Consider the following 288,358-nt stretch of genomic DNA (forward strand, 5'->3'; position numbering starts at 1 on the left):
ATTTCCTTTGGTTTTTGCTTTGTTCGCCATAAGTTGGCAGGGTATGCTCAGACGTGAGTCCCTTGCTCACTTTGCCACTGGATTCAAGCAAGCCTGGCTGAAGACGGTTGAAATGCCAGAAACCGGTCCTAGGAAGCTTGTTTCCGGTCCAGGGAAGACATGGCTTGGCAGTTCGGGCTGGACTGTTCCCATGAGGCACAGGGTCAGACTGATTTGCATATGGCCATGTCTGAACTGGGGTGGCAGAGTGGGCTAAAGAACAGTGATGGATTAAACCCAGATCAGTTGACTGGGGGTGAGTGCTTGCAATGTTCAACACTCCGTCCATCATTTCCTTTGGTTTTTGCTTTGTTCGCCATAAGTTGGCAGGGTATGCTCAGACGTGAGTCCCTTGCTCACTTTGCCACTGGATTCAAGCAAGCCTGGCTGAAGACGGTTGAAATGCCAGAAACCGGTCCTAGGAAGCTTGTTTCCGGTCCAGGGAAGACATGGCTTGGCAGTTCGGGCTGGACTGTTCCCATGAGGCACAGGGTCAGACTGATTTGCATATGGCCATGTCTGAACTGGGGTGGCAGAGTGGGCTAAAGAACAGTGATGGATTAAACCCAGATCAGTTGACTGGGGGTGAGTGCTTGCAATGTTCAACACTCCGTCCATCATTTCCTTTGGTTTTTGCTTTGTTCGCCATAAGTTGGCAGGGTATGCTCAGACGTGAGTCCCTTGCTCACTTTGCCACTGGATTCAAGCAAGCCTGGCTGAAGACGGTTGAAATGCCAGAAACCGGTCCTAGGAAGCTTGTTTCCGGTCCAGGGAAGACATGGCTTGGCAGTTCGGGCTGGACTGTTCCCATGAGGCACAGGGTCAGACTGATTTGCATATGGCCATGTCTGAACTGGGGTGGCAGAGTGGGCTAAAGAACAGTGATGGATTAAACCCAGATCAGTTGACTGGGGGTGAGTGCTTGCAATGTTCAACACTCCGTCCATCATTTCCTTTGGTTTTTGCAGATAGAAATTTGAGCCGTATTTCCTCTGAAATATGTGACGAAATTCCCTCATGGTGTGGGCAGATTATAGCGTTCACCTTTTACCAGAATCAGGCATTATTGTTGTGGTTTGCATCATGAAGAAACTTTGCCCAGGTTTTGTCTTCTTGCTCTTTTTTAATTTCCCATTTCAGTTTTTTCAAAAGGTTCTGTTGATTTCGCAAGAGTATGTGGGCACTTGGGTCATCCCGATGTCTTCTTAGTGAGCTTAGGGTGCTATTTATTGATTTCTTGAGAAATTTTAGTTGGTCCCATTGTGCTTTTGGGATCCTGTTTCTCCGGCCGAGTGCCTGGACAGAATCTGCTTTTGGTGATGGTGTGCCCCAGAGGTTAATAGCTTTGCAGTAAAATATTACCAGTGTGTAATCCGGTCAGTTGTGCCTGTTACTTTTGACTGAAAAAGATCAATTGCTATGCTATTTTTGACAGAGACTCCGTAGTTGGTGCTTCACATTTGATCCTCCTTAAGTTTGAGGTGTAAATAGGCACCAAGGCTTGTGGCCAGTGGTCACTGTCGCCCTTGTCCCCCATTCTGAACCCATGAATGAAGCGAAACAGTGAGAGACTTGCAAACGTGTAGTCTAGTATTGAGCATGTTGAAGCAGAGTAGTGTAAAGGGACGGGGGAGTCCTCAGGGAATCTGCCATTGACAGCCCTAAAGTTTAGATGTTCTAGGTTTTCCAAGAGACGATTTTTCTTGCTGCTCTTGCTTGCGATTAGCGGGGCACATTGTGGCGGGATGTTGCAGAGTGAGGTTAGAATGCAGGCCTCTTCACCCCCCGATGTGCCAAAGAGGTGTTGGTTTCAGGCCCCAGTCAAGATGAAATATGGGATTTCCATCTCAGTTATGTAGTTAGATACTTTAGCTATTAGCTATTCTGAATCTATGGTTTTCTATTGTGGGTGGACATAAGTGTTGATTAAAACCACCTCATCTTGCCCTCCATGGAGAGAGACGGTGATCTTCACTGCAGAGGTGGCCGGTGCAGGGGAGTCGACAATGACCACTGAGGTAACACTCGTTGTGGATACGTAGGTTGCCAACCCTCCCTATGGATGTCCAAATTTGCCGCTCTTTATGGCCGGTGTGGAAAAACAAATGTAACCTTGGATGTGCTGCGGTAGAGTGAGCCATGTTTCCTGCAACATAATTATGTCGAAAAGTTTGAAGTATTGCAGGAAGTCCTGAGCCATAATTTTTGTTGACAGGCCATTGATATTCCATGAGCCTAGGCGGAGTGGGTTGACGTCTGCTCTAACTCTAGATCCGTTTTGTGTTGGTCGTAATTGCCTTCCTGCAGAGGTGGTTATTGTCTGAGTGATTGACCTAACGTCTGGAGATCTGCTCCGTGGGGCGGGTGCTGCCTAAGATCTGTTTTGTATATCCGTCATCGAGTTGGCCCCCCGTTGAGGTGATTGATCAAGATCCCCTCTGAGCAGTGAGTTTGGACACCCATGTGGTTTTGTCAGTACTGGCCTTAAAATGGGGGCTAAAAAGGTGCAGGGTATGCTGGAATAAGATACGGTGCAATGTCTATCCCCCAGGCTTTGAAGTTGCACTGTTTTGCTAGAACTTTCTGGGCGACTGCTATTGATTTCCAAGTGGCTTTGATGGCCTCTGGTATCAAAGGGTTTGCGGGACAAATGAATTCTATTGAGAGTAGGTCAGTTGAGCTCAGGTCGGCCAGAGTTGAAATTGCTTGCAGCGGCCTTAGAATATTCCCCCTGTTCAGGATGTCCTGGTGTCCTTTTGATGTAAACATGGGTAAATGGAGAGTGGCATGCGTGGCCTCCTGTGTAGCTCTCTGTAGAAGTGTTTTCTGTTGGTGGTCATTGACGGGCGCAGGATTTCCAAATTGGCAACTGCTATGGGTCTCTGCCTTTGACTGGGTTTCCCTACTGTTGCTCTGCAAACTTGAAGTTGTATTCCTTGGTTCTTTCTCGAGTATCGTTAGCCTGGAGCTTGCCTGTTTAGGGGAATGCTTAGGGGAATGCAGTATTTTCTGTTCGGACTGGACTGCGTGATGCTTTGTCTGGTCTGCATGATGCCTTCCAAGAATGGCATCGGTCGGGGACAGGTTTCCCGTGTTATGCGCTGCAGCCCGGATCGGCCCAGTTTTGCTGTTTGGGAATTGAAGGCCGATCCCCTTGCTTATATCCTTTTGTGACTTTGGGCTCTTTGGGGCTGCTTCCAACGGCACTGCTCTAAACCTATGGATCTGAAGGAGGTGACGGGGGCCAGTCCAGGTAGACCCACGTTGGAGCTTGCTCACTGTCCTGCAGCGGGCCCTCTTTGAAGAGACCTGTGACACTGACTAAGAGGAGCGTCCCAGACTCCGCAGGGTGGGGCTGTGGTGTGACTCGGTGGGGCCCACCACTGGTGTGCCGGCAGGGGAGCTAGTTGCTGGTGGTGAGAAGGTGGCAGAAACTGAACTCTTCCTCATGGATGGGATTTGACTGCTATGGCCGGTGAGTGAGATTACCACATGTGAGGAGCTTTGGTGCGAGGGCCTGATAGCGGTGGGCTTGAGGTGTATGTGCCAGAGCTGTTTGGACACTGACCTGTCTGTAGTGTAGGACCGCATGGACACAGCCAGGGATTGACTCATTGGGTACAGGAGAGTGCTGCAAGGGGATCCTTGGAATACAGCAGCAGTTCCCAGTGTGATCAGCGACTAGAAGTCAGCCTGCGCGGATTACCTCTTTTTCACACACCCAGTATGACCGGTGTGAAACGGCCACTGTGGCCCTCTTGTTGTTGGGACCCCTGCCTGCTCGTGCCGCCCTCCTGATTCCATAGACGGAGGGGTTTGGTGGGTCCGTGGCCCTGGAGACACTAGGAAGTGGACATTTGACGACCGCAACATTGGCAGAGTCACATCATGACCAAGGATAAATCAGTTGGCTCGATGGCCAGACAGAGTACCATGAACAAGTTCACTGGGGCTGGGGCGGCAATAGTGGACCCCGAGAAGACCCACAGTTGATACCAGATAACGCAACGCTATTGGCAGCTATTACTCAGTCAAGAGATATGCTAGACGCCAAGATTGGGGCGGTGGGCTCAGACATGACATTGCTATGCCAGGACCTACGGAAGGCTGTAGAACGCATCACGAAAACTGAAACAAGGGCATCCGCTTTTGAAGATACTGTCACCTCACTACAGCATCAAGTCACCACACTTATGTCCATGACTGCAGAATTAGTGGCCCACGTTGAAGATGATGAAGGGCGAGCCTTACGAAACAACTTACAGTTTGTGGACTTTCTGGAGTGCTGTGAAGGAGAGAATATCGGAAGGTTCCTAGTCCAGCGGATTGCCACACTGATGCCTTCAGACTCCCGCTCCTCTTGCTTCATCATAGAGCGCTCTCAAGGCCCTGGTCAAGAAACCTCATCCAGGAGCCTGACCATGACCTCTCATCACCAAAATACTCAATTTTCATGATAAAGACGCTATTCTGAAATTCGCACTGAACTAAGAAAAATTGCTCTACGAGTCCCATCGCATCATGATTTTTACGGACTATTCCAAAATGTTACAGCAATAACATCAGTCCTCAATGCAGCTAAAAAACGTCTCTGCCACCGTAAGATTCAATACATGCTTCTCTTCCCTGCCCGCATGCGTGTGGTGTATAACTCTCAAACACTCTTCTTTGACACCCCTTAAGAAATATTTGTACGCGCAGATGAGACAGTTAATATGAAGCCTCATAATTCACCTTGCTTCGACTCAGACTCATAGTTAAGTGATTGTCGCTCGCAGCAGGCCAAGCTCAAGGAGAAATGACGACGCAGAACACACTTGTCGTGGAGATCCTATAACCGGGATAATAAGCACTGAAGGTGCCCCGTGTGATAGAGACTGGATCCTGGCTTGGCTGACCGATGCGTTGCCCGCCGCTGCTGCTCCTATGAGGCCACACCAGTACTTTTGTCTAAGATTGGGGAATGGCACACAGTTGGAGTTGCATATGTGACATGCTTTGGATAACAGTCCTCCGCAGGAAAAACTGACTGTTGGGTATATATTGAGATCCATTGGAGTGAGCCAGGTCCTGTCCCCCTGTTGGGGTCGGGATTGGCCTCATCCCATGACAGATACTTGCAATTTTGGGACGCATTGGGGAGGGGGGACGGGTGGGGAGGTTTGTTTAAAAGTTTGGCTACAGTTTGTAATGCACAGGCCCAACACTCACTCACCTATGACTCTGCCAATGTTCATCTTGGATAGGTATACCCTGAGCCCAGATGGCTGATGCAGACCCCAATGTATATACCGGACGATTCCGTGTAATAACATGGAATGTCCAAGGCATGTTAGATAAGGTCAAATGAGGGGCGGTACTCAGGCAGGCCAAAAGAATGTAAGCTGATGTCCACCTGTTGCAGTAGACACACCTTTTGGGATCCAGTGTTCCATGTCTGACTCAGTTTGGGTTCACTCACGTATTCCACTCTGGGTTCGTTAGGGGTTCATGGGGTACCGCCATCCTCATTCATCAAAGGGTTCCTTTATAACATCGTGAGACGTAGGTTGATACACACTGCAGGTATGTTGTTGTGGCAGGGACAGTACATGGAGAACACCTGTTTGTGGGCTGTGTATATGCACCTCTGCCGCTCGGCAACCCCTTGTCGATCGCATTATCGGCCTCTGGGTGGACTTACCAGCTGCCATGACCATCATAGGCAGTGATTGGAATGACGTCATGCACCTGGGGAAAGATAGATGGTGGGCGGGAGGGTGCTGTATGGACACATGGCCATTTCGCTTGCGGTCATTGGTGGAGGTGGTGGGGTGGACAGATATCTGGAGGGCTTATCGCCCAGAGGAGATTGGATACACATATTACTCCACAGCACTGAGCTCATTCTATCGACTTGACTACCTGATGGTGACTACCAGTTCCATATACAGAGTATCAGATATAGACATGTTACCTAGAGGACTGTCAGACCACTCCCTAGTGGTGTTGTGGCTCCGTATGGGCCCGCGCCGTCCTCCTGTAAGCACACATGTATCGCGCTTTAGAGGAATACTTCTCTCTCAATTTTGAGCCCTCCTCTACACAGCTAGTGCTGTGGGAAGCGATAAAATCAATCATTAGGGGTGTAGGCATAAGCTACTGTTCCGCCGAACGTAGACTTAAAACCCAAAATCTGTCCCAACTAGATGCGCAGATGTCAGAGTTGGAGGAGCGGGGGCGTGGTGCAGAGGGGAGGGGCAGGGGCATGCAGACAACTGGGTTTGACTAAACAACTGTTTCAGCAGGCGCACATGGATTAAGCTAAATATGCTTTGCAAGTGTCTCAAAGCTGCATATATCAATAAGGCAACAAATCCATTAAGTGCTGCATAGACTTTGCCAGACATCCCTAGTGACTACACCAGCTCCCATGATACGCAATGCACAGGGTGAGGTGTTCTCTAGCTTCCGGGCGAGCAGTCGATGGGGTAGGTGATTATACTTGACACTACATAGAGAAATATTTCATGCCCCAGTCTTGATACTGGTGCCTGCTCTAACCTAAGGGGCACAGGCTTTTTTAGTGGTAGGGTTGGATATTAAAATCACCGCAAAGGGTTTACCCTCTACTAGGTAAACACATTCTATATCATTCTGACAACTATATGTGTACAGGTCGGTAATCAATTGATATCTGCCCCCCAATTCCCATACCTTAGCTAGGGTAGGGATCGATTTTCTTATTTACTAAACCACCCCCCGGCCCTGATAAAACGCCATGGATTCCCCCGGGACCATTATGACATGAAACATGTCAATCCACATCATTAGCACTTACCACTAAATTGTGTTTCCTCATTGATGGGAATTTACAATTTAGATACTGTTTTTAACATTACCAGGGGGACCCAGGAATAAAACTCATCCTCAGGGTACCTCAGTGGTATTTTGAACCCACTTGTTCCACACATCTGCACTCACCATCTCGGCATTCTCCTACAAGATCTCTGCCAAAGAGCCTTTTCATGGGGCCCATTGGGTATTGCAGAGCCGACTCCACAAGGAGCAAATGACCAATAATGAAGCATGGCACTTTCACAGGTGTGTGAGGGCACTACTTCCTAACAAGGAAGATACTCATCCCAGTACCAACTATCCACTTGTATTATGTCACTCTCTTAGGAACAGCTACCCCCTTGTGTGCTACATACTGTTAGATTCGGGGATCTCTGGTTGGCGCAAGGTTGCCCTTGTGTCAAGCAGGAACCCTCTCCTCCACGTCAGGGCGCAGGATAACCCCTTGTGAATGACCCTTGCTCACCCTCTAGGTGCGTGGCGTGAGCAGCCAAGGCGATTCCTCAGGCGTTGTTGGTTAAGCACTTACAATCACACACACAGTAAATACATCAATCCCCCCAGAAACGGACACCAGACTTGGATATGTAGAAAAATACGCTTCTTTATGTAAAAATAGGTATATATATATCTCAGCAGACTTATCACAAGACCAATAACGTTTTCGCTATGCCACCAGGTTGTAAAGCAGGCAAATGTTCTTTGTTCGTAGTTTCAAATGGATACTTTGTAGTCTCTTGCAAAGGTTACTTGTGGTTCCAGTACTTACAGAGATCGGCTCCTGCGAACGGGGAAATAAGGCGTTGCGGGCCCGAGCCCGATACTGGAACTTCCTTCGTGACGTGGAGAGTCGGCACAGGTCGGTGCGACTCTCAGCTTGGGAAGTGGTCTTGGCTCCTCGATCAGCGGGTGTGGGCAGGTAGGCAGGCGCGGCCAGCGACCCTCAGCACGGCGGTGCAGGGGGGTCTCCACAGCGGGGGCAGCGCGGCCTGAGGTGTCCGGGGATAGCGAAGCGGGGTCACAGGGCACGGTCGGTGCAGCTGGATGACCCGGCGTAGATCACAGTCGTCGGACGGTTTCCGGCGGGAGGGGTGTTAGCGCGTTCAGCGCGCTCCAGTGGCAGGCGGTGACAGGGGCGCAGGCGGCCTAGCCCGGGGACAGAGAGCGGCTCCGGACGGAGCGGGGCTCTCACGGGGTTGCGGCAGGCGAGCTCCTGAGTGTCACGGCCCTAGGAGGGGCGTTGAGGGGCGCAGTCTCTTTCCAGCGGGATGCACACACGGCTCGAATCGGAGGACGAGCAAAAGCACAGAGAACCCACTGGTCCTGGGGTTCAGTTCAGGGGGCAAGCTCAGATCAAGCCCTTGGAGAATGTTTAAAGCACAAAGCAGCAAAGTCTTTTCAGTAGTCTCTTCCTCTCCTTTCTCAGCAAGGCAAGCAGCAGGCCAGCTCCTCCAGCGTCTTCTTCTCCTTCTAGTCGGGCAGAGGTTCTTTGTGGTAAAACAGGATTCTGATTTCTTAGGAGCCAGGCTCCTACTTTTATACCCTGATTCTTTTGTTCTTTAGCGCCAGGGGGCCTGGGCCTGGCTCTGTCCAGTTCTGGAGCACTTTGTTATGGTGACTCTGCTCTTTCCTTTCAGCAGCAGGGCAGAGACATCAGCCGCTCCACAGGGGGCGGCGCCGGCTTTGTGGTGGCAGAGCACAGGTCTATTCAAGAGTCAAGGTGTACTCCTCCCACCCATCCTGGTGTCATCTCTCTACCCACCACCTGGCAGCCAACCTGTCTCTGGGGATTCCCCAACCCTGCTCCTACTGTTGCTAGGCAGAACACACACACACAGCAGAGGCGGACTGAAATGGCCAGGTCAGTAAATACTAACTTTCTAAAAGTAGCATTTACAAACCCAGGATATTAAAATAAACTTGACTACAAGAAGTATTTTATTATTCTGAGTTCAGGCATACTAAACTTGACATTCTACCATGCTCTCTGAGTCCACTGGGGTCACAGCGCGTAGTGACTCCAGCAGCCCATTCTGGCCTATGGAGAGCAGGTAGCCTTCAATAGTGAAAAACGAAAATGGTGGTAATTCAATACTAAGACATGCCACACACATCAGGGCATGTCCTACCTTATGCCTACAATGCACCCTGCCCTTGGGCCTACCAGAGGGGTGGCTAATATGTAGTTAAGGGAAGGTTTAGGGACTGGCAAGTGGGGGCACTTGCGCAGTCAGCGCGACAGTACCGGGACTGCACGCAGGGTCTGCGGTGGCAGACCCTAGACACATTTTACAAGGCCGCTTTCTGTGGGTGGCGCAACCAGCGCTGCAAGCCCACCAGCAGCATTGGCATTCACAAGCCCCGGCACCCCTGGTGCACGTTACTGGGGACTGACAGTAAATCCAATAAACCAATCATGAACATCAATTACAGGTACACTTTACCTAGGGAGCACTTGCACTGCGGCACGGATTAGCCGTGGCGCAGTGCCCTGAGCGGACAACACCAGCAAAACATTTGAGGCACACCATCAAAAAGTGGAAGGGAAACTCACGCCAAGGTGCCAGGTCTAACACATACATAATCTTGGAAGCAAGGGTACTGGACCTTTATCAGCTCCTCGTCCCTCTCTATAGTGTTTTTTGTTCTCTCGCCTCCCCCCCCCCCCCCCCCCCCAGCGGTAGCTCAGAGTTTTGCAGATTCTTATAGGCCCTCTACACAGAGAATAAGGCGATGACAGTATCTCAAATTGATGACTTCATTTACTGTTATACCTCCTTAGTCCTTCTCGACACCAGCCAGAGTGCAACTAGATTAGCCACTTACAAATTGAGGAACTTACTGCGGCCTTGACAGAGAGTCGTCCTCGGAAAGCCCTGGACTCAACGGTTTCCCTTCCGAATTCTACAGATTGGGCCACATCTGCTAGCGGCAATCCAGACCGCATTTAAGGAGGGACATATGCTCTCGGAATGGCGGCATACAGAGATTGTAGGGTTTCCCAAGCCGGGGCGTCCGCCCGAGGCTCATTCCTCCTATCGCCCAGTCTCCCTTATAAATATCCTTGCGAAGGACCTTGCAAATCGGCTGGTGGCACACATGCCAGACCTAGTACATCCAGATCAGTCTGGGTTCATGCCACATTGTGTGACCCGCCATAACCAATGCTGTGTCTATAATGCCTTGGCTCTTGCAGATCGACTGGGTCAACCTGCGGAGCTATTGTTAGCAGGCATCAACAAAGCTTTTGATTCCGTAAGCTGGACCTACTTGTTCACCCTTCTCCGGCACCTCAATATAGGGCCTAGATTTCTATCATATATCCAGATGTTATACACTGACTTGATGGCCTCAGTGCGTGTGGTGGTGGCTTCCGCCCCATAGGACGTGGAACCAGACAGGGATGACCCACTGTCCCCCCTGTTGTTCGCTCTGGCGATAGAGCTATTAGCTGAATGGTTTAGAGTAGACGCTCAAGTCAGGGGCTTCAAATGGTCTTCCAGCTTGTCAGATTGAATAGCTTTATACGCCAAAGATGTCTTGTTTTTGATGACAGACCCTGTGACCATGGGACCCCACATTTTGCGCATCATGCAAATGTTTGGCGAGACCACATTGCTATGCATGAACATAGGCAAGTCTAAATTATTACCTCTCAGGAGATTGTGAGTGTATATGACCTGGGCATCTGAGCTGTGTATGGCCATAGATGGGATCACATATCTGGGGGAGGGGGGGTTTGGCACCAGATCCGAATGTATCATGGAATCATAATCTGGCCCCAAAGTTCGAGCAGGTTAAGCTGGATGTCAGGTCTTGGTCGCAGCTACCGTTATCCCTTCAAGGCAGATCGGTGATTTTTATGATGGTCTCCCTTCCACGTCTTCTGTATCAGATATAAAACTATCCTTACCCTATCCCTCTGGTGTGGTTCACAAAGATGAATGTACTTCTAGGCCAGTTCCTTTGAGGGGGAGGAGCTTCCAGAGTGGCCCTTAGAACATGTTTACAGTCAAAGTACTGCGGTGGCATCGTAGCCGCAGATTCTCAACCTTACTATGCTGCATCCCAGCTACAGGATCTTGATGACTGCTGGTACAGCTCACACAGCGATCCTTCCTATGCGGTGGAGTGATGGGTGATGGGTGGGACATCCATACCTGACATATTATATAGTACTTTTTTTTTTTTTTTAAGTTTGAGTTTATTGAAGAAATAAAGAAGGGAAGGAGAAGGAAAGGGGAAGAGGTACAATCATCATGATAAGCATATACAATGAATAAGCAGTACAATAGAAACTCTCATTTAAAAACAAATATATCAAGCATGAAATTTACATAAACAGAACGTGCGTATAGTAATGAAAGAAAATCATATAATATAATGGAACGTAATATCATAGCAAAAAAGGCATTAAAGTAATAGGGAAATCATGGTGGTTTACGCACCTCAAACGTGTCAGGGTCAAGAGAGGCATGTGTTGGAGCAAAGGAGGAGAGATAGGATACCAAAGGGAGCCAAATCAGGTCGCGTTTAATTGTTAGGGAGACGGGAGATACGTAATTAGTATCTAGGCGATGATGGAAGCAAACTGCATTCCACCAAGAGTGGTAGGAGACATTTGCAGCCTGTTTCCAATTAGAAGTAATAGTATGAAAAGCCACAGCAACTAGAAGATCAAGTAATAGATCGTGGGAAGGAGTTTGTGGGAGGAACGGTGATAGGGAACCTAGAAATATTTGTAAAGGGGAAAAGAGAATTTGAAATCGGAATATTCTTCGTATTTGTGTCCAAACCAGGTGCCAAAACTTGGAAATAGGAGGGCATTCAAACAACATGTGTTTGAGGTCTGCAACGGGACAGCAACAGGACCAACAAGTAGAGGGGGTGTCAGGTGAAAAACGGGATAAAGCAAGTGGAGTACATAAAGTTCTGTTATAAATAAAATATAAGGTTTGGGTAGTATTAGCAGCTCTAGAGGCTTTATGAAGCTTAGTCCATATTTTGTCCCAGAAAGATATTGGCCAACCTTGAGAAAGGTCTGATTCCCATGCATTCTCGATTTTAGATTTGAGTCTGTCAGTGGAGTATCGAAAAGAGTTATAAATAGCTGAGGCTGAGGGAGACGTTTCCAATAGTAAAGAAGTAGCTTTGCGATCCAAAGGAATATCGGTAGATATCGCCAAGGAGCGGAGATAGGAGATCAGGACTGGGAGAAGGGCATGGTACTGCGATCGAGCAGAAGAGGGCAATAAAAAGGAGGATTGAAGTTCCTGAAATGAGAGAGGAGTATCCTGGGAGACTAATTGAGAGATCCAACACAATCCTCGAGAATGCCATGTCTTCCAAAATATGGTGCGATTACGGATTTTGAAAAAAGAGTTGTGCCATATCGGTTGTTCGTGAATGGAAAGAAAGGAAGGATAAGATGATTTTAGGTAAGGGAGGAGGAGAGCACGGGAATGAGAAATAACTGGCGTACAAAAGCGAACTAAAGAAGACGTGAAGGATAAGAACTCGCGAAAGGTAAAAGGGGACAGAAAGGAAGATTCCATACTTAACCAGATGGGCGGATAGTGCGGAAGATCAGAGAAAAACCAACGGGTCGATTGTTTCAAAGAGAAAGCTCGATGATGTTCTCTGAAGTCCGGAAAGCGCACACCAGACTGGGCCTTATCCAGACGCAGTGAAGCCAAAGCTATCCGAGACCGCTTGCCATTCCATAAGAATTTCAGCAACAAGGAATCAATCCGTTTGAAGAAGGAAACTGGAATGTGTATCGGCAGCATGGAAATGGTGTAGAGAAGAAGAGGGGATAACATCATTTTAATAGAATTGAGCCGACCCCACCAGGAAAGAAAGAGCGGGTTCCAACGTTGAATAGCTGTGTCCATTTTCTTGAAGACATAATCAAAATTAAATTTGAGCGTATCAGACAAGAGAGGAGCGAACCAAACACCCAGATATTTGATCTTAGATGGTTGCCACATGAAACCCGTTAGGGAAAAAAGATGCTTATGACAGATAGGGTTTAAGGGCAGAATCTCGCATTTATCAGCATTTAGGCGGTAACCTGAGACCGCGGAAAAGGAAGACACCTGCTGGAGAAAGGAAGGAATAGAGGAAACAGGATCAGAGCAGTAAAAAAGAATATCGTCAGCATAGACCGAGAGTTTAACCTGACGGGAGTCAAATTCAAAACCAGAAATACTGTCGTCCAGACGGATTTTGGTAAGGAAGGGTTCCAAGGCTAAAACAAAAAGTAAGGGGGATAGAGGACAGCCTTGTCGTACTCCCCTGTGTAACGAGAAATAATCTGAGGACATCCCGTTGACAAAAATGGAAGCTTGGGGGTTAGAATAGAGTAAAGAAATAATAGAGATGAATTTGGAAGAAAAGCCTATCCAACGTAGGGCCGGAAACATAGAATCCCACCCAATCCTATCAAAGGCTTTCTCCGCATCTAAGGAAATAGCCGCGAAAGGAAGCGACAAAGAGGAAGCCTTGCTAAGTATATTGAGAAAAACACGGGAGTTATCAGATGGAAGACGGCCTTTAACAAAGCCTGATTGTTCAGGGACAATGAGGTCGGGTAAAAGGGGATCCATGCGCAATGCCAAGATTTTAGCCAAGATTTTATAATCCGTATTGACCAGGGAAATTGGTCTGTAGTTTTTGCATAATGAGTGATCCTTATCTTCTTTGGGAATTAAACAGATTAAAGCCTGTTGGAAGGAGCCGCTTGAAGAACCGGCCGCAAGAAAGGATTGGAATAACTGTAACAGTTTAGGGAGAAGCAGAGAAGCAAAGTGGTTGTAAAATTCAATGGTGAAACCGTCAGGGCCTGGAGACTTACCATGCCGAAATTTGGAAACAGCATGGGAGATTTCAGAGAGAGAAATATCTCGTTCTAGGGCAATGAAATCAACATGAGAAGCCGGGGGAGAGGGGAGAGAATGAAAATATGAAAGAAGATCTGTAGTCTCTGGGATGTGCTCGGGAGTATAAAGATTGTCATAAAATTTAACAAACTCAGAAAGAATGTCTTTATCTTTAAAACAAGAATTCCCAGTGGAAGTTTTAATGGACTCAATCTTTGTACGCTCCTTTCTTATCTTTAAGTAATTGGCCAAAAGTTTCCCCATTTTATTCTTACCCCCATAGTACCTGGAGTTACATTTTAGCAAAAGGTTAGAGGCAGCTTCAGTTGTAAACTTATTAAAGGAAATTTTTGCATCAATAAGTGTTTTAATAGAAATCTCAGATTTAGAGGTATGATAATCAAGCTCTAAAGTCTTTATATTAGCTAAAATGCGTTTAGACTCGGCCTCTCGATGTTTCTTTCGTCGGGCTACAAAATTAATAATAAAACCCCTAGAGGCTGATTTAAAAGCATCCCAAACAGTAACAAAAGAGGAATCAAGGGTATGATTGAGAAGGAAAAATTTGGTGGCAAAGGCAGTAAATTCAGAACAAAAAATAGGTTCTAACAGCAAAGCATTGTTGAAACGCCATCTGCCAGAGTGGGGGGGAAAAGGAAGTAGATCAAGGTCCACATGAATCAGAGCATGGTCCGAGATTAGGATGGAACCAATGTCAGAGCGTATAGCATGCTGGGATAGGGATTTACTAAGGAAGATATGATCAATGCGGGATTGTGATTGATGTGGGGGGGAATAAAAACTATATTCTCTAAGATCAGGATTACACAATCTCCAGATATCCACCAAGGCATTATGCTGAAGGGTATTAACAAATTGAGAGTGCATCCTAGAGGGGAGAAATTTAACATTGGAATGACGATCGAGGAAAGGATCAACAATTTGATTACAATCTCCCCCGAGAAGTATATAACTTCCAGGAAGGGAGGATAGCTTAGTTGAAATAGAGGGCCAGAATAATTTATCGATCCCAGTTGGGGCATAGACATTAAAAAGGGTGATAGGAATATCATCTATAAGCAGTGTAACAATAACCCATCTACCATCAACATCACATTCATGAGAAATTGAGGAAACATTTAACTTTTATGTAATAAAATCACAACACCTTTTTTCTTGGAAACTGTGGGGGAGCAAAAAACATGACCTACCCAACAACGCCTGAGTTTTAGAGCCTCCGTTTCAGAGAGATGAGTCTCCTGAAGGAGGGCAACATCAGACTTAAGTCTCGCTAGATGTGATAAAACCTTTTGCCTTTTTATGGGATTGTTTAAACCCTTAACATTCCACGATGTAACACGGAATGGAACGGCAAAGAGAAACAGCTAACACCAACATGCTTGTTATTGCAGAAAAAATAACTTGAGAAAACTGAGAGAATTGTACCAAATTGATGAAGGAGAGAGGGCAAAGAAAGGAAAAATAAAGAGGAAGAAAAGGAAAGAAAAGAAGGAAGGAACCACTATAAAAATAATACGGAGTCCAAGAAAAGGAAGGTACAAGGAAGGGAAAAGGGAGGAGAGAGAAAGTGAAAAAGAAGGAGGAGAGAGCAAAAGGTAAGAAATCAGGTATAGAAAAAAGGACAGAAACATAAACCAACAAGAAGACAGTACATGTTCGAAACGAACGACTGAAAAACATACTTACGGAACGAAAAACTCAAGAACGAGGATGGGGTGGTGGCGCCAGGAGACAATGACGATAACATCCAGAGCAGACATCAGACCGCAAATTACTATGGATCCAAAAACGCAGCATACAGAAAGTAGCATGGCACAACAGGGCATGAGGGGGTAAAGAGAATCTGTAGAAACAAGAGAGACATAAAATTGAAGGGAAAGACGTGTCATAGGGAAACAAGAAAAAACTAATTATAATAGAACTACAGAGGAGACATGTGGAAGTGAAACGGGTTCCAGTAGGGAATTCACAACATCAGCGATAATGGAGGGACAATAGAAACAGAACACGAGTTCCAAAGAGAAGTCGCAGGACCCGTCAACCAGGTCTGGATACTTCCATAACATCTGGGGCTTGCCGTTGAAGAAATGCTTGCAAGGCTGCAGGGTCTTCATAGGTGATTGTTCTGTCTTTATATGTGACCTTGAAGAGACAAGGATGTAGTAGTCCATATCTAGCATTCAGGGCCCGTAATTGAGGTCGCATGTCCAAGAACTTCTTCCTTCGATCCGCAGTAGCCTTGGAGACATCTTGTGAAAGATAGAGGCGATGACCTTCCCACATAATTTGTTTCTTGAGCTTGGCAGCTGAAAGGACCTGTAGGAGATCAGTGAATTGCAGGAATAACATAATGATACCTCTAGGTTTACTAGCGACCTTCGGTCCAAGGTGATGGGCCCTTTGAATGTTAACGGAAGTCAGGGCCGGAGCATCTAAGATCTTGGCAAGAAAGGATTGAAAGAAGACGTGGGGTTTGACCCCTCTGTAAGTTCTGGAAGACCATATAAGCGTAGATTGTTCCTACGATTCCTATTTTCCAAATCCTCTGTCTGTCGTTTAAGTAGAAGTATCTCCGCCTCCAGAGACGGAATGTGGGAACAAGAAGATTGCAAAGAGTCTGTGGATGTTTCCAAAGTTTGAACACGGGACTCCAGAGACGACCATTTCTCCTGCAAAGCCTGCATGTTCTTTGTGGTAGCTTCCATAAAGGGTTTGAACGCACGAAGTTCTTCCAAAATGAGATCCGTGGAAGCAGATGATGAGGTACTCCCCGGGGATGGTGGGTCTTTCTTCAGGCGCTTAGAGGAAGCTAGAGAAGACGGCAACTTCCATTTGCTGCGCGCTTTGGGGATGGCTCCTCGTGGTGAATCCGATTTCGGTGCCGCGGTGTCCACCATGTCCTGGGGAGGAGAGTCCGAATCTGAGTCCACAGGTAGGAGAGAAGAAGTAGCCAGCTTTATATTCCGGAGTTTCCCCATGAAGGGTTGTAGAGGCAGTTGGACAAAAGCAATAGGTCAATGATGAAAGTGCAGGAAACCGGAGTCGAAGAAGGACAAGCAAGCGTAAAAGACAGACAGGCTGAAGTCACCACAGGCGAGGCAATGCGGAGGGGTAGCAAAAGTAAGTATGGTCATGCAGAGGTAGAAGGAAATAGGAAATGTATGAGAGGAAACATATTGTAGTCCTATAAGAAAAGACCCTTCACAGGGTACTGGAACCTGAAAGGTCTCTTCAAAATGGTGTTTATACCTTACAGAAACAACTCCTTACTGTCCTGGGGAGTAACAAATGAAGACCTTCAAAGATGCGCAATAGTTCAATCCTCTAGATAACTACATATCAAGTAGCCTGAGAGCGCAAAGTTGTCGCATTGGTTCCAGGGGTCTCATTCCGACGTCTCAATACTCATCGGGCTGTAATTGCGCCCCCCTAGCATCACCAAGAAATGTAGTAAGAGTACAGGTATACAGGTCAGCCTCCGCAGGGTCTCGTCATATCCGACCAAAAACCGCATCAACTCAGTCACTAGAAAAAGGCAAGGCAAGACCTGGTCACAGTCCCACTACCAAAGAAAGGACTGGAACGTAGCAGGAAAGCACAGACCACAGCCAGCATCAAAAACTGTTTGCTAGGATGAAATTGAGACCCTCCAAGTATTGTGTAATGAGGGATACAACTCATGCTTCATTGATATTCCTGCAGCGCACTGGAGAAGGTGACAGATTCCTAAGATGGCGGCTATGCAAGTGTCAGTCAGAAGCAGGTCATCCTCCTAATCATGCCCAAGCATCAATAGAGGGCACAAAATGCACAAAATGCATTCCAGCAGACATGAGCATAAAAACGTTATCCTCATAGACAGTTACAAATGTAGCGCTGATATGAAAACATCTGTGGGGAGCATACGCGGGCAGAGCCGATGAAACAAAATGGCCGCCGCTTGAATTCGCTCCAACGCATTACCTTCGTTCGCCGGTTAAAGACGAAACAGGAGTCAGCGAAAATGTCCCCATCTTGTTAAGGCATCATTCCAACAGCCTCACACCAGAAAAAACGCCACTGCTGTGCATAATAAAATGCGCCGTCAGCACCCCGGACCGGGAGCTTCACAGAAGCGCCGCCATCAACGTCGGGCGCTAGCCACGCCCCCCATATAGTACTTTTAATATTGACACCCTTCCCCCCTGTGACTCAAATAGTGGTACGGCTGTGGTGACAGACCCTTCGGAAAATGGGATGGTGGAAACGCTTGACAAAGGAGACACCACTCTGGGGTGGTGACTTTCTCCTGCAGGTGGCAGGACTGAAGAGTTTTAGGGAATGGGACCACATAGGGATCTTTACGCTGGGGGACATCATGCAGGGCACTACACTTACATCCTTTCAGGATCTCCAGTCTGAATATGGTTTGCATAGGAGTCAGTTTTATAAATACTTACAATTGCATCATGCAGTGTCCCCGTCCCTTCGCACCCACACCAGTCTCCCTGATTGCAACCCGTTAGAGGGCAAACTCCTGATGGATGACTTAGAACACCACAAAACCTTCCAGATCTACCAAACACTGGTTACCAATAGCTGCACTACATTATCCGCCCTCCGGACGGCATGGCAGGAAGATGTAGGGGATATTGAGAATGAGGTTTGGGTGGAAGCCCTTGAGTCTCCACGTAGTGCGGCAATCTCCTTCAGATTGAGACTAATTCAATTCAAATACCTTCACAGGCCATACTTCACAAGAAGCCACTTATGGAGCATGGGAGATGTAGACTCTCCTATGTGTCATAGATGTGGAGCAGCAGAGGGCACATTTCTCCATACAGTTTGGGAATGTAGTAGGCTAACCCAGTTCTGGAGGGGGGTGGTATCCTGCTTGGCAGAGGTATTGTGTGGGATGTCCCATTTACCTCGCGATTGATGCTTCCGCATATCACTGATGGTATAGGCGGCAATAGATACAAACACCACCTATTGTTTCCAGGCCTCACATTTGCGAAGTATCACATTGCACAGAAATGGAAGGCAGATGCACAGCCACTAGTGGGAGTATGGAAACGGGGAATGAACTTCTGCATGGACTTGAGGTTGCAGTCTTTCAAGTAAGGGGATGTCCTCAGAAACATCCTAGGATCTTGCAAGGGTAGGCGGATTATAGGGAATTGAACTTAAAGCCGATAAATACTGCTGAACAACAGATGGACATTGAAATCAGACAGTCAGTATGGTCAAGATATGAATGCTTCTGCAGGGACAGAACAGAACATACATATCTGGGATTTTGTTTCATGGATCGGAGGGTAGTGGGGGTGGTTAGGGCCATATGTGCATTTGTGCTTGTTCTTTTTGTTCTTATTTTATATTGTTTCCATTTGGTATCAGGGCTACTGGAGTAAAGCCAAAACATTCATACTGCAGTATAATATGTATGTATGTGACCCTGATGGGTTATACCACTGGCAAAACCAAATAAAATTTGTTATAAAAAAAAGTGCAATAGCAATATCATGAGACATTTGCATGAATAAGTGTATGGCATGTACAATTACACTAGTGGAAATACCTTTGCATTTGTGTAAAAAAGGAATGCTCAAGTGCTTTCTAGAAGCACTTCTGGCAACCAGTGACTTTTGCATATTTTCAGACCTGGAAACCTTTAAGGATTTCAGAAATTCGAAAATGTATGATCAAAGATGTGCGTAAACCTGCGAATATATCTTTTTTTTTTTTTATTGTGTACACACAGCCCAAGACAGATATTTATTCACTGCTATGCTATTCATAGGAATGCCCATCAGAAGCGGAGTTAGTGGGGGCATCTTTACAAAAGGGGCCTCTTTTTAACATAACATAACATAACATGTGTATTTGTAAAGCGCACATTCACCCAGATGGTTATCTTGGTGTTGAACAGATGTTTTTTTAAAGTCGTGATTTATTATATGAAAGCAATTGTTAGCATAAAAACCACTACTAACAGATGCAGAAAAGTATACACAGTAAAATAATGTGTGTGTTGATTGCTATTCTCATTGCCAAATGGCATATTTATATAATTTGTCTAAAAGCAGGAACACAAAAGTAAGAAATCATAAACACCAAATTAATGTCTACCACACAAAACACAATTCATGTGAATTTGGGTTAAGTATAGTAAATCTTTACTTACCGATACATTCTTCTATTTAAAGTATTCAAGCAGTCAATATTTTGGTAACCATATTTTGAGAGGTCGATATTTTTGCTCTCAATATTCTGACCTTCAACAACTTGCTAGAATATATAGGCCCTGGGCACTGAAACTGCTGTTACTATATTTTGCTCCGCTGAGGGTAAAGTGATTGATAGAGTTCCACAAGAAGACGCCATCTTGCTGTACATGGTCACTGAATTACTTCTGCTCATAGCACATAGCGTGTTTTTGGGTGCAGAAGGAGGTGCTGATGCCTGATGACTTCCTGTGAGGTTCTAGTATACGTGTGCATTGTCAACACAGAAATCGCCATAGAGATCTCTTAAGTGTGAATGCATTCCTAGGTATTAAAGTACAATGATAGTGGAGAGGGACGATCCATTTGTCAGTTCTACTCCCTGTCTAGTTGAATACTTGTTATCAGCTACTAACTATAAAGGGGAAACAGAGATAGGAGTTTTAATGAAGGGAGATCATGTAGTGAGCAAAGTGAATACAACATTATTTATGTTAGCTTGTTCTTAAGTGTAACACAGACTGTATTTCCCTTATCTCACATATGGCCTAGATACAACTTTAGATATCTATTTAACTTCATGTTGTCATTAAAAGCTGTGAATAAAAAAAGCAATCAACTAGTTATATTGAGGCTTTGGGTGAACTTTCTTGATCTACTGGTCTGTTCACGTTTTGCATCCACCCACCACAGCGTACATCATGTGGTGATGGGGCCGTCCACTTGTACTCTTAGTGTCAACATTTTTCAAATGTACCCATCCACCTAAAACGTAATGCACAACAGTACAAGAAAGGTGGGCCAATCCTGGCCAAGGCTTTTTAATTTAAAAATGCCAGGTTATCCCTCAGGACTTTTGGTGGTTTAATAAGTAAACATGAAGTTCCCACACTCATAACTTCCTTTTCATATTTCGTGGTTGTGAAATTCTAATTCTGAATACTTCTGAGACATGAGTAACTCATAGAAACTGTAAACTGTAAAATGTATTACAAAGTAAAGAAGCATTATTGGTATTCTTATTAAGAGTCTTTGGAAAAATAAAACTAACAACAATTAATTGCACGTATAGAGTATTGACATGTAAGTTCATTATAACGTGTAATTAATTGGAGGATACAATATATTCTCTGTCCATTTCTTTAAAAAATGCATTCATCCTTGGGTTTAAACTAAGGCTTCAGGAATTGACAGTCAATAATGCCTTGTCTTTGTGCCTATCTGAACAATATTTTCGTGTGATGTTTATTAAACTAATAGGGGTTTCTATAGGTATTCTAAGTACACTGGACTGCTAGGAAGAACACGTCGTGGTCTTTTACAATTTTATGTGATGATTCACTATTTTAAAAATAGTAATATTTTTATTGCCAGCGTATTACTGTGATGTTTAGGTGGCACCATGTTTCCCTTTTTTCCAATTTAGCTCATTTTTGTGGCATACGCTTGCACTAAAAAACATAAACATGACCAACACAACAGCTTGCCAAGACCAGACCTATTGACTGGCTCATGCATCTTTCAACTTAACCCGTTCCGTGCTCATGACGGAACCACGCCGTCATGAGCCACGGGCGCCGTGTGCTCATGACGGAGTGGTTCCGTCATGCTGCGGCCGTTGGCGGCCGCTCCGCCCACGCGGCGCTAATTCCCCGCCTGTGCGGGCGATTAGCGCAGTGGGCGGAGTCATGACGGAACCACTCCGTCATGAGCACAGCTCAACCGTGACTCCTGACGGAGTGGCTCCGTCATGAGCACAGCGCCACCGCACTGCCCCCAAACCCCCCCCAGCGCTGCGGCGGAATTCCTGCCGCAGCCAAGGGGTTAAACTGCCAAGTCAAGATGTTTAGAAAGAGCCCGTGTTAAAGGACAGCAGTGACTATTTTGTTTGCTTTAGTTAATTATGTTTGCTTCAAAAAAGCTGGATGTTCTCACAATAGCTTCACGAGGCTGGAGCACAATATCTGCAGCACCTTATGATTTCAAGTTCTTTTTATACATATTTGCAGATAATGGCAAAAGGCATGAGGCTCCCACCATATTGAGCCTGGGAAGTCAGTTGTCCTTGGGACCCTGAAACGGCCGTGTTAGTGTATATTCCTAGAATTGAGACAGGTAAACACATTTTTTTTTAATCATTAATAATATTAAGTCACAGGCCTTCAAACTTTTTTGCTCTGAACCATCCTTAAGTTAAATGTTTTAAAGCCAGGTCCCTCTCCAAAATCTAATTGCAAAGACTGGAAGTGCAGGAGTGGCACGGCTGAGAGCAGGGGCTGGGCTTGAGAGATCATTTCATAGGTACTTTTTTTGTAGCTCATTATACACACTAAATGTGAGAATAATAAACAGGGCACAAGTCCTAAAAAAAGAAGTGGGGGGACTAACCTAGTTAATCAGTAAGCAAGTGACATCACAGCGCGTGACATCGCAGCGTGTCACGCGCGTGACATCACAGGAAGTGGCATCACAAGAAGTAACATCAGATCTTAAGCCCTCACATATATGTTTAGCAGGTGTATCATGAGTGCATTTGAGCACATTTCAAGTATACTTGAGAACCCTCCTGATTAAGGCAGAAGAGTCACACTTTTGAACGCTACACATAAAACAATGTTGCCTTTTGTCAGCGTAAAGCTTCCTCTAGCCATAGTGCTTTAAGAGAAAAAATAGTGATATTTAAATTATTACAAGGCCTCCTCAGGGTTAGTAAGCACTATATAAATGGTATTTATTTTGTGCAAATACTGGGAAAGGTCAACACATCTGACGTTCTTACAGTGCATGCATATCTCATAAACAGGGACTGAACAAAGTGAAAAGTTGCCTCTCTTAAGTATGTGTGAAGTGCTAACAAGGTGTGACCCTTTGTTTCCCCTATGCGGCATTTTCTTCTAGGTGTGAGGCACCTGACTGCTGCCAGCCAGGAGACTCGAACAAAAGGAGGCCTAATGACCCCTCAGACTCGGCCTTTGTTAAGGGTCAGCAGGAGTCATAAATAAGAGAGCCCCGTCCCTGCCTGCACGTTGTTGCCGATCGAAAGCAGATAACAACATGCAGGCGCTGCTGAATGTGTTCCGGTGTTTGGAAATTACACCGGGACGAATTCAGCATCTTTATCAGTGGGGCCCAACTTCTTGACAGGGTGGACGGCGTCCACCGTGTGAAAAAAGTGGGTGGATGCTGTCCACCCGTGTGTACCCCCGACTCGTGCCCTGCTTATAAAAGAGCAAAACCAGAAATTGATCAACAAACCCTTCTTTCTATAGTTGGGTTTTGTCAGCTATTTACACTCCTGGGCCCCAATGGAGCAGCATCTGCTATATCTGTGGCTTTGAGTTTCCTTCCGCCCCTTCCCACCAATGTCGGCCATCAATCCAGTTTTGACACAGGCTCTGTCACATTCAGAAAAACATTGCTCCCAAATGTTGCCCTTACCTCCTTGCAGCAGGGGTGCCCTTGGCTCCTATGCTAGCAAGAAGTAGGTGCCACAATGCCCCTTTTGTAAAGTAAGACAGTCCTAATTCAGTGAAGTGAGTCCCTCACACACCTGGGCCCCAATAGCACTGCATCTGCTTCACTAATGATAGCTACTAGCTACTTCCTTGCAAGCAAGCTATCTCCCCTGCCCTTTGTTAAAAACATGGGCCATTCTTGCCCCATTACCTTCTACGCTATTTCTCTAATGCTCAAGCTAAGGATTCTCCTCTGCATCACTATTCCCCCACTCCTAGATCATTTCTTGGAGATTCAAAGTGGGAAACATCCTCTTTCACGAAGGTGATATTGTGACTAGCCTTTGGAAAGAAATCGGCATTCCAACGGCGTCGAAACTACGTTCTGAATCGTTTTGCAAGTGGCATCTCAACGCGAGGTTTTAGGGTGTGAAGAGGCAGTTTAGGACTAAGGGTGTGGAGGGGGGATTTAGGACTAAGGGAAGGGGCTGTTATAGTGCTACGTGTAGTGCAAGGCAGTATTAGGGCTAAGGGTGTGAGGGGTCGGTTTAGGGTTAAGAGTGTGGAAGAGCTATTTAGGGCTAAGGGAAGGGCCTGTTATAGCGCTACGGGTACTGCAGGCAATATTAGGGCTAAGGGTGTGAGGGGTGGTTTAGGGTTAAGAGTATGGAGGGGATTTAGGGCTAAGGGAAGGGGCTGTTTTAGTGCTAAGGGTAGTGCATGCAGTATCAGGGCTAAGAGTGTGAGGGGGCAGTTTAGGGCAAAGAGTGGGGAATGCATGTCCTCTCGCCGGAAACAAATGGCGCCATCCCACTCTGCGCCTTCCCTGACTCGAGCCACGGATAAATAGGAGACTCACTGCCTCAAACATGATGGATTTCATGCTCCCTGCTCTGGCGGCCGGAACCACCCAGGGAGATCACAAGGCAAGGGTAGGAAGTTCAATCTTTTAACTCTTTCCCGACTCCAAAGCGGCAAGCATCAGTAAACACGACAAAGTGAAAATAAGTAAAATGTTTAAATGCAAAATATTTAAATACAAAATGATGTGTATTTAAGGCATTTGCTTTTTTTAGGTCTCGCCTAGCGTTGCAGCACGAATGCACTGCCATCGCTTTGCGAGGCATGCAGTATATACTGTAGTGTGGCAGCTTCATGGAAGCTCCGCCCACTCTCTGCCCATTGGCTTTTGTCTTAAATGCTGCCTTCCGATTGGTTTGAGGCTTGTTAGTTGCTCCTCATTCATCATTTGTGTCCTTCCACGGCTATTGGCCCCTTTACTCCTAACACCATTTTCTTCCCTGTCTCCCCACGCCACCGCCCCCTTCCTCAGTCTGAGACTTCTCACCCTCCCCCGCCCCCCACTCCTGTTCGTGTTTTCTTGCCTGCCAGCACTTCCATTTTCATCTTTATTATTGCCACCTTGAAATATGCGAATTCAAGATGAGCGCTGTACAAAAACTTCTTGTGTTTAATTAACTAGATTTTAATGTTACTCTAAATATAATAAGACTCTAGGCAACATTCGGAGTATGCATGGCAACTGACGCCTCTTAGTTCACAAATGGCATTGTTGTCGGGCAGGAGGAGCAGCAGTGTTTTAACTCAAGCTTAAAACAAGCACTTTTAATAACTTCCTCTCAATTCAGAGCTATGATCTAGTGTAGTGAGGTGACGCGCTAAAGAGATGCACTTTTTTGAATTCTGAAGAGACATTATCGCACATTTACATCATGTTTACTGTATGATTAACATGCTAATCATTTTCACGGCTTGCCCACTGGCTCGTATACGCTTGGATCGTCTCCGGCTAGCTCTACCTGCTATTTAATATATTGGCTCGCGCACCTCTAACAAAGAGAGATGAATGGATACATGACAGTGAGCCCGGTAGATGGTAGAGAAATAGACTGGTGCAGACAAACAGACAAAGTCAGTCTCCATTGCCTCACTGCAGAATCACCACTTTCAATAACCTGGAAATCTGCCGGCAACTCCCGCATGCCCCAACCTTATCCTCCTCACCTATTCTTAGCAGAAGCGGCAGATTCTGAGCTATGCCCTGCCGGTGCAGAGGAGCACGGCAGAGTCTGTAGAGGTTCTGGGATCCCTAGCCTCTCCGAGCAGGCACCTAAGCCATCCGGGTGCCTTCACACTCAGGATAAATGAATTTTGTTCTGTGCTTTAGTCGCCTCTGTGAGCACTGTCTGGTAGATGCAGCTCTGTGTTAATAAACACATTCAGAGAGGTATTTGTGTACAAACAAACAATAGCCACAATACTGTACATTTTGAATGTGTAGTTAAATACCTGATCATCGAGTACATCATTGGCTGATCATTCCATGGCACCACCAAAATTACATTTGGACACATTTGCTCAACTGTAAAACACTCCCTTCTATGGGTCATTTAACAACTCGGGCTTTGGGGTTAGGTAACCGACTTTGGATGCTGTGTAAAAGAGTAAATACAAAAATTATTGCCATGAAACTAAGCAACCAGTACGTCTAAAACACTGTGAAAACTGACACGCATTCTGGCATTTTGTTTAGTTAATGTCGATTTTCTCATAGATGCGAGTAAAGTACTCTTAATATCCTAATGAAATCTGCACACTTTTAACTAATAGCACCGGGCGACCTTTGACAACTAGGCAATGAACACATTTTTATGTAACCCGAAGCCCCCGTTCCGCCTGCCCTTTTGGGAACTTCATTGCCTCCCAGTGTTTGGGGGATAACCTAGAGGAGAGTGAGTCAAATAGTCTAGAAAATGAAAGAGAAACCGGGATCCGGTCCCATGCTCCGATCCCGATCGCGTTGGTTAGTCTGTAAGCACTACTTTTATTAATGAATTTATCATTAGTAAAGCACCGCGGTGTGCATGTGTGGCGACACTTCAACCATGAGGTACGTGCCAAGCAATTGTTGACACAGTCCACACTTTGCGTCTTTTTCAATATATTTATTACGAAGTGCAGGAACTTTCCAAGGGATTTTGCACACTACATACATTCACTCCCAAAATAAAACGTGTAGGTAAAAAACATTGCCATTTACAACGTAAACAGCTCTAACTCACAAATGCGAGACCTATTTGCATTGCAAAAGCTTGCTTTCTGTTTGAAATCAGACTATTTGGCAGCGTGCTTTTGTACTTGGTTCTTGTAACTGGCGTGAAAATGCCAGCATCGATCTAATGCTATCGTTGTTGGGGCCGTCGGCCTAATGCCTATCGTTCTAGCATCATGCAGTCAGTCAAAGTATTGGTGGCACTGCAAGAATGTACTTGGCCCTAATACAAACCAGTAATGACAGTAAAAAATGGACCCTTCACTTCCTTGACCCGCTGCCACTGAACCTACAGCACCAATAATAGCACCAAAGGCTGTTTCCTCTGCCCATTCCACTTGGACAATCACTTATAGGCTTAAGACCCAAAGCAGCCTCCCTGATCCTTTCTGTTAAAAAAAGGTATAAATAGACCCACATCTTGTCACTCTTTTGCTTGGGACCTGCTCAGCACGGGTGACATGGGCCTCAATGCTAGCAAGGAGAATCTGGATGTAAACATAGGTGGAAGCTAGTGGGAATTTTTCACTTTATAAAACCACTTACCGTAGCTTTTTTTATTATTATTATTTGCTTATTAGTATTTCCAAACCAATGTCTTTGCAATAATAACACAAAAGTTGCATCTCACTATAGAATACAATCAGAATACAATTAGAAGAGAGGAATCAATCAGCTGCAAAAAAAGGTTTGCAGAACCAATATATCGTCAGTCATACATGGCATGCAGATTAAAAAGAATGCTCAGGAGATACATACAGTGCAGTAGTGCGTAGGCCAAATAGAAATTCATGTAAACCGGGATATAATCAAAATACATTAGAAACAAGAAAGGGTGGTAGAGAGAAAATTAGAGGAGAAAAGCAATGTACAGTAATAGGGGGAGAGGGCCCAATAAGTATAGTATGTGTATGCGTGAGGTCATCGGGCTGAGCAAATGGTTTGTGTTAATTCATTTTTCACAGGGCCCCAAATATTATTGGGGTGACTAGAAGTGGGCAGCAGGGTGTAATATATATCCAATTGTCCATGACATTGTGCCAAGTCCACCAACCAATTCAGACAAGAGGGTGCCCGCCTGCCAACCCACACGCAGACTATTCTGTACTTAGCAAGGAGCAGTGCTAATGCTATAAGCTTCTTTTTTATCATCTGGCATTTCCATTGGTGATGGGGCGCAGTTGTGTCTTCAGCAATGTCAGAGAGTATGAAGAAAAGCAAGGTCCAATGAGCCGCAATGGGAGGGAATATCCAGGCTAAATGTCAAAAATCTGCTTCTCCCCCATGGCATCTGGCACATCGGTCATGGGCTCGAAGTTTATATTTGTAAATTTAGAGGGTGTGTCGTATATCTGATGGATGTAATGGGAGTGTATAATCCGCAGTTTGCCATTAGGGGAAAAGGACTGGTCAGACTCTTTGTCTGTGATATGTTTGCCCAGATCAATCAATCAATCAATCAATCAATCAATCAATCAATCAATCAATCAATCAATCAATCAATCAATCAATCAATTTTGAGCTCGCTACTCACCTGTGAGGGTCTCAAGGCACTGGGGGGGGGGGGTTATCAGTGCTGTTCAGCTGAAGAGCCAGGTCTTAAGAGTCTTCCTGAAGGTGTTTAGGGAGAGAGCGCGTCTGATGTCTGTCGAGAGCTTGTTCCAGGTCTTGGCCGCGATGTAGGAGAAGGGTCTTCCTCCAGCTTTGGCTGTATGGTTGCGAGGGTTTATGCGAGCACGAGGTTCGCTGATCTGAGGTTTCTTTTGGGTACATGGAGGATGACTCTTTCGTTGAGGTATTTGAGCCTGGTGTTGTGTAGGCATTTGTAGGCATGGGTGAGGATCTTCAAGGTAACTCTCTTCTCCACGGGGAGCCAGTGGAGCTTCCATAGCTGTTGGCTGATGTGCTCGTGTCAAGGTATGCCGAGGACGAGTCTGGCGGTGGTGTTCTGTATTGTCTCGAGTTTGTGGATTAGGGACTTGTTAATGCTGGCGTAAAGTGCTTTTCCATAGTCCAGCCTGCTGGTGATGAGTGCTTGGGTGACTGTGTTCCTTGACTTAGGGGGGGATAAATTTAAACGTCTTATGGAGGATGCAGAGGGTGTTGAAGTAGCTGGAGGCGACGGCGTTGACCTGTCGGTTCATAAAGAGTATGATGCCGAGGTTTCTGGCATGGTCTATTGGGGTCGGTGGGCTGCCGTGGGCGGTGGGCCACCAGGTGTTGTCCCATTTTGAGGGGGTGGATCCTAGGATGAGGACTTCTGTCTTCTTGGATTTGATCTTTGGCAGCTGTTGGTCGTCCAGGCTGCGATGTCCTGCATTCCTTTCTGGAAGTTGAGTTTGGCGGTGGTGGGGTCGTTGGCAAGGGAGAGGATGAGCTGGGTCTCGTCGGCGTAGGATACAATGCTGAGGCCATGTTGTCAGATGATGGTGGCGAGGGGGACCATGTAGATGTTGAAGAGGGTCGGGCTGAGAGATGATCCCTGTGGGTCTCCGCAGGTGATTTCCGTGGGATCAGAGAGGCAGTCTGATCCTTTGGCTTCTGCCGGTGAGGAATGACCGGATGCAGTCGAGGGAGGTTCCTTGCATGCCGGCATTGTGTAGTCTGGCTACAAGTGTACGGTGGAAGATGGTGTCGAAAGCTGATGATATGCCGAGTAAAATCAGGGCTGTGGTGTGGCTTTGGCCTTGGTCGAGGAGGGTGCGGCTTTCATCTGTGGAGGCGAGTAGGGCAGTCTCGGTGCTGTGGCTGCCTCAGAATCCAGATTGAGACAGGTCGAGGATGGCGTTGTCTTCGATGAATGTCGTCAGTTCTGCATGACTGTTTTCTCTGCGACTTTAGCGGCAAAGGGGAGAAGCAAGATGGGCCGGTAGTTCTTGAGGCCCGTGGGATCAGCTGAGGGCTTCTTGAGCAGGGGCCTGACTTCTCCGTATTTCCATTCGTCTGGGAAAGTGCCAGTTTCAAAGGTGGTGTTAATGGTGCATTGAAGTTCGGGTGCGATGACGGTGGCGACTCTGTGGTAGATATGTGTTGGGCAGGGGTCGGGGAGGCCCCTGAGTGGATGCTTTTCATGGTTGAGGTGGACTCTACGGCTGTGATTGGAGTCCCGGAGGAGATGGTAGGTGGCTGGCATGGCTGGCATGGCCGGGGGTCGGGTTGGTTGCGGAGTTGGGCGTATGGTCGACAAAGTTGTCGTAGAGGTTTTTTATCTTCAGGTGGCAGTAGGATCCAAGCTTGTCGCTGAGGTCTTGGGATGGGGTGATGTCCGTGGCTTCGCTGGCGTCAGATGCCGTGGTATGGTTGTCTCGGGTGAGGGCGGAGTTGAGTTGCTCGTCGGAGACTTTGCTCCAGTTCCTTCAAGGTGGGTGTGGGGCTGGTTCAGGTGCCTTGGGTTTGTCGACGAGGAAGTGTACGCAGTGGTGGTTGGTCCATGGGGGTTGCGTTGTGTGGCTGAAGTGGACGCTGTTTTGTCCTGCGAAGATGGGATTGAGGGTGTGTCCTGCCCTTTGGGTCGGTGTGGTGACGAGTTGTTTGAGTCCGAGGTTGGCGAGATTGTCACGGAGGGTGGTGGAGTTGGGGTCGCTGGGGTTGTCAAGGTGGATGATCAGGTCTTCTATTAGTATGTAGTTCATTGGGGCGATGGCGTGGGGTGCGATGAGGTCGGTGATGGTTGTGGCGAAGGGGGCCTGGGAGCTATGGGTTCTGTAGGCAAGGGTGCCGCGGAGTGTGGCGTTGGGGCTGGTCTTGATCTGGAAGTGCAGGTGTACAGCAAAGGGGAAGGCTTCTCTGGAGGGGGCGAGGCAGAGGGTGTTCTTGTGAACGATGGCGAGACCCCCTCCCGGGTGGTTGGGGCAGTCCTTCCTCTGGATCTTGTATCCATCCGGGATGGCGGTGGTGATGTCAGGGGCGGGGGCGAGGCATTGGTCCAGGTTTCCGTGAAAAAAGCAATGTCGGGCGAGAGAGAGTCGAGTAGGTTCCAGATCTCAATGGCGTGTCTTTGTATGGCACGCATGTTGAGTACGATGCATCTTAGGGCAACGGCAGTGTTGGCGGCCGGAGTGGTGGTGAAGGTCTGATGGCAGTATCGGCAGGGGAACTGGCCATGGGTCTTGTTGGGCGTGGCCGGTTGGCAGTCACTGTGTCTTCCGGGGTTGAGTGCTGATTTGGATTCCCAAGTATTTACAGGTGTCAGTCACCCAGGTCAAGGGCAATGGTAGTATGCGTGGTTTAGGTGCATAGTCAGAGCATAGAGCAAGGACGATAGAAGGCATTCCTGTCGGAATATCGCTGCCAATCAAGATGGGGTCACACAACAGAGCATTCAATTGGATCCGATTCAGAAGTTTTGGAGTAGAGTAGCCTGATCAGACGCACAAAAGGGGAAACAAACCTTACAATGTAGTCATTACATCGCACTACCTTTACAACGCAGTCATTACAACGCAACATCCTTTACATCGCATGCCATTACAATGCAGCCATTACATCGCAAGTCACTACAACGCATGTCATTACAACGCAATATAAGGTAAGTAATAGGAAATAGTAATTTTTACCCCCACATTATCCAACACTTACCCTACTGTTGCACTCACTGGAGTGGGAATAGTCATTTTTACCCCTACACTATCCAACTCTTACCCTACTGTTGCCCTAAAAGTAATATGCGTTGTATTGGTATGTGTTGTAATGGTATGCGTTGTAATAGAATTAGTAGTAAATGTAGTTTCTAAAAATGCATTGTAATGGCATGCGATGTAAAATCATGCGTTGTAATGAATGTTGCGATGTAAAAACAGGGTTGTAAAGGCATGCGTTGTAAATGTTTGCACTGTAACGTCATACATTCGCACAAAAAAATCAGGGATCCTGATTATACTCAGAACCACAAATAGGAGAGACCACTCAAAAGAGTCAGCTTTGATGGCATAAAGGAAGACAGCCACCGTCATCTCCTAAGGCTTCAAATTCTATTGTAGAGCAAAGAGCATCTGAAGTATGTGGGAAGTGGTCAGCTTGTAAGGAAACCAGCCTGGTCCGGCAGTACTAACTCAGGGAGCAACACGATCAAGTGATTAGCCAGTGCCCTGGCAAATACATTTGCATCAGTGTTGATGGAAAAGAGGGCGATAAGATTCTGGGGAAACAGGCTTCAGAAGCATGATAAGTAAAGTTTCACACAGAGATGGTGGTAGGGTGCCTGTTTGCGAGGCTTCCTCATATTCTTTTAACAGATGAGGAGTAAGAAGAGTGGAATGCACCTTATAAAACTCAGATGGAAGGCTGTCAGGAGATTTACTGGTTGGCAGGCCACTAATTGAAGTAGTTATCTCACTCAGGGTTAGCGACTGCACTAGGAAGGCTTACAGGGCCCCTCCAGTCATGCCAATGTTAGGCAATCAAAGTAAGTAATATTGTCTTCTGTATCATAAGAATGCCTAGGGGTCTCAAAATGAGTATAATAGTCTGCAAATTCTGCCAGTATATCCTTGGTTTTTAATATGAGATTACCGCCATCCCGAGTCAACTGTGTAACAGCCTGGGGACCCCGACTCGACCCAGCAGCTGTGCCAGAGTCAAGCCCGGCATGTCAGATTCCCAGTACCCCAGTGCCTGAGAGTAGCAATTTACTGGCACATGCATCAAGCAAAAATCCAGTCGGTAAAATACCGAATCGCTAAAATCAGCCGTTTGCGAGTGGCAAAAACCGAATCCCAATGCATCAACACAAATCGGGATAAAATAAAGAATCGCTAAATAATTAACCGCAAAAATAAAGAATCGATAAAAACCGAAATCGCAATCACCGAAATCACTAATAGCTCCCGGCAAGTGCCAATCGCTAATTACGAATCGCTACTTAATGCATCAAAAATCGCAAATACCGAAATTCCCAAAAATCGCTATTTTGCATGAGCAGATTAAGGGGAATCAGAACCTGGAGGTAAAGTTACGTTTACAAAAAGAAATTCACCAAAAAAAAGAGACATGTGCCACAGATGGTACCAATCAGTAAGCCATTCAAATTGGCCCAGGAGACCCTGTTGGCTTGCACAAAATGGCAGCCCTCTACGTGCTTGCAAGGAGGATGCGAATCAATGCAGCAGGACAGCGCAGGAGAAGGGTCCAGGAGAGAGTCTTCAGAGTGCGCATCACAGTGCTAGGACAGAATGAGGATGAGGTGTACGACAAGTATCGTCTGAATCGTGCCATGATCATGCGCCTAATTGCAGACCTTGAACCACTACTGCAGCACCAGACACATCGGACCAATGCAATTCCTGAACACGTCCAGGTCCTATGCAGCCTGCACCTACTGGCCTCTGGAAGTTTCCAGGGGGTCATCGCCGTAGCGGGAGGCGTATCGCAAAGCGCACTCTCACGCTTCTTCCACAAATTCATTGATGCCATGCTGACAATGATACACACCCACATCAGCTTCCCCACAACCCCACTGCAGTTGGACCGCACCAAACAGGCATTCTACCAGGTGGCCCAATTCCCCCATGTCATAGGATGCATCGACTGCACGCATGTCCCCATCTGTCCATCCTCAGCCAATGAGTACATTTTCCGTAACCGGAAGTCCTACCACTCTATCAACGTGCAGGTCGTGTGCGATGCCAAGCACATCATCACGGACCTAGTGGCACAATTTCCGGGGAGCACACACGAGTCCTACATATTCAGACACAGTGGCATCCACAGGCGCTTACTCAACGGCGAATTTGGAGAGGGACTCCTGCTTGGTACGTACACATTCCTCTTCCAAACATGAGCACCACACATGTATATTCATCACCGTTGCTAAGCCTTTGCTTCCATCTTGTAGGTGACAGTGCATATGCCCTGCGGGAATATATACTCACCCCCTACATCAATCCAGCAACATCACAGGAGCAACGATACAACGCGGGGCACATAAGCACCAGAAATGTAATTGAGAGGACCTTTGGGATTCTGAATCTTACATAAGACTGGTGGTGCCTTGCAATACAAACCAGACACCTGCTGCAGGATTGTAGCTGTATGTGCCACGCTGCACAACATCGCAACCAGAAGGGGGATACCCATAGATGTGGACAGGAATGACGACTACCGGGATGACCAACCACCCGCACAACACCGACAGGCACACATCCCTAACACAGCTGAGGGCCGTAGGAGGCGGACAGACATCATGCAACATCATTTCTGATCCAGGTAAGAATGAACCATTACGATTTCAGTTGTGGTGCTACTGTTTAATGCACAGGAGCACTGATGTATGTGCGGGCACACATGAACGAAAATAAGAGCTCCCCAAAACAAGAGTAACTAAACATGCCCTTTGTAGTCACGGGTGTGCAAGTGTCAAATAGGAGAGGACCCTGGTTACCCCACCATGGTCATGGATGGCTTACAGTATGTCTAGTGGCGCTTGCCACGAACGGCCAGCCTCCTTTCACTTGTCTCCTCCACCTCACCACGGCCTGCCCCTGTGGCTGTGGAGCAGCGCGAACTGTGCCTCCTGGTGCTGGCCTCCGCCACGGATACACTGCTGACACTTGAGGCAGCCTCACTGCCGTCCTCCCCCCCCCAAGGCGCTGCCACTGAAAGATCCGCTCTGCAAGTGTTAGACTGCAGTGTTCACCTGGCCTAGGGCCTTGGCAACGTCGCCACAATAATGGCCCAGGTCCACCTGCAGTGACACCGAGCGGCGAGACAAAACAGCAGTGCTGTTGCACAGCCTAGTGATGGCCTTGGTTGAAGCAGCGGAACGGAGCAAGTTCTGCCTGTGCCTCCGTCTCTCGCTGTGATGCCCTGCTCTCATGGCACAGGTGAGTTCCTGGATGTCCTCGCTCAGTTTCCCGTTACCCTCTGCCACCACAGTGGTCATGTCCCGCACTGCCGCAGTCAGGGTACACATTTCCTTTGCTAGGCGCGCCATGTGAATGCTGATGGTACCCATTTGTCTCCCCTGCAGGCGCTGGACACGCAGCATCTGTGCCTCGTTGCCACCATATGGGGAGCTTGCATGGTCGCCTACATCCGATGTACAGCGCAGGGACCTGCGCCGCTGTGGGACTCGGACACGTGCTGGTGGTGCTGCAGGCGGTGGGACGAGTGTTGTACTTTGGAGCGATGGTGTTGCAGGACTCGGACAGGCATCCATCACATGCATGGGGGGGACTTGTGCCCTGCGTCTCCGCTGTTTTGTTGCAGTAGGCGCAGCAGCAGGTGTTGGTGGTGGTGGTGGTATGGTTGCTGGTGGAGGTGGTGATTGACCCTCCGCCGGAGTGTCACCCTCAGAATCTGCTGGTGTCTCTGAGATGATTAGCCGGCCGCTGTCATCTGAATCGCCAGGAGATGCATCTGTGTGTGAAACAGTGCATGGTTAGTGGGATTGTTGCTACTACAGTTTGTAATATTTCATACATGTCCTTCTATAAATCACTGTATTTGAGTCTATGTCTCGCATCTACTGCTGTTGGGAAAAATTTGTGCTTTTCTGACTGTACATGCACACCGGTCTGACATGACTACAACTCCCATGATGCACTACTGTTCTGTGTGGTGCACTTCTGCCTGCACACTGTGATCGAGCTGGGGGGATGGGAATGGCTTTACGCAATGCAGAGTATGGGCACAGCCATGCATCTTACCTTGGGCAGTTGTGGCTGCGCCGGAGGTGTCCATCTGTGTGACTCCCACGACCGCCTCTGGCTCGATGGTCCCTTCTACTAGCTCCTCCAGGGCAGTGTTTGCAGGCACTGTTGATGGTCCCCCTCCTGTGCCAGCTGCCTCCCGGACCCTTTCAGCGATCCTCTCCTTGGCCCGCTTCCTGAGGTCGTACCACCTCTTTTTTAAATGGTTTATGCTGCGGGGCGTCACTCCCACCGCATTGACCCTCTCTCTGATGCGCAGCCATATGCGTCACTTTTCATTCTCTGGCACCTTGAGGGACAGATTCCCGAACAGCCGATCATGTTTGCTGCTCACCCCCTCGATCAGGTGCTCCAGTTCCCGGTCGGAGAACTTGCGCTTTCTCTTCCTAGCAGATTCTGCGCTGGCTGGTGCATCTTTGTCCATCCTGGTGAGGGTAGGGTGGAAGTCCTGTCAGTGGTTAATCAGTGGGCTCAGGCTGTCTCCTGTTCCTTCTCCTGTGAGCAACTCTGGCGAGTGAATGAGGGTGGGGCTGCTGTACTTCCTGGTAGTGATGTCATAAAACCGTTCCCCGTGCGACCCGTTTTTTGCGATTTCGCAATTACCGATTTCGCTATTACCGATTTCGGTATTTGCGAAGTTGCTGTTACCGATTTCGCTAATACCGAAATCGGTAATTGCTAATCGGTGTTTGCTCTACTCGCTAATGTGGATTCGGTAAATATTAGCGGTTTTTAAGGAATCGCTCATATTTACCGAATCTGTTGATGCATTCCGAAATGCGTTCCTTAATAACGATTCCTTATTTATCGCTAATAAGGAATCGCTTTTCTGGATGTTGATGCATGTGCACCTTAGATGTTTGCTTTTGCTATCTGCCTGATCATGATAATAATCTAAAAGAGAGTGGAGCTCAGCCACTAAATACTGATGATATGCCACCTCAGTGTCATGCTCTAATTGTCTAATGCGCTGCCACAGTAGGTCTAGCTGGCGCTTTAGCATTTTACAGATCGACAATTGTTTAGACAAGCACGTGCCCCTGGGGTACACCCTAAAGGTTTCCCAGACCGTACCCACCTAATGTCACTGAATCCTCGTTTGTCGTACAAAAGTCTGCAATGTCACATGTATGTCAGAGTGAAAAACGGGATCCATCAGAGCCTAAGGGGAGAGCTTTCCTAAAAGAGACATGTGTTTGAAGGTAGGAAAAGCAAGAGTAAGCATCACGGGAAAGAGGTTGGAAAGAGTCCGAGGAAGGTGTTCTACATGTGTGGCCCATCTGCAAATATCAGGAGTTCCCAACCAAAAGTCAAGTCATGCCCAATATGCATGGATGGTGGATACATGTTTTCCATTCCTTACATACTGGATGGTGATGCCCTTCAAATGTCTAGCAGGTCATTAGTGTTCAAAAGGTGCTAAAATGTAGCAGCAGCTGCATGTTGCGTGTGAGAAACAGGGATACAAGATTTAAGTCTCCCGCCCCGGAGTACACTGCTAGGGTAAAGGGTGAGGCAGTATTTCCAGAGGTCCCAGAAGAAACCCAAGTCATCCATGTTTGGCCCGTAGCCATTAATTATGGTGAGGAGTTTCTCCTGTAGCATTAATTGCAGGATAACAAACCTCCCCTGTGGGTCTGTAATTTCAGCCAGCATGCAGAGTAACAGTCCTTTATTAATCAATAAAACCACCCCCCTAGCATATGCTGAATAGGTGGGAAATATTCTGTAAGAGGCCAAGTTATTGGCAAACAGTATAGTGGCTGAGGGTTTTTTAAGCAATAAGGCCCAGTTTTTGTAAGAAATTATGCAATGCAGCGCCGCAAGCAACGTGAATGGGACAGAGGAGAACAGCGTCATATTTACTAAAATGTGGCACCGTTTTGCTCTCTCCTTGTGCTGACTCACTTTATGCTGCCATGCACCAACCTAGACACCTTTGAGCCATAGTGAAAGGCTATCTGCACTGTGGAATGCATAGTGTTTGTACAGGAGAGTATGCTTCCTGTACAAAAACTATGCTTTAAGGCATTTCCTTCTTTGTATCTGTGTTGTAGAATGCAGCAAAAAGGAGAAAAAAATGAAACCATTTCTCCTTGTTACGCCTGCCTCAAAGAGGCTCAGGATTTTTGTGCAAAGTTCTTTGTAGATAGGGATTTTCATCAAAACCCATGGGTGGGTTCATGGGAACAGCTATGTACCACCCATGGAATGTCCCCATGATCAAAGTAATACAAGGCTGCACACTGCTCAGATTTGCGTCACTTTTGATCACAATCCAATACATAGGATTGGGATTGTAAATACCACCACAGCACTTTGCATCAGGTTTGCATTAAAAAAGTAATACAAACCCGACGCTAAGTCTTTGTCAACTTTGCCTAAATCATTTTACTACAACAAGCCTTCTTCTCTGTGTAAAATAATTTTAAAGTAATGACAGACACACAGTGCTTTCTGTCCCAGACTGGGACCTCGCAGCACTTATAAATACAAAAGTCACCATTTCCCACTGCTCTAGGTAGGATTACATTCTGTGGCTTTCTGGTCTCAGGCACAGAAACCTGCAGTGATTGCATTCACAAACTGATGATTCATAACATAACAGCTGTTTTCCCACTGATTAATTTGCATTTATTTTTCATCTAAAGCGTGTTTGTTATTTTATATGCAGTTAACCAGAGGTGAAAAAAAACATTACAGAAAATGTGTTTTTTTCATGCATATAAATAGCACAATAACCATTAAAAGATCATAGCAAATTTCTGACAGAGGCCTTCATGTTAAGAGACAATGAGTACATGTAAGGTAATCTTTTTTTCCCCATAAAAACAAAATGGATTCAGCCTCTTCACTAGAATTGCAGACTCTGTAGTGCCTGCCTCTACAATCCACGCTCTGCCAAAAGCATGGTTTTCTATTAGTGATAAGTGATTCAATTTGATTCTCACAATATTCCTTACATTGAATAGGCTCCTTAGAATTTTATATTTTTACTCCTGGCATTAGTCAAGACCTTTTGATTTAAAAAAAAAAAAAAAAAATTCAGCCAACCCCTTTTTTTCATTGGTCTGTTATTGTGTCATTCACATTGTTATCCTGACAGCTTCACCATACTTATTGTATCAAAAACAAGGTGATGCATGGATTTCTAGAACTAATCTTAGCCACTGGCAATCGCTCAGGGGCGCAACCCAATTCATCGTTTTTCACCCATTTTGCCACCCCAGTTTGTAGCCGGCCATATCCAAATCCGTCCTGACCCTGCTCCAATGGGTCAGCACAAACTGCCAGGCCACTGCTGCAGCACATAGAATGTTCAGCCATTGGATAGCTTCACTGCAAGTGATGGCATTCTTCCCATTCACATGGAGCACATTCCCACGCAAAATAGTTTCCTGAAGTGCCTAGGACTATTATGGCATTGTGAGATTTTTGAGACAAGGAAAATAATTTTTGCTTTTAGCTACCATTTAAAGATTTAGATGAGAAGGCCCGGCTGCTTCTCAACAATAACGGTTTGCAAAAACTGTGAAAAAACAAAAATAAGCATTGACAAAGCCAAAAGGCTCTTGGTCAGTGCCCTATACTTGTTTAACAATTAGAATTCAAATAAACTTGCTAAAACTTATACGGAATGCTTTCTTTGAAGCCAATTAGTCCCAGTACCCATCTGATGAACATTTGTCTATAGCTATGTTAATTAAACATTGCTTTAAATGTTACAATGCAAAAATTAGAAAAGCTGCCGCCATGCCTAAGTATGAGCTCAGGCTTGAACTCGCAATTCTGCCATCACGCTGCGGACTGCCGGCGCTCACCCTCCCTCCTAATCGTGTGTGCGTCATCGCACCTGAGGTTTTCCTGCCCCATTTTTGAAGTTTACTATCACGCCGGTTCCACATGCGCTGCCGCACCTGAGCCCTTCCGGCCCCCGTTCAAGTGTTGCTATCACGCTAACTTCCCAGGCACCCTTACCATCGCCCTGTCCTGAAGAGATCCCACTATTCGCATGGGGATCGAAACGTCGTCGAACTACGTCTCTAAACTCAATACTTTATTGCATATCTGTTGATTGAGTATGAGATGCAGATCTGAGTTTTGCGTATTTTCAACTGTTCATTAAAAAGTCACCTTTTAAGTCACCAGCCTGGGTTAAGGAAATCGGCTGATTTCCCTTCTAACCTCCTCACGGCTAGCTCACTCATTGAATTGTTTATTACTTGTTCCTTTTCATCACAGTATTGATTCGTTGTTTGGACTCCAATTTCTTATTTTAAGTAATTGTGATATTTATTCTTATTCTTGTTGAATGGGACCACTGTTTCTTTAAAACACATGCCTAAGTATGATGTCAATAAAGTTCAAATATCCATGTACTGGTTAGTCCTGCCTTTCTTGGCATCAATAAGCTCTTTAGCTAATGAAAAAAATTAAAAAAACATGAAAGAGTGAAGAGTAATGCAGCAGCCTTTCTGAACTTAAGCCCAATACCAGTCTGATTTCCTCCTGGCAACTGTTTCCTACAACCATAGTAACTTTCTCAGCACTGGACCTTATCAACTGATTAGCCAGGAGTCAACATGTGTGAGAATTAGATGAATCTATGAAAGGAAACAGGGGACACACTCTGCTGCAGTGCTTAGACAGAAAAGATTTAGGAACCTTAAACTTTCAGGGCATGAACTGATGTATCCGAGCAAAGGACAGCATATGTGTAATGAGGCCCACAACATTTTCAGAGAAATTTGTCACCCATAGTGAACATAATCCTGGATACATGAAAGATCCCCAACCCAGAGTTTGAAATCCACACAAAACTAGTATATCCACTTGCAAGTTTGCAGGCTACATGATCAATATATTAACAATACATATCGCAAAAACTATAATGCAGAAGAAGTTGTGGTAGAAGAGGAATTCTATAAGAGCCGAGGCATTTGACAAAGCAGAAGTGGAACACCTGCCCTGTAGCTGTGTCATATGTATTGAATGAGTGGAAGGTTGTGGTGGCAATCAGTTCCCTCTACAAGGATGAGCTGCGCGCACTCATCTGCCACTGAGAAACTGTCCCCTTTCAGAGCGCCAGCTCCAGCATGTGTGTTGCTAAGCCTTTTCACCCTGCAATGTCTCCTTCTCTTTCCATCCTCAGCAAAGTTCCTTTTTCTGAGCCCCTCTGTCCTCCCACACTGCAGGCAACTCCAGATTCCAAAGACCTCAGTCCCCTTCCTCCTCCTGCCCCACCCCTGTCACTACCATACCGTCCTCTCAGGCTATTTCTAGTAGCCAGACATCTAATCCTCCATAAGCAGGACATCTTGTGTTTGACCCTCCACAGTGCCTGTGTAGGTGGGTCAAACTTTCCCTGAGTGAGGCTGAGACACATCATTTGCCTTCGCAAGAGCAACAGTTTCCAACTTCCCTCAGTTTAATGGGTGAAGATAAAATAATGCCTAGCATGTATGTTTGGACAGAGGTGCATTGGGAGTTTTGTTCTTTGATTTTTTAGTCAGCTATAGCAGCGGGTTTACAGATCAACACTCGGGGGATATTTTGAAAGCAGTTCGTGGGTCTTACTACTGGAATACTGCTGGAATAGCTAAACATGTTAGTTTAGGATTGAAGGGCGATTTAGACAGTTATGTGTGCGGGATCAAGTACTATAAAAGCCTGGACACTGACTGCATATCAAGGTTGGGGATACTGGCAGGTGGTGGGGCAGGTTAGGAGTAAATTGCATTGCTGGAGTATAGCCAGAAGTAGTCTTCTGGGTCAGATGCCCCACATCATGTGGGAGAATAGACCTTAGATTTGATATGGAAGGCATGAGAACTTCACTTCGCCAACACCTTGCCACAGGATCTCTCACTGGCAGAATCTCACCCTGCCTTCTCCTATTCTAATTTTTTTTTAAGATTGTCGCAAATGTACAAACAGTCTTCTTCCTTTGATTATAAACCAAAAACAAATGGATGAGGACTGGGCAAAAGGAGGTACCTGCTCTCAACAATCCTATCGGAGTCACATAAACTCATTTTGGAAAATCAGATTTTAAAATGTCCCAGTACAATTGTTCCATGTGAACTCATATCAAGGCAGAGGCAGTGTGAGGGACAATGTTTTGCAGATACTTTTTGCATGGCGGGAAACAATATTGCCTTGTGTTGGACACTGTGCAGCCACCTTTATAGGATATAGTAGCACTATAACAAGAACTACAGATGAAAAATTTAGACCAATGAGACTATGTTTCTGTGTTGCTTTAGTGCTATCCACACTATAATGGTTCTAGGATTGTAAATAATCAATGTTCAGTAATCTTCCAATATTTAACTTTGTAGAGTGAAAATAATATTACAAAATTTGGGAACACCTGATCACTTTTAACCTATGCAACACATTTGTGGTGTACAGGGTATAAAGGGGAATGGGTGGATAGCATAATAATATTGGGTCAATTTTTCAAGGTTTAGGGTGTCTGAGTAGTTTTATTTGGGGGTACAGATTTTTTAGGGTTTAAGTATGGGTTTTAAGGAGTCGGTTACAGTATATACAGGATACAAGAGCTAGGCTTAGCTGAACTTTTATGTCAAGAATGTCAGTTAAAGCCTTACTCACATCCTCCCAGACTTTTTTGACTCTTGGGCATTTCATAAACATTCGCGCAACTCGCCACTCCCCCTTTCCCAACTTTGACAGTCTGAGTGGGATCCAATATGTCCTATGAAATTACTATAATGAGTGAGTTTAGTGGCCTTCTTAATGTGATACCATAAATCAGCCATGCCTTGTATTACTTTAAGTTCCACCTTTTTATAGTACAAAGGGTCTCCAAACCTATATGTGAAACAGGAATCTCCATCCCAAGTGTGCCTCAACATAGTTTTAAACATCATACCTATTTCAGAGCTATCTGGACTATCTAACAGCATCCTTCCATTTTTTAACATGAAAGCCCAGGCATAATATTGCAGAACCGAGAGAGTGAAGTAACCTTTATCATTGTTCCGCCACAGTTTCTTCCAGGCTATCCGTGCCCCCATTAAGGCTCAAATAAAGCTGTTAATTCAGCCTTGTAATCTATCTAACCATTCAGTCATAAAAGGTAAGTGGGATTGTGTTGAATAAGAAGGTGAATTTGGGCAGAATAAACATTTTGATCAGATTTACTCTCCCATATATGGATAGTGGTAGATGAGCCCAGCTCGTCATCAAGTTACATGCCTCTTTCATGACTCTTAGGAAGTTCACCTCAGGGAGTTTCCTGATATCTTGTGTCATTTTTACTCCTAAATACCTCATGTCTTTATTTACCAAATTACTTTCCCATATCATATTCCAGGTCATAATTTCTGTTTTAAGATGTTTGACGAAATACCAGCCACCTGACCAAAGTCTAGAGCCAATCTCTTAATTATTGGCAATGCAGCCTGAAGATTGGATGTGTAGACAGAAGATCTTAGGTGGACCTGGGAGAGCATGCCAGACGGTTAGCGGCTGGTCGCGGGATCACAACCCACCGAAAGCACACATTTACAATGCATGAAGACCTCAATATGATTTAGGGAAAAGATCACAAGTAAGGAGATAGGAAAGGAGAAGGGGAAAGGTAACTTGCCAACGTTCATTAGTTTGTTCTTCTGTATGGGCTTCTTATCCCTCTTCTGATTCCTGTGGGGTCAGCGCTGCAGCAGTGCTGTCACTGCGTGCACAGCGGGTACTGGGGAGAGCGAGCAGCGTTGGATGAGAGCCACACATGAGCTCCGTAGAGCTCGGAGAGCCGCTGCAAGGCTTTCCTTCTGGGGAGGGGTGAAGGAGGCAGCAACAGGAGACGTGGAGAGCGTAGAGCTGAGTTGGGAAATCCCACTACACTTCAGCAAAATATGGAGGCAGAGGACCCTGCAGATGAGACAAGACTGCACCGTGGAAAGAAATTGTGTTCTGGGATAAGGTTGCAAATTGCAATAGTGGGTCGGGGGTCCAGTTTTAAAAGTGTAGGGCCCGATTCAAAGAGGTAAAGTGAGACGAAAGTCTAACTTTACGACTTTCGATATTCACAAAGGGCATTTACTACTCGCAAATGCACTTTGTAAATACTGAAAATAGTAAAGTTCGACTTTCGTCTAACTTTACCTTTGTGAATCGGGCCCGCAGTGTCTAAGGACCATAGAGATCAGAAGGAGAGTTAAAAACATTTGAGATATGCACTAGGAAGTGCCTGTAATTAAGCTCTTACTTCTGATTCCCATTTGGTATCAAAGAGCTCATATCAGGCAGAGGCGGTAAGCATTAGAAGTGAATTCAGTTATTAATCTTTAGCCCCTGTATATTACGAAGAAACCAGCCCCCAGTTGAATGGATACCCCTGAGAGGGGGGACGTATAAAGCCTGGGAAATTTGATCATAAGGTAAAGATTCCACCCTCACTTCGAACTTACATTAAAATAGTGCCCAAGGCTTTAATCTTGAGTGAGGCGGTGCAAGAGAAAAGTCCCCGCGAGGAGCCACAAGAGATAACTTTGAACCTTCGGATACTGCCCTTATGTGGAAACATGGCTGCTAGAGGATCCTTAAATTTTATTGGACCAAATAGATACCAAGGGGTCTATTAGGATGGCGGGCGGATCTCCACCGCCGGCCAGTCGGTGGAGATCCGCCCGCCATATGTCCCTGGTTCACCCCCGCCATATTAGTATGGCCGGGGGCACCACGGCAGACGGGAAGACCGTCCGCCACTTTTCTGCTGGTCGAAATATCGACCGGGCGGAAAAGGGACTCAATATGGTGGCGGTGTCTGCAAGACACCGCCATCCATGGGGCATTTCTCATGCCTTTCCATGGCGGAGACTCCGCCATGGAAAGGCATGCGGTAAATGCTACGGGGGCCCATTGTGGGCCCCCAGGAGGTTGGGGGTAGGGGCTGCACTTGGGGGTACCTATGGTACCCCCCAGCATTGGCATTGACAAAGCGACAGGCACCGCTCCACAATGCTGTGAACGCGGGATGCCACCGTAACAGTGGCATCCTAGTTGAAGGTGCGGGAGCGCCGCACCACTGGCGGCCGGTCCCGGCACCGCTAGGGTGGCGGGCGGCCAGGTGTCCGCCCGCCATCCTAATAGACCCCTAAGTCTTAGCGGTAAAGAAACCAGAGGAGGTAGACGCCGGCATACAGCACCAGCAAGGTTTGATTGCAACAGGAGAATCTCACCAGGGGGGTAAGACCCCACTCAGTGAAAACTTTTTGCCAAATACACATCCTACTGTAGACTTAGCAGTTACTCAAATATCCGCAACATGGGCAGAGACATGTCATTCGGTTGAGTCTTTGATTCAAGCCCGTACTTTGGAGAATATGAGTGGATTTGATATCTCCAAACTTAACCAAAAAGACATTCGGGTAGCATGGGATCACTCGGGAAAAGAAAATAGATGACCTAGCAAATAGAACTGCCATTTTGGAGGGTAAGGTCAAGGATCAGAAATCTAAAATAGAGACTAATAAAGATGATGTCCGTTTTTTTAAAGCAAATGTGGAAGGATGCCATGAGAAAATAGAGCCCTTAGAAAATAATCAAAGGGGAAATAATCTGCAAATCTAAATGTTCCAGAAGGGGCAGAGCACACACAGAAAGGGGCGGAGATTTGTCAAGAGACTGACAAAGGGATGACGAGTCTTGTATGCATAAGAACATGAGGCTGTGAGTCAATCACGATTGGGTTCAAATTCTGGTCAGCATGGTACTGCCGAATGAATCAGCATGTTCCCTTCCGATGAGGGAGGAATCACCACAGGCTCCTGGCTAAATCACATCCCTTTGTCAGTCTCTTGACAAATCTCCGTCCTTTTCTGTGTGTTTGGTGCCTTCATTCTTTCTTGACTTGGAGCCTTTGGCCCTATCCTGAACTTCTCCACTGCTCCACTGGCAGTCCTACATTAAGGTTGTTCTGCTATCTGTCCTGAAGAAGACCCCGTTGATAGGAATCAATTGCCCTCTCCAAGTTCTGGGGTAGAAATGTCGACTTTCATATGTAATTTGACCTGTACTCATTCTATAGCCCGGAAGCGATGAACAGAATAAACATTCCTGGTATCCCATCACTTGGGCTTCTTTAATTAGCTATTGAATGTATTGTTAGACAGGTCGTTCTCATTCTTGTAAGTATTGTAATTACTTACATTTTGATTGTCACTTCCCCACCACTTCACGAGCACTACCTTGAGCACTTCATTCACTTTTTCCACCTTGGAGCAAACGTTTGAATACTGTGAATATTTGATTACATTTATAAATAAAACTCCTTTTCTTAACCAAATTATTTGGTCATTGTTTAATTCACATTTGTTGGGTGTCTCATTAGCTTTTTGTCTTTCTTTGAAAATTATAGGACAGTATAATAATAAGATGCGCAACTTCAGGTGCTACAAAGACGTTGAAGATTTTATAAAAAGTACTTGCACCAGCAGTAGTGCGAACTAGAGGTAATTGATGGAAGTAGCTGAATTTAAGGGTTTCTCTCAACTTCAGACCCTTCTCTTTACTTTTTCTTGTCATGTTGGCCTTTTATTTTATTTGTCACTATGGTGCATTACGGTGGATGCGTTCCTAAGGCTTTAAGCCATGAGAAGGGTAGGGCAGGTTCTCCAGGGGTGAGGGAATGGGACAGAAGTAGGGTTACCGGATGGGGAGCATTAAAGACAATTAAAAAAAATAACCTCAGATGGTTTAGGCTTTTTAGATGCCTTTCTAGCTGCCATACATTTTACCCATGGGAATTCTTTCTTCAAGTCAAAGGAAAATGGTTGGGATTGCAATATTTAAAAGACACCCCAGTACACACTATTATTTTGCAGGAGACCCATTTGACTGAGACAGAGTGCGTATATTTGTTTATATCAAGGAAATTGATACAGCAATTGGTGGACACAACTCAGTATACTAACACAAAGGAGGTAGCTATACTGGTAAAGACACACCTGAGAATTACCATCAAAGAGACTGTTGTGGATAAAGCTGGGAGATGGGTCATTGTGAAGCTTGTCGGATATGATCAAAGTTATACTTTGGTCGGTTTCTATGGCTCGAATGTAGATGATGTAGGACTTTTTAGAGAAATGTTAGCTAATCTGCCAAACTTCTCTGACCCTATTATCTTAGCAGGGGACTTTAATGTGTGCCCTGGATGGTATTTTAGACAGGCCGGCAAAAAGTAGATAAATAGCTAACACGAAAATGGTATCACAGATTTAACTCACTATGAAACAGTTGGGCTTATGTGATATATAGAGGGAGAGGGCGGGATCCAAAAGAGGTTTTATATATAGTAACAAAGAATATGGCCATCAATCCAGAATTGACCACTTTTTAGTAGACCAGAGTTTAAAGAGACATGTACAAGTGGGTAAATGTATAGGGGCTCACATGTCAGACCACTCTGCAGTGTCATTAGATCTGACCCCAGTTAGCAGGGCAGAGTAGATGGACAATGGACCGCACTCTTCTGCAAGATGAAGAAGCTGCAAAAGCATTCGAATTGTAGCAGAGGAAATTTTCCATATTAATCTAGGAACGGCCTCTTTGGGAGTGGTTTGGGACACATAAAACATTTTTTTAAGCAGGAGTTTTTTTAATTTATTTCCTTTAAAAGGAAAGCGTACATGAGAGAGGTTAAAGGAATGGAGCCTCAAATACGGGAGGCTGAGGCAAAACTGTTGCAATTGACATTAGACCATGGGGATATAGAGCTTCTACAGACCTCTTTGCAAAATATAAAAACAAAACTAGAGGCAGTGGTGAAAGATAAAACTAAAGAGAGGTGGAATGCTAGCAAGTTATCTAATTTTGAGTATGGAAAAAAATGTGGCAGGTTGTTTGCTTGGAAAACGAATCTAGACCTAGTAAGAAATGTAATCAACGAAATAAAATGCAATAACACTGGACTATTGTTAAGATATAGTGGGGAGATTGTGAAGGCTTTTCAACATGTATTTCAAGAGCTATACCATGAAGATCTAGTGACTACAGAGAAGGGGGTGAAGACCTGTCTGAAACAAGATAATCTAGCCATTTTAAATGAAGATAATAATATCTATCTTAATAGCAATATAAGCACCCTGGAGGTTAGGCAAGCAATTAATTCTGGTAAATTAAATAAGGCAGCAGGACCTGATGGCTTCTGTTTGGGCATATGTTCAAGAAAGGGTCGGCGATACCTCCATCATGGAATAAAGCTACAGTTATACTAAATAATATAAATTCAGCATTCCCAAGATGAGGCACTCAGAAAAGCAGGAAGAAGCACCTGGAAAAGAGACTCAGCACTCACAAAATGAAGCAAATTAACCTTCAAACTGAAGTTTCAAAATAAAGTGTAGGGTTTTATCAATTTAACACTCTCTAATAGAGAGACTTTCACAGATGTCAAATGAAACAGGTAAAACAACATGCATATATATATATACATATCTGCACAAGCAAGTAATAATAAAACACTCACAAGTAATCCCACTGTCAAATGCTTGAGATAAATCAAAAGCAGATAATAATAGTGAAACACGTGCAAATAATAATAATGAAACACTCACAAGTCAAATGCAAGAGAGTAAAACCTGGAAATAATGATGGAATACTCACAAGTCAAATGTAAGGGGGTAAACACAAGCAAGTAATAATGGACTTCCAATGCAAGAAATGAACACTGTTCAATGCCAGGGATAAGCACTGTCAAATGTAAAAACCAAATATATAAAGACATGTATACACAACATGAAAACATACCAGAGCAATGAAACGTATACCTTATACGTCACCTATTGAGATAAACACATCATTCTTGTCAGTTTGACCGGGAAACCATTTTCACTCATCCAGAAGTCTCAATCGGGAAACACCAAAAATGTCCCTGTGACGGTGCGTCCACCCTACAGGTGAGCTTCCATCTGAGTTCCAAGATTTTCCATCTTTAATACCTTTTACAAACACAGAGAGAGACTTATAGAAATTCCCACTCCCTTCATCTATTGCAAAACCAATGCTGACCGCACTGGTCTATGTTGAGGTAAAGACTGAAGCTGGCCAAACCTCTCTGTTTTGACTAAGAAACTAAGAAGTACATCCCTCTCTCACGCTTTCAAACACACCTCCCACACACTCTGTTCCAAGCAAGGCTGATTTGCTCTGTGCTGTGAAGAAAGAAAGATACCCCTTTGGGTTACTGCCATAAAACAATTGTCCCATTTCCTGCTGAGTGATTGAGAATCCAGACCCCCACTAAACAAAGGACGAAAGTGTCACTCGCAGGGAGGCACCCAGAGCTGGTTTGAATAGGGGTCAGTGCCCCCCGAACACAAAGACTTCCAAGCCATTGAGGGGTATAACTATGAGAGCTGAAGCCCCTGAACTTTGGAGAATGGCTTGATCAAGATTGAACAAGAATGGAGCTACTTTGTGATCAAGAGGAACCTTTGCCAAGGAAGAAACAACTGAAGAGACTGAAGGAAAGGACTGACCGTTGCTGTGTGTTCTGGGGCTGGCCTGCAGTTTGTTGTTTTAACCAAGGAAAGGCTAAAGGGACTTTGCTGTGTGCTGTGTCCCCCTGCTTGAAAGGAGTTTGCTGTGGTGTGTCCTGAAGTAACTTATCCCCAAGGGCCCGAGGTGAGCTGGCTGCCTGTTGCGGAAACTCAGGAACACAAACGTTTCCAGGAGAGTCTCAGTGATGCTGTGTGTGTGCTTTTTGCAGCCTGAGACTCTCGTAAGGAGTGCCCTGTGATCATGGGCACCTAGAGTCCAAGCGAGTCTCAGCGGCACTGGGTGCGTGTACTTTTTGCAGTCTGAGCCCTTCATGAGGTTCATCATGTTATCGTGTACACTGGAATCCAAGTGAGTCTCAGTGACGCTGTGTGAGTGTGCTTTGTGCAGGCTGAGACCTTCATGAGGATTGCCTTGTTAATGTGCACACCCGGAATCCAAGTGAGTCTCAGCAACGCTGTGTGCGTGTGCTTTGTGCAGCCTGAGACCTTTGTGAGGATTGCCTTGTTATCATGCACCCAGAATCCAAGAGAGTCTCAGCGACGCTATGTGCGTGTGCTTTGTGCAGCCTTAGACCTTCGTGAGGATTGCCTTGTTATCGTGCACCCAGATTTAAAGTAAGTCTCAAAGACGCTGTGTGCGTGTTCTTCATGCAGCCTGAGACCTTCGTGAGGAGTGCCCGGTGATCGTGCACCTGAAGCTCAAGTGAGTCTCAGCGACGCTGTGTGCGTGTGCCCTGTGGCAGCCTGAGATCTTCGTAGCAGTAGCGGCCTGGACCGGCAGCCCCGGAGGAGCTGAGCCGCTGGCCCAAGCCCGACGTTGCCAATTCACAAAGATTGCATTGGACTCCCAAGTCGCTGGAAGAGGAGATGAGAGTGAGGTCGCACCCCCCAGGTTACATGTGTCGACTCCTGGAGGGGGTGCAGGCTCGGAGGGAGATGCTCTCGCCCTCTCTCATTCCGGCAGCGCAAGCCTCTGCTTCGGTTGTATCGCAGCCCGTACTGACCAAGGGAGTACCGGGGCCGGAGTGCAGGGCTGCACTTTTTGTTATACCATACTCGTGTTGGGGGCAACTGTTGACAGAGGCTGACTGCGAGTCAGCACGAGTGGCGGAGAGACCGCCTAAGGCACCGTGATTGGGGCTGGAGTGTATTACGCATTACCTTATTTCTGCATAACGGAGTACCTGATTGTCGTATTACACATTGCATTATTCCAGCATAATGAACTACCTGATTAGTGTACTACGCATGGCATTATTTCTGCATAACGAACTACCTGATTGTCACATGACGCATTGCATTGTTTCTGCATAAGGAACTACCTGATTAGCGTATTACGCATTGCATTATTTCTGCATAACGAAGTACCTGATCGTTGCGCATTTCATTATTTCTACATTGCAAAGTGCCTGATTGTTGCGTTACGCATTGCATTATTTCTACATTGCAAAGTGCCTGATTGTTGCGTTACGCATTGCATTATTTTTACCATGCAAAGTACCTGATTCTAGCATTACAAACTGCATAACATTGTATTAGGACTACAGTGGAATGTTTAGAAGTGCTCATTAATATCACCAGAACTTACAAGGGCTGGCTGGCCTAACAACCAGCTTGGAGGAATATTACAAACACTCATATGATGGATTTATATCGGGTGGGCTTATCGTATATCTTTTTATATAAAATGTATACTCGTTTTTATAAAACTCATGTGGAGTCCATTTGTGGTGTCATCATTGGGTTGCTGGGAGCGTGGTTGCAAATTCTTTACACATTTGCCTTGAAGATAAGCCTGGTTGCTCCTGCCAAGCTACCAATGGGGTGAGCGGGGGCTATTTCAGAAGGTCAGCTTCCTTTCCCTGACGTGGAAACGAAGGTCCCTATTTGGCCTAAGGTACCTACCTCAGCCAACTGGGGATCCCGGGTCTAACCAGGACAATATACGCCTGCTCTGGGTCCAGGTCTTTTTGTACAAGGCACATTACATATTTCGGGAACATACTTGATTTTCGGCCCTAAACAATTAATGCTTCAAGATCTTCCAGAAGACTTTGAAGGATTGAAATATTATGCTAGTTTCTCATCAGAACTAGGGAATATTTTTATGAACGGGACTGTTAAATGCACTGCGTGGCTCTTTTTATTTTAGGTGTCTATGTGAAATCCACCCTTCAGAGTAGTGGGTTTACTTGATTCGTCCAATCCTATTATACGCACCAAATAGTGGTTGTTTAACTGCACTGGAAAGGGGGGGCTCTTGGCCCCCCCGCCTGCATGGCGGTGCGGCGACCTCCCCCGTCCTTCCGGACTTCTCGGTGGTGGGGCGTGTCCACTGGGGCGCGCCCTGCCACCGATTGGTTGCCACCGTGACCCGGATGTCGTGAATCGACGTCCGGGTCGGAGGGGAGGGGGGCAGGCCACTATGGGATAAAGAGGCGGGGAGCGCCCAGGTGACCCCCTTGTTGCCTGGACGCTCCCCCACAACGGACGTGCCCCGGCATTCGGGGTTTCAATTTTCTTTTTCTTTTGTTTTCCAGGTCCGCATCCAGGCGTCGTGATCTCGGACTTCTCGGCGGTGACGCGGCTGGAGGCTGTTTCCGTGCGTGGGGAGCAAGCAGGAGATTGCGGGACCGGGACTGCGGAGCTTGCCGCCTTTTCTTGGACTGCGTCGGGCGGCTGGTTTTTGATCCTGTGATTCGGAGGTGTAGCCCCCTTGCATTGAGGTGAGGTGTTGGGGGCTGGTGCGGGGTGTGTGCGGCCTTTTTTGTGGCGGTCGGACGCTTAGGCATTCGGCAATTTCAAGTCTTCGACGCGTGGGGGTGAGAGAGCGAGCGGCTTTGTCCCTGCTCACCGGGCGCCTTTCTGAATGCTCGGATGCTATAGTTAACTGGGCAAGAAAACCGAACATCTTGTGATTCTGAGCACATCACTTAATCTCCCCGTACCTAACAAAGCAAAGTCGTTATAGAAGCATAATAACATTGGAATTTCCTTTGTGAAGCCTTGCATTGATCGCACGCATATATAGGGTTGGTGTGAGGCGCCCTGATACCCTAGGATTGAGTGTGGGCTATAATTAAAGGTTTTTAAGAGATTGCTAAGGTAGGGGCAACAGCCAAGGACAGTGGAGGGTGAGTTGAAAGAAAGTTCAAGTTACATACCTTGTCTAACCTGGTACAGTCCGCTTTCACCAGCTGCTTGTATGCAATATTCCCATGTATTAATGCATTTTCTATTTTAGGCACGGTAACACTGCATTCCTGTAATTCACGTAGTGCGCGGAGTGGTGGACATCAGTGTGGTCGCGGGTGATATTCCGGCTGAGAGTGTGCCGGATTTTGAACGGTAAGAGGAGAGCGGGGGGCTCGCATTGCATTGCTTCTGGTAGCCGCCGGGTGGGTCTACGTTAGAGTTTACTCACCCCTGACAATCCGGATAAGCCGGGGCGTTGCGGTTACGGTTGCATGGTGCTTACAGCCCCCTGTATATCCTCCATCTGGTGAAGGTAATACGCGTAATTACACCTGTGTTGGAATAGTAGTGTATGGCGGTGCACCCAAGTAATGCCGGGGTCGTTGGGTGGTGAAGGAGGGTCCAGGATGGAGGTTATGATGCAGGCCATGATGCGGGAGATGAACACCATTAATAGGAGATTGAGTAAAGTGGATGAATTGGAGGCCCGCATGAATGAAAGGTTTGCTGATCCCCCAGTCCCTTCAGGCAGGCCCGCGCGGCAGCGGAAGGCACCCTTGCCGAGAGGGGATTTTGCTAGCCCACCAAAGACGTCTAAGGCCAAGAAGCCCAGGTGGAGTGCCCCAGCCCCAGTAGTACCGGTTTCGATTCCACCCGCACCCGCGGTTCCGGTACCCCTTATACCTGTGCCGGTGTTTCCGGCGCCCACGGCACCGGCTCCTGCCATGCCGCCGGCGCCACCTCCTGTGGGGCCTGCCTCCCCGCCCGTGGTACCGGTACCGGGCCTGCCGCCGCCGGTCACTCCGTTGCCTACCATACCAGTGCCACCAGCCATGCCCCCGGGGGCGTCCGTAGTCCCAGCGGATACCCCGGACTCGGTCCCGGCTGAATTGGTATCCCAAATAGCGGCCTTATTGCCTTGGCTACAAAAGGGAGGCGTGTTACCAGCGTCATCAGATCATGCTGCGGAAGCAGCACAGTTGGTAGAAAAGATTAAATCGGCAGCGGCGGCTGATAGAGCTGCGGTTCCCTCATCTTCTTCACTTACAGGTTCCAGCCCCGCCGAACCGAAGGCAGATGGTGGTCAACCGGCCCGGGTGCAAGAGAATGGTAAGGAGGTGGCCCTGCCTCTCTTGGGTGATGGGTCATTGCCCTCTAGGAGTGAGAATTTGGCACAACATGTGTCCCAGGCAATGAAAGAATTGATCTGGGCGGGAAAATATGTTTACATTTTTTCATTGCTACTTGATCACAGGGAAATGGAACAGGCAAAGACACTAAAGGAGTGGATGTATCCAAGTGAATGGAGGGCACAGTGTGCTAGATTTAGGGTAGAGGAGACCTTGCTCAATTGGGTTAGGGCTTTCGCAGTTTTCACGACCATCATGGCCGAACGGCCTCCTAATGTGCAGGCGCCATTGGCTTGCTACCAGAGTAGGATTGTGGGGTGGAGCGAGCAGTACCCGGGGGATGCCTGGAAGGAGTATGATGTCAATTTCAGGAAAGCTAAGGAATTTGACACATCATTGACATGGGACAAGGTTGACTCTGTGTCATGGCATAGGCAGTTCTCAGGGAGCTCAGCCCCACTTCAGTCCACCAGTGGGGTCAGGGGGTACTCCACCAGACCCCAACACCCCTTTCGGGCGGCCCAGGGGAGCGAGGTCCCGGGTAGGAGTAGGGGGGGGGTCTGAGAGAAAAGGAGTGTGTTGGGACTTTAATAAACGCACCTGCACGAGGGCCCCTGGCACCTGTAAATTCAGACATGCATGTTCAGTCTGCGGTCACCCCTCCCACCCCGAGTCATCTTGCAGGTCTAAGCAGGGCAACCACAGTCAGAGGGGGAGGGGGAGGCCAGCGTAGTTCAGATATTTTGGATATCCCCACCCCTATGGATGTTTTTGCAATGATCCCTTGGTTGAATAGGTACCCGAATCACACAGCGTCCACTCTACTTCAGGACGGTTTTTCCCAAGGTTTTAGGATTCCGGCAGGGGGGTACACAGGTAGCGTACATTGCAGGAATCAACTGTCAGTACAGCATAACCCCGTAGTGGTGTCTGCTAAGATCAGCAAGGAACTGTCCTTGGGTAGGATAGCTGGGCCTTTCCAGAAGGTGCCGGTCCCCAATTTTGTGTGTTCTCCATTAGGGGTAGTACCCAAAAAAGAGAAAGGGGAGTTCAGGCTGATTCACAACCTGTCGGCGCCTAGAGGAGCATCATTGAATGATGCGATTGATGAGGGGATGTGTAGTGTAAAGTATGCCTCATTCGACTAGGCAGTTGACCTGTTGCGGGCACTGGGGCCAGGGGCGATGATGGCAAAATCAGACATAGAATCTGCTTTCCGTCTCCTCCCAGTCCATCCTCGGGACTACCATCTCTTAGGTTTCGCCTTCGATGGTAAGTTCTATATGGATAAATGCATGCCCATGGGCTGTTCCATCTCATGTGCCTACTTTGAGACGTTTAGCTCATTTTTGGAATGGGCCGTGAGAGAGGCGACGGGCCACCAGCAGGTTATGCATTATCTGGACGATTTCCTTTTCTTAGGTGCGGCGGGATCTCAGGAGTACGCTTGGGCGTTACAGGAATTTTGTGTGCTCATGCGGGCTTTTGGGGTCCCGCTAGCGCCGGGGAAGACGGTTGGACCGTCCACCTGTTTGGAGTTTCTTGGTATCGAAATTGACTCAGTGGAAGGATGCTTCAGGTTACCCATGGACAAAGTGTCTAGGTTTAGAGCCACCCTACGTCAGTGCCTACGCAAAGACAAGGTTACATTGCAACAACTACAGGAGGTCGTGGGGCAACTGAATTTTGCCCTGCGGGTCATCCCAATGGCGCGCCCTTTCTCGCGCTCCATTGCCCAAGCTATGAAAGGGTTACGGGAAAAACATCACCACACGAGGTTGTCATCTGAGGTTCGCCAGGACATGCTTATTTGGATGGCATTCCTGGAGGATTTTAATGGCAGAGTTGTGTGGTCAGGTCCTCCCGCCACATCAGCAGAATTGGGCTTATGGACGGACGCTGCGGGGAGTGAGGGCTTTGGTGCCATCCTGGGGACCAAGTGGGTCGCCCAACGGTGGCCGGCGGAATGGAGAACTCGGGGTCTGACCGCCAATATTGGCTTTCTGGAACTCTTCCCGATATGGGTAGCATTGATGGTCTGGCCGGAACACTTACACAATCAATCCGTGGTGTTCTGGTCGGATAACATGACAGTTGTGGAATGTATAAACCAGCAGGGGGCACGCTGTCCATTAATACTGCGCTTAATAAAGGAGATTGTGTTGCAATGCTTAAAATGGAATGTGGTTTTCAGAGCCAAACATGTCCCTGGCATCCTCAACAATGCAGCTGACTCCCTTTCTCGCTTTAAAATGCAGGTTTTCAGGGAACATCTTCCTGCAGCAGACCCTCAGCCAGCGCAATTCCCAGCAGTACTTTGGCAGATTGGTGCCCCAGATTACAGGACCTCGTGGTTGCTAGCTTAGCCCCCAGGACCAGGGCAGCTTACGAAGGGGCGTTTTGTCTTACCGGGCCTTTTTGGGGCAGGAATGGGAGGTTAGGTGGGCTCAGGAGGACAGCTTCGCAGCTTACCTAGAATCGATGCACAGGGAAGGGCGCTCAGTGGCGGCTGCGAGCAGACATAGGGCGGCGGTCTCCTTCTTCGCGCAGGGTAAGGGCATGCGAGATCCCACTAACACCTTTCTGGTACGCAAGGCCTTGAGGGGTTGGCGCCGTATACAGGGTTACCAGGGTGATAAGAGAAGGCCCATTGGACTGGCATGGCTGACAGCCTTATTGGGGGCGCTGCACGGTGTATGTAGCTCGCAGTGGGAGGGACTTTTGTTCAAAGCTGCATTTTCCCTGGCCTTTTATGGGGCTTTGAGGGTTGGGGAGTTAGTGGCTAGGTCGAAAGCGGATAGGGTGGGCGGACTACAGTGGTCTGGTGTGAAGATCAGGGAGGACGTGATGCGGATAACAATTCAGAGATCGAAAACTGATCAGGATTCTAGGGGTCACACCATAGTGCTCCACCGGGCTCGGGCCAACCCTTGCTGTCCGGTTTCTCACGTGGAGGCCTTCTGCAGGCAGCAAGAGGGCACGGCGGGGGGCGCACTGCTGTGTCACGCCGATGGGACACCATTGACTAGGTACCAGTTTAGACGAGTCTTGGAGCTAACGGTAAGACTGGCAGGTTTCGATCCAAAGGAATTCGGCACCCACTCATTTAGGATTGGGGCAGCAACCGAGGCAGTGGCAAGGGGTCTCTCAGTTGAGACTGTTAAGAGACTGGGGAGATGGTCGTCCGAACGTTACAAGAGTTATGTATGAATTGACATGTTGTGACAAAACGGTGCTCACGCTTGGTATGTTTTGGTTTTTTGCAGTTTCTCAAGCCTGTCACGCAGGGGAGGAACTCGTCACCGGGCACCGACGGCCGACACCAGCACAGCACGGAGGACACAGGAAATTGGTGACTTGGATTGTGGGCCACTCTTATGTTAGGCGTGCGGAATATGTTTTTCTTTCAGGAGACCGTAGGACGAGGGCGGCGCAAAAGGGGTTTGATATCTCATTTTTCGGGAGGGGGGGTTTATGCCTCAGCCAGTTTCGGAATTTTTTCCGGGGACTCTTAGCTCAGCAGCGGCCCCCCCCGTCAGTGGTGATACTTCACCTGGGGGAGAATGATTTGGCCAAATTGGGGAGGCGCGTGCTTTTTGAGGAGATCATTTCCACTGCGGGGTGGGTGGCCAGGACTTGCCCGGGTTCCACAGTAGTTTGGTCTCAACTTATCCCTCGGTGGCAGTGGCGAGGGGGGGTCTCGGTCAGGGCGTTGAATCACTCGGTACGGAGGATCAACACACAGTTGGACAAATTATTTCGGGCCCCCCAGTTGCAGACGATTCCACATGGGTGTATCTGGGGCGAGCATTTTTACTTGAGGGACGGGGTGCACTTGACTGAGGCAGCGAACGTCTTGTGGTCTAATAATGTCTGGGCCTGGTTGGAGGGATTTGCAAAGTAAGCGCACTCCTGGTTTAGGTCTAGGTAAAGGGGGAGGCCAGATCGTCGGTTAACAATGCTGGCCTGTGGCGGTAAGGTCATGACCGGTGAGCAACTATTTGAAGGTCTGAGGGGGCGGGCATCATCCTAGGGAGGTGCCCGCCCAGGGTGAGGGGCCATTGGCCCCTCCTAGAACTTCAGGGGCAAGGTAACTGGTGCTTCAAAGGTGCGCGGGTTGGGGAGTCACGCTTTCCTTAGGCTGGTAGCCACCCCGCACGCGCATACTCATGACGTCACCGGATGGCGCAGAGTAAGGGCCCTCCTTTAGTGGGTAAATGAAGTTCACGGCGTGGACCGGGTAATTACCGGGCCCGGCTGCGCATGCGCACACCTGTAGGGGAGGCGCAGCTAGTAGGACCTGACACTGGTTAGCGACCTTGCCATATGGCCCAGAAATGTTAGTATACAAAAATGCAGAGTAGGATGTTAGACTCGGTTAGGAAACAATCTGTATTAGAGTCTTTGTTAAGGATAGTCACTCACACCTGTTGACAATAATGTATCAAATGTCCTGCTGATTTTTGTATAACTGTTTATCATGCAAATTATAAAATTTATTGTTTTATAACTTAATAAATACGGCCGGGGGGTCTCGCGACCTCCCGCCTTCCAAAGATACCACGTCTATGTTCTGTGTCCGGGGGTGGTGAGGTCATAGGGGGAGGGCGGTAGCCAGTCACTGACCATGTGGAAAGGGGGGGCTCTTGGCCCCCCCGCCTGCATGGCGGTGCGGCGACCTCCCCCGTCCTTCCGGACTTCTCGGTGGTGGGGCGTGTCCACTGGGGCGCGCCCTGCCACCGATTGGTTGCCACCGTGACCCGGATGTCGTGAATCGACGTCCGGGTCGGAGGGGAGGGGGGCGGGCCACTATGGGATAAAGAGGCGGGGAGCGCCCAGGTGACCCCCTTGTTGCCTGGATGCTCCCCCACAACGGACGTGCCCCGGCGTTCGGGGTTTCAATTTTCCCCACCCACCATCCCTGGAGTACGCGGTTGATGCGTTACTAGTCCGAGTAGTGGGCATTTGGCGCGGTAAACTGTTTTGAAATGTTAGTTTCTGATGAGGTTTTCTTTTAGGACTTTTTCCCCCATTGTAGTGATCAATATTGTATTCGTGAAGTTATGTTCTTGTTTATGCTTTCTCGTAGGCCTTTTTCTCCCAAGGTAGTGAATGATACTGTATTATGTGTAACTGGTGCAGTTGTGTTTAGGCCCTTCTTTCCCTTGTAGCTTTATGGTGTTATACATGATGTGTGATTTTAGTCAGTGTAGTTGTCCTTTAGAATTTTTTCCCATAGGTCGTCGTATTTATTAGGTATGGGGCATGCGGGAAGGTCATGACCGGTGAGCAACTATTTGAAGGTCTGAGGGGGCGGGCATCATCCTAGGGAGGTGCCCGCCCAGGGGGAGGGGCCATTGGCCCCTCCTAGAACTTCAGGGGCAAGGTAACTGGTGCTTCAAAGGGGCGCGGGTTGGGGAGTCACGCTTTCCTTAGGCTGGTAGCCACCCCGCGCGCGCATACTCATGACGTCACCGGATGGCGCAGAGTAAGGGCCCTCCTTTAGTGGGTAAATGAAGTTCACGGCGTGGACCGGGTAATTACCGGGCCTGGCTGCGCATGCGCACACCTGTAGGGGAGGCGCAGCTAGTAGGACCTGACACCGGTTAGCGACCTTGCCATATGGCCCAGAAATGTTAGTATACAAAAATGCAGAGTAGGATGTTAGACTCGGTTAGGAAACAATCTGTATTAGAGTCTTTGTTAAGGATAGTCACTCACACCTGTTGACAATAATGTATCTAATGTCCTGCTGATTTTTGTATAACTGTTTATCATGCAAATTATAAAATTTATTGTTTTATAACTTAATAAATACGGCCGGGGGGTCTCGCGACCTCCCGCCTTCCAAAGATACCACGTCTATGTTCTGTGTCCGGGGGTGGTGAGGTCATAGGGGGAGGGCGGTAGCCAGTCACTGACAATGTGTATTTTGAAACTTTTCAAAAGTATTTTCGATAGTCTGCAGACAGCGGAAGTTAGACACGCGGTATGTAGCTCATGACTTTATTTGAGATAAATACATATTTTTTTAAACTATGTTTAGAGTAGTAGCGAAACATAAGAAGAGCCTTGGTTATCGATATCACCGTGTGCATACACAGTTTTCTGAAAAACAAAATGCAGTGCAGAAGCCATAATGGGAAAAAAATGCTTCTCATTTTCAAAGATGACAAACAATGAATCTCCCTCTTTTTCCTGCCCCTCTCTCGTTCCCTGAAGCTATTTAAGTGACAAACAAGAACTTGTCAGAGAGACACACGAGGAAGGTTTCGCAGACGACTGCACTCTACCAACAGCCTTCCTTCGGACTGAGCCTGTTGAGCCACCGTCCTCACAGAAGCTCCTGGACAACGCTCTGGTGAGACCCTCACACCGTAGCAAAGTGCCACTCACACACCTTCAGACACTCTCACACATTGCACGTAGTTTTCCTCCCTCCGTTCACCCTTTGTCACTGTTTTCCCGTCGTTATCTTCCCCCTTTTGTGTTTTTCTCTGTCTTTTACTGGGTGAAAGACTGATGAGGGAAAATAAGTGCCTATCACGAAGTGCCACCTGCAAACACCGGCTCAAATTAAGCACTGTTCGCACTTGCCACTGCCTTTATTTCTAATTTACATCCTCCACAGTACCTTGTCTTTACTTACGTAAGACGTTGGTCGACTTTAGCTAAGCATGACAGCTTCTATTTTTGTTACTGCTGATCCACGGTCATTGCTGTCCCACTCTGGTGTGTATAGTATTCTCTTCAGGTTGATTATTATGTATCACATCCAAGCGTTTGCAGTATATTTATTTACAATTTAATTGAAATGCACAGTAAAATGCTTTAATGTTCCACTTGTGGGAATGACTCGTCATTGGCTTAGGATATCTGCTGTTGACCTCGGACACCATTACCTGCCCATTGTGATAACCCAAGCCCTCGGAAAGTGATCTATGTTTTATGGGAGGCGGGGCTTTTGGTTTTATCCTCTCACTCTTCAGGTGCACATGTATATACCATGACTCGTCATATAGCGAGTACTGCATATACAAATACATCACAAAACTTTATTCACCGTGCATATCGTAAATTTAACCAGCAAATTGCAGGCCCGGTAGCAATCTCGAGGAAGTGCACAGGTGACTCTGTATAAAACCTGTGTTCTCTGCCCCTGAAATATTATGGAATGTGATCCCCACGACTCGATACTGACTATAGACAACCGATAGCTGCTTCACTGAACTGTTCTTATCCTTTGGGTCTCTCTGCAACTCAGTGAGTGTTTTACTTGTAGTTTTTCGCAGCAACACTCATTTTTGTTTTTAATTGTTTTTAATGATATTCTGCTGCTATGTGGTTTTAAAATACGTAGTTTTATTATATTTTGGTCATTTTAATCTCTCAGTTTTGTATATGTATGATATGTATGTTCTGCTTTTATGATTATACTTTTAATCAAATAAAGTTCGTCTACAGCTGTTATCACAAAACAAGATACAAGTTTTAATAAGGGCGGAGTGGATGGGGCAGGGGATGTGTCTAGTGTTATTGAGCTTCCGGTTTTCGTCATGGGTCACGGAAACAAGCAGCGTACTCGGCTGCTGTTACAGGGATCTTCGAGGGTTTAATGGACCCTGGCTAGAGCCATACTCAGCCTTTTCTTCTTTGAAAAGCCACGTTATACTATTACAACACCAAAAGCTAGTGGATCGTTTATTTCAATAGTTCCAATTTGGATTATTTTTGGGAGAATATTTCCTTTATACGCTAGTCGGGACGGAAGTACAACCGGCAGAGTGATCGAATATTTTGTTGTATCTTGCCATAGAGCCCTGAAGAAGTTGTGGGTTCACACCCTGACGAAACACGTGTTGGCTGGGCATTCGCTCCTCATTAAACCATAAGAAGACAATATACCTGGATTGTTCTGCTGTCATTTCATTTTTTTGATGTGTGGATAGTAAAATGTAACTTGATTTGTTTTGAATTGAGATTACGCAGTACTGTTTTTGCAGTATACAAAAGAGCTTGTGCATAGGTATTTGTAACATAAATTGTTAGGCCTTGTGTCTTTTTGAGAAGTTTATGGTTATCCCTTCGCCTGTAGCACCGTGGGTCACTTAATTTTACATACACCCAGAAGCGCACATGAGTAGGCGCCATCGCATACCGCATAGAACCAAACCCTTTCCTTTTGCATCCGTTAACCATAGGCTGTCAGCGACACACATGTGCAAACAAAGAAAGTGCAGCAATTTAGTGTGTGCAGTGACATGCACTAACGCTAGGAATACTGCTCGGCTCTATACCAATGACGTTTTCTTTTACAGACACATCTGGAGATGCCGTCGTCACTCCTGTCTCTGTTGCTGATATCCTGCCGTAAGTAGTAAACACGCAGCTCTTGATAACAAAGAATGACTTCTGCTGAAATAATCCCAATTTCACCTTCTGTTTCTTCAGTCTTTTTTGATCTCATACAGAGTGCTTGATGCACTAAGGCTCTGGTTGCAAAGCAATTTATGTTTTTGCAAAATACTGGTTTGCACCTCCCACAGCCTATTTTGGGTTGTGGCGGATGTACTGATTTGTCAGTGAGCAAAATCATCTTTCTGTAGGATTCACAAAACTCCTGCCTCACCCATATTAATGACGCCGCATTCCCTTTCAGGCCCGGTTCTATGTGGTGTGTCAGGAGGGCCAGGCCCCTCCCCAAGAGAGACCCCCTGGCCCACTCAAGACCCTTTCACAAGTGGGAACCTCACAGTTTCTTTGTTTCTAATCTGAATTTCATGATATCAAGCATTTATTTAGGTGCCTTTTACAGCGCATAGACAGGGGCGGCTTCCATGCCCCTCTCCCCCCCTTATAGCCAGCAGAGGCAAAGAACAAAAATAAAATTATAATAAACAATTTTATTATCATTTTATTTTTCTTCCTGCAGGCTGCGAGCTGAGGGAGGGGCTTGGCCATCCATAGTGGGCTGCAGCACCAGGGATTGGTGGGCACCCTCATGGTACTTAGCTTTTCTCCTATCCGAGCTGTGTTGTACAGCTGGGTGGAGAACCAACTCCTAGTCCATGTCTGAGCGCCAACCCATGACGCTCAGACCAATCCCAGCACTGCTCTCATCCTGGGAATAGTATTCCCAGCATAAGAGAAGCACTGGGATTGGGAGCCTGCGCAGTGTGCAGAAATTCCTGGACGGAACGTGAGGATTGGGAGCAAGGCGGCGGCCATCGGAGCAGGTAAATGCTATTTTCTTTATTCATAATTCTGCTTGTGTTCCCCTTCCCTCTGCCCCACCATTTCGCAATATGAGTGGCTGCTCCTGGACAAGTGAAAAATCAGCAATGAGAGAAAAAAAATGGGCAGATACAGAGGGAAAAAGAACGGAAGGTGAAAGGAAGGGTCACAGGAAGGAAGGAAACAAAGGAAAAGATAAAAGGAAGGTGAAAGGTAGAATGAAAGAGTAAATGAATGACTGGATGGAGTGAGAGGATTGACTGGCAAAAGTGTGCATGGATGGGAGTGTTGGAGCATGCACAGTTGAAGAAGAATGAATTAATGGATGATTAAAAGATAGATGGATACATGAACATATTGATGAGTGAGTGGGTGAAAAGATGGATTGGGCAATAGGTGGGTATATGTAAAGGTGAAAATATGGACAAATGGATGGGCAATAGTTAGAAAGATAATGGATGGATAGATGGAAGGTGAGTGAAAGGAACTCTTCTTGGGAAGCTTGCATTAGCTCACTAAGCGTGCTCGGTCTGATTTGAGATAGGTATCAAGTGGGGGGTATTTTAATTTTCTGGCTACTCCTTGCCTGAGACATTCCCTTTACAACATCAGAGGAGACTGCATGCTCATATCAAAAGGTGGTTGAGTTATAGGAAAGAAATAATCTGAAAAGGATGAATGCAGAACAAGAAAAGTAAATGAAAAGGTACATACATTTGCAATGCATGTCTTGTTAGTGGTTTCATTACTAACTTACAGTGGTATATGAAAAATAAATATTAGGTGAACAAACACAATATTTCATCTAATGTCAGGTTAACTGAAGAACATTCAAAATTAGAAGTCAGGAATGAGAGAAAAGGATTGTATCAGAAGGGCTTTAAAGAATGCTCTTCTTTATAATAAACTTTATGAGTTTTAAGGAATAACAGTGAAAAACACAAAGAGTCACTGGCAAGCCTCTGTGGTCAATGGAATTTAGAGACATCACTGGAGCTCTGTCCCATAACATACAACTGCCCAGTTCAATTAATCTGGTCCTGCAAGGTGATCGACCCCCAAGCTCTTCCAATCCAACTCCACTTGAAATCAGCAATCTGAAGGATATGTTTTCATGGCTGATCTCACATTACATAACAGTTTTTAGATGGTACATGGAAGATCACCGAGAACAGTTAAATATGATGAGATTTTCTACAGAGGAACATTGTTGTATATAGTCTCTGATTTTAGAGAACGTTTGGCAGCATCAGAACGATAAGGGGGAAAAAGTACTACGTGAATTCATAGAAAAACAAATACATAGAAACCACATTGGAGGAAACCAAATCATGGAAACCAATTTTAAGGAAATACAAAAAAATTAACATTTTGCATTTTGAAGGAAAGAAAATTTTAAAGCAAATCCAAAATTACATTAAACTTGGGTGGAGTCTAGGACTACAGAGGGGTTTTTGCACTCAGGAATGGATCATGTTTAAGGTGATGAAGGGATTCTTATAGGTCAGGAATAATTAGCGTTAGGGCATAGAATGGGGTTTTTAAGGTTCACAGATAAGTGGAGTGCTGGGGTGGTGAGGGAATTTTAGGGTTCACAAATGCGTGGTGTTTCGGTGTGTGAGGTGCTTTTAGGTTTCAGGGACTGTATGGATGTCAAGACATTATAGGGTTCATGGATAGGTGGAGTTTAGGGCTGGTGAGGGTTTTTAAGGTTCAATTATGGGTAGTGGCTGGGATGGTGAAGAGTTTTTAGGGTTCAGGGTGGGGTGGAGTTTAGGGAGATGCAAGGGTTTTTAAAGATTCATGGATGGGTGGAGCTTTGATTTAGAAAGGAGTTTTTAGGGTTCAGGGATTAGTTGTTTAGGGTAATGAGTTCTTATGGGTCATAGATGGCTGATGTTTAAGGGCGGTGAGGGTTTTTTAGAGTTTAAAGAAGGCTGGAGTTTGGGTGTGCTGATGTGTTTAAAGGGGTAAGGGATGGGTGGGGTTTATGTGTAGAACGCGGTTCTAGGGTTCAGGAATGGGTGGTGTTAGGGCTAGTGAGTGATTTTAGGGTTCAGGGATGGTGGATTTTTGGGGTAGAAAAGGCTTTTGGGCTTCAGGAGGAGTGTTGTTTATGTTTGGTGAGGGGTTTTAGGGGATGGGGTTGATGGTGTTTAGGGGTTGTGAGGGGTCAGCGATGGATGTTGTGTTACAAGTAGTCTTGGGTCAGAGAATTAAAAGCATCTGAAGTAATTGTCTGACAGTATAGACAATATAAATATTAAATAATGCCCTATGAAGTAAGCGACTGGAATAAATATCTACAACAAAAATGTTTCTGAAACTAAGACCTCCAACCATTGTATTTACACAAAATAAATAAGCATTGAAAAGTCAATTTTGACCAAGAAGACTTTCTATGAATTGGTTTCTATGAAAACGTAAATTCCATTCATTCTGAAAATTTCCATTCACAGTTTAGATGAAATGGTTTCTCAGTAATTGTATTACATGAAATCGTTTTTCTATGAAATCACATGCAACTGTGGGAAACAGCATGAGTAATTCAGTGGCGCTATAGATAAGGTAAACAACATCCCCATTAAGCTTCCTGGTCCTTGGAAAAACTTTCAGGCGAGTGAGAATGGGAAGTTTCTGCAAGGCTCGAGTTAAAAACAGCACCCGACCGGCTAGCAAAACAGATAAAAGAGTTTGCAATGACTGAATGAGCTTTTCACAAAAATAAGTTGTACCAACTAATGGCAACAAAGAAAAACTAGCTGCAAATCTCTTTTGAGACAACAAGCAATCTGCCTACTCCTCACCCACCTAATTCATTCACTACTGAACCAATCTGATTGCACAACACCCAGTTTTCTAAACAGACTGTGGAACAGTGGTTATGACTAAATATTCACTGCTGGCTTGGCACATTCGGTGACACAAAGAGAACAAAAAAAGATACACCCAAGCTAGCATAGAGAACAAGAAGAGGCTGCGCAGCTCGGGGAAGTGACCACTTGACCTGCTTGCAGGAAAAGTAAGAAGAGCTTGCCATTTGCCCACTCCCCATGCTTCTTCTTGGCCCTCCCAGATCCAGAATCCAGGAACCGGGCTGGTTTCCCTTACAAAACCCACAGAAAGGCTACAATGCAGGGATGGAGGCTGCATGAGGCAGCAAACCTACATCTCTACATGTGTTTTTGTAAGAAGCTGACACTACAGTTCTGTTTCCTTAAAAGAACAGGGGCTGCAAGGTAGACAAAAATAGTAGCACCACGAAAATGACACTGAGGGAGCATGCAGCGAACCCCTGGACTGTTGAAGACCTACATTCAGAAAGTGAAAACTGTCCCTCTTGGACAGCTCAACCTTTGAAGATGTATATGATTCTCCTTCAGATGTTGGCATTCGTTCACTGGTTTGCGGCCCCAAAAGAAGTTTCAAACCATTGGTACATTTCATTGCAATTCACAAGAAGAGGGGGCCATCCTCTGTGCTTGAGGTGTTGCAATCACAATGCTGGCCATTTTGAGTTTCATAGGCTTGCACCCACAAACTCCTTTCATTCATGAGGCCCTGAGTTGTCTATTACACTTTAATTGAATTCATAAATAATTTAGTTTTGGGGCTAAAATCGGAGAGCCTTTTCATCTTTGCATTAATATCAACTTCTCAGTTGTACACTTTAAGTGTTTATTGATGGAATCTGATTTGTGTCCAAGTATAAAATCTGATTAGAATTCTTGTGAAACACCTTGTGCATAAGTTTTTATGGCCTTGATTAAATTAAGGTGTTTCTGAAGAATAATTCTGAATATTCACTTCAGAAACCTTCTTTATTCAATTCCTTACTCCTCTGGAGTATATTCAGCGCTACTAAAAAGAGACATAAAAGCTAATTTTTCGCAAGTTGGCTGGCATTATGCCCTACAAGGACATCAGAGGACCAATCACCCTATTTAGAGATTTCCACCTACATGGTGGGGATCTTTAAGCATGAAGTGGAGTTGCTGGTGCCGCATCTCCACAGTAGGATGATGCCAATGCTGAGTGTGAGCCATGCTGGTTTAGCTCTACTCAAATGTGTGTGTTTTATCAAATAGTCCAAAGAAGAAGTTTTTGAAAATCAAACAATCAACTGCTCGACCTGCTATGACTTTCTACCTATGCGTCTGAGCCATTGATTGATTTCTCTGCCTAGAGACCACCGTGAGCCGCAGGACGGTCCCTGGCACATCCTGTGGTGGACAAAGCATCGGAAAACTACTCGTAGGGACAGAGAAATTGCCTAGAAGCAACTGCTGAGATGCCTCATTTATTCTGCCGCCATGGAGATTCGAAGCCCACAATCCCAAGAAATTGACCCTTTGACACTCATGCCCATTTCCTGCTACCTGTCTTCTGCCGGTGGGCATACTTGGCAGTCAGCCACACCACGCCGCTGGAGCTTGGAGCCTGCCAGAGCACTTTGGGGCCGGTGATGGCACAAGCCAGACATTTTACGGCCTCAGTGATCACTGTCAAGAGTGAAGGAGGAGGCGGCGTGAAGAGTAGTGGTGGCTCAGCCCATACCTTGGTAGCCTAAGTAGGTACCCGCTTATTGCCTTGAGGGGTGTGTAGCCATGGGTCCCAATGGATCCGTCATTTTGGAAGGAGAAGTTCAGAGTTTATATTTTCAGAAGGATTTCTCATGCCCTCAGTCAAGCTGCATGCTTTCTGTATGCATCTTGACATTTGGCCTCTTCGTACAGGAACTCTGTTTGGGTCTAGGCACAGGCACCTAGAGTGTGGCAATAGTGGACCTGCATGCTCGTGCCCCGTGTTGGCCGCTCCTGTGGCCTTTCACACTGTGAATTGAGCCTTCCACTGGTTTTTGAGTCTCTCAGCCAGGCTACAGAAGGTGAAGTCTCTTTCAAGGAGAGGCCCATTGGAGATTGGTAAATCACCATCTGAAGCTATGACTTATTCAGGAAATGAGTGCTTTCGAAACCAGTCTGCTATGGTCAGGGTTGCATACTGAGCTCGATACCACAGAGAACATTTACCAGGGTGGAAGTAGTATTCTGAACCGAAGACTTTATCTTCCTCCCTTTGCTTTATCCATTTTAGGGCACCTAAAAACTGAGTGGATGTTGAGCAGAGGTGAGTATTGATTAGTGGTGGAATTGAGCTGCGGTCCATGCAGGTAAGAGCAGCGGGGCGATGGGGCGGGTGGGGGGTGGGGGATTTCAACAGATGATAAGGGAAAATGAATTATTTATTTCATTTTCCCTCGTAATCGTCTGTTGCAATACACCCCGTCCACACCAGGCCCCACCACTCTTACCTGCACGAGGCGCGGCTGGTAGAATTAAATTACTGAAACATTAAACCTTTAAGAAAATAGAGCATTGTGGGTTTCAGAATACTTGGGAGCTGTGATAATGGAAAACCTCAACTATCTGCATGCACCCTTAGGTCCGGTAAAGATCGAGTAAGATTTAAAGTAAAAAAGGAAGTACAGTGAAGTGAAGTTACTGGATATTTTAGATCACTTATTTGAGAACATTTTACAGCCTTCAAAAGAGAGATAAACAGACATTAGATCACCTCTCTCAAGCTCTATTAGAAAAATGTATAACAACACATTTCGAGTTTTCTAAGGGGGTGAAAACACAACAGTGTTCACCTTTATCTGATGATCCGTTATATATCCCCGAGTCCAGCATTTCTTAAAATACTACAATTCAAGGTTTAAGGGAATTAGGTGGTTCAGATATGTTAGCCTCCAATGGCAGGATAACAAGACCTAAATTATCATCAGCCCCATGGCTGCAATACATAATTCAAGATGGGATCTTGGAGCCAACTCATACATCAGAAGGAGATAATCCTTAATGACTGAGTAGCATTACATTTCAGAGGATGTTAGAGTAAAGGATGTTGGTCTTTAGATAACCGTACTTCGCCATCTTTATTACCTCAAGTTTAAATATGAATCCAACATCGTCCTCGGCTTTATCAGATGTATTATTGTTTATGCGAGGGACATTACACAGCATGTTAGAGACGTTGGTATTAGTAAATACGATCAACAAACCCATTCTAATCTCCTTCAGAATATGAAAGGCGAATTTACAAAAGTTAATACCTGTCTGCCCACATTAATAAAACCAGTAATTGAAACCTAATAACACCATGGGCAACTCATTAGGAAGGACTGATAAGGATTAAGATACGCATTCTAAAGTATTAAGTTGAAACCCCTTTTTATCGAGGAACAAGTTAACAATGATTAATGTGTAGGATTAATTCTAGTGAATATTTATTGACACCAGAAATCAAAATCTAATTTGAATAATTTCCTGAATAAACTTCAAATCATATTTTAAAACAGAAGATCGGAATGCGTAGAAGATATCCTGATTATAGCTGGAGATTTTATTCTGAAAATCAAATCGACGAAAGTGGATGAAGTATTAAAAGATCTTCTTGAAATGTGTAACATCCCCATTACAATCTTACCGGCAGTACCTCACTAGAATGAAGTGAGCCATGTGTATGACTGGCTAGGGAGAAGTGGATCAATAAGCCTAATTGGCTGATTTGATTATTTATGATAGCCCAATGGCAGATAGCTTTTTGCTTTGGTTCTTATCACTGCCCGATTTACTATATATTTGTTCCTGATGTCTTTACATTTCTTCATGATTTTATTATAATGAGACATGAAGGTAGTGATCATTGTGTATTACAGGGCATACTAGTTTTAAAGAATATAGCATTAACAGATAGGGTGTTAATATAAGAAATGGATTTTCCAAGAAAATCAGAGGCACAACTTGATCCAAGACCACTTCATATACTTGCAGAACACCAACTGCCTTCTGAAACATGTAATAATTTCTGTTCTCACAGGAATTAAACTAGCCTGGTTTGCTTCAGTAATTGATAGTGTGCTTGCATTTTTGCAAATACCAGCAAGCATAATCAGCAAGGTGAGGAATAATAATTTATGCAATAAATCAATGGTATGGTTTGATCAAGAATGTAGAGAGCATAAGAAATCCCTTCAGAAACTGCAGCAGGTATACAGGATAGGCTCAAGGGATATCAATGTAGAACAAATACAAAGAATGAAAAGACAGTGTAGTAGACTCGTTAGAAAATAGAAGGAGACATTTTGTAATAATCAATAGAATGAAATGTTGGCAGCAATACAGATGAAAGCAGAAATAATTTGGGGGATTGATAAACAATTTATTTGATGTAAATGCTGTTGCACCATGCCATATAATAGAAAATCTGCCAATAATTGGCAACAATATAAAAGGTTTATTTTTACTGAAATGTATAAAGGAAACAGTAATAACTTTTAAACTGAGCAGTGCTGCTGGACTGGATAATGTTTCGGAGATTTAAAAAAAAATGATTATTGATTGGTGGCCAGAAACTCTCCAGATTTTATTTCAGTAGATTGCAAAAATTAGAATTTTCCCCGAACCCTGGATGGGTTCCATTATAAAGCCATCACTGAAAAAAGGTGAAGAGTGAATCCTGAGTAAATATAGATCTATTAGAATTCTTGATGTTCCTGAGAAGATCTTTCCCAAGATTTTGTTGACCAACCATGAGGACTGCATTTGGATAATAATCTATTGCCTTTAGAGCATGTAGGTTTTCAGCAGGCCACTCCACAACTCAGTAGAGCTTTGCAATGTGGGAAATTGTAAAGAAGACCATAGAGGTAAATCAGAGGTTGTGCCGTTTTTTGTGTGGACTTCCATACTGCATTTGAGACAGTAGGTAGAGAAAACTTTTGTTTGGGACAAATTATGCACTTGGAATGTTCCACTGGGTCAACTAAATCTAATTCACGCTCAAGACACGATAATAAGATCCATGTGGAAATGGACTGCTATAAATCTATATAGCAGCTATAAAAAACAAGCATTGGCAAAGTCAACAGGTCTCCATTTTGAACTAATTGACTTTGACAATAGTTCTAGCCATCCTGTACAACATCACCCTCATACTGTGCTGCATGGCTTTTTAATAAGGAAAAAAAGTCATAAATGTCCTATCAAATTATGCAAGCACTTTTTTTCATTTTTTCGATCTGAGGTGGATTGCTAAAAAAACAAACAAAAAGTAGAGCAGGTTGGGGGAAGGAACAAAGAGGGGAGGCACGGTTGTGCGTGAAGCAACATAGAGGTTGTGGTAAAGCAACACAGAAGGGAAAACTAACAGAGACAGAGAGGCCTTTTTCAGCAGAATGCATCTGGTGGCATTTGATGTACACCAAACAACTGTTTAAATAAGCTAATACATCACAGTACTGTTTTCTTCATAATTTATGTGGTTAACGTATTATGTATTGCATTAAGCTGTATGAGAATGTAATTCATTTGTTAGGAAGGGGGCATATCACAAACTTTTTAATAGAACGTAAAAATTGAAGGTTTGTAAATGACCCTTGTTTGCAATTCACATTCGCCTTCAATGCACATCTGCTATTAATTAGGTAGCATTGCACAGACATTAGGCACCATTTAGCATTGGGCAGACTGGCCAAAAAACTGCTGGGATGCCAGATCATTACATGTGGGGCTCCCTGCTGTGCCAGCTGAGTATTTCCGTCTTAAATGCTTCTGCTAGCGTTTCAGGACCACTTTTGGCCTGTTGGGCCACCCCAAAGCATGGGCCTGTTTCTGAAATACAAACAAATAAATTTCGCTGAAGACGTTAACATTGCTTTTTTATTTCCTGCATGGGACATCCATGCAAATTTTGAAGTTCGTAGGCACTAAAAAGCAAAGTATGAAATTATGCTTTAACTGGGACAGTACTTCGAAAGCCTATGGCCACGAGCGGCCCGTGGTGGTAAGAGCGGTGGGGTGAGGAGGTGGTGGTGGATTCAACTGATGCCGCTGAGGGAAAATTAAATAAATAATTAATTTTCCCTCTGTGTCATCAGTCGAATCCCCCCTACCCGCCCACTGCTCTTACCTGCAAGGGCCGCTCCTGCCTATGGCATTGTAGATTCTCTAGCAGCTGGCTCACCAGCAAGATGTTTTGACAACAGATCCAACTGAGCCTACTGAGGTTTTGCTGTTGCTGTTTAAGTAGTTCTACTCCCTAAATGATTGGGAGGGGGGGTGGACCTAAGAGCATGGCAGTTGAGAAACCTGCCACCTTCTGCCACCTTCTGCCATGTTTCCTGTTGTAATCCCTTCTAAATGTGGCACAAAGGGCTGTCATGATATTTCAGGATTCATTTTTGTAAAGTTTGTCTTTGAATTAGTCTTCGTCATACTCCAATAACCACCAAAGAGCATAGAGAAACATACCAAATCAATATATTTTAAAATTATTAACACACTAGGGAATTGATTGGTGGATTTCAGATATGCTTCTTCGTAACAGGCTGGCAAGAAACCCTGGACAATTTCTCTCACACCAGCTTCCCCTGTCATGACTGTAGCACACACAGAGAGGAGTAGTGTGTATAACTCTGTTCAAAATAGGTGGCACGTGCTCAGTGAAAAAATACTGCCCTCACTCACAGAATTGTGACATGCTTCATTATCAAGCTTTCTTCAATACACCCCTGTGCAGACCAACGCCTGGGGTGGAGCAAAATGGAGGGGAAGACAATATAAACATATAAAAATATAAATATTATTAATGGATCCTGGGATCACCGAAAGAAAAAGTGCAGTGAAGATTAAAACTACTTCAGTGGTATCATATATAAGTAATTTATTCCTAGATCCACTGATTAGGGTTAAAAACGTGAAGTATGGTGGTGACAGGAAAGTATTAGGAGTTCCTTCACCCCTCCTTACTGCTAGGTTGTCGACATGTTTCAGCTGCTTAACTTGTGCTTACAATTTCAGGTTACCACAGCATTCATCAGGACTTTCCTGGTCCCAGAATTTTAATCAGTCCCTCAGTACCCCGCGTTTATAGACTCCAGAACAAATTGTTCTCAGAGATAGGGACCCTTTCAGTAACTTACTCCAGATAATCGAATTTCAAATAAGCCATACTTAAACTGGCGAGTAAGAGGAGGAGACACCCTGTACTAACACTTACTCCAAGGTTGGTGCTCCGCCTCGACCTCTTGTCTCGGGCTCGATTGACCCTTCATCAGGAACACGGCTCCCAGATCTCCTAAAGTCTGTGGTAGCAAACATTGGTAATATTTCAATAAGTCTGAGTTCCCAACAGTAACAAACACGTATTGATCCCTCTCAAAACATTTCTGAATGAAATCCGCCCACAACTGAGCTTTGCAATAGTGTCACTGGGTGCCAATAACAACCTATTGCAGCATAGGGAAGCTTAAACCCCAGGGAACCTAAAGTCCATTGGCCAAAAGACCAGCTCTACATTGACCTGTCTGGAAGACTTGCCCATCCTGCCACAGTTCTCATAAGCATACAAAGAAATGTCACAGGGGGTTCAACACACATTAGTTACACCTTGGGTTCTTCTGAATTTGATGGTACTAGTCAAGTGTACAATTTGTTTGTTGTAAGGTATGAAGTCACATTAACTCTATATGGCAATTACAATGCTGTTTATTGTCTAGTTTCCCAACAAGTCACTGTTACAGCCACAATGTTGCCTTTCAGAAGAAACAAATAAATAAAAGAGAAATAAATAATAAGCCCCTCGGGATCCTCCTTCTGTGGTCGTTCCAGGACTCTTTGCCAAGGTAGGTGACAGAGGACATCTAGCTTTCATTTGGCTGTCTGCTTCAAAATATAAAGAAGTCAGGTATCAGTCAGGCAAATGCTTTATTCATGTAGTTTTACCCATGAAAAGACATAAAAACAACAATAAAACAATTTGCAATAAAATCAACATTTAGAAGAAAGTAATAATTACGAGTATAGGCTGACCGTAATAAAAAAACTCATAGCTGTGGTAATGAGTGAGCATATGTGTATCACAAAAAGGTAGCAGTTCCTAATAGGGGAGAGGATAAGTACTCAGTAACCCAGGTGTGGTTAAGAGTGAGGTATAAGTGTCTCCAAAGGATATTTGAGTGTGCTCGTAAGAGTAAGAACTCCTAATATCTTTTTGCCCTCACACACTCTTGCGAGTGTAAAGCATCATCATTGGGCGGTGCTCCTCGTGGGGGTGGCTCTGCAGTCCCTCACGGGCTTTCCAAGAGAGCTCTTTGTTGGAGATCTTTTAAGGAGGTGCTGTACTTGTGCATGTGGGTGTGTGGGTCAAGAAGGTGGGTGAAAGTGAGCTTAAAATTACCTCTCGGTACCTAAATGAGTTTAATTACTGGTCTTTGAGGTAAATTAAAAAGATAATGGGGTTTGGAGACTCGCCTTTTGACTAAATGAGGGGAGGGACTAGTGTGTTCCCACCTGCTCTCAAACCGTAAGCAAAAATGTGTGGTGAGCTAAAAGTGGGTGATGGTCGACATGTTTCGCGCAAAACGACGGTCCCTAATGGATCCCCGTGCGCTTCTTCAGGACCTAGTGCATGTAAACAAAATTGGTGGTAGTCAGGGAAAGAGACACCCTATACAACCACTTTACCTATCGTCAGTTAAGATAAGACGTCTCTGCGTCCGAGACACGTGTTGTGCGTAGTCTAAATAACCGGAACCTGTTGGAGACATAATGAAAGAGAAGAGAGGGGGGGATAAAGGGAGCTGTATATGAGGCTAACACAGCTATAAATATAGTGGACAGACAAAGAAATGCTTAATCTCTCAGGGGCTTCATACTAAGAGGTCCTGTAATTCAGGGTATAGCAGAGAACCAAAAGTGCTGAATCCAATGATTCTGTGTAAGCTAATCAAAGGCCGGGAGGAGAGAGAGGGTAGTGCCCAGGGAGGGTGGCTATCCTGGGTCTACAGGCAAAAAGCAGTAGGCTAATGATGGACAAAGATAGACAATGGGGTAGGCGGTAATAAAGTATCAACATTTGGAGTGGTCCTGCCATAGTGACTGTGGAGTATACGGTAGAGACAAAATTGAGTTTGTCCTCAAGTCCTCATGCTAGAAACCGTCTGGATAGATACAGTGACGGTAAACAAAAGTGGTATGTACACAGTGGTATGTTCAATAGAGAATGGAACGCTATTGTGGTTAGCGTGTGGCGTTAGAGAGGGATAAATTCATGCTAGAAGTTGGAACGCCGGAAGGGGCAATGGCCGTATGAGGGGTGGAACTGCTGATCGGTTGGGAGAGCTAACATGCATGGTAAAAGGAGTTAGCAGACTCCCGAAGGTGTGCCCAATAGTGAACATAGCCTCCTGTGAATCTTCTAATCTTATAGGAATGAGAGATTAAACTGATTACAGCCTGCCATATAGACTCACTTTCCAAGCATTGAAGAAACTGCAGGCTCACCCTCACAGATCTAAAATTTAGAGAGCGCAAGATAGGATGCAAAAACCGGGCTCTTGGGACTGAATACAACTTACAAAATAAGCATTGGCATAGCCAATAGGTCTCGCTTTTGGGACCTTCTAAGTATTTAGTTATGCAGCACAATATCCTTGGTGCAACCACATCAACTGTTGCATGGCTAAACACTTATAAGGTCCCAAAGGCGAGACCTATTGGCTATGCCAATGCTTGGTGTGGTTGTGTGTGGTTGTGTGTGGTTGTGTGTGTGTGGTTGTGTGTATGTGGTTGTGTGTGTGTGGTGTGTGTGTGTGGTTGTGTGTGGTTATGTGTGTGTGTGGTTGTGTGTGTGGTTGTGTGTGTGTGGTTGTGTGTGGTTGTGGGGGTGGTTGTGTGGGTGGTTGTGGTTGTGTGTGTGTGGTTGTGTGAGTGGTTGTGTGTGTGGTTGTGTGGGTGGTTGTATGTGTGGTTGTGTGTGGTTGTGTGTGTGTGTGTGGTTGTGTGTGTGTGTGCGGTTGTGTGTGTGTGGTTGCATGTGTATGTGGTTGTGTGTGTGGTTGCATGTGTGTGGTTGTGTGTGTGGTTGTGGTTGTGTGTATGGTTGTGTGTGTGGTTGTGTGTGTGGTTGTGTGTGTGTGGTTGTGTGTGTGTGTATGGTGAGTGTGTATGTGTTTGTGTGTGGTGTGTGATTGTGTGTGTGGTTGTGTGTGTGTGGTTGTGTGTGTGTGTGTGTCATGTGTGTGTGGTTGTGTGTGTGGTTGTGTGTGTGGTTGTGTGTGTTGTGTGTGTGGTTGTGTGTGGTTGTGTGTGTGTGTGGTTGTGGTTGTGTGTGTGGTTGGGTGTGAGTGTGGTTGTGTGGTTGGGTGTGGTTGTGGTTGTGTGGTTGTGGGTGTGGGTGTGGTTGTGTGTGTGGTTGTTTGTGTGGTTGTGTGTGTGGTTGTGTGTGTGATTATGGTTGTGTGTGGTTGTGTGGTTGTGTGTGTGTGGTTGTGTGTGTGGTTGTGGGTGTGGTTGTTTGGTTGTACATGTGTGTGGTTGTGTGTGTGGTTGTGTGTGTGGTTGTGTGTGGTTGTGTGTGTGTGTGTGGTTGTGTGTGTGTGTGGTTGTGTGTGTGGTTGTGTGTGTGTGGTTGTGTGTGTGGTTGGGTGTGTGTGTTTGTGTGTATGTGTGTGGTTGTGTGTGTGTGTGTGTGGTTGTATGTGTGGTTGTGTGTGTGATTGTGGTTGTGTGTGTGTGGTTGTGTGTGTGGTTATGGTTATGTGTGTGGTTGTGTGGTTGGGTGTGGCTGTGTGTGTGTGTGGTTGTGTGTGGTTGTGTGTGTGGTTGTGGGTGTGGTTGTTTGGTTGTACGTGTGTGTGTGGTTGTGTGTGTGGTTGTGTGTGGTTGTGTGTGTGGTTGTGTGTGGTTGTGTGATTGTGTGTGTGGTTGTGTGTGTGGTTGTTGTGTGTGTGTGGTTGCGGGTGTGTGTGTGGTTGTGTGTATGTGTGTGGTTGTGTGTGTGTGTGGTTGTATGTGTGGTTGTGTGTGTGATTGTGGTTGTGTGTGTGCGGTTGTGGTTTTGTGTGTGTGTGTGTGTGTGGTTGTGTGTGGTTGTGCGTGTGGTTGTGGTTGTGTATGTGGTTGTGGTTGTGTGTGTGGCAGTAATACTAAAAGCATCTCAAAAGAAAGGAACACAAACATTGAGTTGGAAGAAAGAGAAAGCACGTTGTAAGTCAAACGGGCGCAGCAAAGCATTAACACAACAACAAAACAAAATCCCTTAGCGAAGACTGAGTGCTGATAATGGATACACACAGCCCATCATCTTAAGAGTTCGATTGTAGCCAATTTGCACTCAAACCTGCCCCTCCTTGTGAGTTGCACCCCATATTTCATGAGTTGTAACTGCTGCACCCACCATAGCGCTTTGAGATCTAAAGCGTTACATAGTTCCAATCGATTAACCAGTCGCCAACATGCTGTGCTTTTAAAGAGAATGTGCCAAAAGTTTCCAGCTTCCTCATCATGTCCTCATGAAAGCACCAACGAAAGGACTCCCTGAATGGTGCAACGGACATGAAGCAGCCGCTGCGCTCAGAAATAAACACTGTGAACGTTGTCCAGTTTCACAGTGACATTTCCTTAATGTTCTTTAAGTCACAAAACAGTAATACTAAAAGCATCTCAAAATAAAGGAACACAAACATCGAGTTTGTGGAAAGAGAAAGCACATTGTAAGTCAAACGGGCGCAGCAAAGCATTAACACAACAACATGTTCTTTGATGTTTGATGTTCTTTGAACGAGAACATCAAAGGGGCGCAGCGAAAGTGATTGCGGGCGAAAGTGAAAGTGATCGCGGGCGCTTAATGAGCATGACGAGGTTTGCCAGCCTCTGCTCCTAAGCGCGCGCCCGCACACATGCACTGTAGCTGTAGACTGGCCATGGTAGCATTTTTTGAGCCCTCATAAAAAGTCTTGCTAGACCAGCGCATGCGCTGGGTCAGGCGAGTCCTAAAAATATAAAATGGATGAAAGATTGCTCGCTGGTATCATCACATGGGCAGCAAGGCAAGGAAGAAAAACAGCTGCCTTGTAGAGGATAAGCTATCAAATATTGAGATGTAAACAACCTGAAATATGTCAAAAAGAACCTATGTTCCTGACTTTAAAAAAAAAAAAATGATATGTTTTTATTAGTTTCAAAACAAAAATTTCGACATTGCCGGAATACAATTACTGCAGGTGCTCACCCGATAATAATGTACTTTGATCACTCCCATAAACAAGTGAGCTATCCGTGGTACACAATAAACAGAATTGCAGTTCACCTAAGCAGTTCTTCATAACAGCCCGAGCAGGATTATAAGTTAGACATCGTTAGAGCAGACCATACTCAATGAGGACCACATGAAAGGCACATGGACCCCAAATTTCAAGAAAGCAAACAAAACCAATACTCCTCCCCCACCTAATACCCTCCTCCCCCCCTTGGCATGGCACATATATCAGGATGCTATAAACCTAGAGGTTGTAGTACAGCAGCTCGTTATACAGGTAGTATACAGTGCATATCAAGAAAAAAAGTCTACTGCAATAGAGCTAGATGCAAATACAGTCAGGGATATGGCAAGATCAATTAAGTGGATGTGGTATCTATCCCCGTCAGGGCATGGCATCCATATCACTAGCTGAAGACTCTGCCTCCTGGTCAGCCTCCGAAGCTTTTAACAAGACCACCAATACTGCCCAAGCCCTTGCCGCCTCCAGAGCTTTTTCACTGCTCGCGCGGCTAGCCTTAACCTATGTTCCTGATTAGTGACCCACAGCAAATATGACCCAATACAGTCAGAGGCTGTAATCTCTAAATACGAACTAACTGTGTCCCTGTGTATGGATTTATTGGCTCGATTCAGGTCCCTGTTTGACTAAAAAAGGGTACAAATAAGGCCCTTGAGTTAGCATCAGTTTCCTCAGGTGACTGAAAGATATGTGGAATGTCCATTCTTGACAATGTTTTTTTAATGTAAGCTAACCAGGGAATTTTGTCGCCATGATCCAAATTAATACAATTGTTTACAACTGAGCGAGAACATTTTGTATATGGGAAACACCAAACATTTACCCGAAGTAACAATGATGATAAATAGACCAAATCCACTATATAGGGTAATACACCTCTGAACGGGTTGTGTTCTGTGTGATCTGTAAGGGATGGCAGTCCGCATATCCCCAGACTTCAGCTCCATACAGGCCCAAAGATTGACATTTAGACTTAGAAAGGGAGATAAGCTCGCAGACTAACCTTTGATTTAGCCGCGTCGCAAATTTAAAAACAGCATCAGCTGAATTTTCCATTTTAAGTTTTTTCTGGGTCAAGAGTTTATCCCATTTATAATTCAAATCCAGTCAAATCCAGAGATAATTAAAATTCAGAACTTTAATGATTGGGATCCCATCAATGACATACCAATGGGGGTAGGTACTTTTAGGGCCAAGGGTCATTGCAAAAGATTTCTAGTGGTTTACCCTTAATTTTAAACCCTCCATAAACTCATTAAAGAAGTCCAGCAATATCTGGAGCCCATTCACAGTCTGGGTTAAGAGTACTACATTATCTGCGTAAAGTAGGGCGGGGACCATTTGAGTCCCTACCCTCGGTAAGTCCTTCCATTTAACTTGTAAAAATTGGTAAAATGAATTAATATAAAAATGAAAAGGGGCTAAAAAGCAACCTTGTCTTACCCCATTACGAATCTTAAAACAAGGGTACATTACCCATTGGGGCCATAATAGGCCTGGGTATCCCAATGTAGATGCATGAGAGCGTGGATCAGGGAATTGCCTACCCTAACTAATGTCATTAGTTCCCCCGACCTACCCTTGTCCAAGAAATTGAAAGCTCTGGAAAGGTCCATGAAGGCAAGATACATAAAGCCATGTATGGCCTTAACATACTTTCCAATGATCAGGAGTAGGTTGAGAGACTGCTCCACGGTACCCACACCATGTCTTAAACCAACCAGGACATCAGAGGGGAAAAAACACACTCTGTTTTGCCCAGTCTTCCAATTTCTGGAGGATCACTCTTCTCAAAATCTTGACTGAGGAGTCCAAAAGGGAAACTGGACAATAACATATTAATAAAGAAGTCAGACCTCATTCCTTTTGGCAGGTAGAGGGAGCGGCAACAAAGAAAGGGAGAGAAAATAAGGAAATTAATGGGCCCAAATAATGTGAGGCAAAGGAGCTAATCACTGCACCCGCAGAGCACTGGAGATCACCGCTACTCAAGATATCCTCTTCCCAGTAAAGAATTCCTTCACCCTGTGAATTTCAAGTACTTCCTTTTCATTTACCTTCAGATAAGCTTGTGTGTTCCCTTAACCTATTCTCCCAGTTCTCATCTCCTCTTTAGCCCACCGATAAGGCTTTTCTTAGGCCATGCCCAAGGACACATTTTCTGGGGACACAGTGACCAGCTCTGTTCAATATCTCCTTAGCACCTGGATCTTCTGATGCTTTCATCGAGGAAAGACTGGAGTGGTCTATTGCAGTGGTTCTTAATCTGTTATCCGAGGACCCCTGGACTTACTCAGGAGGTCTGCGACTGCTACAAAAATTAGATAATATAAACAGACTAATAAAGTGTATATCAATGAAGTAGCAAAATTTAAAGTTGAAAATTTTCAAATGTTCTGTAAATGTCATCGATTTTGAAATGGGAGGCAAAATATTAAGTTAATATCCTCTGATTTATTAGTGGGAGCGGTGCAAGTGCATCAAACAGAATAAGGTATGAAGGACGAGCGGCCTAAATTAAATTTAGAAAAGCTCCCAACTCCCCATTAAAATTAAAATTCTGATTTTCTATATTTGTTTGTGAATTAAATATTTAATAATTTATGTATGTGTTTGATGAACACATTTTTTGGGTATAGTTTTGTGTTTCAAATCATTAAAAATATTTATGCTGGGGTCCCCGACTTCAAGTAATGACTCAGTGGGGGTTCTAGGATTCCAATAATGATTCAGTGGGGGCCCCGGGGTTCCAGTAATGATTAATTGGGGGTTCTCAGAAGTCAAAAGTTTAAGAATCACTGGTCTAGTAATTTTGCAAAGTTGTTTCTCGCTCTCTCTCTCCCGCATGTTGTTAGCTTCGACATTTACTTCTCCACTATCTAAAGTGCCTCAAGCTCCACCCAGCCTATTCCTGTCTACCTCCACACTTCTAAATTGTTCTCCTCGTCCTGCATTATAATGTCTTTTCTCACCATAAAGTGTTTCTGCCGTACCTCTCTTTTATCCAAAGATGTTAGAACAGAGGGTAATGGTTCCACTTTCAGGGATATCTTTGTGTAAATATTGTCTCCCCAAATGCCTGTTGAGTCCAATTGTGCCTATCATCCCTGAAGCAGCTCTGGAACTAAGGGCTCTGTGACAGCTTTCATGTTCCCAATAGTCGCAAACCCATACATAGCCATGGTCAAAATTCGCAGAACTAATTCTGTTTAACAATCCATGTTGAAAGCATACCGAAACCATACATTTTTTAATCCTGCACTCTCTCTGGAATTAATTGGTGTTTGGTGGACCTCACTGCTGAGGATCTGCTTGCCAGCGGACCACATTGCGCATAGTTTCTAACACGCCTACTGGACAGGTATACCATTTATGTCTGCAGCACATGGTAGTGGCCTGTGCAGAAACTAATCAACTCCTCCTTATATTTTTGACCACTTTGTAGACCTCAGCCCACTATAATTTGGAAGGTTACCCAGGAATTATCATGAACTATACCAAAAGCAAAACGTTTCTCATGCAGCACACTTTAGGAAAATTGTCTATGAGTTGCTGACCAGAAGACCATCATGCATATTGGTGTGCCTGCATTTTTGTCTTTAATTTGCCCAAAGTGCACATTATTGTTAAGACTCCCTCCTAAAGGAAAATGGTATTTGGGCAGATAGGTCTGTAATTAATTCTCCTGGGTGTCTTGAATGTTGGAATAGTAGACGTGCATAAGGATGCATTGGTATTCTGTATGGTGCTAATACTAATTTTAGTTTTTAATTTATGTGCCAGTCTTTCTGTCCTTTGGCGTCCAATCACAGAACTTTCCCAGATTCCCTCTTTTATCTACGGTGTGCTGTCTGCCTCCTCTCAACACTCTTGTGCCAGGATTCCTTCTCTCATACCTGTTGGTTCATAGTTTCCTCTGTATCCAGCGCCTCTGTGCCTCTTTTGTCCTGCCAATACTTAAATTCTGCAGGTGGTTGCTCATGGTCACCATTGACACTTATATTACATCATCCATACTCCTCCCTTCCTCTCACTGGTGGCAGTCCTGATCATTAACAAAATGTTGATGCACATTTTAATGAGATGAATGTGTTACATTGTATCAATATCAATAACCCAAACTTCAGTTGATATACAGTGTGATCAAAATAGTACATTTAGATATTCCTTAACCACTTTACCTAAAAATCAGTAAAAATTATTTACCAGGAGCCTTTATACCAAAAAAGTAAAGCTTAGGTACTTTTAGGGAAAACAAGATATATTAACTAAATATTTTACTTGTGTCAAAGCATGGTGTGAATTAAGGTAGTAAATCAGGATAGGGTGATATCATAGGGTAATAGGTGCACTTAAGATTCCTATTAAACAGCAATTTTCAGGGACAGTCACAGATGTCATTGCCTGAGCCACTCCGGTATTATACAGTGTTAATAAAAGCAGTGCTGTTAGACACTTAATGACAGGATTTGCCTTGGATGTTCTCAAAGCAAATAGCTGCATGTGACAGACATTGCATAGTCCTAAAGTGATCTAAACACAGTAGCTAAAATATGAAAAGTGATGCAGCTTTGTTGGCCATGTGCAACAGATATGCTGCAACTCCACAAGATCAGAAAAAGGTTTCCATGTCAGAAAGAAGTGCAGTTATTGAAAAAGATGTCTAGGTCTCAGTAGGAAGAGACATCCTCAGCGTAATTCCGCAAAGACCTCAAGTGAAACTCAAGGTGAAAAACGAGAATAGTAAGAAAGAAAGAAACCTGGAGTTGCAACAATCTCATGGGGAGAGTGTGAATTCCCAGAGTGGATTTGAAATGGGAAAGAAACTCTTTTATTGTAGAGGGAAAGGAACATGGAGGGTAAAACCTGAGATACTGAAGAGAATTAAGGTTCCAGGGAGATATCAATCCTCTGATGAGCAGAAGTCTCATTCTTCACAGGACTGTAGAGATAAAAGATCATAGTCAGGCAGAAGTGCCCATCCTTCCCCAGGACCTGACAAGGTAACCACCAAGACGACCTTTTCAGAAGAAAAGGGTAGCTGCAACAAGTCAGAAGGATGCTTCATAGAAAGAGGGCTCTGCTGAGGATCGGAAAGTGGCTCAATAGATGTACTAGGTGGATTTGTGTGAAAAACAATAGTATACATGGCCGCAAGCCTTTCGTAACATTGGAGGAGACCAATAACTATATTCAACTTAAAACACCAGATGGGCTTATGAGTGAATCATACCTAATTTACAGAGTTTGGATTCAAATGTAAAGTGATGCTAAAAGGATACTTTCAATGGTCTTCTGGACTCAATTGAGTATTTCCTATGATCTAAAAATATTGGCTCTCAGAGACTTCATAGCTTGGCAACGAGCTTAATTTTCCAAACAGCATCTCAACATATGGAAGCTCATCTAAAGAAAATAAAGTGCAATAATTTGTGAGTGGAATTGTGTTGGCAGTGTGCAGGTGATTTCAAAATAAGAAAAAAATCAAAATAGCATATTGAAAGCAATAAAATATTGGTGTTAAGCTTATCTTGGAGCCTGTCACATGTACAGCATTTGGTCTACGCTGGGATATAAAACAAATAAAATAAGTAAAAACGGCTTGTAGGACTCTGCACACTTTACCACCGCTAACCAGTGCTGAAGCTCTGGTATTGTCTTTTTTCAACATGGCAAAATTGGCTTACACCCAATTGGCATATTTAATTTACTTGTAAGACCCTAGTAAAGTGGTACCACATGTACCCAAGGACTATCAATTAAATGTTACTATTGGGCCTGTACCACCTACTGTGCCACCCACTTAAGTAGCCCTTTAAACATGTATCAGACCTGCCATTGCAGCCTGTTTGTGCAGCTTTAAACTGCCATTTTGACCTGGCAAGATAAACCTCTTGCCAGGCCGAAACCTCCCTTTTTAATTCAAAGAAATCACTCCTTGGGTAGGCCCTACACAGCCCGGAAGGCAGAGTGCAGTGTATTTAGAAAGGCTGGGCATGCACTTTAAAGTTTTACATGTCCTAGTAGTGAAAAACTCTTACATTCGTTTTTCACCTCCTGTGAGGCTGCCCTCTCCCATAGGATTACATTGGGTTCCCTTATTTCATTTTATAAGTGGTAACTTTCAATTGTGAGAAGATAGGAATATTGAGTTTGGTGTCTGAAGAATTGTATTTTAAAACCCTCTTTAATGGTAAAGTCTGATTTCAAGTCACAATTCTGACAATGCCACTTTTTGAAAGTTGCAATTTTTTTGTCCTTACCATTTGGTGCCTGTAGGCTGTTTTCTGGGTCACATGCCTAGGTATAGCTGGCAGTTGATCTTTGTGTATTGCTTTCAGACAGTGAGAAAAAGGGGAAATAGGTGTTGGCTGAATGGGCCATTACTGACTTGATGGTGGGGAGGGGCTGCCACCTACCACACTGGCACATCACTAAGCCTCTGCATGAGCACACTCACAAAGGGGTTTAGCGCTGGTCTTTTGTGACACCAGAAAAGCTGGGCAAGGGCGAGGAGGCATGAAAGTTTGAGCAACTCCAGGGTTGGAAAGCTCCAGAACCATCTACTACTTCGAAGTGGGTACCAAACAACATATTGGACCCTCAGACAAAACTCTTCAGTACACTCCTGGACAAATAAAGGACTGCTGTGCTGCCATACTGCCTGAAGGACTGCTACTCTGCTGCCGTGTTATTCTGCTGCCCTATTACTCTGCTGCTGTGCTGCCTGCTGCCCTGCATACTGAGAAGGAAGACTGGACCTGGACCCTTCATCCAAGGCTGAATTGACTCCAATGTTCAGCTGACTGACCTCCTGTTCTGAGCCACAGGGACATAACAAGCTCCAGAGGACTCCCTGCATCTACCCAGCTGATTGGTTGCCTGGAACTCCAACTTGACCTGCCTGAGCCCTGATGGCCTCTGCTGGAGTGAGTTGCTGAACCCCAAGAGGTGCCCATCAAGTCCTGAGCACTTGGTAAGGCTTCAGTGGCACTCCCCATTCAAAGAAAGGAAAAATCCTGAAGTTTTGGGCTCTTCGTGATTGCTAGTGGGCCAAGATCTTGCCACCTGTGCCACCCACCAACGCAAAGCTCTGGCGTACCAGACTCTTCGCACTATAGCAAACACCAGAAACACGCAACACAAGATCTGCATTTCGTGCTACAGCATCTGCAGCACCCAGTGACCGAAAAAGTAAATCTCTAACACTGACCGTCCACGAGACCTGCCAGAATCTTAGCACTACAGCGACAACCATCTGCAACGCACGGCCTGCTCTTCACGCTGCAATGGCGACCATCAGCAATACTTTCCCTGCTCCTCGCTGGCCCTTCCACCATGAACTGGCCTTTTTGCGCCACACTCTTGAAGGTAACATTTTTTATCAGACTAACCTGGTCTCTTGCATCTGGCCTGCCCTCCATCACAGCCTGAACTAGTGACTTTTGGCCGGTCCCGCATGACCTAATAGCCGTGAGAGACACTTTGTGCATTTAGGCACTTTCTGTGTCTGAACTTTTCAAAATTGCATATCTCCAGTTCTACAGATTGGATTTATGTCACTTTGGTCTCAAATAATTTCTACAAATTTACTTAAGTTTTCTAAATTGGTGAGGGCTTTTTCTTTCTGTTTTCACTCTATCACTGTTTGAAGGGCTGCATAAATACTGTACAAATTGCCTTTAAGTAAAGCCTGACTGCTTTTGTGCCAAGCTACCAGAGGATTAAGCACAGGTTAATTTGGATTTTGCTTGTGTTTCATTCTAACAAGCATTGTGGCTGCTGCTTGAGTAGGATTTCACCTTCCTCAACCAGTAACCCAGATTCCTACAGGCACATCTTTTGAAAAACAGTCATTGGCACTCTTATAGTGTATAAAAGCCAATGAATGGCTGAATCGGTGAGTGGCACACTAAGTGCAGCATCTCTGCACCTACAGGAATAAAGCTTAAATATAGTCTGTATTACCGATAAACCTAACAATTGAACTTGTCATTGGTGTAACATGTAAGGAGGAACACCGAGTTTTGGTTGTGTACTTTTATGAGGAAGGCCTATGCAGAATAGAGCTCTATCTCAGATTTTTTTTACCAATGCCTGGAGAACCTGCACTGAGGTGGGGAAAGTGGAAAAAAAGTTTTCATTAATTATTTAAGAGTTTGTGGCACAAACATAAGCGCAGAGAGAAAGTATTTGTTTGCCAGTTGCTATTTGTTATTGCACTGTTTTTAGGGCTGAAGGTCAAGATTATTAGAGTGTTAGAAAAGTTTTCAGAGTTTAGTCAGGACGTGATGCATAATTTCAATTAATGTAACATTTGCATATGTGAATTGGATATACATTAGCTTCCTAGGGTGAGTACCATAATGGAGTGATACCATTTTGATTTAGGGCACAAGCCGTTGAGAAGACTGTGGTGGAATATATAAGAAGTTTATGCAAATACGTTTCTATATCTAAATTAGGTAATGTCATTGAAACAAAGATTTGTGGTCAATTTGTATTGCAATGTAACAGTGGGAAGATTAGAGAACAACTTTGGGTGAAAGATGGATCACACTTGGGAGAAGTTATTGCAGTGGCTGAAAGAGTGAATCATATGATTAAATGTGTAAATGAGTTGAAAAAAGAGAAAACACACGTTTGTGGAGAAAAAAGGTGTTAATGTTGTAGTAGATAAATGAAAAAAGATAATGTTGCCAAGAGGTAAAGTGGAGTTTAATGGTGAATGTTATGGATGTGCAAATGATGGTCATAGGGCAGATGCAAAGGAGTGTCCAACAGTTTTGCTCAATGTCATGGTGTGGCAAAAAAAGGCATTCTGAGAATGCTGCAGAAGGGATGTGAAAAACAGAAAAGAGAAAACAGGACGTTAAAGAGGTGGACTGTGAATTGGTCTTTAAAATGTATCAGCATGGCATGAAGTTAGAACAAAACAAAAAAGACTGACAGGAAGCATTCATGTGAAAGGGTAGTAATTGAGGGTGTGCAGTTAGCTCTGAAACTGGATTTAAACTCACATTTGACCATCATTTCAGAGGATACTTATGAAGAAAAATTCAAAACCAAGGTAAGTAAAGATGGATATTAAACCTGGTAAATATGCTGTTGTTCCTATAAATATGTTAGGCTATTTTGTTGCATGTATGGAGTTGCATGATAGGTATAACATTGGTGAACTATATGTATATGTCAAATGAGATAATTTGATTAGTTAGCCTCATCCAAAAATGTTGGGGCTCACTCTGAATCCAGACTCCATCTGGAGCATGATGTAATTTTGGAAGAAGTGTTCAAAAGGGAAATTAATACAGAAAGCATTTTGTCTGATAATGATTCACAGTTTTGCTTGGCTGTCATTGAGAAATATTTTAAAGTGTGTGACATAAAACATAAAAAGAGTTCAGTGATTCATCCCGAAAGCAATGGTTCTGTAGAAAGAATGAACTGAACGCTGAAAGAGTGTATTCAGTTGGCGAGTGCCAATCATCTCAACTGGAATTTCTCAGTGGTTGCAAGACCTGACTTTTTTTATACTGATTTTTGCAAAGATATCTCCTTCATTTGCATTGGATGAAACTATGTACACTTCTGTGATGTATTAAATGCATATCTTATCAAATAAGATCAATAAAAAAAGTTTTAAAGAACAAAAATCATCTCAATTGGAGAGAAATAGTGCCACGTTCTGTATGTCGCCACATTCCACAACTGGAAATTCATCTTTTGAATTGGTCAAAGGGAGACACCAAGTGTAAATGTGTCCAGGTTGGATGAAATGGAACAAAGGAATAAAAGAGAGAAATGTGGATGAATTGGTGGAGAATGAACAGGGTTACCAATTAGAAAAGAAAAACTACTTTTATGTGATGAAGGGAGTGGTGGATATAAAGATCAAGTTAGGTGAAATGATGAAGGTAAAAGCACTTATTGGGTGTCAAGATTAGTCAAAGTTTTCTCAGGCAATGTAAGTGATTACGTTTTCGAAAATTCAGTGAAAACTAGTGATGTTTGCATTTGGGACAAAAATGGTGTAGTGAAAGTTTGATCTCCAGTGTGATAAACGAACAAAACCATAAACATGGGTAAAAGAGGTACATAGTGGCTGTAGACTCAGGTGGGCAAAATGAAAGTGTGGTTGGGTCCAGATATAAGAGAAGAGAAAGAATATTTAGACGTTCAGCGAATTTAGATAATTTTGTGATGCAATAAACCTTCCTCCAGGAAAATATGTATGCCATTAAAAGAATATTGTTCTATGTTAACTTGAAAAGTATATGAAATTAATTGTAACTATTTGTACAACATTCTTTTCCATAGTTATTTTGTTAATGTTTTCGTTTGCATTAAAAACGGTAATTTATTTTTGTTTTTATAAATGGGGGCAAAGTGTGATATATTGAAATGCTTTTTTCTTTAAGAGTGCTTCCACCGCAAGCCTTTAAATGTTCAGTTTGTAGGTCTCGCTAGGCAGCACGCATGCGCTGTCTTTCCGAGACATCTGGTAATCCATATAACGAAGGTAATCCCGCTTCCCACTTGCCTCCTGCTTGCAATTGGCTTATTTAGCGTTACTGAGATTTTCCGGCCCACCTATTGGTTGCTGGTCAGATGCATCACTTCCATTTTTATTAGAAGCAGCACCGACCAACTACAGTTCTATTGTGCTGTAGGCCTTTCTCAGTTTCCCTTTGGGACTACTTTGGCTTTTTTAATACCAAGATTTCGCCACTGCGCCCGCTTCATGGTCTGTGGCGATTTACGGTGCCCGTTTCATTATTCAATGCGACGACAATGATACACAATTTTTACATGGGACACTCATCGAGGGGATTACAAATTACGCTTCTTCAGCCATGCCCCCTTCAAGGAACTTCGCCGCCGCCCCCCTCCCCCACCAAATCCTTTTTAATCCCACTAAAAGCACTCCATAAACGAACACTTGCTTAACCGGAGGGTACAATATTATTCTCTCATAGACTGGCACACAAACGAGAAACCCTTCAGATCCACCATATTCCAGGCCCTGGCAGCCACATAACAGATTTAAGCACGGGAAAAGAGAAGCCAGTGCTCCTCACCTCCCTAAGCTTATGCCCGAAACATAAATCGAATGGTTTTGTCATCCACGATGATCGCAAAGGGATCACACAAACGCGCCCGACCCTTCCTCACCGCTCGAGGGGTGCAGGCACAGCCTTCTGTGAAGGGCCAGTTGGTGTACTGTTGTAAGTACAGCTGGAACTGGGGAGGAAGAGAGGCGCCTGGGATAGAGGCCGCGTCCACCATCATTGCAGGGCAGACTGGAATCTAGGAGCACGGTAGGCTCTGAGACTGTTCGCTCCGCTAGCACCGTCGTGGGTGCTAGGCAGGTTACTTGCTCCCGGAAAGGTGGAACAGTAGGCGGCTTATATGAAAGAGATCACCCACGCCAGATGAATAGCCAGAAATGAGACGTACATACACTATTCAAACCGTTAGGCGCTTTTAAAACGTCTTCGCGTTTCTGTGCTTTCTGTGGAAATCGGAACCAGGCTATTGGCCAGACATCTAGGATGCCCATGACTGCAAAGTATAATGAGTGACGGGAAGTGTAGTCTGTGGTCACCTGTGATATGAACCAGGAACTGAGTCCGACTGGAGGCTTACACACACACCTTATGTGCAAATGACTGATGGTAAATTTGTTCCTGCGGATAGAACCACGTGGTCTTTGGTGCGCAGTTTTAATAACGACCTTAGGTATACTATATTATGTCTACGTATTAACTTTAGTTGCTTGCAGTGTACTACAGTTTTTGTGATCTGACCATTTATAAATTAAAAAGAATTAAACGATGGGTAAAGAATAGAGGTCTGCCCACTTTGTCACAGGGGAACTAGGTTTGAGTCTCGGCATGGGCTCAACATTCTGTGACTCTGGGTAAATCACCTAATCTCCCTGTGCCTAAAAGAAGCTGAATGTGTCCTTGTGCAATGTAACTGGTGGCGCTCATGTAAAGCGCTCCAATACCTTCAGGGCGAGTTTGCGTTATACAAAACTTAAAAGAAAAACAACCATTAAAAATGCAATGGGGCTCGCATTTGTTGGACTTGAAGTTATAGGCATTATGAATTCTGAGGGCCTTCATTGGCACCACTGCCGGCTGGAGACACTGTACAGCATGGCACGGAAACGTGTGTGTATAGGGGTGCAGTGACATCATGAGGGTGCTTGGCAGATCATTCACAGCCTGGGTGTTCCTTACCCAGTGCAGTAACAGACGCTGTGTGTTGTGCACCGTGGTTGGAGACCAGACACGAGTGCTGTTGTTGGCAGTAGACATGACATTTAATGTGCGTCTGTGTTCACCCTTCTTGGCGCTTCACTGAAGGCACAAGACGCCGTACAGTGTGCGGTGGAGTCAGGTGACATCCTGCTGTACTGCAGGCCGGAGTGTGGGCTGCAGGAGGAGAGGGCGGTCGCCAACCTGACATCTTTGATATGTGTGTGTGAGCGCTTAGGTGTGGTGGAAACCGACATTTCCAGCAAAAGTGTTTTTCTATTTTGGATCCATTTTACAGTGGAATAAATAAAGGAAAAGAGAGGGTAGGAGCCGTTTCTTGAAGTCACAGGTTTCAGCAAGTGAGGAGGAGTGACAGGGAAGAAGAGGAAGAGAAGAAAAAACAGGCGGAGCAGCAGCAGAGCAGGAGAAGTGAACACTGACTGTCCTCGTGGTCTCCGGGCAAGAAGGAAGAGACAGAGCCCTTTCCTTCTATGCCCGCCCCGCCTGTCCCCGAACAGCCAGGAACACCAAGCCTTATCTATAAGACTTGGCTATTTCTGCCGTCCAGGGACACCTGTTTACAGGGCTTTAAGTGGGATGAAAAAACTGAGGGGTCTCTCAAAGGGGCGTGGTCAAGATAATTAAGGGCGTGGCTTAAAAACACGGAAACTAAAAATCTGTGTTTAGCACAGTGTGCCGCCCGACTTGTATTTTGCTGTTCCTGTCAATGCATCCAGATATATGATACAACAAGTCACGTCATACTTACAAGTCAGGGCTATTGGCTTTGTCAATGGTTGCTAGTTGCATAAGATAAATAGGCAGCAACTATTGTTTGTATATAATATTGAAAAAACTTCCACTTAAAGCCCTGGTGACAACACGACAATGTTGCTGCTCCTGAGTTTCAAAATGAGAAGAGAAATCCAGAGAGAAAATGACCCCCTTTAAAGGATTTCCCTTCCTCTACAGTGCTCACCACGCGCACATCGACGTGCCTTCTGTCACTGCAGTCCAGAAAAAAAAAACGGACCACCTGTGCCAGGGCACAAAGCAGAGCCCGATAGAGACCCGTTTCGAGGCCCCCTGAAAAAAACTGCCGGTGCTCAGACCCGGTGCGACCCGGCCCACTTAAAGCCCTGCCTGTTTAAAATAAGAAAAAGTAGGGGAACGGATTGCATAAAATTAAAGAAGTACGGGCTCGCCGAGCCCTGCCGATCCTGCCCACTGGGTGCATCCCATGTGCTCCTGTCCAGACAATGCATGATGTTAGACATTGCGGGTCGAGGACGTGATGTCTGTGTTTGTGTCCAGCTCGCCTCCTCGTGGCTTCCCAGAGCGCCCAGACACCTCACAGTGTGTGACAGGCACTCGTGACCTGTTCGCGTAACAGCAGCGGAATTTGGGGGAGCTGCTGCAGAGCACGTGAGACTGACCTTATGTCTGTTTGTGCGTGTGTGCACACAGTTCTGCACTGCCCTGGGATCACAGACCAATCCAGGACGGGTCACCTCAGGAGGACCAGGGAAAAATATTTAAGAGCATCAGTCTTTTCACATCATGGTGTTCTTCCCCAAGTCAATGATGATCATAAAGTGCTAGGCAGTGTCCCTGCCTTTTAAGCAAGCATTTGCAATGCAAAAGGTCTCGCATTTGCGAGAGTTTAGGCTATTAGAATTGTAAATGACAATGCCTTTTATTTATGTTTTAAAACCCAAAACATGAAAAAAGCATTGTCATTTACAATGCCAATAGCTTAGATTTACATAAATGCGAGACCTATTGCATTGCAAATGCTTGTTTAATGTTGGGTGAAGGAGTCAAAGTAGCAGTTGGAGAACGAAACTGGATGAATGAGGCGCTAAATAAGAAACACTATTCTTCTGGATTTAGTTGGAATGTACTGACTTCACAGAAGTGTTATCTTTTTCAGTTCCCCAGAGACTTAAGGACAGGCATGCCATAAAATGGGTGTTAAAGATAGCTTTTACATTATACAAAAATCAAGCAGGCTGGGATAAACACCACATGCATTTCTGTAGAGAGATGAACCGAAGTTTTAAAAGCAGCGGTGTCTCCCCCGCTAAGGCGGAGGAGCGTTGCCCCCACTGTAAAAAGGAAAACTAAAATGATAATAACTTATAATTGTTATCATTTTAGTTTTTCTTTCTGCTCGGGCACAGTAGCAGGAAATCGTCATCCTATACCCATCATAATACCTTATTTACCTAAGGGGATATTCTCAATAATGTGTGATAACTACCGCAAAAGTAGCTTAACGCAACTCTTCACATCGCAGTCCATCGCGGGAAAAGAACACGTGGTAACGTGGTATTCACAGGCCGGCGGTACCATGCGATAGGCCCAGGATAATGCGTCAAATGTCCGTGATGAAGTCAACGTGACGCTGCAAAAATGCGAAACAGGAATGCAAAAAAAGTTGCGATGAGGCCAATCGCGATACAAAAAGCAGCAAAATCCAGCCACAGGCCTGCAAATCCCAAGCGGCATGCGGAAAATGCACTATAAAAGCAATGGAAAAAAAAGAGAGAAAAAAAGAAACTGCGTAGCACCATGGATGCACCTGGACTGAGTGCAGAGGCCAACGCGAACCCCACAAGCCCCACAGACCACCAGCAAGGAACAACGGGGTCGGGGAAGGCCAAGGAGAAGGGTGAGAGGAAGACGGGTTGCAGTCCGCAGGAAAACCAGATTAGTGTCACGGAGGTGACAGAACACTACCATCAACTGACACACAATTAGACCAAAGTGAATGCAGTCGAAATGTCGAGGAGGGCAATGGAGGAGGCCACGAGGTGCTGGCATGATGTGAAAAGCCAAACCAAGCACAAACCCGCTGCCAACAGGAAGGCAGCAATGGCGACAGGAGGTGGGAGTCCACGGTGAGTAACGAACAGGGACTGGGGGAGATGGGCACAATGGCACACATTCACAACGATGTGTAGCACACTGCACACCCACAATGACCCTGGATCATGTCCCTGATCCCCGTGGCACACTGCAGCACACACTCATAGCAATCACAGCACATCCACATTGACGGCAATGTGGTACAATGTGCAAACCCGACACCGCAGAACAGAGGACACAACTGGCTGCGCTCATGCACTGAAACAGGCCAATCACATCTAACAGAGCAGGAAGCTGTGAGAAGGAAATGTACGCTTACAACCTCACATCCGTCATGTAGTCCAAAATATCCACTGTCCTGCATCAAAATCCAGCACCTCCCAAACAGTCACAATGTACATAGTCATAAAGTCCGCATGTAACAAGAACACTGCGCCAACATACATGTCAACGCAATATCAACATGCATCTCCCCTTCACATTGCAGTGGGATAAACAACACCTCCAGCAGAGCAGACAAGACTACTCATCAGCGATGCTGGAGAGGACGACAACACCACTGATGGCCCACAACAACTCATGCACATACCAGGCAACCCACCACCAGGACCAGGGCAGCCAAGCTACATAAAGGAGAACCCAGCCCATGCACAGACCACACAGCAGGAAGCACCCGCCAGCACGGCTGGCTCCCAACACCTCACCGAGCCACACATGGCATTCCAATGCCAGGTGTCAGGATCCCAAACGGAGGTGGCCGAACAGGTGCGGGTGGGGTCCGAACCCATGGTTTACGAACTAGATCACATGCGTGGGTGTCTAATTCCCCTCAGAGACCACCTACACCACGCAAAGAGACCCACACTTCGACAGAGACACATGCATTTGCACATTTCCAGTACTGAACCACGCTCAGAGGCACCTAATTCTCATTCATAAACCCACGCTGGACCTGCCTACCACGGCCCAGTCCACTCCTCTTATATATTGAGTGAGTGACGATAAAGCTACATGTCCAAGGTCTAACACGCTGCCTGTGGTGACATGTTGGTGCCCGCTGTACACAACACAATGTAATGTTGTTGGGCCTGGGGCCCTCATGCATACATTATGACCACACGGACACACGCAGATAGTTTGTGGAACTGACCACGGGCACGGCCCGGCCCCTTTATTGGGAGGGCCACATGTGCAGTGACGCCTGTGCTGGATGTGTGGGGTGAGGGTGAGCCAGCCCCCATGGAGTGGTTGGTGCTGGCAACAACCTGAACAGTGAACACAATTAAAACGGAAATCAGCATAACAGAGACACATGCGGAGCATCATGGAGGTAGCCGGAGTAAGTACAGAGGGCACCCAATATGCAAACTGAAGTGTCTGTGAGTTGCAGTGCACTGAGGTTGGGGCACCTGGAGTGCCAAGCAGGGTATCAGGCAGATGATGGCAGGTGTGAGCAACTTCGTTAGTCTGCCAGTATGACTGTTTCGATTCTTACAGTTGGCAGTTGGAGGTGGCCCTGGCGGTGGTGGCAAGTGCCTCCTGTGGTGATGCGTTGTCTGGGCCGGTCAGGACTTGATTTGATGTGTGAGCCCTGGTGCAACGCAGTTGAGGCCGGAGGCAGCGGACAGTGCAGGGCCACATACACATGGTGTCAATGACCCCAAGGCCATCGTCTCAGAGGCCATCCAATATCTCAAGAGCCAGGGTCCCTGACTTGAGCTGCACAGAAGTAGTGGCCCCAGATGCACTGCGGCAGGCACAGGCACACCACCAAGGGACGATGACTTGCGGTGCAGTGAGATGGGCCACGCGAGCTGAGCGGTTCCTTATCGATGTCCGAGGTGAATGTGGCGGAGGGTTGCGGGGACAGAGTAAAGTTTCCTCCAGGGCTTGATGCAGAGCGTAGAAGCCGTCCGAAAGCAGCAAATGGAGGAGTGGAATGCTACTGCCTCGTTTTTGCCAACAAGTCAATATCCCCGACATGATGGTGACGACAACCCCCGGTCCATGGACTCAGTCGCCACCAAAGTTCAACCTGAAAGTGTCCATGGTTCTCGGGGAACAGACTTAGTGGCACCAGAGCTAAAAGGGTATGCAGTCTGCGATGAGGCCTGTACAATGAGATCAAGTCTGCCATAAACAAATCAAGACTGATTTCGAAATGTGCGACCTACTCAACCGCAGTGTAGGCCTGAGGCAGCGGTCAGCGCTGGACAAACGCGGTTCAGCAAGCTCCTCCTGGAACTCTAACACACGAAGTTGACATGGCATTTGGGGGTGACATGTGGTTGACGGAGGTAAAAGCACCAGAGCTGAGCAGGTGTTGTCAGCGACGATGACGTGTCCTGCCTGGTATGGACTGGATTTGATTGGCGTGAGGCCTGCTGGACCGCAGTGTAGGCCGAAGGCATAGTCATCAAGGACCCACAGACACGTGTGGTTGGAATGCTATGCACAGACTTGGTGTCACCACATCAAAGGGAGTACAGTGATGTGCACGCTGCATTAATGTGTGTACTCGGCCATTGTAAAATAAAGACTCAGTCCCAAATGTGTGACCTACTCGACCGCAGTGTAGGCCGGAGGCAGCGGTCAGCAGGGGCCCACATCCACGTGTCGTTGGCTTGCGATGCACAGAGTTAGTGACATCAGGGCAGTTGTCGGTAGTGCTCGATCACCTCCGTAACTATGATCCTTCTTTCCTCGTGACTGAAATGCGTCATCCTCTTACACCTCTCCTTGCGTGCAATGATATGTACTCTGCCATTGAAAATCAAGACTCAGTCCCACATGTGCGACCGACTCGAGTGCAGCGTGGCCCGAGGGCAGTAGTCCGCGTGGGCCCACGGACACGTGTGGATTGAATGCTATGCACAGACTTGGTGTCACCACATTGAAGGGAGTATAGTGACATAAAATCAGCCATAATTGATGTTCTCTGCCATAGTGTTATCAAGAGACAGTTCCAAATGTGTGACCTACTAGTCTGCTGTGTATGCCAGTGGAGTACGTCAATGAGAAGAGAGTTCTGCGGGCCTGAGTCGCTGAAGCCGTGATGGTCTGAGGAGGCTGCCAGGTTTGCGGCACTCAGGCTTGGAGCTTGCACCGGCACGTGGTGGGCCCTCTTTGACACATGTCAGTGTCGGCAGGTGTGCATTGAGGCCTGGGTGCGCAGGGCCTGGCAGGACTGGTACGGGGACCAGCGGCTCAGGGTGCAGCAGGCGCACAGGATCGCAGGCTACACCGCTCACAGCGATGGCGTCGGCCTCGTGGCGAGGTTAGAGGCGCCGCCCTGGCAGACACGTTGGGCATTCCGGAGGAGAAGTACGCCCAGGGCTACGGGCTTTTTATTCACAACCCTACGCTGACCTGGCGTACGCCAGGCCAGCCCACTCTGCACACGCTTACAGGGGGGGACGTAACAAGCTACATTTCCGGTATCTTCCTCACTGGCTGGGGTGACATGGTTGCGTTCGCTGTCCACTACACTCCAAACACTAGTGGTGTATGTCGACATGGATATGTGTGTGGTCTGCATACTGCAGTCTGGCCATTGCATCCACGCCACACTTGGCATTGTGTACATTCTCATTCATCGGTCACTTGCCTCCTTCGCACATGCCTGGTCCACACCTCTTCCCACAATCTGCTATCGTGTGGCTGAGGTGCCATGCCGTTGATGGCTTATGTGCATGGCTGGCCCAGGTTGCCAAAGTAAGTTGTGCTATCTTGTCTGGTGGGTGGGCATGTTGTTTGGCATGTTGTATGTGAGTTTATGACGAGCATATTCCCAGTGTTCTGAGTTGCATGATTGTGGAGTTGAGGTGTGTGGTTTGTTCATTTGGTACCTGCCAACGAGCAGCGCATTTCCGTAGGTGCCAGCCTGGAAGCGCCAGTTGATGATGGACTGTAGGAAGATGTAGGACTCATGCACTCTGCCTGGGTGGTTGGCGTCAACATTGGTGTAGATTCCCCAGTGGTTCACTATTGCCTGCACATTGATGGGATACGTGTGCTTTCGGTAGCGGATATTGTATGCAGTGTTGCCAGGGGGTACCAGTAGGACATGTGTGCAGTCAATTGCCCCCTGACACATGCGGGAATCCAGCTATGGCGTAGCCACCTTGCTTGGTCTCCAGCTGTTCCTGCGCAGTGTGGGGGAAGGATAGGTAGTGTGGTACCAAGCTGATGATGGCATCCAAGACAGTTGTGGGGAACTTGAATTGGGCTGGCTGTGAGACTCCTCCGACTCTGGCAGTTGTTGTTTGGAAGGTACCAGATGCCAACAGATGCAGCACAGCCAGCAGCTTTGTCTGAGGTGGGATGTTGGTTGTCCACTGTGTTGGTACCGTCCGCCTGTGGACAATGGTGGTCTGGATGCGTGGGATGGTCGTCCTTTTGATCCTGTGGTGGGCAATGACATTCCCTGGTGTTGGGTCTGTGAAGTTGGTGCGTTTTCAGGAGGTCGCTGCCTCAGTGGTGGTCCGGGAGGGGGTTGGGAAGTTCCGGGGGGGGGGCCTGGGGATGGTGGCGGAGGGTGTTGTGGCCCTGTTGGGGCTCCGAGCTGCATGGTCAGTGGATCCATGGCATCTGTTGTTCTTCAGGTGTGGCTGTGGTCTGGGCTCCCTTTTCTGGTGTCGGTTGTAGTCCGACTATGCACCAGGTCAGAGCAGGTGTTAATTTCCTGCTGTTAACGCGCCTTATCGCCTGTTTTGTGATCTTATTGCAGATCAGGCTGGTCGTTGAGAATTTTGAGGTGTGGTGTTGTTGGGGCTTTTTGCTCAGGAACGCCTACTCTGCATCTCATTAGCGATAGTTGCCGGGGTCATCTGTGGCGATGTTTTTGAGGATGCTGTCGCCGTAAAACTGGTGATATCAGCTGTTTGCACCAGCTTGTGAATGGGGCAATACATTTATCACCAATTTAGGTGTGATAAAGTGCCGATAACTCTGCGATATCTCCTTGGGAATATGCCCCCTAGTTTTAAAATCACATCATACTAGGATATTAGCTGGACTGTCGCAATTTGTACTAACGTTGTAAAACCAATTCTGTAAAAAAAATGCACTCAGTACTGGCTTAATGACAAGTGACATCCAAGGTATACAAAACCATAATAGATATAGCAAAGTGTTTTTCACACAAAGTATAGCCCCCGAGTTATATTATTTGACTTCCATCACTATTAGGGGAACCTAATTTTGTTTTAATAATTGCCTTGAGGATATATGAAGAGCCATGGGGGAATTTCAGCACAAATAATTGAAATATTACAGAGTGAGTTGAGCGTAGTCTCATATGTTGATGGCATATATATTATAGGTGATGATTTGCAGGAATATATAGAACACTAGGACAGAAGAGTTACAATATGTACAGAGCAAGTTACAAATATAATTTCAGAAAATCCAAAATAAGCTTTTTGATTGTAATCATCCTACGATACGAGTTATTAATTAACAGCAAAGAATGCATACTTTGGTTCTTAGTAAAATGCTGAACACTTGAGGTCCCGGATCTCTTAAAGTATTGCAAGAAAGGTTGAAACACCTCTATCAGTTTATCAGCCCTACATTTGCGAAGAAAATTTTGAAAGATGAACATACACAAATTGTTAGAACGCAACAGAGAGACATGCTTGCATCCATATATTTACAATTCCAAGACAATACACTCAATCTTGTAATAAGGATAATTCCTAATCAGTCAGGGTAGACTTATTGTTTGTACAATGACACAATACTAATTGCTTAAAAATCCGATTTATACATTAATATCTAAGATTGGGTTGCCATGACAGAGGAGATTCTCACTATTGTGTAGACAGCATTCATTGAAAAATGACTCACTGCTGTGGAAAGAAACTGAGCTCAGAAAGTTCTATACCTAAATGGGAAGCTGCATCTAAAGCAAGGATTTCAGCTGCCCATGAGTTACATGTGCACTGGTTTCAATGAGCTGCAAATAAGGCCACTTCAGAAATATAGTTTGAATATGATCACAGTTTAGAAACATAGGAATTAATTCAATGTTGACAGGTAATGCCTGAGTCCTCATCAGTTGAAAAATTACATGAATATTGTGATGTTTTCTATACTGATGGATCAGCACAACCTGATACAAACACAAAATAGGGGGACTTGGCACCTTGCGCAACTGTGCAAGGAAGATTTGAGGACTCTGAATTTCAAAAGAAAACTATATACATGTGAATCCCTTAGATACCTCAACTGTAAGTATAATTGAATGCATTCCTCCTAGCCTTTCAAAAAGCCAATATTTTGGTTCCTATATTGATTTTTATCTGACTCATTGTTCTGTGTACAATAATACAATATTGATTTAAAACATTGGGATCCAAAGGTTACAAACACAGAGTGATTATCAGTGTTTTCGACTATCTGCAATCATTACTCCACTCACCATTTATGTGTCTGATACCAGCAGTTCGAAAGCAATTAGAAATTGAACTTGCAACAGTGGACAGTCCTGTCTTATACCTTTATGGATGCGGAAGGTGTCCGAAAGAAATCCTCCATTAAAAAATAGGGTGACAGGATCAATGTATTGCCATTTCACCTTTTTGATAAAATCTGTTCTAATACCTGCAGTATCCATAGATCCCAATTTGATACAGTGAAAACACGTTTTTGCCATCTAGCAAGATTACTGCTTGTGAACTAGATAATCCCTATCTGGAGAGGTCAATGTAAGTCAGAAATCTCAAGTGGTTCCTAGAGAAACACCAAATAACAAATGCTGCTTAGGTTGAAACTGAGGATGTCCAATATTTTCACTAGAATCTAAATATCAATAAATGGTCCTGTAGCTGGTGCATTGCAGGGGATCTTTCTCTGGCTTGGGAAGTAGAGTTGGTATTGCCTTGTTCAATTCACTGCAAAGCTGACCAGTTCCCTCCACCACTTTTTAAATCTCATGTAGCATCAATACCAGTAGTGACTTGGTCAGCCTGTAAAATTCCCTGCAGAATGCCACCATCTCAGGGGGATTTATAGTAGGACTAGTCTGATATGACTTAATTTCATCTTCTTTAATATTCCTATCCAGATGTTCCTGCCCTTTTTAAATTACCCGATCAAGGGTAGATGCATAAATAATTCCTTCTATGCTGCTCCTGTATCTGATTGTTAAGAACCAGATAGATAACCAAAGTAGGAGGCAAATATCTTACTTATCTCAAGCGAGTGAGAGACCAAAGTATGGTTGGGGTCTTTAATGGCTGGGGTGGTAATCCAGACCTCTATGTGTTTAAGTTGCACCACCAAATGTTGGCCAGCATTTTGCATAAAGAGTCTGTTTCAGACAGACAAGGCATACATCGCTCTTTTGGTGAACGGATAATTGAGGTCATATGTTTTCTTCTCCAGACCTCGTAGTAGGTCTGGGGTGGGATTTGTTGTGTATCTTTTTGAGAGGTCCTTAATTTCCCTTTATAGCACAATGTGGTCACTCTTTGGATTTACCTTATGCCAAGGCTTTGTCCCTCTGCAGGACCCCCTTTATAGAAGCCTTGCCAGATTCCTGCAGCATCTGAGCAGAGAACATCAATCCTTTACAACGATCGGACTGTAGATCACTGTAAAGGACTGTAAACAGCAGCTTGAAAGTGGCACTCCACTTGAAAATTATACTGAAATCCTGAGCACCCACCTCGAATAAAAATCTGTCAACTGTACAGAACTTCCCCTGTGCTCACAGTGACGGCAGAGCATGCTGGCATACAAAATGCAGCCCTGGATACTGCTGTGTAGCCTAGCAATCGTTTAGATTCGGGGTGCGGCCTGGAGATAGTCGCAGTTGTGAAATAATCACACACCACGCCACCCTGAAGTGCATAAGGCCACTTTTTTAGGACAGATTTGTATTCATGCATATTTAACTTAAAACCCACTTAAACATTTTATTAACTTTGTCAATACATTATCTCTTGACAATGCCTTTTCCATCAATAATTTACCAGCTGTACCAAACTTTCCCCAATCAAATACCCATACAGACCTCATTCTTTCATCCACTGTCCAACTTGCATTCCCCATCCTCCCTCTCTCTCACCCTACCCTCCATCCTCCGAATGAAGCCTCCTTGTCCTACTTCAAAGCCCAAAACGTCATCTTCCTCTACTGTGGGCTCCCCACCAGGGGGGTGGATATGCCTGCACCTGATTTACAATCCCTCAAAATACTGCCATTATTCAGAACACCCCCCCCCCCCTGGGTGTTTTTCTGCCCCCCCCCCCCAAAAAAAGCTAATTTCCCATATTGCTCATTTGTAGACTCCTTTGCACCAAATCTTCTCATCCCACAATTTCCCCACGGTATCCCTCAATTCCATCATGTAATATGCATTACCAAACTGAAACAAATGTATTCCGTCATCCCAAAACAAAAACCGCTCCTCCTCTTTAATGCCATGATGTGCTATCGCTGCAATGTCCACAGCCCTACAAAAAACCCTCATGGCTCTCTTCAGTTTCTGCCTGGCTTAGTCAATAGCAGCATGTTTCAAAGCCCCTCTTCATAGCCACCTGAGTATGAATTCTGCCCAAATCAGACACGAACACACAAATGTATTTTTGACCAACTGTAAATCTTCCTTCATTTGCTTCAGGAATGTTACCAAAGGTTTCACCAGGTCATTTTCAGCCAAATGAATCAGGAGCATATCAGGGCAACCCCTCTGTGACACCAACTTTGCCAAGAACTGAAGTAAACTGCCCAATCGCATTCTACTCCTACCCCACCATACCATCATGTGCCTGCTACTAGACAATTTAAGGCTTCTTCCATATATCTGCTGATCAGTGTACTTAGCAGCCCATCATACAAATGAATGTCCCAATAGCCACATCCGAATCTTACTCCTCTGGTGCCTGTTCACACATCCTATGATGAAAAATGCAACTTTAGAAGAGTATTCACACCTGGCCACCAAGTACTCTCCCACACCCCTGTTACTTCAGTAGATAATGCTTGCAGCAGTTCGATTTCCCACTACAGATCGCAGTATTTGTCACCAATCCCCACCCAGCCTCCCCACAGCTGTGGCTGCCTCAATCTTGAATGAGTTTGTGCTGTGCTCCCGGGTTCAGCCCAAGTGTCCGCAGAGCCATACTCAACACCAGCAACAATTGAAAAGCAGTCACCCTCTTGCCATCCTCATGACAGAAAATGTACTCTTATCTGTGGCCTGGCCATGTAAAAAAATGTTGCCATTACTCCACCAGGCACACATCTTTCTTACCGCTATTGCTGTGAGCCACACCCATCTACCCCTCCTGGCAGATCAGTCTTAGAACCCCTCAGCTAGATCCTCAACTGGCACTGCCCCAAACGCACATCATCATTCACCACCTCCGTCTTCCTGACATTGCCAAGTTCGTCAGAAACCCTAAAAGCACCAACAACATTCACAGCAAGCATAAACAAAATGCTGCAGACTCAAAGCGATCATAACAACAGACAGCAAAATCTCCAGAATGTATAACAACTCAAAAAAATAGTCTACCTCTCTGGAGCACCTGAACCACACTCCTTCCCCCAACCCTTCAGAGTCTGCCGCAAGATATCCCCTTGCACTGGGTCGAAGCCCCATTACAGCTTCCCATAACAAGACAGCCCAGCCAACTTTCCCGTAATGGTCATAGGAGAGAGACCTTTATCACTCAAATGCAAAACAAAATGGAGTACTGTGCATTCCTCTTGTCTGAACCCAACACATGACCTCTCCTGCTAACTCCCTTCAGAGCTACCGAACTCACTTCACGCCAGCCGGTAATTCCTCGGTGTCGAGTCCACCAAGGATCTTTCAACCAGCTCAATCGCTCTCAATCCCCCCATGCCCAAATGTCATGTGGAAACAGCATCTTCCTGCCTTCTTCTCCCGGAACCAGCACCCAAAACCGCTGCCATTGCGAATGAGATAAAGAATCTGCTATATTATTGTTTACCCCAGACACGGGAAGTGCCTCAAAACCACATTTAACTGTAGACAGAACAACTTAAACTGTTGCTAAAACAATCATAGGACCAGAAGGTCACACACCTTCTGTTTGCTCTCCAACTCCACTATTGTCTTATTATCAATGTTGAACATCACTGTTCTGTTCACCAGTTCTCCATCTCACACCACCAAAGCCACCTCCAAGGGGAAAAACCATCTCACACCACCAAAGCCACCCCTAAGGTGAAAAATTCGAGGAAGGCAATGCTCCTCCCTTGTCTCAGCCAATGCTCAGGCCACCGCTCCGCACACCACCTACCCTCCCATAACAAGCTAAACCATTTTGCACCAGCTGCGTCAGAAATAATTTGCACTTGTCAAACTGTGTCATCCTCAATGAACAACAAGGACACTCCATTGAACTGCTCCAAAAACGTCCGCCAGATGCATAGGTCAGCTCTCACAGCCAGCGAGATGCATATTCTGTGATGTGATAAACACACACTAGACATCGCCAAACCTAGCAGCTTGCAAATCGTTTTGCCCCTCTCACCACTCTACACGCAAAGGTTCTGCACCTTCCTCAATTTCAAATGTCTCATTCCAATCACCTCATTCAAGGTACGGTGTAATTCCAGTATTTTTGCTTTGCAGCAACCTCGCCACTAACTCCAGCATATTTGGTGTCCCTGTGCATAGTCAAGCTCAAACCGGTTGCACAAGCCATTTGCTCCTGCTCTTGTGCGAAACTGGACAAAGGACATGGGTGTGGCCACCCCTCTGTCCTGACCCCCCATAGGTGGGTCCCCAGAGTTTGTCCCACCCCTTCCTTGGGTATAAACTAGGAACCCCTGACTACAGGACTTTAGATTTTACCTGGACTATACTCTGCTACAGAAACCAAGTACTTCGATGATCTGCACAACGCTGGATGACTGAAGAATCTCCTTTGAAGTAAAGGAGTTACTCCCCTGCAAGGCAGGCACCCAAATGCATCTGACTAGTTTGCATCTCCCGAGCTCCTGAGGACTCCGAAGGTTTCCCCAACACAGTAGGTGGGTTCCCGACGTCTCTGAGGTTGATCTGCGCTCTCAGCAATTTTGAGGCCCTTATCCCTGGTGGGGACCATGCAACCCGAACCCCTGTGCACCGTGTACTTTTGCAGCAGCATATGCTTTTCGGCAATCCCTGAGGCTGTGCTTTGGGCTACTTGTAGTCCTAACCCCAAACAGTAATTCCACTGAAGATTTCTGGCCTACACTCTACAAGTGTTCCGTGGACTGGTGTTTTGTGATTCAGCTCGAGGTCCCTTCGCGATCCCTGGTCCATTGACCTGTGGGTCCCTGTGAAGGTAACTTTGACTTTCTGTGGGCTTTCTTGGTTACTCTAGATGTGCCCTGACTCTCCATAGCTTGGAGCGTCCCCAGGACCTTGCTGGTCCTCACCAAAGCATCTTTCCTCTGACCGCCTGGGTTGCAGTTGCCAAGGCTTGTTGGTGTTCAATCTGGACACTGACCCCCAGCACTCGACACGCTTTGTGGGAAAGCTCACCTCTGGACTTTGGTTGTCATCGACGTCTCCTGGTCCCCATGGCTGCAGAGTCAAGCTTCACTTCTCATCTGAAACACCTGTAATCGGTGGGCATTCATCTATCATGCCCCTGGTCACTGTGAAGTGACCCAGACACTGTCCCCTCTGCTTTCAGGTTCTTCTTAGCTCCGATCCAGGCTTGGATCACAGCAGACACTTTCCATCTTCCCGGCAGCAGCACTTCTTCGCATCACACCATTGAAAATCAACAAGCGTTTCCGACACCACTTGACCCCTATGCACCCGGCTCCTCTGGGATAGGTAACACGGGTACCTCGGTACTTTCAAGGGTGCTGGCCTTAGAACCTTCTATGTTCCAAAGGGTTTGCTTGAAGTCCTCTCCGAAGTGTCCTTAATCTTTAAATTTCCAACCGCGACTTTCCCATAGAGTTGTACGGAGCTCGCGCCTGTGTTCACTCACTGCACCCGTCCTCTGTGGGTCCCCTGTGTCACTACCCTGGGTGGTTCCTTGGGGTCCCAGTGATTCTACGTGCTCTAGGCACTGTGTCTAGTCAAGTCAGGGTTGTTATACTACTTTCTTAGTATATGGTTTGATCTCCCCCTGGAGCCCACTGTGTACTGTGCTATTTACTATCGTTCAAGTGATTTATTTTGTGTGCTTTGATCTCTAATCTCATAAAGAGGTTAGTAGAGAGTGTTTAGTAATAAATACGTATATTTTATATATTTCTTGTGTGGTTCTCCTTTCATTTGGTCATTCAGGAGGTTATATACTGGTAAAACAATCTGCTTACATTCCTTCGAGACTTAGCCTAAAGGCTGCTCTCCATAGCTACCACTAGGATAGCTTTCAATAAAGGTTGTCTTTAACCTAATCATCAATAAGGGTCGTTTGGAGTGTTGCAAGGTGCCCACTTTAATTAGTGGACAGCATACACCAGGCTACGTCTCACACTGGTCAAGCACCGCCCTGTCGCTGGTCCCAGGCCGGTCATCATTCAGGGCCAGCCATACTGCTCGGGTGAGCACCGATTTTACCGCCTCCCTACTGCTCGCTGCGGCCAACAAGGGCTCCAGTTTATCGCTGGGGGTAGGGGTTGGGCTAGATCACAAGCTTTGGCATCCCTCCTGGCCTGCTTCACAAGGCTATAGTGGCAGGGCCCAGACGTTAGGATGGAGCAACGAGCAGGCACGTCCTACTCGTCGGCCATCTTGGCCACGCCCCCCATAATTCTTTACCTATGCAGTTCAACATAAATACAGCTAGATCCCTGTACCTTAGAAGGCCAGCACACCCCACACAGCCTTGTATCTCTCATCCCATGAGTGAATCTATTTTAGGTAATTGTTGAACAATCCTCTTCCTTGAAGGTGTTTTTAGCTGTTGTTTGTGCAGAAGCCAATCACATGGCAGATGTCCCATTTGTGAGGACTAAACTCAGCCGGAGATTTACTAAACATTGACGCAACACAGCAATGGAAGTTGCTGTACTGGTTTGTGTCAAAGAGAGAGGGCAGAAATGCACCATCTCTACTAAGAGGTGACACCGTTCTGCTTTCTTATAAACGTTCGCAGATTGCCACCAATTTCAAATTTGTGGTAAGCCATTCGCAAACAGGAATGGGCCCCCAAGGGACCCCTTACCCTTTGTGAATGGGGGCACCAAAAATATTTTAGAACAGGCAGTCGTTTCACAGACCACTGTAAAAAACATGAAAAGAAAACTTTTCGTTTTTATTTTTTACATGCATCCCATTTGCTCCATTAAAAAAAACTGCTTTATTTAAAAAGAATTCACAGCCTTAGTGGTCTGCTGACCCCAACAGGCCACCATCCCTGTGAGTGGCGGCCATTCCAAATTGGTCATTAATTGCGACCTGCCTCATGAATATTAATGAGTCAGGTCCCTTGCAAACCATTTGGGAATCGCAAACAGTGTCTGAGACATTGTTGTACATCAGGTTTTGCAACTTGCAAATTGCAAGTTGCTAGAAATTGCAAGTTGCTAGAAATTGCAATTTGCGAGTCGCAAAACCTGATGGTCGTACATTTGGCCCCTTAGAGGCTTATTCCTAAATGCTGCACTTATGCAAAGAAGAAGTAACAACAAGAAATAAATATATTTTTCCTTTTTCGGCCAGCCTCTGGTAGCCGCAAGCTTTTGGAGCATACCCATGTTTACTGACATTAGTAATATGGGTTTATGACATGTAATGCTTCCCATACGCAAAGTAGCACAAGACAGCTCATTGAGCTACCTTGCATTATTTCTTGGTAAAAATCACAGGCAAAGCACATAAATCGTGATTTGTGTGGCTTTGTAAATCCCAACATGGATTTTGCGTCTGGCTGAGCCACAAAAGTGGTGCAACCACAATGTAAAATCTTAGTAAATCTTGTCCTAACGTCCCATTGTCACAGCCCAACGGTCACTATCTAATTCATACATTCATTTGTTCAGTCAGTCTTCAAGCAAGTGTCTCTGCCACAAAATTCCAGCCCCTTTACGAAATACGCACAAGATTTGATACAGCTATTATTTGCATTAGAAAAGCAGAGATGAGCTGGGAACAGACATGCTCCATAGCATTGCAACCAACATTAAAACATCCAAATCAGGTCTGCAGCAGGATGTTGAACAGCGGGGATATGGACCCAGTGGACAAGGGCCCAAAGGAACAGAAGGACCAGAGTTTAAGGAGGAATAGAAGGCCCTGGACCAAAACAACGGGGCGGAGTTGAGTGCACCTATCAGCACCGGAGTGATGAGGGCAACCAGGGCCAGGAGAAGCAGACTCAAGTAGACAGATCAAAGAGGACCAGTAACAGGAGACTGATGGAAAGAAGGACCAGAGCCTGGAGTGCCAAGGCCACAATTCAAGGAGGATCAAGGGGCCAGAAGAGAAAGGACCAGGACCGGGAAACCCATGACCCGAAATGACCAGGGCTAGTAGGATCTGAAGAACCTGTATTAGAATGACCCATTAATATATAAAGACCCTGGAAGTCCAGGCCCAGTGGTACCAAGATAAGAAGGTCCATAAGGGGCATACTTGGGGGATCCTAAACTAGAGTGCCAGGGACTACATTAAACAGAGAGATCCGCAACATGGGAACTTGGAGGTATAGCCCCAGAAGGATAAGGAAGACCGAGGGCGACCCTTACTAGGAGGACTATGATAGACTGGACCAGATGGACAAGAACAAGGTGGAGCAGGCAAACCAAGAGACCAGAAGGACTAGTAGGAATAGGTGGGTGGGATGACTGGGGAACAAGGGGGGCAAGGGAAACCAAGGCTAGTGTGACCAGCAACAGAATACCTGATACATGAAGACCAGACAAAGGAGTGCCAGGACTAAGACCTAGACTACATGGACCAGGAGGACCATGAGAAGAAGGATTAGGCACACCAGGCGACTAGATAAACCAGGGGAGCAGGACCAGAAAGGCTGCTGGACAAGAATTTGGGTAATGGGGATGAAAAGGTCTGGGACTAAGAGCCTGTAAAACAGGAGACCGAGGATACAAAGAATTAGGTACATGGAAACATGGTAATAACAACCAGACAGGCAAGGAAGTACAGGTCCAGGAAGTTCAATGGCTAGAATGAACCAGAGGTCAAGGAAAGTCAGAACTAGGAAAGGCTAGGATGATCCTTGAAGGTCCAGGACAAGTTATTGCACAACTATGAGGGCAATGAGCAGGAGGATAGGGCCATAAGGATCAGGACCAAATTGATGAAGACTAAAAACATCAGTACCTGGGCTGAAATGGCTAGTGGCACCAGGAAACCAGGATAAGCAGGATAGTGGGTAGGAAGACCAAGGGACCAGTACCAAGAGCACCCAGAAAACCAGAGAAAGAAGTAGAAGGCAAACTCAAAGGATCATGATTAGGAGTTTCAGAAACAAGACTATGAGATCCATTACGATCAGGACCTAGGGAACTAGGGTTTGGATTGCCAAGTCGAGATGAGCAATCATTACAGGTAGCAGGAATGGGTGGGCAGGAGGACTGGACAGTGGTGGGCTGAAGTTCCAGGACCAACATTACCAGGCTCAGGAGAACCTGAACAAGGTTGACATGGTTCAAGAGGGTCGGGATCAGTGACTTCAGTACCAGTGGCGGCTGGTGACATTTGAAAGTGGTGCGGCGTAAAATTATTGCCGTAGTGCGTTATGGCGAGCGAGCCTATACAACATAAGGGGGGTTTGGGGGATTCTCCCCCCCCCAAGAACATTTTGAAATGAATAGTGGACAAATGGTGCATTTTCAAGCAAACTTGAGGAAGCAGGAAGGTTAATAAAGCAATATGATTGAAATATTTATCATTTAAGAAATTGCCAATTTTTATGAGTTATAGAGGACAATCTTTGCGTATTTTACCAGCAAAGTGTTATAAAAAATGCGTGCCAGACACGAATCAGACAGAATAGAGGATGCGAGAACAGCCCAGAACCGGGATTTTGACTTTTGCTGCGTTCCACTCACCCCTTGCTCTATGAGGGAGACACCATTTGTCAAAGAAAGTCACATTTGCACCCTTCCCACATCAGATAAATAGCACTCTGGTCAACAGCCTCAGGTAATTAATACTCACTACCCACTACCGAAAGACCACTCACAGCTGCCAGTAGGGCAAGACATACATGAGCTATACCAGCAGACTTACTCCTGAAAACCCTATCTCTGTCCAGTATTGTAAACCCATCATAGTCAATATTAAAAAATACAGACAGGTCCATTTTAAAATGATTATTACTCCAGCAGACAACATTTGGTCTATGAGAGGGGGTGGGGGTATCACAAATTCAAAACACCAGACTGACCCTGTTCAATAATCTACATTATTCTACCAACATATTCATTATATGTCATGTGTGCGTGCCATCAAGTGATGTTTCATGTCATTTCACTGCCACATGAATGCGATACCTAGACTGGGCAGCCTTACTTTCACAGATGCAGCATCTTGTGTGGTGTATCCTCTGTACTGTCAGATCATGTCTACCCCTGGTCAAGTACCTGCGTGCTCTGTACTGTAAGAGTATGTCTACCAGTCCAGTACCTACCTCCTGGACAGCGAAGCACCTCTGGAATCTGAAGAGTGACACAAACTGCTGCTTGTACATATCGGCAGGATTGCCAACTTAGATAAATGACCCCCTTTTTGGTGCTGAACAAGCAATTCGATCATCAAGCTAGGTATTATTTACTTGAGTGACTAAGCTTTGTGGAAGAATAAATATGCAGACATGGATTGCAAACAGGGCTGAATACCAGAACACGTGCGTTTATCGGTCTATGAATTTCTACATTCCATTAAGAACACTGGCCCCAACATAGTTCAGCGAGAAGTGACTCAAAACTTGGCCTCCGAGTGTCAGGGCGGCAATCTATCATACACTAACTAACTACCATTAATAAGGGCATGAATATTGACCTGAGGGTGCACAATGAAAGATTAATGCCTTCTGTTCCTAGCAGGTGTGTTTCCACCTATAAATCAAAACTCGGATTAGTGATACGAAATATTTATGTCAAATAAGCTCCAGCACTCACGCAACTGAGCAGCAATAGAAGATGGCACGTGGCTAGCTTCAGAATACCGCAGTTTCAGTTGTAGGGGTGCAGGCATAATGAAGAGATCTGTGCGGAGACATGACAGCTTTCTAAACGGCGGGGCCACATACAAATGACATACCTGTATTTACTATACAGGGACATATAGATAGATGTTTCACTTAGTAATTCACAAAGCCTTAAATCAATAAAAGCAGACCCCTGAGAACAGTGTATTTGAAAATGTTTTCTTGAATTCCATTTATGTATAGCATAACAGTGAGATATTCGCTGTGGTTGCAGATTGGTTGAAGCATAGTTCATTCGGAAACAGTGTGCTATCTTGATAGTTCAGTGGGACTAGGTAGCCAGAATATCAGACCTCTGAATGGGTGAGATCCAGGCAGTTTAAAGCAGCGGTTTCAAATGTTGAGGTAAGATTGGTTGCTGAGTAGAAGTGTCCAGCTGTTACTGTAGCTGAGTGAAAAGTGATTTCCACTCATGAGGTGTGCAATTGTCACTAAAATAACTGAATATACAAGTTGGCAGGTATGTAGTTACATTACACAGGGATATATTCAAAGTGTATATGAGGCAGGAGAGGGTAAGTGATTTGCTCAGAATCACAGGATGTGGAACAGACGCTGAAACCTGAACCTTGTTTACATGCTCTAAAGTTGGCAGCTCAGCGCCTTACACGAAATTACATTGCAAAGAGAAGGAGGGAACAAAACCCCCTCACTCAGTAACTTCTCAGGCTCCAGACCTACCTCCCCGAAAACTCACCTGCAGCAGATCACACGGCACGCGCACTCTACACAGCAGGGGTGAAAATAACTCGCCTGAGTCTGGCATCCAGTGTTTATGTGGCTGCTTTCCCCTCCCCCCGCCATTACCCGTAATGTCAGAAGTACCTTATCCAGTGGTGGTGTCAGCCGGGGGCAGCCCCAGAACACCCTCCGCTCAACCCCACCAACCACCGGATGGTCATAAATTGGAAAACGGAGTGATAAGGGGCAGAGAGGGGTCTGAGCCTACAAAAAAAAGCTTCCTCTTACGAAAAAACACAATTCAGGAACAAACGTTAAGATGTAATTATAGATGCATACATTATTAAGGCAGATCTTTTAACATGCCGCCCCAGACTCTCTTACATGCACTTATTGACAGGAGTGAGGTGAGCCCTGTTCATCATTTCTAAAACGGGGATATGTTCGGCTGCTGCGGGGGGGGGGGGTGGGGGGCGGGAGAACAAGAAAAGCTGAATGGACACAAAACGCTTTACATTGGCGGCAATACTCGCGGGGGGGGCTGTGCGTTGGCACCAATGCGGGCGGGGGGGTGTTTGCGGGGGGGGGGTTGGGTTTAACATTAAAAGTAAAATAAAAGCATAAAAACAAAACTTCTTACCTGACCGGGTCGTACCGCGCCGCCGCCTCTGCTCTTGGGCCAGGGTCCCTCCCGCATTCTCAACAGGAACAGGCATGAAGCAGCTCCCTCCCTCCTGTAAGCCAATCACAACGCTGCAATGGCAGCGTTGTGATTGGTGAGGAGTCCTGGGCGGCGCCCAGCTGGGCACCAGTAGGGACGCCATTTTCTCTATGTAGGCTGCATGTAGCCTACATAGAGATAATGTAAAGTGAGCATGACTGCTTTGGTCGGCCCCAGGGCCGACCAAGCAGTCCGGGCACACTGAATGGTGGAAGCCACTCCTCCCTGGCCCGCCCACCTGCCCGCCCACAACCAGGCATAACTCCCGCCCGCCCCCAACCGGGATGCTACCAATGCCGTCTGCTTTCTCGCAACGCGAGAAGCAGAAAATAAAATGGTATTTTCAATACCATTTTATTTTCTGCTTCTCGCACTTCGAGAAAGCAGTGGGGCGGCGCTCCGACGCCCAAATGGAGCGGCCGCCACTGTTCAGTACCCGGAGGACTGAGAGGAAAAATAGCAGATCCAGAGGGACTTCAGTACCTGTAGGACTAAGAGGAAACAAAAATAGATTTGGCATGACTAGGAGAACCCAAATCAGAAGCATAAAGACAAAGAAGGCCAGGATAAAAGAAGCCAGATGATCCAGGAGCTGTGATAGCAGGGCTAGGGGGTTCAGGGTGAGGGGTACCAGGACAAGCTGACCTGGGCCAAGAAGAACCAGAGTGACCAGAACCAAGGAGCCCAAGTCTAGAATGGGTGGTAAACCAGATCCATGAGAACTAGTCCCAGAAGAAGCCATAGTATAAGGACCAGGACCGATGGGATCATGGCCAATGGTCACATAATCTTGGGAAGGGCAAGAAATATAAAAACTGCAATAGCCGGACCATGGCCAAGTGTGCCGTGTGGACCAGGAAGATCAGCACAAATAGGCTTAAGACTTTAAGTACAAGGACCAGGGTGAGGAGGAAAATGAGGATCAGGCTTAGGGACATCAGGTCCAAGATGACCACACCTTGGAGTTCCTGGCTAAATGGCAAGGAACACGATGGCCAGGAAGATGAGGAACAGGATGGCCAGGCCAAAAGTGACCAGAGCAAAGAGGACCATGATCAATATCTGTAGAAGCATAAGGACAAAGAGCAGGTGGATCAGAACCAGCTTCGAGCTCAGAACCAGCTTCTAGAAAACTAGGAATATTAGGGGCATGAGGGTTGTGGCTAATAGAATTGGGCACCAGAAAAATCAAGGAAGAGAGATGAGAAGCCAGTACCAAAGACACCAGTAGGACCAGGACCAGAGCAATGAGGGTTAGAAGTATCAGTGTTTAGAGGACCAGTAACATACCTAGGGTGCTGGGGGACCATGGACTTAGGATTCAAGCTAACCTGGCTGATGAAGGGTGTTACCCAGAAGCCGGTTCCAGGATGCTTGTTTCCAGTTCGGGGAAAACCTGGCTTGGCAGTTCGGGCTGGACTGTTCCCATGAAGCACATGGTCAAGACTGATTTGCATATACCTGGGTCTGAACTGAGGTGGCAAAGTGAGCTAAAGAATGATGATGGCTTCAACCCAGATCTGTGACTGGGGTTGAATGTCTGAAAAGTTTCAACCCTCCGTCCATCATCTCATAGTGTTTGCTTTGTTCTCCCTAAGTTGGCAGGGTATGCCCAGACGTGGGTCCCTTGCTCACTTTGCCACTAGATTCAAGCTAGCCTGGCTGATGAAGAGTGTTACCCAGAAACCGGTCCCAGGATGCTTGTTTCTGGTTCAGGGAAGACCTGGCTTGGCAGTTCGGACTGGACTGTTCCCATGATGCACAGGGTCAAGACTGATTTGCATATAGTTGGGTCCGAACTGAGGTGGCGAAGTGAGCTAAAGAATGATGATGGATTCAACCCAGATCTGTGACTGGGGTTGAATGTCTGAAAAGTTTCAACGTTCCGTCCATCATCTCCTTGTGTTTGCTTTGTTCACCCTAAGTTAACAGGGTATACACAGCCTTGGGGCCCTTACTCACTTTGCCACTGGATTCAAGCTAGCACGGCTGATGAAGGGTGTTACCCAGAAACCGGTACCAGGATGCTTGTTTCCGGTTCAGGGAAGCCCTGGCTTGGCAGGTTGGGCTGGACTGTTCCCATGAGGCACAGGGTCAAGACTGATTTGCATATAGCTGGGTCCGAACTGAGGTGGCAAAGTGATCTAAAGAATGATTATGGATTCAACCCAGATCTGTGACTGGTGGTGAATGTCTGAAAAGTTTCAGCGCTCCGTCCATAATCTCCTTGTGTTTGCTTTGTTCACCCTAAGTTGGCAGGGTATGCCCAGACGAGGGACCCTTGCTCACTTTGCCACTGGATTCAAGCTAGCCTGGCTGCTGAAGGGTGTTACCCAGAAATTGGTCCCAGGATGCTTGTTTCCGGTTCAGGGAAGATCTGGCTTGGCAGGTTGGGCTGGACTGTTCCCATGAGGCACAGGGTCAAGACTGATTTGCATATAGCTGGGTCCGAACTGAGGTGGCAAAGTGATCTAAAGAATGATTATGGATTCAACCCAGATCTGTGACTGGTGGTGAATGTCTGAAAAGTTTCAGCGCTCCGTCCATCATCTCCTTGTGTTTGCTTTGTTCGCCCTCAGTTAGCAGGGTATGCCCAGGCGTGGGTCTCTTGCTCACTTTGACACTGGATTCAAGCTAGCCTGACTGATGAACGGTGTTACCCAGAAACCGGTCCCAGGGTGCTTCTTTCCGGTTCAGGGAAGACCTGGCTTGTCAGTTCAGGCTGGACTGTTCCCATGAGGCACAGGGTCAAGCTTGATTTGCACATAGCTGGGTCTGAACTGAGGTGGCAAAGTGAGCTAAAGAATGATGATGGATTTAACCAAGATCTGTGACTGGGGTGAATGTCTGAAAAGTGTCAGTGCTCCGTCCATCATCTCCTTGTGTTTGCTTTGTTCGGACCATGGACATAGGACCAGTGCCCAGCATACCACGCGAAACAAACACTAGGAACATCAGGACACAAGAGGCCAGTTGGTCCAAGGGGACCAGTATCTGTTGCATTAGAAATGGGATTAGCACTGTGAGAAAGATCAGAATGACGCGGTCAAGGGAATGAGAGTCTACAGGATAAGGGCGGAAGAGGAAGAGCTAAGAGAAGGGAGCCTGGAAGAACCAGAATTGCCAGGAGGGCCAGAACCAAGAGCATTATGCATACAAAGAACCATATAAGGAGGACCAGAAACAAAATGATCAAGTTTAGTGGGCCCAATACCAGGAAGAGAACATAGACTGTGGGGTCCAGGAATCTGAAGACCAGTGCTAGGCAACCCAGACTGAGAGTGGGTGAACTGGGCCTGGAGAATCAGAAGGAGATGGCCAGGCAACCAGAGCTAGCAGGACAAGAGCAAAGAGGGCCAGGGCAAGGAGGAGCAATGGGACCACAACCAAGGGGAAAAGGACGATCAAGTCATAGAGGGTTAGGGGTATCAGGACCTGGCAAGGAGGGCCGAGATCACAGGAGCCATGATGATCAAGCCGGGTGTTTACGTTTTAGATTACCTGAACAAGGAGGATCACTACTAAGTGGACAAGTTAGTGCAAGGAGTATCATGACAAGTTGGAGGAGGACCAGGAGAATTAGTCAGGCCAGGGGCAGGTTCACTAGCGACTTATGACCAGGGGACAAATTGGAGAGGATTAGGTAAACTATAAGGATCAGAATAAGTTGTAACAGGGCTAGGAGGGCCAGCACCTAAAGCATCAATTGGAGCAGGGGGACCAGTAACTGGGGTATCATGACTAGGCTGGAGAGGATCAGGGGGACCAGGACAACCAGGGCCACAAGGACTAATGAGACTAGACCAGGACCAAAATGAACAGTTCCAGTCCAAGATGACCTGATAAGGAGGACCAAGACCCGCAGACGCAGTACCAGATGGACCACAAAAAGAGGGACCAGGGCAAGGAGAATTATGATGACCCAAACCAGAAGGAATATATGTGCCAGATCTATGAGAACCAGGACAAAAAGGGTAAGTGGGAAAGGACCCAGTAGGGTCAGGGTGAGTATCAGTAGTACCAGGTTTCAGGAGGCCCAGGAAAGGCTAATACAAGGAAGTGCAGAGAAGGACTGGATTGAGGGAGTGCCAGATTCAGGAAACCTTTACCAGGGTGACCATAACTAGGAGAAGGGCCATGATGAGGCTCGGAGGAGCTACACAACCCAGAAATGGAGGCCTTGGAACAAGATTAGGAGGATGACCAGCACCAGAAGCACCTGGAGGAGAAGAGAGAAGTCCAGGAGCAGAAGGACACATGATTCTACGCCACATGTATTACGATATCCCTTTTGTAAACAATTCTTATTCATGCTTTATGTGCTGTCTACCCCCAGAATCCTCCACCTTTTTTATCCCACTTATAGAACTGTAGTATTTGCTGAAAAATGAGATCATGCAAAGGGAATAAAAAGTCAGGACTGTTACACTCTGGAATAGCAGATGCTGTCTAGTGCTGGCACAGTATCCTGAGAGTGAATGCAAAGGCAGAGGGACTGAAATTTGGCAGAGGTGTATAAAGTTGGAGTAATGAAAAGCAGTTCAATCTGTGAAAAATGGCAGAAAGGTGTCGAGAAATTCAGATGACGAAGTCAACAAAGATGGTTTATGACTGACAAAGGTAGTCAAAGGGCAATGGCAAACAGCAAAGTGGGCTCAAAATAATAGGAAGGCTCACATGAGCACAAAAAGGGGTGAGAGAGATTCCAGTTATATTGTCTCAGATAGCTTAAAGAGTGATTTGGAGTAACAAAGACTTTCAATGCCAGCTCTGAAAGCACTGGGAACCAGGGCCAGTAGTGATAGCTTCTACACTAGATGAGTAGTCTCTGAAATGCTAAGAAGAACTACATGAAGGTTGGTGGAGATACATATGTGGCAGAAGTATATGGAAGGCTAGCAAAGAGGCAATCAGTGTCCCAGCCAGTAGAATAGTCCATGTGAATTCCTAACATTTGAGTTGACATTTCAAATAAGAAATCAATCTTAGAGAGGCTGTAGGCAGTCCAAAATGCTGCTGCCAGATTACTGTTCTCCCTCCCTAAGGTCTGTTCTGCCTCGGGGCTCCTTCAGAAGCTCCACTGGCTACTTATCGAGAAGAGTATTCAATTTAAAGTTCTAAGTAGTGCGCACAAGATTTTGAATTCTTCAGGTGCGCTTATTCTTTCTGTACTTATCCAACCCTATCTTCCCACTCTGCATTCTGCTCAGCCGAGTTAAGCCTGGTGGTGACTTCTCGGTTCAAAAGGCAAAGATTAGGAGGCAGCTTCTTCCGGATTCTGGCTCTGGCCCTTTGGTACAGTTTGTCCCCTGAACTAAGGAACACACAGAGCCATCTGTGTTTCAAGAAAATACTCAAAACCTGGCTCTTTGCTATCTAAGCTGTTCTGCGCCCTTCTTGCTTATTTTTGGTGTACGATGTCTCATCTTCTGTTGGGAGAGCTGGGAAGCCCCGTTGTTGGGGCAGCCATGCGCTCTTTAACATAACATGTGTGCGCGTGCACAATGAATATGTAGTATGTCTGTGGTAAAACTCTATAATCAGGTGAAAGTCTATGAGATCAGTGGTAAGCATTTTGCATTACGTGATAGAGGGTAGATGCAGCCTCCCTAGATACTGGAAGTGTATTGACTGCACCCCTGTGGCTGGAGGATGGAAGCACAGTCATTGAATTGGGGGAGGATGGATAAAAGTCTACCAACAGAAATGTTGTGAGATCTTTGTTAGCAAAGGGCTGCTGATTGGTTCTTGACAAAGGAATGAGGGGTAAGTCAGAGTTTTCTCCTGTTAAAAGTGACAAAGGGCCTGATTTATAGGTCAGTGGACAAGTTACTATATCAGAAACATGGATATCCCATCCGTAGTATTACAACTGCCATTGGATATAATGCACCTGTAATATGATGGACAGGATATCTGTCATATTTGCGATCGAGTAACACATCTGCCAAACTCTAAATCAGGCCCTTCTCTCTGTGCCTGATGAGTGCTCAGGAAGGCTGAAGACAGTCAGGTACTGAGATTTCACACTTTATTGTGCTCTTGTTTTGGATACTCCTTGTTGGACCTAGCCCTCTCAGCATGGTCCCCCCCAAACTGTTTGCCTTTTGATTTAAATCTTTTAATTTTCAAAGGAGAACCAGAAGGGTTTTTCTCACGTTCACAGCGTGTCGCCTACAACCCTGTGAAGGGCCGGCCGCATAGTTTAGGTAGGCATGGAAAATGCAGGTGGGTGTTGTCTATGCAGATGTTACACAGCAAGTCGCCTACAACCCATGACAGACCGGCCACGTAGTAAAATAGACTCAGCTTCAAAGCTCGATTATGAGGAGCCTTCAGTCAAGAAGAACAAGAAAAACAAAATCAACGTAAGTGAAAATAAAGATATGAACATGAAGAAATAAACAGGTGAAGGAGAGGTGTCAGGAACTCTTAGAGGAGAAAAGGGGAGAGAAGAGAAGGGCACCATGACGGAGGAGTTGAGGGCGAGTAGAGAGATACAGGGAGATAATGCTGAAGGGACTATCAAGTCTGAGAAGTATGACCAGGGACAATAGCGAAAAAAACAGAGGGGGGTAATAGGGGTGGAGGGCAGGGGCGTAGAACAGCCAGCTCACCCTTCGGAGTGCGCAGGAAGTGTTGCAGGAGGGGGCTCAGTCAGGAAGTGCAGATGATCTGTCAAAGTCAGGAGGATACACAGCATCTTCAAAGAAGCGCATGGCCTGAAGCTTCAGCGGTTGAAGATGAGCGTGTTCCATTTTACAGAGGTAGGTGACTAGTGGCTGCCATAATTTGGTGAAGCGCGTGTCGCGAGACTGCAAGCACGCGGTGAGCAATTCCATGGTCACAGTATGCCACAACCGCGTGAAGCAGACATTAATTGGAGGGGTCTCTGCTTTCTTCCAATATAGTGCAATAAGTTGTTTAGCAGCGCCTAACATATGGAGGGCGATGTGCCAATCGCTGCGAGTTAGTGCACGCAGATTGTCAGGTTTGAGGCCTAGGAGTACTGTAACTGGAGTTTCAGGCAGGGGGAAGCCAAGCACCATTCTGATATAACTAAGGACCTCTTTCCAGTATAGGGTCAAGAGCGGACAAGCCCACCAGATATGAAGAAAGTCACCCGGGGAGTTCGAGCATCTCCAACACAGAGGGGAGGTGGTGGGAAACATCTTACGCAGTCTAAGGGAGGTATAATACCAATGAGTCATAATCTTGTACGCAGTTTCTTGTTGGGAGATGCAGCGATAGACTTTCGGGATGTCTCGCCACAGGCGGTTTCATTGGGTGGGGGTGATTTCAGAAGAGGCGGCCGATTGCCATTGACGCTGATATGGGTGAAGGGCAACGAGTGGGGGATGTTGCAAAGCATGATAAGTCCGGGATATTAGCCCCTTAGAGTCATCAAAGGAGCGTACTAAGCGTTCAAAAGGGGTGAGCTCTCGAGTGGTGGCCTGTTGCAAAGAAGATGAGTGTATCCAGTGACGGAGCTGTATGTATTGTAGTCTGGCTCCCTCCGAGAGTTGGAACTTTTCTTAGCAGTGATCAAAGGATTTAAATGTATCACCCAGAAACAGATCACTAATCGTTCTGCATCCACCATCCAGCCATTCAGAGAAAACTTAGGGGTTGATAGCAGGCGGAAATTGTGAGTTCCCAGCGATTGGGTTGTGAGGGGACAGGAAAGTGGTAAGGCCCTTAGAAACTGCTATTTGGTCCCAAACGTCAAGAACTGTCCTGGTGGGGAGGGCAATGTAGGCACTACTGGAGCGTGAGGTCCGGGGCAGCCAGGGGTGATCCCAAATGGATCCATGTCCATATGGAACCAGACCTTCTTGCTCTCCCACACCATCCATTCAGAGATGAAGCGGAGATGGGAGGCCCAGTAGTACTCGAACAAATTGGGGCATGCCAGCCCACCCCTATCCAGAGAAAACATAAGAATTTTGTTGGAGAAACGCTGCCTGCGTCCGCCCCAGATGAAGTTAGTGAGTTCACGTTGGAGACTTTGGATCAGGTGTTGAGGGATAGGAGTAGGGAGACACTGAAATAGATATAAGACTTTGGGAAGCACCGACATTTTGACTGCATGTTGGTGGCCCAACCAAGAGAGGGCAAGGGGCTTCCTAACTCGCAGATCCTCCAGCACCGCCCTCCTGCAGTCCCGCCAGTTGACTTGGGACCATGTGGCGAGCATGGGAGTTAATTGGAGCCCCAGGTATCGAATGGAGTCGGTAGCCCACTGGTAAGGGGCATGGGACTGAAGTGTAGGGATTTCATCCTTCTGGATCGTGAGGCTCAGTGCCCAGGACTTCTCGTGGTTAATTTTGAGGTCAGATGCCAATTCAAAGGACCGTAGCAGGGAGAAAAGGTCCGGGAGGGAGGTGTGCGTGCGGGCGAGCGTGAGAATCAGGTCGTCTGCGAAAAGAGCCACTTTGTGTTGCTGGCCTCCAAGGTGGAAACCATGGATGTCAGGGGCATGTCGGATCATTACGGCTAGGGTTTTCACCACAAGGGCGAACAACAGGGGAAAAAGAGGGCATCCCTGCCGCGTGTCTCTATGTATGGATACGGGATTTGTGAGTTGAACATTGACTCGCACCCGGGCCTGCGGGGAAAGATAGGGGACCATGATCCGGGGTATCATTAACGGGCCCAGCCCGATTTTATGGAGGACTGCCCGAAGAAAGGTCCAATCTACCCGATCGAATGCTTTCTCCGCGTCGAGAGATAGTAAACAGGCAGGTATGTTCCAGTGGTGGCCCTTCCCTACTTGGTGTGCAATACGACACAGGTTGTCCGCGCCCTGACGGTGACGGATGAAGCCAACCTGGTCGGGCTCAATAAGGTCAGGTAGGTGAGGATCGAGTCGCTTAGCTAATATTTTAGTATATATTTTTAGGTCCATGTTTAGGAGAGCTATGGGGTGAAAAGATGAACAAAGAGTGGGATCCTTACCCGGCTTGGGAATGAGGACAATTTCTGCCAGCCCCATAGAGTGAGAAGGCCCGGCAGTGTCAATGAAAGAGTTAAAAAGACGTAATAGGTGTGTCTGAAGCTGTGGCAAAAAAATGCGATAGAAGGATAGGGGGAGGCCATCCGGGCCCAGAGACTTTCCGAGGGGAGGTCCTTTAGAGCACTCGCAAGAACTTCTCAGGTAAGTGGGTCCTCCAGCTGTTGGGCGAGATATTGACTGATCGGTGTCCAGGTGCATTTGTTCAGAATAGCTTGTACCTGATCTGGAGAGGGTGTGGCTTTGGCATAAAGCGACGAGTAGTATGTATGAAAGGCGTTGCGTTTCTACGCCTCAGTAGTAGCCCGCTTGCCATTGCCACACTGGATGTTATCTATGTGCACCGTAGCTGCCCATGACTGCAGGCGCCTAGCCAGAACTGCACCCACCTTGTCCCCCCTTCGTAGTAATTTTGCTTCAGTGCCAGGAGAGCCCGTTCAGCTTTATTAGTTCTAAGGGTGCGCAGGTGCCCTTGCAGAGTTGCCAGGCATCTTTTATGTGTGAGTAAGGGGTGCTCCTGGTCATGTTTTTCAAGAGCCTTTATATCTCAGGAAAGGTTGTTCTCCAGAAGGCGCGCTTCCCGCGCCCGTGCAATCGCAATAGATGTGATATGACCACGGATCGTAGCCTTTTATCCTTCCCACACTACAGGGAAGGGGGTTTCGGGAATGTTGTTCGTTTCAAAATAAGACCCAATGGCAGCTTGTAATTCCGCTACATCTACTGGGTTTTGGAGGATGTGTGGAGGTAGGCACCAGCGGGATGCCTGGGGAGCATTTGTAGCCCGATCCCTCAGACGAAGTTCAATGTGGGCATGATTAGAGACAGAGATGTCGGACATGGAGGCCGATAGCGTCTCACCGATCGGGGCGTGGGAGATAAAAATGTGGTCAATACGCGAGTACGAGCGGTGCACATAGGAGTAGTAGGAATAGTCGCGTGTGTCGGGAGAGTGATTGCGCCAGGAATCTAGCAGGCCAAGGTCTGACAGCTGCCTCTTGAGGGCAGACGACATAGCCCCCGTCCCGTGAAAGGAGCCATCGCTGCGATCGATAGCAGCATCCCACACCATGTTGAAATCGCCCCCTATTATAAGGGAAGGATCCGCCTGCGGTATATGGTCCCTCAGGAGTGCCCGGTAATAGAGGTCCTGTGCCTGGGTAGGTGCATATACATTGCACAGGGTGAAAGACCAGTGTCCGATCTTGACCCCCACCTTGACGAAGCGACCATCTTGGCTGCAAAATACTTTGGGTTCCCCCTGCTGGATGCCAGGTCTACAGAATATCGCCACTCCAGCTGTTTTAGAAGGGGCCGTGGCCCAGAACTGAAGAGGGTATCGAGGGTGGGCCATGCGCGGGACATCAGCTGACACCAGGTGAGTCTCCTGTAGGAGAATTACATCTGGGTTGTGGTGAAGGAGGTAACGCCATATCTGGTGTCATTTATTGTGAAAGTTGAGTCCCTTAACGTTGAGGGACAGGATTTTCAAGCAGAGGACAGTAGCCATGATTGGGTTAAGGTTGTGAGCAATCTGTTTCGCTGTATTAGGGAGCAGGGCGGTGCAACAAGAGGAAGGGACAGTGGGAAGTCACCCTCGTGGAGAGGGAAGGGCACTCGTGAGAGGCGCCCCCACCCTCCGCAGGGAAGGAAAAAAAAGGAGGAGGAGAAAGAAAAGAAGAAAGAAGAGAATGAAAAAGCGCAATAGAAAAAATGCAACATCGGCCAACAGGGCCACAGTGTCCTGTTCCAGTACGGGGACAATCTTGGCCCGAGGGCCCAGGTTATCCTGGAGAAGTCACTCTCCCAGGAGCAGGAAGGGGGGTGGGTCTCCAAGCTTAGAGCGTGTCATCCGGGTAGGCAGCCCAGCACCGCCAGCACTGCATATTTGGATCTGGGAAGACGTCAGTTGAGAGTGCGAGGCACCGACACATCCGTTCCAGGCATCAGGTGTGAGCGTCGAAGCAAACCGATTCAGGGGAAGGTGCACATCCGTTGTTTCAGGATGTAGAAGGCCGAGAACTAGCCGGGGAACAACTCTCCTCCATAGAGCGAATGTGCTGGATAATGTCCTGCTTGGCTTGCGAAGAAGATTGTTCCCCAGGGTGTGATGTACGTCTGTAGGGGCGTACTTTGGACCAGGATGCCTTTGCAGGTTCTCGATTTAAGGCGGGTAGACTTTTAGGGCTAGGTGGCGGTGTAAGGAGAGATGTAGAAGTTGTGCAGCTTCCTGGAAGGATCGCACCATCCGGCGTTTAGACTCCCACTGAAAGATAAGCGCAAACAGGTGGACCCATTGATACTGGATGTTCAGACTTCTTAATTTATCTGTCACTGGTTTAAAATCCCGGTGCCGTTGAAGCACTGTGGGTGCAAGGTCTTGGAGTATCTGTATGGTGGCACCTTTATAAGTGAGCTCCGGTTTGGAGCGTGCTGCTTCAAGAATTGCCTCCTTTTCAGTGAAGAAGTGGACCCGGGTTACAATGTCAGGAATAAGGCCCGCTCGGTTGGAAGGGCCTGACACGCGGTGTGTCCGGTCCAAAGCCGGTGGGGAGGCATCATCATCACCCCAGACCTCATGTAGTGGCTTGGCAACAAATGTCATGATGTCCGTTGCTTCGGCCCCAACAGGAATCCCCCTAAGGCGGAGATTATTACGGCGGCTCTGGTTTTCCAAATCTTCCTGCTTTAACTGTAAGTTAATATGTTGTTCTTCTAGGGCGGCCAGGCGCTGCCAGATGTGTTCTTGGTCCTCCATTTGTGCGTCTACGGTCTTTTCGAGGCCATCTACTCTCCCCCCAATTTCGGCGACCTCCATTCTGAGTTCCTGAACACAGGAATGGACCTCTGAGCGTGAGGAGCCAATTTCAGATTTGAGCTCCACCATGAAGTTGGCCATGAAGGACTGGGTGACTGGTGCCAAATCTCCTCCAGTCGATGATGCCATTTCTCCAGAAGCGGTAGTGCCCGGCTTATTCCAAAGTGCAGCAGCCGGATTGTCCTTTGGTGGTTCCGCAGAGTCCTTCACTGACTGTGCGCATCATCTCCCTTCAAGGCCTAGCCCTTTCTGGTGCCAGGTAAGATGGCATTGTTGGGCGAGAGGGCACGGGTGGTCAATCAGGGGTACCAGCAGTATCCAACAAAAATCAACGGACGGCGAGACGCAAGATCCCACAAAAGGCACAATGAGTGGGGTCCCACAGTTGGTGAGGTAGGAGGGGGGCCAAGTGACGTTGCAGGAGTCAGTGCTACAGTAGGTTTCTCGCTGCCAGAGCACTCATTCCCCGGATGGCGGAATCATGAGGACCGGAGACGCTGTGGGCCAGGTGAGTCAAAAAAATCCTGGAGGCGAGTGCCAGTTCGGAGCATAGCGTTCAAGGCAACAGGACGAGCCGCAGCACCGGTTGCTCTAGGCGGGGAGGGGCGGAAAAGTTAATCCCGGCCAGGGCAGCGCTGGCCTCCAGAAGACAATAAGGTTCATCAGAGGCCCCCTTTTGTGCAGAAGTCGGCGGCGGCAAGTCCCAGCAGCCCGGGTCCCATATGCCAAGGCAGACAGCACAGCCGCAAGGTAGACCGGCAAGGTGGCAGCGACCCAGCCCAGACAAGCGTGGCCCCGGGAGTCCGAGGTGTGCAAGGGGCCCACCAGCAGCGGAAGGCGTAGGTAAGGAGAGCCTCACGCTCCCAAAGTCAGCCGATCCTCCAAGAGTGCAGGCAGCAGTCCACAGGGGGAAGCACTAACATACCGCTGGGATAGGCCCCAACCAATCCCCGATGCTCGATGCTCGGGTGGAGCGGGTGGCCGGTAAGCAGTAGTCCTCAGTGGGCGGTCCGCAGCGACTTGCAGATCGGGGCTATCGCGTGCAGTGAGCCATGCCGCTATGGCGCACCTTCACAAAGCACCAGCGCTATGGGGGCCCAGCACAGAGACGGCGTGAAGTGGGCAAGGGGAGATGCAGGCCCGTGCCCGGCCTCAGACTCACCAGTCCGGGGGGCCGTCGATTGTAGGCCAAGCCACAGCAGGAACGCAGCAGATTCCTCCGTGAGCTAGAGCCCCCCAGGCGCCCCCTCGGATCGTCGAAGGCCGCCTGGACTCACCAGTCGATGTGAAGAAGGGCTTCAGTCCTAGAAGACCACATCAGCGACAGACCGGTCCAGCCTTGCCCTGAGCAGTGGATAGGCCCAAGATGGCGGTCGCTGCAGGCAATGAGGCCGGAGCCCCCGTCAGCTCGCCAGCACCCGAGTCGCAGCGGGCGTCCACACAGGGCCAGGCGCCACCCACAGGGTAGCAGAGTCTCCAGTGGGGCCGGTGGATGCAAACGGCAGTGCTCCGCACTTGACGGGGCTCAGGACCGCAGCAGGCAAGATGGCGGCCACTACAGTCGGGCCCGGGCGTTGAGGGTAGAGAAGCTGCGTCCCCGCAACGGACCAAACAAAGCTGTCGTCCGAACTTCAGGAGGTGCCCTACCCGCTCCGCTACCCGTGCGCCTCAGTTTGTTGCGCCACTAGGGTCCCAGCTCCGCAGTAAAGGCTTCTAAAGGTGGCGGCCTGCCGGAGCTCCCGAGGCATGCGTCTCACTCCATTCATAGCGGAACCACGCTCCCAACTGTTTGCCTTTTACCCTCCACTTTTTGCTGAATTTGTTTTTGATGGCCCTAGGACTCTGTGCAATTTACCAATGCTAACCAGTGCCAAAGTGCTTGTCCTCAATCCCCTCAACATGGCTTGATTGGCATACACTTCATTGGCATATTTAGTTTACTTATAAGTCCCTTGTAGACTGGTATACCATATTCCCAGGGATTGTACATTAAATACCGATAGTGGGCTTGCAGCACTTCATCATCAATATAATTTATTTCGGTCTAGTGACCTTAAAAGTGGTAAATACATTATAAAAAATAAAACATAGAGCAGACAGGTAAAGTATATAAACATTGTGTTAAACAGTAAGCACTGTAATAAGCCTGATAGTGCACCTCATGGAAAACAGTTACCTCTGTCAGTATAATCCTCCATAATAATGTAGCACTATAACTAGTCCATCATGTTGAATGCCCTGGCATCACTAAGAGAAGGATTATCCCTCTCATAATGTCCATCAACATTAGGTACCCCGACCTGCTATTAAATAATTAAAAAGATCACATTAAAAGAGGCAAGATTAAATTCAATTGGTTAAAACAATTTAGGCTATTGGTACTGGATTTGTAAGAAGTATGCTTCATACATAAGTTGCAGCAATAATGGTTACAGATTCTCTGTTGTTAGACTTTTCATTTGTATTGACCAAGCCCCTAAACGAAGCATTAGACCACAAATACTATTGACTCTATCCTTTCACTTTTCAATAATCGCAATGCCTCCCACTAGTGTCTTACACCCTTCAACTTGCACAGTGTAATATATATTATTTGCGTACAATGGAATATCTGGGGCAAAAAAGCAGAAAATGGGTCTCTGTTTCTTTTGACAGTAGGTAAAAGGGGCAGCTCTCTAGATCACACTCCGTTTTGCACCATCTAGAGGCAAAGGATCTCAAGGGCAGGGTGCCAAATCTGAACTGGAAATACAGACGTTTTGCCCCAACAGGATAAATCTTGTCCAAATAGATTTCAAAACTGGGCGAACATTTGTGAAACAGGAATTGCCCTGTTAGGGACCCCTTCCTGTGCTCAACCCAGGTTATAGTCAAGCCCCAATCCCAATTGATTTTACATAAGATTAGCTTAACACCTTTAGTGACTTTGTCAGGAGTAATCCATAAATTTCATAGATTAAACAGTTCAAACTGCTTTTTGACACTCTTCAATAATGGGGTACAGATGAGTTTGTCACAGTTAATCAGGTCCCTCAGTGCCTCTCTATGAATAGTTAATTCCGGGGTAGGCCAAACCCTCACCCAATATAACAGTGGTTTGAGAAGAGATGCCAAATGAATGGTGTTAAGGGCTAGATCAAATCTCAACTGAACCAATGGGGCACTTTGTGGCAAATTAAGAAGACCTTTAATAATTTTGTTTTCTCAATGGACAATATGAATGCATCGGTGTAGCCCCAAATTTCAGCTCTCTAAAGGGCGGACGACACTGTGGAGGCTTGATAGATTTTTAGGACCGGTGAAACGGCCTCTCCTGCTGTGGACTTGTGTTTCCTTCTGATTAAGAGTGCGCGCTGGTTTAATCGGATATTACGCTTACCTATTGGCATCCCCCATTTTATAGAATCTGACATCCTTATGCCCAGATAATCAAAGTGAACGGTCTACTCTATCAGGGAACCGTCAATTCTCCTTTTTCCTCTAAAGGACCTGTGAGGATTCACCACCATCAATTTGGATTTGTCTGGGTTCCTTTCTAAGTCTCTGTTTTTACAGAGCGCTGCAAACTAATTCAGTTCCTCTGGGTTCTGTAAATAAGTAGTATGCCATCAGCAAACATTAGGTTCGGGACCAGGATACCAACACGTTTTGGGGCATCATCTTCAATTGCAGAGACCCAGTTCACTTCCCCATTAATATACATACTAAATAAGGTTGGGGCACGTACACAGGATTGTTTGACACCTCTTCTGATGGGATCTTATCTGTTAGGTCACCAGCGTTGTTCCACGTTACTTGAGCAAAGGTGTCGGTATGCAAGATTCTAAAAACCCAGAGGAGATCCTCTGGAACCCTGTAGTTTCTCAGCCTATCCCTAGGGACCAGATCGAAAGCTGACCGAAGGTCAATGAAGGCAACATTTAAGTGTTCTTTCTTTAGGATGACAAACTTCCAACACAAAACATTAAAACGAAAGACCTGGTCAATGGTGCTTATTTTGTTTCTAAAACCTGCCTGGGTGTCTTCCAGGATATGGTTGTCAGCAAGCCAGGTTTGCAGTCTAGTTAGTAACTGTCTACAGAATATTTTTGGCTGTTGTCCAGTAAGCTAACAGGCCTGTAGTTTGATGGTTTGTCCCAACCCCCCTTTTAATAGATTGGGATGATAGCAGCACCCTGCCAGGATGATGACATTTTACTGCCCTTCATGATGGCATTACTCAAGTGGTTGAGGTAGGGGACCCAGACCTCAGGTTTGGACAGAAACAAATCTCCTGGAATAGCATCCAGTCCTGGCGCATTTCCTTTCTTAGTTTGTTTAAGAGCATTCTTTGGTTCGCTTAGGGTAAAACGGGGGGAATCCCTGGGTGGACTGGCCACATTTGTCAAGTTGGCTTATGGTTGAGGGGGCATTAATACATACGCTGTCTCCTGTGGCCCATCAAACTGCCCGCCTAGAGCTTCCTCCTTGTAAAGTGGCATAAAGTGGGTAACCCATTTATCAGGCTGGACCACAACTTCCAGGTGATCATTAATGGTACATGTGCCTTCACCCACTAACTTCCCGAAGGACTTGGGGGTTTTGCTATCAAGTGCCTCAGTAAGGTCAGCCCATTGACCCCACTCGCATCTCTTTTTTGCTGCCAGCAGTGTATTATTTCTGGCCATAGATATCGCAGGTTTGCTGCCTTTTTAAAATATTTATATAAGGGAGTTTTTTCCTGTTTACAATTTTTACCAAACCAGCTAGGGTGTTTCTTTATGATACTTCCCCTTGTTATAGCCTTGAGGAAGAGGGGCTTTATTTGATCCAAGAACTGGCAGTGCACAGTGACAAAGTCAAACTGACAATGAGCAGTAGCAGGTGCATCATAGGCCAAAAAGGTGTAAATAACGGCTTCATAGATGTGCCTCTGGAACACCACATTAGATGAAACTTCCTTCCATTTTATATTATGCCTATTATTAAGTGTCTCAAATGAGCTGGAAAAGGTTATGGGTGCCTGGCTATTTCTAATAAATATGGCTATGTCGAACCTGGCACATAAAGCCTGATGATCATTGTCCGGCCTCAGGATGATGACCATGTCCACAAGCGCTAACCAGAGTGCCTGATCAATTAAAATGTAATTAATATGGCTAGTTGAAACACCTCTTTTTAAAGTTAGTCGTAGAGGGAAGTCAGAACAGGTGTTGCCATTGGTAATTCTCAGGTCTAATTCAACTACCAGTTCTTCTAATTGAGTGGTGAGAACCATCTGTTTCAATGCTACTTGATTCATGACACCCTCTTGAGACGCTAAGTCCTCAGGCTTTGCAAGTCTTGTCATATTCATCCCATCCAGAGAGAGTCTGCTACTGCAATCCCCTGAAAATATGTTTTAAAACACCTTGATTGGATTGGGTCAGCATATATCTGAGTTTGTCTACTATTAGAGAGACCGAGTTAGGTGGGACTGATCTAATGTATATATTTACAAGAAGAAGTTGTCTCTCTCCCTGAGATGTATTCACTGTTATTTTCAGGCCTAAGAGATCCCTACTGTTACATAAAACCCGTTTGGTTTTTGGAAAGAGATCCAACCTGAGCCAGATTAGCAAACCCCCTGACGCTCTACCAGACAAAGATGGAACCGCATTAACAGATTAGGTGTAGAACCCACTCCTGTATACCGGGTCCACTGCTCAGGTCTCCTGTAGGAGAATAATATGATCCTGATCTATGAATGCTGCCCACTCATGGTTAGAGAGTTTAGCTCTAATACCCGCAATATTCCAAAATAAAAAAACGAAGAGATACGTCCCTCATCTCATTGTCCCCTCCATTAAGCCCTACTGAAGGAAGGCGCCCGGGGGCTTCACCAAGGGCGCCTTTAAGATGGCTCAGAGACCTTGCTCTCTTTCTGCTAGAGCTCCAAGCCCTATTGAGCTCATTCACCTGGTTAAATTTAGTTAGATTCCTTAGCTTTAACATTCTCTGAGCAGGGCCCCCTTGACATGGATGACATCAGTCGATCTGTGAAAGATGAGATGACTCCGCTATAGGAGCCAAAGGCTGGGGACACTCAGATCTTTCATGAGGTATATTATATTTTAGATATATGAATGAGTTGCTCTGCGGCCTAAACCTTAACTCTAATGATATTAACTCATCTGCTAGAGTGCTAGACATAAGTTTGAGACCTATGCTGTCACATGTGCTCTTCCCCTAGCTGATACGTGTGACCTGTAGTATGTCTTCCCTAATTATCGATCTACAGCCCCACAAGTGTCTCAGCCAGTGGGTCACTTTGTTGATTCTTGAGTCAGAAGATTCGTAAGCACCTTTCAGGAGTTTGGGCACAATTAGAAAATACATACACAAAAGGCTTAGAGGTGATAGGGAAAGTATCAATCAGAGTTCTTTGAGTGGAAGAACTATGTGGAACATCATGTATATGGCCTGGGAATATCGGCTTATTAAATGGGCTACTATTATTGAACCTATAAATTTCACCATTTGAATCCCTAGTCATCCTATGATTGCCTGTTAGGTTTTGTGATCCCAGATGTAGGGTCTTAGGTTGAGTACTTGACATGTCTCTGTGGTACCTTGTGCTGGGGGGAACCTCTTTGGTAGATAACTGGGCCGGCTCTATTTTCATTTCAATAGCGGGGGTTGGTTTAATTTGTGACTATGTCTGATAATTGATCAATTTTCTCAAAGAGGACCTTAGACAACTTTTCTAACATCCATCTTAAGCTAACAATTTCTCCCCTTAGTAAGTGGATTTGACTTGAGGACACTGCTTCAATCTTATCTTTCACTAGAGAGGGATGGGGGCATAGTTGGCCAGGGCCTATCTCCGTTTCCATATCCACCAGAGTAGCAAATCTTTTCAAACTGACAACATTCACCTCGGGGCTTAACGCACTTTGGATTTGACTCAAAGAGGATGCCTGAGTTGGTGGCAGAACGTTAGTGACCGCTGCCAGCTCTGAATGAGAAGTCGAGATGCCACAGGTTTTTTCCCCCCTGGTCTGCAGACAGTTAAGCTTTTCCAAAGTATAAGCCAATGCTCTTTTGGGGTCACACCTTTCCTCTTTTCCTTGTATTAATACTTGGGTCCTTAGTGGCCAGCAGGCCTTCAAACTCATCTATCAGGTCACCTAGTTCACTCCAAGTGCAATTTTCAGCATAGTGCCTAGGTGCTTTACCTACACCTTCGACCCCTACTGGTTTATCTGATGCCTTACACTTACCCATGTCACACCCTCCTGGTTACGGCACTGGGAAGAACTACTTTGAAGAGAGAGACTCCCTCAAAGGTGTTTCACAACAAAGCACTTTCTAGTTTCTAACCGCAATGAGAATTTACTTAGGGTTTAGATCACAAACATTTACTTCAGCTAAAGCATGGGAGCCAAATGATAAGCTCCCAGAACTAGCTACTGTGTTCCAGATAATAATGTCAGTTACATTCACACAGTCAAACCTTCTGGACCATGTATCCACAAGGTAAGAGGGTCCAGCCAGCAATGTGCAGGAAGGTAGTGTTCGGCTCTAACATATTGAGAGGAGCGAGTTACCAGGTAATTCAAAATGTACGGGAAACAGGAAGAGAAAAATAAAACAATATTAGAACTGGCCAGGAGCCAAGCGGGCTTGCCCAGCTCTGCCTCTTCCTGTCGCTGACGGGCTCAGGATGGGCCCACCCTTGACCTGGGGTTTGCCCGAGTGCGGTTCGCATGCGTCCTGTGCATGGGAGACTGGAAAACGCTTTATAGTGCAGACACAGGTGTGTTGCTGCTACGTTGCAGGGACCGCCTCCTGGGACCCTGTGAATTCTGGGATATGGAGTGCTGAGCAAGACCACTCCAAGTTGATGAAACCCATGCTGTGCGAGACTGGAACACGCTTTACAGTGCTGACACTGGTGTACTGCTGCTATGTTGCAAGGACCTCCTCCTGGGGCCCTGTGAATTCTGGGACATGGATTCCTGAGCAAGACCGCCCAAAGTTGGTGAAACCCGCACCACAGGAGACTGGAACATACTTTATGGCGCCGACACAGGTGTGCTTCTGGAACATTGCAGGGACCGCCTCCTAGGGCCCTGTGAATTCTGGGATGTGGAGTCCTGGGTAAGACCGCTCCAAGTTGGTGCAGCACTTATTTTGCCACCCACCTAAGTAGCACCTTAAAACATCTCCCAGGCCTGCCATTGCAGTGTGAATGCATTTTTAAACTGCACTGTTGACTAGGCATTTAAACCCCCTTGTTAAGCCTTAATCTCCCCTTTTATTACATATGTCACTCCTGAGGTAGGTCTTATTTTGCCCATACGGCAGGGTGCTGTGAAATTAAAAGGTTGGACATGTAATTTTTAGTTTTACATGTCCTGTTAGTAAAAAACTCCCACATTGTTTTTTCGCTACAATGAGGCCTACCCCTCCCATAGGATAAAACTGTGGATTCCTTATTGCATTTAATATGCTGTAATTCCTAATTGAGAGAAAGGTGTTATGTCATGTTTGGTACCTATGAAACTGTAATGATGAAACCCTCTTTAATGGCAAAGTCAGATTTTTCATTACAATTTAGAAAATGTCACTTTTAGAAGGTTTGCAATATCCTGCCCTTAGCCTTTTGTGCCTACAGCCTATCTTGGGTCACATAGCTGGGCGTAGCTGACAGTAAGACTTTGTGAATTGCTACCAGAAACAATAGAGGAATTGGTTCTGCCTGAATGGGCCATCTGCTGGCAGTATGGTGGCAGAGCTGAGCACAGCCCTATTTTCACCTGACTAGCCTGTGCTCTGCCTTTACACAAAGGGCTTAACGACCCTGTATTTTCACTGCAGCCAGCTTGGGAGCCAGGGCAGGGGAGTCAGGAAATTCCAAGCACTTCAAACAACCTTTCCAGAAGCTTCTCCCACCTTGAAGAAAAGGGGCACCAGGGTGTGAAATTAGGACCTTCAGACCCACTTTTCAGTTGACTACTGGACCTTAATGAATGAAATCTTTATTGTCTGATGTTAGACCTGGCATCTTTGGCGTGGTTACCCCTGACTTTTTGCCTCTACCTACTGTATTTTTGATGCTATGCTGGATTTCGATTTTGCTGGTTTAGATGCTTTGGGCACTTTGCCACTGCTGATCAGTGTCAAAGTGCAAGTGCTCCCTTGGTAAATTGTTGTATTGATTGGTTATCCATGATTGGTATATTTGTTTCACCTGTTAGCCCCTAGTAAAGTGCACTGCGTGTGCCAGGGCTGGTGATTCAAATGCTACTAGTGGGCTGCAGCACTGATTGTGCCACCCACAGGAGTAGCACTAAAATGATGTCTTAGGCCTGCTTGCAGTGCCTATGTGCAGTCCAGGACTGCCATGTCGACCTGGCCAGTGCACCCACTGACCAGGCCTTATCCTTCCCTTTCTGTACATGTAAGGCATCCCTATGGTGGCCCTAGGTACCCCCCTGGGCTGGGTGCAGTGTATCTGAAAGGTAGGGCATGTACTGAGGTGTGTAACATGCCCTGGTAGTGAATTACAGCCATTTTCGTTTTTCACTGCTGAGAGGCTATCTTGCCCATAGGATAGAATGGGGAAGGCTGGTTACATGCCTATCTTCCCATAAGGGCAAGATAGAAAATCCAAGTTTGGTATCTCTGTGTTCAGAATTTAATTATACATCTTTTTAGCAAGATGGTTTTTAAATTCACTGTGTGAGAATAGCACTTTTTAGAAAGTAGCTATTCTCCTGTTTAACCTTCCTGTGTGCCTGTGTGCTGGTTGGCTGAAGGGTGTCATGTGATGGGCCAGGTGGCTCCAGGAGCCTGGATGAGTCAGCAGCAGGGTGAATAGGGAGATCTGCTTTAGATGGGTGGGAGGAGTAGTCCCTGGGTTTGAATAGGGCTGTCCCTGCCAAACACAAAGCTGGCTCCACCCCCTGCTGGCCAGGCTGAGGACTCTGCCTCTGCTGGCACAAAGAAGGCTCCACCTCCTGCTGAGCGTCTAACGACCCTGCCCCTCACTCTGAAAGGAACCAGGTGCTCCAGAGCAGAGCACACCCAGGAACCGGTTTGAGCAGGGGAATCCCCCCACTGGAACAAAGAGAGACAAAGACTTGGAGGGGTATAAGAAGAGGACCCCAGACACCTAAAACTTTAGATCACTTTGGAACTAAGAAGAAACCTCTGCCAAGGAGAAAGCTGAAAAGGACTGAAGAGGAGAAGACTGCCTGCTTGCTGTTTTGCTTTGCTGCCAAGGAGAGGGGAAGGACTTTGCTGTGTCCCCTTCTTTTGATTCTGATCTCCAAGGGCCTGAGAAGAGCTGGCTCCCTGTTAAGAAGTCCCAGGAACAAAAGGACTTCACCACCAGCTCCCCTTGAACTCTGCTGAGAGAGTTCTGACCTGCCTTGGAGTGCTTGCCCAGTCTTGGGGCCTCAGGAGGTCGTTTTGCTGTGTTTGGGAGCTGGGAAGCAGAAGCGTGAACAAGAGTGACTGGTACCCAACGCATCATCTGATTGCGTGTCGCAAGACGAGAGTGCGAGGAAAATTTCATCGCGGCACCATCGCAACATGCAGGGTCCCCGCATCGCCGAGTGCGTCGAGCATCGTCCCGGTGCGAGAAGATTCCTGACGCTGCGAGGGTCGTCGCAGAACCAGTTTGCGGGCCGCAACACTGCCGGTGCGTGAAAAGTCTCCAGTCGTTGCGTGCGTCGACGCAGAGTCCCGTTCCGTGGCGCATCGAGAGTTGCGGCGCCGGAAGGCAATGCTGCGCCACGCATCGCACCACATCGAAGAGTGTCGCATCGAACCTGTGCGTGAAGCTTCCCCCCAAGAAACCTACGCAACGAAAGCCAAAGGTATCGCATCCTCCCCCTACAGATCGGAGCCGGCGCATCCACCTCTGCTGCATGAAGCAGGGCTGCTGCAAAGCCTCCCCAGGATCTCAGGAGCATCGCATCGCCTTTGCCATCTTCCTTGTTATAGCTTTTGGGAACCTTATCGCAACTACAGGTACTGTTGGGCACGAGAGTGTCGCATTTTGTGCATTGAGTGTCGCATTGTGCAGGACACTGACTTTTACATCCTGGAGTACTTTCTGCAAACTCTTGAACTATCTTTAAAGTAACCTTTTGAATTATATGTTGGTTTGTCTGTAGTATTTGGTCTTGTGAAGTTTTTAGTAAAGATACATTATTTTTCTAAAACTGGTTTGGAGTAAATCTGTGGTGTTTTCACTGTGTTACTGTGAGTTTTGGTACAAATACTTTACACATTGCCTTTGATAGCCTAGACTGCTCAGGCCAAGCTACCTAGAGGGTGAGCAGGGGTTATCTTAACAGTGTATCCCCCTTTCCCTGACTAGAAGCAAGGGTCCCTACTTGGACAGTGGTACCTACCCTGCCAACTAGAGACCCCCAGATCTAACATCTGATGAATACAAATCATTATAATAAAGGAATATATAAAAATGCATTGGTTCTTAAAAATAAATTTAAAGGTATTTAAAATAGCAGAGCTAAGTAAAAGGATCCTCAAATTCAAGACAATTACATTACAAATATTGAGGTGTTTAAGAGATAACATACCATAGTGGATCATTGCTATCGCATGAACACATCATTAAGATAGCATTTCATTCTACTGATTACTTATAGCATTCTTAGGATTCCGTTCTATTATTCAACAGAACTTCTGTATAAATAAATAAAAACTTTTTGTGCAGACAGTTCTTTGCTTCACTTCTCTGTAGTTAATAGAATTTTTTTGATTTGATCTTTAAAGTGTTGTCGTGCTTTTTATCCAGATTGTACTACTTCTTTTAGAGACATACTTCACGAGAAATATAATTTTCGGACTTGAACTACAAAGCGCCTCCCTGCTTCTTTCAAACTGAACTACATTTTTTGGTGCCATATTTCATGAAACATATCATTCAAACAGTTTTGCTGCAAAGATTGTAAAGATTTAGAATTCTAAAGCATGCCTCCTCGCTTTCTTATCCAAAACTGAACTCTATTTTAAAAAGTCACATTCCTTGAGTCTTCGGATAAAGAGCCATTCTGCAGTAAAAATTGTGGTGCGTTCCGAGCCAACAGTTAATAGGTGCTTCAGTACATGTTTCTCCAAGCTAAATTGCTATTGTTAATATCCCATTTCATAGGTCAGCTAACATCGTAAACTAACCTTGTTAGGATAATTTGATTGAATTGGTGCTTCCATGGAAAATAGATTAATAATAATCAATAAAGGGCGGCTATATCAGTATAGTGCCTCTGTGCTTTTATCTCAATAAAATTATTCTAAAATTGCCTGTCATGAGTCAAATAAGTCAAAAGGTAATGATCATTATGGGTCTACTGGCAGGTGATAGTTCAGTAAAGTGTTTCCGTGCCTGGGAGCACTTATTACCTTTAGCACTACTTTGTTTGACATTTTTGACAAACAATATTACCATACCTAGATCTCAAAACTTCATTAACATTAACAGATAAATGTACGGCTCTGTGTAAGGACTCTCAGAGACCTGCCTGCTGCTGTGACCTGCTGTGCACTCTGCTGCTGTATTTGGAAGGACTGTCCTGCTGCCTGAAAACTGCCTTGAACCCCCACAGGCCAGCCTTGCATCTACATCTGCACCCATGACTACCAAAAGTGACTTCAAGGTTTAGTTTGCTGGCCGTCTGTTCAAAGCCACAGAGGCATAACAGGCACCCACCATCTTGAACCTGCTCCTAGACCCAGTCTGAGTGAGTCCTGAATCACCAAGAGTTGTCCCATCAGTCTTGGACCTTTGATTGTGGTGCTAAAAGTGCCCAGATGGACACTTTCCAAAACTGAGGACATATGCAAAATTTGGCCAAAGAGTGCTCTAAGAACCAGGAGGAGACCAGGACCAACCTTCCCAGCTATCCGCCTGAGGTGCATCGCCCGTAAGATTGACTTTGAGGCTTCTTCTGCTTTGTTCTTCTCTGCAGCAGCAAATTTGTTACAGCAGTCCTTCGCCAAAGGGGTATTGGACCTCGTGGGGCAATTTTCGGATACAGCCTTCTGCTTCGTCCCGCTGGAGTTTTTCTGCGACTAAGTCTGAATGTAAAAATCTTCACAATGTCTCTGACCCAAGGCCATCCAACGATAATGCTCCCTCATAGGACACTCCTTGCAGCCTTGCCCCACTGAACTTTTCCTTCACAGACATTTTTCTGCCCGAAGGTAAGTGCTGGCCAGGCCCAATCCACTTCTTGTATCCGAATCGAGCTCCATCGCGGTCAGCCTTAACTTTCAACTTTGACCTGGTCTCGTGCGACTAGATGTCTGCAGTTGCCACTTTGATCTTTTAGGCGCTATGTTGAAGCTTATACTTTAAAAGTTCATAACATTAAAGAAAATGTCTATTTATTCAGTGTCTTATAGCTTACAATATTTGTCATAAAGTCAATGAATAAAGTATCTCTCAGTTTCTTTTTTTCTGTGTCTTTGATGCCTATATATCTTTCTCTAATTTACAGTAAATATTAATTCATATTCTATTGACATTCAGTTCACCTAATTATACTTCCATTCCTTTGCTCGTGGCTCCTCTACGGAATACTTACTGTAATGGCCCGGCAGAATATGGGTTGGAGGAGGACTGACTTTACACTGTTCACCTTATTGAGGGTAAAACCTGGCAGCAAGGGGCAGGAAAAAAAAGAATGACAATGACCCCAACACTCTGGAAACAAACTCCCAGCGTGTAGGCACATTCACTGTTAAAAAAAAATAACTCCTGCTTTGGAGTGTCGGCTGGATGACCAATATAGCTGACGGTATTGTGCTTCAAACATTTTTCATAAATAGACACTAACCACTGTGATAGCTACTCCGGTAGAGAGTTGTTCACAGTGCAGGTGGACAAATCTAAATTTGGCGACAGAGGTCCCTCAAGATGGCAGAGATATTGTTCTCTGCCATCCTTATGCACTTACATCCGTCCCCAAACTCTAATTCAGGCCCATGGTTTTTCTTTCTGCCATCCTGAGATTGTAATTAAGCCTCTCAATTAGTCTGTGTTGGTGACTTCATGAGGGTCTGCTGCAATTGTTTCTATTTTGATGAGATCCCCCTAAATATCAGATGGCCCAATGTCACTGGGATACAGCATTTTCTGAATATGGCCTTTGCTTTTAAAAATCATTGTTTTCTGGTGTTTTAGTCTGATTTATTGAATTGAACTGAACCAGAACTATTAACTCAAGAATGCACTGATTTGCTGAAGAAAAAAAGGGGTTCTAAAATCATGAATAGTTTTGTAAATCCTGTATATGGCCCTGGTACCTACCCACAGCTTTGTGAGTAAGAGCGAGTACATATCTGTTGAAGAGTAAGCAGCTACAACTAGTCTTCCAAAGCTTCTAATCATCTTTATTAGTAGCCACCTCTGCAGATAAACCTAAAGAAGTAGGGGCATGGGGGGAACACAAGACAGCTCCATAAAGAGCCTCCCAAATTACTGTGTTTTGGCCCATGGTGCAATGAAGTGGCATTCTGTGCCATGTATGTTAAAATAACTTGGCAAATTCAACCATTTGTGATCATTAGACCTTAAGTAAGGGTTGGCGTAGCTTGCGTACTTAGCTGAAGCATAATTATGCATACTTGCAGCAAAATTAGGCAAAAGTGCGCGAGGAACACAGCATTTAATGCTAATTTCTTTGCCCAAATGCACCCTTACATCTAAATTCGGGCCAAGGATGCAATATGCACTAAATTCTAAATGCAACAGAACAGGAACAGCAGCAGCCAGCAGCTGCATGTACTCACTATGTTTGTAGTTCTTGTGCTCCTACGGTAGGATTTTCGCCCTAAATTACTCTTAATTACCAAGTGGACATAATTCAATACATTTTGGTAATTTTGCATTGTAAGAGTAATGCAGATTTTCTAAAATTACTCAGATTACTCCAGCATAATGGAAATGTTGCCCAGGCCTACCTATAAGTTAGTGCTTACATCTAAGCAAGAATTAGCACTAAGGGCCCCTTGTCGCAAAATCACAGGGTCTGTAACCATGAAAATGTGTAACAATATGTGCAAAACCCCTTTTATGAGTTGGAAAATTCTTTTGGCTTGTAAAATGACTTTTGTGATTGTATCTGTATTGCAAAATGGAGGGATCAGGAAATGGGCTTCCCCACTTCCCTTTCCAATTCGGAAAATAATGTATTGATAATTTATGAATACAATTGCTGTCACAAACCATTTATATGCTTACAACCAGTATTTGGGGTGGTAACTAATTTGCAAAGGGGAAGGGGTCCCTTTAGGAGCCCTTTACTTTTGGGAATCAAGTAAGCAAACTCAGGGGAGAGACGTTTTCCAAAATAGAAAAGTTTTTTTTAAAGCAGCACTGGTTCCTGTAAGGAACATGGGTAGTGTTAGAAATGGGTTTTCTGGTTGGCTAAGGCTTGCGCCAAAGTCAGGCAGAAACCACCACTCTAGTCAGGGCTGGGGAGTTACACGCCAAAGATAACCCCTGCTCACCCCCTTGGTAGCTTGGCACGAGCAGTCAGGCTTATCTCTGAGGCAATGTGTAAAGTGTTTGCGCGCGCACCCAGCAACAACACCCAAGGCCCACCACAAAGGAAACTCCACACAAGGTATTATATAAAAATAACCTTTGTATTATACCAAACACATTAGATAAAAACACACACTTTACAATGTGCCAACAGGCACGGGCAGAATTTACAAGGGATTATATATACAGGGGACAGGGCCACATGGACCACTGTCAGGCATTAGCACTTTGTAGAAAGTAACACATAGGACATAGGAATAAAATTACTGTAGCACAAAATAACATATATAGCACACAACCAGTACTTACTGGTATCAGGTAAGTACCACCTACACAACCCTAACCACCTTAGGAGAATGTCACGCAGGGAACTAGGACCTCACTAGCACCACCTCTACTAGGGAGAAAACAACCACCTAAGTATCACAATACCTATAGGGGTAACCGCACATTACACATGATGCATCACATTCAGAGGTGTAGAACAAGAAAAACACATGATGCATAAAATAACACATTCAGAGGTGTAGAACAAGAAACAATAACGCCAAACTCACTTTAGCCACCACTGTGGCAGTCCCTAGGCCAACTGGCCTTGAAGGGGCAAGGACGCCCTGTGTCGCAATGTCAGGGGGGGGGGGCCTAAACGTGGCAGCTGCCCACTAAGTGCTGGGCAGCTGTGGGGACTGAGGCCTGGGCACCTCTGGGCCCTTTAGAACAGTTATGGCCTCCTGAGCCCCTCTGGGCTCTACAACAAGCAATGCCCCCTGAGCCTCGCAGGCTCTAAAACAAGACATGCCCCCTAGATAACGTAGGAGTGGCCCGCTGCCTTCCGGGGCCGCTCTGAGCATAAACGAAATGCCCCCGTCGTTGGAGCCTTCACGGCTCTCAACAAAATGCCCCCTGAGCCTCGCAGGCTCTAATCAATAAAGTGCCCTGAGCCTCGCAGGCTCTGATCATTAATGTACCCGGTTGGAGCCTTCAGGCTCTACAACCAATAGTGGGGGCCAATGTTGGAGTGGCCTGCTATCTTCCGGGGCCGCTCTTCTCCGAAAACCACTGCCCCCGTCGTTGGAGCGCGGGAGCGCTCGAATACAAAGATGCCCCTAACGTTGGAGTCCCTACGGATTCTGAATCCAGCAATGCGCCCCTGTATGTTGGAGCGGCACCCCCAGGCACACGCACGGAGTCCCCCAGCCCTTCTCACTTACCGGGCTGCGCTCGGGGGACTCCCGCGTCGTCTCCTTCCTTCGGCGGGGGCTGGTAGCCCTCCGGTGGGACAGCAGCGGTGCTGCTGCTTGCGGACTCCTCTTGCTTTCTTCCGTTCGGGGCAGAGCGGGGTAGGCTCCCGCCTGCTTCCGTGAATCCGAGCGTCGCTTCCTGGTTGAGGCCTCGGTCACGTGGGTGACACTCCCTGCCGCTGGACCAATCCCAGCGCGGCAGGGAGGTGACGTCAGCGAACTCTCGGGCTGCCGGCGGTGAATTCAAAACGGCTTTCTCCGAAGCGCGGGGTGGGCTCCCGCCTTCGGATTTCAAGTATAAAGTGGCGGAAACAAGCGGCAAGTTCCTGGCGAGGTGGGCACCCGCTAGGGATATTGATTTTTCAATAAAGCGGGGTAGGCTCCCGCTCGAGCTCCACAATGCGGGGTGGGCACCCGCTTTACTACACGGCGGACTAGCAGGGAATCCCTACGTCGGGGTTCCCTCGCTAATAATTGCAGCTCCGCGCTGCTGGCCACGCATAAAGCGCTCCTAGTGCTATAAGTAAATGGAAAGCGCTTCCAGGCGCTTAGGGGTGCCAGTAAACACAAAAGTCCAGCAAAGTCCTTAGGAAGGTGGGCAGGGGCAAGGCTGGGCCAGGGGCCAGCTCACTGGGCCCTTCAGGCAGGAAGGCAGTCCAAAGTGGCGGTTCCTCCTGGCCTCCAGCAGCAGCAGCCCCCCTCAGGATCCTGGAAGAGAACAGTTTCTGTGGGGACACAGCCCCATTTTTATACACTAAAACCCTTTGTTCTTGGTTCAGGGTGAGGGGGAAAACCAGTCGCAGCTGGTTGGGGAGCACCCTTGATGTGCTTAGCCCCTCACTCTATTCACTGGCAGGGCTAGGGTCGTCAGTCGCACCACAGGGGGCGGAGCCAGCATTGTGTGGGGAAAACCCTGCCCTATTCAGGTCCAAGGTGCACTCCTCCCCAGCCATCAGCATGCTAATCTCACACTCACCACTGGGGCAGACCCAACCAGACTCCTGGAGCCAGGCTCACCAGCCAGCTCCAGCCAATCACACGCCAGACACACTGCACACAGAAGTGCCCACTTCTAGAAGTGGCACTTCCACACTAGGTACATGCACGCCGCACACATCATCGTGCAGCATTCAATCACACGAGTCCGCACATACCAAACTCGGGCCTGCACACCCCACGCATCAGGAACTACTAGGGACACATCCATTCCCCATGCATTCCTATGGGAGGGCAGGCCTATCTCACCACATGCACTCAGAGTGCGCACGCACTTTACCCTGGGACACAGGGAAAGTGCGCAGAAACCAAAAATCCCCACACCAAGTCACCAATAAAAAGCAAAAAGTTCAGGGGTGAACCTGCCAGAAGGGCCAAGTCCAACAGGTAGTTTTAAAGTAAAACGTGTTTTCCATTGTGGAATGCAGCCATAAGGATGGTGGTGTGCTGTCCCTTGCAAGCCAATCCCCCCATGATTACAGCCAATCACAGAGGGTCACTAATTGAAATCTGCCTAATCAATATAAATTAGGCAGGTCATCCTGGAACCCCCCATGCTATTAACTAATTTGTTAACTGACCAAATAGTTTATAGGACGGTTTAGTAGATTCTATTTCAGTTACAAAAAATATGCTTGCGTTTTGAAACCACATAATGTATATGAAGTAATAATATATCAGGATCATAACTTTCATAAGGAGATGGATGTCAATTATATACTCTCCTTGTTTGCAGTTCTACCTGGTGGTTTCTGCTATTAATAGGTGACAACGCAGTTAAAGTGGTTTATGGTGAATAAAAAGTACATTTATGCGACGTACAAAAATATACATACATGTGGCTGACAGAGACAAAACAATATTTGAAGTCAACACCCGTAAAATGAGTGTTGATATCCACCATCAAATTCTTAAAAACACATTCCACATGGGTATTTGTCAACGTTTAGACCCCTGAGCACAGGTATTTAGAGCATGGTCAACATCAGGACGCAAAATATATATCGGAGACACCAAAGTTTCGGGGCAGAAATTCCCACAATCAAGCAAATGTCAGACAATATATCCTGTAGCAACTTCAAAGTGGATATTTGCATGCCAAGGACTGTGGCAAACAGAGTCCCATACATTTATAAAAGTGTCACACACTACTTCAAAGGACAACTTCAAAAATGGATTTTCACACACAAGGGAATCTCATAGGTAAACCTGGATAATTCAGTGGCGTAACGAAACTTGAGGGGGCCCCCCTGCAAAGTACAAGGAGGGGGCCCCCCATTCTCCATGCCAGTCAAGAGCTCTCAAGCCAGCGACCCACCATACTGCCCATGAAACACATAAAAACGTGTCTTCCTATGTCTTTAGTCGACCCTCTCTGAAAACCAGGACATGTGCTAAAATTGTCGAAATCTAATGGGACAGCTGGTGAAAAACCTGGACTGTCCTGGCGAATCCAGGACACCAAGTCATCCTAGGCCCTCCAGAGGTTGGTGGCTAGTGCTCTTCTCTAGTAGTCAGTGCTAGCTGCGAGGCAGGGGCTCCTAGTGAGGCACTGAGGCAGAGGCAGGAGCCAATGAAAAGTACCAAGAGGATGCAGCCATGGACTATCATTTAGAAGTCGCCAGGGATCGCACCTGCGACACCTTGCGACACATGGCACTCCCCTTGCGACCCATGGCACTTCCCTTGCGACCCATGGCACTCCCATTGCGACCCGTGGCACTCCCCTTGCGACCCGTGGCACTCCCCTTGCGACCCGTGGCACTCCGCTTGCGACCCGTGGCACTCCCCTTGCGACCCGTGGCAGGTAGATCAAAATGAAGAGTAGAAGGCAAACAGGATGCCGATAAGAACTGTTTACTTTCAGAAACTTCTCGTTCTTGTGTCAGCCCCTTTCTGTTTTGTGAAATAAATATATTCATCCTGGCAATGTACGCTCTGAAAAACTTTCCTTGGTTGTCTTGATTGCAAAGATTAATACAATATATGGTCCTTAAAATGTAAAGCCTTATTTTTCTATTCTGGCCAGATAGATCAATTCCATATTACAATGCTTTGTAAAAGGAATAGATGGCCCTGAATAGGGTGCCCCTGGTGACATGGCCTATCTGGTAAATTTACTATACATTAATACCAGCCTAAGTGCCTGATTAAGGGGAGATTGTATATCTGATAGTTATTGAGAACAGAGCCAAACTTTGCAATTATAAAAACTTTTTAAAAATAAATTATGTGACACCCCACCAAGTCAGCTAGACCAGGTGTGACAAACTCCAGACAGTCCTGACCTTCGAGCCAATAGCATGTTGCATTTTTGGAGATGTTATTCGTTTCCCTAAACAGAGTCGGTACAATCTAGTGCAGTTACAAAATTAATTAGGAATTTAATCAAAACGGCACAATATATCAGAGTTAGTTAAGAAATACATCAAACACCCTTCTTTGTATCGAGAGAGCCTAAATAACTAAAAGCAGACCGGAACCTAAATAACTAAAAGCAGACCAGCTGTGTGCTTGCGTTTTACCGAAAAACGACTAAATCTATATACATTAACAGGTTGGCTTTGCGTTTTGTGCTCTGTAAAAAAAGAGAATGCATATACTTCTTTCAGAGAAACGTGATCTGCTTGACTCAACTAGAGCTAGGGTGACCAACCGTCCAGGCGCGGTGCGTCCATTGGGGCGTGGGGGCGTAGCCCCCCCGCCCGCGCCTCGCGCCCGCAGCTCTCCCTCTCCTCTGTGAAGCCCGCGCCTCGCGCCCGCAGCTCTCCCTCCTCTGTGAATGTCAGTCAGCATGAGGTCGGACCGTGGGCGGTCCGCGTCATGTTGACTGACATCATTGTCAGACACATTTGGGAAAGGCAGCACAAGTGCGCATGAGTGGGCATGGAGCTTATTATTTTACTCCGTGCCCAGTCATGCGTACTTGTGTTTTTGCTGCCTTGCGCATGCCCATTAGGAGCCCCTCGGTCTCCTAATGGGCAGGCGGCGGGCGAGGAGTAGGCGGTGCCGTCAGCCAATCCTGGCGCTGCTGCAACGCCAGGATTGGCTGAGGGCCGGGTTGCCAGTCACTTGCGCGTCACGGTGTTCCGGACCGTTTGAAGGAGCAGAGAGGCGCCAACGCGGGCCAGGAGAAGGCGAGGCGGTCACCGGTCAGGTAAGTGTTTTTTAATTTATTTTAGGGTGGTTAAGGTTTCCTGACTGTGACCCGGGCCGTCGCTGGTGTATGTCACGTGGTTCCTTCTGTGCACGTTTGAACTATTAGCAGTGGTCATTCTGCCTTTGTGCATGTGGTGTTAAGGACCTTGTTTCTAGTTTTAGTTACCCTTGAGGACATCTTTCATGTAGTAAAAAGAGTGGAAGTGAAGTTGAGGAATTCTAAATGAAAGGTGGGATTCCTGCTTTGAGGGTAGTAGATGTTTGAAAATAAATGTCGTAAGTGTGTGTAGTCATAGTGAAAATGGATATTCCCATACGAGTGCCACTGGAGTATCTATTGTGAAAGTGGTTAACATCCACAAAGTTATTCGGTAGCATTGGCAGTGAAGTTAGTGGTGTTTTTCAAAAAGGGAAAGTGTATGGAAAAGGTGTACGTGAATGGATTTATCCACAGTGCTTTAAATGGGCCGGTACTATCCGGTACGGAGTACCAGCACTTTTTTGTTTTGGAAGAGAGAGTACCGGCACTTCTCAAGAGAATGGTATACTTTTAATTGGAGAGTACCAGCACTTCTCAGAAACAAGCAGGTACTCTGGTACAGAGTACCTGCACTTCTCTTGTTCCATTTCAAGCACTGTTTATCCATATGGAAAAATGTTTTTCATGTCGAAATAAAAAAGTGCGAAAACGTCCTAAAATGCATTTTCTTTCACCCTACATCTATGTGTGTATTGTGTTCGACCTGTCTGTATGTTACAACTGGGAGGCTTACACTTGAAAGGTTCTATTTGAGCAGGTCTACTGGATTTTATATGCAGGGGTGGGAGTAAGAAATGCAAGAAACTTATAAATAATAATTTTGTTTCTTCAAATAACTACATTTTGATTTTTTAACTGTATTTTATAAAGCGCGCATTTACCCGAAGGTGTCTCGGCGCTAGCGGTTAATCGACAGAATCTGCCGAAAGAATATGTATGTTTTGCCAATTTAAATGCAAGTACCCTAGTACAATTCATGCTACTAAAACACAATACTTACCCACTGCCCACCCGACGTTTTAACACGTTTCCCCTCTCTGTCATTTATTGTTCTGATGGATGCACCGTCCGCAACTAAATGTCACCTGAAAGAAATGCATCAAAACTATGCAAAGCGTTCTGTATAGTGCCAATGGGTGACCAGGACGGAGTACAGTATTATACTCAACACATGAAATGTTGATGTGTGCTACAGTCTTGTAGCCTAGTCCTTTTCTTTCCTACTTTAGTACGAACCAGTGCTTAATTTGAGCCGGCGGGGGCCACCCGCGCTCATGTTTGGGAAATGGCACTTGTTTTTCAGCAGCCGTCAGACATTTACCGAGCACGGGAGATAAAAACAAGCAAAGCAAAAAGACGGTGAACGAGAAGAACGGAAAAAACTGTCGTAAAGGGAGGAAGCGGGAACCTGTGTGAATGGGGCAAAGGGGCAGAGTATCTGGCAGTTGATTAAAGCCGTGTGAGGTGGATTTAAGACTGCGCAGCCTTGCTGTTGGATGTGCCCACATGTCATTGCACCAGAAGCAGGCTGCTGATGTAATTTAACATTTCCAAAACCTGTTTTACGGGTTTACTTTTCAACTGTATTTACCAAAGGCGCATGCTATCTGCTTTCAAAGGTGTTTTGTTACCAATTGTGTTAACCATAGGACTTAGCCACTGCCTGTAAACGAGCGGGTAAGCCTCTGATTTTCACGAATACGGTTGGGTATCGTCTCCCTGGTATTCGGCAAGTTTGGCTGGCATCCCCTTCCTGACTGTGTTCTGTTTTTTTTTATAACTGTTTTAATTATCCCTGTACAAAATGTGCATAGTGGTTTTGAAATGCAGGGAGCCTCGTTCTGTAACCTGTACTCCAAGGCACTGTAGTAGAAGTGTGGTAAATATTCTTTTTACCGAAACTGAATTTCATACGGAATCTTTAAAATAAAGTAAAATAGCTCAGAATAACAAGAGGCAGAATCCGTGGTATAAGAGGTTTTCTAAATGGGCTTTATTCCATCCAAAATGGCCGACTCGAGTCGCGGCCTTCAGGTTCCGTCACCACGAGGGTTCAGGAAGTGAAGTACAATACTTTATTGACAAAAAGTAACTTTTATAGGTCATACATTTACAATGAAACAAGTGCAGAAAGGCGTAACAATTGATAAGATAAATTAACATAGTGATACGTAATTGAAACTAGGCGTAATAAGGAGCAAAAAGAAACATGATTGGCTCTGATTATCTTACATAGGTGGATCTATACGATAATACTTAACATGGATGCGTGCGCAGCAGCATGACGTGTGATTGACGTGCAACTAGGGGGTGAAGGGGACTTGACATTTAGCTCTACATGTGGAGACGAGAAGTCTAGGGGGTCATGTCAACCTAATCCCAAATCATATCTAACATCCTATGTTTAGAGAACTATGTTATCCACAAGGAAGGACTCTCGGACAGAATCTATTCTATACTAACTGTATGTGCGTGTACAAGCGTCTAAGTGTCTATATGAGAAGCGAGGGGCAGAAAACTTTCCATGGCAACAGGGCTATGAATCACTTGCAGGAGGACGGAAAGGCTGAGTCCTTTGCTTGTGAGCTAAAGGAAATGTTTACCTAAATCACTAGACAGGAATGCATCGGCTGAAGAGCAAAATAGATAATTCGAAGGTGAAATACAGCTTCTTGGCAGGCAGGCGAAAACTTGCCGAGGCAGGCACCGTTAGCTGCACAGGGAGTAGGACAAAGTTCATGGATACAGATGCGAGCTCAAGCTGAAACTGTCAGAGACAGAGAGCAGGGAAAGGCTTTGAGGAATGAATCGGGCCTACTTGCCTGAACTGTAAAAATGGAGTACCTTAGCCATAAAAAGTCGGTGGCCTTTCATACTTAGGAATCGAATATCCAGCCCATTCATGGCGGATCTGACAGAGGACATGTTGACGGTAGACACACATATGTTTGCGTCTTGGAAACTGGAACTGGAGGGAACATACATGTACTTGTGACATGCACATAGAATCGTTGGGGTCCAAGATAGGGGACATAACTGACCAGGAAAATCCACATTTCCACATTCCCTCCTTGTCCCCTACTTGCCCTTCAAGAGATATCAATCTTCATCATTCCATCGATTTGCTCATGGAGCATCATTTCTTCTTCCTTCCTTTTCCGGCATTTTGAACGAGAACTTTGATATGGAATGCATGATGTGGCACACAGACCACAAATCGCTGGTCCACATTGTAGGCATAAACAACAACTGAAGAGCATAAGAAGGCCAATACCTAGGAAGGATAGAACTCTCCATCCCCAGGCTGATATCACACTCCAAAACCACCCGGACCACGTCCAAGTGCCTGGATTCTCGTGTATCTGGCTTACAATCTTATGAAGGCGTGTTATAGCTTTATATACAGATGGCGAATTTTCTGGTATGAATATGCAGCAGCTGGATCCGATGACCCTGCAAGCTCCGCCCCTATCGGCCAGGATGACGTCAAGGACAAGACGATTCTGGAGAACAACAATTCTCATCACTGATTGTTCCTCTGTCAGATTGCCTAGGGCGGCTATAGTCTCGTTTACTACAGCTTCAAGAGTCTTGGTGAGTCTGCGTATCAGCTTACTATTTGATATTGTACCTATATAGGGAAAGATACCTTTATTGAAATCTACATACTTGTCCCATGCCGTCTCAGTATAATCGACAACTGGGAGATCTCTACGCTCTCTTTTGTGTACTAAATGAACATTTCGATAATAATCAGGGGGAGCTAGGAAAACAGGTGGCAAAAGGAATGCTATGTAACAGGTACCATCCCAATCTAGAGGCAGACGCATATATGCCGTCTGACCACATATAAAGTAAGAATGGCGAGAAGCTCTAAATGAAGATTTCCCTTGATCACTATATTCTACTGTAGTAACGCATTTGCTATGGCCCATGTGTATGGAACCAACTTTTCTCACACATAATTCACCCTTAACTAGAAATACTGACATAGTGGGCAGAATTAATTCAACTTCGGATTTGACGTTCAAAATCATGAGATTAGGCGTAAAATTACCTAATTTATACACTTCATTTTCTAAATCAGTTCCTGTTCTACTGGGGTGACCCTCCTTATTAGGGTGACAGACTTTGAATAAAACTAGATTCAGATTTCCCCATATCCAATGTTGTTGATAAACTGCTGTGTCTGGGTCTATGGAATTTAGTAAACTAAACCATGCTCCACAGGAGCCATTGTGTGTGAACGGATGTGGAAAGAAAGGCAGAACTCCTTTGTTATTTTGATAGGGAGGGAGTCGGCCACACACCCAACAATTGGTGGCATTACTAGTCTGATGGGAATGATGTAACATACTAATGAAGGTGTTATTGCGCAGCGCAAGTCTATAAGATAATTCATGTGGCGGTAGGTCACTAAAAGAATGTTCAGCAGTAATATTATAAACATGTCTAGAAATAGGATGATATATGTGCAAAATCACACTCGTAATGATTATTAAAACACTCAATAAAAACAGAATTAATAATGTCCTCACACAGTAGCTACGCAGTGATTTACAATACGCCTGTCGTTTCAACATTTCTCTGGTATTTTCTCTACTCAGGTCCAAGGGATACATGTCAGAGACAATTCAACCGCTTCACCTTGGAGAGGACTTAAACAATCAAATTGCTCGACTGTTTGGGCCTAAGTTTTAATTTATAGTTCTGAGAGTCATTCCTTTCAACAAAGGGAAGTTTTGAATCAGTCTGTGAGGGAGTGCAGGGCACAGTGTCTATATCCGAGGATAGTCCATGAAATTTCTTAACGTGGCTGGAATGTATCCATCCTTTGCGGCCCTCCACTTTCACGGCTGTTCTTGTGGTCAGCAGGACTAGCTTCGGTGTTTTCCACCTGGGCTCCAATTGGGTTTTCCGATCGAAATTCCTCACAAACACCAGATCCCCCGGAGCAACGTCATGGGGTTTCACCTCAGTGTTGTCAGGAAAAGCTGCAGCTACCTGTGAACGACAAGATTGTAGTGCAGACATCAAGGAAGCCAGGTAATCTGTCAGCATATTACAATTAACATCAGTTATTTTACGTGGTACAGGCGTCCCCCACATATTCGGTGGCCTTCCGAAGATCACCTCATACGGGGATAGCCCTGTTCGAGAGTGTGCTACCATTCTTATGTAAAATAGTGCAACTGGTAAGGCTACTATCCAGTCAACACCTTTCTCCTTACATATTTTAGACAATCTGATTTTCAAAATTTGATTATGTCGTTCCACGAGACCTGCTGCCTCGGGGTGTCGGACACAGTGGAATTTCCACTGATATCCCAACAAAAGTGAGACATGTTTCATTAATTCGGATGAGAAAGGCTGGCCGTTATCTGAATATACAACACGTGGTAGCCCGTACCGTGGGAAGAATTCTCGAACTAACTGTTTGGCAGTAGTCGGGGCCGTGTAATCTGATACTGGGTACGCCTCAGTCCATCGGGAGAGAGCGCAGACAACTACAAGAACATATTTGAATCCTCGACATCGTTCCATCTGGATATAATCCATTTGGAGCACTTCAAAAGGATGATCAGGAGTCTGGAATCCACCCTGTTCTACGGGAACACTTTTTCCCGGGTTGAACTGACAACATATCATACAGGTACGGACCTTTTGTTTAGCTGCTGCTCGTAAATGTTTATTGAACCAAATGTGTTGAATGCTATCTAGCATAGCTTTTTCTCCTAAATGCGCCGGGCTGTGAATTGTAGCTATAATGGCTTGGACCATAGAGTCAGGAAGAAACCATACAGATTTCTCCTTCGTCATCCATCCCTGATCTGTCTGGATCCCTCCTAGTTCAGTCCATTTCTTTAATTCTTCTGCAGTAGCATGTGTCTGTATGTCAATTACGTCAAGTGCGGGATCCTTAATTGTCATACACTGTGTTGGTGTCTGAACTATTGGCTTTGTCATGTCTAATGTGCGATTCTGAGCAGTCTGTTTAGCTGTTCTGTCAGCTAAATCATTGCCTTGAGAAATGATATCAGTAACCTTCGTGTGTGCTTTACATTTCATAATCGATATAGCAGTGGGTAGATGTATTGCGTCTAACAAGGCATGAATGAGGAGTCCGTGCTGAATGCGGGCACCATGGGAGGTTAAATAACCTCTCTCTCGCCACAGTACGCCGAAGTCGTGTACAACTCCGAATGCATAACGTGAGTCAGTGTATACATTAACTTTCTTATTTGTGGCTTGAATACAGGCTTGTGTTAGAGCAATAAGTTCTGCTGCTTGGGCTGACAAAGTATCTATACAATTTGTCTCAATAACTTCAGTGTCTGTTGTGACTGCATACGCGGCCACTAAATCTCCTGTACTTGTTCTCATGCACGATCCGTCTACATACAACGTCAGGTCTGGATCTAACAATGGAACGTCTGTCAAGTCTTGTCTAGGTTTCGTCTTTATTTCAATGATTTCAACACAATCATGAGCTAGTGGGTCTGTTCCAATTACAGGTAATAGTGTAGCAGGATTCAATGTATTACACCGTCGGATCTCTATGTGTGGTTGAAACAATGTCAGTTCATAACCGGTAAGTCTTGCTATGGTCAAGTGTTGTGTTTGTGTTCGGTTCACAAGAACCTCTACTGCATGTGGTACTTGTACTGTCAATGGATGTCCTAATACTATGGCATCGCTTTGTCTGATTGCTAAAGCTGTCGCCGCCACTGATTTCAGGCATGCAGGCAAAGCCTGAGCTACGGGATCTAATGTACTGGAAAAATAAGCACATGGCTTGCGTGATCCTGCTTGATCCTGAGTGAGTACTGACAAGGCAGTACCTCCACGTTCTGTAACAAAGAGTGTAAAATGTTTGCTATAACAGGGTGTTGCTAAAACAGGTGCTTGACATAAAGCTTCCTTTAGGCTTTCAAAAGCTTGTGTATGTTCCTGAGTCCAAGGGAGAACAGTCGATGTGGCTGCCTCCTGTGTGGTTAGCTGAATGAGTGGTTTTGCTAGAAATGCGTACTGAGGGATCCACTGCCTACAATATGAAGTGAGGCCTATAAAAGCCCGCACTTCCTTTTGTGTCTGGGGTATTGACATGTTAGCAATTAACTGAATGCGGTCGGGTGTAAGCTGCCTTCCCTCCTTGGACAGCGAGTGACCAAGATAAATAACTCGCTGGACACAGAATTGCAGCTTAGAAGGAGACACCTTGTGCCCCTTGTCGGCTAGAAAATGTAAAACTGTCAGAGAAGCCTTTTCACATTCAGGTTCGCTTCTCGCGGTGATCAGCAGATCATCGACATATTGAAGCAGTGCAGTATTGACTGGCATGTGGATACTGTCAAGTTCTCGTTTCAGTGCTTGGCTGTAGATGCTGGGGCTTTCTGTGAATCCTTGGGGAGCGCGTGAGAATTTAAAGCTGCGCCCATTTAAACTGAATCCGAACAAATATTGGCTTTCCGGATCTATTGGGACGCTGAAAAAGGCATTCTTGAGATCAATTACAGTAAAGAATGTTGCTTCGGAATCAATTGCTGTCAATAATGATGATATATCAGGGACCACAGGAAATTGTGGTACAATGCACTTGTTTAGTTCACGCAAATCAATAACCAATCGGTATACTGGTGGGGCAGTAGGATCAGTTCGTTTAAGAATCGGAATTATCGGTGAATTACATACATTGGAGTCTGTTTCTACAACTACTCCCTGGGCAATTAGCTCATCAATGATTTTCAGCAAAGCCACTACAGCATCATGCGGTAACTTGTATTGTCGCATTCGTGGTAGTACCACTCCTGCTTTCAATGTGACTCGGTATGGTGTAATGTTCATGCAGCCAACATCCGTAGGGCCTTGTGCCCATAGATGTACTGGTAAAGTCTGTAGTCGGGGATCCATGTCCCTAGACACATAGTGACCTTTAAAATCACGTAGAAACAACCTTACTCCTTCCGGAGAACAACATATTATGGCTCCTAGTGCTTTCAGAGTTTTAATTCCTAACAGATTTTCTGGGCATGATTTAGTAAGCAATAAATCTGTAGTTCGTGTCAAAGGTCCTATCGTAAGTGGGAGAGGCTGTGATACTTCATTAACAATAGGTTTTCCTGAAAAACCAAGGGAAACATTTTGAGAGCCTGAGAGGGGTGCCCCTGGAACTTCACTACGTTTTATAGTTGTTCGACTTGCCCCTGTATCGAGTAAGAATTTTCTATCTTGACCTAATAATTCACTATGTACATACGGTCCTTCTTGATCTACAGGAATCTCGATGAGCGGTAAGTCAACTTCCCTCTCTAGGCTTGTTCATGCGTAACGCTGATACTCAGGATATTCATATTGTGCAGTCTGATACATTTGTCGTGTTGTGGTTTGTGTGGCAGTAGCAGGCAACGGTGGTGCAGCTGGCACAAACTGTATGGGCTGCTGTGAGGCTGGCATGGACTGTTGCTGAACTGGCACGGACTGTTGCTGAACTGGCATGGACTGTCCATGCTGCATAGCTCCTTGTTCATTCTGATCTTGTCTAACTAATCGTGGTCTCTCTTTTGCAATACCTGTAGCTATATTACGTTTCAGGACTGGACAATCGTGTACATAATGGCCTAGTTGCTTACAGTAATTGCAGGTTCCTTTTACAGGAGCTGCAGAATCACCAGAATGTGTCACACCCTTTTTGTGACCCTCTGCTGGTACTGTCTGAGAAACTAGCATTTTCATTTTTGTATCCTTCATGCGTCTATGCTCGTGTTCTTGTTCATCCCTAATTCTATTGTGATGATACTGTAACATTTGTAGCATTTGTGACGGAGTGTTACTTTGCCAGGTACTCTCGAATTTCAATATTCTATTCTTCACTGGAGGCAATGCATTTTCCACTAATTTTGTCACAAATAAATGTGGATATGAGTCACTACTTGCTTTTATACCACTGTTTATACCAAAACATTTTTCAAAACGAGCATAATAATCGCTTGTGTCTTCATCTTGCTTTTGTTTGCAGGCTGTGATTGCACCCCAATCTTCCTTTTTTGTAGTTAATAGACGTGGCAGTACCTGTACTAGTAAACCTGGTAACAGTTTAACTTTATCCCCGAGCCCTGAACCTGCAGTTCGGGCCCTTTCTTCCTCTGCTAATGCTGTCCAGTCTATCTTTTGGTCTCCCACTTCCCACTCTTTTTCTTTCAGTTTTTCATAGATGCCAGCAGGCAAAAGCACCTTTAATATCGTCATAATATCAGGAAAGGTGTACTCTCCCATTAGCAACATGTCTTTAATTTCTCGGTGGAAACCCGCTGGGTCTTTGTCATGACTAGGTACTACTTTCTTCATTTCTAATAATTCCATTTTTGATATGGGTGTGTAAACAAATACACGGTGAAACTCATTGTCTTCGCCTTTTATTGGGTGCACTTCTCGTAAAGGATTTTGTCTATCCATATAGTACGGCGTTCTTTCTCTGTGGGGCAGCGAGAGAGAATCCGGATTTACAAAAAGGACATACTGTTTACGTGACACTAATATCTCTTTAATTAGCTTGTTACTAGAACCTCTCCATCTGTTCGTGAGTAGTTCCGTTAATATATCAGGTAAAGGACCAGGGTCAGCATGTTGGCTCTTATATAATATAAGGAGTTGCTGAATCATATAGATTCCAGCTAAACGTTGCTCGTCTGCACTGAGATTAAAAAACGTGTGTGCTACGGTCTCATCACCGTATTTTTCAGGACTGTTAATCCAGTGAACAGCTGATCTGGCTAATTCTTGCTCATCCATGGAATCGAGGAGGTGGTAACCCCTTCGTTCTCGCAGTATTTTATCTGCGGCTTGAAACAAATGTTCAGGAGACTTCAGATTTATTACAGGCGTCGGATACGTTCTGCTATTATTTGGGCATACAGAGTGTATGGGATCAGAAAAACATCTAGCATTATCACAGGATCTTCCTCTGCCTACATAGGCTATGGTCTCTGACTGTCTTGCGGAATTCCCTGATTCGGACACTTCATCTTGCTCGAACTCGTCTGTTCCCAATCTTTCTTCATGAATACGCTCTATTTCTCTACGGATTTTTCGGCACATGGCTATTATACAATTTTGCTTATCGTGTCTCCCTTCTGATATATTCTGGCTCCATCTTGTAAGAATAAGCATGGCATTCGGGTCTACCCCCGGACGGTCTTGATTTCTGATCACACAGTTTATGAGGAAACGTAACAGTTCCCCCTGTATCTCTACTTTCTGGAATTCCATAGCTCTGTTAATACATCCTGGATCTCGTCCTGTTTGAACAAAATGATATATGTTATCTAGATGCGTAGTCATTCCTGGTAACCTTGCTAAATACTCGGCGGCTCGCCTGATGCGTAATGATGCCAGGACCATTTCGTCCTCTTTACCAACCACCGGGTCATATCTACAATTTACAAGGAGTTCCTTAAGCGTACGTTCACTTACAAATTTAGGTGTACGTGAATGCGCTGATTCTTGAAAGACAAGTTTATTTATTCTGGGTGGTGTAAAGGTATTGCTAGCACCTCCCGTGGCCCCATCTGGGGCGTCGGGTGTGAATGGGTTCGTTGAACGTGACACAGCAACTATGGGTGTCGATACCACTGTAGAATCGACTGCGGGGACAGATGTGCTTGCCAAAGCTTGTATCGGGACTTGCTGTTGCACGGGGTCGGATACCTGATCCTGACGTTGAACCCCTCCGCCAGACGGTCTATGTAGTGTGGCGTTAGCATACTCGGGAGCTGTGTCGTCTAGATATGAGGAAAGAAAAACATCTTCTGCGGTTCTGGGATGCCCTTTTTGATGTACCTTAATTGGAAATAACGGGGGTGGCAAGTCTTTTGGCATCCCTGGAACAGCCTTTGGTAGTCCTTCGGCTAGAAGGGGATACATACCATTCATAAGAGCATTTCTTTGTCTATTTACTTGTTCTGACTTCACTCGGATACCTTCCTCAATTAATAGATTTTCTTGAACTTTATTTGAACTTTCTTTACTCCTCTCTTCTTGTCTACGTGCTTTTTCTGTACGTCTATGAGATTCTTTACGCCATAACTCAACAGCGTCTTTCTGTGACTGTCTGACCTTTCTTTTCCATAACTCTTCCTCCACTTTCATGATGCACTCTGCATCCCAGGTTCCCGCTGCGGGCCACCTTTGACTTTCCGGCAATCCCTTGGTATAATCTACCCATAGATCAAGAAACAATATGGCATCTAAGCCATGCTTGTGGTACATAAAATGCCCTGGAGTGTCCCTAGGAGGAATAGGAACTGCTTCTTCAAGCACCCCTTTTCTGGTAGTAATCTGTCTTAACTTCGAGAAGAGCGGCATATTGACAACTGATCTGATACTTACTCTTGAATTCACTTAATACGAAAAACACAATAATGAACAGCGAACAAAGAACAATCATTCATACCACAATATGCAAGACATTTGAACACTTTAAACATTGAACATTAATCATTTTAACAATAACCGACAATGATGACAGTCTGCCTAACTAATCACCACGCTGAATTCTTGACAATAACTGAATACTTCGGAATACTTGATATACTGCTAAACAGTACATATACACTGCTAAACAGTGCAGACCGGATTTGTGTACCCAAATCCGTCTTGACCGGCACAACCTATGTGCGCGTCAACACGCCTCCTCGGCGATGGTACTCACCGAGTAGCTCCTTGAAACGGAAGGCCTCAGAGAATGGACAGGACTCGATGACTGCGGATAGCGGACCCTCTGGACATCGGGATTTCGAAAAACCTGGTGGGCTTCTGTATACCTCGGATCTTGCTCTCTCAGCTAGGCTCTGGTCGGGATACTTCGCACTTCTCACCGCCTCGTCTGGGTTGATCGCAGCCTCAGTCGCCCCCGCTTGACCGGAGGGAGCTTACAGGAAATCCTGCTGGTACGCGTTTATGGTCCGTCCAGCTGTGGCAGGAGACCGGGCCTGCAACGCACCGCCGGCGCGTGAGATGAGAAAGTGTCCCTGTTCGGGCGCCATTATGTGGTAAATATTCTTTTTACCGAAACTGAATTTCATACGGAATCTTTAAAATAAAGTAAAATAGCTCAGAATAACAAGAGGCAGAATCCGTGGTATAAGAGGTTTTCTAAATGGGCTTTATTCCATCCAAAATGGCCGACTCGAGTCGCGGCCTTCAGGTTCCGTCACCACGAGGGTTCAGGAAGTGAAGTACAATACTTTATTGACAAAAAGTAACTTTTATAGGTCATACATTTACAATGAAACAAGTGCAGAAAGGCGTAACAATTGATAAGATAAATTAACATAGTGATACGTAATTGAAACTAGGCGTAATAAGGAGCAAAAAGAAACATGATTGGCTCTGATTATCTTACATAGGTGGATCTATACGATAATACTTAACATGGATGCGTGCGCAGCAGCATGACGTGTGATTGACGTGCAACTAGGGGGTGAAGGGGACTTGACATTTAGCTCTACATGTAGAGACGAGAAGTCTAGGGGGTCATGTCAACCTAATCCCAAATCATATCTAACATCCTATGTTTAGAGAACTATGTTATCCACAAGGAAGGACTCTCGGACAGAATCTATTCTATACTAACTGTATGTGCGTGTACAAGCGTCTAAGTGTCTATATGAGAAGCGAGGGGCAGAAAACTTTCCATGGCAACAGGGCTATGAATCACTTGCAGGAGGACGGAAAGGCTGAGTCCTTTGCTTGTGAGCTAAAGGAAATGTTTACCTAAATCACTAGACAGGAATGCATCGGCTGAAGAGCAAAATAGATAATTCGAAGGTGAAATACAGCTTCTTGGCAGGCAGGCGAAAACTGGCCGAGGCAGGCACCGTTAGCTGCACAGGGAGTAGGACAAAGTTCATGGATACAGATGCGAGCTCAAGCTGAAACTGTCAGAGACAGAGAGCAGGGAAAGGCTTTGAGGAATGAATCGGGCCTACTTGCCTGAACTGTAAAAATGGAGTACCTTAGCCATAAAAAGTCGGTGGCCTTTCATACTTAGGAATCGAATATCCAGCCCATTCATGGCGGATCTGACAGAGGACATGTTGACGGTAGACACACATATGTTTGCGTCTTGGAAACTGGAACTGGAGGGAACATACATGTACTTGTGACATGCACATAGAATCGTTGGGGTCCAAGATAGGGGACATAACTGACCAGGAAAATCCACATTTCCACATTTCTCATTTTGGAAAAGTTGCAGCTGATAGTTGACGGTGTGAGCGGTTCGTAATGCACCGAAAGCTGTGCATGTTTCGGGTGTATTGGTGTTACCATCGTGTTATTTTACAGCGTCCAGCATGATGTCGAGGCTGTACACCCAGATTACCCCTGAGTGTTTGGTAAATCCATTGCTGCCATGGTCCTGCGGCTGTTTAATGGGTCTGCTACGTATGTTTCGAACGTGTCTTAACATTAGGCTAAAATTAGATATGGACAAATTCCGTTTAGTAACTAAATTAGCTTTTTTAATGTTGTGTGTTTAAGCCCATAAACCGGCTCCCTAGCATTGGCAGCATATATGCCTAAAGCGCATGAAACAGGGAATATCTATGTCGCGATACTCTTGCAGGTGGGTGCTCTGTCGTGCCCGCTGTATGTTGAATGCATGTTGTGACTTCTCGGTAAGTAATACTTGAATGCTTTAAACTTTGAATGGAATTCCAGTCCCACGTCTTTGTTGTTGTTCACCTCTCGGGTTGTGGCACTGTCTGTGGACTGAGTGCAACAAGTACAGCATTGAAAACCTTACAGTTGAAGTGGGTTTGATGTTCTCTTCGGAAGTGTTCTGTGGAGAACTGTGATTGTGCAATTGTTTTGCGTCACGTGCGCATAGTAACATAACATTTACCAAAGGCGCATGCTATCTGCTTTCAAAGGTGTTTTGTTACCAATTGTGTTAACCATAGGACTTAGCCACTGCCTGTAATCTAACGTTTTGTGTCTTGTACAACCAAAGCTGGGTGGCTTCAAACTTGTCCTGATATCACCCGATACTCAGTTATACATCATGTTCATCAAATAAGATTGGCTACGTGTTTCACAATTAGCATTTGGTGTTTTAAATAAACCACAACATGCAACACTTATGGACAAAGCCAATAATCATACATTTCACTGGTAGATGTAAGTCATTTGTGTGGATCCCATTTGTGTGGATCCAGGCCTGGAAGTATGAAAGGATAGTGGAGCTGGGGCAGTGACGTTAGACTTACTGGCAGGCCTGGGAGTGCTAAAGGGTGTACAGGAGTCTGTAAGGACAGCTTGGCTGGAGCCGTGCCGGCAGATTTATTGACAGGCTTGTGAGTCTGAAAAGACACTATGACCATTGCTTTATTAACCTTCTTGCTTTTGCAAATATGCTTTAAAATGCACCATTTGCTCACTCTTTTTTCAAAATTTTCTCGGGTAAAACCCCCCGAACCCTCCCTATAACATTGGAGCTCGCTCGCTACGCTCGCTCGCCACCGCGCACTCACCACAAACTTTGCGCCCCACCACTTTCAAATGTCACCAGCCGCCCCTGCAACCGTCCGTAAATTTGACGGACCGTCCATAATTTGGATTTCATGTCCGTTGTCCGGGACGATCCCTTTTACGGGCGCCTTTTGTCCATAGTTTTGGACATGGGGGAACATCACTGTTCTCCTCCCAGAAGCCTCACCTCCCTGATGGGGCCGCCACATGCTTATCCTCTGAGCACACTGAGCGCAAGGCAAGCCCCATCCACCCATTGTCATTCTGTATGGGCTGATGCCAAATACAGAATGACAATGGGACAGTCTGTACTCTTAATGCATGTGGTGAGCCTCCTGCAGCCTCGGTCTAGGGCAGGGCATTCAGTCAGGTGGAAGAAATGCACAAAAACGCCAATGCTGCTACACGAGAATCGGGTTCACGAAAAGAAGGCAGTGAAACAAGTTAAAAAAAACATTTTAAAACGGACGCATTTTCAGTGTTATATTCAACAAAGCCATGGTTGTTGCTTTTTTATTTTATGCAACTGACAACCATTGACAAAGCCAATAGTTCTGGCTTGTAGGTGTAACTCTACTTGTTGTGTTATATATCTGGATGCAATGAAAGAAGCAGCAAATTTCCAGTATGGCGGCACACTATGCTAAACACAGATTTTTAGATTAGTTGTCTTAAGCCATGCCCTTAGTTACATCAAACACCCCCTTTGGAGAGACCCCCCAGTTTTTTCATCCCACTTAAAGCCCTGGAAACAACACCATGTCACAGTGGCACTGTGCTTCATGCATGACTCATGACTTCCACTTTTTTGGATTGCCTATGTACAGGGGTATAGTGAGCCCTCCTCGTCCCATCCCTTGCTTTAGGAACTACAGCAGGGGTGAAACACTTGATGGGCCTCTCCTGTCTGCAACTCTGCAGACAAAGGCTCAGCTCATAATTAATGTGAAAAAGTGAGTAAGTGAAGGGATGGGTGGATGGCTGGATGGATTAGTGAAAGGGTGAATGGATGAATGAAAGGGTGAATGAATGGATAATGAGAGAAAGGATGGACGGATAAGTTAGTGGACAGATGGATGAGAGAAGGTAAATACATGGATGTATGGGTGGAAGGGTAGATGGACGGGTAAATGGATGGAAGAGTGGATGGATGGATGAGTGAACGGGTGGATGAAAGGCCAGTAAATGTGTGGATGGATGAGTGAACTGATGGGAGGATTGATGAATTGATAAGTGAAAGGATGGATGTATGGATGAGTGAAAGGGTGGATGTAAGGCTGGATGAGTGAGTGCAAGGGAGGGTAAATGGACACAAGGGTGGATAGGTGAGTGAAGGAGTAAAAGGGTGGATGAATCCTGTCCTTGTCCCTGGATCTGGCAAACTCTAGTCCTCTTCTCCCCCCACCCCCGGGCTCTACTAGGCACAGAAACAGGTCCCAGGCGACTCCTCCCACCCCTCATTATCTTATGTTGTCCTCATTATGTTGTTCCCTATGTCCACGGTTGACGCATAACGCACCATGTTCTAGCTGTGTTTACATACTCTGGCGATGCGGTCTTTGGGACTAGATACCCCCCTTTTATCAGGGAGGTGAGATCCTTGGACTCTTGCAATGGACTACCATGTAACTCAAAAGTCATACATTGACTAATGGCGTATTTGTATCTGTTCTGTTGGCTAACCCTGCCACATACACCCTGTACACTGTTGGGATTTTTCCCCTAAAACTGTGCAAAATGCTAAAACAAAATGTTAATAAAAAGATTTAAACAAAAAGAAGTAAAAGGGTGGATGGATGAGAGAAAGGATGGATGGATGGATGAGTGAAAGGATTGATGAATCATAGGGTCAATGGATGGATTCATGAGTGGATGAGTAGATGGATGGGTGGATGGAAGGATGGATGACTAAGTGAAAGTGGATGGAGAGATAAAGGGAGGATGGATGACAAAGGGTGAATGGGTGGAAGGATGAGTGACTGGGTGGATGAATGAGTAAGTGAAAGTATGGCTGGATGGGTGAAAGGTTAAATGGCTAGATGGATGAGTGAATGAATGGATGAGTGGAAGAGTGGATGGATGAGTGTACGAATGGATAGGATGAAAGGATGAATGGAGGGATGGATGAGTGAAAGGGTGGATGGAGGGATAGATGAGTGGAATGATGAATGGATGGAAGGATGGATGATGGATAGGTTAGCAAATGGTTGAATATTGATATGGATGGGCACACAGATGGAAGGACAGAATGAATGGTGAAAGATTGAATGATGGATGAAAGAATGATTACACCTTGTAACCCCCATTATCTTAAGTAACTTTTCCTATACATTGACTTTCACATTTATAGGAGTCATTGTCTCTGTATAATATGCGTGTGCTGTAACGCACCCAAGATCCTGTCCTACTTACTTGGGATGAGTAGCACTATAAAAGAAATTAAATAAACATGAGAGAGGGTCTATGTGGAGATTAGGGGCACCACTGGAGGGTGGTAGCAAGGCCGGACTGGCCGGTCCAGGCATCATGCGTTTCCCTGGGAGACTGGAAAGGTGGGGTGGGGGCGGTTTTGTTACCACAAACAGACCTGCTCATTTGCTCAAAGCTGCACATACTGAAAAACCATGAAGTGCACAATTGACTCAACCTAATATAAACTTATTTTCACTTGTACTTAAGTGGTTGTCTATTTACTTACTGACATACTTTTGCGCAACCTCCTCTGGTGTGTCTGTAAAACTTACCTTTTGTCCTGAATTTTGACTTCCTGTCCTGAATTTTTGTCCTGAATACAGACAATTTGTCCTGAATTTTTACACTCACTGTCCTGAATTTGCACCCATGCCAGTTGGTCACCCTAACTAGAACCGATTAAGTAGGTTGCAAAGTGCTATAAAAGACTTCACATACAAGAATCGAGATACAGCAGAAGAATGTGTAGGGACCGGCCTAATACAGAATGATGCAGCCAGTCCCATGCAGAGACTTCTTGACGCTACTGACAAGGGCTTTACGTGGGATGGAAAAAAGCGGGGGTCTCTGAAACGGGGGTGGTCTATGTAATTAAGGGTGTGACTTAAAGAAGTAAACTACATTTCTGTGATTCTGATAGTGTGCCAACCAATCGGAATTTTGGTTCCTCTCTGAGCGTTCTGTACTTGTATCCAGATATGTAACACAACTGACAACCTAAAATCAGCCAGGACTATTGGCTTTATCAATGATCGTTAGCTCTTCAAGATAAATAAGTAACAGCTATTCTTTTGCTGTAAATAATTACTATTGATTTTTTTTAATTCTGAAATTGTGGGACCTGTGGAAGCTGTAGTGATCTTCAGAGTGTTTTAATCACTCAAACACACAACGCACCCACTCACCTATAAACACTGTATTTTATTTTGCCTTATCAGCCTTTAGACAGCTGTGTATCTCCAGCGCAAACATTACACAATATGGCAACTGGAATAGTGAACAATTGCTCTGTGCGCTCTACAGAGAGGCCAACGATTGGATGGCTGTCTTCTGAACAACTTTTTCGACCCAGTAAAAGGAAGGTCGTACGATTATTAAACCATGTGAATGATGAGGAGTGAGCGGCTGGGTGCCCCTGCAGCTGGTGCCTGGGCGGCTTTTGTTGATTGGCCTTCTTCTCTTTTTCCTCAAAGGTACTTCCTAGTTCCTGCATGGGGTGCGTTCATAGCACCTCTCTCATCCGGGAGTGAGGGTGGAGCTACGCCTGGGACGCACAGTGTGTTGTCTCCTGCTCCCTGTAGGCAGGGGACACGCCATAAATGTAAACCACAGATGGTGGTCGGGGGGTGTAGTCACAGGTAGGGGTTCATGGGTGGGACACGTGGGTACATGCAGGTAGGTGCACGGGTGGGACACATGGGTACATGCAGGTAGGGTTTCATGGGTTGGACATGTGGGTATATGAAGGTAGGGGTTCATGGGTGGGATCACGTGTGTACATGCAGGTTTGCGCGAGGCTGGGGCACGTGTGTGCATGATTTGAATTAGTTATGCCTCTGGTTTTGCAGAGAGTACCGAAAAGCCAGGGTCGGGAGGGCTTGCTAGGTATTGGAGAGGTAAGGGGGCGTGTCTACTTTACACTCAAACCTTTCTCTCTTCTGCATCCGCTTATCCTCTCATCTACTGCCAACTCCCCCTCGCCATCCAGTGCTCTGAAGCAGCTCAGCTGGTGTGAAGCGCTACACCCACGCTTGCAAAGCAGCAGGGGTTACCTGGGGGCGCTGCAGGATGGCAGAGGGGGTCCTCAGGTGGAGGAGCAGGCGGGGGCACGCAGGGCCCGGGGCAGCAGCAACGATGGCCCTGCCATGGCTCGGGGCTGGGTCCTGCCGGTGGGCCTCCTGGATTCGGTGTGGGCAGGGTCCGAGGCCTGCCAGATTGCGCCTGCACCAGGGGAGGGCTCTGATGTGCAGGGTCCGAGGCCTGCCAGGCTGTGCTGGCACCAGGGGGTGGGTGGGCTCAGGGTGTGCAGGGTTTAGGTTTAGGTTTCATCAAACATACATAAATATTTTTCTTTTAGATCAAAACCAGACCCCATGTATGAGAAATGGGAGGGGGTCTCAAGAGATTATTTGCAGTAATATTAGTGAACTGCTGCTGTGTTACAATATTGAAAACGCACATCACTGTCCCTGAATTTTAGAAATAAACACATTTAGAAAGTGGATGAGTGAGTCTGTGCATTTTCCTGCCAAAGATGGCATAATAGAGCTGAAAGAGGATCAGAAATTCTAAACTGTTCTGCACAGGGGCCCCCAAAATCCGTTTGGCCCCGGGCCCCCAAATTCCTTAAAATGTCCCTGATCACTGGGTTAACAGCCTACTTGCCGAGAACCCTCTAAATGCACATCCCGGGCCTGTAACTCTGAGGGCCCCGATCCTTTTTCCGGTGGGCTCTGACTGAAGAGAAACAATGTAACTTGTTACTTTGTTTCTCTTCAGTCCTGGGTCAGCGCAGGCGCTCAGAGCAGACTGCACACGCAGCTGCTTTAAAGAGTGAGACACACAGAAGAGCTGAGGGGGCCCCCTTCACCTACTGAAGACTGGGGCCCCCCCCCGCACTGCGGGGTCTGCGGGGGTGTTTGTTACGCCCCTGGGATAATTCAGTCTACAATGATTTCCCTGAAAATTAGAATGCATATTAAACAGCGCGCCAAATTACTTCAAGAGAGCCTAAGTGGGGTGGCATTGGGATCAAAATTTAAACCAGTGTATTAAACGGATGTGTTTTTCATCCAAAATAAAGCAAGAAGCCTTCTGTCAAGATGCGCTTCCTATTCAGTTCATGTGAATGCTAATGGAGCGCACTGCCAGGCCTCACAGCAATGATAGATAGATACATTTCCTAATTCGGTTAAATGCTTAACCATAAAAGATGTAAAACATATTAATCATACAAACACGATACATAAACTCATAAAATCTTGATTCATTGTATAAGGTGCATAAAAACATAATGAACTATCCCCACATACCATTTTATAATAAGTGATACATAAAAAAAAGTTCACCAAGGGATTATCTCATGATTATCAAGGGAAAGATAATCCTGGATAATCAATCTATTTACGATGGGCTCATTCTTACACCAGATATAAATCCAGCTCAATAAGGGTCTAAGTTTAAGGACGTCTGAAATATTACCAATGCCCAGCTCCTCATGTATCGCGAATGTGGAGGTACCCGGGGGAGCCCCCAGTAGCCTCCTAAGGAATTTTTCTTTTGCCCGCTAAATTGGATCACAATCCCGATAACCCGAGAGGTCACTTCTGTAGCTGGGCCCGGAGACACACCTGGCCTTATAAACCTTAATCAATGCTTTCACAGGTTTCTTTCCCACCCACAAACTAAAATCCATTACTTCTCTGCACAACCTCACTAAAGCTAACTTCTTTGAGTACATGAAGGGTGCCTGTGAGGATTTATTGTCAAATAAACACCTAAATAATTAAAAGATCCGGCCTGGGCTATTCTGGCATTCTGACAAAAGTGACTCCTCTATTTTGTAGGCTTAGCCCCCTACCTCATTGTAAATGATTTAGCGGAATTAACCAACAAGTCCAAGTTCCCCATAAAGGAAGCATACAAATCCGAGAGAAATTGAAGACTTAAGGCCGTCCTTGACCACAGGACGGCATCATCCACATATAAGAGGGCTGGGATTTCCTTTGAGCCTACCCTAGGGGATCTTCCTGCTCCTCCATTAAAGCCAAATCCAGGCCATTTATATAGATATAAACTAAAATGGAGCCAGGATACATCCCTGGTGGACACCACTGGAAATAGGGAGATTCTTCGTACAGGCACCCTCACTAGTATATCTGATGGAACCCGAAATTTCCCTATGACGATCTGCCAAAAAGGAGTCTAGTGCTGGCTGCACCTGCCACCCTCGAAGATAATAACAGGGGCCACAGGTTTAATCAGTTCACCTGATCGACTGCTGTTGAGAGATCCATAAATCCCAAGAACACTGATCCCTTCTTGGCAATAGTGCATTTCTTTATCAACAGGTGGAGATTCAGACATTGGCCCAAAGTACTTAATCCAGGTCTGAACCCATATTGACAATTATACATAATATTGTTATCCTCCGCACAAACCGCCAATCTTTTTAGAACAATTTGCCCCAACAGTTTCACTGTGTTGTCTATAAGCGAGATAGAGCGATATTATTTAGGGTCACCTTGTTCCCCTTTCTCGAACACTGGAACAATGATGGATTGCACCCAAGATGACAAGGGACCATTAGCAACTGCAGCATTTAAAACATTTGTCAATAAGGGAGCCCAAATAATGATGTCACATTTAAAGAAATATGCCAGGACCCCATCAGAACCTGGAGCCTTCAATCAATCAATCAATCAATGACATTTATAGAGCGCACTACTCACCCGTAGGGTCTCAAGGCGCTGGGCGGAGGGGGGTGCCGTTACTGCTCGAACAGCCAGGTCTTCAGCTTCGTCCTGAAGGAGAGGTGGTCTTGGGTCCGGCGCAGGTCGGTCGGGAGGGAGTTCCAGGTCTTGGCGGCCAGGTAGGAGAAGGACCTTCCTCCTGTTGTTGCTCTTCGGATGCGGGGGACGGTGGCGAGGGCGTGGTTGGCTGATCGGAGGTGGCGTTTGGGAGCGTAGAAGTTGATTCGGTTGTTGAGGTAGCTCGGGCCTTGGTCGTGTAGGGCTTTGTGTGCGTGGGTGAGGAGGCGGAAGGTGATCCTTTTGTTGACGGGGAGCCAATGCAGGTCTCTTAGATGTCCGGAGATGTGGCTGGTTCATGGGATGTCGAGGATGAGTCTGGCTGAGGCGTTCTGGATCCGCTGGAGTCTCTTCTGGAGCTTGGCGGTGGTACCGGCGTAGAGGGCGTTGCCGTAGTCCAGTCGACTGGTGACGAGGGCCTGGGTGACGGTCTTCCTGGTCTCGGTGGGGATCCACCAGAAGATCTTCCGTAGCATGCGTAGGATGTTGAAGCACGCCGAGGATACGGCGTTGACTTGCCTGGTCATGGAGAGGGAGGAGTCCAGGATGAAGCCCAGGTTGCGCGCGTGGTCTGTTGGTTTGGGTGCAGAGCCCAGGGCGGGAGGCCACCAGGAGTCGTCCCAGGCGGAGGGCGAGGAGCCCAGGATGAGGACCTCCGTCTTGTCTGAGTTCAGCTTCAGGCGGCTGGTCGTCATCCACTCGGCTACATCTTTCATCCCTTCGTGCAGATTGGCTCTGGCGGCGGCGGGGTCGTTGGTCAGGGAGAGGATCAGCTGGGTGTCGTCGGCGTAGGAGATTATGTTGAGGTTGTGTTTGCGTGCGATGGCCGCGAGGGGGCTCATGTAGACGTTGAAGAGGGTGGGGCTCAGGGAGGAACCTTGAGGGACGCCGCAGATGACTTCGGAGGCTTTTGACTTGTACGGTGGTAGGCGGACTCTCTGTGTTCTTCCGTCGAGGAAGGAGATGATTCCAGTGCCTTCTCCTGGATTCCGACGTAGCTGAGGCGCTGTACTAGGGTGCGGTGGCAGACAGTGTCGAATGCCGCGGAGAGGTCTAGGAGGATGAGGGCCGCTGTGTCTCCGTCCATCAGGGCTCGGATGTCGTCGGTGGCAGCGATGAGGGCGGTCTCGGTGCTGTGGTTGGCTCGGAAGCCAGACAGTGAGGGGTCGAGGGATCCATTCGTCTCAAGGAAGGCGGCCAGCTGCTTGTTGACGGTCTTCTCGATGACTTTGGCTGGAAACGGGAGGAGCGAGATGGGGCGGTAGTTCTTGAGTTCGGTGGGGTCCGCTGTAGGTTTCTTGAGTAGAGCGCTGAGTTCGGCGTGCTTCCAGCTCTCAGGGAAGGTGGCGGTGTCGAAGGAGGTGTTGATAATGTCCCGCAGGTGGGGTGCGATGACAGCGTCGACCTTGTTGAAGACGTGGTGAGGGCAAGGGTCGGTCGGAGATCCGGAGTGGACGGAGTTCATCATGCGGATGGTGTCTTCGGTGCTGATCGGAGTCCAGGTGCAGAGGGTGGTGGTGGGGGGCGGTGGTTCGGTCGTGGTGTGCGTTGGTTGGGTGCTGAAGCTGTTGTGTATGTCTGCGATCTTGTTGTGGAAGTATGAGGCGAGGGATTTGCAGAGGTCTTGCGATGGGGTGATGTCGTTGTTTCCTGCGCTGGGGTTGGATAGCTCTTTCACAATGTTGAAGAGTTCCTTGCAGTTGTGTGCGTTGTTGTCTAGCCGGTCCTTGAATGCGGTTTTCTTGGCGGCGCGGATCAGCTGGTGGTGCTTCCGGGTGGCCAGCTTGAAGGTGGTCATGTTGTCCGGTGTTGGTTCCCTTCTCCAGACTTTCTCGAGGGCTCGGCAGTTCTTCTTGGAGCTCTTGAGTTCGTCGGTGAACCATGGGGCTTTCTTGCTGCCGGGTCTGCTGGGCGGGGTCCTCAGCGGGGCGAGTTCGTCCGCGCAGTTGCTGATCCACTTCGTGAGGTTGTCGGCGGCCTGGCTGGGGTTCGCTGAGCTGGCAGGAGGGTGCTGGCTCAGGGAGGTGGCGAGCTGGTCGGCTGTGATCTTGTTCCAGCTTCTGCGGGCAACCTGTTGCTGGTGGTGGTGGGTCGTCGTTCTTCTGAAGGTGAAGTGGACACAGCTGTGGTCCGTCCATTGAAGCTCTGTGGCGTGGCTGAAGGCGATGTCTGTGCTGGATGAGAAGACTGCGTCGAGTGTGTGTCCGGCGAGGTGGGTGGGGGTGGACTGCCTTGGCAGTCGACTAATAGCTCCAATAACTTCAGGGATAAAAATGATGGGCCAGCGGTAACCTCCTCAGGGCAATCATTAAATAATGGCTGTCCTTGGATATCATCTAGGAGATAGATTGATGAAAAATGAGAAAACCATTGTGCTTCTGTTATCACTGGGGCGACACCAGGTAAGGAGTCCCCTGCCAAAATAGAATTTCTGCCCCAATTCTTTGGTGTCTCCGATATATATTTTGCGTCCTGATGTTGATCCTGCTCTAAATACTTATGTGCAGGGGTCTAAATGTTGGCAAATAACATATGCGGACTGTGTTTTTAAGAATTTGATGGTGGATATCTCATGTTGACTTCAAACATTCTATTTGTCTCTATCAGCCACATGTATATATATTTTTGTACATAGCACAAATGGACTTTTTATTCACCATACATACCTTTCACTGCAAAGTCACCTGTTGGGAGCACATTGTACAAGTACAGTAATATATTCTTTGAATTGATTAATATATCCTTAAGTTAGATATGTATAAATAAATGCACTAAACTCATAACTGAAACTTACTCATTTGAACGGTTTTCTTCTAGCCCTAGTATAATACTATTGCTGTGGAAGTCAAGGACTACACTTCCCCCATAGGGACCACTTTATTGTTGAATATTGTTGCCCCTTTAAGTATAGTGAGATGGTTAGGAGCCAGACGGAGTCCAAAACTACAGGAGCATTAAGTGAACTAACAGTGAAGGAATATTAGGGCACAGACTGTATAGGAGTGTAGGTGAAACAGAAACCAAAGACAGTTATAGAACGATTGCATCATCGCAAAGATGTACAGGGTAGACCAGATTCTGGTATTAGCAGAGGAAGACAGAGGCCTGCAGAGTAAGAGCAGAGACTCAAATAGGAATGAAAGCCTAAGGTTTGCAGTTATGTGCATCATGTCTCAGCATGTTAAGCGCAGTCCCCTAACACTTCCACAACATCCATTCTCCCCCCACTTACTACTAACGTAGTCACCAAGTGCACCTAATCTTCGGTGAAACTTCAGTCGTTATCTGATAACAGGCTTATTAGTTCAGAATGTCTGCTATTTAATTGGTAATAGTATAAATAGTGAAGTTTATTTACCATATGGCACTTAATCTCTGCTATTTTGTCGGTATCAGCATAAATGATGAAGCTTCTTTGCTATTTGCATGGCTTCGGGCACATAGTACATGATCTCTGCAATTTAGTCGGTGGCCAGGGAAACTGAATTGTTTTTGCTTCTTGCACTGCCACCAGCCACATAGTACATAATCCCTGCTATTTATTTGGAGGTTAGGTAAATAGTGAAGTTGCTTAGCTATTTTCATGGTTGCTGGTGAAATAGTCCATTATCTCTACCGTTTTAATTGACAGATGGACAAATAGTGAAGCCTCTTTTTCGTTTGTGCGGTCACTGGCCATATAGTGCATGATCACTACTATGTAGCCAGCAGCCCAAAGTAAATGATCTCTGCTCACTAGTTAGCAGCCAGGTAAATATAGAAGTTTCTTTTCTGTTTGAGCAGCTGCTAGCCAAATAGTGCATGATCTCTGCTGTCTTGTAGGCTGCTGGGTAAATAGTGAAGTTCCTTTTTCAGTTTGCACGAATGCCAGCCATACAGTACATAATCTCTGCTATATAGCCGGCAACCATGTAAATAGCAGCAGAAATTCACTATTTACTCTGCAGGTTGGTCAATAGCCGCTAACTTCTAAATAAACTCTACCTATACAGACCCCAACACAGCCAGACATCTCCATCTTCAGCAGTGCACTTCTGGCAGAGACATGACACTCTTCATCTCTTTCTCTTTGCAGTTTGCCAGGTGGCCAATGGGCATCTTCTAAACTTTGGTGAAATGATTGTGCACCTTACTAAAATGTCCTCCTTTCCGTATTACTCATCATATGGATGCCACTGTGGCAAGGGTGGAACTGGAATGCCGGTGGATGACACAGACTGGTGAGTGAAGCTAAATGGAGCAGATGTTTACAGTGATGTTGTGAACTTATCACTCTGATAAATGGCCATTTATGTGTATTTGTTTAAATTATGTAGGTGTTGTTGGACTCACGACTGCTGTTATGACAAGTTAGTATTGGAAGGATGCAACCCCAAGAGTGACGTCTACATACACATACCTCGTGGTGATACTGTGATGTGTGGTGAGTATGTGCATTTATTTGTGATACTTTAACAGAAGGTTCCGGGACTGTATTACAGCCATATAGCCCGCTGTAGCGGGCTATACCAACCATTAAAGGCCCTGAGGGCCTTTAACAAGAGAGCAGGACTTTAATGGACGGTATAGCTCAGCTACGAAGGGCTACAAGGCTATTAGAACATTCTGCCACTAGAGGGCAGAATGTTATAACAAATAAAATAAAGGTTTCTCTGAGCCGAGGGGGTTTAAATCCCCTCAGGCTCCAAGAGTCCTTTGTTCAAAGCAGAAGCTGTCAACAAAAGTAACATTGGAATGTTGCTTTGTGGGCTTTTCTGGCTCGTTGAAGCATGTTCAAATACAAGGTTACTTAAAGTAAAGAAATTAGCAGACTTGCTAGAAAGGTAGAAGAGTAGCTTTATTGGAACAACCTTGAGTATGTATGGATGGGTTGATTGGCTCAAGTGAAGGCTTACCTTTAGGGAAGGCGAGGGGACAGGAAGAGACAGAGAAGGCGCGTTCTTGGTTATTATGTGACAAAATGTATTAAATAAAATAACCTCCAATAAAAACGCACATTCTTTGCTTTGTAAAACAGCTGTGAAAGTGCCAATAAGAAGAATGCCAATCAGAGAAGTCAATGACTGCATTTGAGCTGTTTGTTTAAACGTAGATACAGCAAAAGACATACGGCACGCTCGCAAATGTAGTTTTGGCAGTAAACTTAATTTTGTGACAGAAAATACCTATTTTACACCTGTCAAGAATTGACATTGGTATTCCTGGTGATGTGAATGTATTTTACTACTGTGGATTTCTCAGTGAAAAGTGTGGAAACTCCCAGAGTACTCAATTCCTCTCAAAGGGGTAGTGTGCATCCCAAAGCAGGATTACTCACTTTGCGAATTCAATCTCTGGCTTCGGTGTTGCCAGAAATGATCCTTCAAGCTATTCAGTATATACAAAGACCCTGAAGGGCAAAATAAGTAGGGTGGGTGGCGGTACATCTATAATCTGGCAAACTGCACTAAGGAGGCGGAGGCTTCGGTATCCACGGCAGAAGATAAACTTCATCTCCTTAAGGCAGACAATAAATGATTTAAGGATGGAAGATGCCAAAGCACGGTGAAGAGGGAATAACCTTTACCTACTGGGAATCCTGGGGGTCCAGAGGGGCCACACCCACACAATTCCTAGCAGATTGGTTTTGATTATGGGTCCCAGAGGGGGTGCTTGAAAAGAAGATGCGAGGTAAGAGTTTGAATCTTCTTTAATGCCATCAAGACAGGAGCAATGAAATACAGCCACATCCAGTATTGACCAACTGTAATCTTCCTCCACATTCCAGAACTCCAAAATGGAACTTCTGGAAAGAAGGATTGTCATGGCCCCAACCCAACACATCTTTCCCCTATACAATGAAAACACTGGAAAGCAAAATAAATACAAAGATTCATAACAAGAGAATAACATAGTAAACAAGGGAATGACTAATAAAAGAGTATAACACTACAGAAAAAGAAATTATTTATACATAATGTAATCATGAAACTTTCTGGGTGACCTTGTAGGTCTGGTGGAAGGTTTACGAATGTGAGAACCATGATGCGTGCTACTTTGGTTACCACAGGTAGTATGGGGAAGTTTGGAAACAGAGATTTTACTTTTATTCCAACATTTTCCATCTTCCAGTTGTACAGCACTTTTATTAGCTCTTACTACAAGTTTGGGATCAGAGAATTTAGATGAACCTTTGGGCAAAATACGGGAACATTTGACTCTGACAAAATCTCCTACTTTTACCTTAAGTTCTCTTGTGCAATGTTGAATGTACTTCTTTTGAGCTTCAGCTCTTTTTTTGTTTACATCCTGTATTTTGGCTGTCGGCAAATTAAATGCACCCATTCATCCCCTTAACAGTTTTGAAGAAGGAATGCAACCCCTAAGTGAAATAAATGGGGAAAATTTTAGCTAATTTTTGCAATTCAATTTGCCAGCCTTGGACAGTTGTACATTGTCCTTAATCACCCTATTAACCCTTTCAACAAGACCATTACTCATAGGATGATAGAGGGAGGTTTTGGTGTGTTTGATATCCATAAAACGTTTAAACTTTTCAAATTGTGAAGATGTAAATTGGCACCCATTGTCTGACACAATTTCATCAGGGATGCCATCCCTTGCAAAAAGAAACTCAAGAAATTACATAATACAAAAAGTTGTGGGAACTTTAACAAATTTTAACTCTGGCCAGTGACTATAATAATCTATGAGAACAATACCATATTCAGGAACACCACTGTCAGATAATGTCAAAGGACCGATTATGTATATGGCTAATTTAGACCAGGGTTTAGAAGGAACATCAACAGCTTGAACTGGGCTAGGAACTGTTACTTGAGAGTTGTCACTAACAGTACAGTGGAAAAAATCCCTAACAAAATGTTCTACATGTTTGTCAAGACCAGGCCACCAGAACTGATCCCTAGCTCTCCTCTTCGTCGCACGCATACCTATATGGCCCTCATGAGCAAGAGTAAGTATTTTATTCCTCATGCTCGCAGGAACCACAAGAGATTCAGATCGATTCAATAAATCATTGATTGTTGAAAGTTCGTCAAAAACATGCTTACATTTTCCAATGGGTTCGCCAAGGGAACACTCCCTACTCCAACCTGTGTTAAACATATTCATAAGTTTCTTAATATCCACATCTGTGGAATAGGCATCTCTCCACGCACTTTCTAAAATGGTACCACAAGACTCAGAAATGGCATAACAAAACACATAATCGCCATTTATGTCCTAACACTCATCTGTGTCATTTACACTAGGCAATCTGGATAAACAATCTGCCAAAATGTTCCGTATTCCAAGAATGTAGTCAATCACAAAATTATGTTCCAACAACCTATACTGCCATTTTGCAATACGGGACGCGGCTTTTTCTCCCCCTTTTGTAGTGAAAAGCTGGACTAAAAGTTTATGATCCACTCTTACAGTGAATTTTGATCCCCACAGATAGTGTTTAAAATTAACAATGCCCCACCAACATGCTATGGCCTCGCGTTCTATTACAGAATATGTGGCTTCAGCAACCTTGAAACGCCACAACCTCGTCTCTACCATTTCTGCACTGCATTAGTACAGTGCCTAGACCTTTCTGACTAGCGTCTGTCATGATTATGGTATGGTCATTAATGTCAAAAGACTTGAGACGAATGGCATATGCAATTTTGTACTTGATTAATTGGAATTCCTTAGTGCATTTTTCACACCATTTAAAAACGGCATATTTCTTAAGAAGGTTTCTCATGGGAAAGGTTTTTCAAGAATAATTGGGTACAAACCTAGCATAGAATTCAATGAGTCCGATGAAAGATCTCAACTGATCCTTGTCATTGGGAACACAAAATTCTTCTATGGCCTTGACTAAACTGGCTTTCGGTTCAACACCTTTTTCAGATAATTTGTACCCCAAGTAATCCACAGAGGTTACATTCATTTTACACATTTCAACACTCAATGTGATACCTTTTTCCTTCAAAATGTTGAACACATTACGTAATGTTAGATCATGTTGATTTTGGTCTGAACTGTAAACCAAAACATCATCTTGAAAAGCCATCACCCCAGGGACGTCCTTGAACATGTTTCCCACAATCCTCTGAAAAACTGCAGAAGCAGATGCAAGACCAAATGGCATGCGTTTATATTGGTACAGTTCTTCTGGGGTGATGAAAGCTGTGTAATGTCATGAGTCAGGATGTAAATCGACTTGATGATCAGTTGATTTCATGTCACGTAGACTAAACCTTTTACTGTTCTTAAGAGTGCTTGTCATCTCAGTGATGTTTGGCAATGGGTGTTGGTCAATCCAGATGTGACGATTTAAATCGCGAAGATCAACACACATGCGCAAGGATCCATTGGCTTTCCGAGCTAGAACAATTGGAGAAACCCAATCAGACGATTCTATGGGTTCTATGACATCACTAGCACAAAGTTTTTCTAATTCTTTTTTAAGTCCTTCTCATAAAGCCAATGGCACTCTCCGAACATTATGTACTACAGGTTGGGCACCATCAAGTAATTTGATTTTGTGCTTGAAACCTTTAAATAAACCTAATTTGCTATTGAAAATTTCAGGGTGGGTAGTTTCCCATGTTTCTTCCTTAATGGCTTGCACCAAAATCAAATCTTTTTTTAATATGATGATGTGGATCATTAGGATCTAAAATGATTCCTAGATTGCCTTGGTCTTGCCAACCCAAAAGACATGAATCATCTTTGGCAACATAGACAGTACCTTGTGCACAATTGCCTTTAAAACATAGGTTGGCATGAAATTCACCTATGACATTTATGTTTTTACCACCATAAGCAATAGGTCGAACCAGTGAATGACTTAAAACATGACCTTGGGATTGAAATAAATCTTCCCATATTTTGTCACTTATAAGAGTAAATGGAGACCCTGAGTCGGCTAACACTTTGATATCTCTACCATTCACAGTAAGAGTACATAATGGTCATTTTGATACTTGTAGAACCATGGAAACAACATCTGTGTTGGGAGATTCTTTCAATATGCAAATCTGATCTTCATCACTTGAAGATGATAACTCCGAAGTTTGTTCAATGTTGAGAATTTTCTTTGTTGAAGAAGTGCTGGAATTGACAGAAGGTTTACTATTGGATCTGCAAACATTTGCAAAAGGCCCTCTTTTAAAACATTTGCTACAAGTCTTATTAAGGGCAGGACAAAATTTAGCATTACCAAGATGGTTAGTGCTACCACACTGGTAACATTGCCAATGTCTGTTAGAAGGTCTGAAATTGGTGTTTGTTTTTGAATATGCTTCTTTTTTTCCATCACGTTTGTCTTTTGGAATGGCGTCGGATTTACTTTTAATGGCTGAAACACTTTGTGTTGGAGTATCCGAACTAGAATTCGACATTTGTTTCAAATATGATGAGGTGCTTTCAATTCTGGTAGCAATTTCTATTGCTTTTTGTAGAGACAGTTCAGGCTTGTTTAAAAGAGCCTCTTGGACTTTTTTGTTATTAGTCTTTTCTACCAGCTTGTCTCTGATCATTTCCTCCTCAAATGTTTTATAGCAGGGTATGCTCAGACGTGAGTCCCTTGCTCACTTTGCCACTGGATTCAAGCAAGCCTGGCTGAAGACGGCTGAAATGCCAGAAACCGGTCCTAGGAAGCTTGTTTCCGGTCCAGGGAAGACATGGCTTGGCAGTTCGGGCTGGACTGTTCCCATGAGGCACAGGGTCAGACTGATTTGCATATAGCCATGTCTGAACTGGGGTGGCAGAGTGGGCTAAAGAACGGTGATGGATTAAACCCAGATCAGTTGACTGGGGGTGAGTGCTTGCAATGTTCAACACTCCGTCCATCATTTCCTTTGGTTTCTGCTTTGTTCGCCATAAGTTGGCAGGGTATGCTCAGACGTGAGTCCCTTGCTCACTTTGCCACTGGATTCAAGCAAGCCTGGCTGAAGACGGCTGAAATGCCAGAAACCGGTCCTAGGAAGCTTGTTTCCGGTCCAGGGAAGACATGGCTTGGCAGTTCGGGCTGGACTGTTCCCATGAGGCACAGGGTCAGACTGATTTGCATATAGCCATGTCTGAACTGGGGTGGCAGAGTGGGCTAAAGAACGGTGATGGATTAAACCCAGATCAGTTGACTGGGGGTGAGTGCTTGCAATGTTCAACACTCCATCCATCATTTCCTTTGGTTTCTGCTTTGTTCGCCATAAGTTGGCAGGGTATGCTCAGACGTGAGTCCCTTGCTCACTTTGCCACTGGATTCAAGCAAGCCTGGCTGAAGACGGCTGAAATGCCAGAAACCGGTCCTAGGAAGCTTGTTTCCGGTCCAGGGAAGACATGGCTTGGCAGTTCGGGCTGGACTGTTCCCATGAGGCACAGGGTCAGACTGATTTGCATATAGCCATGTCTGAACTGGGGTGGCAGAGTGGGCTAAAGAACGGTGATGGATTAAACCCAGATCAGTTGACTGGGGGTGAGTGCTTGCAATGTTCAACACTCCGTCCATCATTTCCTTTGGTTTCTGCTTTGTTCGCCATAAGTTGGCAGGGTATGCTCAGACGTGAGTCCCTTGCTCACTTTGCCACTGGATTCAAGCAAGCCTGGCTGAAGACGGCTGAAATGCCAGAAACCGGTCCTAGGAAGCTTGTTTCCGGTCCAGGGAAGACATGGCTTGGCAGTTCGGGCTGGACTGTTCCCATGAGGCACAGGGTCAGACTGATTTGCATATAGCCATGTCTGAACTGGGGTGGCAGAGTGGGCTAAAGAACGGTGATGGATTAAACCCAGATCAGTTGACTGGGGGTGAGTGCTTGCAATGTTCAACACTCCGTCCATCATTTCCTTTGGTTTCTGCTTTGTTCGCCATAAGTTGGCAGGGTATGCTCAGACGTGAGTCCCTTGCTCACTTTGCCACTGGATTCAAGCAAGCCTGGCTGAAGACGGCTGAAATGCCAGAAACCGGTCCTAGGAAGCTTGTTTCCGGTCCAGGGAAGACATGGCTTGGCAGTTCGGGCTGGACTGTTCCCATGAGGCACAGGGTCAGACTGATTTGCATATAGCCATGTCTGAACTGGGGTGGCAGAGTGGGCTAAAGAACGGTGATGGATTAAACCCAGATCAGTTGACTGGGGGTGAGTGCTTGCAATGTTCAACACTCCGTCCATCATTTCCTTTGGTTTCTGCTTTGTTCGCCATAAGTTGGCAGGGTATGCTCAGACGTGAGTCCCTTGCTCACTTTGCCACTGGATTCAAGCAAGCCTGGCTGAAGACGGCTGAAATGCCAGAAACCGGTCCTAGGAAGCTTGTTTCTGGTCCAGGGAAGACATGGCTTGGCAGTTCGGGCTGGACTGTTCCCATGAGGCACAGGGTCAGACTGATTTGCATATAGCCATGTCTGAACTGGGGTGGCAGAGTGGGCTAAAGAACGGTGATGGATTAAACCCAGATCAGTTGACTGGGGGTGAGTGCTTGCAATGTTCAACACTCCGTCCATCATTTCCTTTGGTTTCTGCTTTGTTCGCCATAAGTTGGCAGGGTATGCTCAGACGTGAGTCCCTTGCTCACTTTGCCACTGGATTCAAGCAAGCCTGGCTGAAGACGGCTGAAATGCCAGAAACCGGTCCTAGGAAGCTTGTTTCCGGTCCAGGGAAGACATGGCTTGGCAGTTCGGGCTGGACTGTTCCCATGAGGCACAGGGTCAGACTGATTTGCATATAGCCATGTCTGAACTGGGGTGGCAGAGTGGGCTAAAGAACGGTGATGGATTAAACCCAGATCAGTTGACTGGGGGTGAGTGCTTGCAATGTTCAACACTCCGTCCATCATTTCCTTTGGTTTCTGCTTTGTTCGCCATAAGTTGGCAGGGTATGCTCAGACGTGAGTCCCTTGCTCACTTTGCCACTGGATTCAAGCAAGCCTGGCTGAAGACGGCTGAAATGCCAGAAACCGGTCCTAGGAAGCTTGTTTCCGGTCCAGGGAAGACATGGCTTGGCAGTTCGGGCTGGACTGTTCCCATGAGGCACAGGGTCAGACTGATTTTATAGTCACAGGAAACTGCTAAAATACGCAATGCACCAACATATGTGGATGCAGACTCTCCAGGAAATTCTGTCTTTCTAATGTAATGTTTTTACGAGCTTTGTACTTGGTGTCAAGAGACTTAATTGCCGTGGCATATTCATCTTCTACTCTGTCGCCTTCGCCTTCAACTAGTAAAACTACAACTTGGTAGTGTGTTTAAGAATGGTACGACACTCCGAACCGAGACAGTGTCTTAAAATTGCACATTTCTTCTTGTGTGTGAATGAATCACCTTACAGAGCATCTAGATATGCTTCGAAACTTTCTTTCCATTTTTCCCAATCCAACTCAGGAGAAGCAGGATAAAGAGAAAATGCAAAAGGAGCTGTTAAAGATTGTTGCATGTTGGAGGGAACAATAGCAAAATAATGACACCTCAAGAAGTATATATATTTTGTTGTTGATGTATTTTGTAGGCTTCACACGTGGTAAATGTTATATGACTTGAGTAGAACAAAACAATTGCTAATAAGGCATTATTTAGTTCAAAGGTGACTAAATTGTAGATTACTAGTGTGCACGTAGCTGGAGAAGGTAGACGCGCTGTAGGATTCTAATTGCTTGACACGCAATTTTGACTACTAGCGTGTGCGTCGCTGAAACGAAAAGCTTGTTTGAATACAGGTTTAAATGTACTGTGAAATTCCAAGCGTGCATATCGCTGTAGTAAAGTTTAAACGCGTTGTGAAATTCTGCGATTTTCGTGTTAAAATCACTGCAACAATGTATCCCTTTTCTTTTCTTCCTAAAACAAAATGGCGCCACGTTGCATGAAGACGTCTGCACGTTAGAACATGAGACAACAGCGTAAGCGCATGAAGAGAAGGAAGGTGGTCATGAGGAGAGTGCGCGAGCTAACTGGACGATGAGGGTGAATTTGACAAAATACACGTACCTACGTCCAATTTCTTCACTCCGCTGTGCTGGAAACACAATGGATGATCCTTAAACTTCAGGATCGCCGCAAACTCAGCACTTAGATTTCGCTCGCTGCACTGGCTTGTATTATGATCGCTCCTCCGGGTTATCAGCTGACCGCTTCACACAAAAGAGACAGCACGCGTGGTAGTCTTGAGGGCAGATCGTCACCAGTGAAAAGAAGATTAGAGTAAGAGTATGAATCTTCTTTAATGCCATCAAGACAGGAGCAATGAAATACAGCCACATCCAGTATTCACCAACTGTAATCTCCCTCCACATTCCAGAACTCCAAAGTGGAAGTTCTGGAAAGAAGGATTGTCATGGATACAACCCAACAGTGCTCTCATCCTGTATTATCCTTGAAGGTGCACACCATGCAAGGGTACCTAGGGCCACTCCCGCCACACCTCTCCACCATATGACTTTTAGAGTCCTGAACTTTGTGGACAGAGATGTCATTCTTCTAGAAGCCATAGAACACAAAAATGGTCCGTTAAACTCTGCCAAGGTCCTCAACTCCTCAGACTATACAAACAAGGTGCAACAAAGTAAGTCCTTTGATGAGTGGCAGGTGCTTCTACCATATTTGTATAGGAAACGAGGGGACTTTATTTTAATCAGACATGTAGTATGGCTGAGTTTCAATGGCAGAAATTCTGTTTAGAGGTCAGACTTCTCTAGACCAAGTTTGGAAGTCACCAAGTTACTGTTTAGGGGCGATGGATGATTCATATTGGAAGGTATGTCTGGAGGAGGCGATTAGGGTGTCATGTTGTTTTATTAGGGTGGTGCAATGAGTTTTGGTGTAGCATGGCTGCAAGGTATGTGCAGACGTTACTGATACTAAATTTTGACATCGACTTTTATGGTAAATTCATGGAAAGTCAATGGATTAAACCATAAATTTAAGAGGGGACGGATGTACAATATCTCAAAGAACATGATCCGAGGTTCCTCTTGCAGGAGGCACATCTAATGGGTACCCAATGTGTTTTTTTAGGCCAATAGGGCTATTCTAGAGCCTATAGTGCAGTCTTTACAAGGGGCTCACAGAGAGTGGCTATTCTTATTCATAACACATTTCCTCTTATGATAATGAGGGCAACCTTGCAACACATGCTCACTGTGCCATTGAAACCAAGCTATACCTGGCTATTGAGCTCTAATAAGGGTAAAACCGGTCCAGGGTTGCTTGTGGTCAGCGAGGAACCGTCCTGGCCGTTCAGGCTGTTAACATTGGAGCATGGTTAAGTATGATTAGCATATAGCAGGGTTCAAACTGAGGTGGGATTGTGGCCATAAAACTATGGACTGGGATGCAACCCCTATTTATTGCCTGTGGTTGAGATTAATTCAAGCATTCAATACAACACTTTGTTTTTGATGCCACAAAAATGAATGGAGGCAAAGGGGTGGACAGGGTGCCGGAAATATTGGCGAGATTGCTCCCCATCCAGTTTAAATTCTTCCATTGGGTTTATTACACCCCAAATAGACTGCATAGGATTGGGAGGTTTTCTAATGCCAATTGTACAAAGTGCTACTTGATGGCAGTGACATTTTTATACATAGTTAGGGACTGCCCTAAAATCCAAGCCTACTGGACACTGGTCAATTCTACGTTGCAGGAGATAATTGGTTTCCAATTCAATTCAATTTTTATTCATTATGATTTGGAATTCCGCAGAATTCCACATAAAAATACATCTTAACAGGGGATAGGAGGCAAGATGGCGGTCGACTAAGATCGTGGTGCAAACGGCCCAGCGCTGGAGGAGAACTGTGGACTCTGAATCTGAATTTTAATAGTAAGAGCAACGGAGCAACGGAGCAACAGAACATATAGAGGAAGTTACCAGTCAAACAGTCAAACAGATAATAAGAGGCCGCTATCTTTATGTCTCCCGATGGTGCTGACAAATGAAAAGATACTGCGCGCAGGTACAGGATCTTACCTCAAGACTCTCAGCACATTTATTGGTCTTTCGGTCATTTGTTTCCTTTGCCACGAGCAGCTGTTATCACGGAAGTCGACCGGATTGTCGCACAGGGGATCCGATCTCCAATCTGCCTTCAGTGACAACGATAACGCTGACGCCGATGAGGAAATTATAATGCCTCCCAAGAATGCAGGCTCCTCTACCGCGACTAAGGCGAGGGCGGCAGCAGCAGCAGCAGCAGCGAGATTGGCGCAGCGTGAAGATGTCGCGATCGGCAAGCGGACCGTCCAAGAATCGAATGCGGGCTCCAGGACTCCAAGGCAGGGGTCTGCATCATTGGTGAAAGCAAAAGGAAGTGCTGCCGGTCCTACAGTCGCTGACCTCCTTCGTCGAACACCTGGTGGGGCACTTCCAGGTCAGGCGAAGCAGAGGTAAGCCAGCAAATACAGACGCAGCGCCAGAGACTCGCCTAAGAAGCAGTGAAAGCCTTGAAAACTCTAGAGAGCTAGTTATTGAAGTAAGTCCTGATATTTCTTCTGGAGATGTGGTTGGTGTGGCTGAAGAGTCTGAAAGGAACTTGCCAGATACAGGCAACACCAAGGACTTTCCTCAAGACACTCTTAACGTATCTATCCTACCTTATTCACAAACTGTCACAAATACAAATATCAATATAAGTAAACTGCCTTACCTGAGTCCAGCTAAAATTATAGACAAGGTCGCTGAGACTGCGCTAATTCCTACAATGGCATCTGAAGTTTCTAACAAGGAGACTGTGGTCGATTTGGCTGTTATAAGTAATTTATTTCAAAGTAAGACGCTAACTATGCCTAGCTTGAAGGAGGTGGGTCACTCTAACGTTACCCAAGAACCAATCATTGAAAGTGCTGGATGTAGCACTGATACAAACAACAGGAGAGCCCTTGTTACAGATATAGATAAAGACCCAAGCGATTTCTATTCGTTTTCTGACGAGTTAGAATGGTCTGACGAGACATGCTCTCTATCAACGGGTAGCGACAACGAAGTTGATTCTGGCTCAAGAGCTCAAAAAACAGTAGTTAAAAAAAGAAAGGGCCAACACTGTTCGACAGATTTGGCATGGGATTATACTCCTACATCGCAACCCATCCAATCTATCCAATCTATCCCGGATCAACTTACAGATCACACAGCGACAAATACTTTATCTCCATTCCACCAACCCACTGCTTCGGATTGCCCAGATCACTCGTCGGGTCCACCAGCCACTCTCGATACAGTAATGGAGACTGTTCTCCAAACAATTGCAGCACATAGGAAAGAGACTGCACATGATGGTCGTAAGGCCCAAAATACCCTCCGAAAAGTGCAAGGGGTGGTTCGGAGATTGAACAAAACTGTCAACTCTTTCGGTGATAGACTTTCTGATCTTGAGTCTCGCATAGTATCCAACGAAACTGAGATCGCAACAAACTATGAGTTAGTGGAGTCACATGAAGCAGAGCTCTCTGACGTAAGATGGAAGAAGAGGATTTTGAAAACCGCCTCCGCAGAAATAACCTCCGTGTTCTAGGAGTCCCTGAAACTCTAGAAGGGGAGGATGCTCGAGTCTTTATTATTAGAATATTTCGTGACTCTTTACCTGAATTGTCGAATTGGAATTGGGACTTGGAAATACAACGTGCTCATCGCGTGCCTGTACGTTCGGGAGCATATCCCCGTGCAATCTTAGTTTACTTTGGTAACTTCCTCCTCAGACAAGCAATATCAGAGAAAGCTAAACCTGAGTCAAAGCGAGTGAGCGGCACTATTTCTTACTTTGTTCGCCCCGATTTTTGTCACTCCACAGTGGAAAGGAGATGGCGTCTTCGCCAGTTGATTAGTCCTTTTCAAGAGAAGAAAGTATTGGCGTATTTGAATAATCCAGCCCGTCTCAAAATAATTAATGGGGGGACCATAACATTTTTTACTTCCGAGATTAAGGCCAAGGAATACTTAGATACCTTATGAAGCAACTTCTAATGTAGTGCTATTTGATTAGATTTCCTTGATACTAGGGTGTTACTATGGTATTATCTGGTTGTGCTTATTGAAGCATTCCAAGGTTATTATGGTCTTAAATAATCCTTGTGGTTTTATGCTCTTTTGCTCAAAATGTTTTTCTGAGCTACCGATTTATTCAGAGGATATTATGTTACTTCAAACATTTAAATACTATCTCCAGTGCTGGGTCTCACTATGCACGCTCATCAAATAGACTCTCATGGAGTCTAAAAGCCTCACTGAGGGTGTGGGAGGTGTGGGGGTTGTGGTTCGGGGGGTGGTAGTCAGGGGGGTGGGAGGGTCGGTAGAAGCTGGAATGGGGGGGGAAACAAGGGAAAAAATTGCAACCTCTTACGTTTACTGAATCTTAAAGTAATAAAGAAAATGTTTTTTTATATTTGTGGTGAGATAAACATGGACACAGTTATGGGGAAGTTAAAAATATGTTCCTGGAATGTGGCAGGGCTTAATGATAGGGCCAAGAGAGCATCTATTCATGAATTAATTAGGCAAGGGGCATATGATATTCTTTGCTTTCAGGAGACCCATATTGCTTGGGCAGATAGGGACTTATTAAAAATGCCTGGATTTAATTTACTAGCACAGTGTTTCCCAAACTGTGGTCCGGGGTCCCCTAGGGGTCCGTGACACATTCCCAGGGGGTCCGCAGGCAGCAGTTTAAAAAGCACTACTGCAATGTTCCTTGTACAATTAGCAGTTTTCGAGCAACAATAAAAGGGTCAAGATAACGCCAGTGATTAATGTATCTGCTGGAGAGAGAGGGGAGTTTTGTCCAGTAGCAGCGTTGACTTATCTAATGTAGCACAGAGGGTTAATATTCCTACTGCCAAGAAGGTGTACCATGCAATTTAAAAAAACAGTATTTTATGTGCATAGGTCAGTGGGTTACTGCTTTTGTCACAGAGATTCTTTTGTTACTGTGCAGTTCATAAGTGACAATCGTAATCTAGCACAGTGACCTATAAATTGGCATCAAAGAGCTGTTTTCAAACTATATAGTACAAGTTAGTAACTTATGTTTTTCCTAAGTCTTTCATTATCCTGATGCTGCTAAAAAGGTTTATTTGGGTGGAAATACATTTTTATTGTTAAAGTCCATGCTAACCACTGTGTTATGTTCTGAATCCTGAGTTTGTGCTTCTCCAGACCAAGCACTCTTTAAAAATGCCAATCAGTATGAATGACATGTGAATCCTACACCTTGTAGTCCCCTTTGTCATATGTAACATTTTCTATACACTGATTTACACGTATGATTCCTTGTCTCTATATGTGTGTAATGTAAAGTGCTCTGACATCCTACAATGGTATGAGAGAGGCTATGGAGAGATGAGAGGCACTGTTGGAGGGTGCTAGTAAGGGATCATTGAAGAACCCCAACAAAGGCTGTCGCATCCTGGTGCATAGTAAGGTCTTCATTTACTATTCTTTCAAAGCTGATACAATTAAATATATAGTGATAAATGTGTTTTAGACTGCACTATTGCATCCTAAATTTTTTGGGGAGGAGAGCGTCCCAAAGCCCTCTTTGTAGTGGTCAGGCTCACTCACTGCACTTGGTGTACACCGTATGGGGACTGATCTGAAAATATTTGCCAGGGCTGCTTTGGGTTTCCAGTCTGGCCTTGGCAGGAGCAGGAGCCTCGTAGAGCGAAATAAAACCAACCATTTAAGAGTTAGTCACGGAGATGCAGCATCAACCTTCCTATTACAGTTTTTAGTTTTTTGCAAATTCGACACGCTCCGCCACTTCCGAAACGCAGGGCTGCACCATATTTACAAGAATATGGTGCAGTCCTGCGTTTTCTATTGCGCTACACTTGGCACCCTAGCACCATAGTGCAAGGGTGTCTGCGCGCAGCGAAAGATTTTTTATGTACAGGAAGGTCCCCCATGAAATCTTGAAATGCAGTTTTGTCACTTCTATGTGTGCTGCTTAATGCAGCACACATGGAAGTTAAAAAATGACCTTTTTTTTTAAAGATTGTTTATGTGCAGGAAGGGTCACCTTCCTTAACATAAACAATCCAAGGCATTTTGCTTTTCCATGTGTGCTGCACAAGGCAGCACACACGGAATAAGCAATTACGAGGAGAGAGAAACCATTTCTCCTCGTTTCGCCAAGTTAAGACCAGGTTTTCCCTGGTCTTAATTTTGGCCCTGCCTCCTATTTATGCTGCCCTTGTAAATAGGGGGCAGCGTCAAAATCAATGGGTGTTGGGGTGGAACACCCACTGCCCACCCCTTTCACGCTAAGCATTGGGTGAAAGGGGGTCTTATTTACAAGGCAGTGTTAAGCCACGTTATGTGGCTTAACCCTGCCTTGTAAATAAGGCAAAGCCCCTATCGCCACGGGAACGTCGCAAAAAGTGGTGTTCCCATGGCGATAGGGGCTTGTAAATATGCCCCTAAAATCCTTAGTAATTCGAGTATTTGTTTTGTGTGCACATGTGTGTTTATTTTTTTCAAATTACCGTTTTAATGTTTGAAATTTAAATCCTACAAATTGCTTGGGGGTCCCCGGCTTCCAGTGGTGACTCAATGGGGGTCCTCCGGCGTCAAAACTTTGGGAACCACTGTACTAGCAAATACGTCACAAACTTTCAAAACTTGTGGCGTAGCTATCTTTGCCAGAAGCTTTTTGGGGCAAGCGAAGCGTAAGCTAGTGGATGCCTCTGGTAGATGGGTTATCATTGAGCTAGGGCCTGGAATAACACTCTGCTCAGTCTATGCTCCAAATCACGACGATCCACATATATTCGAAGAGTTAGAGCTTGAGTTGGCTTCCTGGCCCAAGACATTGATATTGTGTGGCGACTTAAATATCTCTTTTAAACACTTAGGAATGCCCTACCATCAGTATTTGTCTACTTATATAGGAAGGAAACCCAAAGTTTATAGAGCATTTTCCCAACTTAGAGAAAGTCTTGACTTAATTGATGTTTGGGCCTTTAAACGATATTCTGATCCTGGCTATACTTACTTTTCATTTCCACACAATAAATATGTTCGAATCGATTATATGTGGCTGGTCAGTGAACAGATCTTGGGTGCAGAAATCAAAAAAAGTCCCAAGACACTTTCTGACCATAACATGCTTATTCTTTCTATTAATTTGTCCAATTTGTATAAGCCCCGCTATAGTTGGACTTTTGACAGAAACCTTCTTGTTAATAAAGAATACATTAACTACATCAAGACGTGGACACAAGGGTATTTCGATTGCAATCGTTATAGTACGTCGAGGGTCATATTGTGGGACTGCTTCAAGGCTGCTCTTAGGGGTGAAACTATCAGCTTCATAGCTAAAAAAAGGAAAGAGGTATTCCTGGTTAATCAGCGGCAGCTGTTAGATCTTGCCGAAATTGAGCATGAACACATGTCTGATATAACTAAAGGGGGGGATGGTAAAGCCACATTAAATAAACTGCTAATTTTGAAAACTATGATTAATAGTGAGCTTAATCAGAAGGCAGCAGAGACTTACCAAGCCAGTCGTAATAAATTATATGAAGATGGAGAAAGGGTCGGAAAGCAACTAGCCCTCCGTACCCGACAGAAACAATCATCTAATAAAATTAGCCATATATATGCAAATGGTAAGACTCATACTCAACCAGATAAGATATTGGAGGTCTTTAGGGGATATTATGAGAATCTCTATACTAACGAAGAGACTTTTGAGTCGGACGAAATTAAAGAACTACTACGGCTTTGGCTAACGGATTGTGGATTGATTAATACTGTTGACGCAGCCACAAAGGACGATTTAGATAAAGATATTACGCTAGCCGAAGTACAAGCTGCCGTATCTGGTCTCGCTTCCGGCAAGGCAGCTGGCCCTGATAAGATCCCCCTAGATCTTTATAAAATTCTTGGTTCGGTCATTACACCATATATATTAGATCTCTGTATAGGAATACAGGTGAATGGCAATACACTTCCATCTTGGAAAGAGACTAATATAGTAATATTCCCCAAGAAGGGTAAACCCCCAGAGCTCCCCACTTCGTATCGCCCAATTTCACTAATAAATTCAGACTCCAAAATATATGCTAAGGTCTTGGCCAATCGGCTCGGGAGGGTTGTAGAACATCTGGTCTCCCCGTGGCAGCATGGTTTTATCCCTCATAAAAGAACTACTGATCATATTCGTAGGGTCATATCATTATTTGATATTATGGCTGCGACGGGGGGCCGGATGTCTATGATCCTCCTTGACGCCGAGAAGGCCTTCGACCGAGTCTCTTGGAAATACCTATGGGCAATAATGGATATCAATAATTTAGGGGCTGGTTTGGCTAAATCTATACAAGCTATGTATCAAGATCCAACTGCTAAAGTTCAGACGATGGGCCTCGAATCTAGATCTTTCAACATTCTAAGGGGCACAAGGCAGGGGTGCCTTTGTTCCCCAATATTGTTTGCCGTTTATATTAATCCGTTGATCTTAAAACTATTGGCAAGTATTGAGATAACACCAATTAAAACAGGCAAGTATGATACTAAGATACTTGCCTATGCGGATGATGTAGCAGTTGTAACAACTAACCCTACTGAGGCAATCAAAGAAATTGAAGACTTAACCCGGTCTTTTGGGGTTATGTCGGGATACTCTCTGAATTGTGAGAAAACTGTTGTTATTTGCAAAAATAATATCTTATTTAATGACCCCAGAAAAGCAACAAATGCTGTTTATCTAGGAGTTTCTATATCCCCTAAGATTGAAAACATTAATCAACTTAATTATGACCCTATGCTTGAAATTATAAAAAAAGATCTTTTGAGGGTCAATAGCCTCAATCTCTCTATTATTGGTAGGGTCAATTTCGTTAAAATGAATATTTTTCCGAAGGTATTATATGTTTTTCGTGCAATCCCTATACTAGTTGAGGAGAAGTTGATCACAGCCATAGACTCACAAATTTCTAAATTTATTTGGGGCTATGGTAAAATTAGGAGATCTGCAAAATGATTATCCCTACTACAGGAGAGAGGAGGCCTCGGCCTTCCAAATATAACTTTTTATTTTTTGGCTAGTTTACTCCAAGGGATGTTTCCGCTCTTTAACATAAAACCAATATGTAATGACACAGATCGGATTGGAATCCCTTCAATATACGAACTAGCAGTAGGGAGTAAAGCCAATGGCTTATTGCTGAGACAGATAGAACCATCATACTATAAAAAGGTTAAGTTTAAGACTATTGAGAGTGCTTGGAGGGTATGGAGAAAAATTTCCAATCATTTGGATATCCCCAAAATTAATAAATATACGCCTCTATGGCACTCCTTTCTTCTCTCCCGGCAAATTAATGATGATATTGCTAAGAGGTGGGAGAGACTTGGACTGATATCAGTTGGAGACTTTTTTGACACTATGCCAAACATGAGGTTCTTGAATCTTCAAATAAAATTTAATATTCCTATCTCTGATCGTTTTAAATATATTCAAATGAATGCCATATTGTCTGCGAAACTCTCAAATATTTCAATGAGGAATATTTCTATTTTTGAGTACATAGGGCGGATGAAAAATTCTAGTATAAGCATACTCTATGAATTGCTATTGGCACAACAATGTGATGATTTGGAGAGAACAGAGTCACTTTGGGCATCTAAATTGACTAATCCAAATGTTGATATTGATAAGGTTCTTTCTCTTGCCGGTAAAGTTTTCTTAACTCTTAAAGCTCAACTATATAAGACTGTATACAATCTATACTTTACACCGGCAAAACTATATGCATGGGGGAAACGAATAGATGATAAATGCCCAAGGTGTGGTATAGGTTCGGCCCACTTAATACACATGTTTGTCGAATGTAATAAATTGTGTTCCCTCAAATTAAAAATGTTAGATTTCTGGGAAGAGGTATTCGGTCATAAAGTTCATATGTCCCCGACTCTTCTCCTCTTAGGCTATGATAATATTCTTGGGCATAGTAAGGAAGAAGAAATATGCTTGTTTTGGGGTATGGCTGTATATAGATTAATATTGGCTACTAGATAGAAAGATATTGATTCCCCTAACTTTCAAGTTTGGGTAACGCGGTTTCTGTCGATTTCTAATCAAGAAATGGCAATCTATTCAGCTAAGGGCTTGAAAGCTAGACAACGAGGTACTCAAATTTGGCTACCTATTATATCCTGGAAAGAAAGGCTTTAGTTCTGTCTTTATTTTCTAAAATCAAAATTAACGTAATTCAAGGTATATGTTTGATTTCCTTTTATTTAAAAATATATAAAAATATATAAAATCTAAATGTCTTAATATGTTACTGACTTATTATTTTTCTCTCTATGAATTATATAGAACTGAAGTATTGCCTTAATTTTTGTATTACATATTATTGATCATATTGATGTTGCCTAATAAAAAATATTAAAAAATAAAAAATACATCTTAAAAACACATTTCATTCCGCAAAAATTACCAATGTAAATTCATATTGTCATTACATCTAAAAACCTGGATGAACATAACAGTAGCAGTCGGTCTTGTGGTTTTCCAGTGCAAGAGGGGGTGTACCTTAAGTAATCATATTGTCATACATGAATTCTAACGGATTTATAATCAAATACTATCCTAAAACATTCAATATTAAAACTTATTGTAAAATACAAAGATTTCAAATTTGCTATACAGTAATAGATTATGGACGCAATAACCATGTAAAAAGATAATTTATCTATTCACTAATCTGTATTGTATAACCAGCAGCATAATAACAGTGAAAAGTAGTTCAATACCATAAACTCGCCTTTTTTAGTATTAAATATACAATAGTTTAGCAGCAAACAAGGATTTAGTAAGGTGCTTGGGATCCTAGAGGATAAGAAACTAGAAGAGGAAATAGTTTATAATAGTGCCCATGCTTAATTCCAAACCTAGTAAATCGGAAAAATCATCTAATACATGATAATTTAGCAGCAGAACAAATTTAGTAAAGTGGTTGAAATCCAAAGATGAGTAACTAGCAGCAAAAAGGGTTTGTAAAAGTGCACATGCTTAATTGTAAACATAATAAATCGGCCAAAAAGACCGGAATTTTTTTTAAAACACATCCGTTCAGATGGGGGGGGGGGGGACATCAGACAATTTCGGGCCTCTTCTGCTGTAACGATATTATACTTTAAAAACAATTTCTTAAATATCTACGACGTATTGACTGTAATGCGGGACAAACAAATAAAACATGATTCAAGTCTTGTATATAGAAATTACATAAATGACAATACCTTTCATGTCTAGGAATACCCTCTCAAGTTCCTGTTACAAATCTTAGGGGGAGTAAATTCAATCTCAGTAGCAAAATCACCCTGCGCACTCCATGTTTAAGATTCCATAAAACGTATGGTTGGGTATTTTTGACAATACTGCTCCCCATAATACAGTCAGTGTTTCTATTCTTTGAACACATTTTAATATCTCTTTCACAAGAAACCCCTTAGATTGTTTTCTTAATTATAATTTTCAAAGCCCTTTTGGGAAGAACCACCACCCTATCCATATCTAAACCAAACATTGATAATGCTTTTGAATTATTCCTAAAAATAGCACTTTTTTCCTTCATATTTACAAATATTTCTCTGTACAGTGCTACCCATAGCAAATTCTCGGAGCTATTTATCAGTGCATTACACCATCTTAAGCACGCGGCCATTGATAGCACATATGTAGAAAGAAGACCCAATTCGAGCCTAAGCCCTGCAATCGGTGCCGCACAATTCAGATTACATATTTGGCGCCAGATTTGTCCTTCCACTTTCTCGAATCTGGCCCACTTTTGTGCATCTATTGTTTCACTAGCGTAGCTCAGGGTTGGTGGGATCTTTATTTTATAAACCGAAATAATGTGTGAGAAATGTGTTTTCCTACAGTGTGTGTACAGACGATTAATTGCAAAGGCTTGTGAAATTGCTTTGCCTTTGCAATGGTCCATATGTCTATTAGCTGAGCACCTATTTGTAAATATTTTTCCTAAATATGGATACAATTTTACTACTTCCAATTTCTCTTTTCCCAGGAACCAATTCAAATTTTTTCTGACCTTACATCCTTGATAACTAAAAATCATGACTTTGCATTTTAAAATATTTATTTTTAGATAATACTCCTCTGTGTACCTAATTAGCTCAGCAAGTCGTCTTTGCAGTCCAATTGGGGTTAAATCCATTATTATGGCATCATCAGCATATAGCAGGCAGCTCAACTCTAAGTTTCCCAATTTAGGGGGATCCCCTTTACTAAGCGCCACTCTTCTTGGAAAATCATTAATATAGATGGAAAAGAGTAAAGGGGCCAGAAGGCACCCCTGCCTCAATCCATTGTTGGTTACTATTCTCTTCTAAAGGCCTTGTGTTCCCCCCAATAATACTTAAGTCCAGGTAGAAGAGTGGAGAGCAATTATTAATCTTAAAAGATTCCCTGGTATCCCCAATAGTGACCAATTTCCGCCACAGCTTCCCCCGATCCACCCTATCGAATGCTGTGGAGAAATCTGTAAAAGCCGAATATAATGGCACACCCTGACTTACTGGATATTTTTCTGTTAAAGTTTGCAGAATGGAGATATTATCCAGTGTGCCACTATTCTTACGAAATCCTGTTTGTTCCAAAGGGAGATCATTATTTCCAAATGCCCACTCTTGAAGATGAGTGAGAATACTATTTGCAAACAGTTTACCCGTTGCATCCAGGAGCGAAATCTGTCTAAAACTGTACGGGCAATTTTTTGGACCCTTTTTATATAGCGAAACTAGTATACTTCCCTTCCAGGATTGAGGAATATCACCATAGGTATAACAATGGACAAACAACGGATGTAACACTTTTGCCCATTCTTCACAATCCTGTTTTATTATGGCTACTGGTACATCATCTGGGCCCATTGCGCTGGAACATCTTGCCCCTTTAATGTAACCCTCAATCTCCATGCATGATGGTGCACCATAGTCGCCCCCCGCAGTTAGAGTGGTACTAACCTCTTGGTTCTGTCCAACTATGAGATTTAAAGCATAAGCTGGGAAATATTCATAGACCATTCAGCTTCTGGGATTAAAAAAGGTTTTGACTTCTCTCTCCCATCACAAAATTTTGCTATCAGTGCCCAGTGCTTCCTAGTGTCCCCAGAAAGAGCCACCTCTTGGAGTCTAACCCATTTTTCGTCTTCAGCCTTCCTTCGCTCTGAAGTTATTTTCCTTTTCCGTACCTGTTTCAGCCTACTTATTTCTCTCTGCCTTTGTGTCGTGGGCACTCTAAATTGGTCTCTAATTAAACCATTAATTTTCCGATTCAGTTTTTTAATTTCCCATGGTATTATTATTAATGGAGTAGAACTAAAAACGTGCTTCTTTTTTCCGAAAGTTCTAATTGCAGCCAAGACTCTCTCGAACCTCTGAACCGGTGTTTCTTGGCTGGGAATAAAGGCAATATTTTCAAAGACCCTCTTAAAATTTGGAAGCAAATTATTTGACCAGCAAGTACGCCCATTGTTACGATTATAAGAGACCTTTTCCTCCCTCTGATTCCAAAGTTCAGGCTTCTCAATTTCTATGTCCATTTTTACAGCTAAAATAATATGGTCACTCATATTTGTGGTAGATACCTTAAATAACAAATGATTGTGGTGGGTCAAACAGAGACAAAGTGTTAATGCATATTGAATACCAAAAGAGTTATATCCAGACACTGATAGGCAAATAGCATTCCTGTTGTTCCAGAATGGTTTAGGGGCTTGAACAGCTGTGCCCTTGCTGAGGAATCCGTAAATAGAGACCAGGTCTGTCCACAAAAATATAAGGTAATTTGGGTAAATGAATAAACCATTTTCAAGATTGCTTACCTTTAGGACATATATGATCAGACTGCCATTGAATAATCTAATACACTTTTGCTGTAACTTGTACTTTAATGCGAAGTCTGTAAGATTGTTGAAATGTTTTGCTGTAACTTGTACTTTGATGTGAAGTCAGTAAGATTGTTGAAATGTGCTATTCTTCTTGTCTGTGTATTTTCTGTTGTGTGAGGGAAAAACAATAAACTGAACTTAAAAAAACATACTATATCTTCTTTGAGAGGTGAAGGGTCTAGTCTGACTTCTCAAAGTGAAGTGGAACAATGTTGTCTCCTGACAGTGCTAGAATCATTCTTGTGATTTGGGTGGGTTTTAAAGCATTCAATCTTCAAAAAGTTTAAGCCACATTCTCTCCTGAAAATCTATCCTCTTACCCTGTCATTCTCATTTCTAACTTTCCATGCTTTCTTCCTCGCTCCATCTTATTCTCCGTACTTTCCAAGCAAATCCATCTATGTTGTCATATTACATCCATCTCTTCCATTTTTCCCATCACACTCAAATGGATCACCCTCCTTATCACTCATAATTACCATGTTTCCTTACACACCTTTCTTGCTCTCTTGTGTCTGTGACTGACAATCTTACCTTCTCCTCTGTTTCTCCTGGGGTTCTCTGCACCTCCATCACTCATTAGTTAATTCTGTATCTCCCAGTTGCTTCTTACCTTGAATACTACCACTTTGTCTTAACTCTACCTCTACCTATTCTGTGCATATTTTGAACTTTTCTAGTAGCACACCCACATGTACCTCTCATTTACCCCCATCCTTCCATTTGGTTTTAACCAGCATGTCACACCCTTTAATTAAATTAGACACCTCCATGGAGTATTATATATATATATTATATTGGCTGCCAACACTCCAAACCAGAATGTGTTTGCAGCCATCCTGTGACTCGGTAACCAAGTCACAAGAAAACAATAAAAAAAAGGTTAAAAATCAAGAAAAGGGGGTAGGGTAGAAACACCCTGACCCCCTAGGTTTTAAAAAATCGTCTGAATTCACGCTGGGTGCATGATAATCCGGCAGAGAAAATAATTTTTAAAAAAGCACGGGCTCCCGTGTTTTGTTTTCTTGAAACCCCTCGGTGTGCCAGGTTCCGTGAGCAACATTTAATAATGGTGTGGGGGCCTGCGAGGCCCCCGCAGCCCCGGGGACTCTCACCGCCCCAGGGCTTTATTAAAATTTGAGGTGGGGGCCTCGCTGGCCCCCCATGCCCCAGGGACTGTCACCTCCCCGGGCTTCCTTCATTAATTGGGGGGGCCTCGCGGGCCCCCCAAGACCCGGGGACCACCACTTCCCCGGGGCTTTAATAAATTTGAGGTGGGGGCCTCGTGGACCCCCAAAGACCCGGGGACCGCCGCCTCCCTGGGGCTTTATTCTTTAATTAGGGGAAGGACTTGCAGGCCCCACCAAGCCCCGGGGACCACCACCTCCCTGGGGCTTTAATAAATTTGAGGAGGGAGACCTTGCGGGCCATCCAAGCCCCCTGGGACCACCACCCCCCTGGGGCTATGCAAATGTAGGTTGGAGCCCTTTATGGCCCTGGGGACCGCCAACCCCTGCGGTGGCTCCTTCAATGTCCCAGGGGCCCACCCCGGGACATTTCCATTTGCTAGGGCAGGGCCAGAGCACGGCTCCCGCCCTGTCATAGCAAACTCTGCTTTGCTTCATTGAAGCGAGAGCAAGAAACCTGCTCTCTTTTCAACACAGCAAAGCAGAATTGCTTTTGGGCAAGGAGAGCCGGCAGGGACCGTGGGGGCATTGGGTCTCCCCCCCACGGTCCCCAACATGAGGGCATGCCTCAGGGATGGGGTCCCCAGGGCAAAATAAAGCCCTTTGGGGGAAGGGGGGGGGGTAATATTTTTTTTTTTTAAATGAAGTGTTTGGACCTCGGGGGATGGGGTCCCCGAGGCGGAATTAAACTATTAAGAATGAGGGCATTTATTATTCTTGCGTGCTTGAAGTCACAACTCCATCGCGTCCAGTGACGCCCCCAGTGTAAACGCAATGGGTTTGCGACTCCAAGCAAAATTTAAAAAAAGAATATGTATGTTTTTTAAAGGTAAGATTTACCTGATGGGTTATAGGATGGCTCTAACAAGAGCCCTTGTGTTTATTATGAGTTTGTTGTAGCTACATGTAAGTGCGGATGTAGAGCTTTAGGTTGTTGAGAAAGACTCTGTTTCCTTGATCTGTGAAGTGTACTCCATCACTTCTGTAGATGTCATCCATATCAAAACATATATTGTTATTGTAGAAGGACCCCAGTCTATGATCTCTTAGGTATGCAGAAACAGCTTTATTGACATTTTTCCTAGCTTTTTCAATGTGTGGACAAAATTGGTTTGACCACTTCCATTTCTGTCTTTGGCATATATTAGAGTAAACAAAGACAGTTTGAGGTAAAAGCAACATCAATTGTGCAAAGATTTCCTTCATGAGCATTTCCAGACCTACCCCAGTCAATGTGCCTAGATCATTGCCACCACAGTGCACAATCATGAGGTCAAGGGTTGGACATGCAAAAGGGTTTTAACCAAAGGCATCAATTGGTGACCCTTTAATCCTCTCTGTGCAAGACATTTAATATCCATATTTTGCAAAGCTAGGTCTTTGTCAATACCTCTGTGTTCAGCATACCTTTTGAACCAGAAAACATAGCTGTGCCTAATATTCCACACTGAAAGCATCTTGAAGGGATGTCTGGAAGTAATGAAAAGATGTCTGTAGCTGAGTCAGTTGGTAGAATGAGAGATATCTAAAATGGTGGACAAGATGCTGGTTTTTAAAAAGTAGATAATTGATTGACTGTTTAAGAACATTGTACACTAAAATATAGGGTGTATGTTACTTTCTTTTAAAAGCATGTTTCCTAAAAATGTTTGAAAGGTACAGTAAATAGGATAAGGTCTTATTTTGCAAACGTCAACCACACCTGCTATTTGCATCTGTAAACTTGTGTAGTGAACTTGAAGATATGGTGAACTTGTGACCTGGCAGTTCACTTCAATGTTACATGAACTGTAATGGAACTATGGAAACTGGCATTAGGCAGAAGGGGCGAAGGGTTGAATGTTATCTGTGGTTTTAAAATGTGGAATTGTAATTCGAATACAAGTGATATGTTATTAAAGTAAGATTTTGAGATTCCCTATTTTGCGATGGCCTTTTGGGATGATACATCCCCAAAGGCCTTTTCCTGTTCGCAAATGGGCCGATTCTCAGAATCGGCCCGTTTGCGAATGGGAAAAAGGCTTGATACATATACCCCAATATGTCTGACCAATAGAAATCTGTTTTTCAATTTGAAATTATGTAGGAAGGAATGTGATTTGTTATTTAGATTCATTTGTGTGGAGAAAGAGAGGAAAGGTTTTCCATTACTGGTTTAACCTTGTAGCGAAAATGCATTATATTGATTGCGTGCATAAGAAAATCTTTTATGAGTTTATGAAATTTGACATTCTACAAATCAATTTTTAAGGTGAGTTATACATTTGTGAGTTGTATTATGTATTAGGTTTATTTTTAAACTTAAAAAAATATTCAAGAACTGTGATGTTTGAAATATATTATTAAAAGCAGAGATGTGTATTGTAGTTTGCTTTATTGTGCTTAAATTTTGTTTGAAAAAGATTCTGTATAGTAATATATGTATATTGGAAGCTGGATTAGTGATTATGGTAGTCTGTTTTACTGAGTGGATATGTACATTTGTAGTATATCGCATAATTTAAGCTGTTCCTTTCATATTGGATGTGCAGTCTGTCACGTTTTCAGGTGTGTATGGACTTATGTATGAAGTATGTGTCTATTTATATATGTATTTTCATATGTCTTATCCATTTGAAAGTGCATGATATATAACAAAGATATGTTGTTGCTTTTTATATGGTAGGCTCTAGATTGTGAGTAGTAGTAGAATGGTGAAGATGGAGCACAAAAGTGTGATTTAAAAAGATGTTGAGATAAGGTATTAGTGATTAGATTACTTTTTATAAGTCTCTCGAGAGTTAGAGTTAAAGTATGCCACATAATGTTTGGTGTTTGCTTGAAATTGGAAGATGGTTCTGTGAATTTTCCAGGTGTGTATAGTGTTATGGTACAGACTTATGGATGCATGTTTTCAGGAATATGATGAGACTTATACCAGAGACATGTGAAGGGTTTTTGCTTTGTATTTGGCTACATGTAACATTATAAGTAGTTGTAGAATGGTAAAGCAGCAGCACAAAAGCGAGGTTTGAGATATGTTTGTAGAGATATTATTTATAAGAGTAATTTGTATGAGTGTGGAAAGGGATATTTCAATTTTACTGCATAATTTTGACTGTCTGCTTGAAATTTGAAGTATAGTTTGTGAAGTTTTAAGCTGTGGATGCTGTTGTGAGTGAGGTATGTCTCTACTTGCATATGTATTATGGTATGTGTTATGATGCTGCTAGGAAAAGGTACCGACATATGCATGTATGCTTTTAGGAATATGGTGAGACTTACAGTAAATAGATCTTATCTAATCACCCTGTTAGGATCTACACTTTTCCAATCACTGGGGCACTATCACAGTACTTCTCCAATAACCCAGGCAGTACTGATACACTTTTAAAATCACCCAGGCAATTCCTATGTACTCTTGTAATCCCCTGGATATTACCTCTTAACTCATGCAATCACCCAGGCATTACTTATGTACTACTTAATTCCCTAGACATTACCCCTGCACTCATACAATAACCAATGCATTAGCTATACAGTGATTAAATCACCCAGGTACTATCCTTCCACTCCTCCAATCATACTGTCAGGATCCATGCACTTCTTCAATCACTTAGCCAGTACTCATACACCTTATAAAATCATTCAGGCACTACTTATGCACTTATGCAATCCCCCAGGCACTACCCTAGTACTCCTCCAATCATCCACACACTATTCTTGTTCTCATGCAATTACTCAGGCACTTCTCTTGTACTCGAGTTTATGGTACCGAGCAACGGCGGACACTGAGACCGCACTACCTTCTGTTGTTCCCTTGTTAGTATTTAGTCATAAAAAGTCGAAAGTGCGTGCACAAAAACAAACTCCAGCACTTGCCGTTGAAGAGTGCTAACTGCTTATGCAGACAAATGAAGAAACAGGTTGGTGGAGTGGTGCACCGCTTATTAAAATCTCGATAGTAGTCAAAGAGTCAAATAAGCCTTAGTAGGTGATAAGTTCCTTTTATTTTCAAAGAAGATTAGCCAGCCAACGCGTTTCGTTCATAAAATGAACTTCTTCAGGGCTGCAATTTACAATGAAAACACATAAATGGTGTGCACTCAACACATAACCGTATACACAAATGAGCGTGTGTACAGTATGGTGACACAGAAGTGAATATGAAATCTGAAGAAAGCAATCCTAGATAGGAAGAGTAAGTGTTGGGAAGGGGAAGGCGTGGATTAGTGAACAAGTCGCAAGTGTGTGATAAAAGAGAGGGGGGGGGTTTGTAGGAAAGGAAGGGAGATAAGGGAAATAACCAAAGAAGATGGTTTAATAAACAAAGTAGTGACAACTTAAATATAAAATTAAAAAAACAAACATGACATTGGACATATATTCAGACTTATATAATATAGATCAAACTCTAGAGTCAACGATCAAAGGACAAGAAAACAGCGAAATCAAGAAAAACATGACCAGACACAGAAAACAGTGTTTTGTGGCAATCAACCAATAAAATCTTAATCTATGAATGAAAATAATAATAATAATATATCATAACGTATGCTATTAAAACTGTTTTCTGTGTCTGGTCATGTTTTTCTTGATTTCGCTGTTTTCTTGTCCTTTGATCGTTGACTCTAGAGTTTGATCTATATTATATAAGTCTGAATATATGTCCAATGTCATGTTTGTTTTTTTAATTTTATATTTAAGTTGTCACTACTTTGTTTATTAAACCATCTTCTTTGGTTATTTCCCTTATCTCCCTTCCTTTCCTACAAACCCCCCCCTCTCTTTTATCACACACTTGTGACTTGTTCACTAATCCACACCTTCCCCTTCCCAACACTTACTCTTCCTATCTAGGATTGCTTTCTTCAGATTTCATATTCACTTCTGTGTCACCATACTGTACACACGCTCATTTGTGTATACGGTTATGTGTTGAGTGCACACCATTTATGTGTTTTCATTGTAAATTGCAGCCCTGAAGAAGTTCATTTTATGAACGAAACGCGTTGGCTGGCTAATCTTCTTTGAAAATAAAAGGAACTTATCACCTACTAAGGCTTATTTGACTCTTTGACTACTATCGAGATTTTAATAAGCGGTGCACCACTCCACCAACCTGTTACTTCTCTTGTACTCCTTCAATCACACAGTCAGTACCTGTGCAGTCCTTCGATCACCCAGCCACTAGCTATGTACATATAAAATCTCCTAGGCACTACTTTTGCACTCCTTGAATCACTCAGGCACTAAAACAATACTACTCCAATCACCAAGGCAGTATCCATGCCCTTATAAAATCACCTAGGCACTTCCTATGTACTCTGGAAATTCCCCAGACATTACCTGTGCAGTCATGCAATCACGAGGCATTATGTATGTATTTGTCTAATCTCCCAGATATTAGTTCTGCAATCATGCAATCATGAATGCATTAGGTATACACTGGTTTAATCACCTAGGTACTACCCTTGTAGTCCTCCAGTCACCCTGTGAGGATCCATGCACTCCTCCTATCACTCAACCAGTGGCCATGCACTCATAAAATCACTCAGCTGCTACCTATGCAATCACCCAAGTACTACCCTTGTTCTCATACAGTCACCCAGGTACTACACTTGTTTTCATACAATCACCCAGGCACTACCCCGCATTCCTTTAAACACCCAGTCAGTCTTTATTTGTATATGTATTTTTGTATGTCTTGTACATTTGAAAGTGCATGATGTATAACAAAAAGGTATTGTTGCTTTTTATGTGGTAGGGTCAAGACTGTGAGTAGTAGTAGAATGGTGAAGATACAGCATAAAAGTGTCGTTTACAGGAAGTTGAGATAAGGTATTAGTCACTATGCTAGTTTTTATAAGTCTCTAGAGAAGTACAGTTGAAATATGCCACATAATGTTCGGTGTTTGCTTCAAAGATGAAGCATGTTCTGTGAATTTTTGAGGTTTGCATAGTGTTGTTATACAGACATATGCATGCATGCTTTCAGAATGTTGCACTTTTTCACTCACTCAGGCACTAACACAGTAGTACTCCAATCACCCAGGCAGTACCCACCCAGTTATAAAATTACCCAGGCACTTCCTATGTACTCTCCCAGATATTACCCCTCAACTCATGCAATCACCCATGCATTATCTATGTACTCCTTAGTCCCCCAGACATTGCCTTTGCAGTCATGCAATCACCAATGCATTAGCTATATACTGATCCAATCACCCAGGCATTACCCTTGTACTACTACAATCACCCTGTCAGGATCTATGCACTCTTCCAATTACTTAGCCAGTACAGATGCACTTATAAAATCACTCAGTCACTACCTATGCACTTATGTAATCCATCAGACAGTACCCTAGTAGTCCTCCAATGATCCAGGCAGTACTCTTGTTCACATGCAATCCCCCAGGCACTTCCCTTGCACTTCTTCAATCACCTACCTAGTACCCCTGAAGTCCTTTGATCACCCACCCACTACCTATGCACTTGTAAAATCACCCAGGCACTACTTGTGCACTCTTTCAATCCCTGAGGCACTGCAATAGTGCTACTCTAATCACCAAGGCAGTATCCATGCACATATAAAATCACCTAGGCACTTCGTATGTACTCCTGAAATCCCCAGACATTATTTGTGCACTCACGCAATCACAAGGCATTATGTATGTATTCCTATAATTCCCCAGATATTACTTCTGCATTCACACAATCATTAATGCATTAACTATGCACTGGCTTATTAACCTAGGCACTACCCTTGCATTCCTCCAATCACCCTGTGAGCATCTATTCACTCCTCCAATCACCTAGCCAGTGCCCATGCACTTATAAAATCACTCAGTTACTAGCCATGCACTTATAAAATCACCCAGGCAATTCCTATGTACTCTTGTAATCCCTCAGATATTACCCCTTAACTCATGGAATCACCCAGGCAATACTTATGTACTCCTTAATCCCCCATGTAGAACCCCTGCACTCATGCAATCACCAATGGATTAGCTATACAGTGGTTCAATCACCCAGGTACTATCCTTCCACTCCTCCGATCATCCTGTCAGGATCTATGTACTCCTCCAATCGCTTAGGTACTACTATTGTACTTATGGAATCACCCAGACACTACCCTAGTACTCCTCCATTTCACCCAGGCACTACGTTTGCACTCCTTGAATCACTCAGACACTAAAATAGTACTACTTCAATCACCATGGCAGTATCGATGCACATATAAAATTCCTATGTACTGCTAAAATTCCCCAGACATTACCTGTGCAGTCATGTAATCACATGGGCACTACCTATGCAGTCCTTCAATCACTCAGGTAATACCTCTGCACTCATGCACTCATGCAATCTTTACAAAATCACCTAGACATTACCCTTGCTCTTATGCAATCTTGAAGGTATTACCCCTGCAGTCATGCAATCACCCACACACTATCTATGCACTCCTTCAATCAGCCAGTCAGTAACCATGCAGTTATGCAATCACCCAGACATTACCCATGCACTTCTTCAATCACTCAGGCAGTACCCATGCACTCCTACAATTTATTTTATTTATCTTTATTTATTTATTTATTATTTATATGGCGCACGAATCATCCCCAAGAGGATCTCTCGGCGCCTTGGGAGACAGGCTTCTAAAGCGAATCAGTTGAATAGCCAGGTTTTTAGGTGCTTCTTAAAAATGGTTAGGTTGGGGCATGAGAGAAAATCTAGGGGCAACGTATTCCAGTAATTAGGAGCCAGATAGGAATAGGCATGGCCTCCCATCTTAGCTTTTTTAATTCTCGGCATTAGGAGAAGCTTTTGGCTGCCGGATCTTAGCAGTCGTGCCGGAGTGTACCATACCAACTTCTTTGTAAGGTATATGGGTCCTTGTCCAAAGAGTGCTTTGAAAACTAGGCACAAAAGTTTGAAAAGTGCCCTCTTTCTTATCGCAGCCAATGCAGCTCTCTCAGTAGCGGTAAAGATGGTGTAAGTGGAGGTTTATTTAAGGCTACACGGGCAGCCGTGCTTTGCACAACTTGTAGCCTAGAAAGCAAGTCCTCCCTCACCCCCACTAGGAGAGCATTCCCGTAATCCAGTCTACTGACTAGCAGTGACTGGATCAAAACCCTTCTAGCAGAGAGAGGAATCCATGGGAAGACCTTCTTCAAGGTGCGAATCAGTCCGAAACATTTGCCTGATAGGGTTTTAACATGTTCTTCCATGGATAAGTTGTTATCCATTACGATGCCCAGATTTTTTACCCATTTTTTAGGGGAGGGGGTTAATCCTATTTCCTCTGGCCACCACTCATCTGTCCACAATTCCTCCGCTTTACCAAACAATAGGATCTCCGTCTTGTTGGAGTTAAGTTGGAGGCAGTTGTTTTTCATCCATGTGGATATTTTGATCATATAGCTCTTAAATCTGTCTCTGGTCACCGTGTGGTCCTTCTCTATTAGGATTATCACCTGAGTGTCGTTCGCATAGGAGATGGTTTGGAATCCACAGGATTTTACAATGATAGCCAGAGATGCCACATAGATGTTGAACAGAGTGGGGCTTAAAATGGAGCCCTAAGGAACCCCCTTATCCACGACTGTGGTCTGAGAGACCAATGAGTCTAACTGCACAGATTGAGATCTGTCCGATAAGAAGCTCCGCAGCCACTCCCATGCCATTCCAGTGACACCAATCTCTCTCAGTCTATCCAGCAGAATTCTGTGAGAGATGGTGTCAAAGGCTGCTGACAGGTCAAGTAGGACCAGCACAGCTGGAGTCCCTTCATCCAGTAGCAGCCTGATGGTGTCGGTTACCTCTACCAGAGTGGACTCCATGCTGTAGCCAGCAAGGAAGCCCGACTGCGAGGGATCCAAAAGGCCGTGCTGGTCCAGATGGTCTGAAAGTTGGCGATTGATCAGAGTTTCCATAACTTTAGAGCAGCCCGGGAGGAGCGAAATAGGTCTATAACTCTGCAGATCGGCACAGTCTGAAGATGGCTTCTTGGGCAGGGGTTTAATAAAGGCCTTTTTCCATCTAGCCGGAAAAGAAGAGGTTGCTAGGGATAGATTACATACTTCCGTTAAGGGATTTACTAGCTCCATTGCTAAATCCGACAACACATAAGGGGGGGCTATATTAGACGGAGAGCCTGACTTGATGCCTTTCAGTAAAGGTAGCACCTGTTCCCTAGTGATGGTAGCGAAGGACTCCAATCTCACCAGGGAGGGTTTATCAGTAATTAGGATTCTTTCCCTGTTATCTGAGACCTGCTTGAAAGAAAAATAGATGTTGTCTATCTTATTTTTGAAATGCATCGCGAGCTTATCGCAAAGTTCCTGTGTGGGGAGACAGGTAGAATTGACTACTCTGGGAGCAGTAAATTCCTAAAAAGGTCTTTGGAATAACCCTTTGCCCCCTCTATACAAGTGACCAAGAATGTACGTCTTGCAATTATTAAGATATATCCTATGTACAATATTATAGGCAAGTCTATCTGCCTATGATTTTGTTTTCCTCCATTTTTGCTCCTTTACCCTGCAGGCAGCCTTCTCAGTCTTTAAACTATCAGAATACCATGGAGCTGGACTTTTTTTGTCATATATTTTAGCTGTTTTGCTAGGGACAATCTTGTCAAAATCCCTTATGACCTCTGACTCTAATTTACATAAAGCTACGTTGATGTCCTGACCTTCATTGAACAAAGGAGGAGAGAATACTGTACTAAACGTCTTCGGTGTTATTTTCCTCCATTGTCTACGTAAGACTTTCCATCCTTGCGGATTGTCCAGACCTTTAGGAGCTGAAAAAGAGAAACTCAGGGCCAAATGGTCCGACCAACTAACTACTTGAGGTGGATCTTTGCTCCAGCTAGGGATATTCGGAAAAATATTATCTAGCGTATGGCCTGCTATATGAGTTGGAAAAGTTACTTTAGGGAACAGGTCTAACGACTCCATAGCTGCTAGCAAATCAGCAGTGTCAGTATTAAAATTCATGTCGAAATGAAAATTAAAATCTCCTAAAAGAAAAAAATCCTTTGTTTGCAGGACGTATGGGGCCAGTATTTCTAATAGTAAGGCACAAAAGACCTTCTTATTTTCCCCAGGAGGGTGATACACAACTGCTCCTAACATTTTGTGTCCATGTACCGATGCAATCATCAACTCCATCATAGGAGACGATATTGTGTCCAGCACTTTTAAGTTTAAAACAGAACGGGTCGCAATGGCCAGCCCTCCTCCCCTTTTTCCAGTTCTATTCAGCCTTAATACCTTGTAGTCGGAAGGAAAAGCGACAGCTAGAGAGGGAGCAGAATGTGTGTGTAACCATGTCTCAGTAAAGAAACATATGTCCGGTTTTCGATCATCCAAAAGATCCCAAATTTCCGTGACATGCTTGGATATAGATCTGGCATTAATGTATAGCACTTGGAAGATGCCGTCTGGCCTCATACCTTTATTAACGTCTTCCTTAGGGGTCGTATTGGTAGTTACTTGCGGCCCAGAGGGCTGATTTTTGTTCCAAAGACCACCTGCTTTCTGGGGTTGACTAACTAGCCATTTGCAACAAGGGCGACAATTTTTAAAGGCTCCAGTGTCCAGGCAAAACCTACCCTCACATTTCAGGCAGACGCTAATGGTCCCCAGTTCCAACAGCTCCTCCCTGGAGTAGGTTAGAGGCGACATTAATGAAGATGGGAGGTATAGCAGAAATTTCTGTCAGCTGGCAGCGTTCTGGCACGGACGGGTGCAGACAGGCTTGCCTTCGGTGCGCCAGCGGCGTGCCCGCTGCCCGCGCCCGCGAGTAACGTGATGTTAAATGACTCAGCGGTGGATCACTAGAGCGCTAACTTCCCAAAATGGCACCCGCTTAGTGCCCCTCTGGTCATGGGTTTCCTCTCTCCACTCAATCGGTCATGAACGAGACCGTGGTGGACCGGAGAGACCCTTGTGGCAAATAACAACAAATGTGCCTCACAAAGATTACAATATTAAAATCGATGGCCCCCAATAGATAGACACGAATCATAAATTCTAAGAACGTGAATTTCAGGTCAGTGGAAAATAGTATATTTTTAAAAAAAAGAAACACAATGTTATCAGGCAAACAATCTAAAAATGCTAGCGACTTCAAGCGTGCTGCGAGAAAAAGAAGCCAGCAACTCCCAATCACCCTGACACTACCCATGCACTCATGCAATCACTCAGGCATAACTGATCCGTTTCTTCAATCACCCAGCTATGACCCCTGCACTCATACAATAACCTACGCATTACCCATATACTTCTTCAATCACTCAGGCATTACCCATGCACTTCTTCAATCAGTCAGGCAGTACTCATGCACTCCTCCACTCACCCAGACATTACCCCTGCATTAATGCAATCATGCAGACACTATCTATGCATTCCTGCAATCACCCAGTCACTAACCATGCACTTATGCAATCACCCAGAAATTACCCATGCACTTCTTCAATCACCCAGACACTAACCATGCACTTATGTAATCCCTCAGGCACTAGCCATGTACTCATACATGCACTTACATACTTCTGCTGCACTTATGCAATCACTCAACCACTCCCCATACAGTCTTCTAATCATCCAGACACTACACATACATTCATGCAATCAACCAGGTACTTATTATGCAGTCTTCCAATCACACAGAAAACACCCATGCAGTCTCCCAAATACCAAGGCACTACCCATGCACTCTTCCATGCACCCAGGCATTACCCATACACTCCTCCAATCACTCAGGCAGTGCCCATGCACTCATACATGTACTCAGGCACTTCTGCTACACTCGTGCAATTATCCAAGCACTATCCATGCAGTCTTCCAATCATCCAGGCACTACTCCTGCCCTCATGCAATCACCCTGGTACTACTCATGTACTCCTCTAATGATCCAGGAACTACCCATGCAGTCCTAGATGCACCCACTCACTAGCAATATACTCTTCCATGTACCTTGGCATCATCTATCCACTTCTTCAATCACCCACACATTACCCCTGCACTCATGCAATCACACAGGCACTACTCATGCACTCTTTCAATCACTCAGGCAGTACCCCTGCAGTCATGCCATCAACCAAGCACTACCTATGCACTTACAAAATCACCCAGACATTACCACTGCACTCATGCAATCACACAGGCATTTCCCCTGCAGTCATTTATTTATTTATTTGAAGAGTTTTATATAGCGCTGGCTAGATCCGGAGGTTTCAGAGTGCTTTACAAGAGGATCTTTGTGTTACACGTTACATCAGGTACAAGAGCATAGTAAGGTACAGTAAACAAAAACAATGTTGTGTGAATTCGTAGGAGGGAGGGGAGGAAGGAGCCATAGCAGGGAGACGAGGAAGAACTGTGCCCGATGTCTGGCTGGGTAGGTGACGGTCAAGGGGAATACCAGAGCCAATCTCCTCTATAGCTGTCTAGCAGCTCCACCGGGCATCAGCCATGTTGTTCAGGTCTCAGCATTCAGGAAAAACAGTTTTGAATAGTTACATAGGCTACAGTTGCATAGTTAAGTAGCGGAAGAACATGTCCCCACTAGAGGATAGAGGTAAAAGAAGGGGGAGTATAAAACAAATCGGAGGTCATGCAATCACGCAGGCACTATCTATGCACTTATGCAATCATCTAGGCTCTAACCATGCACTTATGCAATCACCCAAACACTACCCATGCACTTCTTAAATCACTCAGGCAGTACCCATGCACTCCTTCAATCACTCAGACACTAACCATGCACTCATGCAATCACTCAGGCACTTGCCATGTACTGCTAAAATTCCCCAGATATTACCCGTGCAGTCATGCAATCATACAGGCACTACCTATGCAGTCCTCCAATCACTCAGGCACTACCCCGCACTCATGCATTCAACCAGGCACTACTTATGCACTTGCAAAATCACCTAGACATTACCCTTGAACTCATGCAGGTATTACCCCTGAAGTCATGCAATCACCCAATCATGCCAGCCAGTAACCATGCAGTTATGCAATCACCCAGACATTACACATGCACTTCTTCAATCACTCAGACAGTACCCATTCACTCCTACAATCACCTTGACACTGCCCATGCACTCATGCAATCATTCAGGCATAACTGATGCGTTTCTTCAATCACCCAGATGTGACCCCTGCAGTCATACAATAACCTAGGCATTACCCATGTACTCCTTCAATTACTCAGGCATTACCCATGCACTTCTTCAATCAGTCAGGCAGTACTCATGCACTCCTCCACTCACCCAGTCATTACCCCTTAATTCATGAAATCACGCAGACACTATCTATGCACTCATGCAATCACCCAGGCTCTAACCATGCACTTATGCAACCACCCAGAAATTACCAATGCACTTCTTCAATCACTCAGGCAGTACCCATTCACTTTTCCAATCACTCAGACACTACCCATGCACTTATGCAATCACTCAGGCACTAGCCATGCACTTATACATGCACTTACACACTTCTGCTGCACGTATGCAATCACTCAACCACTCCTCATACAGTCTTCCAATCATCCAGACACTAATGCAATCAACCAGGTACTTCTTATGCAGTCTTCCAATCACACATAAACTACCCATGCTCTCTTCCATGCACCAAGGCCCTACCCATGCCCTCTTCCATGCACTCCTCCAATCACCCAGATATTACCCCTGCATTCATGCAATCACACAGACACTATCTATGCACTCTTGCAATCACCCAGGCACTAACCATGCACTTATACAATCACCCAGATGTTACCCATGCACTTCTTCAATCACTCAGGCAGTACCCATGCACTCCTCCAATCACCCAGACACTATCCATGCACTCATGCAATCACTCAGGCACTAGCCATGTACTCATACATGTACTTACACACTTCTGCTACACTTATACAATCACTCAACCACTACCCATATAGCCTTCCAATCATCCAGACACTACCCGTACACTCATCCAATCAACCAGGTACTTCTTATGCACTCTTCCAATCACACAGAAACTACCCATGCACTCGTCTATGCATGAAGGCAGTACCCATGCACTCTTCCATGCACCCTGGCATTACTCATGCACTCCTTCAATCACTCAGACACTACCGCTGCAGTCATGCAATCAATTATTCAGCAACTACCCATGAACTCTTACAATCTCCCAGCATTGGCCATGTACTCATGGAATCACGTAGTACACTTGCACATCTCCAATCACCGAGGCACTCTACATGCATTCATGCAATCACACATTCTCTTTTCCTTATATTACACTTGCCACAATTCATACAACACTTCCAATTTCGTCTATTTTTAACCAAGTAGGCGGTTCTAAAAAGAACAATTTTTTGTACTTTTTGGGTGCTGTTTTAAAATAATGAAACAATTAACAGAACCAACTGTGAAAGGTTATAAAACAGTATGCAATTACAAAGTCATTGCAAAAAACAAAACAAAACAAAACAAAAAATTAACAATGGTGGTTATTAATCATAACCACTGATTGTTTGCCATGACACAACATTGCTTTGCATTTTATGCAAGTCTGCTCCACTCTGGAAAATTGAGGTATGATCTGTGGTGTTGAAGTTGCAGAGGAACCAGATGAAGTACTTGCTTTTCCACTGTTGTCCTGTCTTGTTTGCTTTTGAAGGTCTCCTCTCTGCTGTTCTCTCGCGAGACATCATGGATGCATAGTTTGCAAATGCTTGAGCATTGAAGAGGTGCCACAGGAATGCTTCTTGTCAGATCCTTGTGACAAGACATTCTGACATATGGTGCACGTAACCTTTCATGCATTAACTTTCTTCTCCCCAGATGGAAATGTGAAGAAAGCCCAAATGATATTTTCATATCTCACCGTCACCGGTTCTTCCAACTCATCTTCATCTTCTTGTGGAAACTGATCTGCTGGATTTAAAGCAGCTATTTTCTGATGAAGAAAAAAAACACACCAAAAAAAAACCAAAGAAGAAGAGCAAAACAGAAGACCTGTCACTCCTGAGATGCAGTTGAAAGAATAAAAAAGTAGGGTGAGACCTTCGAGTTCTAGAATCAAGAGCCTCTTAACCAATCAAATACATTCTTTTGAAGTCACATGGGATTTGCGCGCCAGGCGCGCAACGGGTGCGCACCCGGTGCGAATTCCGAAAAATATATTTAGTAATAATATATCTTTTTTACAATCACAAATAATTTATATTTACAGTTATTTTAAGTAATCGCTTGGTATAATATATATAATAAAGTTATATATATATATATATGTACTTTTAAAACTTAAGGATTTGCGACGAATTGGCGCACCCGACGCAACCCCTCCTCCCTGGAGCAACAACAGTGATGTTACGCGAGGTTAAGATTCATGCAGCCGGCAGGCAACCGGCACGCACCCAGCGCGATTTCTGAAAAATATATTTAACAATAATATATCTTTATTCCAGTTACACATATATGCTATTTACAATTATCTTAAATAATGTCTTGGTATAATATATATAATAACGTTAGATACATATACTTTTAAACTTAAAAGATTTACGATGGATTTGCGCACCCGGCGCCACCCCTTGACTACAAACGTGAAGTTACGTGGCCACGATCCGCGCACCCATCGCATACCCAACGCGCATCATACACGACTTAACCAATATGGTAGCAAAATTCTTGGATTTGTGCACCAAACGAGACAGGTACACGATCGGGTCGCGAAACCACTTTTTGAATAAAATTCATAAAATATATATATATTTTTTTTGTCAGAAAAGAGAAAACATTATATTATTCTTATTACAATTAAAAAACTTTTTTTTAAAACTGGGGGACATTATACTTAGAAATTACCATTTAAAAAACTTTGGAAATTCACTGAAAAAACCATAGGTTTTAGGGACATTATAGTTCAAAATGAGCATTTAAAAAAACCTTTGAAATTCACTGAAAAATCCATAGGTTTCAGGGACGGTATAGTTAGAAATTAGCATTTAAAAACCCTTGAAATTCACTGAAAAAAACATAGGTTTCAGGGACGTTATAGTTAGAAATTCACAAGTAAAAAACATTTGAAATTCACTGAAAAAACCACAGGTTTCAAGGATGTTATAGTTAGTTGGACATTTCACTCACATAAAACCATTGAAATTCGGCTGATATAGTTAGTTCAGCTAACTATAACTCGCACCCCCGCAATGCACTGCTGATGACATCACATATTACATCACTCTTGACATGGTCAGTGACATCACTGATGACATCACTGATGACATCATCCATGTGATAATCTGATGCACCTCCTCACACCCTAATATAACCTTTGATACACCCACTCTAAATTACAGACTAAAAACCATAGACACTCCAAATCCAATAACTGCATACCTACTCACTGATTCTTAGATGTTCACTCACATCTACTGACTCTCCCATACAATCACTCGTACATGCAGTCACTTATCAAGTCTGCCACTACCATATGCACTCATACTCCTATACAGACACTCAGACACCAACACTCGCCCAAAGAGTTACTCACACAACTAGTCAGTCATGCAAAGAATCAATCACTCTCCCATTTACTTGTGTACACAGTTATACACACACCACCTCACTTATTTATACAGATACTAACACATACTTACTCTCTTATAGAATCACTGACACAAGCACACACTCATCCATACAGCCACTCTCACAATCACTCATGCTCACATATAATCATTTATATACTCCAATTCTCACATATATCACTTTTCACATATGTAGTTACTTACACATATACCACTGAGACATTTATTCACTCACCAAGACAACCATATGCATGCTCACCCACCCATACAGCCCCTCGCAGATGCAATCTTAAATCCAAACAGTCAATAACCCACTCACACATCCATGCAGGGAGTCACAAACTCCCCACCCACCCACACAGACACTCAGGCACCCATTCAGGTACTCACATAACCAATCAATAAACCATATAGACACTTATGTAGCTACTCACCAACCCAAACAGCCACTAATATATATATATATCTTCCAAACAATGCCCTTGCATTCAGAGGCGCCACTCCTCCAGCAGGTGATTTGCAAAACCTTTATTTCAAGGGAACAGCCATTTCAACTCCAAATCAATTATGTCTGTGTGCCTGACGCGTTTCAGAGCCTGTGTGCTCTTTCTTCAGAGGCATTGTTTGGAAGATATAAAGCATGGTGGGTCCAGCCGTGAGAGTGCGCACCGCCCTTTGGAAAAATCAGAAAGGGATCATCTTACCTGAATTATTCGGGTTTTCAGTGATGGCGCAGCTGGTTCTATAATTACGGAGCAGAATGGAGACTCTGAGGCCCACTGGAGGGCTGTTATTGGTCCGGGAAAGGGTTTGAAGTACACGCATACCACTGGAGGTAAAAAATTATTAAGAGCAGAACCACAAGTTCCAGCATGCATCGTAATGAAATTGACTTACAATGGCACACCGGAGGCCTTTAAATTGATTGAGCATGCAGGGAACCATGGGAGCCAAACAATCTGTCGTGTTCACAAACTGCCTCTGAAGAAAGAGCACACAGGCTCTGAAACGCGTCAGGCACACGGACATAATTGATTTGGAGTTGAAATGGCTGTTCCCTTGAAATAAAGGTTTTGCAAATCACCTGCTGGAGGAGTGGCGCCTCTGAATGCATGGGCATTGTTTGGAAGATTTAAAGCACGGTGGGTCCAGCCGTGAGAGTGCGCACCGCCCTTTGGAAAAATCAGAAAGGGATCATCTTACCTGAATTATTCAGGTTTTCAGTGATGGCGCAGCTGGTTCTATAATTACGGAGCAGAATGGAGACTCTGAGGCCCACTGGAGGGCTGTTATTGGTCCGGGAAAGGGTTTGAAGTACACGCATACCACTGGAGGTAAAAAATTATTAAGAGCAGAACCACAAGTTCCAGCATGCATCGTAATGAAATTGACTTACAATGGCACACCGGAGGCCTTTAAATTGATTGAGCATGCAGGGAACCATGGGAGCCAAACAATCTGTCGTATTCACAAACTGCCTCTGAAGAAAGAGCACACAGGCTCTGAAACGCGTCAGGCACGCGGAAATAATTGATTTGGAGTTGAAATGGCTGTTCCCTTGAAATAAAGGTTTTGCAAATCACCTGCTGGAGGAGTGGCGCCTCTGAATGCATGGGCATTGTTTGGAAGATATATATATATATATATATAAATATATATATATATATATATATATATATATATATATATATACACACACACACACATAAAACATATTTAAACTTTTTACAAACACTCAATCACTGGATGATGTGTCATCAGTGATGTCATTTGAGATGTCATCAGTGATGTTACTGACCATGTCATGAGTGATGTAATATGTGATGTCATCAGCCGTGCATTGCGGGGCGCAAGTTATAGTTAGCTGAACTAACTATAACGGCCAAATTTCACTGGTTTTGTACGAGTGAAATGTCCAACTAACTATAACGGCCCTGAAACCTGTGGTTTTGTTAGTAAATCTCAAAGGTTTTTTAAATGCTAATTCTAACTATAACATCCCTGAAGCCTATGGTTTTTTCAGTGAATATATATGTGTATATATATATATATATATATATATATATATATATATATATATATATATATATATATATATAAATATATATATATTACCTACTGGCGGTCGCCAGTAGGTAGTTATAGTTAGGACCACGTTTCCATAGGAAATCCGCAACATTCTATTTTGAATAACTTTGGCGCCGGTTGACGAATCCTCGTGAATTTTTCAAAATAGGTGGGGCGCTACGCTCCGCTCCTACCCTGAAAGTCTCGGGGGGATTCGTCAAGCGGGGGCTGAGATAAAAGGGGGGTCCCAAAACGCGTTTTTCCCATGCATTTTTCCATAGGACCTTTAGACACAGCTACAGCCCGAACGGCTGAACAGAATTACTAGAAATTTGGCAGAGAGGTAGTCCTCAGGTCAAGGAAGTGCCTTTTGTAGGTTTGGTGTAAATCTGTTCAGTAGATTCTGAGAAAATAGCCTTTAAATCAATATATATATCTGAGCCAGCTTACGGTGCGCTTACGGTGCGCTTACCGTACGCGTACGGTGACGTGCGCGAGCGCGATTCTGATTGGCTGTTAGATCTTAGTAAACATTCGAATCGGTCGAAACCAGGAAGCGGCGGCCGCCATTTTCTCTCTCGCACTCAGAGTGTGGATTACAAAACAAAGGGCAAAAACATGTAAAGGAGCTGTTTAGCCAGCTCCAAAGCACCTAGCCATGTAGAGGGAGTCCCCAAAGATCCCCCAAGGCCAAAAACACAATGTTAATTTTTTCGTTAATTTCGCCGATTACGCTTACCGTACGCGTACGGTAAAAAATTATTGAAAATAATAAATTATCCACACGCTCCCCTCCCCGTGTGCAAATGGTGCCCGAAGGGCACCATTTGTGCATGGCTTATCAACAGTTTAAAAAAATAAAATTTAACCTTTCATAACGAAGCGCATCATATGTCCTCCATGTGCGCACGGTGCGCGAAGCGCATCGTGCGTACATGGCCCATCTAGCGTAACGTGGGCACGCGGTGCGCGTAGCGCACCGCGTGCCCACCGTGCGTGCATGGCACTAACTGCGTAAAGTGGGCGCGCGGTGCGCGAAGCGCACCGCGTGCTCACTGTGCGCGCACGGTGCGCGAAGCACACCGTGCGCGCACGGAACGAACTGCGTTAAGTGGGCGCGCACGCCACGAATGGCGTAAAGTAACTTAGCATTTAAAAAACCGTACAAATTCACTGAAAAAACCATAGGTTTCACACACGTTATAGTTAGGAATTAGCATTTAAAAAACCTTGCAAATTCACTGAAAAAACCATAGGTTTCACATATGTTATAGTTAGCGGAAATTTTACTGATAAAAAACCAATGAAATTCCCCCGTTATAGTTAGTGCAGGAAACTATAACTCACGCGACCGCAATCTTCTGCTGATGACATATGTGTCTTTATGAAAAAAAAATATTTGTAATATATGTATAGCTAAAAATTTATGGAAGAAGACATGGGCAAATAAGTGTCTAAATACAGTATTAGCATCAGCAGAGGATTGCGGTCGCGTGAGTTATAGTTTCCTGCACTAACTATAACGGGGGAATTTCATTGGTTTTTTATCAGTAAAATTTCCGCTAACTATAACATGTGTGAAACCTATGGTTTTTTCAGTGAATATATATATATATTCACTGAAAAAACCATAGGTTTCACACATGTTATAGTTAGCGGAAATTTTACTGATAAAAAACCAATGAAATTCCCCCGTTATAGTTAGTGCAGGAAACTATAACTCACGCGACCGCAATCCTCTGCTGATGCTAATACTGTATTTAGACACTTATTTGCCCATGTCTTCTTCCATAAATTTTTAGCTATACATATATTACAAATATTTTTTTTTCATAAAGACACATATGTCATCAGCAGAAGATTGCGGTCGCGTGAGTTATAGTTTCCTGCACTAACTATAACGGGGGAATTTCATTGGTTTTTTATCAGTAAAATTTCCGCTAACTATAACATATGTGAAACCTATGGTTTTTTCAGTGAATTTGCAAGGTTTTTTAAATGCTAATTCCTAACTATAACGTGTGTGAAACCTATGGTTTTTTCAGTGAATTTGTACGGTTTTTTAAATGCTAAGTTACTTTACGCCATTCGTGGCGTGCGCGCCCACTTAACGCAGTTCGTTCCGTGCACGCACGGTGGGCACGAGGTGCGATGACAAAGCAAGAAAGCACGTCAACAAATCTGTACTTACTTGTAGGTACCACTAAAAAATCATTTCATAAACACAACGGCTCTTTTTAGAGCCCCCTAATATCTAAACACTTAAATCTGATTTTCATTTTTTTTTTTTTTTTTTCTACCGTACGCTTACCGTAAGCTTGCCGTACGCGTACCCCGTGATTTTTTTTAAAATCAATAAATGTTTTCTTTGTACTTTACAGTCCTTCTTTGACCCCCTCACAAATGTAAGGGGGTCTGTAACTCTCCTCATTGCCCCCTTTCCTTGTTTTCACTCTATTTTTTCAGAGTGAAATACACAAAATGGCGGCCGCCGCTTCCTGGTTTCGGCCGATTCGAATGTTTACTAAGATCTAAGAGCCAATCAGAATCGCGCTCGCGCACGCCACCGTACGCTTACCGTAAGCGTACGGTAAGCGTACCGTAAGCGGGCTCAGATATATATATTGATTTAAAGGCTATTTTCTCAGAATCTACTGAACAGATTTACACCAAACCTACAAAAGGCACTTCCTTGACCTAGGGACTACCTCTCTGCCAAATTTTGAGTAATTCTGTTCAGCCGTTCGGGCTGTAGCTCGTTCTAAAGGTCCTATGGAAAAATGCATGGGAAAAACGCGTTTTGGGACCCCCCTTTTATCTCAGCCCCCGCTTGACGGATCCCCCCGAGACTTTCAGGGTAGGAGCGGAGCATAGCGCCCCACCTATTTTGAGAAATTCGCGAGGATTCGTCGACCGGCGCCAAAGTTATTCAAAATAGAATGTTGAGGTTTTCCTATGGAAACGTGGTCCTAACTATAACTACCTACTGGCGACCGCCAGTAGGTAATATATATATATATATATATATATATATATATATATATATCCCCAATGTTTAGTTGGCTGTTCCCGAGCCACTTGAACGGCGGGCACACGGCAGGGGTAGCCACCCCCAAATATTCCACACGATCCGCTGCGTCTCACTTTCCCATCACAGGACGAAAGAACACTGGAGCCGTGGCCACAATCAAAATGCGTGTTTATTTTAACACCAGGTCCGACGCGTTTCGGAGTTTAATGGCACTCCTTTCTCACGGGCAACAGACTGTGTTTTTTTCACAATATTAAAGCGCAAGTGCCGGTCACGTGCTCTAGACATGAAAAACATACTATACTTCGTGTTGTTTTAAATCAATTCAAAATCAGGTGACAACTAATGCGTATTAAATGTATGCACGAAGATATGTGGAACTCAAACATTATTACTGATGCATTTACATAATCATGCCGTAATGTGGTGTATGAAATTCAAACAAGTAAAAACTTTATCGAATCGTTGGTGCGTGCAAAAACACACAGGGAGTAAGGTGCTATTATCGTATGCTTACATCGTTGCTACTCATCAAACAACATAACGCCCAAGTGGGCTGAATCAATGGTCTAGTCAAAACAGACCTAGTGCAAATAATATCGGCTTGTATTAAGCACCCTTCCTCTTAGTATTTGATCAATTCAATCATCTCTCCCTGGAAGGAAGTGGTAGTGAAAAAAGAATATGCAGAGATATGGTCAAAAAATGTAATCAAATGGATTAGGTTCATAGACGATCTGTTTCTGATCTGGCGGGGGGACAAACAAAGTGCAGAGGAATTCATAAGATGTTTAAATAACAACAATGTCAATATCCAGCTCACTTATACCATCAGTGAAAGCACAATTTGTTTTCTGTATGTATAGGTGTACATTTCCAATACAATCTTGGAACCTCGTCTGCATCGAAAGCCAACATCTGGCAATACTATATTGCACTCAAGTAGTTTCTACCCAAAGCATATAATTCTTAGCATTCCCTACGGCGAGATGCTAAGAATTCGCAGAATATGCAGTAACAAGTTTGATTTAAGTAAGGCGCAGAATGAGTGTAAAACTTGTTTCCTAGCAAGAGAATACAAAGAGAAAATGGTTGATGATGCTATAAGACAAACTAGGGCCAAAACATGGGAAGATTTACTCTTCAAACCATCAGCTAGTAAGATTAAACAAATGAAAAGCTCAACCACAGAAAGCAGCCCTCGTTTAATACTTACAAACAATAAACAGAAAGACAGCCTGAGAAAAATAGTCAAGGATAACTGCCATTTAGTGCAAAGTGATCTAATTATAGGGGATCAAATGCCAGCTACTCCCCTGATAACATACAAGAAGGCACAAAGCACAGGAGACTATTTAGTTAGCAGCAGTCCAGAGGTTACCATGAGTACCAATTGGCTGGCTAACCGAAAAGGGTTTGTCCGCTGTGTAGCATGTAGGGCTTGCAAATACGGGGAAAGTAGAACGTCATTTTTAACAGCTTTTAAAGATAAGCCCATGGTCATAAATAAATTCTGACCTGCAAATCAGAGTTCGCCGTGTATGTGCTGGAGTGCTCTTGTGGACTGCGGTATGTGGGAAGCACAAAATTGCAGGTCCACAAGAGAATACTCCAGCACATGCGGGCCATCACTAACAAAGATATTACCTATCCAGTGGCCCACCACTTTGAAGAGATCCACTCTAGTAGTTTGAACCACTTAAAGTATTATGCAATAGAGAGTGTGCCTCCCTGAAGAAGAGGAGGCAACAGGGAGGCCATGTTAAGGCGACTTGAAACAAAATACATTTTAGAACTGGATAGTAAAAGCCCTCATGGACTTAATACGATGGACAACTTACATACCTGGTTTTAATCGCAATATTGACAGTTGATGGTAATTAGAAATGTAAATAGGTACTTAAATGAAACACATAGGAACTCATCTTTTAATCACTATGGGCCCGATGTAGGTGGAACAGAAATACCGAGTCCTTAATAACGAATTTTACTGATTCGTAATTAAGAACTCAGTATTTCTAATGTAGATAAAAAATTGGTAAAAATTAGCGAATCGGTAAAAATCGTGAAAGAATTACCGAATCCCCATTACTGAATCGGTATAACCGATTCCTTAATACGGATTCGGTAATTAGCGGATTCGGTAATTTAAAAATTCGCAAATTGTTGAATCAGCCAATCCTGTGCTTCCTCATTATCTCCCAACCAGGAAGTGGCCACCCACATGCAGCTGCACTGATCCTGAAGCTGTTGGAGAGGCAGGGAGCACAGCAAACAACCCAGGAGCAGCTCTTCAAAATTTTTGCTGACACCACAGAGCAGAAATGGACAACCGGGGCAAAGAAAAGGATGCAGGAGAGCGCAAAAGGAAACACAAATTCAGTGAGAGGGAGCTGGAGGTCCTGATTGAGGATGTGACAAAGGACCATGATAAACTGTTTGGCAAAACTTCTCTGCACGTCCCTGAGTCACAGTAGAGGCAGATATGGCTGGTTATCCAGGAAAGGATTAATGCCATTGGTGTAACCCAGCGCTCTAGTGATGATCTTAAAAAATGCTGGTATGACCTCAGGAAGCATGCAAAGGAGAGGGTGGCAGAGAGACTGAAGCAACCCAAGCAGACAGGTAGTGGGAGATCACTGCGCCTGTACCAACTGCCCTGGATCTTTTGGTGGAGTACAACCTCCAGCCGGAGAGTGTGAGTGGGATTGGCGATGCAGACAGCTCAGCCAGAGCAGGCAACAGGCAAGGTAAGATGCATGCACATCATCCTGTGCCCCCCACTCCCTAAACCCAATCCCCAATGAGGCAGTATGATTCCCACTCCAGTACATGTTTTACTAAAAACCTGCAATGCATTATGGGAGATGTAGTCAGAAGTCACACATATCATAACAGTCAGTCCACTGAACCCAAAGGCATGTGACACACATCAGCTATTTGCAAGCAGAAGACAGTCAGTTTGATTGGCAGTCATGAAATTTATTATTACGCCAATGCTGCCAGACAAGTGAGCAAATGTACATTCTGTCTTCACAGGCAAGCCATCGCGCAAGGCTGCCAAAGGAGACAAAGGAAAGGCACCCAGAAGAGACAGAACACAGGGGGAGGAGGTCTTGTCGCATGCAGGGCACACCACACCACCACCACCACCACTGCCACCATCACCACCGCCACCATCACCGCCACCACCACCGAGGGCCAGGAGGCATACAGTGGCTAGCCTCCAGCAGATGGAGGTGTCCGAGGAGGACAGCATGGGAGGCCAACATTTCACACTGCCAGAGGATGACAACAGTGCAGGCACACAGTCCCCCACCGAGCGCACGCTCACAGGTGTCAGACGACACAGAGCAAGGGCAGCCAGTCCTGTTGCACAGGGCGAGGATCCAAGCGTATTCACTGGTCTTGAGGGGAATATGCTCAAGGTACAGCGCCTGCTAGGAAAGGCAATCAGATCAGTGCAACAGCAGATGGTCCACATGAACAGACACATGCTGGTAATCAAGGAGGGCATTACAATCATGAACAATACTGTGGCTGAGGGCATGAGGGACATGTCAGAGGCAGTGAGGCTGCTGTGCAGCAAAATGGATGAGGACCGTTTGGTGAGGCGCAGGGACCGGCAAAACATGGACAGCTACACTAAGGTGGTGAACTGCCTCTCCAATGCCACCTCTGTGCTCTGCAGGTGCTCGGTGGCCATGCAGGAGGAGATGGCCCACTGCAGCCGTGACATGGCAAGTGGCTGGTCACAGTGACCAGTGCACTGGAAGTGCTCCAAACAAACCAAATAGCCACTACAGGTGCAGGGGATGGGGGGGATAGTGAAGAGGCAACTAGCTGCAGTAGCATCCCGCCCCCGATAACTGAGTCCAGGAGGTGCAGCGAACGGCACAGCGCTGCTACAGGACAGACCGCCAGTGAGGACAGTGTGCCTAGGGAATGCAGCAGTGCTGTTCGTGGCCGCAGGAAATAATTACAGACATCACCTGGTATTGTGCAATAGGTGATGTAACCCATTTTGCCTTTTGAATGTCCATAGCATATTGGCATGGCATGTTGTGGCCTTAATGTTGTGGCGGTGTGCTATGCTATTGCCTGAGTTAAGGTCAATACAACACTGTCACTCAATTACAGTTACTGGCTGTGTCTCCTTACTTACTCAGAAATAGTTGAGTGTGATCTCAGCCCGTCTGTGTCTCCCATCTGGTGCTGCTGCCACACCTGCTGCGCTGTGCTCTGGCTGTGGACAATCCTCACCCTTGTCCTTGGAGTCAGTTAGATCCACTGCTGTTCCTTTCTTCGTGGCAAGGTTATGCAGCATGGCACATGTTGCTATTATTTTACAGCAGATGATGGGGCGGTACTGACGTGCACCTCCACTTTTGTGGAGGCAGCAGAACCTGCTTTTTGAGAGTCCGAATGTGCGCTCCACAACATTGTGCATAGATCTTTGTGCCACATTGTATCTTCTCTCACTTGGGGTAGATGGGTTGAGAAATGGAGTCAGGATAAATGCCCGCACGGCATATGCGCTATCACCTGAGTGAGAAAGGAAGTGCCATTAATAACAGTCACTAACACATTCATCCAAGGTATACATCAGGGTGTGTCACATTGATTTGCCTAGCAGTATCCTTCTCCAAATTCGCCCCCAGCCAGACGTGTGTAGATCCCACTGTTCTGGAATATGTAGGAGTCATGGGGGCTCCCTGGAAATTTGGCTACAATTACCTGCACGATGATAGAATGTGTAGATTTGCGGTTCCTATATATGTACTCTGTAGCTGCAGGTGGGCAGATTGGTTTTCTGCAGTTCCGCCTGTGTGCTGGGGAAGCGTATGTAGTGATGCATTCTTTGCATCATGGCATCCAGGAAAGTATTGAAGAAACGGGACAGGCAACTCTGTGACACACCACCTGCAACAGCTATCACCCCCTGGTAACTACCTGATGCAAGTAGGTGCAGGCTACTGAGCACCTGAACATGTGTTGGTATAGCGTGCGCCCTTGGTGTCTGATGCTCCAGGAGTGGTTGCAGGTCCCATATCAGGACTAGGATAGTTTGGGGGTCTAGCCCGTACCTCTCATGGATTTCAGCCTCAGTCAGTTGGAACAATGTAACGCGCAGTCTGTACACGCGTTCCTCCCGTCTCCAGATCCTCAGTCCTGCTGCTTGCATACGAAGCTGCCTTGCAATAACATAGAGGGCCGCCATTGTGTTCACACTGTTGCATTTTGGGGCTGTTTAAATGCAGTGCACCTGATTACCACCTGCTTTGAGTCAGTGGTAATTAGCGACTCCTAATTACTGAATTATTGAAAAATCAGTATTACCGAATTTTGGTACATCGATTTGCGAGTTTTTAAGGATTTCTTATTTAGCGATTTGGTATTTGGGGTTTCGGTGTCTGCTAATCGTAGATTAAGGAATCGCTAACTGGTTTCCCTTATTTTTAGGGATTCCTTATTTGCGATGGCGTTTGGTGTTACCTACATTGTACATGGCTAAATACTGGTCGGTAACGTGGAAATTCTGCAAATTTCTGCGTTAGCGCTCGGTATTTAGCCACCTACACCTGGCCCTATGATTTTAATAAGCTGAATCTCAGAAATCCCCCTTGACTCATTTCCCTTTTTTTTAAGTGTTGTTGTAAAACATGGGCTCATGTGAACAACACACTTCCGACAAGTTACACATAAGCTCAAGTTAAGGGTGGAGATAAATGCACTAGCACTTTTGTTACATTTTGCACATATAAGATATTCGCCTGCTAAATGAAATTGACTGTTTACAGAAATTGGAAATGTTTACATATATTAGCGTATTTTGCACATTGATAATGAAATCATGAATTATTGATATATTGAAAGCACGTCATTTTTTAAAAATAAGTATTTATACTATTTTAACAACTATCAATTGTATACAAGGTTGTTGACTTTTTAATCATGATTTTTAAGCATTATGGACAAATTTGAATGAGCTCTATGCAGTATCAACGTATAAAGCTCAAAATGGTACTAAGCAGCACACAGTATTAATACTAGTATCAAAATAACAATGTCAATGTTTATATAATGATCTGCATTTATGCATATTTATATGTTGTAAACAGAGTGATTAACTGGAAATATAGGTGAAAATTGTTAAGGCAGATGTGGAAAACAAATGGGTAATCTGTTTTCCAGTTTCACTATGATTGAGAAAGAAAGAAAAAATTAACTTGTCACTTTCAAAACGGGGGAAAAACAACGTAGTGTGTCATTGGAGGTTTGAAATGCGTCATTTTGGCTATGCACTGAAAAATAAACTAAAGAATTGCACTGATAAACTGGAGTTCATGCCTTTTTTGGTTTCAAGGATTGAACCGTGGAAAGAAAGGAATACGGAGGATATGCTTGTTTGCATATGGGGCTCTGGGAGGAGCAGGTCCTCATGGCAAACCATGGTGAAACTGTAAGAACTCAGATTGTTTGCTGGTACAGGTATATTGATGACTTGTTTTTAATCTGGAATGGCACGGAACAGGCAGCGCAGGAGTTTATTGTCAAATTGAATATCAATAACCTAAATCTCAAGTTCACGGCTGAGATGAGTAAGAGTAGTATATTTTATCTGGATGTGGAGGTTTTTGTGTTTAATGACAGACTGGAGACACGACTCCATAGAAAATCCACATCTGGCAATACGGTCTTGCATGCTCATAGTCATCATCCTCCACATTTAATCAGTAGTATCCCTTTTGGGGAAATGTTGAGGATTCGCAGGATCTGTAGCTCGGATAAGGAGTGTACACTAGCTCAGCTGGAATGCAGAGAGAGGTTTCTTGACAGGGGATACTCAGAAGTGGTATTAGATCAAGCTATGACCAAGGCCAATAAGAGACAGAGATCGGATATATTGAGTATTGAAGCCACCACCAATACCGATCAGATTCAGCCTACTCGTCTCATAACGACATACAATGTACAACACAAGTCAGTACGTAGGATTATCAACAGAAGTTGGCCGTTAGTTTGCAGTGACCCTGTCTTAGGTAAAGAAATGACTAAATCCCCCAGTATCGCATTCAGAAAAGCGCGATCTATGAGCAGTTCCCTGGTGAAAAGCAGCCCAGAGGTCAGGCTCACAAATACTTGGCTTGGCAAGAGAAAGGGATTTATCAAATGTGCTATCTGTAAAGCATGTAAATATGGTATCAGTACATAAACATACCAAACGCCATTTCAGCTCATTCCGGTGAAAATCACCAAAGCTCTAAACTGTAAAACGGAGTATGCAATATATGTGCTGGAGTGCTCATGTGGCCTGCGGTACGTCGGCAGTACGAAACTGCAGGTTCACAAACGGGTGCTCCAGCACATTAGAGCCATCATCAATTGTGATGCTGCATACCCAGTGGCGAGGCACTTTAGGGAGTGCCATGAAAATAACTTGTCACATCTTAAATACTATGTTATTGACACGGTTTTGCCACTGAGAAGGGGTGGCAACCGTGAACGGTTATTACGCCAGATGGAAACGAGATATATACTCAAATTGGACAGTAAGGCACCTCAGGGGTTGAATGCTAGTGAAGATTTTTTTACCTGTTTATAAATGAATAACTATTGGCAGATATCAGAATTTAGATCGACTGCTGCCTCTTGATTGTAGGTTTTTTTTTTTTATGAAACTGATGATTTTAATTCTGTGTATAAGTTGAGGGGAATATTGACATATTCTCATTTCCTTTTTGTATATGTTTACATACCATATTCACGGCTGTGATAGGATGTAATAAGGCGTACTTTGCACAGCACATTTTGCACTTTAATTTTCCCACGTGAGAATGTCTGGGCCCACTGGGGCAGACAATCTGAAATTTTATGCATGTAATGAGTTCGTAATGTTGCAAGACCCAGGTTAACTAGTTGTCGATATTCCCAACCGGCATTTATGCCTAAAAACCAATTTGTTGACAACTAAGATATATATGTTTAACTGTGTACCCTAGATAGGGATTGGAATAGATATTATGCTGCCAACTCTATGAGGTTAGATGGTTTTAAACTAATATAACATTTTAGCTGTGGATTCTTTTAGCATTTTTAAGGTATTTTATCAATGCTATGATTTTATCCTTGAGTATTTATATATTTATATTCGTATATATTTACTAAGCTCAGCGTCAATTTGCACATTGATATTTATCATTGTACTGTATTACGCTGCTTTTTTGCACATTCTATGGGACACATTACATATGCAGGGACAATTTGTTCTCTATGTCTATGAATTACTGTGGGAGTGTTTTAACACAAGATTTTGCGCACTGGCACTTTAAAAGAGGAAAAAAACTGTCTGTTTGCGTATCATGTGATCAAGGCCTCCGTGAGGCTGAAACGCGTAATGGCGATGGTGCAGGGCATTCGAAAAGAAATCTTTGAAGATGCACACAAACCTGGGTCTATCTTTGTCTTTTTGGAACGGATGTTGATGACGGAGCAATGGAAATATATATATATATATATATATTCACTGAAAAAACCATAGGTTTCACACACGTTATAGTTAGGAATTAGCATTTAAAAAACCTTGCAAATTCACTGAAAAAACCATAGGTTTCACACATGTTATAGTTAGCTGGACATTTTACTCATAAAAAACCAATGAAATTCCCCCGTTATAGTTAGTGCAGGCAACTATAACTCACGCGACCGCAATCCTCTGCTGATGCTAATACTGTATTTAGACACTTATTTGCCCATGTCTTCTTCCATTAAATTTTAGCTATACATATATTACAAATATTTTTTTTTCATAAAGACACATATGTCATCAGCAGAGGATTGCGGTCGCACCGTGCGCGCACAGTGAGCACGTGGTGCGCTTCGCGCACCGCGCGCCCACTTTACGCAGTTAGTGCCGTGCACGCACGGTGGGAACGCGGTGCGCGTAGCACTATAACTACATATACTATACTATACTACATATACTATAAGTAGGTACTATAACTACCTACTGGCGACCGCCAGTAGGTAATATATATATATATATATATATATATATTATCTACTGGCGGTCGCCAGTGGATAGTTATAGTTAGGACCGTGTTTCCATAGGAAATCCACAACATTCTATTTGGAATAACTTTGGCGCCGGTTGACGAATCCTCATGAAATTTTCAAAATAGGTGGGGCGCTCCGCTCCGCTCCTACCCTGAAAGTCTCGGGGGGATTCGTCAAGCGGGGGCTGAGAAAAAAGGGGGGTCCCAAAACGCATTTTCCCCATGCAATGTTCCATAGGGACCTTAAGTCCAAGGTACAGCCCGAACGGCTGAACAGAGTTACTTGAAATTTGGCAGAGAGGTAGTCCTCAGCTCAGGGATGTGCCTTTTGCATATATGGAGTCAATCTGTTCAGTAGTTCCTGAGAAAATTGCAGTTAAAAGCACATACATATCTATAGCCGCGCACCGTGCGCGCACCGTGCGAGCACCGTGCGAGCACCCTAACGTGCGCGAGCGTAATTCTGATTGGTGGTTACATGTTAGTCAACGTTCGAATCGATTGAAATCAGGAAGTGTCGGCCGCCATTTTGTTTGTTTTCAGTGTGAGAGTGAGAAAAGGAAGGTGGCGAACGTGAAAAAGGGGGCAGGGCAGAGAGTTCCTGACCCCCTAGCCTTTGTCAGGGGGTCCCTGAAGGACCCCGAAGGCAGAAAAAAATTTAAATTTTTTTTTTTAAAAATCGCGGGGGTGCGCGCACCATGCGCGCACTATGAAATACCCAAAACAAAAATTTAACTTTTTTAATACGTAGTTCATTGTAAAATAAATATATAAAAAAAATAATAATACCTACATAACTTAGCATTTAAAACCGTACAAATTCACTGAAAAAACCATAGGTTTCACACACGTTATAGTTAGGAATTAGCATTTAAAAAACCTTGCAAATTCACTTAAAAAACCATAGGTTTCACACACGTTATAGTTAGGAATTAGCATTTAAAAAACTTTGCGCGCGCGCAGCCCGCAATTTTTTTAAAAAAAAATTAAATGTTTTTTTTACCCTTCGGGGTCCTTCAGGGACCTCCTGACAAAGGCTAGGGGGTCAGGAACTCTCTACCCTGCCCTCTTTTCACGTTCTCCACCTTTCTTTTTCACTGTCACACACAAAATGGCGTCCGACACTTCCTGATTTCGACCGATTGGAATGTTGACTGACATCTAACCACCAATCAGAATTACGCTCGCGGACATTTGGTTCGCGCACGGTGCGCGCATATAGATATTTATGTACTTTTAACTGTAATTTTATCAGGAACTACTGAACAGATTGACACCATATATGCAGAAGGCACATGCCTGACCTGAGGACTACCTCTTTGCCAAATTTCATGTAATTCTGTTCAGCCGTTCGGGCTGTACCTACGACTAAAGGTCCTATGGAAAAATGCATGGGGAAAACGCGTTTTGAGACCCCCCTTTTTTCTCAGCCCCCGCTTGACGGATCACCCCGAGACTTTCAGGGTAGGAGCTGAGCAGAGCGCCCCATTAGTTTTAAAAATTTCACGAAGATAAGTCAACGGGCGCCAAAGTTATTCAAAATAGAATTTTCAGATTTCCTATGTTAGCTCGGTCCTAACTATAACTATCTACCGGCAACCGCCAGTAGATAATATATATATATATCTATATTCACTGAGAAAACCATAGGTTTCAGGGGCGTTATAGTTAGCTGGACTTTTCACTCGTACAAAACCATAGAAATTCCCCCGTTATAGTTAGTTCAGCTAACTATAACTCGTGCGCCCGCAATGCACTGCTGATGACGTCACATATTACATCACTCATGACATGGTCAGTGACATCACTCATGACATCACTGATGACATCTCAAATGACATCACTGATGACATCACTGATGACATCATCCAAAGAATGTGTGTTTTTCTTAAAATTACATATGTTTTATATATGTATATCTCAAGGTCGATGGAAGAATAAATGGGTATATAAGTGTCTAAATGGATGATTTGTTTTTGAAAAATTGATTGTATAACTGACTGATTAAGTGTATCTTAGTGAATACATGGCTTAGTGAGTAATGTTTAAATATGTAAATATCTGTATCAGTCTCTCACTTTGTGTATAAGTGGCTGCATGGGTTGGTGAGTAGCTACATGAGTGTCTATATAGGTTATTAGTTGGTTTTTTGAGTATCAGTATAAGTGTCTGATGTCTGTATGGTTCGGTGAGGGGTATTACGTAGTGCATAGGTGCATGAATGAGTGACTCACTGTTGAAGACAGCATGTGTGCAGGACTGTATGGGTGGATGAGTGTGTGCATGGGTGTGTTAGTGAGTGAATGACTGTCTCAATAGTGTCTCTATGAGTAACTACATATGTTTTAAACTAGTATATGTGACTATTGGTGTATATAAGTGAGTATATGTGAGAGTGAGAGATTGAAAGAGTTCCTGTATGAATAAGTATGTGTTTCTATAAGTGATTGTTAAAAAGACTAAGTATGTGTAAGTTTCTGTAGAAGTAAGCGTGGTGGTGTGTGTATAACTGTATATGCAGGTAAACGGATGTTTGATTCTTTATTAGCATGAGTGACTATGTGTGTGAGTAACTCTATGGATGAGTGGCGTTGTGTAACAGGATGTATAGGTGTATGAGTACATATGATGAGTGAGTACATGTATGAGTGACTGTATAGGACTGTTGGTGAATGAGTGGATGTGGATGTGGCTCTTACAATTACTGAATAGGTTGTTGTAACTGGTATTGGTATGTCCATTGTTTTGAAAAGTTTAATTTCTATTTTTGAATGTGTGTATCAAAGGTTATATTAGGGGGAGAGGAGGTCTGCCACTCTATCACAAGGATGATGTCATCAGTGATGTTATCAGTGATGTCATGAGTGATGTCACTGACCATGTCATGAGTGATGTAATATGTGACGTCATCAGCAGTGCATTGCGGGTGCGCGAGTTATAGTTAGCTGAACTAACTATAACGGGGGAATTTCTATGGTTTTGTACGAGTGAAAAGTCCAGCTAACTATAACGCCCCTGAAACCGATGGTTTTTTCAGTGAATTTCTAAGGTTTTTTAAATGCTAATTCCTAGCTATAACGTGCCTGAAACCTATGTTTTTTTCAGTGTATTTCAAAGGTTTTTTAAATGCTAATTTCTAGCTATGCCTACAGAGATAGGACATGTGAAGAAAGAAGGAAAAACGCACAGAAAGAAAAAAAAGAAATGCAGAATGAAGCAACAGAAGTCCTCAAAGAAGAAGAAAAGTGCAGGAAGAAGTATAACGTGCAGAAAGAACAAACAGAAGAGCAGAAACAAGCCTTGTTGCAAAATCGGATACTGGTGGTAACTGAGTCTGACTAACCAGTTCTAGAGCCAGTGCTATGTTAAAAGATACTCAGAATGCAGTGAAAACACCTACATACACTAGGGCACACTATGTGTTGGGGTCCCCCTGTGATTAGCATGACCTCCTCTGTAAGCCCCTAGTATATAATACGGCAGGGGATTAAAACTACCTCTTAAAACGCACCACAGGGCGTGTTTGAACACGTCACCTCATGCCCCGTCCCCTCCCTTCCCCACTGTGTAAACACGCCCTGTAGCTGTTTTAAGTTGGGAGATTAATTCCCCTTGAATCCTGAGGGTCCCTAGGGTCCAACTAGACCACTAGGTACCTCCAGTAAGCGCCACAGAGCTGCGTTCCAGAGAGGTGTAAAAAGTGGCACGGCCTGCACCACCTCTCTGCAACGCAGAGCAGTGGTGCTTACTGGAAGCACCTGGTGGGCTAGTTGGACCCCAGGGTCCCTCAGGATTGAAAGGGAATTATTTCCCCAACTTAAAAACGCGCCACAGGGCATGTGGGCGTTCTGAGTTGAGAGATTAAGTCCCCTTGAATCCTAAGGGTCCCTAGGGTCAAACTAGCCCGCTAGGTACCTCCAGTAAGCGCCACAGAGCTGCGTTGCATGGAGGTGTAAAAAGGGGCGTGGCCTCAGAACACCTGTCTGCAACGCAGCTCCCTGGCGCATACTGGAGATACCTGTTGGGCTAGTTGGCCCTCAGGGACTCTCAGTATTGAAGGGGAATTAATTCCTCAACTTACAACTGGCCAGGGGGTGCGTTTGCAGAGTGCTGCAAGGAGGGGGCGTGGGCTCTGGCGCGATGCCGGTCTTTTATTTTAGGGGTGTGGAATTTTCCAAATAATCTAGTTGTCCAAGGGACAAAATGCCACTGAGATCTACATGTCCTGTAAAATCCACTTGTCCCACCTACCCCCGTTCCACATCAAACCTAAGGGCTCCGGCTGACAGAGAAACATTTATATATTTTTGCTTTATTAAAATCAGTAAACCATTGAATGCTGTGCAATAATAATGCTAAAGGAAAACTTGTCAAGCGATATTATCGCGTCCCTGTTACCCTGCGCACCCTCCCCTTAACCCTGACGGCAATTCTTTTATTTCTATTCCCCTTTATTTCCATTTTTTTTGGCTGTGTATTTATTCCCACAACATACGTACATTTCAAACCATACGTAATGTACTAATTTACCGTCACCCTTGGCTGTGTATTTATCCCTACAAAATACGTACATTTCAAACCATACGTAATGTACTAATTTACCGTCACCCTTGTAAAAACATATGGGTGGGATATAAAAGGTGTCAGCCAGCGTGCCTCCTGCCATTTCCCTCTCACTTTTGCAGCTGGCCAGACGTGAGCCCTACGTTCCTTGTGAATCGGTAAGTTGTATCGAAAAAGAAACAGCAAAGTTGGGAGCTTCCTTTAATAATAAGAATCGTTTTTTCGCCAAATGTACCCTCTTTGCAACATTAATCAATTGTGTAATGTATATTTGTCGGTGTGTTTACGCAGTTATGGGCTGAAAGTTAATAGCTCACTATTCTATATTAGGACTTTAAGTTATAAATTGCAAGTCACCAACGGATGTCTCTTTTGAAAGCATTAATCTGCAGATCTGTTCCCATCCTATGCACTCTGTAATCGAATTTGTACATGTTCTTTGCAGCAGGCATATTAACCCTCTGCATTAACTTCACCGAGGTCACAACCTCAACTATACAAAACACGGATCTTTTCGCCAAATGTACCCTCTTTGCAACATTAATCAATTTTGTAATGTATATTTGTCGGTGTGTTTATGCAGTTCTGGGCTGAAAGTTAATAGTTCACTATTCTATATTAGGACTTTAAGTTATAAATTGCAAGTCACCAACGGATGTCTCTTTTGAAAGCATTAATCTGCAGATCTGTTTCCATCCTATGCACTCTGTAATCAACTTCGTACATGTTCTTTGCAGCAGGCATATTAACCCTCTGCACTAACTTCACCGAGGTCACAACCTCAACTATACAAAACACGGATCTCTTTCCAGGATGGTAATTCATCACACAAGTTTCCTACACATTTCTGTGAGGCCTGGTAATTGCCGGCGGAAAGAAACGCTGCAGCAGGTGTTTCTAAAGCTTTTAGTGCTGGCTGCACCGTGTGCGACAATCTCATGTTGTGTCTCAGGTGTAAATCCGAGCAATAGAGGGTGGTGCGCGAGGCCGCAGCTTTGGGTTCACACAGGCTGCAGTCCCCGATCCTCCAGGCACAACGGGGAGCACGCATGGTGGGTGTTGCCGTGGGTCAGGCCCGGCCAGGCCAAAGGATCCCATGGTGTGGTGCATGAGACTGCGGCTTCAGGCCTGGGCGGGGCATGGCTCCTGAGTAGTCAGGAATGCCCCCAGTCAGTACCTCAAAAGGTGGAGCAATTCCGCAAAAGTGTGTGGCGATTGCCATCTGTGCAGAGTGAGAGTCGTCAAAATGGTGCTGGGCGGGCTTGTGTGCACGGAGCCACTTCACTCTGCATCCATCTTGGACATGCACTCAGGAACCATGCTTTTACTAACTGTATTAATTGTTCCAGCATTAGAGCTGGTTCTAAAACTCTCAAAGGAAGAATTAACCCCTGAGTCAACATAGAGTTTTCTGTGTCGGCTCTAAGAAGCTTCCTGCTAGGTTCAAACTCCATTTTATTTAGCTTTTGACTGAAGAAACCACACTAGTGGTACAAATATATTGTTACAAAGAACTGTTATCTTCAGAAGACTCAAAGCTCTGAAGTTCATTTATTATCTTCCAGGTTTCCCTCAAAGGGCTTGCAGCAAGAGATGAACAACTATAACAGAAGGCTCTCTTTAGGTTTTACCTGCACAATGCTTGTTCTGTGCTTGAGAAATCTATTGTTTTTAATATAAACTTAAAAGGGGCTCTTTTTCCTGGTTTCTAATTGGTTCTTGAGTGTGCCACTTACCTTTCCTCCACTTGTATTGACTGTAGCATATTTAACTGCATTTACCAATGCTTATTCCTCGTATGCTTCTCTGATCAGTTTCCAGCCACTGAAATACTGTTAACATCAGCTTTGGTGGAACTATATTTTCATAAAGTTTTGCCTTTTACTCTTGCAGCATATTTATATAACAATTCATCACCTGGAGAGATTACGTGATTTGCATAAAATCACTGGATGTTCCGAGATTGGAACCGAGATTCCCAGCTCTAGAGTCAGCAGCTCTGGCCGCTCCACTCCCGTTTTATCTGTCAGGGAGCTCTTTCCTCCTTCTGGACAATGATTGATGCAAACAGCTCTTTAATCAATACATACGCAAAACCCATGAATTACCAATGCTTATGTCATTAATATGTGAGTTTGTGATTACTGCTGTATTTTCAGAAGAGGAGTTTACATTGAAGGTAAAAGTTCCCTCAACATTTACTTTCTATCTTTTCTTTTAGATTGCCCACTTTATCAGCGTACTATTTTTTTTAAATGTCGATGATATATTTTAGGGTGGGACTCTGGGCTATGCTGGTCTAATCTTCGTACAAACTGCTTTAATATTCAACCTGGGGCTAATAGGAATGGATGTTGAGAAGTTTGAAGTGTTTCGGAAGGCGTTCGAAGTTCAATGCATCTCATTTATGTTTCTTTATTTATGGACAGGGGCATTTTTACTGTGATAGAGAAGTATAAGCAAAAAGCAAAGCAACAGTCAGACCAGAAAATGTGTTCTGAGAAGAAATACCAAAAGACCTTTCATTTGAGGTAAAGAACAAGTACAAAGTATGTCCCCCTAAATGCATGTATAAGATATCGTCACAAACCTGCAAAGCCTTGTGATCAAAGGCACAGTCTAGCCATAAATTAAATCCCCCATAATGCTGTTCACAATAGTCTAATAATGAGGAATTCAAATCCAAATGGGGATCAGTATTGTTTTTTTATGGTTTCAGGGTTTGTGGACCACCATAAAGTATTCAGTTTAAAGTGGAGATACATCGATTGGACTAACCCGGTTTTGGATTGTCCCAGAGGGGGGAGTATCAAGTTATTTTATTGCAAGGTATTCGTTAACAATTATATTCAGCCCTCCTCCTTTTCGTCATTTTTCAAAAAGCCTTGATAACCCATTACAATGAGGTTGCTATGGTGCTTGTCTCATCAAAGCAAGTAAGATACAGGATGTCAAAGTTACACTCTAAAATTAACCTGTGATGTTCAAAATAGTGTTCAGGTGCAGCAGGTGTATTTAGGAGACCGCATATGAGGAAAGTGTCTCCTCAGTGCAGGAAAAAGAAAAAAGTATTTTTTTAAAATGGTGGACGGAGATGCTTCAATTAAGTTGTTCACTTGGGAATTTCTATGGGCACATTCCATTCCATTTTTTTGCAGAGGGAGATCAAAAACATGCAATTCAGCCTTGCTTCCCATACAGAAGGTATCGTCCAGCCAAAACTGCTATACCATGATCTACGTGTCATCCACAGCTCACTGGGTCCAAAACCAATAGCGTAGCTTGTTCGGGTACTGCATCTACTGCACGAGAGTACGCTCCTCAAGGGTATATCAAGTTTATATTACTTATCTGATACATTATCAACAGGCTACAAGGAGTAGCGGTGCATCTTATACACAGCACTTTTATTGTAGCAGGAGCATCACATTGGTCTATGAGGAAACTGGGATTAAACCCTAGGTTGTCGTGTTCCACGGGAAAAGAAGACATATACATTTTAATATGGTGTAAATGAAAACTGTTCGTCAAATTGGAATGTAGAATACAGGGAACTTTGGGCATTGGCATGCTGCATGTTGCACTACTCCTTTCTCCAACAGTGAGAAATGATGCCTTCCAACCTGAAGCAGAATTGATTTTTGAGAGGTGAAAAGAACCAGCGTATATTCACACTTGGAAAATCTGGGTCTGAAAGGCGAGTTTATCTTCCTAAAGAGAGACAGATGCTAAGTATATGGAAGTATGTGATCGATACTAGATACATTGCCAATGTCGCCCTGTAAAAACTATGGCTATTATCAAGGATACCGGGCTCCAGTTCTGTTGATTCCTGTTAAAAATCATTGCTTTCAATTGTGGTAGTCCAATTCATTCAATTCAGATTATGTCCGACTACAAATCCCAGTATGTATTAGGCTGTTGAAAGAAGAACCAGGACTTGAAAATGGTGTCTCTGATGTCATGGGATTGCCTGGTAAGCTTAATAAAAAAGACAAATGTTATATGCCCTTTTTCTGCTCTCCCACTCAACATATCTCTCCACCAACCCCTCAATTCAGACAAGCTTCAGTACATTGTATGTTCCCTCTTCTCTCCTTTGCCAGGCCAGAAAATTTATTTTTGTAATGTATGTCTGGCAGTCTCCAACTAAGGGCCGGAATACGATGTCAGAGGGACCTGAGTCTGTCCGACATTGTTTGGGAACTGGGACTTACCAACCTCCTTTCGGCAGTCCCAACCCGAGCAATTAGGATGCGACCGAACACTGTTCGGTCGCACTCCGATTCTTTACAATGGGAGCATGTATTCCAACTGCAATGCATGCTCTCATGGTAAAGAGCGGAGGTGCAGTTCATCCCTGCACCCTGTGGCTGGCACCTCAAGGTGCCTGCCAGCGGGTGCAGGGATCAACATGGGGGCACCATAGGTGCCCCCTAAGTTGCCATCCAGAGGACTTGTACCCATGGGGGCCCTGCTGGGGGCCCCCAAAATCGACTTCCCACAACCTCTCTGTGTCGGAAAGGCCGGTACAGAAAGGCTGTGGGAATCTGCCATCGTAATACCTTGGGCGGAAAGAGCCACTCTTGAAATTACAGGCCCCTTCCCAAATGGCAGATGGGCTCTCTGAGCCCGTCGTAAGCCATTCGGAAATCCTGTTTGGGTTCATTTCTGACCAACTCCATCCCAATGGGTAGGTCGGAAATGAATCCAAACAGGAGATTACGATGCTTTATGAACAACTCCGACCGAGGGTCGGAGCTGTTTCCTATGGCATCGTAATCGGGTCCTAAGTAGTTGATAACAAATAGCACAAACCACTCTCTGTAGAGAAAGGGCTAGAATGATAATTTTGAAATTAGATTGTTTTCTGAACATCGAATGGGTAAACTAGCATTAGTGTTTCATTGCCTGTTAATTGCTCCCCTTGATTTACCTGTCCATTGATGTTTGGGAAGGGCATAGCAAAACCTGACCCTCACACTGGAGTACAAGGTTTGGACTCACTGGACCTTACTTTTTATCTACGAATACATTTTTTCCATGAAGACACTAACCTGCTTTTTAACTGCACACCTCACAAGAATGATCGCCATTTCATTTTATTATAATTTAAAAGCGTACACAATTACAACATATTCCAGACTAATTTTCTTATGCCAATTACTATTTATTAGCTATGCAAAAGATGAGGAATTATAACAGTAGAAAGATAATGGACAGAAAATAAACAAATTCAATTCTCCTAAATGCAACACATTAAATTGTGGCATTAATTTGACCTCTTTATGAAAATATAGGCTCTGACCCACTGATCAGGTATTCATGGTTAATTGTAGGATACGCCAAGGTTAAATGATAACACGTGTTGTCACTGAATTTTGGTTCAGGTATATGTATCCAGCCTTTATTAGGATGTTGTTAATGTTGCACACTAGTCCATCCTGAAATCCTCAGGTCTCTCACAAAAGAAAGGCAATTCTTGTGAACCCTCGAGACCTTTGGTTCTTAGCCTGGGGTCAGCTATGCCTAATCAGGGATTCCCATACGGTTTAGAAACTTATATTTTATTAGCTGAATAAAGAATACATACATATATTAGAAAAAAATAACACTTTAAAATGTTCAGTAATTGTGAAGGAATGTGAAACTGAAGGCTAAAAATTAACTAAGCTAAATTGGTATCCTTTGCTTGATTCATGGGAGCGCTGCAGGTACAGCTAATGGAATTTAGTAATTGTAATTGCATTTATATAGTGCTTGGCACCCCTGATGATGCATCAAAGTGCTTTTCGATGAGTAGCACGCAACTCCGGAACCCAAAAACATTTAGTAGTGAATTAGTACAGGAAAATATGGCATTCATTTGAGCGGTAGACATGTGAGTCTGGTATTAGGGTTGAAGAGGATAGTGGAGGGAAAGAAGAGGAAGGAGCTTATTTTTATATAGCACTTGGTACCCCTGATGATGAGACATCAAAGTGCTCTTCGAAGAGTAGCGTGCTACTCCGGAACCCAAACATGATTAGTGGTGAATTAGTATAGTGAAATATGAAATTTATTTGAGCGTTGGACATGTGAGTCTGTTATTTGGATTGAAAAGGATAGTGGAGGGATAGAAAAGGGAAGAGTCAAGAAAGAGTTTATGCAGAGATCATAACAGCAGGAGCAGGTTGGGATGAGTAGAGGGGGGTAGAGTCAGAGGGAAGGGTTTAGAAAGGCTTGTTTGGGCAATCTGAATTGTAAAAGGTTTGAGATGATACAAGGGGGTGGTAGAGGAGGGAAAAGTCTTGAAAGGGTTATTTGAAAAGCTGTATATTTATAAACAAAATTAATATACATTTTTATACAATGGTTTATTGGTGGACTCTATTTAAGCAATGGAATGCACTAACAAAAAGAGAGCTCGTATTAGGCGCAAAATAGACAAAGTGTTATGTTAGAATCTAGCATAGTGCTTCATTTCTTTTGTAAATAAAAAACATTTTGAAAAGCTCCATCTTTCCCATGGAAAATTAAAGTTTCAATTTTTGCTTATGTTTTCTTTGTGAATTAATTAATGTTGCATTATTTTTGCATTTGTTTGATTATACTTTTGTTCAAATCATAGAAATTGCTTAGGGTGGGGGCCCTGGCATCCAGTAGTTATTTACTGGGGGTCCACAGAAGCCTGAAGGTTAAGAACCACTGCTTTAGACATATCCAGAGATTCCTTAACCCCTTCAGTGCCCATGACGAGCTGGACTCGTCATGGGCTGCGGTGGCGCTGTGCCCATGACGAGTCCAGCTCGTCATGAACTCCGCCCGCTAATGTTAAGCGCGGCACTGGGTGGGGAAAGGGGCGGGCATGCAAGGGGTTAAGGCAGATCAATGTGCCTTGTTCCTAGTGACCAATTTCATTCTGGGTCCTCCAAGTTCTCTTCTTTAAACAAAACTTTAACACTTTGTCTTGATTATCGAACGAGTAGGCCAGGTAGTTCTGTATCTCCACACCTAAACATTGACAATGACTTCAACAAAACATTTTTGTCTCATTAACAGGTTATTTCTAACCCCGGGCAGAGCAGGTGGAGTGCCTCTATGCGGAGTTCCACGGAGTAGGAAAACATTAAAGTAAGAAAAAAGGCACTTACCTGCCGTGGTTGCCTCCTCCTCGCCATGGCTGCTCTCCTTCCTTGTCTTCACCGTCCTTCTTCTCTGATAACCCCTACGTTGTACTTCTTGCACATGTGCAGTCGCAAGACGTACAATGTAGGGGTTATCAGAGAAGAATGATGGCGAGGAAGGAGAGCGGCCATGGCAAGGAGGAGGCAGCCACGGCAGGTAAGTGCCTTTTTTATTACTTTATAATTACTTTTGGGAGGGTGGAGGGGCCGGCTAACTACACTCCACCACGAAGTCGTAGTTTTGTCTAAACTCTGCGTTCGCAACGGAACGTGGAGTATGCAAAATACGTAAACTCCACTGGTGGAGTGTAGTTACCCGCCCGGGCTTAGGTATTTCCATTGGCTTCTTGCACAGTATGGATGACAAAAAATTCTATAAAAACGACAAATATTAGTAAAAAGAAAAGGATTTTTTGGACATTGCTAGAAAACAATAAAATATACAACCCAATGAATTTCTCATTTTTTCCTAGATTTAGGGGCTCATTACCATGTTCAGCCGAAAGCCTCCGCCGGACACCATCTCGGATTCAGAACCGACCGACTTGATTATTAATGCAACCGAACACTGTTCGGTCAGATTCCCATTGTTTCCTTTAGAAGACTGTCTTACGGTTGAGAACCAGCCATAACACAGGCTCCTATGGGGAAATGGGGTGATTGCAGTATACCCTGCATGCTATGACAGGCACCCCATGGTTCCTGCCACACAGTGCAGGGTTTTACAGGGGGTCCCTTAAGTACCCCCTCGGCCATCAACCGTAGGCTGCGGGCCAAGGGGGCCCTGCCAGGGGACTAAAAGTCACTTTCCGATAGCCTTTCCGTGTCAGACAGGCCAACGTAGAAAGGCTGTTGGAAAACGACATTGTAATCCCAAGGGCAGAAACGCTTTCCATAGGGGTGTACAATGCGGTTCTGACCAACACGAATACTCTGCGAGTCACTCGAAACCGATACGGAGTGACCGGACGGTTTAAGTTCCGATCGCATTCCGACCTTCAGGAGGAGGCTTTCCGCCCGACATCGTAATGAGCCTCTTAGTTGGAGTGAGAGTGTTGTCAATTATAGGGGCAAATTGATAATCCTTAAAGAGGCGCTGGATATGTTTGTAGGGTTTGTAATGTCATGTGAGCTGTCCCTCCAAGATTTTGTTGAACTGGATGTCAAGATTGCATTGATGGACAACATAACCATGGCCCTGATTATTAATGTAAAATTTGAACAGAGCAATGCTGAGTTTCATCAAAAATGTCTGGTCACCTGGGCACGGGTGTAGAGAGACTGATTAGTCAGGGAATGCTGGGTGAATATGTAGACAAAGGCACTGAATTAATATACCATTTTGTGTGTTTCATAAAGCAGGACTTTGTTTATATTTTATTCTTTATATTTATAATGTATTAATGTTTCAAGCTTTATATTGACATATTGTTTAGGGAGATTTGCATGACAACACGGTTTTGCACTGATTTTTTAGGTTTTTGAATTATAATCATGCAAATTGTTGTTCACTAGTGTTAGTCTTGCTTACCCTAATGACTTTGTTGATATTCGTGTGTGCTGTAATCTGACAGCTCGTGCATAAATGCCATGCTGGTAGTTCTAATGAGTGCCTCTATTTATTTTTACCTTGATACCTCTATATTTAATAGACAAGGTAACCTTTTTCTTAACTAAAAATAAATATCTAACTACAAGTGGGTGTGTCTTGCTAGTGAGCTCTGATATCTTTTAGCCTCGTCGGGCTTTTGTGAATGAAAACATTGTCAACAAAATTCTCTCGAAAGTTATTGTTCACCAAAGAAGGAAATGGTGCAGAACAGGGCACAGTGAGAACTGTCCCAGGTGAGGAGGGTATTGACACTGAGCTGGGAAGGATTTTAATTGAGAATTAAGTGTTTTATAGATCTTTTTCTTCAAAACAACATGGCGCAGTGCAGGGATGAATGTATGTTGAGGACACAGTCCTTTTAAGATTGTTTTCAGTGTCAGAAAGGGATTTTTTCTGAAATGGACTCTGCACCTGTACCATTGCCAACTGGGCTGTCTAAGACTGAGAATGATGTTAAGCTATACATTTTAAGATGGATAATGAATGCGCATGGCAGTGGGCCACCAAAGATCTAGTTGATGCTTTTATCTTTGGTCTCATGTCTTTGGACTGTTCAGGCTTGGGTTTTAATTAATCTAATTGTTTGTGCTTCATTACAGGAGACCATCCTATGGGATGCCAACGAAAGGCTTGTGAGTGTGACAAAGCAGCGGCTGTTTGCTTCAAGGAGAACTTAACCACGTATAAAATGAGAAACACGTTTAAACTAGATAGTACCTGCAAAGGGGAAAAGCCGCAGTGTACATAGAACAGCGATGCCAGCGCCAACTCTCCATCCAGCTCAACAGACATCGCTTCAGAAAAATACACCAAGGAAGCACAGGCACATGTGCCAAAGGAAAATGCAGACACCTCAAAACCAGTGTGATTATACACTACCGGATAGCTCCCAAATGGAATGAAGCCACACTAGTGGAAGATGCTTACTATACAAACCCATGGTATTCACCCATGCCATTTATTGCCCACATGGTTCTTCTCTTAGCCCGTTGTTGGAGCTGGTGATCCCCCAATTTCTACCCAGGTGACCCCAAAGCCATCATGGGCATCTCCCTACCAGAGTGATCCCCACTCTGTTCTTCACATTCCCTTAAGTGCCCTCTTTGCTTTAGTCCTGTCCAAGTCAGATGCAGCGATTCCATTCAACTCAAACTGACCATAGAGACAGTGGCTTGGTTACAACCCTATTGTCTCCAGAGATCATCCTAGCACCATCAGCCTTAATTCTAAATTATCATACACAGTGCTGTCTTTCATCCACGACCTGGATAATGATTCTCTGCCCAGTTCCTCTCCCAGTGGCATAAGAAAACAATGCAAACCCCCTACCACTTTGGTCGCAGACCCAGTCAGTGCACTGTGCTGATGAGACCCCCTGGAGGTCAGGGGGCATCCCGCATCACAGGGGCTAATGTTACACAACTGTCCTCTCCTCTGTCTTCATAGTTTCAATCTACCTGGAAATAATGAGGACAATGTTTTCCTTTTTTGACCATTTTGACATGGCCCAATGTCTGCTTAAATTAATAAATAAATATTGCATGCAACGTTTTTGTTCTGGTCTCATAATCGGGCATTCGTTAAGCTGCCTTGGGTATAGATCACACACACGCACACACACACACACACGTACACGTACATACAAATTTGCCTACACACTCGCAATGTGCTGAGCTTGAATCTCTCTCTACCTGTTTCAGTGGCATAATTTCTCTATCTTCCACAAAAGATCAGAATAGGATTGTTTGTTATTGTGGTCAGTTGGTTGATAGTGTCAACTCTAGTGCTCCATAATATGTGTCAATGACAGAGTAACTGAGTCAGTTCAAAATGTTCATTTTAACTAACGTGCTCTGAAATGCAGTATACGAGCCACTACTAAAATCAGAATGCATAATACAAACATTGTCAGCATTGTAGCAAGTCCATACATTATAAAAGGATGAATCATTGTATATTGATTCCATAGACAGGACTACAAAACCTACTCTCCCTCCCCATGGACGGGAAAACTAAGATGATATCATAGAAGATCTCTGGGTTTGTATAGCAGACCCCATACCTCTAAGACATAGATGGTGTCCCTACATCACAGCTACTTACAGCTCTTCATTCTTGATAAGTCGATCCTCAAGTGTGTCTGAGTGTTACATGCAATCACCTAATATCAAAAATAAGGTGCGTGTCTCACAAACAGCAGCTGCAGGGTATGTTTCGTCTATGTGCTAGGGCCTGACCAGATCAAATTAACAAGGGACAGTGTTGTTTGACCTTGCTCACAATGATCAGACTAAACTCCAGGATCAAGCAGGGAATCAGGGCAGACAGCGGGTCGCAGGTGACCAGCAGAAATATTCTTGCATAAGGATAAGCCTGTAGTGTTGTGCGCAAAAGCAGCATCATGGCCTCTGGACCAATTCTAATCTAAAGATACCGACGGGGTCCCTTAAATCCACATGACACCCTCCCCCTGGCCAGGTTGCAGAAGAATAGGAAAAACACAATCCAAGTCGCAAGCAGAGTCAAAGCACTGAGCATAGCTGGGGCAAAGTTCCAAAAAATTACAATCATCATAATGTTGATTAGTGGTAAAATACGAGAAGAAGAAAATATATAATGTCTTGTTGAACATTAATCATCGGAATCATATGAGATCCATTGAATCTTGGAAGGCAAGGTGTTCCAAAAGACGGTTCACCTCCTCAGAGACAAGGAGGAACAACATCCAATTCAACAACTCGAAGGAGCATACGTGCTCATCATAATCCATAGCATGAAAAAGCATGGTCGTACATCCTGTATCGTACTCAATGTAGCTGTGGTGCAGCAGGTGTGATGCCCCTTCACAGATGTCCCATTGTGCCAGCACTCCATTCAAGGCTGCCATCCGTATGCGGGTACCAGTTGCACATGATTGATCTTGACACAATAGGGGCCACAGCAACAGGTCGTAATCAGGGCAAGGTCATATGGCGTTTGAGAGGCACAAATCCAAAGCCCAGGAGAAAGGACAGTTGCGGCACCAAAAAACTGGATGGACGCATGTAAAGTATGCGTATCTGTAAGTCACATTGTAGGCAGCACCCACAACAGCCATAGGCAGGCAACCAAGGAATTCCTTTAATCGACTACGGTACAGCTCCAGCTGGACCGGATTATCGAGTACCACATGAAGGGCAGCCATTACGAAGTAGTAAAACAAATACCAGGACAGGCAAGTTCATGTTAGAATAACAGTGCTTTGCGCCTACTTATTTGGTTGAAGCTTGCTTTCATAGCGGGAACAGAAGGCCATAGAGAGCTATCAGCAATGCCATGTGGGGGGCGGAAACAGGACGTTGCTGCAAGAGGTACACCGTTGCCGATACACCTGCATGCGCCGAAGCCATGTCCACATGTGCAGCTGTGAACAACGCATGTCTGCGATTGTCGTTGGGAATCAGCGGATCCCCAACGGAAGGAATTGTTACTGTCGGAACTTGTTCCGGGACAATTGGTATTTATATTTGGACGGAAAACCGTGTGGGCATTTCGTCCCGTCTCTGGTAGCCGCTACGGCTGCCAGTATGTCGGCATCAACTTTTGTCATAGACCTTGTGACCGCTGCTACTGAACAAGTGGCTACTGCATTTCTGGCTGCCTCGACAGCCAGAGTGTTCCCTACAGCATGTGGTCCCAAGTGCCGATGGCCAAGAGTATGTATTACATGTGTAAGTGGCAAGCCCTCTTTGAGAGCCGCCACTCGTACCCAAAGCGTTTTATGCATGATCGTGTTACCCACATGACATGACATGACAGTAGCATGCACCCGGAGGGCGGGCTCCCCTGAATGGAAAAATGAAGGAGCGCTCAGGGTCTTGGCTCATACATGCCAACTGTTGTGTGTGTATCTTCATTGCAGCAGCATGAGCCAAAGGCCTAGCCTCAATTGCAGCATGAGTTCAGCCAGGCCTGAAATCCAAATCTGGGTCCGCCATATCCTTACCATGGGCTTACACACACGTGGCCGCCCACCTTCAATGGCCAACATTACAGTGTTGTTGTCAGGCTTGCGGACATGCACAGACAGGCATGACAATGGTGTGCCTTAGGAGTGCAAGTGATGCAACCGCGCAGAGCACACACATAAATAGGCTCGGGGGACGGACGAGCAGCTGTGAGACTACGTGATACACACTGATCCCGCACATTAGCCAGAAGCAATACATGGCAAACATGAATCCCAAAATTGCTCAAATCACACACCAAAAAACTTGTAAGTCTGCCAACACAGCATGCTGAACCACCAATTTACACTAATCTCACTTACCTCTCACAGGTGATCAGGGATATGCACTCTGCCCATGGATGATGTTACCCCTCCGAGCCCCGAACACCCCGGCCCAGAGGCAGTACAATGTGGCCCACAAACACAATAGGGGCATTGTTGAGCGCACATTTGGCGTGTTAAAGTCACGTTTCAGGTCCCTGGACATCACAGGTGGAAGACCCTTGTACAGCCCGGAAATAGTGTGCAAGATGATGATTGCATGTTGTGTATTGCACAACATATGTGTACGCACCAATGCACCATGGATCCAAGTGCCAGATGCACCGGACGGTGATGAGGAAGATGAGGCAGGTGGACCACACCCCACTGCAGCTGCAGCAGGAATAGCCCGAAGGAACACAGTCATTAGCAAATTCTTCGCATGAGCACGTCACATTGTGACTGTCCTTAGCAATCATGTAACAATACTAAATGACCACATGAACAGCATGTTAGATAAATTCATTGCAACACACATTCCCTGGGTGAATGTCAGCCCTCTGCATTAGCACATCACTCTGACAAGTGTAAGTGCAACATTAAGTGCTAACAATCTCACAATTAGCATATAGATGGTGGGTATGTCACCTCGGTACAGAGAGGCTGTTTAGGGTATCACGTATTCGAAATGCCATTTCAGGGTGTCAAGTGTAGTACGTAATCCCACTCAGCGTATCACACGGGTACAATAACATGACATGAAGGCTGTCATTGGTGTTCAAAAAAAGACAACAGGGTGTCATTTGGGGTCAGGTATGGAATTGCGGGTGTCATTTGGGGCAAATATGGAATTGCGGGTGTCATTTGGGGGCAAATATGGAATTGCAGATATCATTTGGAGTCAAATATGGAATTGCAGGTGTCATTTGGAGTCCAATATGGAATTGCGGGTGTCATTTGGGGTGCAATTTGAACCACCCTGATGCAGAGATGCACCCTGTGACTCAAGTCCTACAATATGTGCAACATTGACGTAAGGGGGATGGGGGCACAGTGAACACCTCAGCAACATGGGAGATGCAAACTAGCCAAAAAGCCAGCAGGAATGCCTTGCATGGAACACACCTAGGTGTCCCCTGGACATATGTGCCATGTACAGATCACATGTGTACTTGGACGTTATCCATCAGTAGTAGTGAACAGCGTCAGCTAATAGATGCAAGGTGAGAAGTCACGTGCCTCCTCACAGCTACCTGTATACATCACTGTCAGACTGCAGCCAAACACCACTGCTACATCTGAGCATGCAAAATTGAACGTGAGGGCACGTATATGGCTGTTTAGGGTTCAAACGTGCTGGAAGGTGAAGCAGTGACACCCCCCCAAACCCACATCACTTTTCCAGAATGCAAGCAGATGACAAACTAACATTAGGGATGTAAGCACCTTTGTCTGAACTAGAAGGCGGTGGTACACCTGCACCTCTGACCCTGGAATTGCATGCGCCCGGCATCCCCTGAGAGATACCATAGCAGCTGATGTCGACTCCCACACTTCTCACGGCGCAAACCAAAGACCACCATATACACACCCCACACACAGTAGTCCTTGCTCGCAGTTCTCTTGCATGGAATGACCTTCACACTTACGCACAGACCATCCCAGGAGTCCAACCGCTGCCCACTCAAACAAATCATTGCTCCAAGCTGTGGCATCCACATAACTTAGACTTCGGCTTTTTTACACACAGCCCTATTTCTTACATTGACGTGTGGCTAATTTGGGACATTGCGAGGTTGTTGTTTAGGGGCAATGGGGCCACAGGTAGTTCACACATTCCCAGGCATCTAACTGCCTATCTGGGTCACGGTGAAGCATGCGCATTTTTATCAGTTCCCAGGGAGTTCCTTTTTTTGGAATCACTGCCACTACATTCATCCATACTTTCATACTTGCTTGGTCATAGACATAACACATCTGTGTGATTTACAATGTTTTGGTCCCATTCCGTGGAGTGTTGAAGCTGGACAGGTACATGGTCATGCAAACCCCACTTTGCATTGTTGCCCCGTGGAGGGCCAGAATGTGCATGTGTTAATGGGTTTGAACATGCATGGGTTTGTTGTGGGATTTGTGATGTGTGGGGAGGGCCCCCTCTAGGTACATTGTTGACGGGGCCTACTTGCTGTTTCTATATGTGCTGCAATATGCCAAGGAGATCAGGGACATGATCCATAGTCATTGTGGGTGTGCACTGTGCTATGCTTAATTGTGCATGTCTGCCGTTGTGCCCATCTCCACCCATCCCCCCAGTCCCTGATCGTTACTCACCCTGTTGCTGTTGGGTCAGGTCATTTTGAGCAGTGTCCAGCCCCCGACTCCTGCCACCGTCTCCCCAATGATGACTGTGGACACCATTTCCTCCATCTCATCCAGCTCCTGCTGTGGCGCTGGACTCCCACCTCCAGTCTGCATTGCTGCTTTCCGGTTGTTCTTCTCCTTGCCCTTCTCCTTCCCCGAGGTCCCTGGCTGGTCCTCAGGGGGGTTTGTGGGGTTCTGGTTGTGCTCTGTAGTTGCTCCAGCGACCTCCATGGTGCTCCTCAGTTGTTTGGGGTTTTTTTCTTTTTTTTTGCAGCTTTTATGGTGATTTTTCCCACCTGACGTGGGGATAGCAAGCTGGCGCTGCTTATCTCTGTTATTTTTATCGCTGTTGGGCCCTTCGCAACTTTTTTCACGTTTGGGTTTCCTTTTTTATCGGCGTCCAGGTAAATTTTACACGGACATTTGACGCCTTATCGGGGGACTATCGCCTTTTGCCGGCGTTTTGAGAATACACCGTTAACACGGTGTTCGTTTCCCGCAATAGACGGCGTTATGTATGATTGCGTTAACATAGTTTTGCGATAATTATCGCCCGTTCTCGAGCATATCCCCCATTGTGTCTTAAAATTTGACAACATAATTCTGGTACCATATTGAGTTGTGGCTTCCACCCAGAGCAGGGTTGTGAGGAGAAAGCTTGTCAAGCAGTTAATGCCTTGATTGTCCAATTCATCTTCATTTTTCTAAACTCTAGTCTACCTCATCACAGTTCTGATATTTGAGGTGGGCAATGCTAACAAAGAAAGAATAATGACGAAGAATATGGGGGTGGAGTGATTATCCCCACATGGGGTTCAAGGCATTAAAAAGATTCAGGAATATTTCCTCACTGTACTGCAAGAATGAGCTCTCTTGTTACAGCAGAAGACACAGTTGACAACTCAGGCAAACGACCAGCACGTACGAATAAACAACCCACTATGGGCAAAAAAATCTAGGTGATTAAGGAGGGCTAGGTTTGGCCCTGTTAGTAATTTTTAGCCAATGTAATCTACACTTCATCTCTATACCCTCTCTCTTTGACCCCGATGAGGCCAAAATAACTTCTATATTATTGTACCTCATAACAAAACGCTTAACTGTGGGTACAGCCATATTCTGAGCCAGTCTTTGGCTCACAAATTATGATAATTTTTTATAATATTTCAATTCAATATTTTGGAAGAGGCATAGTAGACAGGCAGCCTATATGAGTCCCCTGCAATTAATGTAAAAAACTAATAATACAATAAATTATATGACTATTTTCAACATTCAGCCCCAAAGCAGTGTGGACTGATAAAGCGAGAGCTGACGCTTTTTATCAGGGATAAAGGATGAACTAAAAGACACTCTATCATTGGTGGTAAATCAACTGAATGCATCCACATCTTTGATTGAGTTTGCACTTTAAACTGACAACAGAATCAACAATGGGAAAGATGAGGATTACCCCAAACGAAACCCTCAGCAGGAGTTGACAACCACCAGCACTGCTGAAGGAGTTGATTAACAGATACAGTCTGGAAGTATAAAACACCCTCTTACAAAGACTAAAAAGAGAGAAGGAGAAAGAATGGTCTCTATCCTTGTTGCAGAAAAGCTGGATATTTTTTGCATAGTTTACCAAGAGGTTTGGGTATTTGCAATGTTTGTCTATGTAAGATAACTGACAGAAGACTATTAGCAGGTTGTCAACCAGAAGGTTCCTTTGCTAAATATTGAATTAGAAATATCAGGGCCAGTAATGGGCTTTGCACTGATTTAGTTTGGGGTTTTTCTGTGATTTCTGGGCAACAGCGTTAAAAACAAGCATTGGCAAAACCAGCAGGTCTTGCCTATCCGAATTGTATTGACTCTGTCAATGTTTTTTTTTTTTACATATTGCAGAGCAGTTGAGCTGCTGTGCAATATAACTTAAGGTAAAAAAAAAAAAGCTCCATGACATGGACAGTAGGCGAAACCTATTGGCTTTGCCACTGCTTGTTTTTAGTCACCCTGGCATGGAGGTGTTTTGCTATTTGCTTCCTTCCCCTCAAGCTACTCTCAACAATTAACGATCACATCCCATAGACAAGAAATAAATAGGGTGAAATGTGTCAAGTCATTAATAAACATCTTTGAGAGATGTAAACATTTTTTGACAAAGTCATATTTAAAGTGGCACTGCCTATAAAATATTTACATAATCTAAAGATTTTGTTAGAGGATACTGACTTGTTTTTAATGACAAGCATTGGCAAAGCCAATAGTTCGAGGCAATGCCTGAGCTATTGGCCTTTTCAATGTGAATGGTTTTTAGCCATGTTGTCTAGCAGCGCATCTGTTGTTCAGCATGGCAGAAAGTCACTGAAAGCCCAGACTCACAGGATGTTGAGCTAATATTGAGTCTCTTTGCCCCAATGTTCTATTTATTGTCCTGCCCCTCCTGACACTAAAAAGCGATATGACGTGACCTGCTCTGGGCACATCATATCGCTTTTTTCAGTGACTTTCAGCCATGCTGAACAGCAGATGTGCTGCAAGACATGGATAATAGATAATGCTTGTTCGGTGTTGAAGGAGTCTTGCAGAACAAACGTGGAATTGATAGTGAAAAACAGTTGAAGAGCAAAGTGAAACGAGGCTGTGATGCAACGGCCATAGCTGCCGACAGGGGAACCAGGGAGCCGGGTTTGAGTTTTGGGGTCAGCTGAACAGTTAGTGATTCTAGGTAAATCACTTATGCTTCCCCCTGCGTACAACAACGAATGTGACATTGTGCAAATAAATAAATAAAAGGAGCAGGAAGAGGCAGGTAGTGGGGGGACGGTACAAGCATGGAAGTTGGAGGGGATGGGGAGATGGGCAAGTAACAACAGCAAAGGGTGGGAGGAAGCAACAATGAAGGGGTAAAAAACATACCTTAATTGAAGCAAGATCAGCGACAAAAATGAATGTATCATTATGGAATGTAACTGGTGAGCACTTAAAATGCTCGTTGTTCACGCTATGGCAAGACGGAGGATGAAGCGACCGCTCTAATACCATCGGATCGTGTAAAAAAAAACACGTGCTGCTCATGTTTTAACAACTTTTTAAGAAATGGATTTGTTTATGTACACTTGCATGCAGTCTAGTGGTATGTATGTGTAAAAGGGAGACTATGGTAAGACGGAGGATGGAACGAACGCTCCAATAGAATCTGATCATACAAAAAAAGTAAAATAAAAGCAGCAGTGCTAATGGAGGTTGAGGGGGATGTGTGAAAGAGGGAATCAGGAGGGGATGGGGAGATGTCAAGCAACGGCGGGAGAGGGCAGGAGAAAGCATCAATGAAGGGGTTAAAAACATACCTTAATTGAAGCAGGATCAGCGACAAAAATGAATGTGTCATTGTGGAATATAACTGGTGAGCACTTAAAGTGATCCAATTCTATTGGCTCGTGTCGGTGCTATGGCAAGATTGAGGACAGAGTGAGCGCTCCAATACCATCAGTTTGTGCAAAAAAACAAAAAAACAAGCGCTGTGCATGTTTTACCAGCGTTTTACGAAATGCATTTGTTTATATACACGTCATGCATTTTTGTGGTGTGTGTGTACGTGTACAAGGGAGATGGCCTGAAAACACAAGTGCTCCTATGGTGTGCTTGAAAACAAAGAAAAAATTGCTGCGCAGACCGGGAGCAGGGTAAGGAGACATATAGTTGTTTCATGCGCTATGGGCCAAATACAAGAAGAGGACATGAAGAATGGCATCAAAGAAAACTAGAGCGACGCTGAAGTTTACCAATAGTAGGAGATGGATGGCCTGTAAACCCACAAATAGAACACAACATGTCTCTTCGAGACAGCGCCTGTACTGCCTAGCCGAGCAGCGCATGCGCTATGTAGCTAAGACCTAAAAACAATAGATTTTGCACAGGCGAAACCTACTGGCTTTGTCAATGATTTTTGTAATTTAGATACGGGGTGATTGCGTGCTGCCACTGAGAGGTTAAGTGATTTACCTACATTTAAGGTGTCCTCATGAAAAGAAACCAGTGTTAATGTAAAGCGCTGCTGTTCCTTCAGAGGAGGTTGGCGCTATATAAAATTGCACACAAAAAATGTGAAAAGCAGAGTTGGGGGAGTAGGGGAGTTCAGCAGGGTAAGCAGCAACATGTGGGAGGTGGACGGGCAATGTACAACAAATGCTGGCTGCCATGGAGAGATTAAGTGACTTGGCCATAATCACAAAAATGCGGAAGTGAGGTCGAGGCTACGGAGATAATGTGGCGTCCTCTTGGGAGAGGATGTGGCGTAAGGGCCACAACTGCCGACTATGGAGCTGCGAAACCAGGTTTTCGTTTTGGCGTCGGCTTAACATCCTTGACTCTGGGTGAATTACTTAGTCTCGCCGTGTCTACAAAAATGATTGTGTCCTTGTGCAAAGTAACTATTGCTAATGTAAAGCACTCCGATACCTTTGGGTGGTGTTTGACTCTATATAAAACTGCACACAAAAAAGTCGCTGGTGCTTATGTAAAACGCTCAAATACCTTCGGATGGTGTTGATGCCACCTAAAACAAACGTGAAAAGCACAGTCGGGGGTGGAGGGGATCTGGGGTAGAGGGGATCTCTGCAATGGAAGTTCATCTTGGGCAAGGAGCGACGGGCGGGAGGTTGATGGTCAACCAAAAGCCAATGGAGGTTGTCACAGGGAGTTTAAGTGATTTGCCTGTGTTTGTGGTGTCCTCGTGAAAAGCTACTGGTGTTAATGTAAATCACTCCAGTTCCTTCGGGTGGTGTTGGCGCTATGTAAAACTGCACAAAAAAATGTGAAAAGCAGAGTAAGAGGAGGGGGGATTTGTGCAACGGAGTTCAGCAGGGCAAGCAGCCACATGTGGGAGGTGGACTGGCAACCAACAGCAAATGCAGGCTGCCATGGGGTGATTAAGTGATTTGGCCATAATCACAAAATGCTGAACTGATGCCGAGGCTAAGGTGGCATCCTCTTGGGAGAGGATGTGGGATAAGGGCCAGAAGCTGCCCACTATGGAGCTTTGTAACTGGGTTTGAGTTTCGGCATTGGCTTAAACGCCCTTGATTCTGGGCAAATCCCTAAATCTCCCTGTGCCTACAAAAGTGAATGTATCCTTGTGTAAGGAACTGGTGCTGATGTAGAGCACTCCAATACCTTAGGGTGGTGCAGTCGCCAAGCACGCTTATTCACAAAGAAAAAGGTAGTGCCAAAAAAGGAGGAAGAAAAGTTAAAAAAGAGCACTTGGTCCAAGATCCACTAATAAGAAAACACACAGAGAAATACAAACACAACAGGAAATAGCTTACTGCAAGCAAGGAAAACGGAGTGGCAAGCAAATGAACACATTAAAAGTAATAGCAGGCTGTAAGACCCTTTCAAGATTTTTTTGAAATACAAAAGACTTCGCAGGCATTGTGCAGTTGAAACTTAAAAAGGCCCTTTTAACAGTCTGCATGAAAAGAAATCTGAAGAAACCAAAAGTGTTGATGGGATACTACTGACATCCGGAGATGTGAGGAAAGAATCTTTATCACTAATAATGCTCATTATGATTGCAGTGTACGGAATCTGACTTGACTTGATTAATGCCACTTATTTTTCAGTAATTTATGGTATTCCTTGGCATAAATCGCGTATTAATTGGACTGCATACAAATAACTTTTTCCTTGAAGCATTGTACATGCCAATGTTTCCCTTGTATGAACCAGATTCAGCTTCTTCTTGGCTCACAGTTACTGCATCTGAATAATCACCTTTAACAATCCTGTATAGCAAGAGACCCTGGTTGTATTTTGACTTAAAGCACAGATACATCACCCCCACTAGACTGAGCTATTGACTTACTAGTGAGAGAATTTGTCTCTCTTAGCCAGGCTCCCACAGTCAAATGCAACTGCCTGTGTTGAAGACCAAAGACTCTGACACAAGTTCTGGGTGCTCTGAGAGCAGATGCTGGGCCTCTCCACATCCAGTATAGTTTCTTATTCTCACTCTTTTATACTCTTTCTAGACTATTTCTAGACTAATAAAACTTGGAGTTTGGTCAAGGTCACTCATGTAGGCGATTACGCATTGTTTAAATATTTACAGGTGTAGTGTTTTACTTTATTTAGCAGATGTTACACCACTTGAATGATTATCTTTTTCTCCCGTTCTGCTCCTTGCAACAATTCCATTATGCCTCATGACATACTGACTGTAGTCAAAGGTTTTGACAGAGACAGATGCCTCCAACTTTGCTAAAAAGGAAAAGGCTATTTTATCACAGAGACCCTCAGTCTCAAAAGTTAACAGTTGTATGAAATTATACCATCTATGATAGGGAATTAATGGGTATCAAAGAGGTATTTATATAGTTGAAGCACTATAAGGAAGTAGCGCAACAAGATGCAATAGTATGGACCAATGATAGAAATGTAGGGATATTTAGATCCATGCAGCATCTTAATATTAGACATGCAATATAGAGTCTGTTTTTTTCTCGAGATTTCACCATATTATTTTTGATTAGTCTGGATAAAGGCATTTAAAGGCTGATGCATTGTCTTGACAAATGACAGATGGTGAAATTGCTCCACCAGCTCCATCCATACAGCCCCCCCCACCCAAGTTGGAAAAGAAAACAAAGCGGAATGCTTCCTGAACAACCTCGGAACCTCAAGAGTCAGAAAGGAAAAAGTGATATGCAGAAATAGTGTTCTGAACATCTAGTCCAGTAGTAGGTTTGTCACAACAATTTCTTGCCAAGCTTATATTTCATGCTCATTCTGACTCTGACCAATGAATCATGCAGTGGTGCTAGGACTCACCTGAAATTGAGCATCCCAGAATCAGAAGAACTAGTTATTTAGTATCACATCGCTACTGGTGGCCTGGCCTCTTAGAAAAGAGTTAACGATTATTGAAACATGTATTGTTATGTTTAAGCAAAGGCAATTTTAATTAGATCCTCAGGCCTCTAGCAACCCCTACCCACAATTCATCATCCTTGGGTTAATGTATCTACCAGCCAATTGGCGCTTATTCTCTCAGCAGGTGGCCTACATCCCATGGGTGGAGAATTTTCATACCAAAGTCAAAAACAACAGTTGATGGACAGAATGCAGGGCAATGTCATACATTCACCCCAGTACAGAGATCTGGGCCTAAATCCCTCGTTTCTTTTGCTCACCATGCCGGTTTCAGGGTTTCACCCCTCTTCAGCCAGGATAGCTTGATTCCAGTACAGAGATCTGGGACTAAAGGCATTGTTTTATTGCTCACCATGCCATTCCAGTTTGAACCCAGCCATATGCAAATCAGTCTTGAACCTGTGCCTCATGGGATCAGTCCAGCCCGAACTGCCAAGCCAGGTCCTCCCTGGACTGGAAACAAGCATCCTAGGACCGGTTTCGGGGTTTCACCCCTCTTCAGCCAGGATAGCTTGATTCCAGTGGCATGGAGAGCACAGGACCCACGTCTGGGCATACCCGTCCCACTCGGGGTGACAAATGCAAAAAGAACAGTTGATGGACAGAATGCAGAACAATGTCATACATTCACCACAGTACAGAGATCTGGGCCTAAATCCATCGTTTTTTTGCTCACAATGCCATTCCAGTTTGAACCCAGCCATATGCAAATCAGTCTTGACCCTGTGTCTCATGGGATCAGTCCAGCCTGAACTGCCAAGCCAGGTCCTCCCTGGACTGGAAACAAGCATCCTAGGACCGGTTACGGGGTTTCACCCCTCTTCAGCCAGGATAGCTTGAGTCCAGTGGCATGGAGAGCACTTTCTGTGTCTTTTGCTTTCATGCCAAAGTCGTCACACCGGTGTTTCCATCTTCTAAGTAGTTATCCCTCCTAATGTAGATATTCCAGAATATTTAACAGAGATTGGGTCACTCATGGCTCAGAATATTCACCTCACACTCAGTTGCCCCCACCCCTGTTTTCAGTAGAAATACAGAAATTATCTGGGGGCCCTGGGACCTGTTTCTCACCGCTCCTCCATTCACATTGATGTTTTAAGCCCTATCAAAAAATCTGAAATTTGATTTTGTTGGCATTATGTGTAAAGCAGTATAAAGCAATCATCTAACGGCCCTTTTCATAACATCTAGACACAAAATGTTCACCAAATTCCAATAGTAATATGAGGTCAAGGATACACAATCCAAGACATTTTGACCATGGGCAAAGTGGGCAATTGCCCAGGGCCCTCACCTTCCAAGGTGCCCTCTGAACACTCCCTCAACTACTCTCTGTTTGACTATACGTTTCAACCTCTCTACCCCCTGAATGTATCCAAACTCTCGCTCTACATTATCCTCTCCTGGCACCCCACTGCTCTCTTTTCGCTGCGTATGTCCTACATCTATTTTACCTTTGTCTCAACCTCATCCATGTCTTTACTTCACCTCTCTTTCTCTGTCATATATGTATACCACAACTCCCTTTCTTTTTCTCACCCCTTACCCCCTTACTCACTTGACCACTTTCTACTTCACTTCCACTGTTTTCTTTCTCTCTCTACCTCCCATCTTCCAATGTCATATCTCTCTCACTACCCCATCTCTTTCTCTCTCTCTCCCACAACATAACCTCTCTATTTATATAACCATTTGTTTGCTGCTTCGCCCCTCCACCTCTCCAACTTTCTCTTTACCTGAGTTTGCTCCCTCCCCGTCTCACTACCTTGTTTCATTCTTGCAACTCTTTCTCTATTACTACCTCTTTTTCTCCATCATTATCTCCTCTCATTTTCATTTCTCCTTGCTCCATCTACATTTCAACCCATCCTCTGTAATTAGCCTCTTTATCTGTACTTATGCATCTTTCTACCTCACATGCCCGACTGCATCTTTCTCTCTAGATTTCACAACTAACTTTATCTTCCTGACCCTCTCTCTTCCTCTGTGTTAACCTAAACTCTTTCTCTACTTTACCTTGGTCTCTCTATTTGCCATTTTTTCCATCTGCACCTCATCTTTCCTTCTATCTTTCACCCTACTCCACAAACCTTTCTCTCAGCCTCACTATTCACTTTACCTGATCTGTGTTCTTAGAAGTCACTTCTAATTTTACCCATTTCTACCTCATGACTTTCCCTATCTTGCATCTTTCTATACACATCTCACTGCCTCACTTCTCTTTCTTTGTACATCTACCTCTCTCTTCCTCTACCTCTCACTGATTCATCTCTCTGTACCATACATCTCAGTCTTACTCACCCATCCCTCATTCTACCCATAATCCTTACTATCTCACCCCTTTTTCATCGCATCTGTCTGTCTACCTCATCTCTTCTTCTACCCTTTTTTCCTCTACATCACCTCTCTCAATACACCATTCTCTATTATCTTCCTGATTATCTCTGTCTGCTGCCTCCTCCCATTTCTCTTACAAAGCAGTCAGAGGTCACTTTCTACCCAAAAAATCATACACATTGAAAGAGAGAGGAGTAAGAAGACAGGGTAAAAGAACATAGGAAAATGGCATAAGTGTATGTAATGGCCGCTTTCCATCCAATGCCAATGCTTCCCTGACTTCTCGAAGAGAGGTTTACAAGAGTAATATAAACTATATTCTTTTGGACATTAGGTTTTGGAGTGCCATGGTCGGAATGATGGTAACTCAAAGAGAAGAGAGTGACCATTACCCATTATCTCTTTAAGTACATGATTTACTGCTCAATGGCCCACCATGTAACTCATGTAAGAATCCTGATGCCCTGACAATTAGCGACAATCACAGGACAGTCAGATAGAATGCCATCTGTAATTCCAATGATGTCATCTCAAAGATCTATGAGACAGTGGGTCCTGCACTACATTTGATGATTGAAAATATTGACGGGCACAACCTAGTCTTAGAGACTCATGCCAACCTTTTTTGGGAAACTCAAAGACTACTTTCAGAAAGTATACAAGCCTATTACTAGAGTTCCTAGCCCCTAAGAATAGTTCACACTGACCTGTAGAGCTGCCAAGACTGCACTCCTAGTGATTACTAAGCAGGGAGAAAGGGCCAAGATATTGACAGCCTTGCCAATTTACACTGCTAGGCAGCACTCAGCAAAAATGGAGTGGGAATTTGGAAATGTGAGCAGAATTATTAGAAGCAGCCAAGACTAATGATGTGAAGATCTTCTGGCATATATTGAGGCATGGCAGTCATGACTTTACTATGAGACCAGAAATCCACATCCTGCTCAGTGGTTAGGTGAATCATTTTGAACCACTTTGTGCAAGTACATCCCCGTTTTCTATTCCAGATATCTTGAATGATGAGAACAATTATTCCCAAGCAAGTAGTATTAGACAACATCACTCTCTCTCTCTCTGCAAGCTAGTGAGAAGGCAGTTACTTCCCAGAGGCAGAGGAACATCCTAGGTTTGAGTAGGGCCCCTACGGACTTGTTCCATTCAGAGATCTGGGCGACTTCCATAAATCTTATCTTTAATGCCTTAGCCATGAGGGCTTCAATTTCTTCCCCTTGGAAGGGTACTGACATTGTATCCATCTTTAAGAAGGGCTGCAGAAACTTGCCGGGAAATTATCTTGCCCTTAGTCTCCAGGATGACATCCGTAAATATAATCCAAAAAGGTCTTTGATAAGTTAAGCGACTGGATAAAGAAAAATTAATGGCTGTGTTAGCTTTTTGACTAATTGTGAAAATGATGCGCTGACTCTTGCCAGGAAGACAGTTTCTATGCTACTTTTTGTTGACGACACCCTCCTTATTTCTAAATTCACAAAAGGACAACAAATCCTGTGTCATAGTATACCATACACCCAGGGACTGTAAATTAAATGCTAATAGTGGACCTGCAGTAGCCATTCAAACCGCTCTCAGACCTGCCACTGCAGGGTCAGTATGTGCATTTTACTGACACCTCAACTTGGCATTTAAGGCCCTTTGCTAAGCTATAAACATCCATTTTATGACACTTAAGTCACGCCTAAGGTAGGCCCTGAGTTGCCCATAGGGCAGGGTGCAGTGTTAGTAAAAGGTAGGACATGTACTTTTAAGCTTTGCATGTTCTAGTAGTGAAAAACACATCAATTCGTTTTTCACTACTGTGAGACCTACTCCTCTCATAGGTAAACATTGGGAATTCCTTAATACACTTTTAAGCTATAATTCCTGGTTAGAAAGGATTAGCTGTGTCACGTTTCATATTTCATTTCTTTGAAATGGTAATGATAAATCCTCTTTACTGGTAAAGTTGTATTTAACATTACTATTTTAGAAAGTGGTAATTTCTCTGCTCTTATAGCTCTGTGTGTCTGCAGGCTGTCTTCGATACATGTCTGGGGGTGGGTGACAGCTACACTTTGTGCATTACCTCTAGAGAGCCACTAACAAAGGTGTGTCTGAGTACTTATCTGCACTTATCTGCATTCCTATGGCTCTTCCTGAGCAGTAAGGAAGGAAAGGACTGATACTCACATCTGAATAGGTAATGGCCTGACCCCACACAAAGGGCTGATTTCCCTCCACAGATAGTCTGGAGCCAGGGCTGACAAAGAAAGGATACATGTGCACTTCAAAGACCCTTCTTTGAAGTCACCCCACTTCAAAGGCACATTTGGGAATAATTATTGGGTCTCTGACTCTACAAAATCAGATACTTCTGGACCTACAACTAGACTCTGTCAGAAGAACTGCTGTGCTGCATCAAGGACTGACAATCTGCTGGACTCCTGATCTGGACGGCTGTTTTTCTGCTGTGCTGCCCTGCTGCTTACTGACCCTGCTGAGGAGAGCTGGATTTGCAACTAAAGTGATCTCCAAGGGCTTGTTAGCTTGCCTCTGTTGCTTGAGACTCAGGGCTATCAAAGTCTCTACCCCTGCTCCAGGTTCACTGGAAGTGGACCCAGATACTTGTATCAGAGAAATTGACGCATCTCCAGTCTGCGATAGCAGAACCGGCACATCAATCTGGTTGCGAGAGTAGAACCCTGTGCATCGCTTCGGAACCAGCGCATTGCCGCCACTGCATGGAGAAGATCGACGCTTCGTCCCTCCAGTGTAGATTAACACAGCTCATCGTCTTTGGAACCACCACGCCCTCAAGCGGTGGACCACTAAATGGACTCGACCCATAACCTCGATGAAGGGCCAACATCAACGCATCACTCATCTTCACCGTGCATCTCACTGCTGTGACCAGGATCAGGGTACTCTGTTCACTAGGCCTGAGTGGCTACTGTCCCTAGTAAGTGCTCCATCGCTGTCAGCTTGAACTGTTGACTTTGCCCCGGTCCAGCACAACCAGTTAACCCCCTTAGCCTCTTATTTCTTCTAAGCGGTAGAACTCTTTTTATTGTTTAAAAATTCATAACTCAACTTCTACTTATTGGATTTTTTGTCGTTTTGGTCTTGATTTATTTATACAATTTTGTCTATATTTCTAAACCTTTGTGGAGTCTTTTTGTTGTGTTTTTCTTGTGTTACTCTGTGTGTGTGTGTGCTGCACAAATACTTTACACATTGTCTGTCTAGATAAGCCTGACTGCTCTAAGCTAAGTTACCAGAGGGTGAGCACAGGTTATTTTTTCATGTGTATCTATCTTACCATGTCTAGAGTGGTGGCCTCTACTCAGACAAGGTGCATACCTCTGCCAACTAGAGATCCCATTTCTAACACTGATTATCCGCTGTGAGGATAGGATTTGTGTTTGTGCAATAACATATAGTAACCCATTGTTCACTACAAGTCTATACTAACACCAATTTGAGCCTTTTTCAATTCTACCTGATTGGCTGTTTAATTTACTTGCTAAACCATGCCTCTCTCTGAAGATGCCACACCTGCATCTGGCGTCATTGATTTTGAGCTGGCCAAGTTGGAACATTATAGTGTGGCTCTGCTTAAAGATTTTTACAAAGACTTTCACGTGCCCATGAGAGGCTTCATCTGGAAGGTGGAGCTGCAGAAAGCTCTGAGAGCCTGAGTAGAGGCCCAAACATTTGTGACTGAGGCTCCGGAGAAGGAGGAGCAGGAAATTCAAGAGGAGGATGACCTGATTCTGCAGTCTGAGGTGGCTCTGGGACTGCCTGTGGAGAGGGCCAGCAACTTGCTGGAAGCAGTAGTGATCCCTAGAGCAGGGAGCAGTGTCTCCTCCAAGAACCTCTCCATGGATCAGCCGGCAGACAGGAGGGAGGGAGAAAAACTAAACTTGGAGATTGCCAGACTGGAGCAGGCACAAACACTTGCTTTGGCTGAGAAGGAGCAAGCCCTTGCCAGATTGGAGAAGGAGCAGGCTCTTGCTAGATAGAAGAAAAAACAAGCTCTAGAGGAGAGGAAAATAGCCATAGAGGAGAGAAAGATGTCTCATGAGCCGAGTCTCAGAGAGCTGGACTTAAGAGCCCACCAAGTGGGGTCCAGCAATGCTGGCAGCATTCCTGCAGTGTCCACTAGTGATTCAACAGTAAGGATACCCAAGGATTAGGTGCCCAGTTATGGAATGGGGGGGGTGAAATAGGTAAATGGTTTGCAGCCTATAAAGCGGCTCTGAGAGGACACAAGGCCCCAGAGGAGTCGGGGTGGTCGTGCATGGAGGTATATGCCCACAGTTGGAAGGGACATACTCCTTACACTATATATAGAAGACCAGACATGCTACACTTCTATGAAGGCCATCTTAGTCAGCAAGTGTAGGTTGACCCCTTAAAAGTATAGGCAACGGTTCAGGGCCAGCCACAAACTCTTCACACAGATATGGTTGTGATTTGTTGATTATGCTAGTAAGGCACTAAAGGCCTGGGTGAGGGGCAGCAAGGTTGATGATTATTTAGGGCCGTACAACTTATTTTTAAAGGAACACATGCTTGATACTTGTTTTCTAGAGTTGCGCCAACACCTGGCTGATAGCAAGCTTACTGATCCCAGGAAGCTTTCAGAGGAGACGGGGAACTGGGTCAGCATCAAGATAAAAAGACAGCGTTCTCTATAGGTGCCCAAAACAACTCACAGGAGAAAGTGTATGGTTCTCATTCCTAATCTGCCCACTGGAAGAAAAACTACCCTGGCGATTCAGCAGCCCAAGCTCATCCCAGGTAATGGGGGAGGTTTAGTGTGGTTACCCTAGTGCACCTGGGTGACAGTGAGATGGTTCCTCCACTTGACCTCAAATACTACCAAGCATAGGCAATGGGTTACCATCAATGGGAATGGTGTTGAGGCTCTGAGGGATACAGGTGCCAGCATGACTATGGGAAGGAGCCAGTTGGTGCCCCTGAGCAGGTTATTCCCAATGTATTCCACCAGGTTGTGGTGGCTGACAACAGATATAGTCACTGTCCAAAGGTCCTTGTTCCATTTGAAAGGGGGACTTTAGGTCTTCTGAGGGTTGCTGTGAGCCCTGCCATGGCTGTGGACTGTTTGTATAGTAATGACCTTGAGCACACTACCTGGAAGAAAGTGGAGCTCAAGGCTCATGTGCGGATGCTGGGTTTACCTGACCCGATCTGTGCTATGGCGAGGTCCATGGCTGCCAAGAATGGAAGTCAATAAAGGGGTGGAGCCTGGAATAATGGCCAGCCAGCTACTAAGAAGGGTGAAGAAAGAGGGTGTGGGAAACCAGCCCCTGAATCTCTTCCCAGTGAGGTGGATGAAGCACATGTGGTGGTTGCTCCAGAGCCCACTGAGGGGGACATTGCTTCAATTGGCGACCTGCCTGAGCTTGCTAGATTGCATGTGAAAGGAGGACCACCCAAAGAGGAGCTATGGAGTACCCAACCCTTTTGGGAATGAGGCAACAAGTCGAAGCCCAAGCAGCTCTTGAAGACGTCATATTTACTGGGAGGACAACATATTTTACAGTGAGCCTAAGGCTCCTGTGCATTGGACAACAAGGGCCCTGGTGGTCCCCCGATGTTACAGCATCTTCCTCCTCGATCTGGTTAACAACATTCTCTTAGAAGGACACCTGGGCCAAGGCATGGCTTGTCCTCCACTTTTATTGGCCTCAGATTATGGCTTCCTCAGATGCATTCTGTAGGACTTCTGCAACTTGCCAAGCCAGTGGGAAGACACGGCAGAGGCTTAAAGCCCACTGTTAAGAGAGCAAGGACGCCAAAAGCCCCTGTATGAATATGACAAACAGAAATGTCTGCCGCTGACAACTCTCAGCCACTGGATTATAATGTAGGCCTTCCAAATATAGTCTTTGGACTGGGTCCGCCCCCCCCCCTTTGAATAGGAGTCCTCATCGAAGAGCTTGATTTCATCCACTCCTGGAATAGTACTCCATTTTGTTTCTCCGGGTACCTCAAAAAGAAACACACCCGGGAACCACTACCAACACCTGTGTTTTGTGCCAAAGAAATAAAACGGAAGTGTGAGGGAGTGCTTAGGTTCTTAGTACCCTTTCTTCCCTTTTCCTTGAGGGTATCCCTTCAGACAAACAACGTCACCAACGACCCCAAAATTCCCAATGTGGAGCTTGCCTTTGGCCACGGCCCAAAGTCAAAGCCATGGAGTCCTGGTGTTGCTCACCTTGAATACCGGTGCAGACTGGCCAGTTTGCTGTTTCTCTGCCTCCTTCCACGGTCCAGGTAGTGGTCGTCCCTCTCTCCCCTGGTGCAGCTCTCTTTCAGGTTCTTGGCTCCTTGGGCTGCCATTCCCCGGACTCCTGACGGCTTTCTTCCTCACCGTTCCTCCTGCACAACAGACTCGTCACCTCTCCTCCCTGCCCTTACCTCCATCTTTCCCTCCTCCTTTTTCCACCCTCTCTCTGATGTCATCAACAGGGACGTCTGGGCATCTGGAGTGCTCGGCATATAGTTTCCTTGGTCTCCTTCATCAGTCATGTTGGAAGTGTCCACCATATTACATCCTCCTTAATCCCTTGCCTGTCATTGGCACACCCTTTGAGTGGGTGGGCATCAACATTATTGGGCCTATGGCTCCCCAAACTGCTTCAGGCAACAGGTTTATCCTGGTTCTGATGGATTATGCCACTAGATACTCAGAGGGAATCCCTCCGAGGATCACAACTGCACCTGTGGTTTCAAAAGCTTTGATGGGAATTTTTACCCGAGTGGGTTTCCCCAAGGAAATGGTGTCTGAGAGGGGCACCAGCTTCATGCCTGCTATATGCAGTAAATGTGAAAGGAGTATGGGGTAACCTACTAGTTCTCCACTCCTTACCACCCTTAAACAAATGGTCTTGATGAGAGATTCAGCAAGACCCCTGGAGGGCATGGTGAGAGGTCTGCTTAAGGCCTTGAGGAGTAAGTGGGACATCCTCTTGCCATACCTGTTGATTGCCCACAGGGAAGTACCACAGAAGGGAGTGGGTTTCAGCCGCTTTGAGCTTCTTTATTGGCACCCTGTCAGAGGACCTCTGAGGTTAGTGAAGGAGGGCTGGGAGCAAGTTCCCAGGAAGATTCCCCAGGATGTAGTGAACAACATGCTGGCCTCCAGAAGCCAAATGGCTAAGTTTTGGAAGCAAGTTCCTGACAGGCTAGGAAGCCACTTAGGATGTCATGAAGCAGTGGTATGAGGAAACTTCTACCACTGTGGAATTGACTCCTGGGCAGAAAGTGTGGGTTATGCAACCAGTGGAGCCCAGGGTCCTCCAGGACTGTTGGACTGGGCCTTAAGACATGATTGAGAAGAAGGGTGAGGCCATCTACCTGGTGGATCTCAAGACCCCTAGGCAACACCACAGGGTACTGATATCAATGGCCTCAGACCCTGCTTTGAGAGGTTTAAGCTTACCATGCTGTTGGTGATAGATGGGGAGTGAACCCCTCCCTGACCTGTCAGACTCTAAGAAGAAAGACGGATCTGTAAAGGGAGGAATCCTGTCCCCAAGTCTGACTCCTGAACTGCAGAGGGACAGTCACCAAGTGTTGGGGCAATACTCCTCTTTGTTTTCCCTTATCCTGGGACTACCCACCTGTGTGCCCATGATGTAGACACGGGAGACAACCTCCCTGTCAGGAATAAGTCTTACAGGTTGTCTGAAGGTGAGGGCCAGCATTAAGAGTGACGTCTCGAAAATGCTGGAATTGGGGTGATCATAGAACCCTCCAGTAGCCCCTGGTGGAATTCTGTGGTGTACCAAATGCTGCCCCACTGGGCACCACACCTGAACTCAGGTTCTATATAGATTACAGAGGGCTATACTCAGTCACAAAGACCGATGCTCATCCCATCTCCCAGGCTGATGAGCTGATTGGCCAGTTAAGGGCTATCCAGTACTTAAGTACCTTTGACCTAATGTCAGGGTACTGGCAGATCACCCTAACAGAAGCAGCCAACGTGAGGTCAGTCTTCTCCACTCCAGAGGACCACTACCAGTTTAGGGTGAAGGCCTTTGGACTCAGAAATGTCCCTGCCACCTTCCAGAGGTTAGTGAACCTGGTCCTTGCTGGGAAAGAGGCCTTCACAGCTGCCTATCTAGATGACATAGCTGTCCACAGTAGCAGTTGGAAGGACTACCTTTTTCACCTCCAGGAAGTGCTTCAGGTTCTGCAACAGGCAGGCCTGACTTTCAAGGCCAGTAAGCGCCAGATAGGGCAAAGGTCTCTGGTGTTCCTGGAACACCAAGTGGGCAGGGGCAAGGTGCAGCCCCTCCAGGCCAAGAAAGAGATTATCATGGCCTGGGAGCACCCCAAAACCCAAAATGAGGTTGGAGCATTCTTGGGCCTCACTGGGTACTATAGGAGGCTTGTTAAGGATTATGGCACCATTGTTGTCCCCTTGACAGAGCTGGCTTCTAAGAAGCAGCGCAGAAATATGATTTGGACAGAGGCATGCCAAAAAGAATTTGACTCCCTTAAGAAAGCCATATGCAGAGATCCTATGCTCAAAGCCCCTGAGTACACCAGGAGTTTATCATTCAAACAGATTCCTTAGAGCATATCACAGGGGCAATACTTTCACAGCTAAATGAAGAGGGCCTAGACAAACCTGTAGCTTTCATCTACAGGAGGTTACTCCCCGGGGAACAAAGGCGGAGTGCTATAGACGGAGAAACCTTTGCTGTGGTCTGGGCACTGAAGAAGTTGAGACCATGCCTGGTTGGTACTCACTTTCTCATTCAGATTGGCCACAGGCCCCTCAGGTGGCTCATGCAAATGAGGGTTGAAAATCCCAAACTGCTGAGGAGTTCATGGCCCTACAGGGTTTGGGATTCAGGGTGGGACACAGACCAATGATGATGGTCCGCCTTAGTTATCAGAACTCCGTAGAGGTTGAGTAGATCTCCTCACTTTCAGCTGGGGGACACGTGTTAGGTCTGTCATCCTTAGGGTGGTCTTCCCCTAAACATTTTGCCAGCTTATCTCCTGTCTTTGCTGTGTTTTTTTGTTGGCCTTAGGACTCTGATCAATTTACCACTGCTGACCAGTGTTTAAGTGCATTTGCTTCTCCCCTATAACATGGTAACATTGGTGTATACACAATTGGTATGTTTAATTTACTTGTAAGTCCCTTGTAAATTGGTGTACCATATTCCCAGGGCCTGTACATTAAACTCTACTATTGGGACTGTAGCACTGAAGATACCATCCACACAAGTAACCTTCCAAACCTCAAGCATGCCTACCACTGCAGGGCTTGTGTGTGCAGTTTCCTGCCACTTTGACTTGGCATTTAAAACCCTTTGCCAAGCCTTAAACCCCTCTTTTCTTACACATATGTCACCACTAAAGTAGGTCCTAAGTAGCCCATAGGGAACAGTGCTGTATAAGTAAAAGGTAGGACATGTTCTTTTTAGCTTTGCATGTCCTGCTAGTGAAAACACCTACATTTGTTTTTCACTACTGTGAGACATACTACTCTCATGGGTGAACATCCAGAATTGCTTAATTCATTTGTAAGCTGTAATTCCTGATTAGAAAGGAATAGCTGTCCCATGTTTCATATCTTTGAAATTGCAATGATAAATGCTTTTTACTGATAAAGTTAGATTTAATATTACTATTTTAGGAAGTCCACTTTTAGAAAGTAGGCATTTTTCTGCTCTTACAGACTGCAGCCTGCAACCTGTCTCCGATACACATCTGGGGTGGGTGACACCTACACTTTGTGCATTCACTGTAGAAAGCTGCAAACACAGGAAGGTTAGATGTGTCTGAGTATTCATCTGCATTCTGAAGGCTCTTCCTGAGCAGGAAGGGAAGGAGGGAGGGGTTGACACTCACATCTGAATAGGTAGTGGCCTGAACCCACACACAGGGCTGATTACCCTCCACAGATATTCTGGAGCCAGAGCTGATGAAGAAAGTATACTTCTGCACTTCAAAAACCCTTCTTTGAAGTCACCCACTTTAAGTTCACATTTGGGTATACGTATTGGGTCTCTGACTCCACCAAATCAGACACTTCTGGACCCACAATTGGACTGTGTCAGCGGAACTGCTGTGCTTCAACAAGGACTGACACTCTGCTGGACTGCTGGCCTGGAAGGCTTGCTTTTCTGCTGTGCTGCCCTGCTGCCTGCTGCTCTCTGACCCTGCTGTGGGCATTCTGTAGGCAACTAAAGTGATCTCCAAGGGCTTGTTGGCTTGCTTCCTGTTGCTTAAGACTCTCTGCTATCAAATTCTCTACCCCTGCTCATGTTCCTTGTTCCCTGGAGAGTATCCAGATACTTGCACCAGAGAAATGGATGCATCTTCAATCTGTGTGTACCAGAACCGGTGTGTCAACCATGTTGTGAGAATAGAACTCAGAGCATTGCACTTGGAACCACCATATCTCTTCCAGAACCACCACTTTGGAAGCAACGCATCACCACAACTGCATAGAGAAGATCGACACATCATCCCTCCAGCATGGATTAACCCAGCGCATCGTCTTCAGAACCGCTGCACTCAGTACAGGCACTTCGTCAGCGTACCAGAAGCAACGCTGCCACTGCGTGAATAAAAGCGATGCATCACTTCGACTATGGGCCCGACATCGATGCATTACTCGTCTGCACCCCACATCTTGCTGTTTCAACTAGGATCAAGGTACTCTGATTACAGGGCCTGCGTGGCTCTTGTCCCCGGCCTTTGCCCTATCGTGGTCGGCCTCAAGTGTTGACTTTACACTGGTCCAGTGTGACCAGCTAACCCCCATAGGTGTCTATTGCTTCTTAGTGCTAGAACTCTTTTTATTCCTTAAAAATTCAAAACTTAACTTCTACTTATTAGAATGTTTCTGTTTTGGTCTTGATTTATTTATAAAATGATTAGCTATTGTTCTAAACTCGTGTGGAGTCTTTTTGTAATTTTTCCATTGTGTTACTGTGTGTGTGTTTTGCACAAATACTTTACACATTGCCTCTTTAGATAAGCCTGAATGCTCAATGCCAAGCTACCAGAGGGTGAACACAGGCTATTCTTAAGTGTGTATCTAGCTTGCCCTGACTAGAGTGATGTTCCCTACTTGGACAAGGTGCATACCTCTGCCAACTAGAGACCCCATTTCTAACAGTCAGGTGTTATAACGCATTCGTGGAAAAGAGGGAGTCCTCTATATACCTAAGCACTTTATCACGATGCAATATTTTTGCATCATAAAATATTTTGTGAGCAGAAATTTTAGATCATATTATTTTAAATGAAGTTCCGATATGGTGTTTTACCATTAGCTAAAGTTGGATTTGTTTGGTCATCTGCCAGTCAGTCCATACTATGTCCCTTATGTTGTATGGTAGAGGAACATTTGTTGTTTTTTGTGCTGCCTATTCCTGGTTTTGAGCTAAATTGGTCATTCCATTATGTTGAAATATGGGCACATTGGACTGGTTAAACACATTAAGAATATATAAAACTGAATCAATAATGTACATAATGGTTGTTGTTATTAAACTTCTGTGTGTGGCGCGACTGAAAAGATCTAAAACAAGGGTTCTTAACCTGTGCACTGTAAACCCTTGGGGGTCTGTAACACCTGCTCAGGGGGTTTGCAACTTCTTTAAAATAAAATAATATTAACAGATTAACAAAGTGTTTCAACAAATGCAACAAGGGGCAGGTAAAATAAATTGTACCCCTACCCCCTTTGCTTCTCATATATCGCCACAGATATATACACAGTGTATACTCTATCAGTATCCATTGCTCTTGGATTCTTCTGCCAAGCAGCCCTCCAATTATATAAATATAGAGGTGCACTCAAAATGGAATAATATCTGAAAGGACAAATTCCGATTAGATCATCCAATTTTCTGGATTTCTTCTTTATTTTTATATTCCAAAATACTCTTGTGTCTTCATAGTTTAGTCTCAGCCAATGTGTTTTGTCAACAGCAGTGGACTTATTTAGGTTTGCAATGCAATGCAATTCATGAAAACTTATCCTATGATATCTGAAAAACAATACTTTAAAAACCCTTTCCCAAACAAATGGGAACCCCTTCACATACTGGAATTCTGTGTGTTAACACAACAAAAGTGAAAAATCACACTAAAAAACAACATTCACATAACAGGTGTGCAATTCCCGTGTGTCAATGTACAAATATGAAAAACAAGTTGAAATGTTATGACATAGAAGAGAAAAGAAAACTATATTGATTAATACACAAGCAAGGGAACTTATCTAATCCAAGACACATTAAATCAAGGGATTGCAATAGGAAATGCAGAGGTGGGGGGAGAGAGAAGATTGCACATCTTTAACATTACATCCTAAATATCTCCCTGGATGGACTTTATCATCTTCTGGGGGAGGTATATAGATAGTATCATTGTGTCATTTGTGGTAAATAAAATAAATATTACCGGACTGAATTTCATGCGGAATCTTAAATTAAAGTAAATAGCTCAAAATAACAAGAGGCAGAATCCGTGGTATAAGAGGTTTTCTAATGGGCTTTATTCCATTCAAAATGGCCGACTCGAGTCGCGGTCCTCAGGTTCCGTCACCACGAGGGTTCAGGAAGTGAAGTACAATAATTCATTAACAGACATGTATTTTTATAATAAGTGCATTATAATGAAACGAATGTAGAAGGCGTAACATTTGATAAGAAAAGTGACAAAACAGTGACATAATCGAAACTAGGCGTAATAAGGAATAAAAGAAACATGATTGGTTAGAATTATCAGACATAGGTGGATCTATAAGATAATACTTGGCCTAGATGCGCGCGCGGCAGCATGACGTGTAATTGACGTGCAACTAGGGGGTGAAGGGGACTTGACATTTAGCTCTACATGTGGAGACGAGAAGTCTGGGGTCAAGTCAACCTAATCCCAAATCATATCTAACATCCTATGTTTAAAGAACTATGTTATCCACAAGGAAGAACTCTCGGACAGAATCTATTCTATACTGACTGTGTGCGTGTACAAGCGTCTAAGTGTCTATATGAGATGCGAGGGATAGAAAACTTTCCATGGCAACAGGGCTATGAATCACTTGCAGGAGGACGGAAAGGCTGAGTCCTTTGCTTGTGAGCTAAAGGAAATGTTTACCTAAATCACTGGACAGGAATGCATCGGCTGAAGAGTAAAATAGATAATTCGAAGGTGAAATACAACTTCTTGGCAGACAGGCGAAAACTGGCCGAGGCAGTCACCGTTAGCTGCACAGGGAGTAGGACAAAGTTCATGGATACAGATGCGAGCTCAAGCTGAAGCTGTCAAAGACAGAGAGCAGGGAAAGGCTTTGAGGACAGAATCGGGCCTACTTGCCTGAACTGTAAAAATGGAGTAACTTAGCCATATAAAGTCGGTGGCCTTTCATACTTAGGAATCGAATATCCAGCCCATTGATGGCGGATCTGACAGAGAACATGTCGACGGTAGACACACATATGTTTGCGTCTTAGAAACTGGAACTGGAGGGAACATACATGTACTTGTAACATGCATATAGAACCGTTGGGGTCCAAGATAGGGGACATAACTGATCAGGAAAATCCACATTTCCACATTCCCTCCTTGTCCCCTTCTTGCCCTTCACGAGACATCAATCTTCATCATTCCATTGATTAGCTCATGGAGCATCATTTCTTCTTCCTTCCGGTATTCTGAACGGGACCTGTGATGTGGAATGCATGATGTGGCACACAGACCACAAATCGCTGGACCACATTGTAGGCATAAACAACAACTGAAGAGCATAAGAAGGCCAATACCTAGGAAGGATAGAACTCTCCATCCCCAGGCTGATATCACACTCCAAAACCACCCGGACCACGTCCAAGTGCCTGGATTCTCGTGTATCTGGCTTACAATCTTATGAAGGCGTGTTATAGCTTTATATACAGATGGCGAATTTTCTGGTATGAATATGCAGCAGCTGGATCCGATGACCCTGCAAGCTCCGCCCCTATCGGCCAGGATGACGTCAAGGACAAGACGATTCTGGAGAACAACAATTCTCATCACTGATTGTTCCTCTGTCAGATTGCCTAGGGCGGCTATAGTCTCGTTTACTACAGCTTCAAGAGTCTTGGTGAGTCTGCGTATCAGCTTACTATTTGATATTGTACCTATATAGGGAAAGATACCTTTATTGAAATCTACATACTTGTCCCATGCTGTTTCAGTATAATCGACAACTGGGAGATCTCTTTGCTCTCTATTGTGTACTAAATGAACATTTCGATAATAATCAGGGGGAGCTAGGAAAACAGGTGGCAAAAGGAATGCTATGTAACAAGTACCATCCCAATCTAGAGGCAGACGCATATATGCCGTCTGACCACATATAAAGTAAGAATGGCGAGAAGCTCTAAATGAAGATTTACCTTGATCACTATATTCTACTGTAGTAACGCATTGGCTATGGCCCATGTGTATGGAACCAACTTTTCTTACACATAATTCACCCTTAACTGGAAATACTGACATAGTGGGCAGAATTAGTTCAACTTCGGATTTGACATTCAAAATCATAAGATTAGGCGTAAAATTACCTAATTGATACACTTCATTTTCTAAATCAGTTCCTGTTCTACTGGGGTAACCCTCCTTATTAGGGTGACAGACTTTGAATAAAACTAGATTCAGATTTCCCCATATCCAGTGTTGTTGATAAACTGCTGTGTCTGGGTCTATGGAATTTAATAAACTAAACCATGCTCCACAGGAGCCATTGTGTGTGAATGGATGTGGAAAGAAAGGCAGAACTCCTTTGTTATTCTGATAGGGAGGGAGTCGGCCACACACCCAACAATTGGTGGCATTACTAGTCTGATGGGAATGATGTAACATACTAATGAATGTGTTATTACGCAGCGCAAGTCTATAGGACAATTCATGTGGCGGTAGGTCACTAAAAGAGTGTTCATCAGTTATATTGAAAACACGTTTAGAATCAGGATAATACATATGCAACAATATACTTGCAGTAACTATTAAAAAACTCAAGAAAAACAAAATTAATAAAGTCACAATACAGTGGCTACGCAGTGATTTACAATACGCCTGTCGTTTCAACATTTCTCGGGTATTTTCTCTACTCAGGTCCAAGGGATACATGTCGGAGACAATTCAACCGCTTCACCTTGGAGAGGACTTAAACAATCAAATTGCTCGACTGTTTGGGCCTAAGCTTTAATTTATAGCACTGAGAGTCATTCTTTTCAACAAAAGGAAGTTTTGAATCAGTCTGTGAGGGAGTGCAGGGCACAGTGTCTATATCTGAAGGTAGTCCATGGAATTTTTTGACGTGACTTGAATGAATCCACCCTTTACGTCCCTCGATCTTCACGGCTGTTCTTGTGGTCAACAGGACCAACTTCGGTGCTTTCCACCTGGGCTCCAATTGACTTTTCCTGTCGAAATTTCTCACAAAGACAAGATTACCCGGAACAATGTCATGGGGTTTCGCCTCAGTGTTGTCGGGAAAGGCTGCAGCTACCTGTGAACGAGAAGATTGTAGTGCAGACATCAAGGAAGCCAAGTAATCTGTCAGCATGTTACAGTCAATGTCAGTTATTTTGCGTGGTATAGGCGTCCCCCACATATTCGGTGGTCTACCAAAGATCACCTCATACGGGGATAGCCCTGTTCTAGAGTGTGCTACCATTCTCATATAAAAGAGTGCAACTGGTAATGCTACTATCCAGTCGACACCTTTCTCTCTACATATTTTGGACAGTCTGATTTTCAGTGTCTGGTTATGTCTTTCTACGAGACCTGCTGCCTCGGGGTGTCGGACACAGTGGAATTTCCACTGATATCCCAACAAGAGTGAGACATGTTTCATTAATTCGGATGAGAAAGGCTGACCGTTATCTGAATATACAACACGTGGTAAACCGTACCGTGGGAAGAATTCTCGAACTAGCTGCTTGGCAGTAGTCGGGGCAGTGTAATCTGATACGGGATACGCCTCTGTCCAACGGGAGAGAGCGCAGACAACTACGAGGACATATTTGAATCCTCGACAACGTTCCATCTGAATATAATCCATCTGGAGGACTTCAAAAGGATGGTCAGGAGGCTGAAATCCACCCTGCTCTACGGGAACACTCTTTCCTGGATTAAACTGACAACATATCATACAGGTACGAACCTTTTGTTTAGCTGCTGCTCGTAAATGTTTGTTGAACCAAATGTGCTGAATGCTGTCTAGCATAGCCTTCTCTCCTAAATGTGCTGGGCTGTGAACTGTAGCTATAATGGCTTGAACCATGGAATCAGGGAGAAACCATACAGATTTCTCCTTTGTCATCCACCCTTGATCTGTCTGGATCCCTCCTAGTTCAGTCCACTTCTTTATTTCTTCTGCTGTGGCATGTGTCTGTATGTCAATTACATCAAGTGCGGGATCCTTAATTGTCATACACTGTGTTGGTGTCTGAACTATTGGCTTTGTCATGTCTAATGTGCGATTCTGAGCAGTCTGTTTAGCTGTTCTGTCAGCTAAATCATTGCCTTGAGAAATGGTATCAGTAACCTTCGTGTGTGCTTTACATTTCATAATCGATATAGCAGTGGGTAGATGTATTGCGTCTAACAAAGCATGAATGAGGGGTCCGTGCTGAATGTGGGCACCATGGGACGTTAAATAACCTCTCTCTCGCCACAGCACGCCGAAGTCGTGTACAACTCCGAATGCATAACGTGAGTCAGTGTATACATTAACTTTCTTATTTGTGGCTTGAATACAGGCTTGCGTTAGAGCAATGAGTTCTGCTGCTTGGGCTGACAAAGTATCTATACAATTTGTTTCAATAACTTCAGTGTCTGTTGTGACTGCATACGCGGCCACTAAATCTCCTGTACTTGCTCTCATGCATGATCCGTCTACATACAACGTCAGGTCTGGATCTAACAATGGAACGTCTGTCAAGTCTTGTCTAGGTTTCGTCTTTATTTCAATGATTTCAACACAATCATGAGCTAGTGGGTCTGTTCCAATTACAGGTAATAGTGTAGCAGGATTCAATGTATTACACCGTCGGATCTCTATGTGTGGTTGAAACAATGTCAGTTCATAACCGGTAAGTCTTGCTATGGTCAAGTGTTGTGTTTGTGTTCGGTTCACAAGAACCTCTACTGCATGTGGTACTTGAACTGTCAATGGGTGTCCTAATACTATGGCATCGCTTTGTCTGATTGCTAAAGCTGTCGCTGCCACTGATTTCAGGCATGCAGGCAAAGCCTGAGCTACGGGATCTAATGTACTGGAAAAATAAGCACATGGCTTGCATGATCCTGCTTGATCCTGAGTGAGTACTGACAAGGCAGTACCTTCGCGTTCTGTAACAAAGAGTGTAAAATGTTTGCTATAACATGGCGTTGCTAAAACAGGTGCTTGACATAAAGCTTCCTTTAGGCTTTCAAAAGCTTGTGTATGTTCCTGAGTCCAAGGGAGAACAGTCGATGTGGCTGCCTCCTGTGTGGTTAACTGAATAAGTGGTTTTGCTAGAAATGCGTACTGAGGGATCCACTGCCTACAATATGAAGTGAGGCCTATGAAAGCTCGCACCTCCTTTTGTGTCTGGGGTATTGACATGTTAGCAATTAACTGAATGCGATCTGGTGTAAGCTGCCTTCCCTCCTTGGACAGCGAGTGACCAAGATAAATAACTCGCTGAACACAGAATTGCAGCTTAGAAGGGGACACCTTGTGCCCCTTGTCGGCTAGGAAATGTAAAACTGTCAGAGAAGCTTTTTCACATTCTGACTCGCTTCTTGCGGTGATCAGCAGATCATCGACATATTGAAGCAGTGCAGTATTGACTGGCATGTGGATACTGTCAAGTTCTCTTTTCAGTGCTTGGCTGTAGATGCTGGGGCTTTCTGTAAATCCTTGGGGAGCGCGTGAGAATTTAAAACTGCGCCCATTTGAACTGAATCCGAACAAGTATTGGCTTTCCGGATCTATTGGGACGCTGAAAAAGGCATTCTTGAGATCGATTACAGTAAAGAATGTTGCTTCGGAATCAATTGCTGTCAACAATGATGATATATCAGGGACCACAGGGAATTGTGGTACAATACACTTGTTTAGTTCACGCAAATCAATAACCAATCGGTATACTGGCGGAGCAGTAGGATCAGTTCGTTTAAGAATCGGAATTATCGGTGAATTACATACATTGGAGTCTGTTTCTACAACTACTCCCTGGGCAATTAGCTCATCAATGATTTTCAACAAAGCCACTACAGCATCATGCGGTAACTTGTATTGTCGCATTCGTGGTAGTACCACTCCTGCTTTCAATGTAACTCGATAGGGTGTAATGTTCATGCAGCCAACATCCGTAGGGCCTTGTGCCCATAGATGTACTGGTAAAGTCTGTAGTCGGGGATCCATGTCTCTAGACACATAGTGACCTTTAAAATCACGCAAAAACAACCTTACTCCTTCCGGAGAACAACATATTATGGCTCCTAGTGCTTTCAGAGTCTTAATTCCTAACAGATTTTCTGGGCATGATTTAGTAAGCAATAAATCTGTAGTTCGTGTCAAAGGTCCTAACGTAAGTGGTAGAGGCTGTGATACTTCATTAACAATAGGTTTTCCTGAAAAACCAAGGGAAACATTTTGAGAGCCTGAGAGGGGTGCCCCTGGAACTTCACTACGTTTTATGGTTGTTCGACTTGCCCCTGTATCGAGTAAGAATTTTCTATCTTGACCTAATAATTCACTATGTACATAAGGTCCTTCTTGATCTACAGGAATCTCGATAAGCGGTAAGTCGACTTCCCTCTCTAGGCTGGTTCATGCGTAGCGCTGATACTCAGGGTATTCATACTGTGCAGTCTGATACATTTGTCGTGTTGTGGTTTGTGTGGCAGTAGCAGGCAACGGTGGTGCAGCTGGCACAAACTGTATGGGTTGCTGTGAGGCTGGCATAGACTGTTGCTGAACTGGCATGGACTGTCCATGCTGCATAGCTCCTTGTTCATTCTGATCTTGTCTAACTAATCGTGGTCTCTCTTTTGCAATACCTGTAGCTATATTACGTTTCAGGACTTGACAATCATGTACATAATGGCCTAGTTGTTTACAGTAATTGCAGGTTCCTTTTACAGGAACTGCAGAATCACCAGAATGTGTCACACCCTTTTTGTGACCATCTGCTGGTACTGTCTGAGAAACTAGCATTTTCATTTTTGTATCCTTCATGCGTCTATGCTCGTGTTCTTGTTCATCCCTAATTCTATTGTGATGATACTGTAACATTTGTAGCATTTGCGACGGAGTGTTACTTTGCCAGGTACTCTCGAATTTCAATATTCTATTCTTCACTGGAGGCAATGCATTTTCCACCAATTTTGTCACAAATAAATGTGGATATGAGTCACTACTTGCTTTTATACCACTATTTATACCAAAACATTTTTCAAATCGAGCATAATAATCGCTTGTGTCTTCATCTTGCTTTTGTTTGCAGGCTGTGATTGCACCCCAATCTTCCTTTTTTGTAGTTAATAAACGTGGCAGTACCTGTACTAGTAAACCTGGTAACAGTTTAACTTTATCCCCGAGCCCTGAACCTGCAGCTCGGCTCCTTTCTTCCTCTGCTAATGCTGTCCAGTCTATCTTTTGGTCTCCCACTTCCCACTCTTTTTCTTTCAGTTTTTCATATATGCCAGCAGGCAAAAGCACCTTTAATATCGTCATAATATCAGGAAAGGTGTACTCTCCCATCAGTAACATGTCTTTAATTTCTCGGTGGAAACCCGCTGGGTCTTTGTCATGACTAGGTACTACTTTCTTCATTTCTAATAATTCCATTTTTGATATGGGTGTGTAAACAAATACACGGTGAAACTCATTGTCTTCGCCTTTTATTGGGTGCACTTCTCGTAAAGGATTTTGTCTATCCATATAGTACGGCGTTCTTTCTCTGTGGGGCAGCGAGAGAGAATCCGGACTTACAAAAAGGACGTACTGCTTACGTGACACTAATATCTCTTTAATTAGCTTATTACTAGAACCTCTCCATCTGTTTGTGAGTAGTTCCGTTAATATATCAGGTAAAGGACCAGGGTCAGCATGTTGGCTCTTATATGATATGAGAAGTTGCTGAATCATATAGATTCCAGCTAAGCGTTGTTCATCTGTACTGAGGTTGAGAAACGTGTGTGCTACGGTCTCATCACCGTATTTTTCAGGACTGTCAATCCAGTGAACGGCTGATCTGGCTAATTCTTGCTCATCCATAGAATCGAGGAGGTGGTAACCTCTTCGTTCTCGTAGTATCTTATCTGCGGCTTGAAACGAATGTTCAGGAGACTTCAGATTTTTTACAGGCGTCGGATACGTTCTGCTATTATTTGGACATACGGAGTGTATGGGATCAGAAAAACATCTAGTATTTTCACAAGATCTTCCTCTGCCTACATAAGCTATGGTCTCTGACTGTCTTGCGGAATTCCCTGATTCGGACACTTCATCTTGCTCAAACTCGTCTGTTCCCAATCTCTCTTCATGAATACGCTCTATTTCTTTACGTATTTTTCGGCACATGGCTATTATACAATTTTGCTTATCGTGTCTCCCTTCTGATATATTCTGACTCCATCTTGTAAGAATAAGCATTGCATTCGGGTCTACCCCCGGACGATCTTGATTTCTGATTACACAGTTTATGAGGAAACGTAACAGTTCCCCCTGTATCTCTACTTTCTGGAATTCCATAGCTCTGTTAATACATCCTGGATCTCGTCCTGTTTGAACAAAATGATATATGTTATCTAGATGCGTAGTCATCCCTGGTAACCTTGCTAAATATTCTGCGGCTCGCCTGATACGTAATGATGCCAGGACCATTTCGTCCTCTTTACCAACCACTGGGTCATATCTACAATTTACAAGGAGTTCTTTAAGCGTACGTTCACTTACGAATTTAGGTGTACGTGAATGCGCTGACTCTTGAAAGACAAGTTTATTTATTCTAGGTGGTGTAAAAGTACTGCTAGCACCTCCCGTGGCCCTATCTGGGGCGTCGGGTGTGAATGGGTTCGTTGAACGTGACACAGCAACTATGGGTGTCGATACCTCTGTAGAGTCGACTGCGGAGACAGATGCGGAAACAGATGTGCTTGCCGAAGCTTGTATCGGGACTTGCTGTTGCACGGGGACAGATACCTGATCCTGACGTTGGACCCCTCCGCCAAACGGTCTATGTGGTGTGGCGTTAGCATACTCGGGAGCTGCATCGTCTAGATATGAGGAAAGAAAAACATCTTCTGCGGTTCTGGGATGCCCCTTTGGATGTACCTTAATTGGAAATAATGGGGGTGGCAAGTCTTTTGGTATCTCTGGAGCAGCCTTAGGTAGTCCTTCGGCTAGAAGGGGATACATACCATTCATGAGAGCATTTCTTTGTCTTATTCACTTGTTCTGATTTCACTCGGATACCTTCCTCAATTAATAGATTTTCTTGAACTTTATTTGAACTTTCTTTACTCCTCTCTTCTTGTCTACGTGCTTTTTCTGTTCGTCTATGAGATTCTTTACGCCATAACTCAACAGCGTCTTTCTGTGACTGTCTGACCTTTCTTTTCCATAACTCTTCCTCCACTTTCATGATGCACTCTGCATCCCAGGTTCCCGCTATGGGCCACCTTTGACTTTCCGGTAATCCTTTGGTATAATCTACCCATAGATCAAGAAACAATATGGCATCTAAGCCATGTTTATGGTACATGAAATGCCCTGGAGTATCCCTAGGAGGAATAGGAACTGCTTCTTCAAGCACCCCTTTTCTGGTAGTAATCTGTCTTAACTTCGAGAAGAGCGGCATATTTACAACTGATCTGATACTTACTCTTGAACTTGCTTAATACGAGAAACACAATAATGAACAGTGAACAATGAACAGTCATTCATACCACAATATGCAAGACATTTCTGAATACTTTAAACTTTAAACATTAAACATTATAACAATGGTCGACAATGATGACAGTCTGCCTAACTAATCACCACGCTGAATTCTTGACAATAACTGAATACTTCGGAATACTTGATATACTGCTAAACAGTACATATACACTGCTAAACAGTGCAGACCGGATTTGTGTACCCAAATCCGTCTTGACCGGCACAACCTATGTGCGCGTCAACACGCCTCCCCGGCGATGGTACTCACCGAGTAGCTCCTTGAAACGGAAGGCCTCAGAGAATGGACAGGACTCGATAACTGCGGACATCGGACCCTCTGGACGTCGGGATTTCGGAAAACCTGGTGGGCCTCTGTATACCTCGGATCTTGCTCTCTCAGCTAGGCTCTGGTCGGGATACTTCGCACTTCTCACCGCCTCGTCTGGGTTGATCGCAGCCTCAGTCGCCCCCGCTTGACCGGAGGGAGCTTACAGGAAATCCTGCTGGTACGCGTTTATGGTCCGTCCAGCTGTGGCAGGAGACCGGGCCTGCAACGCACCGCCGGCGCGTGAGATGAGAAAGTGTCCCTATTCGGGCGCCATTATGTGGTAAATAAAATAAATATTACCGGACTGAATTTCATGCGGAATCTTAAATTAAAGTAAATAGCTCAAAATAACAAGAGGCAGAATCCGTGGTATAAGAGGTTTTCTAATGGGCTTTATTCCATTCAAAATGGCCGACTCGAGTCGCGGTCCTCAGGTTCCGTCACCACGAGGGTTCAGGAAGTGAAGTACAATAATTCATTAACAGACATGTATTTTTATAATAAGTGCATTATAATGAAACGAATGTAGAAGGCGTAACATTTGATAAGAAAAGTGACAAAACAGTGACATAATCGAAACTAGGCGTAATAAGGAATAAAAGAAACATGATTGGTTAGAATTATCAGACATAGGTGGATCTATAAGATAATACTTGGCCTAGATGCGCGCGCGGCAGCATGACGTGTAATTGACGTGCAACTAGGGGGTGAAGGGGACTTGACATTTAGCTCTACATGTGGAGACGAGAAGTCTGGGGTCAAGTCAACCTAATCCCAAATCATATCTAACATCCTATGTTTAAAGAACTATGTTATCCACAAGGAAGAACTCTCGGACAGAATCTATTCTATACTGACTGTGTGCGTGTACAAGCGTCTAAGTGTCTATATGAGATGCGAGGGATAGAAAACTTTCCATGGCAACAGGGCTATGAATCACTTGCAGGAGGACGGAAAGGCTGAGTCCTTTGCTTGTGAGCTAAAGGAAATGTTTACCTAAATCACTGGACAGGAATGCATCGGCTGAAGAGTAAAATAGATAATTCGAAGGTGAAATACAACTTCTTGGCAGACAGGCGAAAACTGGCCGAGGCAGTCACCGTTAGCTGCACAGGGAGTAGGACAAAGTTCATGGATACAGATGCGAGCTCAAGCTGAAGCTGTCAAAGACAGAGAGCAGGGAAAGGCTTTGAGGACAGAATCGGGCCTACTTGCCTGAACTGTAAAAATGGAGTAACTTAGCCATATAAAGTCGGTGGCCTTTCATACTTAGGAATCGAATATCCAGCCCATTGATGGCGGATCTGACAGAGAACATGTCGACGGTAGACACACATATGTTTGCGTCTTAGAAACTGGAACTGGAGGGAACATACATGTACTTGTAACATGCATATAGAACCGTTGGGGTCCAAGATAGGGGACATAACTGATCAGGAAAATCCACATTTCCACACATTGAGCGAGTCAGAAAAGCAATTACATTCGTATTTTGGATATCTTAATGATAACTCCTTTAATGTCAAGTTAGCCATGCACCATAGCAAGGAAAGAATACATTTCTTGAGTCTCCAGTTTTATGTTGCTGGGGGTATAATAAAGAGCACTATGTTTAGAAAAATCACAGTTGGCTATAGCATTTTGCATGCAGAAAGTGCCTACCCCAGATCAGTTCCTGAAAATATACTATATGGAGAGATCATCTGTATTAGGTGGAACTGTAGTAAGTCTGAAACCTTACTGGCTACCATCATGGTTGTGAAAAGGAGGTTTATGGCTAGGGGTTATAATTCAAAGATCTTCAATCATACAGAAAGTAAAATCCATAAGATCACTGGGGATGTGACACTGTTAAAGAATAATATCCCTAGAGAATCCAAATTAGGTAGTTTGGGTGTTTTTTCTATCAAGTACACCACGTATAGTAGCCACATCGGATTTTAAAAAAATGTCGCATTGTTCATTGTCAGTACCTAAAATAACAAAGGACATTTCAGAAAATCACAAAAATAAATTCAGGCATGACAAATTGTTATGAAACGTGCTTTGTCCCAGTTATGTGACTCCAGCTCGGCCCAGGAGCGGTGTGGTCCCGATAAGGACTGGTGCACCCCGATTGGATTGATCAATATTACATTTTTAGATCAAGAATCAGTAACGAAACATTCTCATAAGAATGACAGACATCGGTTATAGTTTGAAAATTGATTTAAAGAGTTAATCAGACAAAAATACATAACGTATGCTACTGATAAGTCTATGCAACAAAGCATATCATTTTTAAATGCATGGAACTCAAAAAAGTTCTATATGAAAACTTGCATAGATTTGCCTTCAATAGGTGGGAAGTAAGGGCGATGAGTAGTACAGAAAAACACGTACATTGTGAGAAAAACTGTGTAGACACAGCTTATGTTGACACAAGTTCAGTTTCTAGTGCCATTTAATACATAAACGGAAAGCGACTCTAACATTGGGGGCGTGTGAAATTTGCCTAATTGACTTTCGTTTGCATTATTGTCATGCTCCGGAAATAGGAGTTTTACCCAGTCATTAAATTAGACTTACTGACTTAATTGGTAATTTCATGAATTTAGTGTTGCAAGCTATGTTCCCTTTAGGGTGCGCCTGCCACGCACAGCTTTCCTGTTGAAAGCATCCAGGTTCTCCATTGGAGCCAGCATTTGAATATGTACAGAGAGACTTTGTCAAGTGCTCATTTAAAATGAGCGACTTGAAAGTTTCTCTTTGGGCATGCTGACACTTACGCTTGTGCAAGAGTTTTTTTTACAGAAGTAGGGGGTCACACAGGGGCATTTTAGAACGGAAACAAGCAGATTTTGCACATAGGGACTGCTCCCTCCTTTATCTCCATGGAACAGTCTGGGGTGTTTGGTGTAAATAACATATAAAGAAATGGGATGCTGGGAATTCGGGCATAGGGCGATGGACCTTGTTCCTGAGGCCCAGCTGCGGGCGGGTATGTTTTTTTTGTTGGATACATTTTGGTTTTAAAGAGTTAAAGCAACAGAAGTATAAACAGTAGCAATATAACAACAATATTGAATAACAAACTAATGGAATTGCTCAGAGTATATAAAGTAGTTACTTAAGAGAATAAATATATAATAGATATATTTTCTTATATAAAAAGAAGAGAACGGGAAAAAGAAAAGAGAAAGAAAGGGAGAGAAACAGAGAGAAATGAAACAGATAAAATAGGGAAAATAGAAAGAAAAAAAGAAAGAGGAGATAATAAAAATGGAAATAGATTAAGAGCTAAGGCATAGGCGAGTGAGAAGAAACATATATAGTGAAAGGTAACCTAATTACATCAGATTTAATTTTCTGAGATAACGATAATGAAGAAACAGTAGATATCCAATGTTAATCACAAATAAAGTTCCACCATTTTAATATTGACAATTTAGAAGTATCTTCCTACAAGAAAGTATCACCTTAAAAGCAAGAGCAATAAATAGATTGAATACTATTGGTTTAAGAGAAAGTTGATCAAAATCTGGTGAAGCAGTTCCAATTAAAACATTTTGAATTTCCCAAAATCCAAGCACATTAGAACAATAATAAAGTAAATTAATTAAAGTGCCTGTAGAGATGAGGTTGAAGAAAATTTAGAAATATATTCAGGGGTAATGCAAGCTCTGTTATAAAGAAAAATAAAGATTGTGTAATTCGTGCAGCTTTTGATGTTTTCAATATTTTAAGACATCATTTATCCCAAGTATAAGAAGGAAATGAAATAGATTAATCAGCTTCCAATAGTATTTCAGTAAAAGTTTTGGATCTTACAGTAATACGGAATAACAACATAGTAAACAAATAGGCCGCCTTAGGTGTAGAGTCATGAGAAATGTTGTGTAATACAATGCGGGTGTGAGTGATAAATTATCCAAATGGAAATGATTGGCTGCTAAATAGGATTAAAGAGTAGATTATATTAAATTATATTTGTTTAAAAGTGTACTTGGTAAATTGTATTGTGTTTGCAATTAGGAAAGAGCAGAGTGATTAACACACGTCTGCTCTGCACCCACCCGAAAGAAGACACACTTGAATCCAGGAATTGTAAGATAACTTTGAAGATTATTACTGCTACAGAAGCAGTCTGTCTCCCGGTGGCTCGGCGTTCAGACGCAGCCTTCTGCGCCCTCATCTGGACCAGCCCAACTATGGATTTATACGAGACGTGCCATCCACTATAAGCATTGTCGACCTCTACCCTCACATGGGTGCCCGGATGGGTCACCCTGTGAGTAATCTTTTCCTTTTCTTCACTGCAATGCACGGTGACACTTCATACACAAGACAGTGCCTATATTCCTTCAGGTGTCCCTTCCATTGGAGGTCCGGAAGAGACCCTTCATTGCACAACAGGGTCGAAACGCCGTCGACTACTTTAAAAGCGAATCAACACTCAGCACTTTTTATTGTATAAAGTGTTGATTGTAAAAATATATATCTGTTAATGGTCGCTTTTTGTTTTTAAGGAAACCATGTACATATGTCACAAAAATATGTCACCTTCGTTATAGGTTCCTTATACTTTCACTGGGACACCTTTCACAAAAAAAGTTTTTCTGTTCATTGTTATTCATGTTATTTCAATTTATTTCATAAACATAATTGTTTATTGCTTTCCATGTGTGTTTGGCTGCTCTGTCTCAGATATCAAACAATAACTCTTACTATTGCCATTGTGCAGACCTTCCTACTATTATATAATGGTTATTAGTCCACAGGAGCCATTGTTTCTTAGTCAAATAGTGCAATTAGGAAAGAGGCACTACATAATTATGCTGTACAAGCTGATGGATAAACATAATACCGTTCTCTTTCCAGTGTTTAAAAAAGAATGACTTACATCGAAATTAGATAAAATTGTTATACCAAATGGAGGAAGCAAGGAAACACTGATGTAAATTAAAACCTGTAGAAAATACTGTATGTAATAATTCTTAGATGTGTGATATAAAGGTGCAGTTAGACATATAAATTATATTATTAAATGAGAAATCCTTCAATAAATAATGTTGAAATACAATCCATCTTGATAAGGGAAAATCATGAAAATCATGGGTTAAGGCAAAAATTTGTTGAATTAAAAATGCAGAGTTTTACAACTTAAAATTAGGAAAGCAGACACTGCCTTCATTCTTAGGTCATTTGAGTTTAGCAAAAGCAATACGGGAATGCTTATTTTTCCAAACAAATTTGGCACAAATTGAATTAATTTGAGGAAAAATAGGAAATGTGAATCTTAAAAGGTTAAAAGGTAGCATAGATAATGTATAAAGGATATGTGGTACAATCACCATCTTAATGGTATCCAATCGACCCCTCGATGCTAGGTGGCGCAGAGACCATGATAAAATTAGTTTCTGAAGTGTGATTTTTAAAATGCTGCAAGTGTATCTGATTGTGTTTGAAATGGTAGAAGAAAACCAAATACCTAAATATTTGATTTTGTTAGGGCACCAGGTAAAGTTAGTATTAGCAAACATGTGCTGATAACATAAAGAATTTAATGGCAATATCTCAGTTTTGGAAAAAAAATATTTAGTATCCAGAAGTACTGGAATATAATAGAATTTTGTGCAAAAAAGTAGTTAAAGAGGAGAGGGGATTAGACATATAAATTAAAATATTGTCAGCATAATCCTATAACTTGTTTTCAGTGAAATTATGTTTAAAATCTAATATAAATGTATTACAGCAAATACACTCAAGGAAAGGCTCTAAACACAGAAAAAAAGCAAAGGAAACAGAAGACAACACTGGCACTGGCATCTGAATATAATAATGTTACAAGTGAAATAAAATTAGGGCCAAAACCATACTATCGGAGAGTAGTAAACGTAATTTTTCTGTCAATACGGTCTAAAGCCTTTTTGGCATCAAGAGACAGTGCAGGAAGGGGAGAATGATAATTTGAAAACATTCTAGCAGTCTCTATAGCAAGTTGGCCCTAAACAAACCCGATTGAGCAGATTTTACAAGTAAAGGAACGATGTTCTGAAGGCAGGATGCCAAATATTTGGCAAAATGCTGCAATCATAATTAGTTAATGATATAGGACAGTGCTTTTCTTACAAAGGGTACGGTCTTTATCTGTTTGGGAATAAGGAAAATCAATGCTTTTAGAAAGGATCCAGTGGTCTTAGAACCTAAAAGAAAAAAATTAAAAAGCTCAAGTAATTTCAGGGCAAAAATGGAACAAAGGAAAAGAAAAATTCAATAGAAAAGCCATCTGGACCAGGAACTTTTTTTAAGGATCTGATGGCATCTGTAATCTCCTGAAGAGTTATTTCAGCTGCTAATGAGTCAAATTTCTCAAGCATAGGAGGAGGCTTAGGGAGACAACTGGAAAAAGTATGTTTATTTTTTTCCACAGGATCAGAGTTCATTTAGAATAGGTCTAATGTTTTTACGTTCAAATTAAATTTTTAAATAGTTGGTCTACATCTTGCCTGCTCTGTTTTGACCCCAATGGTATTTAGATTTTATTTTAAGAAGGATAATGTAAGCATCACTGATGGCGTTTATTAAGGGCAGACTTAATCAGTTTGTGTGGAACAGAAGAAGACTGTGAGGGGAAATACATATGTTCTAATGTTTTAATTTGTTGTAGTAATAGTATATTTAGCATAATATATTTTTTACCTTTTTGCCGAGTAGGCTATGGTGAAAGCATGAAAAGGAGCCTCAAAAGCATCCCAACCCAATTTCTGAGGATTCTGCAAGGAAGTAAATGTTTAGTAATCAGAATATAGTCAATTCTAGAGCTGGTGTGATTCACATTGGGAAAAAAATGTAAATTCACAAGTATAGGGTTACATGTTTTCCAAACATCAAATCATGGACGAATAGCAATGGCAGATTGAAATATTTTATGGGATTTGTCAGGATTCCATTTACATTTGGACTTCCTATATGTAAAATGATCTAACCATTGATTGACATCTCCTGAAACACTAGTGTTACGATTATCAATGGAAGCTAATGTTATCTTGATGTTGTTCCAAAACTCTGGATCAGGTTTAACAGGACCAAAATATTAAATAGAGAAATCTGTCTATTATGAATTTCAACCATAGCCAATATCCATCGTCCATAATTATCACATTGAGTCGATATAATTTGTACATGCCACGACTTAAGAAAAAGAATGGCCACACCACTTTTACAAATTAATAGACGAAGAATAAACAACTTGTCCGTTTCAGCTTAAGTGATTTGACATCATTACAGTGAGTTTCCAGCAAACAAGTAACATGTGAAAGAATCTGGAGAAATGAGATTGTACCTTTTGTCTTTTGACAGAGTTTACTAGGCCACAAACATTCCACGAGACAATGTTAAACATATTGGGGATTGGGATTAGGAAGACAGGAACACAGGTGACAAGCTGAAGGAAATAAAAATACAACATTTATTAACAAATGTATAACATATACACAGTGTAACAATGAAAACAATACAAGATGTTAAAGCACTCACTAAAAAAGAAGAAAAAGAATAAAATAATAAAAAGAAACAACGAGAAAGGATATTAAGATGAAGAAACAGATGAAGGAAAAAGATCCAGATCTGAAATGAAGAGCATAAGAAGAGATCATGAGACGTGACAGCATCAAGAACAAGAATAGCAGCAGGGAGATAGAGAATAGAATATATAAGAAAAAGCAGCCAAATAGAAGAATGATAGAGAAAGAAAAATAAGGGTAGGTGATATGTATAAGTAGAGAGAGTTATTTAAGAGAACTGGGAAGAATATAGAAGAAGCAAAACAAGAGTCGAATGTATATATAGAGAGGAAGGGGAAAAGGAAGAGGCGCCAAAAGAGGGAGAGGAGCAGGAACAAGAAAAGACTCAGAGTAAAGAACAGACGTGGAGGCAGGGACAAATCAATATCACTACCATCCAATGTAGATGAACAGACTAACAAATCAGTAATTAATCTGTCCTCGAGAGATATCACAGCGGAAGAAGTAGCACTATTACGATTAGGGCTCTCTTTCTGCCCTACAACGGACATAAATTTTGTCAACACACGGATTGATCTGTTCCTGTATATCCGCAAGTTAAAGCTCATGAAGATCTATAAAACAAACACCAAATCTAAAACACTGAGAATGGGTTGTACTCTAGGTGAAGAGGATTTCAATCTTAATATTGAAGATGCTAATCTCATTTTGAATCTACACCAAATGGAGGAAGATGTAACGGACTTGTCAGTCAAAGAAAAAAGCAAGATACTTATCAATGCTGGGTGTAGACCAGATGCCACATACTGCACAGGCCTAAGACCAAAGTCCAAATTTAATCCTAATGTCCCAAACGACAACATCGAAACTTTTAACCAAACCATGATTTGGGAAATTAACAAACTTAAGGAACAGAGGATTAAAAGAAAAGAAGATTATCTAACAATAGCTTAAAGGAAGGCCTTAAGAGCTCTCTCTAATGACACCAGCATAATAATTAAACCCTCAGATAAGGGGGGCAACGTGGTCGTAATGGACATCGCCCAGTACAATCAAGAAGCGTTCAGACAATTAAACGATACCTCATGCTATGAGGAGATAAACTGGGGGACCTACAAAGCTTCAATTATTGATTACCACGTATTGCTAGAGGGTTGGTGGAGGGGTGGGCTACTGTCTACAGATGAATTTGCTTTTTTGAAAACTGAAAACCCACGTATTCCATGCTTTTACCTATTACCCAAAGTCCATAAGCACCCCACCAGACCACCGGGAAGACCAATCGTATCATCTAATGGAGGATTATTGGAAAATACCGCAATCTTCCTAGATCTCTTCCTTGCACCTCATGTCATTAAATTACGATCATACTGCAGGGATAGTACCGATTTTCTACGCAGAATACATGACATTACATGGGAAAATAACTATCATATGATAGCATTAGATGTATGTTCCCTCTATATATGTATAGACCAACAGAAGGGTGTGGAGGCCTGCATGTACTTTCTAAAACAAAGACATATATCATTATGGGAACACACCCAAATGTTGAAAAAGATGATGCTATTCTGTCTGGAGAAGAATATGTTCATTTTTGGTAAAACACTGTCGCCAAAAGTCAGGTACAGCGATGGGAACATCTTTCGCGCCCAGCCTAGCGAATCTCTTCCTAGGGTGGTGGGAGGAATGTATTGTATGGGTAGACGAGAATGAGCAGTATGTACAACACATCCCAATCTGGATCAGGTATATTGATGACCTGTTCCTGATTTGGGATGGACCCCTAGATCTGGCAAAAAAAATCATAAACAAATTGGGGGACAATGTCCTTAATTTGTCATTTACTCACTCCATCAGTACCTCACATTGTGAATTTCTGGATGTAGCCATCAACATAGAAAACAATCGGATAGTAACCACCCTTTTCCGTAAAGAAACCTCAGGGAACACCCTACTTCATGCGAATAGTAACCACCCAGCACCACTCCGAAACAGCATTCCCTTTGGAGAGTTCCTTCGGGCTCGAAGGAACTGGAACACCGAAAGTGGTTTCTCCAAAGAAAAACGTACCATGGAAATGAGATTCGAACAAAGAGGCTATCTGCCTAATGTGATCTCAACAGCAATCAAAAAAGTTGAGAATATCTCACGCAATGAGGCATTGTTTTCTTCGCAAAAGAAAAGGGAGAAAGAGAAAGGGACAGTAATACCCAGGCTGATTACCACCTATAACAGCAAATCCAACACTCTTAGGTACCTAATGAAGAAACACTGGGGATTACTTGAATCTGACCCCGTTATTGGTACTGAGATAGGTCCCACTCCACTAATAACATACGAAAAATCCAAGTCCCTTAAAGATCAACTTGTGCACAGCTATCAGAACATTCCGGATAACATCACATGGCTGGGAACTGCTAAGGGTTTCAAAAAATGCGGCTCTTGCAAGGCATGCGAGCACAGCAAAAATTGTGACAGCTATATCGTAGGAAAAAACTGAAAAATGATTAATAAATTCATAACCTGCACCAGTGACTATACCATCTATGTCCTGAAATGCCCCTGCGGTATGAATTATGTGGGCAGCACAAAATTACAGCTTAAGACCCGCATCTTACAACACATGAGAGCCGTGACAAATATCGACCTCAACTATCCTGTAGCGAGGCATTACCAAGATAAACATCAGAGCAATGCCAAATTGATTAAGTTCTATGGCATTGATAGGATCTTACCTCTCCCTAGAGGGGGAGATCGTGAGAAACTTCTAAGAATTACTGAGTCCAAGTACATTATCGAACTCAACACCAAAATCCCTAACGGGATGAACTATGGTGAAGAACTGGCCACCCACATAGGGGTTTAGATGTTTTCCTCTTCCTCCGATATGTTCTCCCCATTTGCATATTGCATTTTAACACCTTTTCTCTTTTTTTTTAAATACCGGAGTCAAGGGCAGAATTATAATAATGACCTGTGATGGGATTATGTCAATATAATTGCATAGATCTATTGTTTATCACTAGCTAGGCTTAGCAGAGTGATATGCTGCCCTAACCCTTCGGTTATAGTCATCTTCTTCATTTTTTTACTTTTCACTGGGTGTATTCATTAGTATAGATACATTTTTCACGGTTTTCACCACGAACAGCTGATGACCCCCGCCCCTAAATATCCCTCTCTTCTTGAAAATGATACATATAATGCAGTGGTAGGAGAAATTTATCGCTGATATAAATTGTTGAACTGTTTATCTAAATTACAACTATAATATATCTTATCATGAAATAATGACCAGATGATGTTTAGGTAATGGCCTGTTATGAGATGTATGAAACGAATGCTCTGTGCTGCTACATGAATAGAGTTCGGGTACATTACCCGGTGACGATTTGAATTATTATAATGGTACTATTAATAGAGTGGAAAACATGTTGCAATGTGGGTACATTACCCAAGCACTCTTAGGACTCCCCCTTTTTGTCATTCCATAAGGATATAAATAAGGAATTGTCGTTGTGTCCAGGAGATATTGCACTTTGGTATTGATAAGTGGAATGTGACTCGTATTTCCTTTCTTTTCCTTTTCCATTGGGGTATGTAAATAATTGTATATTCTGGTGATCATTAATATTATTGGTTGACCACAAGCAATATTAACGATGTGACCGAATTCGAATAATTGGCACTTTTATAATGGGAATGTAAATGGAGTGGAGCATTCACGTGTCACAATGTGAGTACATTACCCTCTGCACTCTGGGTACCTTTTCTGTTATTTAACATGAATTGTCTTATTATTCATGAGATATTGCACTTTGGCATTCATAGGCGGAAATGTGATTGTCATTTCTTTTCCTTGGATTTTCATCGGGCCGTGTAAATAATCGTATTATCATTATTATTATTTATATTTTTTTGATCATTAACATTATTGACTGGTCTATAAGCAATATTATTATTGATGTTACGAAAATCTAAACAAATGAAATTTTTGACGGCGATAGTATTTCTTCACTGTTTATCAACCATGACCTATATTTCTAAGGGAATTGGGGCACAGGTCACTAACTTGACAAAGGCTTCGCCGAAACGCGTAGTTCTGTTCGTTTAAAGCAATAAAAAATGTATTGCTTTGTCCTGGGTGTGCCGCTGGATTATTTTCTGGGAACTCGCAGATTCCATCCTTGCAAAGACATATATATATATATATATATATATATATATATATATAGGCACAAAAGGGCCCACGCACAAGAGCACACTCGAACAGCGCTTGACTGTGGCAAGTCTTTATTTCAGGCAAAACCGCTAATACTATGACAGTCAATCAATCCTCATTCCGATGTGTGGATCTCGATCACGACGCGTTTTGGGCATTGCACCCTTCTTCTTGGTGTCACATGGTAACGCGCAGCCAAGCGCACCTGCCTTCAATTTATCGCCCTCAAATGGGCCCTTCCAGGTGTATAGGTCCCTGCTGCATTCTGGGACTTGCGGTGGGATATTGTGGTCTGTGGTGCATGGAATGCACAACGCGGCGCCCCTCCAGCCCGGACTGTGTTAAAGGCACTGGGGAGAGGGAGCAGATTGACTGCTGAGAGGGTTGCCTGGCAACGATGAAGTCCACCATGTAGATCCTGCAAAGTAAAAGGAGCGGGTGAGTCAAAAATCATTATCATGTGCGAAGGCGGGTCACTGTACCTCGCTCTGTATTTTGGACTGTCCTGTTCCTAATAGCTGGATCTTCTGCACAGCAACCTGAGGACTGTTTGGTAGGAAAGCGTCAAGTACGATCTTGGAGAACTTTCTCTGTCCGCTTTCTGTTGTCATAAACCCTCAGCCAATGAGAGGCCTCAGCAGGATTTTTAACAAAAGCACAGCGAAAACTTACAGCTTGTAGCACACAGCAGACACCCGGCATTGAGAAAGGCATCCGCCGAAACGAGTCTGCCAGGGGCTGTTAGTGCGGCTATCGCGTAGACTGTTTTGTGCATCCTGGTGGCATTAAACCTGAGTTTGGCAACCATAGCATGTGTCAGACCCGTTTTTAATTAAGCAGGATTAGAGGTGTATATATATATATATATATATTCCAAAAATACATTGCA

At 44.5% G+C, this 288,358-nt stretch overlaps 1 protein-coding gene across 1 annotated transcript; it reads left to right on the top strand.

Moving 5' to 3' along the window:
• The first annotated feature begins 46,817 nt into the window (after positions 1-46,817).
• LOC146867288 (uncharacterized) lies at positions 46,818-239,105 on the top strand. Its single transcript, XM_085620769.1, has 6 exons — positions 46,818-47,284; positions 59,237-59,375; positions 61,333-61,384; positions 169,496-169,640; positions 169,737-169,843; positions 238,158-239,105. The coding sequence occupies exons 1-6, from the start codon at positions 46,818-46,820 to the stop codon at positions 238,304-238,306; spliced, it is 1,059 nt and encodes a 352-aa protein (XP_085476895.1). The 3' UTR covers positions 238,307-239,105.
• Positions 239,106-288,358: the final 49,253 nt, after the last annotated feature.

Source organism: Triturus cristatus, chromosome 1_2, assembly GCF_964204655.1.
Source record: "Triturus cristatus chromosome 1_2, aTriCri1.1, whole genome shotgun sequence".
Taxonomy (NCBI): Eukaryota; Metazoa; Chordata; class Amphibia; order Caudata; family Salamandridae; genus Triturus; species Triturus cristatus.

Excerpts from the sequence above, each read along its gene's own strand:
- LOC146867288 (XM_085620769.1), top strand. The coding sequence starts at position 46,818 with ATGAGAGAGGTTAAAGGAATGGAGCCTCAAATACGGGAGGCTGAGGCA. Across the intron at positions 59,376-61,332 it reads AGCTCCTGGACAACGCTCTG|ACACATCTGGAGATGCCGTC; the intron begins GTGAGACCCTCA and ends TTTCTTTTACAG. Across the intron at positions 169,844-238,157 it reads TGGTGATACTGTGATGTGTG|GAGACCATCCTATGGGATGC; the intron begins GTGAGTATGTGC and ends GCTTCATTACAG.